The sequence below is a fragment of the Diceros bicornis genome, chromosome 2 (genome assembly GCF_020826845.1).
Source record: "Diceros bicornis minor isolate mBicDic1 chromosome 2, mDicBic1.mat.cur, whole genome shotgun sequence".
In the NCBI taxonomy this organism is placed as follows: domain Eukaryota; kingdom Metazoa; phylum Chordata; class Mammalia; order Perissodactyla; family Rhinocerotidae; genus Diceros; species Diceros bicornis.
The window spans coordinates 49,685,753-49,929,545 of record NC_080741.1 but is presented as its reverse complement, the minus strand read 5'-3'; the positions used below and the strand labels follow the sequence as shown (position 1 = coordinate 49,929,545).

Genomic DNA, 243,793 nt, shown 5'->3' with positions numbered 1-243,793 from the left:
CCTCTGTAATGAGATCATGTCTGGTTCTCTGCTGCCCTCCCTGTAGGACAGCTTCAAGGGGTGGGGGCTCCTGGGACAAGGCTGAGGAGACCGTGACCTTAGAAAAAGGTTCTGGGCCCCATGAGTCACAGCACTGTATCCCATGATAGGGGGAGAGGTCAGCGATAAAATGGGCTGTTCTATAGCTCCAGCCTTCTGGGCAATCAGAAACAGGCAGCATGGATGGTCCTCATTGCCCCCAGCTGTGGCCATACCAGAGCCCTCAGGCCCTGGAGGAGTGCAGGGGAGACAAGTTTAACAGAAGTGCCATCCCCATCTCTCCCCACTTAGCCTGTGGATTCCCAGGAGCAGCTAGGGGGCCAGGCATGTTGGAAAAGGCCCAGTGGCAGTAGTGAATATAGATGTACTTTCTGGGCTTCACAAAATTATCCAGGACTGGCAGAAAAATAAACAAGGGCCTGCTATTTTTTTTTTTTTTTTGTGAGGAGGATCAGCCCTGAGCTAACATCCAATGCCAATCCTCCTCTTTTTTGCTAAGGAAGATTGGCCCTGGGCTAACATCCGTGCCCATCTTCCTCTACTTTATGTGGGACACCGCCACAGCATGGCTTGACAAGCAGTGCATCGGTGTGCACCCGGGGTCTGAACCAGTGATCCCCGGGGCCCCGAAGTGGAGCACGCACACTTGATCACTGCACCGCCGGGCTGGCCCTAGTCTGCTCTTTTTGAGAGTGTCTCTCTGCCTTGGTGTCACCCTCCTATAATGAACAGATATGCATATATAAAGACTCACCTTCTCAGGATAGTGTCCCTGAACTGGAGGGCCAGTTGAGGGAGATGGGTGGGAAGTCAGGCAGCTGAAGGGCAGAGGAGTGGTGCAAGGACAGTTATGAAGGTGGAAGCTACAGGTGGACCATGAGGACAGTGAGGAAACGAGGGAGAGGCCCAGGGTAACCCCTGGGCGTGGTGGTGATGATGGGTGGAAGGGGGTCTTCAAGAAGAGTAGATTGAAGGAGGGGACTCTGGTGGGCCAGAAAGAGGATGTGTGGGTATGGGGACCTGGCCTGGAGAGGACAGGCTCACCAGTGGGGGAGTAGGCAGGAGGGGGTGGATTCCTGAGAGATGAGCTGTCACTGTGGGTGGTCCCACCTTCCATGTATGGATAGCCCCCCCAAAGGCACAGCTGGATGGCATCTGCCTGGGAATGGTTCAGGGCATGGAAGAGGATGTGGGACGCTGGGATGGACACGTATGCATAAGCATGACACAGATTCTCTCCTCCTGGCTTCCCCCTCCAAAGTGGGGGTGGTCATTACTTGGATGCAGCCCAGTCGTGCCTTGCTTTCCCTGGGATGAGCCCAGAGCCCCTCATTTGCTGGGGGCTGCTCTGCCCCTCAAGGGGATTGGGTGGAGCACAGGAGACCCAACAGACAGGGATGGCTGAATCACAGGAGTGGCCGGCGGGACTCATGGCCTGAGGGCTTGTCTGGGCACCCCCATAGGGTGTGGGGTGAGTCATCTCCAGCTGCAGCCTTCCCCACCCCCCACCATCCTGCTGCCTCTTTGGCCCCCAGGAACCTATCTGAATTCCAGCCTCCAGCAGTCACTTTACTAGTCACTCTGTGTTTGACCAAAAGCAGCCAAGACATCTGACTCTAGAAGGGTTTGGAGGGGGCTGCCTCAGCATCTGTCTGTAGAGAACCTTCTGGGGGATTCCTAGAAGCCACAGGAGGTGGGAGGCTTTACACTTAAGTGGAGTCAGATTATCTGTCCACGGGAGGGGTGGCGGGGGCGGCGACCTCTGGGACGGTGGGTGGGGGCGGGCCGCCTGAGTCCCCGCCCGCCGCTCCGCCCCCGGGATCAGGGACTTTTCTCTGCTGCGGCTGCGGGACTGCGGCGGCGGCTGGCGGCGGGAGCCGACGGACAGGCAGGCAAGATCGGGACTGCGGGTGGGGGAGCGCTGGGATCGGACCTGCTAAGGCCGCGGGGGCTGAGGGACAGAGGCGGATGTCCTGGCTAACCGTTTCCCCCACCCAGGATGAGGCTGCGGCTCCTGGTGGCCGCGCTCTACGCCGGGATCCTGACAGGGGTGCCCCGAGTACCAGCCCAGCAAAGGGAGAGAGGTGGGCACGGCAGGGAAGGAAGGACCCCGTCTAGGGCACTGCACCCTGTCACCCGCGGCTCCACCCGGCCTTCACCCTGGATCCCGCCCCCCACCACCCCACGCGCATTCCTCCTGACTCTCGCCCGATTCCCCAAACCCTCCGCTTTCCGCGCTGTCTCCCAAAACGCATCCTATCCTATTCGGACCCAAGTTCTGGCTCCCCAGATGAGCGCAGGGTCCCCTACCCTATGTCACTCCGCGCTGGCCTCCTCAGTCCCAGGTCCACACTCCCGGGGGCGACTCTTCCTCCCCACCAATCCTCCCGGGACGCGTCTGCTCCGGGGGCCACCGCGGCTCACTCTAGGGTTTTCAGGCCCAAGCTGGCTTGTGCCGGCTTGCAAAGCAGATGTGGCCTGCTCCCCTACTCCAGTCCCTAGTTCCAGGGAACCACAGTGCTGGGAGAGGGGTGGGTGGGCTCCAAAAAAAAAGGTCGTGATCACTCCTCCCACCCCAGTGACCTGCACGCGCCTTTACGCCGCTGACATCGTGTTTCTACTTGACGGCTCCTCCTCCATCGGCCGCAGCAACTTCCGAGAAGTGCGCGGTTTCCTTGAGGGGCTGGTGCTGCCCTTTTCTGGGGCAGCCAGTGCGCAGGGTGTGCGCTTTGCTGCTGTGCAGTACAGCGATGACCCACGGTGAGTGGTGGCCCCCAGAGCTGGGGACCCAGAGATCCCATCCCACCAGGACTCCTCCGCCACACAGGAGCAGAGAGCCCAAAAACCCCTAGGCTAGGCTTTAGGGAACCCAGAGATGCCCGCCCCCCACACCAGCCAGGACCTCCTCTGGAGACAGAAGCAGGGATCTCCTAGACAGGACAAGACAGGGGCTGTTTTTTCTGATCTGGAAATGGAGAGCCCAGGAGGGGGCCCAGGGGGCTCAGATGCCCTGTGCCTGCTTCACTCTCCATGTTCTAGCCTCCTGAGTCCTTCAGCCTCTCCATTCACCAGAGGGCCTCCTTGTCTGGCCAACATCCACCTCCCTACAACTGGGCCCTTCCTCCTACATTTTTTTTTTTTTGTGAGCAAAAGTGGCCCTGAGCTAACACCTGTTGCCAATCTTCCTCTTTTTTGCTTGAGGAAGAGTGGCCCTGAGCTAATATCTGTGCCAATCTTCCTCTATATTTTCTATATGGGTCACCACCATGGCATGGCTTGATGAATGGTGTAGGTTCCCGCCCAGGATCCAAACCTATGAACCCCGGGCCAGTGAAGCGGAGGGCACAAACTTAACCAGTACACCACCAGGCCGGCCCCCCTCCTACAATTTTTTAATTAACTAGATATCCAGACCCCCGAGGCTGGGAGCCCCAAGGGCTCCAGGCCTGCCCAGGCCCAGCCGCAGGCAGGACATAAAAGGGCACCTGAGGAGTTTAACCTGGGGGCTTCAGAGGTGGAGGGCAGAAATCATAGAACCAAGAGGACCCTCAGGGGGCCTGATACAACCCTCACCCCTGGAGCCTCTTGGAGGCCAGTGCCAGAAAAGGTCCTGGCGGCTAGCCTGTTGCCAATCCCCTTCCTCACAGGACAGAGTTTGGCCTGGATGCGCTTGGCTCAGGGGATGACGTGATCCATTCCATCCGTGAGCTCAGCTACAAGGGGGGCAACACGCGCACAGGGGCTGCAATTCTCCATGTGGCTGACCATGTCTTCCTGCCCCAGGTGGCCCGACCTGGTGTCCCCAAGGTGATCTTTCACCCTACCATACCTCCCAAAGTGAACCCAAGTGAAGTGTCTGAGGCAGCCCTGACTTGACCCCTGCGCCTGCCCCAGGTCTGCATCCTCATCACAGATGGGAAGTCCCAGGATCTGGTAGACACAGCTGCCCAGAGGCTGAAGGGGCAGGGAGTCAAGCTGTTTGCTGTGGGTGAGTACCGAGCTGGGGTGACACTTCAGCTGGGGCAGGGACCAGTCACAACGTGTGTTGGCAGCTGAGCCCTGATTGGGCATCACCTCAGGGATCAAGAATGCCGACCCCGAGGAGCTGAAGCGAGTGGCCTCACAGCCGACCAGCGATTTCTTCTTCTTCGTCAACGACTTCAGTATCTTGAGGACACTCCTGCCTCTCGTTTCCCGGAGAGTGTGCACGACTGCTGGTGGTGTGCCTGTGACTCTACCCCGTGAGTTCCTGCCCACACTGTATGCCCTGACCTGGACCTCTGACCCCGACCCCAACCTGGGAGTGCTGATTCTATCCCATGTGCTCCTGACACCAAGGTGGGGGTGCTGTCCTCTGAGCCTGCCCTGGAGGTGCTGAACCTATCCCATGTGTTCCTGACCCTTGACCCCAACACTGCCCCGTAAGTGCTGACCCCTGATCCTCCTGCCTGGTGGCCTGATTCTCCCCTTTCTCAGCTGATGACTTGACTTCTGGGCCACGAGACCTGGTGCTGTCTGAGCCAGGCAGTCAATCCTTGCGAGTACAGTGGACGGCAGCCAGTGGCCCTGTGACTGGCTACAAGGTCCAGTACACTCCTCTGACAGGGCTGGGACAGCCCCTGCCAAACGAGCGGCGGGAGGTAAGGATGTCAGGAGTGGTAGGTGGAGGGCTGGGGACTTGGCTGGGCAAAATGAAGTGACTTCTGACCCTGGGCAGGTGAGCGTCCCAGCTGGTGAAACCAGCATGCAGCTGCAGGGTCTCCGGCCACTGACTGAGTACCAAGTGACTGTGGTTGCCCTCTACGCCAACAGCATTGGGGAGGCCGTGAGCGGGACAGCTCGGACCAGTGAGCAGTTCTGCTAACCTCTGACCCACTCACCTAGCCACCCACCCAAATAACCCCTCCCCACTCCTGACTCCACTAATCCCTGGTGGGACCTTCCCCCAGCTGCCCTGGAGGGGCCGGAGCTGACCATCCAGAACACCACAGCCCACAGCCTTCTGGTGGCCTGGCGGAGTGTACCAGGTGCCACTGGTTACCGTGTGACATGGCGGGTCCTCAGTGGTGAGTAAGAGGTGTGGGCTGGCGGGGGGTGGTCCCTGCACCTCAGACAGGATTGTAGAGTCTGAGTCTGCAAGGCCCTCTGACCCCTCTGTGCCCCCTGTGTAGGTGGGGCCTCACAGCAGCAGGAGCTGGGCCCTGGGCAGGGGTCAGTGTTGCTGCGTGACCTGGAGCCTGGCACGGACTATGAGGTGACCGTGAGCACCTTGCTTGGCCGTAGTGTGGGGTCTGCCACCTCCCTGACTGCCCGAACTGGTGAGAAGCCTGGGGGCTTTTTCAAGCTGGGTGGGCAGGCAGGCAGGGCACAGAGGCCACTGACGTCCCATGTGCCCTGGGCAGACACTTCTGTTGAGCAGACCCTGCGCCCGGTCATCCTGGGCCCCACATCCATCCTCCTTTCCTGGAACTTGGTCCCTGAGGCCCGTGGCTACCGGCTGGAGTGGCGGCGTGAGACTGGTCAGTGCCGGGGGAATGGGTGAGCAGGCAGGGTCAGGGCTTGGCTTCAGCTGGCCTGACACTGTCATCTTGCAGGCTTGGAGGTGCCACAGAAGGTGGTGCTACCCCCTGATGTGACCCGCTACCAGTTGGATGGGCTGCAGCCCAGCACTGAGTATCGCCTCACGCTCCACACTCTGCTGGAGGGCCGCGAGGTGGCCACGCCTGCCACTGTGGTCCCCACTGGTGAGGGCTCTGTGGGCCTGGCCAAGTGAGAGGGGAAGGGACAGGGGCCCCAGGCTGCCTCTCATGCTATGCTCTCCAACAGGGCCAGAGCTGCCCGTGGGCCCTGTGACAGACCTACAGGCAACCCAGCTGCCTGGACAGCGGGTACGAGTGTCCTGGAGCCCAGTTCCCAGTGCCACTGAGTACCGCATCACTGTGCGCAGCACCCAGGGTGAGGTGGACACAGCCAGCACCCACACGCACACTAAAGTTCCAGCCGTCGGGGTCTGATTGCACCCTTATCCCATCTCCTTCCACTCTTGGGTCTCTACAGCCTCCTCCTTTCTCCTTGTTCATCCACCTCCAAAGATGACACTAAGCCCAGATCTGTCACAGGGCATCTGCCCCCTGCCCTGCCCCAGCCTGTCTCCTCACCTGGATCTCTCTCCACCCCCTGCCCCACACCTCTGTTCATGGCTTTCACTCTTATCCACAACCACAGGCTCAATGACCTGCCCTTCTATTACCCTAGCTGTAACCACTGTCCCTGCTGACCTCTCATCTGATGTCCCCATTCAATACTGGCCCCTGTCACCCCACATCACTGTCTATCAATGACATGTCAACTCACATCACTGTCTACTGACTTCTGTCATCCTACATCCCATGTCCCTGTCCACTGACCCCTATCATCCTGTGTCCCATTCATCACTGGCCTCTGTTATCCCATGTCACTTCCATCACTGACTCCTTTTTTCCCATATCCTCATCTCTCACCCTTTTCATCCCATGTCCCATTCCTCACTGACCATTTTCATCCTGTATCCCTGTCCGTCACTGACTGCCGTCATCCCACATCCCTGTCTCTCACTGACCCCTGCCCGCCTACCCTGCCTTTTCCCTTAGGGGTTGAGCGGACCCTGGTGCTTCCCGGGAGTCAGACAGCCTTCGACTTGGATGACATCCGGGCTGGGCTCAGCTACACTGTGCGGGTGTCTGCTCGAGTGGGTACCCGTGAGGGTAATGCCAGCGTTCTCACTGTCCACCGGGGTGAGCACTGCAGGAGGGTTCTGGGAGACAGCTGCCTGAATCACTCTGGTCCTGGTGTTGACCCCTGACCACTGTCTTTAACCCTCAGAGCCAGAAACCCCACTTGCCATCCCAGGGCTGCGGGTCGTGGCATCAGATGCAACGAGGGTGAGGGTGGCCTGGGGACCTGTTCCTGGAGCCAGTGGATTTCGGATTAGCTGGAGGGCAGACGATGGTCAGTGTGGGGTGTGTGGGAGGGTTGCTGAGGGGAACGATCAGGACTGGGGGACTAAGGGGGTAAGCAGGAGCCATGCCAACATTTCCCTCTGACCCTAGGTCCAGAGTCAAGCCAGACATTGCCCCCAGAATCTACTGCCACAGATATCATGGGGCTGCGGCCTGGAACCTCCTACCAGCTGGCTGTGTCAGCACTGCGAGGGAGAGAGGAGGGCCCCACTGTGGTCATCGTGGCTCGAACTGGTCAGGGCCTCACCCAGCCCCTTGGATCTCTGCCTCCAGAGCCCCTTCTGACCCCCATGCCTCCCACCCCAGGCCCTTGCTTCTCCCCAAAACTTCAGTCTCCCCCTTCAGATTCCCACTGCCTCCTCCCTCAGAGCCTCTGCTTCCCCCTTTAGTCTCCCTCTTAAGCCTCCGCCTTCTTCAGGTATCTATGCCTCTCTCCTAAGACCCCACTGTCTTTGCCCTTGGATTTCCACCACCTCATCTCTCAGACCCCTACTGCCTTTTCTCCTGGACCCGATTCTCCTCTTCAACTTACACTTTCTCCTTTGTCAGGCCCCCTCCCACTGCCTCCTAACACCTCTATCAGAACCCTACTGCCTTCTCTGTCAGACTATCTTGTCTCTCAGATTCCTGTCACCTGCCACCTCAGATTCCCACTTTCCCCTCTGTCAGAACCCCACTCCTTCCCCTATCTGACCTATTCACTACCTCCCCTATCAGATCTCTGCCTCCTGCTAGACTCCCATAGCTTTCCCCTATTAGATGGTCCGCCAATACCTCCCTCATCAGACTCTCCATTGCCTCTCCCCTCAGACACACTGGGCCCAGTGAGGACAGTCCATGTGACTCAGACCAGCAGCTCATCTGTCACCATCGCCTGGAACAGGGTTCCTGGTGCCACAGGATACAGGATCTCCTGGCACTCAGGCCACGGTGGGCACCAGTGGTTTTGGAAGGGACCAGAGGTTTTGGAGGGTCGTGGGGGGCAGGTGTGTGTGGAATGGAAGCTGGGAGTTTCTTAGGGGTTTAGGTGGGGCATCGGAGGGCAGAATGTGGCTAGTCTTGGAACTGCCTCCATCCTTGCTCTCAGGCCCAGAGAAATCCCAGTTGGTTTCTGGGGAGGCCACGGTGGCTCAGCTGGATGGGCTGGAGCCAGATACTGAGTACACAGTGCACGTGTTGCCCCATGTGGCTGGTGTGGATGGGACCCCTGCTTCTGTAGTTGTGAGGACTGGTGAGTAGACCCTGGCCAGCTGCCAACCACATCCCATTGGCTATCCCACCCTGCTCTGTATTCTTGACTGCTCCAGCTGCCCACTCCATCACTGCTCCATGACTCCTCTTCCCACACTGACCTACTCCACATTGACTAAGTGTCCACCCACAGTGACCCCCCTGGCTGCTCTACACTGCCCAATCCAAGGCACTGACCTCCTCCCTGTCAGGGGTTGCCTACACTGACCTGTCCACACTAACCTCACACTGACCCTCAGACCTCCCTCTATTGACCATGTCTGCACTGCCACCCTGTTCTCTGCCAGTCAGTCAGTGGCCCCAGACCCCTTACCCTGCCTCTGTCCCCAGACCCTGAGCCTGTGGGCAGTGTGTCGAAGCTGCAGATCCTCAATGCTTCCAGTGATGTTCTGCGGGTCACCTGGGTGGGGGTCACTGGAGCCACAGCCTACAGACTGGCCTGGGGCCGGAGCGAGGGTATGATTCCCTAACACCGACCTTGTCCTTCCTGGCTGGGATTGTCCCCTCTGGTTAGCCACCCCCACCCCTGACTATTGCCCTATGCTCGCCTGGCCAGGTGGCCCCACAAGACACCAGATGCTTCCAGGAAACACAGACTCCGCAGAAATACGTGGCCTCGAAGGGGGAGTCAGCTACTCCGTGCGCGTGACTGCACTTGTAGGGGACCGTGAGGGCGCACCTGTCTCCATTGTCGTCACCACGCGTAGGCGGAGCTTGGGCTGGGGCGAGCCTTGGATTGGTGGCCTGGATGGTGTAGGGGCGGGGTTTGTGCTCGGGATTGGAAAAGGGACCAGGGATTGGTAGTCAGCCTCTGGGATGGGGTATGAGGGGGTAGGAGGGATGAAGTCTGAGGTTGTCAGAGGGGCCGGTTGGGGGCGGGGCGTGTTCCAGCGTTGGTCTGGGATTGGCGCAGGGACCAGTAGGGGCGGAGCCTCCCTGATTCTTGCGCTTTCTCTCAAGCTCCGGAGGCTCCGCCAGCCCTGGAGACCCTTCGTGTAGTGCAGAGAGGGAAGCACTCGCTCAGCCTGCGCTGGCAGCCGGTGCCCGGAGCACAAGGCTTCCGTCTGCGTTGGCGAGCCGAGGGTGAGAAGTGCCCCTGGTAGGGACTTAGGGACCGGTGGGGGCGGGGCCGTGGGCGGGGTTGGTGAGGTGGGCGAGGTCAGTGAGAGTGGGCAGCGTCTGTCATTGGGGATCTTCAGGATCAGTGACCGTATGGGAGATCATCAATCGGGTCTGGTGAGTGAGATCAATGGGGGTCAGTCGGGCAGGGGCAGTAAAATGGGCAGAGTCAGTGAGAATGGGGAAGATCGATCAGGAGGGTGGAACCCAACACCAGGGTCAATCAGTGAGGCTGGTGGGGTCATCGTCAGTAAGGTACGTGGGGGTCAATAAGGTGGGTGGGTCCCTTAATGCTGGTCTGTAGCATCCTCCCCAGCCTCTGACCCTCACCCTCCCAGCTGTCCCAGGTGGCCAGGAACAGTCTCGGGTCCTGGGGCCCGAGCTCAGCAGCTACGAGCTGGACGGGCTGGAGCCGGCGACCCCGTACCGCATGTGGCTGAGCGTCTTGGGGCCGGCTGGAGAAGGGCCCCCCCTGGAAGTGACTGCATACACTGGTGTGCTCTTCCCCCCACTGATGACCCACCCTGATTTTCTGCATCCCATGACCCTGAGTGACTCCTCCTGTAGCTCCCCTACCACTCCTGACCTTGAGATGATCCCAACATGACCTCCCGTGACACTTTCTTCACTGAGATGAACCTGCCCCAGGATCTCCTTAGATGTCTCCCCTCTGAGTGCTCAGGGCACAGAGTCTGATCCCTGGTCTTTGATTCCTCCTTCAGAGTCACCTCGTGTCCCAAGCACTGAACTGCGTGTGGTGGCCACCTCAGTCGACTCAGTGACTCTGGCCTGGACCCCAGTGTCTGGGGTGTCCAGCTACATCCTATCCTGGCGGCCACTCAGAGGCCCTGGCCAAGGTGAAGGGGAGAGGAGGGTTGGGGTGGGCTGGCAGTTGGGGCTCCATGGAGGGCCTCTTGTTTAACTGAGTTCTGTCCTCTGCAGAAATGCTTGGGGCCTCACAGACACTTCCGGGGATCTCGAGCTCCCAGCAGGTGACAGGACTAGAGCCCGGCATCTCCTACATTTTCTCCCTGACACCTGTCCGGGAGGGTATACAGGGTCCTGAGGCTTCTATCACACAGAACCCAGGTATAGTGGGCACAGTGGGAGGGGCCTAAGGTAGCTAGGTAAGGTAGCTACCTAAGGTAGCTAGATGGGCTGACCGCTTTAGTAACCCAGCCCCCTTCCTGCAGTGTGTCCCCATGGCCTGATGGATGTGGTGTTCCTGCTGCATGCCACTCGGGACAATGCTCATCGTGCAGAGGCTGTGAAGCGAGCCCTGGAGCGTCTGGTGTTTGCGCTTGGGCCTCTTGGGCCACAGGCGGTCCAGGTTTGACCCCAGAGGCAGCCAGACCCCTACCTATCCCTGCCCTTCCCCACCCCAGGCTCCACACCAGCTACCATTTCCCTTCCCCACCATCCGTCTAGGCTTTCTTCCAGCCCTTCCCCAGACTCCAGATCGCCTCACCTGCTGGTTGGCTCCCTATTCTACCACTGACCTATTCTCCCTATTCACCGCTGACCCCCTGATAGTTCTGGTTAAGTCATACACCCCAGTCTCTATGTCAACCCCCAGGTTCTATGTCCCCCATCTCTGCTGTCATCCTTCTCAGGCTCTGTGTTCTCCCGACCCCAGGTTGGCCTCCTGTCCTACAGTCACCGGCCCTCCCCACTGTTCCCGCTGAACAGCTCCCATGACCCTGGCATCATCCTGCAGAAGATCCGCAACATCCCCTACATGGACCCGAGTGGGAACAACCTGGGTAGGGACTGCAGAGGACGTGGACTCTTGGGGCTGCCCCATTGGGAGCTCAGTGCCCCTGGATTCTGACATGTCCTTTCTCCCAGGGATAGCCGTGGTCACAGCTCACAGACACCTGATGGCACCAGATGCTCCCGGACGCCGCCAGCATGTGCCAGGGGTGATGGTTCTGCTAGCGGATGAGCCCTTGAGAGGTGACATCTTCAACCCTATCCGCGAGGCCCAGGCTGCTGGTGAGGAGCAGGGCTGGTAAGGATGGGGCCTGGGAATAGGGCTGGCCCCAGCAGGGTGTCATGCAGGCTGCTGGACTCCTCCTTAGGGCTCAAAGCGATGATGCTGGGCCTGGCGGGAGCCGACCCAGAGCAGCTGCGTCGCTTGGTGCCGGGCATGGACCCTGTCCAGACTTTCTTCGCCATGGATGATGGTCCAAGCTTGGACCGGGCAGTCAGTAGTCTAGCAACAGCCCTGTGTCAGACAGCTTTGGCCACGCAGGTTTGGAAGGGGCCTCTGGGGGGCTAGGTGGTGGAGAAGAGGGGAACTGAGGGCTCTTAGTGGAACTGCCTAGACTCAGGGAGACCCTGTGTCCACAGCCACAGCCAGAGCCTTGCTTGGTGCATTGTCCAAAGGTAAATGTCCAGGGTTAAGAGGGTGGGTGAGGGCCACCCCTGGAGCTAGCCACTCTGACCTTTGCCCAACATGTCTTTCCCCAGGGCCAGAAGGGGGAACCTGGAGAGATGGTGAGTGGCCCTGATGAGGGGTAGAGAATGGGTTGGGGGTCAGTGGGGCAGGGGGAGGTTGGCAGCACAGGGCTCACTGATCACCCTTCCTAGGGCCTGAAGGGACAAGCTGGGCCTCCCGGCCCCCCCGGCCTCCCGGTGAGTTCCTCCCCACACCTGTGCTCTGCGCCCTAACTAGCGTATAGCCTCCTCACCTGCTGTATCCTCTCAGGGCAGGATCGGTGTTCCTGGCCCCCAGGGGCTCCCTGGAAGTACCATTGCCAAGGGCGAGAGGGTGAGTGTGGAGACTACTGAGGTTCCCCTAAAACACTCCTCAATGTTTCCTCAAGGTTTTTAGAAGAGAGAAGGAAAAAGGGGAGTTAGAACCACAGGGTATTCCCAGAAGCCTAAGTGGACATTATAAACCACACCAGAGACTTTGGGGAAGGGTCTGAAGTAGAGGGGCCAGTGGGGTTTTGAGATCCCCCGGAGAGCCTGGGTGGAAGGTGTAAGTCCTAGAATCAGGGAAGGCCCTCCGCCTCATCACTGCCCTTGTGCCTGGGGTTAGGCTCCATTTGGCTTGAAGGGGCCACTTCTTTGCCCTACTGCTCCACCCACAACAGCCTGTGGGGTAAAGGAGTCCAGATGAAGACTAGTCTGGGCTCCTCCACAAACCAGGGGCACTGAGGGAGGGTCCCTTCCTGCCCTGACCTCTTTGCTTCCTTAGGGCTTTCCTGGGGCAGATGGGCCTCCAGGCAGCCCTGGCCGCCCTGGGACTCCTGGAACCCCTGGCCTAAAGGTGAGCAAGCCTTGCCCTTGCAGGTCATATGATGGGACACTTTGCTTGAGTGGTGGGGTGGTCTGACTAGTCTGACTCTGGCCTTCATTTACAGGGCTCCCCAGGGTTGCCTGGCCCTCGTGGAGAACCGGTAAGTTGTTCTCCCTTCTTTGCTTTCCCAGCGTCTTCCCAAAGTTCTTTCTGCAGGGTGAGGACCTGGGGTGGTGGGGCAGTGTTGGCCCATGGGGGCCCACCCTGCGATGCACCTGAGACCAAGCATCACCCTTTGCTATGTTTTGTCCTAGGGAGAACGAGGGCCTCGAGGCCCGAAGGGGGAGCCGGTAGGTGAAGGGGAGAGGGAGGGAGCCAGGATGTCCCAGGGACGAGCACGGTTGCCCCAGGCCAGACACCATACAGGGCTTAAGGCATGATAAGGACTAGCTGGGGCACCTCTAGGGGCTTCTCCCACCTCAAGGCTCCCATACCCTGAATCCCGCCCACTGCTCTCTGTCCCTGCAGGGAGAGCCTGGACCAGTCAGGGAAGGTGAGGGCCCAGGGCTTCCTGGGCAGAAAGGGGACCTTGGACCTCCGGTAAGTTCTAGGGTATGTGGGGGCAAGTGATGTGTGATGGGGGAACCAATGGGGTGGGGGGAGTAGGGGTCCATGGGGTTGTACTTTATACTTTGTCTCCTCCATTAGGGCCCCCCTGGATCTCGTGGCCCATTGGGGGACCCAGGACCCCGTGGTCCCCCAGGACTTCCTGGAACAGCAGTGAAGGTGACAGCATGACCATCATAAGGTCTCATCACCTCCGTGTGATCCAGTGACCTGGGGACCCCATTTGAACCCCTACAACCCCTATTGGTCGTTCTGAACCTGTGTGACCCTCTGACCCCCCCATGACTCCTCAGTTCCTCCATGACTTTTGTAATCCAATTTGATTCCGTGACCCTCATTCTTCCTGCTATCTTGGGGAGTGGAGGTGTGGTCCAGGGTCATGGGGTCATGTTCTGTCTTTTAGGGTGACAAAGGTGATCGTGGGGAACGGGTAAGTGAGGGGCAAGGTACACTGGGGGTGGCTTGGGGTCTGGATCCTGCTAGCCATCCCCTAACCTGCTATTCTTTCCCAGGGCCCCCCTGGACCAGGTGATGGTGCCACTGCTCCAGGGGAGCCTGGGCTGCCGGTGAGGGAGCCTTGAGGCTTTGCTGGGGACCCTGGGGACCATGCTCAGGAATGTGGCTGGAGGGGCTGAGGGCTCTACAGGGGCAGTGGGTACGTGCTGGGCCTCACAGTTTGGGGCTCACATTTTTTACTCACTTCCTCCTAGGGTCTTCCTGGAAGCCCTGGACCCCAAGGCCCAGTTGGCCCCTCTGGAGAGAAAGGAGAAAAGGTAGGAGACCTGACCTGTTGATGTCCTAGTTCTGGGGCAGAGGGCTCTGGGTGCTGGGGGGCAGGGCCTCCCCTGGGTCTTCCACACATCTGTTTCTCCTTCAGGGTGACTGTGAAGATGGAGCCCCAGGTCTCCCAGGACAACCTGGGACGCCCGGTGAGCGGGTGAGTGTGGGGGCCAGGGGTTCTGAGTGTGGTGGGCATAGCTCCAGCCCTGACCCTCAGCCATCAACCCTCTACTCCTTATACCCAAACCCAAATCTCTGAACCCCTTCCAGGGCCTACGGGGACCTCCTGGAAACGTTGGCCCCAAAGTAAGTGCCGTTTTGGGAGGGGTCGGGTATAAGGGGTGACACACTGGGACCCCTATAAGATTATGTGAGACGGGAAGATCAGGAGATCAGGGTTTCCTCCAGGTCAGAGGTTGTGGTTTCAGAGGTGGGAGGGTTGGAGTTTGAAACACCTTGTCTGGAGTTTGACAGTCAAGGCCCCTCTCCTATCTCTTTCCCCTCAGGGTGACCGAGGACTGACAGGGGCTGTGGGTGAGACTGGAAAGAAGGTAAGTGCAGCCTGGGGGGCTCTCAGGGCCTAGGAGGATCTGGGACCAGACTCAGCTCAGACCCATTCTGTTCCATCAGGGTGAACGTGGATCCCCTGGCCCAGTGGGACCCCAGGTGAGCCCACTGACCCCAATGCCAGTGCCAGCTGACCTGGGCTCTGTGCCCCCTCTTGGTTCTGACTTCTCGCCCTTGATCTCCGCTGCCCCTGCCCCTCCACCCCTCCTCACATGACTCCTGATCTCTGCTGATGCAGGCTCTAACCCTCAACCCCAAGGACCCACTTTTAGCTTTCTGACCCTGCTGAACCTTGACTTCCACTGACCTGGTTTCTATCCCCGAGTTTGACCTCTGCCGACCTAAATCCTGATCTTCTGTGACCCCTCTCTAGCCCCCACCCCAATCTCTAGCCCTTGTTTGCCATAATCCCCTGCCCCACCCACCTGGACCAGGATTTCTGTTCCTCTTCCCCAGGGGCTGCCCGGAGTTGCTGGACGTCCTGGAGCCGAGGGTCCTGAAGTGAGTCTGTGACTGTGCTGGCACCAGGAGGGAGCTTTCATGTGTTCCTCCCCATCCTGAGCTCACACTTTCTCCACATGCAGGGGCCACCAGGACCCACTGGCCGCCGAGGAGAGAAGGTGGGTCATGGGCTTGGGGCCAGTCCCCCCTGGTGCCAGGGATGCTGGCAGGTGGGACACTGGAACCTTGGGCTCCTATCCCTGTCCCTATCCTTTCTCCACAGGGGGAGCCTGGTCGTCCTGGGGACCCTGCAGGGGTGAGTAAAGGGAGGATGGGGCTCTGAGCACTGTGTGGCCCCTTGAGCAGTGACCCACCTGTAAACCCGTGTTCCAGGCTGTGACATCATACCCTTGGGACCCGGGGTAGGCTCAGAGTTCTGTGACTCTCCTTATGCGGTTAACGCACCTCCTGACTCCTGGCTGTGATCCTGTGACCCCATCACTACCATACAGGTCATGAGCTCTGCGTAACCTCTGCCCTGCTTCCAGCAGTGACCCTGTGACCTCTGGGCAGACTGAGCTCTGCGACTTCCAGTTCTATATAACCTCAACCCCAACCAAGGCTGTATGATCCCCAGGAAGGGCCAAACTGTGTCTGTCCTATTTGTTTTCAGGGACCTGCTGGTGCCGGACCCAAAGGAGAGAAGGTAAGTATATAAGTCCGGTGAGAGTGAAGGGAGGCTGTTACAGGGTTGAGGTCAAGGTCATAGGGCCTGCCTCTGGGCCTGCCTGGAGGCCCCTGGAAGTCATGAGGGTTGTGGCATGATTGCTGGGTGGTGGGGGTCATGGAGCCTGGGGCTGGCGCTAATGGTCTTTGTCACCTCCAGGGAGATGTGGGGCCCCCTGGGCCCAGAGGAGCCCCTGGAGTCAACGGGGAGCAGGTGAGTGAAGGGAAAGTGTTTAGGGGGTAGGGCAGGTGAAGGTCGTGCCCCTCTGACTTCTGATCCTTCCACTCCCAGGGCCTACCCGGTTTGGTTCTTCCTGGAGACCCTGGCCCTAAAGGAGACCCTGGACTCAGGGTAAATAAATGTGGGGATGGGGAGTGTGACAGAAGGGATGAGGTGGTGCCTGGGAGCCCCAACTAAGTCCTGTTCCCCCTCCCCATACCCTGCAGGGTCCCATTGGCCTCACCGGCAGAGCAGGATCCCCAGTGAGTACCTGTGACCTTGGGTAACATCAAGATTTCTAGGGTCACCTTCCCTCAAGGGCTAGCTGCTACGTGCAGCCTCACTCTTGCCTCCTCCACAGGGTGACTCAGGGGCTCCTGGAGAGAAGGGAGACCCTGGGCGGCCTGGGCCCCCAGGACCTGTCGGCCCCCGAGGACGAGACGTAAGAGGGCTGGATTCCAGGAGTCCCAGGGGAGAGGGGAGTAGGGTGTGGCCAGCCTCACTGGAGGTCTTGGGACCAGAGCTGACTCTCATGTCTCACAGGGTGAAGTTGGAGAGAAAGGTGATGAGGGCCCCCCGGTGAGACTCCTTTCCACTGTGGTCTCTGATCTTTTACCCTTGAACTATGATCCTGGTGGGCTGGGGGCTCCACCAGGTCATCCAGTCTATCCCCCTGCCTCCTGTCCAGTTGGTGCCCAGGCCCTTTTCAGCCCCCACTCCCTGAGTTAGTTTGAACCTAACTCACCTGCTCAACTTGGCTTTCTCTCCATCACCAGGGTGACCCAGGTTTGCCTGGAAAAGCTGGCGAGCGTGGCCTTCGGGTGAGGCTTGGCCGGGAGAAGTAGGGGGTGATGGGAAAACCTATAGGAGGTGGGCATGAAGGTGATAGGAGACTCTGAGGGGGAGAAAGGGTGACAGGAAGGCTGGAGGGAGGTGATGGGAGATCGTGCAGGGAGCCCTGTGGTGATGGGAAACTCTGGCTTGGTTTTCAGGGTGATGGGGAACCTGGGGCAGTATAGGGGATCACAGGGGAACCTGCAAAATCTCAGACCATCTGCTCTTCCCAGGGGGTACCTGGAGCTCGGGGGCCTGTGGGTGAGAAGGGAGACCAGGGAGATCCTGGAGAAGATGGACGAAATGTGAGTCCTAACCTATGACCCCTGACCCTTACCTCAACTTCAACCCCCAACAACCAATTCCCAACTCCTGATCCTGCTACCCCAACCCTGCAATGCCAAACCCTCACAATCCTCATTTCCTGTGACCCCTTCATCACAACCCTAAAGGCCACCAGAATTCCCAGGAGTCCTTAGGGTGCTTCCAAAGCTCCCTGAAACTTCTGCCTATCCTCAGTGACCCTGACCCTCTGACTTTCTGCAGGGAAGCCCTGGACCACCTGGACCCAAGGGTGACCGTGGGGAGCCAGTGAGTAGTGCTGGTGTTCTGGGCTCGGGAGGGATGGAGATTTACGGTGCTCGATCTGGTTGGCGCCCACCTAAGGGGCATGGAGGTCAAGGTGGGGAGCACTGATGGCCACCTCAGGCCTGACCTGCCTTCTAGGGGTTGGCATTGGGGTGCTGCAGGGAATCTGGGAGCAGAGTTGAACCTGGGGCAAACCTGAGCCATGCCCTGGGACCTCAGGTCTTCTGTTGACTATAATTATTTCCTTTCCCAGGGTCCCCCAGGACCCCCTGGACGGCCGGTAATGGTTGAGCTGGGTCTGGTCCCCTATCTTCTCCCTTATCTACCCCTGTTGGCTCTACACTGTGTCCCCTCATCCCTTCCACTGATTCCCACTTCCCCCACTGCCCCCTGATATCTTCACTGATCCTATAGCCCCCATTGGCCCCATCTCCCCTCACTAACTCCACTTCCCCTCATTGGATCATTCTTCTTACTGGTCATTCCCCCCAACAGGCAGACACAGGACTTGGAGCCAGAGAGAAGGTATCAGGGCCTGCGGGTAGAGTGAAGCTGTGAGCAGAGGAAGGCACCCCTGTGCCCCCAGGACAGGTTCTGCCTTGGGCATGCCTGTGGCCCCAGTGCTGTTCCCTCAACAAGCTTGTCTCTGCCACAGGGAGAGCCTGGGGACCGTGGGCAGGAGGGTCCTCGAGGACCCAAGGGTGACCCCGGCCCCCCTGGAGCCTCTGGGGAGAGGGTGAGTGTGGTTGGTCCCGTGGGGAGGTGTGGGCCTGGGAAAGCCTGCTCTGATTTCTTCCTCCTCCCCTCCTCAGGGCCTCGCTGGACTTCGGGGGCCCCCAGGCCCACAGGTGAGTGATGCACTTTGCCCCTTCAGTCAAATCTCATCTTGCCTTCACCTCTCACTGAGCTTGTTCCCTCCAGGGGGACCCAGGGGTCCGAGGCCCAGCAGGAGAAAAGGTGAGAGGGTACAGAGGTTTTTCGACTGTGAACCTGGGCTCTCAGATCCATCTCATCCTTTGAGGCCTCTTACCACTCTGTTTCCTCAGGGTGACCGGGGCCCCCCTGGTCTGGATGGCCGCAGTGGGCTAGATGGGAAACCAGGAGCTCCTGGCCCCCCTGGGCTGCAAGTGAGTCATGGTGGTCACTGCCTGGTCACGCCCCTTCCCTTGCCCCTTCACATGACCCCAGTCTCACCTGGGTCTTCTTGGTCTTGAGCTCTAGGGCCAGGTGGGTTATCTGTGTCTTCTGGAACCCTGCTGGGTGGGGGATGTTACTGCCTTGCAGGCCTTGGGTTCACGGGAACTAGTGGCCCTGTCAGCGGGCGGTGCCCCTGATCCATGACCACTGCGGACTCCCTGACTTTGAGTCTCTCCTCAGGGTGCTGCAGGCAAAGCTGGGGACCCAGGGAGAGACGTAAGTAAGGGGAGACGTTAGGGTGGAGGATGGCTCAGGGGTCCAGCGTAAACTGTAGGCAGCTCGTCATAGTCACAGCATCAATGGGAATAGAAGGAGTTGGCCCAGCCCTGTCCTTGGCAGGGGTCCCAGTCCTTGGCGGGCAGGTTTTAGTAGAGTCCTACTTTCTGGCCTTCTCTGCCTTGGGGGCCTTAATAGGTCCCCAAGTCCTGGGGGTTATTCCCTTGGGAGTTTCAGCAGGGGTCCTCCTAACCCATAGGGTCTCTGCCTCAGGGGATCTCAGTGGCACCTCCCAATTCTGGGGGTCTCTACACTGGAGGAGGATCTTAGTGGGGTCTTCCCAGTCCACAGATGTGTCCCAGGGGATATGTCAGTGGCCCTCTCAATCCTAGCAAAGACTTTTTCCAGGGGCTTCCGGGCCTCCGAGGAGAACAGGGCCCCCCTGGCCTCCCTGGCCCCCCTGGAGCACTGGTGAGTCTCGGCTTTCATGGTACTCTTTTGCCCTCTTACTGCCCTCACCCCAGCCCTGACTTCTGAGTGATGATCTATTCCCACAGGGAAAGCCAGGCGAGGATGGCAAGCCTGGCCTGAATGGGAAAAACGTGAGTGTCCAGGGCAGACACGGCAAACCACTGAGAAACACCGGCAAATGTCCACAGCCCAGATGTGCAGATACATATGGGGCACGCATGCAGACACATGCCAAGACGTGCCAACACCCATGGACCTAACCCAGACATGCAGATACATCCTGAAATACACGTCCACGTGCACCCACAGGCAGCCTCGCAGACACAGTGAGTTAGGTGGACATGCTGACTTGTGCCAGATGGGCCACCTGTTAAAATAACCCATAGCCACAGGCACAGATGAAGAGCCATGGACACAGATTGAGAGGTGCAGACACACTGGTGTGAAGCCACATTCAGGGACACTTGGAGACATGCTGACACACAAACACCTCCACCCAGCCTCAGATACATGCTAAGACATGGACCCAGGGCCACATGTGGATCTGTGTTGAGACCTGATGAGACGCACATCCAAGGCTCTGACCTGTGACACATGCTGGGACACACTGACACATGCATGTATATCCACAGTCACTCACATACATATGGCCACACATATTGAGATACACACAAGACTTACAGACAGATACGAAGATGCACAGACAGTTTTCAAGGCACCAGGGTCATGCAGACACGTCTGTCCTGTGTATACATGTATAAGCCCATGCCCACATGCAGACACAGGTCAAGATGTGCAGACAGACTGAGACACCTACCAAGTGTCACCTACCGGGACACACAGAGCCATGCACAAGTGCACATGCTAATACACACACACCCAGGACATGTGGACACTCACCAACCCAGAGATGCATTGATGTGGAGTTATATCTAGAAAGCCAGAGACAGGGGCCAGCCCCGTGGCTTAGCGGTTAAGTGCACGCGCTCCGCTGCTGGTGGCCCGGGTTCAGATCCCGGGCGCGCACTGATGTACTGCTTCTCTGGCCATGCTGAGGCCACGTCCCACATACAGCAACTAGAAGGATGTGCAGCTATGCCATACAACTATCTACTGGGGCTTTGGGGGAAAAATAAACAAACAAAATTATTTAAAAAAAAAAGAAAGCCAGAGACAGGAGGACATGTGCAGTCATGTGTGGAGGTGAGCAGACGCACGCAGGCACACCCTCAGACGTGCAACAGCTCACTCAGACAGTCACAGGCTACACTCCAGGACACACACAGGCTTGGAGCTACAGGCACATACGGTCAAGACAGTCTCTGAAGCCAGAAGCCAGTGAATGTCTGGGCTGATGTGAGTCCTCTGTCCGCAGGGAGAGCCTGGGGACCCTGGAGAAGACGGGAGGAAGGTAAAGCACCTCACTGGGAGTCTGCTCTAGCCTCAGATTGGGGCCATGTCTGAAGCACCCTTGTCTTCCTTAGGGAGAGAAGGGAGATTCAGGAGCCCCTGGGAGACAAGTGAGTGCTGGAGTCTTCTGCAACCTCTGACCTCTGACCCTGACCCTGTGATATATGGCTCTACTCCTTTCTGGAGTCTCAGGTTGAATCCTCCACAGGGTGACGATGGCCCCAAGGGTGAGCGTGGAGCTCCTGGTAGCCCTGGACTCCAGGGCCCCCCAGGCCTCCCAGGGCAGATTGGCCCTTCCAGCCAGGTGAGTGGCTAGCGTAGTTCTAGGACTTGGGAGCAACAGGGAACAGCAAAATGTTTGCACCGGACACCCTTCTGGGATGCTGTGATCCTATGTGACCCCTTTGTGTTCTGTCATATCTCAGGGTTTTCCAGGTGTTCCAGGAAGTGTGGGCCCCAAGGTGAGTGTGCATGTGTTGGGGAGGGGGTATGGTGAGGGGCTGGCCAGGGCTGGGGCATTTCCTCCACCTGATGGTTCTTTGTTCTCAGGGTGACCGTGGGGAGAGTGGACCCAAAGGGGAACAGGTGAGGCTCCCACCTTTTTCACATGCCCAAGTAGCCATAGTACCCACATATGCACACACACACCCCACAAACTGGGTCCAGCAGCTTTTCTCTTGGTGTCCCTAGGGCCTCCCCGGAGAGCGTGGCCTGAGAGGAGAACCTGGGAGTGTGGTGGTGAGTGAATCTTGGAGCCAGGTCCTTGACTTTTATTTGCCTGCCTTTAGGGGCCACCTCTCTATTCCCTTCCCCTTGCCGTGAGGCCCCACGGATTCTGGGCTTGGCCCCCTGCCTTATTGGGATTCCTGTAACCTACACTCAGTAATGTGGGCAATGGGGACATGCCAGGGAGGGGCTCCCAGTGGCTCAAGCTGCCTCAACCAAGGGCTAAAGAGTCCTCTGGGCATGAGGCCTGGGGAAGAGGGCATGGAGGCTGTTTCTGGGGGCAGTGTGGGGCAGAGGCAGGGCCTTCTCTCCTGGCAGCCCCTCACCCAGCTTGTATCCCCAGAATGTGGAGCGGTTGCTGGAAAATATTGGCATCAAGGTAGGTTGTTTGGGGGATGGGTGTGGGAGCTGGTGGAGGCCCCACGGCGCGAGTAGTGCCTGCAGGGCCGGGCTAGGGCATGGGTGGCTGCAGTAACGGGCCCTGTTCCTCTGACCCCTCACTCTCACTCAGACGTCTGCCCTGCGGGAGATTGTGGAGACCTGGGATGAGAGCTCCGGCAGCTTTCTGCCTGTACCTGAACGGCGTCGCGGCCCCAAGGGGGAGCCAGGCGAACGGGGACCCCCAGGCAAGGAGGTATGTTTTGGCTGCTCAGTCGGGGGTGCCCTGTGGAGGGTGTGGTTGTACAGCCAACAGCATTCACTCTTCTGCTCCTCCAGGGCCCTATCGGCTTTTCTGGAGACCGCGGGCCGAAGGGAGATCGTGGAGACCCCGGCCCTCAGGGGCCACCTGGCCTGGCCCTTGGAGAGAGGGGCCCCCCTGGACCTCCTGGTCTTGCCGGGGAGCCTGGAAAGCCTGGTATTCCTGGGCTCCCAGGCCCGGCTGGGAGTGTGGGGGAGGCAGGAAGGCCAGGAGAGAGGGTGAGCCTGGGGGCTGGCTGGGTGTGCCAGGGAAGTGGGGTCAGGAGGAGCTGGACTCCCCACCCTACTGTTTGCACTTCAGGGAGAACGGGGAGAGAAAGGAGAACGTGGAGAACAGGTGAGCTGGGATGGAGCTGCACAGGGCGGGCCTGCCTGGGGGCCCTGCTGGGGCAGCCACCCCATTTCCTTCTTTTCTGCAGGGCAGAGATGGCCCTCCTGGCTTCCCTGGACCCCCCGGCCCTCCTGGCCCCAAGGTGATCAGCCCAGCCCTGCCCTAGGCCTGTGACTGCTGTCACCAGGAGGCCACCATTAGCTTGAGCCCCAGAAACTCCATGTGGTGTCTCTGACCCTACAACCCTCTGGGACCCTGTGATCTGGATGACCCCTCCATGCCTCTGTGACAGACACATCTCTACCCTGTGACCTTGTGCTTGTAGGTGGCCGTGGATGAGACAGGTCCTGGACTGTTTGGAGAACAAGGACCCCCTGGACTCAAGGGAGCTAAGGTCAGTGTGTGGGATCAACCTGGGGGCTATCCCCTGCCATGGTACCAGGGCCTGGCTTGACATATTGTCCCCACAGGGGGAGCCAGGCAGTGACGGCGAACGAGGCCCCAAAGGAGACAGGGTGAGGCCTCCCACCCCACCAGGTTTCCCCTCCTCTATGGGAACATTCTGGGGGTAGTGTATATGTGGGCACATGGCAGTTACTGGGGGCTCAGGGCACCGCATTCCATTTGTAGGGTATGCCAGGCATCAAGGGAGACCAGGGAGAGCCTGGACAGAGGGGTCGTGATGGCAGCCCGGTGAGTCCTTGCCCCACGGGCCACATGTGTGCAAGCACATGGCCCTTACTTGTGTTGTCTGGACTGGAGTCTGTACTGCCTGGGACTGTCTGGGGGAAGCTGGGCTGGGGGAACAAGGACACTGTGGCCTTAACCTGGCTCTCTCCAGGGTCTACCAGGAGAGCGCGGTGTGGCTGGGCCTGAAGGGAAGCCGGTGAGTGGTGCCAGGAACAACCTGGCATGGGTTCTGAGGGACAGCTGCCCTCTGCTGTATGCTGGCTGCTGTATGCACATGTCACCAGTGACCAGTGACAGGCGAGTTGTGCCTGTGTGCCCAGGAGTGAGTGTAGAAACCCATGAGGGGCAGTCCATGGGTATGGGGTGATCTGTGCCTGTGGGGCTAGGGGTGCGGAAGTGGTTGCCTCAGGAAAAGGCCTCCAGAAGGCAGGAACAGGCCCAAGGGAGGCCCAGATTGAGGCTCAGCAGCCCCCTTCTCTATCTAGGGTCTGCAAGGTCTGAGGGGGGCCCCTGGCCCAGAGGTGAGTACCCAAGAATCCTCACCCCTCATACCCCTATCTGTGCCCGACCCCCAAAATGGGCAGTACTGCCCCAGTTTCCCTGGTGGGATGAGACTGGATCCTCCTCATCAGACTTTTTTCTCTCTCCTACAGGGTGGCCGTGGAGACCCTGGACCATCTGGTGCCCCGGTGAGTGATGGGCGGAGCACTACCTGGGGTGGGTAGAGCAAGCATCGCTCCCCACTGATGAGCCAAGCCTTGTTTGTGTTAATCCCTGAGCCCAGGTGGATAACTCTGACCCTTGTCCCCTGCCCTTGACACTTTTCTCTAGGGTCTCGCTGGCCCCGCGGGACCCCAGGGACCTTCTGGCCTGAAGGTGAGTATAGGCGTGTGCAGGTGTGTGGCTGGAAGGAGGAGGAGGCTCAGAGGAGCCTGTCTGCACCAGAAGAACATCTGCCAGCCTCCTGGGATGTCATTGCCCTGCAATGAGGCTGAGCACCAAGGTGCCCCGTCCATGTGGGCTCTGCTTGTGGACCAGGGCTGAGGAGCCTCTTGTCCAACTGTGGGGTCATGTGGTCTCTTGGTTTTTGGCAGGGGGAGCCTGGAGAGACAGGACCACCAGGAAGGGTGAGTGGCCCAGCTCATGGGGTAGAGTCACAGGGAGCTGGGTAGCGTTGGCACTGCCCTGAACTTCTTCTTCCCCAAGGGCCTGCCTGGACCTACTGGAGCTGTGGGACTTCCTGGCCCGCCTGGCCCTTCAGGCCTTGTGGTGAGTGACTTCCCTGTGGCCTCTGCAAGGACACCGTGTCCGTGCCTTCTGGGTCTCATGTTATCCCATGTCCCGGACCTTCACATCTGACTTGTCTCCCTCAGGGTCCTCAGGGGGCGCCAGGTTTGCCTGGACAAGTGGTGAGTCCTGGAGGTCAGGGCTGGGCTCCAGGGGTCAGGAGTCAGCGGGCAGGCCCCTGACTGAGCTCCTCCCTCTTAGGGGGAGACAGGGAAGCCGGGAGCCCCAGGTCGTGATGGTGCCAGTGGAAAAGATGGAGACAGAGGAGCCCCTGGTGTGCCGGTGTGTGTTTCGGGGGGAGCTTGCTGCAGGCCTGTGACGGGGCCCTGTGCCTAGTCATGTGCCAGGAGGATGAGGAGGGCTGGGCAGCAGGCGCAGCATGGTGGAGAAGCACTGAGTTCTTTATGCTGCTCTGCCACAGGGATCACCAGGTCTGCCTGGCCCTGTCGGACCTAAAGGAGAGCCTGGACCCATGGGGACGCCTGGACAGGTGATCTTTGACCCCACCCTCTGCACCAGCTCCTCTACCCGCCCCACCCCCCCAAGCCTAGTTGGCACTTCCCATCCAGGCCACAGGGTGGGGGTGGGCAGAAGGCAGGAGGCCAGGTAACTTACCAGGCATTCCCCACAGGCTGTGGTTGGGCCCCCTGGAGCAAAGGGAGAGAAGGTGAGTGTGTGGGAGGCCTGGGAGGAGGGGCTGAGTGGTGAGGGCCAAGGAATCCCACTGACCCCTCTCCCTTGTCAGGGAGCCCCTGGAGGCCTTGCTGGAGACCTGGTGGGAGAGCCGGTGAGTGTGGAACCTCCAACAACACAGTTCACCCACCCTCATCTCCCTCAGCTTCCATAATATGCCCCATTTGACCCCGGGCCTCAGGCCTCCCTCCTTGAGTCTCATCTGTCTGTGACTCCGATGCCTATGTTGTCTCTTGATGCCTGTCTCTACAGGGAGCCAAAGGTGACCGAGGACTGCCAGGGCCACGGGGCGAGAAGGTGAGATGGGCCTGGCCCCAGGGCCCGAGAGCTGGGCAGGGAGGGGTCAGGTTGGGTGGCCAGACGCCCTCACCACCCTTTCTGTGCAGGGTGAAGCTGGCCGTGCAGGGGAGCCTGGAGACCCTGGGGAAGATGTGAGTCTGGGGTCTGGGCCAGTCTGAGCCTGGGTCAGGAATGCAGTCACCGACATAAGGGACCATTCCTGGGCCTGTGCACATGTCTGAAGTCCTGACCTGAGTCTGGCCACATGTTCCAGCATTCAGGATCTTGCTCCCAGGAGCACACAGGGGTCATGCCTCCTGGTCTCCGCACTCCCAGGGCTCAGGGCCCCGTCTTTGCTTCTGTGTGCCTCTCCTAGGTCTTCTGCTCCTCACTGTGTCTGAGCACACACGTGTGCTCCTCTCTGATCTCCCAGGTCTCAGGACGCATTGGGGTTCTTGTGGGCCTCTCCTTCGTCATGTGTCTACGCTGCCCCTCTCCTCTGCCCCATCTACGCTCTGTGTATCAGAGTTTGTGTCTGTGGTCATGTCTAAGCTCCCTGAGATGGATGTGTCTAAGTTCCTGCTCCTGTCTGAGCTCCCATGGATCTGCCCTCACGTCTGCAATCCCATATATCTATGCTCACGTGTGAGCTCCATGTGTCTGTGGTCACACCTGAACCCCCCCATATCTGTGATCACATCTGAGCTTCCCTGTTGTACCCTCATGAGTCCATGGTCACCTCTGAGCTCCAGGAGCCAATCCTTGGTCACATCTGAGCTCCCCTGGGAATATTTTTGGGCAATGTCTCAGCTCTGGGTTCATGTTCCTACCCTCAAAGCTGTTTACTTTGATTTTTTAGGGTCAGAAAGGGGCTCCAGGACTCAAGGGTCACAAGGTATGTGTGCTCTAAAGTATCCCTGCTGAGGGTCACGGTCCTGAGACTCCTTGAGCCTGATCTGACCCCCCTTTCCCTTGAAGGGTGATCCAGGAGTCGGGGTCCAGGGCCCCCCTGGGCCAGTTGGTCCTCCTGGTCTGAAGGTAAGTCAATACCCCATCCCCAGTGGTGGGGGCAGCCAGCAGGGAGGCCCCTGGAGGTGGGGAGGGCATTCTGAGCCTAGTCCTGGGAAGGGGTCCTGCTGGGACCACTCCTCCCTTTGCTATCTCTGTTCCAGGGAGACTTGGGCCCCCCTGGACCCCTTGGTGCTCCTGGTGTTGTCGGGTTCCCTGGTCAGACAGGCCCTCGAGGAGAGATGGGTCAGCCAGGCCCTAGCGGAGAGCGGGTAAGGGTGCTGAGAGCAGCATGTGGGGACTTGGTGACTTCTGGACCTCTGAATCCAGTAGTGGGTGAGAAAGAGAAGGGGGCCCAGGCCCTATCTCGGGGGATCCCAGTCTTGGCGGGGCAGAGGGGGAGGAAGTTCCCAAGTCACCCTTTGCCTCTCTTGCCTTGTTTTTCTGGTAGGGTCTGGCAGGCCTCCCAGGGAGAGAGGGAGCGCCAGGTCCTTTGGGGCCACCTGGACCACCAGGGTCAGCGGTGAGTAGAAGTGCCCCAACATCCCCTGTATCTGATTCCTGTGTGTTGGAGTCTGTCCACATGAGGACTTATGCTGGGGACTATGTCACTTTGTGGCTGGGTATGTGTGTGCCCCTTTGAGGGGCATGGGACCCTCACCTCACTCTGCCCACAGGGAGCACCTGGGGCCTCTGGACTCAAAGGAGACAAGGTAGATGGGGCAATGCTGACGCCTTCTCCTGTACCCCATCACCCCCTCCAACCTCCACTGACCCCTGACCCCTGTTCAACCTCCACTGTCCCCTGTCACCCCCTTCAACCTCCACTGACCCCTGTCGCCCCCTCTACCTCCACTGACCTCTGTCCCCCACTGACTCCCCTCACTTATCCTTGGTGCCCTGTTGATCTCCAGGGAAACCCTGGAGTAGGGCTGCCTGGGGCCCGCGGCGAGCGTGGGGAGCCAGGCGTTCGGGTACGTATGTCCTGCTCTGTGGTCACGGCCTGTTGCAGGGAGCCACCTCAGGGCTCCCTTTATTGTGGTTATTGCCTCTAATTTCCAACTTAGAATCAATGAACTTAATGGCACCATCCAGGGTGAAGATGGCCGCCCTGGCGAGGAGGGACCCAGAGGACTCACGGTGGGTCCCCTTGTGGAAAGTGCCAGTGATGTGACTTCAGTCCCTTGCCTGTGCCCTCTGTGCCCTTGGGACACTCTCCACAGCTCTCTGGTTCTCCTTGTCTACTCTCTAGTCCTTTGTCTCCCCTATTCCCCTGGGCCCCCCTTGGTCCTCCCCTGCCCCTTGAGCTGTCTCTCTACTAGTCTCCCCAAATTTCCATACCTCACAGTCTTCTTCTCTCATACAGGGCCCTCCGGGCAGCCGGGGGGAGCGTGGGGAGAAGGTAAGGACATGGGGAAACGGCTTCTGGGGTAAGTGGGGGTGGGGATAGCTCTTGTAATTAGGACTTGGGACTCCTCCCTTTGGGTGAGACTCACACTGTTCCACCCAATAGGGTGATGCTGGGACCGCAGGACTAAAGGGTGACAAGGTGAGTGCGGGCATGGAGGAGGGCAGGACAGGGGACTAAGAGTGTTCCGACTCCTCTGACTGCCCCCTTGTCCACTCAGGGCGACTCAGCCATGGCTGTGGGGCCTCCGGGGCCACAGGGTGCCAAGGGGGACATGGTGAGTGGGTCTGGCCCATGTGCGGACTGGGTCTCCCTTGTGTGTGGGAGGGGCTCCTATGGGGGCTTGGCCAGGGGATCTGAGAGCTCAAACTCAGGGACTCTAGCCCCTGACCCTGACTTCTGACCCCTGACCCAGGGTGAACGAGGGCCTCGGGGCACAGATGGTGACAAAGGACCTCGGGGAGATATTGGGAACCCTGGAGAGAAGGTATGGGAGAGAGGGTGGGGTACTCTATATGGGTCGGGAGGGGGTGCTGCGGGCTGTGGGGTCTCTATGGAGGTTCTATGAGGGAAAGAGGGGGCCCCATGGGAGCTTGGGTGGTACCATGTAGGGTCAGCAAGGGGGTCCTGGGGCTGTGGGGGTTCCATGGCAGGTCTGTGAGGACAGGAAGGGAGGATGGGAGGGAGACTTTCTGGAGGTCAGAGGGGAAAGGGTTCTGTAGGCTGTAGCAACTCTATGGGGAGGCTGAGAGGATGGGGGCTCTACAGGGGGCTCAAAGGCCTCAATGTGAGGTCACAGGGGAGCTCTGTGGACTGTGGCTCTATGAGAGGCCCGCTGGGGACAGGAAGGGGGATCCTCGGGTGTTAGGGGTACTCCAGGTAGGTTTAGGGGCCCAATGGTTAGAGGGAGGGGCAGGAATCTGGGAGACCTGGGGTGAGAAACAAGCCACTCCATGGGCCACAGCCCCCAGCTCCACCTGCTATGGTGTGGGCTGGAAGGGATGGGGCTACTGGGGGTGGTGGTGGGGAGGGGCACTGGCAAGCTCTGCCCCTGTTGGTAGTTCCAGTCATACTCCAAGCCTCCAGCCTGGTCTGTTCCTGATTGTGTCCCTCTCTGGTCACTCCCACAGGGTGCCAAGGGAGAGCCTGGTGACAAGGGCTCAGCCGGGTTGCTGGGAGTGCGTGGACTCACGGGATCCAAGGCAAGCCCTGCCCCAGGCACAGACCCAGAGCCACACGTCACACACACCTGTCCCATGGGTGTCCTCTGAGCGTTGGGGAGTTTCCAACCTCCCTCACTGTTGGCCATGTGTGTGTTCACATGGGATCTGTGTGCAGCCTGGGCCCTGGCCACAGAGTCACCGAGTGGCCTCACGTGCAGCAGATAGGCCAGCATGGGGGACAGTCACATTGAGGGGCCTCCCTCCCCCATCTGTGTTTCCCACAGGGTGAGCCCGGTGCTGCAGGGATCCCTGGTGACCCGGTAAGATGCCCCTGCTCCCACAGGGCCCCCATCCCCATTTGGTGACCCTTGACATTATAGTGACCCAGTGCTTTCATAGTGTCCTCATGTTGCCCAGGGCCCCCTACCTTCACAGTAACCCCTATGATGGTTCCACCCACATGGTGACCCCCTGCCCATGGTGACTCTTGTCTCCTTGGAAAACCCTGACCTTCCAGTGACTCTGGCCTCCAATGGTGACTCTCACCTCCATGATGTTCCCAATCCGTTACATCCAGAGTGATTCCCTTTGATTGCTCACTGATCTCCCCTGACTTCATATTGACCCCTCTCCCCCCAGGGATCCCCAGGAAAGGATGGAGCCCCTGGTGTCCGAGGAGACAAAGGAGATGTTGGCTTCACGGGTCCCCGGGGCCTCAAGGTGGGAAGGGAACTGAGTATTTTTTCCTGGTCAGGAGGCCTGATGTTGGAGGGTGAGGTATCTGGGGTCAGATGTTGGGGTATCCAGGGTTGATGTGGGGTGTTGGTTGGAGGTTGGAAGGTCAGAGGTTAGAGTGTCTGAGGCCCGTTTGGAGAGTGGTTTCAGGATCAAGGGGTGATAGGGTGAGGTATCTGGAAGTCATTTTTCCATCTGCTTTTTTCCCTCAGGGAGAACGAGGGGTTAAGGGAGCCTGTGGCCTCGACGGAGAGAAGGGAGATAAGGTACAGAGGAGACAGGGGATGTGGGTGGCTGGGGGGACTGGGCCTAAGGCTGACTCCTCCACCTGATGCCTGCAGGGAGAAGCTGGTCCCCCTGGGCGCCCTGGGCTGGCAGGACACAAGGGAGATATGGTGAGTGTGGGGCACACCCAGAACGGGGAGAGGACGGGTGGGCCAGGGCCCAGCTCATGTCTTCTCTTCTCCAGGGAGAGCCAGGTGTGCCGGGCCTGTCGGGGGCCCCTGGAAAGGAGGGCCTGATTGGTCCCAAGGTATGGCGTCTCTCAACAGTGGACATTGGGGGGTCAGGATGGGATAGGGAAGGTCATGGTAGGGCCATGAGGGTTTTGCATCAGGGAAGGTTGTGGAAGGTTGGGACATTGGGGGGTGGAGTGGGGCTGGTCTTGAGATTTCAGGGTGGGTTGGGGTCATAGTGGGAATTTAGGATTAAGGGATGGGAGGTGGAGCAGAGGGGACATGTGCATCAGAGCTAAGGAGTTACGGTGGGTGGGGTCAGTGGGGGAGGTTGGAGTGTCATTGTAAGGGAAATGGGTGGAGTCAGAGCAAAGGATGTTACAGTGGGGTTGAGGTCATGGGGCTCATGGCAGATTGAGGGTCCCCAAGCTGGTAGGGTCACAAGTGCTCAGGTCACGGAAGGTTGTGGCCATTGGACCACGGCGCTCGTGGCGGGTGGGCTGAGGAAGGCCAGGGTAAAGGGTCTCTCATGCTTCTTTCTGTTCCCAGGGTGACCGAGGCTTTGATGGGCAACCAGGACCCAAGGGTGACCAGGGTGAGAAAGGGGAGCGGGTAAGTTGAGGCCAAGGTCATGGTGAACTGCGGGGATTGTGCTCTCTGGAAGTGCATCCATTTTGGGGGACTCTGATCATTGACTCTGATCTGTCTCTCCCCAGGGGCCCCCAGGAATTGGGGGCTTCCCAGGTCCCAGGGGCAATGACGGCTCTAGTGGTCCACCAGGGTCCCCTGGCAGTGTTGGTCCAAAAGGCCCTGAAGGACTTCAGGGCCAGAAGGTGAGGGACCCTGACTCTGACTCCTGACGCCTGAACCCCCCTGTCCCTTCTAATCTTATTGATCTCTGACCTTGCAACCCTTCCCCCAATATCCCTGCCACAACCTCTGAAACTATGATCCCCAACTTACCCTACTTCTGACCCCCACTGCCTCTGACCCTGCTCACTCAGTCCTTCTGTCTGACAGGGTGAGCGAGGTCCCCCTGGAGAGAGTGTGGTGGGTGCCCCTGGGGCCCCTGGGATCCCTGGAGAGAGAGGGGAGCAGGTAAGTGGGGATTCCTGGGCTTGGGGTCAGAGATTGGGGTGACCTCTGGTGTCCTTGAGATCAGAAATCATAGCCTGGTCCCATCCGTTGCACACAGGGGCGGCCAGGACCCACTGGCCCTCGTGGTGAGAAGGGAGAAGCCGCGCTGACAGTGAGTGTGGGCCTGGGTGGGCTGGGCCCTGCCTCCTGCACCCAACACCCAGACCCCCTGGGCCTTGGGCCCCTGACTCAATGCTCCCCCTCCATGATCCCTGCATCACGTGCCCTTTGTCCTTCCCGTGATCCATGGGCTCTTCATGATCCTTGTGGTCTTGTGCTCCCAGGAGGATGACATTCGGGCCTTTGTGCGTCAGGAGATGAGTCAGCATTGTGGTGAGTGGAGCCCAGCCCAGAGTCTCTTGGGTCCCATCCCCACTCCACCCCAGGACCCCTAGACAAGGGCAGGAAGGGTCCCCAGAACTTACGGGGGCAAGCAGTCAAGGAGATGGGTGGAGATGGATGGATACGCATGTGTTTCAGGACAGACAGGCTGACAGGACTTCCCCAAATGGAGACACATAGGCAAATGCAGATGGACATGTGTTCCTGGATGCCCAGTATGGCCATGTGTGGAAGGGGTGGAGGTGGGAGCAGAGCTGGTCCCTCTGGGCCTGATATGGGGTCGGGGGGCTCTGACGGCCCTGGAGGCATCAGAGAATGAGGCTTTCTCCTCCCATCTCTGTCTGTCTGCGACTGCTTCCACCCTGTCTCCATGCCTGCCTGCTTCTGACGGTCTCTGTCTCGCCCTCTCTCTCTTGCCCTTTGTTGACCTGTTCCCAACTTCTCTTTCATTCTTTGTCTGTTTCTCCTCTGCCTTTCTTCCTCTTTCTCTCTCCCTCTCTCTCTCTCTGCTTCCCACTGTCTCTCTCTTCCTTTCTCTCCTTCTGTCTTTCTCTCTGTCACTCTCTCCTGCTGTCCGTCTCTGTATATCTCTACCCCGGCTGTGTGTGTCTCTCCCCGTCTCTCTCCCTGCCTGTTTCCATCTTTGTCTCTTGCTTTCTCTGTCATTGTCTCTCTCCCTTCCTCTCTCTTCCCCTTCCAGCCTGCCAGGGCCAGTTTATTGCATCTGGATCACGTGAGTATTTTTCTGGTATTTTCCGCTCCTGGAACTTTCTTCACCCCAGGCCCTGCTCTGCCCATCACCTGGTCCTCTCAGCAGGGACTTTCCTGGGGTGGCTGCCATGATGACCCCAGGGCCCTGTGCCCCTGCTCCTTGCTCCAGGACCCCTCCCTAGTTATGCTGCAGACACCGCTGGCCCCCAGCTCCACCGCGTGCCTGTGCTTCGGGTCTCTCATGCAGAGGAGGAAGGTGAGGACAGCTGGACCCATGGGGCATGTGTGGGTAGAGCACAGACACATGCAGGGGTGCTCATGCATGCAGGGCATGTGCCACATGCACAGGGTCCACATGCAGGGCACATGCATGAACACTTTCATGCACACACATGGGAGACCAGTGCTGCTCGCCCCTCCCTGAGGGCCAGGGTTGAGCAGCACGAACCTTGCCCAGCACTGGCCCTGCTCACAGCACACCCCTTGTGTGTGCAGGCCGGGTGCCCCTCGAGGACGACGAGTATGAATACTCTGAGTATTCTGTGGAGGAATACCAGGCCCCTGAGGCTCCTTGGGATGGCGATGGTGAGAATGGGGGCTGGGCCCAGAGGGATTCTGGTAGGGGCAGGCAGAGCTGATCCCTGCTGACCTCTCACCGACCCCCAGCCTCTCTCTGACTCTTGCCACCCCTACTGACCTCCTGACCCCCACTGACCTCAGACTCAGACCCCTGCTTGCTTCCGCTGGACGAGGGCTCTTGTACTGCCTACACCCTGCGCTGGTACCATCGGGCTGTAGCAGACGGTACAGAGGCCTGTCACCCCTTTGTCTACGGTGGCTGTGGAGGGAATGCCAACCGTTTTGGGACCCGTGAGGCCTGTGAGCGCCGCTGCCAACCCTGAGTGATCCAGAGCCAGGGAACAGGTACGGGCCTATCCCCCACCCCAGTAGGGGCCTGGGCACTGAGCCTACCCAGACCAGGTCCCGGGTCAGGGTCCTGGGTCAGAAGGCCCCTCAGACTGGGGGACCTGGGACAGATGCCCAGACCAGACAACTGAATAGAGAAGCTGTGGAGTCCCAGTATGGTCCTCCTCCATGCTGCCTCCTTTAAAGACCTGAGTAAGGATCCCCTCTGAGGTGAGAGCCCCTGCTCCCCTTGTGCCCCTAGCTCCCTGCCCCGTTGACCCTTTGCCCAGTGCTTCTCAGTGGCCTACATGTTGGGTAAGGTCAGATGGCTGAAGACAGCTCCCAACCTGCCCTACCCAGGTGCTGTCCAGAGCTGAGGCCCAGATAATGAGCTGAAGTTCAGCATCCCCCAGAGGAGTTGGTGTATCAGCAGAACCCTGCTGTCCTCACCTTGGTGCTAGAGGCCTGTATGCATGTGAGCGTGCAGGAGCGTGTCCGTTATTTCAGTGACTTGGTCCCGTGGGCCCAGCCTTCCCCACTGTGAACAAACCCCCATTGTGGCTCCTGCCTCCCTGGCAGATGTCTCAATGTGGGGGTGGCTGTGGGCAGTGAGCAGATGTGACTGTGTCTGACCCGCCCCTTGACCCGAGCCTGTGATGACATGGTGCTGATTCTGGGGGGCATTAAAGCTGCTGTTTTAAAAGGCCCATGTTGTGACTGTTTGGGGAGACGGGGGTGTCAGGTTTTCTCTGGGAGCTCAGTACTATCCTACATGAGTACAGAGTGCCTCTGTCCAGCCCTGGTCACTGCCCTGTGACCTTCAGTCCCCAACTTGTCCCCAGAGAGGAGTAGATAGGGTAGGGGCTGAGGATGTGTCCTCACTGCCCCCTAGGACAGGATGAAGCATAGGTGAGGGGCTGCCTCATGCCAGGAGACATGCCCTGGCTCCCACCCCAGGGGGCTGAGGGAGATAAATGGGCCCTGAAGGGGGCAGAAGGTCAGACCACAGCACAGAACTGCCTGGCCCCAGCCCCGGGCAGCCACGGGAGCCCTGACTTACCCCAAAGGAAGCTGCTACTGGTAAGACTGGGGTTGGGCTGGGATGGGCAGGGCCTGGGGGTTGAGTAGATCCAAGTTTTGGGTTAGTGGATCCAAGTGGATCCAAGTCTGGACTTGAGGGAGCCCTGGGGTCTCTGGCTGCTTCTCTGCCTCAAGGACCCCCATTTCTGCCCTTCTTTGTCCTGGATCTGCTGCAAGCTCTCTTGCTCAGACCTCAGGCTCCCCTTTTGTTCCTCTGTGTTTCTCTGTCTCTTTGCATCCTTATTTCCATTATACTCTTTCGCTCTGGGGTGGTTTCTGTCTCTTTGTCTTACAGGCTCCCTCTGTTTGGCTCTGTCTCCATCTCATTCATCTCCATCTCTTTCTCCCTCTCCCTCTCCCCCTCCCTCCATTTCTCCTTCTCCTCCTCCTCTTTCCTCCTCCTCCTCCCTCCTCCTCCTCCCTCCTCCTCCTTCTTCCTCCTCCTCCTCCCTCCTCTTCCTTCCTCCTCCTCCTCCCTCCTCCTCCTCCTCCTTCTTCCTCCTCCTCCTTCCTCCACCTTCTCCTTCCTCCACCTCCTTCTTCCTCCCACTCCTCTTCCTCCTATTCTTTTTCCTCCTCCTCTTCCTCTTTCTTCTTCTCTCTCTCCATATATAAAGATATATCCATATCTAGATATATCTGTGGCTCTCTGTCTCTGGTTTCTTTGTCTCTTTGTCTATCTCTGTCCCTCTCATTCTCTTTCTCACTCTTTCTGTCTCTGACCCTTTCTCTGTCTGGCTCTGTCTTTTTTTATTTTTTGTTTTTATTTTTATTTATTTATAATTTTTTGTTTATTGCAGTAACATTTGTTTATAACATTGTATAAATTTCAGGTGTACATCATGTCTGGCTCTGTCTTGATTTTCTCTGTCTCACTCTGGTTCTCTTCTTGTCCCTTCTTCTCTGTCTGACTCTCTCTGTCCCTGGCCTGGCCTCTCTAATCTCTACCTCTCCGTCTCCTTCTCTGTCTCTCTGCTTACCCCATCTGTCTCTGTCCATGAGCCATAGCTGACCAGAGCCCCCACCCTGAGCCTGTTTTCCCCTCACAGCCTGACCACGCGATGACCAGGTGGGCTCTGATGGTGCTGAGAGTCCTGACACTGGGGAGAGCCCTGCTTGTCCCAGCGACCACTATCCTAGCCTTCCAGCTCATCCCTCAGAACTTTCCCCAGGCCACTCCCCGCCCTGTGGCCTTGGAGGGCCACTCAGCCAGCACCACAGGCTCCTCTGCTGCTTGGGGCCACCCCAGCCCTGGGCCCTGCCCTGGCTCACGCATAGCCCTCTCGCTGGATGTCCCCATTGGCCTCCTGCAGATCTTACTGGAGCAGGCCCAGGCCAGGGCTGCGAGGGAGTGGGCTGCCTCCAATGCTCGCATCCTGGCCCACATTGGCTGCCACTGAGCCTGAGGGAGGGGGTTACAATGATGGGGCCACCCTGGATGGGGAGACTTGGAGAGCAGCAGCAGAGCTGGAGGGTACTGCATCTGGGCACAGTGCATCTGGACATTGCCGTATGGGTCACTGGCATGTGGTGTCATATCACATCTGAGTGCCTCACAGAGTCACAGTGTTTTTGGACAGCCTGGACATTGCCATGTCAGGTTGCTGCCAAGTGAAGTCTTGCCACGCCTGGGAGCTCCACAGACTTACAGTATGTCTGGACAGCTTGGACACTACTGTGGAAGGTCACTACCTCGTGGAGTCTTGCCATGTCTGGGTGCCCCACAGTCACAGAGCCTCTGGACACCACCACATGTGGTCACTGTCATGCCACTTTCAGGAACCTCAACACAGGAGCCCATTTCTTCATCTGAAACCAGTCCACCTAAGACCAGACCTGCAGGTCTGCCCTGCCCCCACAGGTCACCACATAGGGAAGTGCTGGCTGAGGGTCACATGCATGTTTTGTGCTCCATGAGGCAGCACCCACCCCAGATGGATGAGGCCATCGGGGGCATCTCTAGGCACGGATGGCTGTACGGGGGAAGTCTGGCTGTGGCAGCCTTGCCTTGTGGGGAGGGGTGTGTGTGTGTGCATGTGTGACTGTGTCCCTCTGTATCTGACAGCTGTGAATGTGTGTGAGGGGCTGGGAGGAACAGGTGCTTGTCCTCCAAACCTGCTCAACACACAGCCAGGCACTGTCCTATCCACATCCCTGCACACCCAGCCTTGGCCCTCGGACACGTACGACTCAGGGGAGAGGGGGCTCAGGCTGCCGGGGCTTCGGCCCAACTCTGCCCCTCCTCACCAAATGGTGCTGAGCAAAGTTGCTCACATTTCCAAGCCTCGGTTTCCTCATCTGTAAAGCAGAGTGATGCCACCAAGATTCTTGTGAGCACTGAGTGACATGGTGTGCATGAAGGTTCTGGCATGCAGGAAGGGCTCAATAAATGTAGTGACTGGAGAATGGGATGGATGAGAATCGCACCCAGCAGTGACACACAAGAGCTGAGCCATAGCTGGCCATGCTGCCCCTCTGCCCGCTCCCCTCTCTCAATTTCACTGACCTGGTCCCTTGGTGTGGAAGGAGGAGGTTTTGCCTTATCTCACTCTCCCAACCCCATTGCTGGGCTGGAGATGGGACTGACCTTCTGGACAGCATGAACAGGCTTGCCTGCAGTTGGGGCAGGTACTCTGGGTAGTGTAGACAGCTCCAGCTGGAGAGGAGAGCAGACACCGGGCGCTATGGACAGCTCTGGCTGGAGAGGCAATACGGGCGCGAGGCTGGCTGCTGGTCTGGGGGCACTGACGTGGATCTCAGTTGTAAAGCAGCCCTGGGGGGCGGGCCCAGGGCGGGGCTGGAGAGGCGGGGCCCCAGGGCACGCCGCTGCTCTCTCCAGAGCCCGGAGGGCGGGGCTGCCAGACTCCAAGCTGCAGGAGGTGGTGGCCCAGGCCAGTTCATGGCAGGATGGACAGAGGCACGGAAGGAGGCAGCTCCCTCACGGACCCCGGGTCAGGGAGCAGCAGGCGGGGTAGGGACGGGGCGGCGTGGAGAGGGTGCGGGCATTGGGAAAAGACCCGGGTGCAGTGGCGGTGGTGCTGGAAGGGGTGCGAGGATGTTGGGGACCTCTCCAGGTATAGGGGTGCTCTGAGGGGGCATCAGTCTGTCAGTGGCATGGAGGAGGGGGAACACTGTTGCCTTGCGGGGGGTGGGGGGTGGGGCTGGGCCAAGGGGGAACTATAAATAGCTTCTTCCTCCAGCCCAGGGGGAGGGACAGCCAGCTGGAGCTGCCCGGGGCCCTCCTGCTCTGCCTTTTTCTGGCCTCCAGGGGGTCCCGTTTGTCCAGGTCCCCCCTCAGGGGTCACACCAGTTTGGTGTCCAGAGGCTCATTTGGGAAGTTTTTCATATGATGTGGCTTCAGCCCTTACACTAGCATTTCTAGGGCACCTACTGTGTGCCACGTGCCGCTCCTGGGCTGCACCTACTGTGTGCTGTCCTGGTCATGAACCTCTCTGAGCCCTTACTGTGTGCCCTGGCTGGTCTTGAGTCACTGTGAGCACCTACTGTGTGCACGTGGCAGGCTGGAATCAGCAAGCGCAGACCAGGGCTCACAGGCTGCTTGGTCACTTGGCTCCATACTGCTAAGTGGGAACCTCACACCCTCTGAGCTCTGGGCCCAGGGAGACACTGGGGATGATCCTTGGCTAGAAATAGCCAGAGGAAGCTGGAATCCTGGGAAATCCCCAAACCTCCCAGAGGCAGCAGAAGGGATAGGGGTGGGAATAAACGAGAAGGGAGGAAGCAGAGAGCTGCAGGCCCCACTGCAGCCTGCCTGTCTCTGCACGGGCCTGGATGTGGGCTTGTTAGTGTTGTGTGTACGTGTGGCTGTGTGCACATGCAGGCTTTCATGCATTGGCACGTGGGTCTGCGTGACATTCACTGAGATCCCTGGGCCTTTATGCTGCAAAGGGTGGCTTTGCAGATACAGAGATTGGGAAGAGTTTGAGCATTGAGAACTGAGGATTGAGGACTCTGGCCACTCCACAGCTTGTAGCTTGGAGGAGGTCCAGTGGTCAATGCAGAGGGCACCACGGGAGCCAACCAGGGCCAAGCCAGGCAGGTCCATGGTGGAAAGAGTCTAAGCAGGACACATCCACACATATCCCAGCTCACTTCCCACCCCTGGGCCAGGACAGTTGGCTCACGTCAGGATGGCCCTGAGGAGGGAAGAGCTATGAGGGCTGGTTATTCTATTGGGCATCTGCTGACGCTGAGGGAGCAGAAAGCCAGGAGAACATTTCAATGGAGGGAACAAGCCAGAGCGCAGATGTGGAGGGGGCAAGTGTGGTGATAGTGTAAGGTGTGGCAGGCGAGGTTCTGAAGGACTTGGAGTTGATCTGAGTCCATCCTGCACTGTGGGCTGGCCCTGACTCTGGGCCCTGATCCTCTTCCTCAGCTTCCTACTCTAGAATTGGGGCCATGGGAGGAGAGATGGGGAATATCCTCAAGCAGATGTAGACCCTGGCCTTGGGGAGGGGCCTCAGGCTTCTATTGCTGTTGACCTGTGGCCTCCCACTGGATATAGGGACTTGGGAGGGTGTATCTTGGTCAGCCCAGCGGCAGACTGTTTGGGGAAGAGTGGGAGGTGCAGAGCCACTGCTTTTCCTGGGAAGCCAGACTGTCTGAGTGTGGGGATGGCTTCTGAGAGATGGTCCTGGCTTCCTGCCCTGCCCTGGCTGTCCCCAACCCCCAGCCTTTGACTCACATCCCGGGAGGGCTGAGGAGGAGAATGGGCAGGCCTGAGGAGGGGCTGGGTATCTGTGGATATTAGAGGAGACAGCCTTTGCAATGAGTGCTGGGGGTTGGACAGGGTGGGTGTGTGGTGACAGGTCTCTGAGGCCAGAGTGGCCCCAGAATGGCCTTGGCAGCAGCTCAGAGGGCTGGCTGTGTCAGGAACAGAATGAGTGGCTTTGGAGAAGTAGGAAGCAGGCGGGTGGTCACAAGGGGCGTACTGCTCATCAGAAGCCGCCCACGGGTGTGCTCAGAGCTGCTAGGCGTGAGGTGGACACTGTAGGGGAAGGATGAAGCAGGAAGTGGTGGACTCTGTCTGGGGCAGGGCATTCCCCAGGGTAGGCAGTTAGAGCTGGTTTCAGGGAGGTCCAGGTGGGCTTCCAGCATGTGGACCTCCTGAACCTTCATTTCCTGGGAAGTGGGCAAGACATTTGTATCAGAGTCATCTTAAGTGTCCTTGCTGGGCTTTGAAGCGCTGAGTGGTGATATGGAGGACTAACCCAAGGCAGGGGGTGGCAGGGAGGTCGGAGGGAAGGAGCGCTGCACCTGCAGTGCACTGGATCGAGCCTAGTTCTCCATGCCCCTACCACTTGGCTGGGCACACACTGGGCTGAGAGAACTTGAGGATACAGTGACCCTGTAGGGAGTGTGGTGGAGGACATCGCTAGAGGGCAGTGTGACCCAGGTTGGAGCACTGTCAGTGGGGGCTCTGGGGCAGAAAGCGTACAAAGCTTGGAGAGACTGGGCTGAGGAGACTGAGAGAAGACATGACACGAGAGAATGTTCTAGGGGTTCCTGAACTTCTGGATATCTCCCTTGTCCCTTGCCTCCACTGCACTTTTAAAGACAGGAGGGAGATAAATAATATAATAAATGATAACACTAACGTCCTTCAGAATGGACTTAGACATTGACACATTTAATTTAATGAATACCAGAATCTTGTGAGATTGATGATTCATGCAATCCATTTTCCTGATGAAGAGACAGAGGCTCATTAAAAAAATATGTAAACTTATGATTTAAAATTTAGTTGGCAAAAATGAAATCCTGGAAGGACAAGTAAGATCCTGCCAGGGCTCAGTGAGTCCCCAGAGAGCTTGGTTACAAGGTCCTGCTCACGTGCTCCAGGTGGGCGGGGGTTTAGCCCAAGCTCCCCAGCAGCCAAGGCAGAGAGAGAAACACGATCAATTCTGAGATTGGCCTGTGTCCCTGTCTATGAGAAAGGAGCTTTTCCAGCTCCTTTCTGATTGAGCCGCCAGCTCCTGCGGGTCGGGAAGAGTCCCAGAGCTCGGAGCAGACAAGACGGTCGGAGCGCAAGGCCGGCAGTGCGCAGCTGAGTTGACAGCCCACGCAGCGGGCCAGTGATTAGTTACGCAGGGGCTGCCAGGCTGGTCCTGACCAACCAAGCCCTGTGGGTCACGCAGGCCCTGCCCCATTGCATGTAAACCCCTCCCTCCGGGGCGGGGGGGAGGGTTTCCCTGAGGTCACGTGTAGCAGGTAGCGGAACCTGCGGCGCCCTGGGGGCGAGGCCGTGGGTAAGGCCTACGCAAATCACGCAGTCCGGTTGGGTGTGCTGGGCTGGTGCATCTGGGGCGGGGCCTGCACCATCTAGGCCTTGAACACGTGGGGAGTTGGGCATGCGCGTCCGCGATCCTGGCAGGACGGGTGGGCCCGCTTGGTCCCAAACGGCTCGTAGGCGAGCTGGGCATGCGTGGTCGGAGGCCAGGCCCTCTTCAGTTGGGGTGGAGCCTACTTGTTCTGGGGCGGGGCCTGCAAGGAGTTGGACTTGCGTCATCGGGGTTTGCGGAGGGGCGGGCCCGAGGGGCGGGGCCGAGGGGCGGGCCCTCGAGTGGCCCGAGGTGGCTCGGCTGCCGGGTAGCAAGCGGCGCAGATCAACTCATCCCCGCCCTGGGATGGCGTCCCCACGGGAATTAACCCAGAACCCCCTGAAGAAGATCTGGATGCCGTACAGCAATGGGCGGCCCGCTCTGCACGCCTGCCCGCGCGGTGGTGAGGCGGGGTCGGTGGGGAACCGGGAGGGCGGTGCACCGGGATGAGTGGGTAGGGCGGCCTGGGCTGCGGTCTCGCTTGGAGAGGGGGCCGGGAACAGGTGAGGAACCGGGGACCTGTGAAGCTGCCGTGACTGGTGGGAGGGGAGCAGGAACAGGTGAGGGGCCAGGGACAGGTGTGGCCGAGCAGGGGGCGGGGACAGGTGTGTGGCGGCGTCTCGGCGGGGGCTAGGTCTGGCCTCCATCACCTCGGGGAGGGCTCCGGCCGCTTCGCACCCCACTCTGTCCCCATCCCCACAGGCCAGGGAAGGACTCGGAGCCTCGGTCCTGCCCTCTTTTGCTGGCCAGTGAGCGCGGGCCGGGGGCTCCGGCCTGGTCTGAGCTGTGTTGGCCCTGAGGGAATCGCTTGACTTTTCTGAGCCAAGAACTTTCAAAGGCCCAAGGGTGGGCTAGTCCTCCAGTACAAGAAAGGGCGCCCTTCGACCTTCATCACCCGCCTCTGGGCCTAAAACTGAGTTTTGGGAGGAATTACAGGGAAGTGCGGATGTGTTGAGGATAGAGACAGTGAGACCGCTGTGCCATATGGGCCTGTTTGTGTCCATGAGTGTGTAGGAATCCACGTGGGGTTGTGGGTGAATGGTAAAATTGGAGGGTGAAACATCTAGGAGACATGCTGAAATTCCTGGAATTGTTAAGGGGCTCACCTTTCCTGGGATCTGGGGTGTTTAATCCACTTCCTCACTTTCTACTTGCCTTAAATGAGTCTGCAACTTTTTTATCACCAAGAAAAGCAAAGATTTGTTTTAGGAGTAACTGAAACATTGTAGTGAATTTGCAAGTTGGCAAGGACTTCAGAGAACATCTAGTCCAACTCTTGGTACAGATATGGAAATGGAGATCAGGAGATTGTGTTATCTGCTAGGATCTCCCTGCACTCTTGACCGCTGCTTGAGTGTGATAAAGAGGAGAGAGTGCTGGGAGCTTGTCTTGCTTTGAGGCCTGCCTGGGGGCTTTGGCTTTGACCATGATGTGAATCCTGGGGGAGGGATGTGTGTAATTCTTACCACACTGTGGGTCCTGGTAGGGGGTGGCCATGGCTTTGACCAGATGTTCTGGTGGGTCATGGCTCTGACCACGATGTAGGTAGGTCCAGGTTGGGTGCCGGGGCTGTGATCATGCACTCAGCCCTGGGGCCATGGCTTTCCAGTCAATACTCCCAGTCCTGAGGAGCTATGGCCACGCCCCAGCCAGCCCTCCTTTCGGACTTTTCTGGAGGTGTGGAGGGCAAAGCCCCTTCCTCTTGTACTTTTAGCCAGTCTGTGTTAGAGCTGTGTTGTCCTAACTAGAGAGTGGCTGCTGTTGTTACATAAAGAAGGAGTGAGAATTTGGACTTTGGAGGCAGAAACACTCAAGCCGCATCCTTCGTGGCTCAGCTGTGTGACCTTGGGCAAGGAGCTGACCCTCTAGGCCTCTGGTCCCTCATCTGTGGGACGGAGACAGTCATCATCCCTGCTCCATGAAGCTGCTGTGAGCCTCTTAACGAGTAGGTGCTCCATAAGTAGTAGGTGCTCCATAAGTAGTAGCTGGTAATTTTGTAATTTCATCACCACTCTTTCTTTGCTTCTCCCTACCTCGAAGGCAGGCATTGAAGCATCAGCTCCGTGCCAACCCCCATTACAGGTGGAAAGGGAGCTGAGGCCCAATTGGGAGGGGACTTGCCCAGGTCTCACAGCCTCTGGGGCAGGGCCTGTGTTTCTCCAAGCTCCAAGTACGCTATTAAAATGTGTCTCTGACCTGAGCAGAGAGGGGCTCATGCCATTGCACTGTCTGTGGGTGTTACAGTGGCGGGACTGTGGGCTGGCCCAACACAGGAGGGCTTCCTGGAGGAGGAGATGGCATTGTGTGTGGGTTTGGACCCCAGGCTAGAGTCCCAGAGTTCACAGCAGGGAATGAGTAAGCAGTGAGTGGGTAGAACCTGCCTGTGCAGCACCTCCAGTTCCCAGAGCCTGCATTCGTGCAGCATTTTGCCCTCTGCACAGTGGGTTTATGACTAGGTTGGAGGACCACAAGGACAGGTGAGGGACCTGCGGGTGGGGAGTGGGTGGAAGTTGACTTGATCCCAGGGCTTTGTAGAAAAGAGGGTATGGCGCCCACGGCTGGTCTGTGCTGTGTGGTGGGTTGTCTCTGGGTCTAGTCCCCAGCTCTTCAGGGCACTAGAAGCTGGCTGGCTGAAGGATGTCCCTCCTCCACCCCCACTCTCCATCAGCAGTTCTTCCTCCTTTGGATAAAATTCAGAGCCACACAACAGCAGTTACCTTCCTCATCATTGACCCCTCAGCTCAGACCTGGAGGAGCTCTGGGGGCAGGTGCTGCAGGGGGTGAAGAAGCGATTCAGGGAGCATGGCAGAAAGGACAGTGTTTGTCTGATGGCTTTTCTTAGCCAAAATGTGGCAAGGTAAGGGTAAGGACACAACTGGTGTGTGCACAGGGTAGTAGGAGAGGTGATTTTCTGTCCCCTCTGAACAGAACAGTGATGCCAGGTTGCTTTATTTTCAACAGCTCTTGCTTCCTCAGCCTGGCCCAAGGAAGTGGGAGCAGCAGGTACAGTTCAGGAGTCAATTCTGGAACCCACTCCAGGGACTTGTGGCTGCCCCTGTGGTGTCACCACCGGAAAGTAGTCACTGTCTAGCACCAGGCTTGTCTCAGGCCTCTGGTTTCTGGGGTTCCTCTGGCCTTGAACACATTTACAGGAAAAGGAACTAGCAAGGGAAGCTGAGTCGACATGTCTTCAGGGTTCCTTCCGCACATGCCCAGTGTTCTGAACGGTGTGTTCTACTGTCCTGTTGTTCACTGTTGGGGGCCTTGAGGGCCCAGAGCTGCAGTTCTGGCTGCACGCCCAGCTCCCCTGGCCCACGCGCGCTCAGGCGCTGTGGTGTGTTCCCTCTGTGTGGGCCTCGGTTTGCAGTTTCTCCATTGCAGGGATTCGCCCAGTGTTTTGCTCTTGTATGCAGAGCTGTTATGAGTACGCTTGTACTTTGATTTTTCCTTTGAATCATTTCCTTGGCAGCTTATCTTGAGGAACAGAGGTGATACGCAATTGATTGCTCTCGTTTTGCGTCTATCCCTGATTTGCCGCCCTGCCTGCCTACCATGGCTGTGCGTGGGGCAGGGGGCAATGCTGTCACCAAACGCCACGGGAGGAGGGCTGGGCCATCTCTGGGAAGGTAGAAGATGTGAAGAGGGGCTGTGGAACCCCAATCCTGAGGTCGTGGACATGCCCGTCAGGGAGGGGTGGGAAGGGGTGGCCTCATCACAGGGAGCAGGGTGGGGTGCAGATGTTCCCCCATGGTTAGTAGCTGATGCACTGTGGTTGCTTGAGAGCCCTGGCCAGCCAGCCAGGAATTGTGCAAACAGCGCCGTCACTGGCCCTCAGGACACAGGGCCTTGCCAAACTTGTTTTCCTCTCACCTTAACCAATGCTGAGGTTTTTCTACAAGTTTCCTCCCTCTTGCTCACTGTCAGTTTGTATTCAATGGGGTCCCCTCCCTCCCTTCCCTGGGGCTCACAGTTTGGGTCACATTTGCCAAAGGCCATGCACAAGAGTAATGGAGCTCCCACTGGCAAGCAGAGCCCTTTACTTCTCTGCAGGGCCTGCCTGGGGACAGAAAGGGGCCTTCGCACCCCAAGTCCCAAGGGCAGTGGGTGCTGGGGTGCACCTGTGTCCTAAGTCAGGGTGCTGCCAGGGCGGGGCAGAGGGCACAGCTTCCTGGAAGTGCTCCAGCTTTTACATGGCGATAGTGCTAGACCTTCCTGAGGGATTATCATCCCATTTTTAGGTGAGGACACTGAGGCTCAGAGTTGCCAGTAAGTGTCAGAGTCAAGATAGGAACGCAGGCCTGTCTGGCTCCTGACCTCCAGGCTGGGCTGCCTCTGAGCCCTCTGTTCTCCAGCTCCAGTGAGGGGGACAACTTGAGGGGCAGGGACCAGTGGTCTGTCTAAGGAGGGCTACCAGGTGAAGGAAGGGCAGTGACAGGTCCCCTCATCTGTTCATCTGTCTGGCTGCTGTGATGGGGCTTCAGGGTGTTTTACCTGGCCCAGGTCCTGAGGATGATGAAAGGGAGGCTTCCTGAGGCTTCTGAGGTGAGACCACACTGAAAGCTGAGCTGGCAGTTCTGCTGCCTTGGTGTCTTTCCTAGGGGGCCAGGGACTGTGGGGCTGTGTCTAGACACTTTCCCTCTCAGAACCTCAACAACTTCTCTGGTTGGCACATGGGATGGAAATGGGTGGGCTATCAGAGGGACTGTCCTTGTGGGCATGGCCTGGGTCTCTGGTCTCAGCCCCTTGTGGCCCTCACCCTGGTGAGTTTCGAGATGCCTCTCTCCCCACTCCTGCGCATAATTTTTGAGCTCCAGCTCTGTGCCAGACCCCAAATGGCTCAGGGCTGCTTCTGCTCCAAGTCATCAGTTGGGAGGAGCAGACCCATTAGTGAGATGCCAGGGGTTGAGGGGGAGAGTGTACCAGGTGGGCGTGGAGGTGCCCTGGAGGAAGGAGGACTCATTAAAGAAGCATTTGAGTTGGGCTTCGTATGATGAGGAGGAATTGATCATGAGGAGGGTAAGCAGTGGGACCCTGCGTGATTATTGGGGTAGGGGTATGGATTCCTGGATGACAGGCAGGGCGTTGAATACCCCACTGGGTTTTGGCTCTGTCCGGCATGCCATGGGAACTCCCCAGCAGTGTTTAGCCAGGGCTGTGGCTGGTCCAGCTTTATATCTGGTGATGCACATCAGGATAAGGGCAGGCGAGATACCACAGTGTCTCTGAGAGCCCGGACAGGTCTGCGGGATGGAAGCATGCCAGCAGTGGCTTGAGACCAGCTTCTGGGGGCGCTCAGGGAGCTGTCTGATGCCATGAGGCTGGGAAGACACATCTGATGCCAGTCGTGTGCTCTGAGGCTGAGGTACCATGGGCAGAGAGGGAGAGACACAGTGGGAGTGGTGCCAGCCCTTGTCTGATGCTATGTTCCTTGCCTTTCAGTTTGCATGACCAAATGCCCGACGCTCATTGTCATGGTGGGCCTACCTGCCAGGGGCAAGACCTACATCTCTAAAAAGCTGACTCGCTACCTGAACTGGATTGGTGTGCCTACACGGGGTGAGACTTGGCCTCAGCTTTCCAAGGGGGCTTGGGGCTTTGTGGGGGAGGAGGAGGAAAAGAGAGAAGGCTGGACTGCGGCAGGGCCTGGAGGTGGGTCAAGGTCCGGAGTTGGGGAGGGTTGCAGTCGTGTGAAAGCTGAGCCTCTTCTTTCTCCCAGAATTCAACGTTGGCCAGTATCGCCGGGACATGGTCAAGACATACAAATCTTTTGAGTTTTTCCTTCCAGACAACGAAGAGGGCCTGAAAATCAGAAAGTGAGTGTGTATGTATATATGTGTTTGTGTTTCCAGAGAAGGCCCTAGAGCCCAGTTGCTAGTGATGCCTGAGCTGCTCCTGAGCCCTGGCCTTGCCCTGTGCCAATGGGCTGTGATAGGGCTGGTGACTTGATCTCTCAGGATGTGGTGGGGTTGGGGATGTGATGGGTTTGGGGACGAGGGGAGAGGGCGTGTGGCCTCTTGGTGGCTGGCCCTGTCCTGCCCTGGTATTAATGAGCCCTTGCTAACGGCATCCTGGGGGAGGGAAGGGTGGGGTTTCAGGGAGGTGGGGAGGAGGCTTAATCAGGGCAGTTAAGGGCCGGCTGCATAGAGGCCGTGCTCACTTACCCCAGGCCCTCCATGGGGATGGCCTCTGATAGGAAAGGGAGCCGAGTGGGTTCAGGGATACAGGCCTCAGGGATGGGGCAGAGTGGGAGTGGGACCACCTCCTGGCACCTTGTCACAAAGCCAGAAGGATCAGGCTGGAGTATTGAGATTAATTCAAATAGGGAAAGCCAGACTCAGATACTGGGGAGCTAGTCCAAGGTCACCCAGCTGGAACAGAGGACCTCGCCAAAGAAGTTGGGCGAGGCACGTGTGCCTCTCTGCAGGCACACCCTCTGCCTGTTCCTAGAAACTCTCCGTCCTGTATCCAAAGCCTGGGTCTGGCCACTGGGCCACAGGGCCATTTCCCATTAACCAGACCAAAAAGTCCCACAGATGATTGGCAAAATAGAATGATCAGACCTTTTAAAAATGGGAAACTGGGAAGAGAAGGCTACATTTCCCAGAGGCCCAGGTACTCACACATTGTTGAGGTCCCTTGAACTACGCAATGTTGAAGTGTGTCCGTCATACTGGGCACAGTGGAAGGTCTAGAAAAGGGTGTGCACAGTCATGTATGCACATGCAGGTCACTGTACACACACACCATCAGGCACATTCATACTTGTGCACACAGTCTCATACCACACATAAGCCCCATATACACATGTGGGCACATGCACGCACACCCCGCGTGTACACATGGGTTCATACACATACATACCCCATGTGCCCACAATCACACTATATGTGAGAGAGTGCACACATGTAGGCACCTGCACATAAAAATACTTGGACTTACTCGTGCACGTGCAGTCACTCACATTCACATCACACACAAGGGCGAGTACACACACACTTGAATACCTCATGTGCACATACACGGGCACACCTGTGCTTACCCTGTGTTCGCACATACACAAGCACACTCAAGCATGGTGTGGGGGGTCCCCAAGACCACCCCCAGGGTCAGTGATTTACAAGGATGATTCAGGACTCAGCATGTGGTTGTACTCCTGACTAAGATTTATTACAGCACAATGACACAAAGCAAAGTCAGCCAAGGGAGGAGGCACATGGAGAGAGGTCCAGAGGAGACCAGGAGCACACTTCAAGAGTCCTCTCCCCATGGAGTCACACAGGACGCACTTAATTCCTCCAGCATCGAATTGTGTTGTCTGCCAGGGAAGCTCATCAGAGACACAGTGCCCAGGGTTTTTACTGGGGGCTGGTTGCGTAGGCATCAAGCACGTACCAAAATTCTGGAATCCCAAAAGGAAAGCAGGTGTTGGTATAAACCATATTGTTTGTGTAAATTGTCTAGACACAGCGAGCTGCTCTTATTATTTAAGGAAAAATTCTTCTTAGCAGTGTAGGGAGCTGTTTACCATTCAAGTTCCTAGACCCCAGCCAAGGGCCAACCTTGGAAGCAGGCCTTTCAAAGGATAGTATTCTGAGGCTTGCTGTCTTAACTTTTTTCACACATACAGTCACGCACATGAAGGTGGGTGCACACACACATGCGTACCCCATATACACACAGACACTTGCCTATCTCATAGGCACATGTGCGGGCACATATACACCTGTGCTCACCCTATATGCACATGTGGGTATATTACACTCACGTGTGAGCACCCGCAATCACATAGCACATGGAGGCAGGTGTACACACATCATATGTATGCATGTGGGCATTCACACATGTGCTTGTCCTGTATGCACATGTTTGGACATACATATAAAAACCTATACTCATGCACATGGCTGCATGCATACCCATAGCCGATGTGCACACGTGTGTGTGCATTCTGTTGAAGGGGAGAAAGACTATCCTCTACTCACTCTCAGTCCTTTCTGGCTGGGCTACAAATTAAATTGACATGAGACTGAATAGCAGGAGAAAATCAGGCAAAGCTTTATAACATGTATACATGGGAGAGACCCACTGGGTAACTGAGTATCTCAACAAGATGGCGGAGGATCTCACCTTAAATACTACCTTCAGCTAAAGACAAAGGAGGATGTTAGGGGTGGGGCAAGTCAGCTATGAGAGATTACCAGCAAGCACAGTAAACAAGAGTATGCATATTTAAGTCCTCTCCTTCTGCACTGATAAGAGTTTCTAGAGATAAGGTCATCTCCCCTTCTTCCTGGTACAGAGAGGGAGATACATTTACAAATGGAGATTTCCCCTACAAATGTAAATGTATCTTACAAAGGGTAGCTTCTACTATTACTTGGAATGGGCTTAGCAAGGACCCTCCCAGTCTATCTATACTCAGAGTTAAATTCTTTTAGGCAGTTAGTGGGGAGGAGGGGTGGGTCATAGTTTCTTGCAGAGAAAATAATCAAGGTAAAGAGACATATTTTGAGATGGTCAATTCTGATCTCCCACACTGTCATATCTGTTCCTTTTCAGTTACATACCACACAAGAGGGCTTGGGGACACTGGAGTATTTTCTCTGGCACCAACCAATTCTCGAATTCTCTGACACCCACTGGTGTCCAAAAATTCAATTCAGTTCTGACACTATCTACCCAGAGTTAGTGTCAGTTCCCACAGGTTAAGGGCTCGGTCTCACAAGTCTGACCCCACTTCAGACACTAGTCATAAGTCCCTGGGGAGCCACCCTATACTTCTGACTGACCAGCTGTAAATTGGGGGTTCCCACAACCCCCTCCTCAGATTCAATAATTTGCTAGAATGGCTCACAGAGCTCAGGAACATACTTGAGTTATATTTACCGGTTTGTTATAAAGGATACAACTGAGGAACAGATGCACAGGAAAGGAAGGGGGCAGGTGTGGAGCTTCCATGCTCTCTCAGTGCGTGTCACCCTTCAGCTCCTTGATGTGTTCATCACCTGGAAACCGTCCGCTCTCATTGTTCAAGAGTTTATGGAGCTTGATTCAATCTCCAGTGGGCTGACCCCTTCCCAGAGGTTGGTGGGTGGGGCTGACAGTTTCAGCCTTGAATCACTTGGTCTTTCTGGTGACCAGGCCAGTCCTGAGGCTGTCTAGGGGACCCACCCTGAGACACTTCATTAGCAAGAACTCAGGTGTGATTGAAAGGGCTCCTTATGAATAACAAAATACACTCCTATCACTCAGGAAATTCCAAGGGTTTTATGGAGCTCTATGCCAGGAGCCCGGAGCATAGACCAATATATTTATTATACCACACATGCGCGTGCACGCGCATGCGTGCTCACACACCCACACACATACATACACAGCTGCGCTCACCCATGTACACTCACAGACTTGCACGTGCACGTGTGGGCACAGTGCGCTTGCACATACCACCCACACATGTGGATGCATGCACGTGTACACCCATTCACGCTCATACCCATACACACATTGGTTCCCAGGCTGTTCCCCCAGCATCTCCACTGGGGCCCTGAGGCCCCACCGCATAGGAGGACCTCAGTCAGCACAGTCCACAGAGATCTTAGCCCGGAACGGGCTCTAAATGCAGGTGGCAAGAATGGCCCTGCAATGCCGTTTCCTGGACTCTCAGAATTCAGGTTTTTGGCAGAAGAAAGCACTTTGAGGTTTTAGTCGAAAGACCCATGGGGGCACAGAAAGGTTACAAGGAGGTGTTGGAGCAGAGCTTCTTCCAGTGGCCAGGACTCAGCTCTGCCACCAATTTCCCTGGGCCCCCAGCCGGCTGCCTCCTGCTCTGGTCGGCTTCTGCCTGTGTACTTGGGCATGCTGGCCTGGCGACAGCCCCAACAGCACAGCCCTTTGATGCACTAGGGGTTTACACACAAAATCTGAAGATCAAACAAATGGAGGAGGTCTAATTTTACCTTACATCGAAATAATGAAGGTATTAGATAAAAGGTCAAAGTGATTTCTCTATCTCTGGGCCTTATAAAAGAACTGGATAAAAATAGAAAGATCTTTTATATGTCCCAATCCATTTTGCAGCAATAGACAAAAAGGCTGAGACGTCTGAAGACAGTGTAGCCAGTGGTCAGTCGTGGTGAGGGTTTCACCTTCCAGGGGGTCTGTGGGCATGGGTGCAGTGGGCGGAGACATACACCCTCCTCCAGAAGGGATGGTTGGGTGAGTTCTCTTTTCAGGAAAGAAAGTTGAACATTAGGCTTAATGTTGCCCTGGGGGCTGGCAACAGTATCTGTCCTCTCCCCACCGCCAGCCCCCGACACTCATACACAAGGAAATGTCTGGTTTTAAAAGTGCTTATTTTGGGGGCCAGCTTGGTCGCATAGTGGTTAAGGTCACGTGCTCTCCTTTGGCGGCCCAGGGTTTGCGGGTTCGGATCCCGCACGTGGACCAACGCACCCCTTATCAAGCCATGCTGTGGTGGCGTCCCATATAAAGTAGAGGAAGATGGGCACGGATGTTAGCTCAGGGCCAATCTTCCTCAGCAAAAAAAGGAGGATTGGCAACGGATGTTAGCTCAGGGCTAATTTTCCTCATACACACAGACAAAAAAAGTGCTTATTTTGATAATCAGGGAAAGTGCATGACAATTACAAGTCATGAATATGGCAAAATGGCACTTTGGATCCGTACACAATGAGATAAGAAGGGGAAGTACAGATAAGTGGTATTTATAAGAATAATCCAATGGTTAGGATTTCCACATAGCCTTCTACCTACAGGAGCAGAGTTCGCAAAACATTGAAAATTGTCCCAAGGAAAGAGAAGAGAAATCCTGAAAAGAGAGAAGAGACCCCAGGGCCGTCCCCTCTCCAGTCTGGGGTAGGCTGTGTCCCTGACCACAGCGCTCCTGCAGTCAGGGCCGGTGCTGGGCTGACCATGTGTTTCTCTCCTAAAGGCAGTGTGCCCTGGCAGCCCTCCGTGATGTCCAGCGGTTTCTTAGTGACGAAGGGGGACATGTGGCGGTGAGTGTGACACCCTGGTGACATCTGGGAGTGACACCTGGGAGCCCACACACATCTACTCCTTTCATCAAGCATCTAGAGAGGAAGCCAGGGTGTGTGTGACCCTGGATGCCCCTGGGGACAGCCCCTGGGAGGAAGAAGCCAGAGGCTGAATATGGGCCAGGGATTTCCCTCTTGGCTTGTGGTTGCATTTGACCCTGTAGGACTTCCCTCTGAATGCTCACATTCTTGGCCACCCCGCAAGTTAGAGGCATCATGTTACCTAAGTCTTTAGCAAAGGTGATTTTTCCTGGTGTAGGGAGAATCCTGCCCAGCATTTGGTGGCTGTTCCAGGAGCCAGTTGAATCCTGGGTAAGGGAATTCCACGTGTGCACTGGCCCCTGTAGTCAGATGAATGGATGAGACAGCAAAGTTGAGCAAGGGTGTCTGTGGGAAAGGGCCCTACCTCACCCTTATGCAGTCAAACATGGGAGCTGTTTTTCCTTCCTTTTTCCTCTTGGAGTCATGCCTGCTGGAGCTCTTCATCCTCCAGCTCCATCTGGCTCAGTTGCCCTCTAGGTCTGTGACTCAGTCGTCACCCTGGAAATTCCTGTCTCCTTCCTCCTGAGTTGAATGCCCTGCTCTTGGATCCCATGTCTTCTTTTTTCTTGGTTTACGGACTTGTTTTGTTGGAGCACATCCTCTAGTAGCTTCCTGAGAAAGGTGCTTGGGAAGTAAATTGTGTGAGACCTTGCATGTCTGGAAATGACTTTTTTTTATCCTCACATTTGATGGTTGGGTATAGAATTCTAGATGGAAAGTACTTTTTCCTTAGAATTTCCACCACGTTGCTCCATTATATTATGGCTTCTAGCGTGGCTGTGGAGAAATCTGAAGTCATTCCGATTTGCTGATCTTCCTAAAAGTTTCATTTCTTGGAGGGAGCCAGGGGCTTCTCATGCCCCTTCCTCTGGGGTCTTCAAGGTGCTGTGCTTTGTGGTAGGTCTTCTCTTCTCCACCATGCTGGGTCCTGGGAGGCCCTTCCCATCAAGAAACTCTTCTCCAGCAGGTCAGGGAAGTTGTCATATATTATTATTTTGATAAACCACCTCTGCCACTTTCTGACAATTGATTCTCCCACTCCACTCCCATTTTCTGAGCTTCTTTTTCTAGAATTCCTGGTGGCTGCATGCTTGTCTTGATCCCTAATTTTATCTTTTGTTTCCCCTTCTTTTCTTTTTTTTTTTGTTTTTAATTTTTATTTATTTTTTAATTTTTTTGGTGAGTGAGATTGGCCCTGAGCTAACATCTGTTGCCAATCTTCCTCTTTTTGCTGAGGAAGATTGGCTCTGAGCTAACATCTGTGCCCATCTTCCTCTATCTTTGTATGTGGGACACCACCACAGTATGGCTTAATGAGTGATGCATTGGTCCACACCTGGGATTCGAACCTGTGAACCCTGGGCTGCCAAAGCAGAACGCACGAACTTAATCACTATGCCACTGGGCCGGCCCCTCCCCTTGTTTTCTCTCTCTGTCTTTTTTGTCCTACTTTCAGGGGGACTTCCTCAACATTAGCTTACAAGTATTTGGTTGAATTTTTTAAAAATTTCTGTGATCACATTTTTAATTTCCAAGTTTTAAATTTCTTATTCTCTTGAGTGTTCAGTTTTTTAGAACTCTTCTTTCATAGTTACTATAGCATTTTGTATCTATCTTTAGATAATAATTGTAAGTGTTTTGACGTTTCCTTCTGTTCTGTGCCCTTTCTTCATTTTCTTGAAGTTCCTTTTCTTCTGTTTGATTTAGTCTCCATTTTCCATGTTAGAGGTTTTGCTGGGGCGTCTGGTAAGCCCTGGTTGAATGCCCTTTTTAAAAAGTGATGTTCTGAAAGCTGCATGGATGTGCTGATGAGTGGGCTGCACCTGCGGGTGCTCGGGCAGGCCCCAGGCACTTCATGAGGACCCCGGGTGGATCAGTACATGGCTGGATGAGGCGAGGGCAAGGGCCTGGCTCCCCCGCTCTTCGTTGCACCGCCAGCCTGTCCTCCCATTTCCTCTGCACTCTTGTCCCTTGTTTCAGAGATGCCTGAGCCCCGTTCCTGACTGTCCCGGTTCTGCACAAGTGGGTGTGCTCTGGTCAGTGAGGGTTTGTGTTTGGTTGTCTCCATTTCTCTGAGTCGCCATGTGTCTGTCTTACAAAATTTTGTTGACGTCTCCCATCTCCTCTCCTGTTCTCTTTATCCTTCTGTTCCCATTTTACTGGGATCTCCAGATAGAGTAGACATAAACGTGGGTTCAGTTCTCCAGGTTTAACGGGTTTCACTGAAAGTCCTGTTGGTTAACGATGAACTCAGTGCCTGCTGTGTGCAGAGCAGTGCTGAGTGCATTCCTCCTGCCAAGGGTTTGCTCCCCTGCCAGGAGCACAGGCACCCTCTCCTTCCAGCTACCTTCCAGTGTGCTCCCCGAGCAAGGGGAGGACCAGCCCAGCCCTTGCAGATCTGAAGGAGCTGGCCAGGTGGGTGGCCCGGGCAGCAGCTGCTGGTGAGAATCCAATCCCTGTACTGCAGCTGTCAGCTGGCCTCCTACTTCCTCCAGGGCCGGAGGCCAAGTTAACTCCAGTTTGGTCCTAGGTTTTTGACGCAACAAATACCACCCGAGAACGGAGAGCGACCATCTTTAATTTTGGAGAACAGAACGGCTACAAGGTGAGGCCTTGTTGGCTCACATCCTTGCTTGGCCTGTGGCACATTCAGACCCTCTGGGGCCCCTTTCGCAGCCTCCTGATGTGTGCAGGGCTTTGGGTGGGTGGGCTCCCTAGTGGATTTGTGATTAGAGGGGCTGCTCTTTTCTCTTTGCCTGAGATTTTCTTTACTGGGAGGTGGGGATCTTGATGGGAGAGTCCTGGATAGGGTGGCACCTGCTTTGGTTCCGTGTTCCTCGACCCTGCCCCAACACCAGAAGGGCCTCAGGGGCCTGGCTGCTCAGCATGGCCCTCAGTGGGGTAGGGAGGTCCGTGGAGCCAGGCCCAGAGCCCTAAATGTGTCTATGGTTCCTTCCCTCCTCCCGCCTGGTCCTTGCTGCAGACCTTTTTTGTTGAGTCCATATGTGTGGATCCTGAAGTCATAGCCGCCAACATTGTGGTGAGTGGTGCATCTGACCTGTGGAGGCAGTAATACAACTGAGGTGGCATGTGACAGTGAGGTCCCTCTCCAGGTTTGGGCTGGTGCCTAGGCCAGCCTTAATTTGGTCTTCTTGAACCTTGGGGGTTGGGAAGGCAATAGAACACTGGATCAGGGGAGCCTGGACCCCTGAGGAGCACTTGGGTGGAGGGCATTCATTCATTCATTCATTCATTCTCCTCCTCCTACCTTCCCTCTCCCTCCCCCTCCCCTTCACAATCACCTGGACAATGAAAGAGGAGCTTCAGGCCCCAGGGCAGGGTTGGGGGTGGGGTGGGGGGTGATATTTGCATTTTGAAAGAGGAGACCTGTTATCCCTGTCCCTGTCCCCTCCCTGTCCCATGTCATCTCCCCCCACCCCTGCCGTTTATCCAAGGAATGAATATCTGAGTTTGGGGAGATAGTTCAGGTGGGGAGGGCCTTCCAGGTCCCCTGCCCCTCGGGCCTCGCCTCCATCTGGGTTTGAGGAGATAGTTCAGGTGGGGAGGGCCTTCCAGGTCCCCTGCCCCTCGGGCCTCACCTCCCACTGTACTACAAAGGTGAAGGACTCTAATCTCAGGATGCTCGGTAGTACTCTCTTAGTGCTAGTGTGGGAACTTGGACCAGGGAGCCTCTAGACTCTTCCTTTTGGGACCAGCCCCCTGGGGTTGGCCTCCAGCCTCGCGCCCCCAGCCTTGGCCTGGTCTCCGGTCCAGCCTCCCCCCGCCCCTGCCCAGTATTCTCTTTGGTCTCCGGCCCTGTCTGGCCTCCAGCCCTGATGTGCCCTTGCTCTGTGCCTGGCTCTGGCAGCAAGTGAAACTGGGCAGCCCTGACTATGTCAACTGCGATAGTGATGAGGCCACAGAGGATTTCATGAGGCGCATTGAGTGCTATGAGAATTCATACGAGTCGCTGGACGAGGACTTGGACAGGTGAGCAAGGAGAGCACCGTGTCCTGCAGTTGTGATGGGTGGGTGGTGGATGCCCCATTCGGCTGCCTCCTTGTGGCTCCCCATGGTGGTGGCTGAGGGGCCACCCCAACAGGAGGAGATGATTTGACCTTTCTTGTTTTTTTCCTTTGGGCAGAACTTGTGGGCCGGAGGTAACTCACAGAACCCCTGTTGCCTTACTGGAGCTCTACGAGTCAGAATTTTCTATTCCATCGTAAAAGCAAGCCCAGTCTCCATGCAGAGAGTCTTCCCACCAGGCATTTGCAAATATGACATGCTCTTCTTTAAGTGCATAGTCTGTGTTTGGAGAAGGGGGAACGGGTACTCAGACCCTGCCTATGAATAGCTGGCAGTGGCTAGTGCGTGTGAGCTCCCCGTACCCCCCTCTGGAATGGAAGATCCAGTGGGAGTGTGTGTTGGGTGAGGAGGGGTCTTTAGGCCCATAAGGGCATTTAGCTGAGGCTCTTACAGCAGTGGTCAGCAGACTTTTTCTGTAAAGGGTCAGGTAGTAAATATTTTAGGCTTTGGGGGTGTGCATTCTTTGTAGCAACTACTTAACTCTGCCAGTGTAGTGCAAATGAAACATAGACAATATGTAAATAAATGGGCATGACTGTGTTCCAATAAATCTTTATTTACAGTGACAGACTGTGGGCTAAATTTGATTTGCTGGCCATAGTTTGCCAAATCCTGCCTTACAGCATAAGTGGGGGCAGTGGTTAAGTAAATAACAGTGTGACCCCTTGGTAAAGTATTACACAGTCATTATAAATCATACTGGAGAGACGTGGGAAAGTGTATGTTATGTAGCATTAAGTGAAAATGCTGGAATATAAACCTGTGCTTGGGTCATTATAATTACATGAGAACGTATAATGCGTACAAACAAGGAAAACAAGCGAGTGTTGGAGGGATGGTTTCTGGGGATGTTTACAGGACAGCCCCTGGACTGGCTGTAAATCTCAGCCAGAAGAGCCAGCCCAGGTGGTGGGAGCTAAGCTGTGCTTGCTGCCTGGGCCTCTCTGTGGTGTTCAGTGTTTCCTTTGGTTCCCCCAGCACAGCGTTCCTCCTCATGGTTCTGTGATGTGATGCAGTAGAGGGGCTTAATCTGGAGCAGCTCCTGTTGGATTTGTCAGTAAATGTTGCTCCTGTTTTTATTGGTGGTGTCAGTAGAACAACCTTAAACCTCAACTGAGGTCCCATGGTCCAGACAGTGAAAACTCAAATGAGAACATCCAGAGGGCTCCCGGGCTGAACCAGAGCAGGATACCTGAGAAACCCTGCCTTTTCCTCCTGCTTCCCACCCCCACCCCCACTAACGTAAACAGAAGTGTGTTCTCCAAGCTGCAACAGTGCACAGGTCCACAGTAGAAGTGGCTGCGCTGGGTTTATTGGCTGCTGCCACCAGCAGCATCCTCCTGTGCTTCTTGTCTCATCCACTTGCTGCCTAGTGTGGGGTGTGGCTGCTACTCGGATGACCTGGGCTGGGTTCTAGGGGGAGGCTCACTGGGAGAAGGAAAGGCCAGGCCCATGGATGGCTGACCAGGAAGAGTGGAGGGGAGGAGCGTTTGCCAGCTACTCCCAGGTCAATCTTGGAAAAAACTGTCTCTTGGTTCACCTTACAGACAGTGCGTTGAGAGCTCAGAGGTAGGCCAGATGGGGCCCCGGGGGACACACAGAGCAACAGTGTGGTATGACTGACCCCTCGCTTTGGGTGTCACCTCTTGGCAGCATGATGCGTGTTAAGCACCTCTCACAGGGTTCATCTGTATGTCACGCATGTTGTGTTGCTCCCACCTCACCCCCATCACTCGTACACCGGCTGACAGTCCTGTGTGTTGTGATGTCAAGCCTGGTGGTCAAAGATGTGAAGCTATGCAGCCCGTTCCTGTGGCTGGCATGATGTGCCCTCAAGGGCCCTTGTCACACTCATAGGCCTCTCTCTACCTTCTCTCTGGAAAGGGATCTGTCCTACATCAAGATCATGGACGTGGGGCAGAGCTACGTGGTGAACCGTGTGGCTGACCACATCCAGAGCCGCATCGTTTATTACCTCATGAACATTCATGTGACCCCCCGCTCCATCTACCTCTGCCGGCATGGGGAGAGCGAGCTCAACCTCAAGGGCCGGATCGGTGGGGACCCAGGCCTATCCCCCCGGGGCAGGGAGGTCAGTATGTGTGTGTGTAGCTGTGCATTGGTACCTCTGGGTGGCTGGGTGTGGGTATGTGGTATGTGTGCTGGGGCTGGGCTCCAGTTCTCATAACTACTGTGCAATCGAGGTGGATGACCTTCATTCAGTCTAGAATGTTCCCATCATGTAGGGAAGGTCACCAAGCACCAAGCATATGCCTGGATCTCTGGCTTCTCTGTGAGCTGTCGCCAGCTGAGCCCCTTTCCTTGGAGAAGCATGCCTCTCTGGGGGTGACCTGAGTCCCTATAGTGCAGTGGATGGCTGTGCCGCAGTGGGGAGGTCATACGGTCTAGGGTGCATGGTGGGGGTGGGGGGCGGTGGCAAGGGACCTAATGAGCCATGACTGGAACTTCACTCAGGGTCTGGGAAGGAGGCACAAGAACAGCACTGGTGGGTGTGGGTGTCACTGAGACATTAGTTGGGATTTTTTACCAAACCTTTGTTCTCTGCGGCTGAGTATGACCTCATGGACTCTGTGGCTGTGGGGTCCTTTGAGGGCAGCCCAGGACCTGTGGGTGTGAATTTGCTTGTGATGTGTTTCAGTTTGCCAAGAGTCTGGCCTGGTTCATCAGTGATCAGAACATCAAGGACCTGAAGGTCTGGACAAGCCAGATGAAGAGGACAATCCAGACGGCCGAGGCACTGGGTGTGCCTTACGAGCAGTGGAAGGTCCTCAACGAGATCGATGCGGTAATCACCATCTCTTCCCTCCCTGCTCAGGTCTCCTGGGCACAGCTGCGCTCAACCAGGGTGACAAGGTTGAGGGTCAGGAGAGCTTCTCCTTAACTTTTCTTCGTGTTTTGGGGTTTTGATCATCCCTCGCTCCCTTCCTTCCCTTCTTTTGCATTTAACTATTTAGACAAACCAGAGTTTATTTTGATGTTCTGACATCAGCCTTAAATCTGATCTTTCCCCAGTTAACTTATTTACCTGTAACTATCCATCTGTCCTTTTCCTGTTGATTTATTTTACCTACTTTTATATTAAGTTCTTACATAAGATTTATGTATCTGTTCATGCACCAGTATCCCCCTGTTTTTAATTATGGCAGTTTTTTACTATGTTTCTTGGCCATTTGGATGTCTTTTGTGAGGTCTTTTGCTCTTTTTTTTTATTTCCCCTATTGGATTGTCTGTCTTTTTCTTATTGATTTTAAGAGTTCTTCATGCATCCTGGATATGATGCCTACCTGGTAATTTTTGACTGAATCTGGACATTTTGTGTGAACAATTGTGGAGATAATTTGAGGTTCTGGTTAATGTTATCTTTCTCCAGAGGATTAACTTTTGCTTCTAGCAGGCAGGTGGAGCAGCTTACCTTAGTTTCATCAGGGATAGAGCTATTTCAAAGCTGCATTTTGATCCTTATGGCGGCTACTAAATTTATAGTTCCTTCTGCTTCTAGAGTATAGCTTTAAAAGGTTCTTATGGAAAACCTTGTGGGCCCCAAGATTCTATTTTTTGTCTCCTCAGCCTAAGATTGCTGACAGCTCTGCCAAGCTTCTGCCCACTCAGTCCCTACTTCCTACTTGGCTTCTCATCGTTTTCTTCCCCCCAGTTTTATTGAGATATGATTGACATGTAACTTTGTATCAGTTTTAGATGTGCAACATGAGGATTTGATATATGTGTATATTGTGAAATGGTCACCACAATAAGTTTAGTTAACATGCATCACCTCACAGAGTTACAAATTTTTTTTTTCTTGTGATGAGAACTTTTAAGATCATACTCTCAGCAACTTTCAAATATATGATACAGTGTTGATAACTTCAGTTAACAAGGTAATGCTGTACATTATGTCTCTAGAACTTATTTATCTTATAGCTAAAAGTTTGTGTCTTTGACCACCCTCACCCATTACCCCTGCCCCCTGGCTTCTTATCCTTTTAACTGCCACTTTCAAAGCAGCAAAACCTCAAAGGGAAAAATGATGCTATGTATCAGGTTCACCTCTTTGGGCTTCCTGTCACTCCAAGGTCTTGGCCCTTCAAGTCCTCTCTGCCTTGTAGCTCTATGATGATATCAAACAGATTTAAAATTTTTTTCTGTCTGATTTTTCTTTTTTTGTGTGTGAGGAAGATCAGCCCTGAGCTAATATCTGTGCTAATCCTCCTCTTTTTGCTGAGGAAGACTGGCTCTCAGCTACCATCTATTGCCAATCCTCCTCCTTTTTTTCCGCAAAGCCCCAGTAGATAGTTGTATGTCATAGTTGCGCATCCTTCTAGTTGCTGTATGTGGGACTCGGCCTCAGCATGGCTGGAGAAGCGATGCGTTTGTGCACGCCCGGGATCCGAACCTGGGCCGCCACTAGTGGAACGCGCACACTTAACCGCTAAGCCCCGAGGCCGGCCCTGTCTGACTTTTCTAATTGCTGTCACTGGAGGGTTGGTCTGAAACAAGCTAGTCCTCTGTAGCCTGAAGTGAAAGTTACTAATGAGATCAGATTTGAATCTTAGAAAGATCACCCCAACTGATGTAGAGAATGGTTTTGTTGCAATGAGGTGGGGAGGGGCTTGGGGGACCAATCTGGAGAAGAGAGACTAGTTAGAAGTGCCTGCAGTGGCCTGGTAAGGTGATGACATCTGTGACTTGGGTGGCAGCAGTGAGAGAGAGAGGAGTGGATGGATTTGAAGGATGTTTATTCCCTCATCACATATTTATGTGAGCATCCCCTGTGCTAGGAACTGGGCCAGGTGCTGGGGACCGAGATCCTGGCGAAGTGATAGAATCAGAGGATAACTGGCTGTGGGGGTAAAAAGGAGAGAATCATCCAGGATGACTCCAGGTTTCCAGCCACTGGGAAGGGTTCTGGGTCAAGGAAGGTGATGAGCTCATGTGAGGGCAAGAACTATGTCTACTTTGTTCACCACATGGTAGGTGCTCAATAAAGATGTACTGAATGAAAGGAGGAAGTTCATGGGAGATGTTCAAGAGCAGATACCCAGGAGGTACTCTGTCTCCGAGGAGAGGTGAGGGCTTGGGCATCCCTCCCACAGACGTGGTACTTGAGACTGTGGAATGGTTGAGATGGCTGAGGGAAGAGAAGTGGGACCAGGACAAAGCCCTGGGGAGCCCCAGCATTTAAGGGGCTATGGAGGAGGCTATGGATGGGTGTCCAATGAAGTGGAAGGGAAACAAGGCAGATGGGGGTCATGGAAGTCAAAGTAGAGAGAAGGAGGCTGTAGTCGGTGGGGTGAGATACTACAGGGAGGGGGAGTGAGACCAGGCTCCAAACTGATCATTAGGATGTAATAGCAAGATCAGTGGGGTTCTTGGCATGAGCCTGGTGGGGCTGGTGCCCAATGGGACTGGGTGGGGAAGTGAGTGGGAGGGATTATAACATTGTATTAGTTTTAGGTGTACAACATGATGATTTGATATATGTATATATTGTGAAATGATGACCACAATAAGTTTAGTTAATATCCATCACCTCACATAGTTGCAAATTTTGGAGGGTGCTCAGAGTTGAGGGAGACTAGGAAGGGTGAAAAGGAGAGAGTGAGCGTACAGGGAGTGAGAGTACAGGAGGCCCTGACAGGTGGCAGAGGCCCAGATTCCAGGGTATCAGGAGGGGAGAGGGGTGCAGGTGGCCACAGAGAATTATGTCTAGTATCTTTTTCTTCAGAACCTCATGGAGGTTTCACTTAAGAGTGAGAGGAAGGATTAGTTTCAAATAGGAGTTAGCCAGTGGGGAGAGTTAGCTGGTCTGGAGACCAGGAGTTTCTTAGGGTACTTTTGTCTGTGTCCTAGGGGTGGTCTGTCAGCTCCCAATGGATTGATGGGCAAACTGGATTTCCTTGTTTGGTTCTTAATTTAATGGGCTGATATTATAAAATGAGTTTGGATTTTCAGTCTCTTCTGAGCCTTTGGGATTCACTCTTCCTTCAGCAAAGCTCCCTGGCCTGGGGCTTTGTAGTCTTTGAGTTAATTCTTTGATGACAATTAAAATGTATTCTTTGGTCTGTTTTTTAAACATATTCTTGTGTTATCTTTTTTGTCCCCCGATATTTTACTGTGAAAAGTTTCAAAGGAACAGAGCATCAGTGATGTGTGAGACAATAGAAGGCAACCTAATGTATGTGTTATTGGAGTCCTAGAAAAAGATGGGTGGAGAAAACAAAAAAGAAATATTTGCAGAAATAATGGGTAAAAGTCAGAGAGTTGCTCAATTGCAAAGGGGAGAAGGCAACTTTTTGGATGATGGAAATATTTTATATCATGATTGTGGTGGTTATATAACTTTATACCTATGTGAAAACTCATTGAATTGTACTTAACATTGGTAAATTTTATTGTATGTAAATTTTACCTTCATAAAAGTTATAATTTCCTTCTCCCCCCAAAAACGTTTCAAACAGATAGCAGAGTTGAATGATTTTTATAGGAATACCTGTATGCCCACTATATTAACTTTCTATTGCTACATAACAAATTACCACAAACTTAGTGGTTTCAAACAACACACATTATTATCTCACAGCTTCTGTGGTTCCAGAGTCTGGCAAGGCTTGGCTGGGTTCTCTGCACATGGTCTTATCAGGCTACAGTCAAGATGTTGGCCGGGGCTTTGGTCTTATCTGAGGCTCAGGGTCATCCAAGCTCATGTGGTTGTTGGCAGAGTTCATCTCCTTATGGTTATAGGAGTGAGGTCCTGTTTTCTTCCTGTCAGCTCCTAGAGGCCACCCCCAATAACTTGTTCTGTGGCCCTCTCACAATATGGCAGCGTAATTCTTCAAAGCCAGCAAGGGAGAGTCTCTCTCTCTCTCTAGTCAGCCAAGACGGAGTCTTATCTAACATAACGTGGTCGTGGGATTGACATCCTGTCGCCTATGCAGAGTCTGTTGGTTGGTTAGAAGCCAGTCACTGATTCTGCCTGCCTCAAGGGGTGGGGGTTATATAAGAGCTTGACTCGGTGGGAGTCATCTTAGGGTGTGTCTGGCACCTCCACCCTCAAGATTCTACCATCAACCTTTTACTATACCTGCTTTATCACTTCCTATTCATCTCTCCATCTCTGAGTCGTCTTAATAGTTTATTTTATTCAAAATTTATTTGTTCATCAGAATGTTATTAGTACATATCAGTAGATTATGCTCATGTCATTATATGTCAGTATCAGTAGCTATTACCCTTTTTTCCATCCTTTGATTTTGTGGGTTTTTTCTTCTTTCTTAATTAGATTTATCAGAGATGGTCACTCATTGAATTTTTTCCAAAGAACTAGATCTCAGATTGTATCAATTCTATTGCTTTTCTGTTTTCTAATTCATTTATTTTTTTGCCTATGTTTATATTATTTCCTTTCCTTTGGTTTTTTTAACAGAGTTTTTGACTAGGGCATTTATAGTCATTATTTTTTCTTGAATAATGAAAGCATATAAAGCTATTTTTTGCTTAATTTTATTGAGTTGCAGTTAGAGAATGTAATTTCAGCCTTTTGGAATTTGTTGTGGCTTTCTTTATTGCCTAGAATGTGGTAAATTTTCATAAATATCTCACGGCCATTTGAAAGGAAGTTCTGTTGTCTGTTGGTTGGATACAATATCCAATATATGTTGGTCATCCAAGTATATGAAAGAATTATAGAGTTTTTGTGTATGTGTTTGTGATAATGAAGCATTCTAATTTTTAGAGTTTTGTATTGAAGTATTTCAGATGAAATAGAATCATGTCTGGCATTTTCTTCAAAGTAATCCAGTTGGTTGAGGAGAGAGAAATAGGTATAGGTTTAGTTGAAACAGGATTGGCTGTATGTTGTTAATATTCATGGCTAAGAGGTGGGTACATGTGTTCGTTATACTGTTGTCTCTACTTTTCTGTGTGGTTGAAAATTTCCACATTTCCGTATGGTTGAAATGTGTTTCTCATTAAATTCAACTTCTTTAATTATATCCTTCAAATTTTCTGTGTCCTTATATTTTTTGGTCTACTTGATCATCATAAGTCGATAATTGAATGTTAGATACACTCTATAATTATGATTTTGTTCATTTTTCTTGTATTTTTAACAATTTTACATTATTTTACTTTTTCTCATATATTTCAATGTTTTGTTATGAAGTAATTTAAATTTCATGACTTATGAATTTGTGGGACATAAAATGAAACAGATGGCTACTCCAATTAGGTTAATTGAATGAGTGTTTATAAAGGGACTATTTACAAAGATATGGGCAGGATATAGGGACACTACAAGGGGTATTGCTTTGTACTGACCTCATAGCAACGGGGACCATTACTTCTCTTGGGCAGAGGAGACAGGATGCAAGAACCTGGCGGCAGGGAGCCGTGAGGAAAGGGCAGCCTGATGGGATAGGGCCTTAGGTGAGGACCTAGACCACTGGAAGCAACTCCTTTAGGAGGGAGCCTGCGAGTAAACATCTCAACCTTGCTCTCTCGCCTCCCTGTGACCTCCTGCCAGGGTTCCTCATGGACTAGCCCAGTAAGAAATTAGTGGCCATGGGAGCCTTCTTGATGCAGTCCACAAGGGTCAGCCTCTTGGGGCAGAGAGCAGGTGGAGAAGCAGGAGAAGGATCTGGAAGGGCAAATGAGATGAACCAGCACAGCCCTCCTTTTGTTTCAGCCTTTAAAAGATGCTGTTCCGGGCCCACCCCTTGGCGCAGCGGTTAAGTGCACGCACTCCGCTGCTGGCGGGCCAGGTTCAGATCCCGGGCACGCACCGATGCACCACTTGTCAGGCCCTGCTGTGGCAGCATCCCATATAAAGTGGAGGAAGATGGGCACAGATGTTAGCCCAGGGCCAATCTTCCTCAGCAAAAAGAAGAGGATTGGCATGGACGTTAGCTCAGGGCTGATCTTCCTTACAAAAAAAATAATAAATAAAATAAAAGATCCTGTTCCGTTGTCTTCTGGGTTGCATTGTTTCTAACCAGCAGTTTGTTGTCATTCTCATCTTCCTTCTGTACATAATGTATCTTCTTTTTCTCTAACTGCCTTTTTTTTTTTTTAAGATTTTATTTATTTATTCCCCGCCCTCCCCCCCCCCAAAGCCCCACTAGATAGTTGTATGTCATAGCTGCACATCCTTCTAGTTGCTGTATGTGGGATGCGGCCTCAGCATGACCAGAGAAGCCGTGCGTCGGCGCGTGCCCGGGATCCGAACCCGGGCCGCCAGCAGCGGATCGTGCGCACTTAACCGCTAAGCCACAGGGCCGGCCCTCTCTAACTGCCTTTAATTTTTAATTCTCTCTTTATCACTGATTTTCAGCAATTTTTTTTTAATTTTTATTTATTTATTTATTTTTCCCTCAAAGCCTCAGTAGATAGTTGTATGTTGTAGTTGCACATCCTTCTAGTTGCTGTATGTGGGACATGGCCTCAGCATGACTGGAGAAGCAGTGCGTCGGTGCGCGCCCAGGGTGCGAACCCGGGCCACCAGCAGCGGAGCGTGCGCACTTAACCGCTAAGCCACGGGGCCGGCCCTCAGCAATTTGATTGTGATGTGCCTTAGTATGGTGTTGTTTTTTTTTTTTTTTTTTTTTTTGCGAGGAAGCTCAGCCCTGAGTTAACATCCATGCTAATCCTCCTCTTTTTTTTTTGCTGAGGAAGACTGGCTCTGAGCTAACATCTGTTGCCAATCCTCCTCCTTTTTCCCCCAAAGCCCCAGTAGATAGTTGTATGTCATAGTTGCACATCCTTCTAGTTGCTGTATGTGGGACGCGGCCTCAGCATGGCCGGACAAGCGGTGTGTCAGTGCGCGCCTGGGATCTGAACCCGGGCCGCCAGTAGCGGAGTGCACGCACTTAACTGCTAAGCTGCAGGGCCGGCCCGGTATGGTTTTTTAAATGTTTATGCTGCTTGGAGTTCCTTGAGATTATTTGATTTCTGGGTTTCTAAATATCAAATTTGAAGAAATGTTAAGCCATCATTTCTTCAATTATATTTTCTGCCACCCTCTCTCCTACCCTGGACTCTCCAACTACCTGTGTGGTAGACCTCTTGTAATATATATATAACCCTTGGGGTAATCCCACAGGTCACTGAGCTTCTGTTCATTGTTTCTCAGTCTTTGGTTCTTTCGGAGCTTTAGTTTGAAGAGTTACTCTTGCTGTGTCTTCAAGTTCACTTATCTTTACTTCTGTGTTTTTATTAAACCTTTTTAGTAAACTTTTCATTCCAGCTGTTATGTTTTTAAGCTCTAGGAGTTCAGTTTTGTTCTTTTTTTTGTGTCTTCCATTTTTTACCTCCCTATATTCTGCTCTGCATTCCAGGAAGTGCCTCTGGGCAGTAAACTGCTACAGTTGTGGCTCCTGTGTCCCTTCTCTCAAGGATCACAGTCCTGCTCTGCCTGTTGCTTATATTTTGTCCAGTTTTTTGAGTTGTTTATGTTGGGGCCAAAGCAAATCTGGTACTAGTTACTCCCTTATGGCTCGGTCTTCATTTTGGATGGTTCCTGTTTCAATATAAAACACCTTTTGTGTGGATTTATACTTTGACTAATTTGAATGTTACCATGTTACTTGCAGTTATAATATTACCAATATTACTTGCTTTTCTTTTTCCAATTTTTTTTGTGTGTGTATGAGGAAGATCAGCCCTGAGCTAACATCCGTTGCCAATCCTCTTCTTTTTGCTGAGGAAGATTGGCCCTGGGCTAACATCTGTGCCCATCTTCCTCTACTTTGTATGGGATGCCGCCACAGCATAGCTTGACAAGCAGCGTGTCAGTGCGCGCCTGGGATCTGAACCTTTGAACCCCAGGCCACCGCTGATGTGGAACGCGTGCACTTAACTGCTTGCGCCACTGGGCCGGCCCCCCAAATTTTTTTATTGTGGTAAAATACACATAACAAAATTTACTATCTTCACCACCATTTTTAAGTGCACAGTTCAGTGGTATTACATACATTGATAATATTGTGCAACCGTCACCACCATCCGTCTCCAGAACTCTTTTCATCTTGTAAAATGGAAACTCTATACCCATTAAACAGTAACTCTCCATTCTCTCCTCCCCCTAGCCGCCAGCAACCTCCATTCTACTTTCTGTTTCTCTGATTTTGACTACTCTGAGTACCTCGTTTATTTATTTATTTATTTTTATGAGGAAGATCAGCCCTGAGCTAACATCCATGCGAATCCTCCTCTTTTTGCTGAGGAAGACTGGCTCTGGGCTAACATCTGTGCCCATCTTCCTCCACTTTATATGGGACGCCGCCACAGCATGGCCTGACAGGTGGTGCGTTGGTGCATGCCCGGGATCTGAACCTGGGCCGCCAGCAGCGGAGTGCGCGCACTTAACCACTACGCCACAGGGCCGGCCCCTCTGAGTACCTCGTATAAGTAGAATCATATAGCATTTGTCTTTTCGTGACTGGCTTATTTTACTTAGCATAATGCCCTCAAGGTTCATCCATGTTGTAGCATATATCAGAATCACCTTCCTTTTTAAGGCTGAATAAGGTGCCATTGTCTGTGTATACCACATTTTGCTTATCCATTCATCTGTCAATGGACACTTAGTTTGCTTCTGTCTTTTGGCTCTTGTGAATAATGGTGCTATGAACGTGAGTATGCAAATATCTCTTTGAGACCCTGCTTTCACTACTGTTTGGTATATACCTAGACATGGAATTGCTGGATCATATGGTATTTCTATTTTAATTTTTTTGAGGAACTGCTGTAGTTCTATTTTCCACAGTGGCTATAGCACTATACATTCCTACCAACAGTGCATAAGAGTTTCGGTTTCTCTGCATCCACACCCACACTTGTTTTTTTTCTGTTTTTTTGAGAGTAGCCTTCCTAATGGGTATGAGGTGGTATCTCATTGTGGTTTTAACTTGCCCCTCCCTGCTTTTTGTCCATATGTTTTGGTTATATTTACTCCCTTTTATTTTTAACCTTTTTATGTCATTTTCTTTAGATGAAAGGAGCACCTCTTTGATTTATTTTTCAGCCTAGCCTGAGAGCTTTTTCATTCAGGGATCTAAACCCATTGACATTTATTATTATAATTGCTGTGTTTGATCTTGTTTTCTTTATCTTGTAGTTTTCTCTTTATTCCAACTTTTCTGTATAAATATCATCTTTTCGTATAAAAAAGATGTATAAATATCACCTTTGGAAGGCAGGCAATGTTTCTATTCCAGTAGTCATTACGTTGAAGCTTTTCAAAGACATTCTTCAGCAGGATGCACGTAAATAATTATCAAAGTTATTAACAGGAAAATAATTCTTGACTCTGTTGGGAAAGATGAGGGTGTGTTATTTCCATCTATTTCCTTTCTTTTTGGTTTTTTCATTAATGTAATTGGGCAGAGTTCAGCATCATGGTTTTATTTATTTATTTATTTATTATTATTATTTTTTAAAAGATTTTATTTATTTATTTATTTCCCCCCAAAGCCCCAGTAGATAGTTGTATGTCATAGCTGCACATCCTTCTAGTTGCTGTACGTGGGACATGGCCTCAGAGAAGGGGTGTGTCGGTGCGCACCTGGACCCGAACCCGGGCTGCCAGCAGTGGAGCGCGCGCACCCAACCGCTAAGCCACGGGGCCGGCCCTATGGTTTTATTTTTATCTGTTTTTCTCTCTTCTTCAGAATTGATGATCTCTTTCAAAAGAGTAAGCAGTTTTTGTAGCAGATTTTACAACTCACTTAACCATTTGTAGGCTTCCATCCGTTGTGGCTGGTGGGAGTTATGGGAGGTCTCCAGCCACTGGTTTCTTTCTCATGCAAACAGCAGCTCCCTGAGGCAGGTTAGGGGCTGGTGCCTGCCCTCCAGGCACGGGGATGTGGCTCTAGTGTTTGGTTTTGCGAGAAACCTTTGGCCACCCCAATTTTTTTCCTTTGTAGTTAATCTTATTATTTTCCTAGATGCTTGTGGATTCCCTTCTTTATCTTTCAAGTTTGGAGTCTATTGTGACATCTATGATCTATTAATCGTCTTTCCATGTTATCTTTGTTCTTTTCCTCTGTTCCTGTAAACATCCTTGGGCAATTTTATTTCAACATCCGGATCTTTTCTTAGTCTAATCCACAATTTACTGCCTTATTTTTCCTTTTTTTTTTTTTGTAAAAACAAACAAACAGCTTTATTGAGATATAAATCATATACCATACAGTTCCCCTAAGGCATGCAATGCAGTGGTTTTTAATGTATTCACAGGGTTGTGCAATCATCACCACAGTCAATTTTAGAACACTTCATTACTTAAAAAGCAACCCTGTACCCCTCGGCAATCGCTCCCCATTTCCTTCCAACCCCTCCCCCAGCCTTAGGCTACCACTAATCTATTTTATGTCTCTGTAGATTGTCCTATTTTGAACATTTTATATAAATGGAATTGTATGATATGTGGTCTTTTGTGAGTGGCTTTTTTCACTTAGTGTGTTTGTGTGTGTGTGTGTGTGTGAGGAGATCAGCCCTGTGCTAACATCTGCCAATACTCCTCTTTTTTTGCTGAGGAAGATTGGCCCTGGGCTAACATCTGTGCCCATCTTCCTCCACTTTATATGGGATGCCGCCACAACATGGCTTGCCAAGCAGTGCATGCGCGCCTGGGATCTGAACCGGCAAACCCCGGGCCGCCGCAGCGGAGCACGCACACTTAACCGCTTGCGCCACCGGGCTGGCCCCATCACTTAGTGTGTTTTCAAGGTTCATCTCTGTGGTAGCATGTATCAGTACTTCATTTCTTTATATTGCCAAGTAATATTCTGTTGTATAGATATACCACATATTATTTATGCATTCATCAGTTGATGGGCATTTGGGTAGTTTCCATTTTTTGGCTTTGGGAATAATGCTGCTGTGAACATTCACACGCAAGTTTTTGTGTGGACGTGTGTTTATTTCTCTGAGGTATATACCTAGGAGTGGAATTGCTAGGTCGTATGGACACTTTATGTTTAACCTTTTGAGGAACTGCCAGAGTGTTTTCCACAGTATATTCCAAAGTACATTCCCACCAGCAGTATATGAGAGTTCTGATTTCTCCACATCCTCGCTAACCACCTGTTGTGGTTGTATGTTATCTTTTTTTTTGCTGAGGAAGATTTGCCCTGTGCTAACATCTGTTGCCAATCTTCCCCCTTTTTTTTTTTTTTGTACGTGAGCTGCTGCCACAGCATGGCCACCGACAGACAAGTGGTGTAGGTCCACGCCCGGGAACCGAACCCGGGCCACTGAAGCAGAGTGCGCCGAACTTAACCACTAGGCCACCAGGGCTGGCCCTTATTATCTGTCTTTTTGATTATAACCACACAGCACTAGAACACAATTCAGCCTAGTTCTCTGCCATTTTATAGCAAAGATTGCCTTTTCTCTAGTGTCCAATAACATGCACTTCATTTCCTTCTGAGGCCTCACCAGAAGTACCTTTAATAATCATATTTCTAGCAACAGTCTGTTCACAATGATGTATGTGTTCTCTAAGATGATAGAAGCTCTCTCCACTGTGCTTCACTTCCTTCTGTGCCTTCCCCAGAATCACTTTTTTTTTTTTTTGTGAGGAAGATCAGCCCTGAGCTAACATCCATGCTAATCCTCCTCTTTTTGCTGAGGAAGACTGGCCCTGAGCTAACATCTATAGCCAATCCTCCTCCTTTTTTTTTTTTTTCTCCCCAAAGCCCCAGTAGATAGTTATATGTCATAGTTGCACATCCTTCTAGTTGCTGTATGTGGGACGCCGCCTCAGCATGGCTGGAGAAGTGGTGCATCGGTGTGCATCCGGGACCCGAACCTGGGCGGCCAGCAGCAGAGCGCGCGCACTTAACCGCTAAGCCACGGGGCCGGCCCCAGAATCACTTTTAATGCCCATATTTTACCAAGTTTCTGGTGATTACCAGCAGTCCTTGGCATTCCTTGGCATACAGCCGCATCATTCCAATCCCTGTCTCTGTCATCACGTGGCCTTCTTCCCTGTGTGTCTCTCTGTGTCTTCACACTGCCTTTATTTCCGTAAGCTTAGTATAATGTCCCTCTTTCATTCCTGATTTTAATAATTTGAGCTTTCTTTTTTCTAGTCAGTCTAGCAAAAGATTTGTGACTTCTGTTGATCTTTTCAAAGAACCAACTTTTGATTTTGTTGCTTTTCTCTATTTTTTTTTTCTATTTCATTAATTTCCACTCTAATCTTTAGTATTTCCTTACTTCTGCTTGCTTTGGGTTTAGTTTGCTCTTCTTTTTCTGGTATCTTAAGGTAGAAGATTAGATTATTGATTTGAGATCCTTTTTTTGTGTGTATATGAGGAGATCAGCCCTGTGCTAACATCTGCCAATCCTCCTCTTTTTTTTTTTTTTTTGCTGAGGAAGACTGGCCCTGGGCTAATATCCGTGCCCATCTTCCTCCCCTTTATATGGGACACCGCCACAGCATGGCTTGCCAAGCAGTGCGTCGGTGCACGCCCAGGATCCGAACTGGTGAACCCTGGGCTGCCACAGTGGAGCGTGCGCACTTAACCACTTGCGCCACCGGGCCAGCCCCTGAGATCTTCTTTTTTGATTTAAGCATTTACAGCTATAAATTTTCCTCTGTCTTTCCTTTTTAATAGACAACTTTGCCCCTAGGCTTTGTCTAGAAAAAAAACTTAGAACAAAGGCAGAGACCAGCAGCTGTTTATTAAGGGCACTTTATTGCTTCTTCCTCTCTCTGGGCATGTCCTGTCTGCTGGCTCTTGGCTTGAGCCTCGGAAGGACACCGGACAGTTCACACACTGGACAGTCAACACATCTTCCTAGGCTTCTTGGCAGGGGAGTGGGTTGGAGGGAGGTTGTCGCTTCTCACAGTGTTCTAAGGGAGTGGTCCATAATGCTGCTCATAATGTGGGCTCAGTCAGGGGTGGTCATGGCTAATGAAATGATGGCCCAATGTGCTCTGGGCCTCTTTGGGCCCTTACATGAAACTTAAGTGTTTTCAACCAGTATTCTCTCTCTACTGATTTGTTTTTTAAGTGGCATTTGTATAAGGTATTCTATGCTGTGTGTGTGTGTGTGTGTGTGTGTGTGTGTCCGTGTCCTGAATGACACAAGTGAAATCTTACTTTATAGCATGCTCAACAATCCATACTCAGAAGTACTATTTCCATAGCACAGAAAACAAAAGACATATTAGAAAAGACACATAGTTAACATTTCTGTGTTTATTTTTATGGCGTAAACTGGATGGATGTATGATGGATGGGTGGAAAAGACTGTTCTGATAGCTTTTTCCAAATGAGGGGCCACCCCCTGCTCAGTGTCCCCAGAGGGCCTGCTCTTCCGAAATGGGTTCTAAGCTCCAGGCTGGGAGGGCCTCCATGGGCCAGAAAATGCCCCATAAACCTGGTTCCCTCTGCCTGCACTCCCCCCAACACAGGGCTGATCCCCAGGCCTGGCCTGGGAGGTGTGATGACCGCAGTGTCTCCCTAGGGCGTCTGTGAGGAAATGACCTACGAGGAAATTCAGGATCATTATCCACTGGAGTTTGCCCTGCGGGACCAGGACAAGTACCGGTACCGGTACCCCAAGGGGGAGGTAGGTGGGCTTTGGGGGCTTGGTTCCAGCCATCTGCTGCCTGCCTGAGACGACCCCCTATGGCTGAGGACCTGTGGGGCTCTGCGGAGGCTGCGTGGGCAGCAGGAGGGCCTGGCTTCAGGGGTATACCAGCCTGGGTGTGTGTGATCTCCACCACTTTCTGGCCATGTGGCCCAGGCTGCAGTCTCCTCCTTGGGTGGTCAATGGACAGTGCTGCACAGGGCTCCTAACCCTGATTCCCGCTGGGTCCCCATAATTCCCCATCTTTGCTTTCCCGTTTCTTGGGATATCACAGGGTGATCCTGTCCTCCCTGTGGCTCCAGGCACCACCCCTAGCCCTGAATCCATACCTAGGCAGACTTTCCCCAGATGGGTCAGTGGCCACTGCAATCCACCTGCACTTGTCACCTTTCCTCAAACTGGCTCCTGCCTCTGCCTAGGCCCCAGGTCACAAACAAGGTCACCTTTAACTTGAGTATCTCCCACTTCCAGCAGGTGGCCTGGGGCAGTGGCCCAATTAAAATACCCCCACAGACACACAGGTGTGTACACACATACACGTGCGCACATAGAAGCCCCTGTCCAGATGCCAGGCTCGCAGCCTCCTGTCCTGTACTGTCCACAGGAAGAGTACAGCTCTGGGTAACGTTAATTACTCCCCACATCAAACTGTGAGGCAGAGTGCAGATTTAGAACCAACCCAGATAACAGTAAAAAGAAACAAAACAGTTGGCTGTGCAAACTTGAGAATACAGGGGGGAAAATTGGTAGGGAAATTATAGTTACCAAAAGAACCAATCAAGGATTTCCCTAGGACTACCAGGGGCCAGCACAAATCCACATTGGTTTTGCTCCCAATCAAAGCATGGGGCAAATTCACCTCTGACTGCTTGAGGCCTTTTTTTTTAGAAGGACCGCTCATTGTGTGCAAAGAGGGATGAAACCCCCCGGGGCTTGGTCTCCTGGTGAAAATCTCTAAACCTACCAGGTGGAGGGATTGGTCCAAGGGCCCCCACAGGCTACCTCAAGCTACCCAGTGGGGTACAGGGCAGGCAGACTGCAAGGATCGTTCCTGGGGACCTCAAGTATTTCTGACAGGTCACACTCCGGGAAGTTTTGGGGTCTTTCTGTGCACTCTGTCTGCTGTGGCCTGGAAAGGAGCAGTGTCTTTTCCACCAGTCATCAGTTACCAGCATGTGAATTCCAGCAGCTGAGGGTTCAGCGAAGGGCCCCCTGGGTGGGGAGGTGGCCCCTTGGGATGGCAGCCTGAGGCCCAGCCCTGCCCTCTCAGTCCTACCAGTGATCCCTTTCCCGGGCTACCAATCCCCACCCCCTCAGCTCCCTCTCAAGTGGACAGCTCACTGGCGCAGTCCTATAGTGGCAGGCCCCAGCACTGAGCTGCCCACCCCCAGGCCCTCAGGAGCCAGGCTGGAGGACACTTAGCCACAGCCTCACAGAGTGGTGCGGAGTTCCAGGAGTGAGAAGGTAGCCCACTACCCAGGATGTCTCCATCCCTGCCCCTGGAGCTGGGCCTGAGGGACCCTTCCTGCTTGCCCTTGCAGTCCTACGAGGACCTGGTCCAGCGACTCGAACCTGTCATCATGGAGCTGGAGAGGCAAGAGAATGTGCTGGTCATCTGCCATCAGGCTGTGATGCGCTGCCTTCTGGCCTACTTCCTTGACAAGGCAGCAGGTGTGGGCCCTAACCCCGGAGAGGTGGGGGTGTATGTGAGAGAGAGAAAGAGACTGTCACCTGGGCATCCCTGGTGTGCCAGCCCTCCCTATCTGTGTCCACAGAACAGCTGCCCTACCTCAAGTGTCCGCTGCACACGGTTCTGAAGCTGACCCCTGTGGCTTACGGTAAGGAAGCTTCCTATGCACTGACCTCGGCTGCCAGACTCTGGCCCTCTACAGGGTTCCATGACTTTCTGAAAACCCCTTCGAAATTCTATTAGAAGCTCACTCCTCCTCCCTCCACCCCACTGTCTTTTCCAATTTGCGTTTTAATTTTTTTGTTTTTATTTCTGTGGCCACAGGAAGCCTCCCCAGTGATCCTTCCTTAACCATCACCCACCCACACGAGGGCTTTTCTACTGGTTTTTCCAAAACCCCCACCCCCCCGGACCTGGAACTTAAAATATTCTGGGTGCAGGGTGGTTTGCATCCCACCTCTGACTTGGGCTATGCCAGGGCAGTCCTCAGACAGCTTCCTATGCTCTTGGGCTCGGCTTGGCCCCTTCAGCACAGGCTGCGGCACACCCAGGTGGTTGTGCTCTCGGGAGTGACTGTAAAGCTCGGTGGCAGCTGGTGTCATTCCAGTGTGTGCTTATCCCTCATCCCTGATTACACTGAGCACCTGGCACGATGTTGATTCGGCCGTGTGTGTGAGACAGGATTGAGTAGGAGTGCTCTTGGGCCCCTAAAAACTGAGCATTATGACCTCATGCTGAACCAGGCTTGTTGCTTCTCAGACCGCCCTCAGGTTGGCAGCTTGAGCCATCAGTGTGGCTCTGCCTGGGTGTCTGAGCTCCCCACTGAGGCTGCGCCAGGCAGTGGCACATAAGCACAGGCCTGACAAGGTGTGTCGTCCTTCCTTGTGGGGCCCCCAGAGCTGCCTCAGGTGGGAGGACTATGGTGAGGCTGAGGCGCCTGCTCTATCCCCCAAGCCCCACGCCTCCTCCTGCAGTAAGTTTCTACCCTCTGTGGCTCCAGCTGCCTTTCAGGAGGGAGAATGGATTGGCGTCTTCCCTTTGGCAGGTTGTAAAGTGGAGTCCATATTCCTGAACGTGGTGGCTGTGAACACGCACCGGGACAGGCCTCAGGTAGCGATGGGGTCACTGCTGGGGTGGTGGGCATGTTCCTGGGGGTGTCCAGACACAGCATCTTCCAGGGCCAGGCCCAGCTGGGGTGCTTGCCAGAGTGAGCTTGAGTTCTCTGCCTGGGCTGCTCTCCTGTCTGCAGGGTGAGCCCAGGACTCTGGGTGTGGCCTTGGGCTAGGTCTTCCCCAGGGCGCTGCTGGGGGTGGGGGTTTGGGGGGGTGGGGAAGTCCCTGGAGCTGGGCCACCAGGCTAGGAAGCAACTGAACCTGGGTGTGGCTAGCTCCCCAGCAGCCCCACCACAGAGGTCTGAGCCAAGGAGGGAGGTCCCAGGTGGGGAAGAGTCTGGAGGCCTACAAGGGGGCAGGAGGGGATTTGTCCATGCTCCACCTGCAGCCCCGGCCTCATGAGCACCCTTTTCAACTCCAGCACCTTTAAAAACTAAAACATTATGCTTTGTTGGGGAAGGGGCCATGCAGATGCCGAGGGAGTCTCTGGCCTGGGCAGAGGCCTTCCTGCAGAAGAGCAGTTTGCCACCCTATGTTCCCCCAATGTCTTGTTTAAGATAGAAGCTCCTCGAAGTGTTGCCCAGAACCATTTTCTATGCCCACATGGGGTCCTTCCACCACACTGATTACCTCTCCCACTGAGGCCAAGGGCAGGACTGCCCTTTCCGAACCCCATTCCCGGAGTCCCCTTGGCCTTGAGACCCACAGGCAGAGATGTGTGGGTGTGTCCTCCTATTTCCCAAGTCTGCTGCCTCTCACCAGCACCAGCCTCTTCCCCGTTTGCCCTGAGAGTCTGGTCCAGGCCCAGTCGGGCACCCACAGGTCACAGGGGAAGGCATGTCCTAACAGGCATCCTTTGTGCTGAGGAAAACTCAAATGGCATCGGGCCCCCAGCATTGACTGACCAGGTGGTGGTGAGAGAGACCCCTGGACACAGCAGGTGTTGGGGGCTGACCCCGACCCGGTCCACAGGGCAGGAGCTGGCATGGCCATGAGGTAGCGGCAGCCATCCTGTCTGCCTCTGGGTGGGTGCTTCTGAGACGCAAACTTCTGCTGACCACAGATTTGGGATGGTTCCCTTTCAGTGGGCAGGATCCCCAGGTCCTAGCTCATCCTTGGGGGCAGGCTGTGATGAGAAAGAGGGCACTCAGGAAGCCTGCCCGCATTGAGAATTGCACCTGCCCTTACAATCCCAGTGGCCGGTCCTATGAACCTGGGGCTGTGGCCATGGGGGTCATGTCTCCCTCCCTGCAGATCTGGGCATGTCATGTTGTGCAGGGCTGCAACCCAGGTCATTGGTGACCTGTTCCAGTGGGCCACCAGGATTTGGAGTCACATAGGACAGTCTTGTAGAGCTGAGGGAAGTCTCAGGCCCCCTGTTTCTTAAGCCTGAGATGCCCTGAGCTGAGCAGGCTGTGGGCGGAACTGGGCTCTGCAGCTTGGCAGGGGCCATCTGTAGCTCAGGGCGTCAGGAGGTCCAGGGGGCCAGGTGTTCCTCCACAGTTGACCTAGACCTGAGGCAGGAGGTGGGGACAGCTTCGTTCTGGGTAATGCCTGACCTGCCTGCCAGGAGCAAGGGGAACCGGAGGCATCCTCCAACCCCTGCCTTTGTTCTTGTGTTCATCCACCCACCGTATGTCGAGAGATTCTTGGCCACACTCTTAGGGAAGGTTGGGGTCTGGAGTCCTGCTACCAGGGCTCCTCTGGGTAAGAATGTGAGCCCAGACGGCCACAAGCGATGAGGAAAACACACAGCGAGTGTCAGTCTATTCTTGCCACAGGGTGAATGTTCTGTGTTTTTATTTTTGTGCAGAATGTAGACATCTCAAGGCCTCCGGAGGAAGCCCTTGTCACAGTCCCTGCTCACCAGTGACTGTGTCTCATCCACTGTGACCCCTGGGCAGGCATTGACCTCTGCAGATGAGGTCATTCCAGGCCTCCCGGTCTTTGTGACAGTCACGACGCAGGAATGCCCTCAAAGCCATGCATGGCTGGTGGTGCCCAGAACCCCCGCCCCAGCCCAGCTGCTTCCTTGTTGACAGTCAGAGACGGGGTTGTACGTGGTGCCTGGCCTGCTGCTAAAAATCCTTCGGCCAGGCTGCGTCTGCCCTGGGCTGGTGAGAGGTTTCCCAGCACCTGATCCCTCTGTTGCAGCTTTTAGGTGTTCTCTCTCACTGGTCGGGCTGGCTCTGTGAAGTGTTAAACCCTAAAATGTGAAATGGAAAGCACTTGCTGTGATGTTCCCACCATGGCCAACCTGCGGGGTGGACCCGGGGACCCCTGCAGGGGCTCTGCTCTCCTCTCTGTGGCCACTTCCTGAGCCAGAGGCAAGGTCTTCATGGGATCTTGAGCTGCTGCTGCCTCAGGGGAGAGGGAGGGCTCTTCCCATCCTGCCCTGCCAGGAACCGAAGGGCTTCCGCCAAGGCAGACACCTCCACTGGCCAGGCCCTTGTGTCCATGCTGCCTCATTTGAGGACGCTCATGAAAGCAGTGTGCTCACTTCAGCACGTTGTCATGTGCAGAAACATGTAGGGAGCGGAGCACTCGTGGTCACCTCTTCCCAATTGTGCATACACTGGAATACTTGGGGGAGCTGGGGGCCAAGGCTGGCCTTTCCCAACTGCTCTCATGGTGAAACCATGTAAAGACAGGGCGGTTGTGTGAGTTACCCTTCCCAGTACACACTCCCACATGTTTGAGAGAAGGGCTGCTGTCCCATCTTCCCCTCCCGGCCCTGCCCCCAGGCTGCCTCTCACCAGTTGCTGCCTGTGTCCACACAGGAGTGTACACTGGTGGCAGGGACATGCATTTGCTGTGAATGATTCAGAAGAGCTTGTTGTGGTCCTATAAAGCCTGTCCTGGCTTTTGTGACCTCCTCCTGTGGGGCTGAGCAGAGGAAAGGCCAGATCCCAGAGGCAGCCCCTGTCCAGGGGAGGATTTTCCCAGCCACCTCACAGCTTTTCTTTCACGTGCGTGGTAGCCTGGTGAAAACAACCTTGGGAAGGCTGCCATCTGTCACCCCCCTGAGTTCTTTTGGGCCCAGAGAGACAGACTGGGCAGTGAGTTCTGGTTCCATTTTATAGCTGAACAAACAGATTGGCCAGCAAGTTGGGCTGGGTGAGAAAGCATGTGAATTTGTAGTCAGATGCCCTGCTGTCCACAGGTGGTCTTTGGTGAAGCCAGGCCCCAGGATCCCAAGCCTGCTTTGTACCTAGAATCTTTCCTAGGCTGTGTCTAGCAGAGCAGCCACCTTTCCCAGCCCCCCAGGGCTTTGCAGCCTGCAGGTGCCACCTGCCCCTGAAGGAAGTCGTGTTCCTGGCCCAGCTGGTGTTCTCTCAGCTTCATGTGCTGCAGTACCTGTGGACAGACCTGGGTGGAGAGACGTCCAGGGCAGGGCTGGGGCAGGATTCTCCTTCTGGACTTGTCTCCCATCAGACCCTCAAGCCCCTTAGACCAAGGCCAGAGTACCATGCCACTGCCTTTGGGACATGGAGACTGCAGCCTTTGCTTCTGTGTCCCCCAGAGTTTTGGTGACTTTTGGTCACCTGGGCACACTCATTTGTTGGCCGTAGTGGGTCCCTTCAGTTAGTAGCATGTACATCTGGATGTCCCTACCTCTTCAGGACCTCTGGCCAGCTGAGGCAAGATCAGCAAGGCCTTTTCTCTCTGTGTCTGGAAGTCAGTCAGGAGCTGCTTGACCTGGATGTGTTACAACGACTGGGATAGGGCAGAGGGAAGTCTGGGGTCACAGCCTGGGCTGGGGCAGCCCCTCTCCCCACCTGCCCTGAGTGGTCCTTGCATGAGCTTCAACCCACGTGGTTGGCTGCCAGGTGTTAGCCGTGACGGTCGATGTGAGTGTTGCAGAGGTTCTGCCCTCCCTGGAATGGATGGTGTTGGAGCTCAGCCACACATCACACTGTGTCCAGCATTCTTTGCAATAAATCCTTTAAATAATAATAGTAATCTAAGGTTATATCTTGTGGCCAGCTCTGCATTTGTGAGGTGTTCTTTCCAGCTGGCGCTGCAGACCCCCATGTTGTGGTCTCTCCTAGGTCTGTGTTGGGATCCTTGGTCCAGCTCCCCCCCCCCCACCCGTCTCTGGAGAGGAAACTGTCTTGCCCTGGAGTGAGCCCTGGGCCTGGCACATATGGGCAGGGACAGGGCCCGAGTTTTCTCTGGGCCGACCTACGGTTCTGAGCCCTCACCCCTAACAAGAGGCAGATGTGTGGGGGTATCCAGGGTGGAACACCATTAAGGGGAGGATTCTGGGGTCCCTGGAAATGTGGGTCCCAAATATTGGCATCCCTGGGGAGGGGAACCAGGGACTGGGTGGAGGATGGAGGGGCTGCACGAGGCCGTGGGTAGGGGTGCGTTGGCTAGGTTTGTGGTGTTTTCTTTGTCACATACTTCTAGGGTGGGGAAGATGGTGAAAAGGGGCAGGGTTTTCCCTTTCCCATGCCTCAGAATTTCATTGGACTTTCTATGCCTCCTGCCCTCGGACTGGGCTGTTGGGAGGGCGAGTTGTAGGGGTGCTCCTCCATGGACACAGTGGGGCTGAGCGTGCTGGGTGCCCACCTTCACCTCTCCTAGTGTGTCAGGGCAGAGGGTGGCTGTGGCTGGGCAGCTTCTGGGTGGTTCGGGGTTATGAACAGCTATGGCTATGCCTTACCCAGCTGTGTCACGGTGGATGACAGAAACCCCTGGGCTTCATCCTGGGACTCAAAGGGATATCAACTATGTCTGTCTTCCTGGTGACTGAGGTTGGGTGAGTGAGTTCCCTGGGTGGACACCTGACCTCCTTGGAGGCTTCAGCACTTTTTGAAGAAGGCGTTGAAGATTTTTAGCAGCAAAGCAACAGCAGAAGGGATGAAATATAACTATCAGAATTTTTCTTCCGATCCAATGTTCTACCACAACCTAGAAATAGTGATTATATATTGTCATGTTGAAGAATTTTGTAGCATTTTGGGTTGCTAGGAAACAATGGCCATCAGGTAAGATCAGAGGACATTTGGATAGAATAAAATGTTGCAAAGATATAGGTTTCAGCAACATTTGAATTATAGTATAATAATTATATACCATATATTAATAAAATAAAGTATAATTATTACCTGCGAAGAAGAGTATTGCCATATTTGGTTTAGACCAATCATTATTCATTCCCTGGGGCTGGGCACATTGTTGTTTGAACAAAAGTATTTTATTGAAATTGAAAAATGGCTGGTGTCCGCCACACCCTGGTTAATGGTCACAGGTCTCTGGGAAGGGTTGTGAGGAAAGTGCCTGCATGAACCTGTGCGATTTTCACAGGGCCTCCTTAAAGAGCATCCACCCCACTTCCTCCAGGAGCCCCTGGGTTTGTAAACTGATCTGATCTGGAAAATTGGTAAGAAATCTCTCTGTTGCAGTCAGGTCTCTGTTGGGCAGACCTCCAGTTCTTTTGTTATACACGTCAAGTAGGACTCGACCTGCCCCCATCTTCGATTTTGGTCTTGGGGGCCTGGTGATCCTGCCAAAGATCCTTCCAGGTCTGACCATTCAGATTACCTATAAATCCTACTGCATGTCATGGTCTCCACATCTCTCCTCTGGCAGGTCAATGCTGCTGCTTAGCCCTTGTCGCCCAGGGTCCTGGTATCTACATTGAAATCAAGGAGCCATTTCAACTATAGTGGCTCCAGTCAGAATCCCTGACCCATGGAGAGCAGTGACTGTGGCACTTGTTATGGGGTGAATTGTGTTCCCCCCTGAAATTCACACATTGAAGACCTAACCCCCAGTACCTCATGATGTGACTTTATATGAAAATAGGGTCCTTGCAGATGTAATAAGTTAAGATGAGGTCATACTGGAGTATGGTGAGCCCCTAATCCAAAATTCCCTAGCACCTTCAGAGAGAGCCTGGACCTGGTGACACCTTGGTTTCAAGCTTCCAGCCTCCAGAACTGTGAGACAATAAATTTCTGTTGTTAAGCCACTCAGTGTGCGGTACTTGGTTACCGCAGCCCGAGCAAACTGAAACTTTTCAGAGATGCTCCCCTCGGTAATGGACTTCCAAAGGCCTTGGTGAAGGGAGTATCTTCTGGGTCCTCTGCAGGGACTCAGGGAAAGGTGAGTTGTCCGTGATAAATTCAGCCCAATATTTATTTGAATGAATGAGTGAATCTTCTGAGGCTTTGGAGTCTCCTCTATACCAGGGAGCTTTGGGCATCTCAATTGCATTTGGTGAGACTCAGCTTTCATTTCAGCCAACCAAATAGACATGGAGAACAACCCCAATAGCTTAAGGCAGTACCTCGAATCCAAAATTTCTGGCAAGTGCACCTGCATTGATAAATTCAGCCCAATATAAACTTATTTTCTAATCTCCTTGGTCCGGGACCTCAATCTTTTCCCACACATCTTCTCCATATTTTGGCCAACACAAATAACAAAGTCTTAACAATTCTTTTGCTATATAAGCCTTCCCTTCTGGATTTGACTTTAATAAGGTCTCCAGACATGCTGGAATCCACCTCTAGTCTAAGGCACTGGAGCTATTAAGGAATTGGGGAGAAGGGGTATCAGAAGAGTTGGCTCCCCTTGCAAAGTAACTCCCTCATGAGATCTCAGGGGAGAACACCTTGCTTCAGTGAGCAAGGGAGGTGCAGAAGGGCTGGGGTTGGTGATAATCTGATTCCTCTGAGTTTTTTCATATATCTTCATTCTGCTTAATTCATTAACAACACATTAAGTGCCTACCATGGGCTAAGCCATGGGGATACAGCATAAACATGACAGGCAAACTCCCTGCTGTCTCAGAGCTGACATTCTCATGGTGGGAGACACAGTAAAGAAATAAAAGATATTGGGCCTGCAACATCTCTCTGGCTACTGCTGAAACAAGAATAGACTCTAGGGCCTGGCCTGGTGGTGTAGTGGTTAAGTTCGCACACTCTGCTTCGGCAGCCCGGAGTTCCCGGGTTTGGATCCCGGGCATGGACCTGCACACTTATCAAGCCATGCTGTGGCAGTGTCCCACATACGAAATAGAGGAAGATATTAGTTGAGGGCCAATCTTCCTCAAGCAATTGGCAACAGATGTTAGCTCAGGGCCAATCTTCCTCAAAACAAGACAAAAAAAGAAATAAAGATGTAGTATATTAGAGGGTGCTGGGACAGAGGGGAGGGCCTCATTCAGAGGGTGACCAAAGGCCTAGATGAAGCCATGGAGCATTCCACAACCAGTGCAAGGCTCTGAGGGCAGGCTGTGCCCAGAGAGTTCCAGGAACGTAGAGGAGCCTGGGGTGGCTGCAGAAGAGGGAGTGAGGAGGAAGAAAAGGTCAGAGGTCATGGGGTGCAGATGATGTGGGGCCTTGGAAATGGGGGTCCCGTGAAGGGCTTTGAGCCGAGTGAGTTGATCTGATGAACATTTTTAAAGGATCCCTCTGGCTACTGCTGAATCAAGAATAGACTCTAGGGCTGGCCCCGTGGCTTAGCGGATAAGTGCGTGCGCTCTGCTACTGGCGGCCCAGGTTCGGATCCCGGGCGTGCACCGACGCACCGCTTGTCTGGCCATGCTGAGGCCGCGTCCCACATACAGCAACTAGAGGGATGTGCAGCTATGACATACAACTATCTACTGGGGCTTTGGGGGGAAAAAAAATGAGGAGGATTGGCAATAGATGTTAGCTCAGAGCCGGTCTTCCTCAGCAAAAAGAGGAGGATTACCATGGATGTTAGCTCAGGGCTGATCTTCCTCACACACACACACACACAAAAATGTTTGCCATGGACTGAATGTTGAATGTCCCAAATTCATATGTTGAAATCCTAACCCCCCACGGTGATGGTACTAGGAGGTGGGGCCTTTGGGAGGTGATTAGATGGAGAGGGTAGAGCCCTCCTGAATGGGATTGGTGCCTTCATAAAAGAGGCCTCAGAGAGCTCCCTTGCCCCTTCCTCCAAGTGAGAACACAGGGAAAAGATAGTCATCTCTGAACCAGGAATCAGACTCTCATCAGACAGAATCTGCTGGCACCTTGATCTTGGACTTCCCAGTCTGAACTGTGAGAAATAAACTGTGTTCATAAGCCACTGAGTCCATGATGTTTTGTTGCAGCAGCCTGAACGGACTAAGACAGCGCTCCACCTCCCTTTCTCTAGCTCTGCCGGACCCCTGTCCCACAGTGAGAGGCAGGGCCACTGTTAGCCACTGCCCCATCTCAGGGTGTTTTGTGAGAGCACATGCCCCTGGAGCAGAGAAGGATGAGCCAGCTTGGATGGGCCACGCTCCTCTGAGGCAGAAGGTGGCCTCGTGTGTGGGAGCTGCCAGTTCCAACCCTCAGACCAGGCTATCTGCCAGGCTTGCCCTGAGCCAGGGGTGAGCCTGCCTGGACCGGGGTGTTAGGATGACCACGGGGATAGAGGTGTCAACCCAGGGGGCAGGGTGATGGGGTGTCTTCAGCGCTGGGGTTCCCGGAAGACTCCTTACCTGGCTTCCAGAAGGAAACCGGAATTTGTTGGGTGCCTACTGTGTGCTGAGGTCTGCCCTGGGCACTGTCCCCGCGTCGCCTTACCTGGTCCTTAGTTAGGAGTGAGGATCCCACGGGCAAATGAGGAAGCTGAGGTGCGGGGAAAGGCTGTGTCGGCTTCCCGGCAGCACACAGTAGGCGCTGTGCTAGGATGCAGACTCCCGTGGAGAGCTCCTGGGGAGCGAGGGCTGGGCACTGGGGGGCGAGGGGCGGAAAGTATCCCGGGAACAGAAGGCAACTCCGGTGGTCGCCGGGCGCCCGCCCGCGTCCGGGAACCGGGTCGGAGTTTTCGCGCAGACACTGGACGTGGGCCTGGCCCGGAGGCTGGGAGGGGCGCCCGCTTCCCCTCTCTTGCCTCGCCTTCTTCCCCTCCTCTCCTTCCCGGGCGGGGTTCCGGGAACCGGCCGGGGCGGGGCGAGGAAGCGGGTGGCCGCCCGGGTCGCTGAGCGGTGTGGCTGCACCACGACCCTGGTGCATCTGTCCGTCTGTCCGTCCGTCCACCCGCCCAGCCATGGCTGCGCTGACCCCCGCGCCACGGATCCTGTTGCTGGTGCTGTTGCTGCTACCGCCGCCTCCGGGTGGTGAGCCTTTGGGGAGGGCGGGAGTTTGTTCCGGCCAGGGACGGGGGTCAGCCACGTCCGCGCCGTCTCTGGAACGTGCCCAGGCAGCGCCAGCCCCTCAGTGCCTCCCATCGACACCTAATAACCCCGAGGCATTCAGCGACCCCACGACTGACCTCTCCTCCACCCAGCACCCCTCTCTGTCTGAAATGACACTGCCCAGACCCCAGGCAGCTGCCACCATTGTTCTGCCCTGGAATGGTGGGGTGGGGGTCTGTCTTCTGATGGTCCAAGGGATTGGGTCCCCAGAGGCTGGGGTAGGATTCCCTGCTTAGCCTTAGCGGTGTGGGGGGCGGGGCGGGATGCTGGGAGGCCTGGCCCCTCCATCAGAGGCCTTCCCTCTCAGGCTCTGTTTACTGGCTGGGAGCCCCCATCGCTGCCTCCATGGCACTTGTGTTCCTGAAGAGGGCTGAGACTGCCTCCAGGGTTGGAGGAGACACAACTAACTGTGTGTGTTGATTGTAGACTGATGATTCACAGACCGGGGAGGCCAGGCTGGGTGCCTTTTAAGAGTGGGAATTAGAACAGACCCCACCCCCCAGCCATAGTTAGCTGAAGATCCCTCTAGGGTGGGTAGCTTCCAGGAGGGGAAGGGCTTTATTTCCTGGGGGCTGGGATGAATCTGGAGGACCTGGGGTGGGAAAGTGAGAAGGTGAAGCTCTGATCCCTGGTCCGGTGAGGTCTGGAGAGCCGTGTCCAGAGTGTCTGGGGGTCAGAAGAACTTTTGTGTCGTGGGCTCTTAGCCCAAACAGGGTCACCAGTGTGTCTTCAGCCCCAGCTTAGAAGCTCCGGCTGGACTGTGCCTGTAAAGGCTGTGAAGACCCTGCTGGAAGGGAGTCACTGAGCTACCCAGTAGCATGGGCCATGCTGACCATACGTGCTGTCAGGTGGACTGCTGGCTGGGCTGAACCTGTTAGTGGTCTGATTCTCTGCCCCACAGCTTTGCCCAGAGCAGGGTTCTACCTGGAGCTACCAAGAACAAAACACGCCCCCTAACCCCAACCCATTCCTAGTTATCTCTTCTCAAGGAGGTCACTCAGTACTTCTGTCTTTGGGCATAGCTCTGCTGATGGCCCCAGGGTACACGATATACTGACCAGGCTGGGTCTCCAGAGTCTGAGTGCTGTGCCGTGACTGTTTCCAGGTGGCATAGCCACACTTCAGGGTTTATTATCAGACCTATCCCCAGTCTACTGTAGTCATCTGGGCCTTGCTGGACTGGGTGTTCCATTTGGGGTCTGTCTAGGCAGAATCTAGGACTGTCCCCTCCTGCTGGTGGGCTCTAAATCTCTGCTAATGTAGCCTAAGGATGCATGGGAACATTTGGCTGTAGCATCTCCCTGGAAGTTTGCAAACCTTGTGGTCACCCAAAGCCCTTGGTCATTTTCCACACTTGTCAGCCAGGTTCCCTCAACATGACGTTGTATACTGAGGCTCTGTGCTTACCCCAGCCTGTGGGGGTGTCCTAAGATCCCAACTCTGTGGCTGAGAGCCTTGTGATGGGTCTGGGGCTTCAAATGGTGCCACTGCCGTGGAGCCCTGGCCCCTGAGGGCACTGACATTTCCTAGGCACCTGCTGCAGGCCCAGCCCAGGTCTAGCTAAGTGCTGCATGGACGCTTATGTGGTGGGTGTGACTGTGGCCGATGGTGAACTGGTCAGGAGACAGCCTGCCGTGAGGGTGTGGTCTGTGAGGGTCGGGACCCTGAAGTTGTGGGTTGTGGTGTCCAGCAGGAGCTGAGGCTGCTGTGGCTGAGTGGTGGAAGAGGGAATGAGGATTAAGAACTGGGCGGCCCAGGGCCTGGTCCTCGGCAGCTGGTTGGGGGTGTTACTGACCAGTTACTGCTGGACTTGGGCGGCTTCTGGAGGAGGGGGCCTGGAGTAAGGCCTTGAAGGAGGAGTAGATTTGAAGGTGGGGGATGGGAAACAGGCAAAAACATGGACAGAGTGTGGATAGGGCCAGAAAGTTGGGGTGACCTTCAAGGCTCTTTGCAGTCAGGACCCTGCTTTGTGGACTCCGGACTTGATCTTGAGGCAGTGGGAACCAAGGATGCTGTGGCCCGGTCAGACTCACATTTAGAAAGTTCGCTCTCGGCCTGGCCTGGTGGCGTAGTGGTTAAGTTCGTGCGCTCCGCTTCGGCAGCCTGCATTCACAGGTTCGCATCCCGGGCGCCGACCTACCCACCGCTTATCAAGCCATGCTGTGGCAAGTATCCTATATAAAGTAGAGGAAGACAGGCACAGCTGCTAGCCCAGGGCCAATCTTTCTTAGCAAAAAGAGGAGGATTGGCAACAGATGTTAGCTTAGGGCTAATCTTCCTCACCAAAAAAAAAAAGTTCGCTCTCCCATCAAGAGGCAAGCAGACTAGTGGGGAGAGAGGGAGCCCAGTTGGGTGCCTCTGCTGTGGCCCAGGGGAGAGGGCAAGGCTGGTTGGGCAATGGCCAAAGGTGGCCAATGACTAAGATGGCTCAGAGATGGTCCAGGATGCTTGTGCCTGCTGGTGGTGCTGGGGAAGGGGCTGTGTCGGCTGGCACATGGCTGAGACCTGGCCCTGTGGCCACAGGTAAACAAATGTTTCTCTGCTCCAGCCCATGGTGAGGTGTGTATGGCTTCCCGTGGACGCAACCTCTTCCCTGAAATCTGTCCTGATTTCTGCTGTGGCACCTGTTACTACCAGTATTGCTGCTCTGATGTGCTGAAGAAATTTGTGTGGAACGAGGAAAGGTGTGCTGTGCCTGAGGCCAGGTGCGTAAACCAGTAGTCACAGGGTAGGTGGCTGGAGCCTGCCCCCAGCGGGAGCATGCGTGGAAGGGAAGTAGCCCTGCTCTTCTGGCCTCTCAGCCCTCTCAAGATGGTGGCAGAGTGTTGGGCCAGGGGGGTTGGGGAGCCCCTGTTCTGGGCTGGACTCCCTAGACTCTGCTTAGTCACTTGCCCCTGTCTCCCACACTCTCGAGGGCTCCAGCTCACCCAGCCTTGGGCTGAGCAGGTTTCTCAGGGGTCAGTGGCCTCTGCTGGCCCTGTGGCTCAACCCTGGGTGTGTACTTGTACAACATGTCTTTAGGACGGGCACCTTGGTGTGAGTGTACCCCACAGGATGTGCATGTACTGGGGGGGAGGGGCGGATGTTGTATGTGATTTGTGCAGGTACCATCTTGTGGGCACTAAAGGGCACTGTGCATGGGTGTGCGTCCCACTGTGTGCCATGCCTGTGTCCTCTTTGCGTGGCCTATGGATTTACACCGCGTCTTGGGTTTAGACTGTTTCATGGGCTGGAACCAGAGTTCCAGGCCCCTGCATGTGTCTCCCTTTGCCACATTCTCTGTTTCTTTTGTTTTGGGCACAGGTATAGAGGGTTGAGATGTTCATCCTTCTCAGCTCATGGCAGGTGATCATCACTGGTCTGGGCAAGACCAGCCCCCCGACTCTCTCTCTTTTTTTTTTTTGGTGAGGAAGATCAGCCCTGAGCTAACATCCATGCTAATCCTCCTCTTTTTTTTTTTGCTGAGGAAGACTGGCTCTGAGCTAACATCTATTGCCAATCCTCCTCCTTTTTTTTCCCCAAAGCCCCAGTAGATAGTTGTATGTCATAGTTGCACATCCTTCTAGTTGCTGTATGTGGGATGCGGCCTCAGCATGGCCGGAGAAGCGGTGCTTTGCTGCGCACCCGGGATCCGAACCCGGGCTGCCAGTAGCGGAGCGCGCGCACTTAACCGCTAAGCCACGGGACCAGCACCCCCCCCCCACACTCTCTTATATATTTACTTTAATCTCTCATTCCATTCCCCTCTCACCCCATAGGCAACCAGTCTGCCGTATCCTTTTGATTGTTTGAGTTCTTGCAAAGTCTATGTTGTTTTGTGGGCACGGTGAACCCCCTTACTTTTTGCATTCAGTGCAGTGTTTGTAAGAACCATGCACATTGCTGTGTGTACATCTGGTCCATGCCCACCACTGATGTGTCATTCTCTGTGCTGTGAGTCCAAAACTTGCTATCGTAGATAGACTATGATACTACATCCACCTATACTTCCTCCTACCTCCTTTTACGGAGCCATGTGAGAATTTCTTGGAAGTGTACGTGGGAGTGAATTGCCAGGTGAGAGACATGCATGTAGTTACCGACTAAGGACTTTCAAACTGCTCTTGGGAAAGGCGACACCAGGCTGCATACCTGCCAGCCACACCTGAGGGTTCCTGATGGATCATATTCCATCCTTTTACTTTCATCCTTTTGATGTCCTTATATTTTACAGCTGTCTTTTTTTGTTTTTTAATCCATTCTGGTAATTTTTTTAAAAAACAGGAGCATTTATTCCATTAAAATTATTTTTTTTGTGAGGAAGGTCAGCCCTGAGCTGATTCCAATCCTCTTTTTTTTTTTTTTTTTGCTGAGGAAGACTGCCCTAGGCTAACATCCCTGCCCAACTTCTTCTACTTTATATGGGACACCACCACAGCATGGTCTGGCAAGTGGTGGGTTGGTGTGCGCCTGGGATCTGAACCTGCGAACACCCGGGCTGCTGAAGCGGAGTGTGCGCACTTAACCGCTGCGCCACCGGGCCGGCCCCCATTTAAATTTAATGTAATTGGTATTCTGGGATTGTATTTGCCATCTTATTTTGTACTTTTATTTATTGCTCCTATTCCGTATTTCTTTCTTTTTCACTTACTGTATTGTTTTGGTTTGTTTTTATTCCATTTTATTCTTCTACTGTTTACTTCTTCTTTTCCATTCTGTGTGCCTTTATTCATTTTTCTTGCCTCATTGCACTGGCTGGAACCTCTAGTACCTTGTTGAATTGAACTGGTGAGAGCAGACATCCCTGTCTTGTTCTCAATTTTAGGGAGAAAGCGTTTGCTATTAGGTATGATGTTAGCTGTAGCTTTTCATAGGTCCCTTTATCAGGTTGAGGAAGTTCCCTTCTATTCCTAGTTTGCTTGGAGTTTTAATCATGAAGGAATCTTGAATTTTGTCAGATATTTTTCCTGCATTTGTAGAGATGATCATATGATTTTTCTACTTTTATTCTGTTAATATGGTAAATTACATTGACCTTGTGTTTCAAGACTATTTTATCTGAGCAGAACTTAAGTTGATGGTTATTTTCTCTTAGCATACTGTCTTCTGGCTTTCATTATTTTGTTGAGACATCAGCCAGTTGTCCCTCATTTAAAAGATATCCTTTTTTCCCTCTGAAAACTTTTTAAGATTTTTTTCTTGTCTTTGGTAATCTTCAGTTACACTATGATGTATCTAGGTATGGATTTCTTTTTATTTATGCTGCTATGGATTTGTTGAACTTCTTAAATCTGTGGTTTAGTGGCTCTCATGTGTTCTAGAAAATTCTCTGCCATTACTTTTTTTTTTTTGAGGAAGATTGGCCCTGTGCTAACATCTGTTGCCAGTCTTCCTCTTTTTTCTTTTTTCTCCCCAAAGCCTCAGTACGTAGTTGTATATCATGGTTGTAGAGTTGTAGCTCTTCTATGTGGGATGCTGCCTCAGCATGGCTTGATGAGCGGTGAGTAGGTCTGCTCCCAGGATCTGAACCGGTGAACCCTGGGCTGCCAAAGCAGAACACATGGACTTAACCGCTGTGCCACTGGGCCAGCCTCTTGCTGTTACTTCTTTAAATATTGCCCTTCCTCCTTCTCCTTTCCTTCTGGAACTCTGATTAGACATATGCTACATCTTCTATTCCAGTGTCCATGTCTCCTAGTCTCTCTTCCATATTTTCATGTCTGTGCTGCATTCTGGATAATATCTTCTAACCTCTCAGTTTGCTCAATTCTTTCTTCAGCTGTGTCTAATCTGCTGTCAAACTCATCTATTGAGGTTTTTTTTTTTTTTGAGGAAGATTAGCCCTGAGCTAACATCTGTTGCCACTCCTCCTGTTTTTTTTGCTGAGGAAGATTGGCCCTGGTCTAACATCCGTGCTCATCTTCCTCTACTTTATATGGGACGCCGCCACAGCATGGCTTGATAAGCAGTACATACGTCCACGCCTGGGATCTGAACCTGTGAACCCTGGGCCACCGAAGCAGAGTGTGTGAACGTAACCACTATGCCACTGGCCTGGCCCCTTGAGGTTGTTTTTTGTAGTGTTATACTGTATTGTAAAATATAATTCACACACAGAAGACTGTGCAAAATAAATGTACAACTCAGTGATTTATCACAAAGCAAATATCTGCATAACCACCACATACGTCAAGACCTACAACTTACCAGCAACTCAGAAGCCCCTTTGAGCTGACTCTCAATCACTGCCTCTTCTCCCAGCCCACAAAGGTAACTATGATTCTAGCTTTTATATATCTTTGCTTTTCTTTAGAGTTGTAATACCCAAGTATGTATCCCTAAATTCTATAGTTTGGTTTTTTTTAGGGGGGGAGTAAATATACTTTCTTGAGTTGATATATATCAAACATATATAACAGTACACAGATCTTAAGTATACAGTTAAGTGCATTATTACAATGTAAACACATCCATGTAACCACCACCTAAGCAGGTCAAGATAGAACACCATAGCACCCCAGACGCCCCCTTATGTTCCTTTCCAATCAACATCCCCACTGTTATCCCCAAAGGTAACCATGAACCTGCTACACCTATTGTATATATTTACAGACACGCACATGAAATCGTACATATATTGCCTGTTGTTTTGTATCTGGTTTCTTTCTCTTAATGTGAGTTTTATCCATATTGTGTTGTTTGTTCATTTCCCTTGGTGTAAGGTATTAAGTTTTAAAACACATTTTATCCATTCTAATGTCAGTGGACATCTGGATTGTTTCCATTTTTTTGTCTATTACAAATAATGCTGCTGTGAGCATTCTTGTACCTATCTTTTCGTGCACATGTTTATGCATTTCTTTTAAGTGTATGTCTAGTAGCAGATGTAAGTAGAGATCAAATTTCATTTTTTAATATGGATATCCAATTGACCCAGCACCATTTATTGAGAAAAGTATCCTTTTTTCTATCACTCTGTGGTGCCAACTTTGTTATCAATTGAGTTTCCATATATGCGTGGTCATGTCTGTAGGCTCTCTATTACATTACATTGGCCTATTTGTCTATCTAAAGCTAAATAGACTGGGGCCAGCCCTGTGGCTTAGGAGTTAAGTGTGCGCACTCCGCTACTGGCGGCCCGGGTTCGGATCCCGGGCGTGCACCAACACACCGCTTCTCCGGCCATGCTGAGGCCGTGTCCCACATACAGCAACTAGAAGGCTGTGCAACTATGACATACAGCTATCTACTGGGGCTTTGGGGGAAAAAAGGAGGAGGATTGGCAATAGATGTTAGCTCAGGGCCGGTCCTCCTCAGCAAAAAGAGGAGGATTGGCGTGGATGTTAGCTCAGGGCTGATCTTCCTCAAAAAAAAAAAAATAAAGCTAAATAGACTAAAACATACTCGTAATTACTGTAGCTTTGTAATAAGGTTTGATATTCTTCTTCAATATTGTCTTAGTTATTTTTGGCCTTTTTTATTTCCATATAAATTTTAGAATCAGCTTGTCAATAAAACCTTAGATTGTATTGACTTTTATAGACTATTTTTGTAGAATTGACATTTTACTATATTGAGTTTTCCAATTCATCAACACAGCATATCTCCCTATGTATTTAGGTTTTCTTTCATTTGCTCTTTTTTTTTTCTTGGTGAGGAAGATTGGCCCTGAACTAACATCTGTTGCCAACCTTCCTCCTTTTTTTTTTTTGCTTGAGAAAGATTAGCCCTGAGCTAACATCTGTGCCAATCTTCTTCTGTTTCGTATGTGGCTCGCTGCCACAGCATGGCTGATGAGTGGTGTATGTCCATGCCCAGGATCTGAACCCGCGAACCCCAGGCTGCTGAAGCGGAGCATGCAAACTTCACCACTATGCCACCGGGCCAACCCTTTGATTTGCTCTTAATTATGTAAAAGGCTCATGTATCTTTCACTGAATTTTTCCTAGGTATTTTTTTGTGTGTGTGTGAGGAAGATCAGCTCTGAGATAACATCCATGCCAATCCTCTTGTTTTTGCTGAGGAAGACTGGCCCTGGGCTAACATCTGTGCCCATCTTCCTCCACTTTATATGGGATGCCGCCACAGCATGGCCTGACAAGCGGTGTGGCAGTGCGTGCCCGAGATCCGAACCCAGGCCGCCAGCAGTGGAGCGTGCACACTTAACCGCTATGCCATGAGGCTGGCCCTGGTATTTGATTTTTTTGACAGGACTGTGAGTAGTATAGTTTAAAATTTTCACTTTCTAGTTATTTATTGATTTAGAGAAATATTATTATTATTATTTTTTTTGTGAGGGAGATCAGCCCTGAGCTAACATCCATGCCAATTCTCCTCTTTCTTTGCTGAGGAAGACTGGCCCTGAGCTAACATCCGTGCCCATCTTCCTCCACTTGATGTGGGACACCGCCACAGCGTGACCTGACAAGCAGTGCGTCGGTGCGTGCCTGGGATCTGAACCCGGGCCACCAGCAATGGAGCGTGCGCACTTAACCGCTACGCCATGGGGCCGGCCCCAAGAGAAATATTATTAATTTTTATAAATTGACCTTGTATCCAGAGACCTTACTAAATTTACTTATTAGTTTGAGCGATTTTAATTGAAGCTTCTTTAGGATTTTCTACAAAAATAGTCATGTCATGTGCAAATAATGACAGTTTTATTTCTTCCATTCCACTTCTTATACTTTTTATTAATTTTTCTTGCTTTATTGCACTGGCTAGGATCTCTAGTACAATGTTGATTGAAAGTGGTGATAGACAGCATTCTTTTCTAGTTTCTGGTCTCGGAGGGATGGCTTTCATCATTCCACCATAATGTTGGCTGTAGTTTTTTTTTAGATACTCTTTATTAAATTAAGGAGGTGTCTGCTATTCTGGTAGTGATACTAAAACTCTTTTTTATAAATCTTTGATGCTTTTTAAAGGAACATATTTCTTCTGGGTAAATATCTGGAAGTGGAATTGCTGAGACATTGGGTGCATGTGTTCAGATTTGGCAGATACTTCCAAACATGGTTGCACCATTTATACTCCTACCAGCCACGTATGAGAGCTCCAGCTTATGCTACATCTTCTCCAAAACTTGATATTGTAAAGCTTTTTTTGTTTGTTTTTGTTTTTGGTTTTTTTTGGTGAGGAAGATTGGCATGAGCTAACATCTGTGCCCCTCTTCCTCTATTTTATATGTGGGACTCTGGTACAGCATGGCTTGATGTGTGGTGCATAGGTCTGCACCCAGGATTTGAACCTGCGAACCCTGAACCGCAGAAGCGGAGCCGTGAACTTAACCACTACGCCACCAGGCCGGCCCTGTAAATCTTTTTTTTTATTTGAGGTATAATTATGTACAGTAAAATGCACAGATCTTAATGTTTCAGTTTGAAACATATATACACACACACATATATATATAATATGTATAGTCATATATAACACTTCAGTCAAGATATAGATCATGAGGGAGCCGGCCTGATGGTGTAGTGGTTAAGTTTGCACACTCCACTTTGGCGGCCCGGGGTTCGCAGGTTCAGATTCTGAGTGTGGACTTAACACACCACTCATCAGGCCATGCTGTGGTGGCATCCCACATACAAAATAGAGGAAGATTGGCACAGGTGTTAGCTCAGCAACAATCTTCCTTAAGCAAAAAGAGGAAGATTGGCAATGGATGTTAGTTCAGGGCCGATCTTCATCACCAAAAAAAAAAAAAAAAGATATAGATCATTGCTATTTCCTAGAAAAATTTTTTTTTGTATTATTTTTTTGTGTGTGTGAGGAAGATTAGCCCTGAGCTAACATCTGTCGCCAATCCTCCTCTTTTTGCTGAGGAAGACTGGCCCTGGCCTAACATCCATGCCCATCTTCTTCCACTTTATATGGGATGCTGCCACAGCATGGCTTGACAACCAGCGCATTGGTGTGCACCCAGGATCTGAACCCCAGGCTGCCGCAGTGGAATACGTGCACTTAACTGCTGCACTACTGGACCTGCCCCCCTAGAAAATTTTAATTTAATTTAATTTAATTTTTTTTTAAAGATTTTATTTATTTATTTTTTTCGCTCCAAAGCCCCATTAGATAGTTGTCATAGCTGCACATCCTTCTAGTTGCTGTATGTGGGACGCGGCCTCAGCATGGCTGGAGAAGCAGTGCGTCAGTGTGCGCCTGGGATCCAAACCCGGGCTGCCAGCAGCAGAGCGCGCACGCTTAACCGCTAAGCCACGGGGCCGGCCCAGAAAATTTTAATTTTAGTAATTTTGGTGGCTGTTTTCTTTTAAGATTTCAGTCTTTTGAAATTTATTGAGATTCATTTTATGACCCAGCATATACTGTACTGTGGTGAATGTTTCACAGGTACTTGAAAAGAAGGTATATTCTGCAGTTGTTGCATGTAGTGTTTTATAAGTGTCGATTAGGTCAAGTTGGTTGATAATAGCGTTTTCATTGTTTCTATCCTTACTGGCTTTTGTCAGCTTGTTTTATCAATTACTGAGAGACTACAGATGTTTATTCTTCTTTTAGTTCTGTCAATATTTGCTTCATGAATTCTGATGCTTTGTTATCAGGTGCATACATATTTAGGATTGTTTTGACTTTCTGAGGAATTGCTCATTTTATCATATGTAATGTCCCTTTTTATCTCTTGTAATACTATTGTAAACCCCAAAGACAGTATTTTAATTGTTTTTGACAGCGAATATTTATTTACATTTATCCATATACTTATCTTCTCTGCTGCTGCTTATTGCTTTCTACGTCTTTAAGCTTCATCTGAGATCCTGTTCCTTCTACCTTTAATGCAGGTATGCTGGTGTCAAATTTTCTTGTTTTTTGTTTGTCTGGAAATGTCTTTATTTCATCTTCCTTCTTAAAGGATATTTTTCCTGGATGTAGATTTTTAGGTTGGCAGTTATAAACTTCTTTCAGCACTTTGAAGCTTTCATTTCCTTGTCTTCTGATATGTGTTGTTTCTGTTGAGAACTCAGCTGACAGTTTTATTATTGCTCTTTTGCAAGCAACATATCTTTTCCCTGGCTACTTTTAAGATTTTTCTTTTTGTATTTGGTTTTCAGCAGCTTTACTATAATGTGCCTCGGTGTGGTTTTCTTTGAATTTATGCTGTTGGGGTTCACAGTATTTCTTGAATCATCGGCTTCTTGTTTTTCATAAGTTTTGGAAAATTTGCAGCCATTATCCCTTTAAAGATTGCTTTTGCCCCATTTTCTCACTCCTTTCCTTTCAGGACTCTGATTACACCTATGTAAGACCTTTTGTAAACTGCATTCCGTATTTTACCTACTGTCTTCTTTATTTACATTTACCATCTTTTTGTGTCTCTGGGCTTCAGTCTACATATATTTGTTTGGACCCATCCTCCAGTTCATTAATTATATCTTTAGCTATGTCTAATAAATTATTAATTTGTTGTATTATTTTTTAGTTATAGAATTTTTATTTGTTTCTTCTTTTATATTTCAAGTTCTGCTGAATTGCTCAATCTTTTCTTTAATCTCCTTGAACAGTGTATGTTTTGTTATTTTAATATCAGTGTCTGATAACTTCAATATTTGAAGCCCCTGTGGATATATTTTTTTAACTTTGTGGGGAGTGTAAGAGATTGTTACACATGTACATGTGTTAAATGCAGGGGTGAGTTTAGGACTTCCCAGCTGCTGGGGCACTCCTCTGTTTTATCTTCCCTCCACTCACGGTTCCCACAGCTTACCAGGTCACCACAGCTTGCTAAATCGCAACAGAGTTTCTCCTTCCTGCCACCCTACAAATGCCCATAGGACAGGCTGCTTGGGGCTGGTGCCAGGCTTGCTTTGGTATCATTTCATACCCGTTGGAGAGTTTTTTTTTTGTTTAACTCCTTTGTGAATCTTCCCATCCTGGTAGAAATTAAATTCCTCAAAGAGAGGCACGGTTTCTTGGTTATTTTATATTTTACAACTCCCTACCCCATCACCCGAGTACAGAGAAGACCGCAAACCTGCTAAGCTGAAATGGAAGAAACGATCCTAACACAGTTGAAAGGCCTTGAGGCCATTCATGGTGGTGATAACTATATCCCAGGGCCCTGTGGGGAGCTGTAAGTTAACACAGTCTTGGCCTTCCAGGCTCATAATCCAACTGGACAAGCACAGACCCTAAACCAACCTAATACCAGCTGGCCAGAGCAGAATTTCCCCCAGTACCTTGCGGCCTTTGAGAAAAAGCAATTCTCAAGTATATTCGGGAAATGCCAAATTGAATAGAGTTCATTTAGATTCCTTTTCAACGGGAATTCTCAGAGCCATTAATTCACTACTGTGCAGTCTAAATCTCCAAGAGAGAGCTATGATAAACAGTATTCTCAAAGTTAGTTCACCATGGAACCCTTTCCAGAGCATTCTGTAGGACTGGTGTTCTTCAGAAGACACCTTGAGGGGCCGGCCCGGTGGCGCAAGCGGTTAAGTGCGCGTGCTCCGCTGTGGCAGCCCAGGGTTTGTGGGTTCGGATCCCGGGCGCGCACCGATGCACCGCTTGGCAAGCCATGCTGTGGCGGCGTCCCATATAAAGTAGAGGAAGATGGGCACGGATATTAGCCCAGGGCCAGTCTTCCTCAGCAAAAAAAGAGGAGGATTGGCAGATGTTAGCACAAGGCTGATCTCCTCACCAAAAAAAAAAAAAAAAAGAAGACACCTTGAGAAAAGCCCTTCTTGAGGCATAATCCAGAGAAATCTGTATTTGGAAGCCCCTGTGGATATTTCTATTGTTGATTGTTTCTGTTGTTTTCTATTCATGTTGTCTAGTGTCCTAGTGTTCTGGAAAATTTTTGATTGTGTGCCTAACATTGTATTTGCAAAAGTGATTGTGGAAATTTGGAGCTCAGGACTTCCTCCAGAGAGAATTTATGTTGCTTTTGCCAGGAACACGAGCACTCTAAGATCACCTTGCCTAGTTGCAGAGACTGAGATGATGAGAAGCTGAACTGTCCACTCAGTTTCTCCCTTCATCTTAGCGGGGAGCTTTTCAGGTCCCAGCCCAAATGAGTGGAGTCATCAGGGCCTCCCCAGCTGGTAGGCTCTGGATCTAATCTCTACCGCCTGAGGCTTTCAGAAGTTCAGCTCAGTGTCTCAGTTGCCCCCTGAAATTTCCTAATGCCCCAGGAGAAAAATGGCCCCAGATGCCAGGCTCAATTCCATGGATCTTTCTTCCCAGCCTCCCCACCACTGTATCCAGCTCGGTATTCTTCACTATATCAGTGCTTGCCAAAACCTGCATACTGATTTTAAAAAAAATATTTTCTCCTCAGCTTTACTGGTTGTCTTTCAAATTTGTTAGGGTGTAGTTGTTCCTAATGCTGTTAAATTTTATTTTGTGTTACATTTAATTTTGAAAATTTTCAATTAAGTACAAAAGTAGAGAGAATAATGTAGTAACCGTGTATATCTATCACCTGCTTCCATAGTTATCAACACTCTGACACTATTATTCTGTATTCCCCTCACCATTTTTTTTTCTGGATTACCTTAAAACAAATCCCAGGCATCATAAACATTTCTCCTTAAAAGTTAGTTTTTATCAGTACAAATGAGTCCTTTAAATATAACCACTATATCAATAACACATTTGGCACAGTTAACAGTAATTCATTAATAACTTTCAATACTTGTCTGTCTTCAGTTGCCTCCACTTGTTTCAAAAATGTCTTTTCATGGGTGGTTTTTTCAAATCATAATCCAAACAAGGTTATTATTTTTTAAATGTTTGTTGTACCTATAGTTATTTCCCCTTTCCTAGTCTGTATTTTTTCCTTTTTATATCTTTTCTCCTTTTCTGGCTTAGTCTTGCCAGAGTTCTACCAGTTTTGGTTTTGTTCCTCTTCTCTCTTATTTTCTGGGGCTGTTGTCTTTTATTTTTGCATTTACTTTTATTTTTTAATTTTTATTTATTTTGCCATTCATTTTATTTATTTTTGTTTTTGTTGCTGTTGAGGAAGATTAGCCCTGAGCTAACATCTGTGCCAATCTTCCTCTATTTTGTATGCGGGTCTCCATCACAGCATGGCTGATGAATGGTGTGGGTCCATGCCCAGGATCCGAACCCGTGAACCCAGGCCCCTGAAGCAGAGTGCTCCAAACTTACCCACTATGTCACGGGGCCAGCCCCAAGTATTTACTTTTATTAACTCTTTCCTTATTTTTTGGGTTTGCTCTATTTTTTCCATCTTCTTGAGTTCAATACCATCTCACTATTAAAGATGAGAAATTCTCCTCTATGAACTACATTAACTGTTTCATGAATTTTGACCTGTAGTATTTTCATTATCATTCAGTTTTACATATTTCTTTTTTTTTTTTGAGGAAGATTGGCCCAGCACTAACATCTGTTGCCAATCTTCCTCTTTTTTCTTTTTTCTCCCTAAAGCCCCATTACATAGTTGTGTATCATAGTTGTAGATTTGTAGGTCTTCTGTATGGGATGCCACCTCAGCATGGCTTGATGAGCGGTGAGTATGTCTGTGCCCAGGATCTGAACTGGTGAACCCTGGGCCGCTGAAGTGGAATGCACGAACTTAACTGCTACACCACCGGGTTGGCCCCTACATATTTCTTAATTTACTTTATGATTTCTTATTTAACCCATAGGTTTTTTTTTTATGCCTTGTTAATTAGTCTCCCAAGGTATGACTTTTTTTAGCATTTCTTTTCTTTTTTTTTTTTTAACTTTATGGCATTGTACTCTTCTGTTACTGATTTCTACCGTCATCCCATTGTGGTCAGAGAAGATAATTTGTATGGTAGCTATCTCTTCAAATCTATTGAGACTTGTTTTATGGCCTCACATGTGGTCTCTCCTGGAGAATGTCCTGTGTGCACTTGAAAAAATGTGTGGCATTATAGCCTGAGATCCTGGTGTGTGTGAAATCCGTCCTGAGGAGGCCATCAGGGCTACCTCTATGGCCCAGTACAGGGTTGGCTTTTGTGCATGTTCTGTGTGTACACTAAGGTAGTGTTTGTTCCTGGGGTGCTGGGTGGGGTTCAGGTGTGTTAATCCTGAGGTTTCTTCTTTGCAGTGGGCCTACCGACATGGAGCCACTGGAGCAGCTGGGCTCAGCGCTGAGGTTTCGCTCCAGCTTGGATGGAGATCCCATGTCAGGGTAAATAAAACCTGCAGGCTGGGTGCATCTTCCTGGCAGAGGTGACAAGAGGGCTCTGGTGGGCTAGGGCAAGGGCTGTGGGGACTGGGATGGCACAGCGTCATTGGAGTGGGACCCCAGGGAAGCTGTCACCATGTCTGACCACAAAGACCCTTGATCCTTGTGTTGGGAAAATGTGTGCTCATCATTGTGCTAGGGATAGGGGTGACTGTGGTTGGAGGTTGACATTTGAAAGGCCAAGAATGAGGATCCATATTGGCCTAGGTGATGGGGTAGGCACAGGTGACTGATGGGTGTAGGTGATGGGGAGGGAGTGACAGTGATGGGGGTGATGGTGGCAAAAGGCAATAGTGATGACGCAGTGGTGGCGGGAATGAGGTGATGGGGGCTACAGTGCTGAGTGTATAGTGATGGGGCAATGGTGATGGGGGCAGCGGTGGTGGGGATAGGATGATGGTAGATGGTGGCAGTAGTGCATGGTGATGGTAGAGAGGCTGATGGTAATGGGGTGACAGGCAGGAGTATGATGATAGGAAGTGATGGTGGTGATGGTGGTGGTAATAAGGGGTGACAGTGGCAGGGAGATGTGATAGGGATGCTGATGGTGGGTATATGGTGATGGGGTAATGGTGGCAATGGTGACAGTGATGGGGGCGATTGTGGTGCAGGGTGCATGTTGATGGGGTGATAATGGTGGGGCAAAGATGCTGGGACAACTGATGATACATGGTTCCCGTGTCAAGGTTTGTGGGTCGTGTTTACCGTGTCAGGGGCTTCCTTTCAGGGGGCCAAGGAACAGCCCAATCTCCCAAACTCCAGCTTCCTTGGCCAGGTTCCTGCCCTTTCTTGTGGCCACCGTTAACAGGCGTCATGGCAAACATTTCATGTGGATGGAATGGGCATACAGCCGCTCGTGTGTGTTTTCCTGGTGGAGTCTGTTCCATGTGCTGTCTGCCCCCTGCCCTGGTGGATCTAGAAGCCCATCTCAGGAGAAGTTCCACCCTGGCCTGGTTGCCCCTTTGGAGGATGAGACTTTGGGCTCCGGGCCTGCGTGGGGGGCCTGGGTTCTTGTCCTGCCCCATCCTGCCCAGGGTGGGTATGGGGCCTCACTGGCTGCAGTGGAATCAGAGCAGGGCTCCTGTTAGTGGGGGAGGGGAAGAAGTGCAGCCTGTGCCCCCTCCTCGGCACCTGGGGCTGGGCCTTCTCACTCTCTTCTGCTGGCTGAACTAGCCCCCTGGGTTGGTCTGAGACTGAGACCTTGAGTGCCCCTCCCTCCACGTCCAGGGAGCGCCCCTCCTTTGCTGAGGCCCAGAACTGTGGGCTTTCAGACAGCCCCACGGGAGGTTCCGACCTCCAGCCAGTGTGGGCCTGGAGGCAGCCCAGGAGTGGGCCTCATCCTGAGGGCAGTGGGCACCATGGAGGGTTCTGGGAAGTGTTGGGGTCTGGTGTTTTAGGAAGGAGACCACTCTGGTTGCTCCATGGAGGATGAAAAGAGTGGACTGGGAGGGTGTGGCAGACGGCCAGTGGGAGGCAGCCTTGGCTTCTTGGTCCCACGTATTGGAGGCCAGAGGGAGACGGGGCTTGATGGGGCAAGGTGAGGCTGGAGACTGGGCATTCAGCAACTGCCTACTAGGAAGGTGGCTGGAGTGGCAAAGGGTAGGTGGTACCCTGGTCTCTGCTCAGGTGACAGGGTCAGAGATCTAGCCCTGTGTGGGGATGCAGGATGAGGAGTGGTTTTGGGGTGAAGGGCTTGGATTTGGGTGGGATGAGTGTTTGAGGACCGAATCTGAGAGTCAGCAATGTTTGAGGAATGGCCACAGGAGGAGCTGAGAGGTTGGGTTCAGGGAGGTGGGAGGAGATAGGAAGGTGGCCTGGTCTGTATTGAGAAATGTGGGTTCCACACCATGGACGCCATGGCGCCCTTGGCAGGAGCCATTCAATTGAGTGGATAGAAGAGTGAGTTGGAAGTGTGTATGGGGAGGTGAGCGTAGACAGCCCCTTGGAGAGATTTGGCTATGAACAGATGAGGAGTAAGACGGGAGTTGGAGGAGAATCAGGGTGAAGAATGGCTCCTTTTGCACTGGTGGAGACTTGAGCTGGGAGTGGAGAATGGGGACAATGCAGAACAAGGTTCCCTGAGGGGCGTAGGAGGAGGAGTGGCTTCTCCGGGCTGTGGCTGCAAGGAGGTGGCTGGGGCCAGCTCAGGAGGGCCTCTCCCTCCCTGAGGGGTGCGCAGAGATCTAGGTCTGGTCAGCCTGACCACACGCCGTGGTGTGCACACCACTGCACAGCGTGGGCATGCTCTGCTGCCTCCCTGCTCCAGCTCCGCCCCTCCGCCTTCCACCCAGGCCATCTTGCTCACCCATTGGGAAGTACAGATGACTGGAGTTATGCTCCCCTCCCACTTGCCCCCCCACCATCTCATCTCTCCTCTACTTTCTGAGCAGAGCCCCAGCCTCTTGCATAGCACCTGCCTTATATAGGTTGAGGGCTTGAGAAGCAGGTGCTGGGAGCGTAGAGGGACAGGGTCACCAATGACACCTCTCCCTCAGGTGGGCGTGAATGCCCTCAGGTGAATGCTGCCTGTCCCCGCCCCAAGGAGAGGTCTCTGTGTGCTGCCACTGTTGTTGTTTGTCCACTGGAGTGTTGCCTTGGGGTCCAGCTCCTGCTGCCCAGGCTGGGGCTGGGAGCTCCGGGGAAACCCTGACAGGGGAAAGACCCCATGTGCCAGGGACCCGCACCAGCTCTGCCCCCAGCCCCCACCACTGACCTCCTGTTCCTCTTCATTCTTGGACCCTCGCCCTCAGCTCTCCCTCTGGGTAACTCTTTGGCTTCCCCAGGAACAAGGCACCGGGTCAGAGCACAGGGATCCAGATGAGTCCACATCTGCCTGGCACAACCTGGATGGGTGGTGTCCTCCTTCAATATGGGCACCATGTTCCCCATAGTGTGGCCATGTTACCTGTGGGCTCAGGATTGGTTCAGGTGTTCTGCACCCACCCCCTGCCCCCACCTGCACTTTGGCAGGTGAGTGCTGTACTGCCCTGTTGAACACTCTGTGGCTGTATCCATTCTTGGCTTGTTCTCTCCCCAGAGCTTCCTTGGTTCCCTGTCATGGTTCTTTTGGATCTTGATTTCATTGTCCCTTCCCAGCTCTTTGCCACTCACAGGATGGTTGGGCAGGGCTGGTGTTTTTTTTTTGGTGAGGAAGATTGGCCCTGAGCTAACATCTGTTGCCAGTCTTCCTCGTTTTGCTCAAGGAAGATTGTCCCTGAGCCAACATCTGTGGCAATCTTCCTCTATTTTGTATGTGGAACACTGCCACAGCATGGCTTGATGAGGGATGTGTAGGTCTGTGCCCGGGATCCGAACCCGTGAACCCCCGGCTGCCAAAGTGGAGCGCGCGAACTTAACTACTACGCCCCTGAGCTGGCCCCAGGGCTGGCGTGTTTTTAAGCACCTGAGTGGTAGAACTTCTGGCTATGGGGCCCAGGCAGGCCACTCCTAACCCTTTACCCCAGCTCTGCTGTGACAGTGCAGGGGAAAGGCAGGGAGGTCCATTAGGTGAGGTGTGGGCTCCAACCCTCACAGTGTCCTTTCTGCAGCTCTCACGCTCTGTCACAGCTGGTCTGCTGCCTTGTCAGCATCATGATGAGGGTGCTGGTATCCAGCAGACGGCTGTTTCACAGTCTGAACAGTGGGAGTCTTCGGCCTCCTGAGGGCCGCCCAATTTAGCCGCACCACGAGCTCCCTGCCTAGGCTCTTGCTCTCCTGGCCTTCTGTCTCCTCCTGTCTGGGTTGACTCCGCTTTCTGAACTTGGCCCTTGGACTCCTTGATCTGCAGGGTATCCCCAGCCTTGGGAAGCCACAGTTCTTTCTCTCAGAAGTGTCGTTCTGTTAGTATTGTGGCCTGTTGTGGTCACAGGCCTCTGCCACATTGTGCAACCACCTCTCAAATACTGCGCTTCCTCAGAGCATCATGCCTGGCTTTCCTACTAGGTGTTGCCCATGGAGTCCTTGAGTGAATTTATTCATTCGTCAGATACTTATTGAGCACCTACTGTATGCCAGGTGCTGGAGATACAGTGATGACCCAAAGCAGGTGCAGTCTGTGCCTCCATGAATCCACAGGCCGGAGGCAAGATGCACGTCAATCAAATGCTCACACAAAGGAGTGTGTGTTTATAAACTGAGGTAGAGGAACTTGATTATGTAAGCGCATTTGTCAAGGAGCCTGACCTCATCTGCATGGTCAGGGAAGTTTTCCCTGAGGAAGTGATATTTTGAGCAGAGGTCTGAAGGGTGAACAAGAATTAATTATTGGGGGGTGGAGGAAGAGAAGGGTGGATCAGGCAGGAGGAACTGCATGTGCAAAGGCCCTGAGGTAGGACAAAGCATGGTGCTTTCAAAAGCTGAAAGGAGGGTGATGTGGCTGGAGCACAGAGGAGGGAGGGTGGGAGTCCTAGACCACACAAGGACTTTTATTTTATTTAGACTTTTAAAGATTAAAATTTGCTTTATTACAATAAGTTTTACTATCTGGTGAGACAAATCCTAGATTTTTTTTCTTCTTTTATTGTCGACTATAATATATACACAGAAAAGTACAGATACAACACACATACACACGGAGTTTAGCAAGTAAATTATACAGCAAATTCCTGTGTGATCCCAGGAGCTGCAGGAGCCATAGTAGGCTTTTGAGCAGAGAGTGATTTTGAGCAGAGACGTGATTGGACCTGGCAGTGTGGCCAAGGGAACTTGAGGAGGCATCTGCATGTTCTTGGCGAGGCAGGTTAGTGGCTTGGAGCATGCGCTGGTGGGAGAAGAGGAGCTGAGGGGACGGGGTGGCAGGAGTTGTGTGTCATCCGGGGCCCCAGGGTCTGCTGGTGGGTCTAGATAGCTGAAGGTGCCCAGTGGGAGTGTGGTTTGGGCACACTGAGGCACATTGAGGCGGGGACATCTCTTAGACCCATGGTAGCACTGTCCTGGACAGTGGGGTTGACGGGTCACCATAAGAGGCCAGGCCTGGGCAGGCGAGGCTGGGGAGGCAGCTCTGGGAAGACGGCCTGAGCGCCTGGGCCCTCCCTGCTCCTGGCCCCTCTAGGATGCCAGCGCCTAGGCAGCTGGGGCCCTGGGCTGTGCTGTGTCTTTAAGAGGGCCTGTGTCTGTCCTTCCTTCCACTGACGTCAGGGATAGGGGAGGGCCGAGGAAATTTGCTTTCCTTTTCCTAGAAAGGGGAGGAGATTAAAACTGAGTGGCCCATGGTGGAAAGAGGGGAACTCCAGGGCTGCAAGAGGCCCCTGAGTGAAGGCGGAGGCTAACATGGGGTGAGCTTGGGCGCCATACTGTGTGCGCGTGCGTGTGTGTGTGTGTGTGTGTGTGTGTGTGTTTGTGTGTGTGTGTGTGAGACAGAGACAGACAGAGACAGACAGAATGAGAGTGAGAGAGAAAAAGAGTGATGATGATGGCTCTGCAGTCGCGTGTGACTGATTATGTATGACCGTCTGGGCTGTGAGGTGGAAGCCCCTCCACCCAGGGTGGGGCCTCCAGAGGCGGTGGATGCCCCACAGCTCACCAAGTTCCCTTCCTGTTTTAATGTGCTTGGTGCAGTTGCCAAGCATTTACCTTTTATTAAAAAAGAGCCTGGCCTCCGGGAAGGGGAGGCTAGCAAGGGGCTCTGTCTGCCCTTGAAAGCCAGTTTTGGTGAACTTCCCACCAGGGCTGCTTTCTCAAAGGGCAGGCCCTCCACTCTGTTGAGGTCCTTGCCGTGGGGCCTGCGTCAGGCAGGAAGGCCTCCTCTTCTAGAAGGCAGGGCCACCTCCAGCCCCTCCATATCATCCTTCTGGCTCTGTTCACCCACCTGCCCTGCTGGTCAGAGTGTGGAGCCCAGGGAGGTATGTGAACAGCTGGTGCAGGGCTTGGCACCCGCAGGCTCCCATCACTCCGAGGCCAGCAACCGTGCCCCGGGCTGTGAGCCGTCCAGCGCGGGGACTGTGTTCACCGCGTGCCTCTCCTCGCTGTTCTGGCCACACTGGCCTCCGCTCTCCTGGAACTTCTCCCCGTCTTTGTCACCTGTGCTTCCTGAATCATTTTACCTTCAAAATCTGCTTCCTACAATGGACTGTGGCTCCCAAAGGCCAGGAGTTGGTCTGTCATGCCCACTGCTGTTTTTGGCTCGAACTACACGGTGCCTGGCTTGTGGCGTGTGCTCAGTGACCATCTGCTGATCGGTTGGTGAGGTGGACAAGACATGTGTATGGGGGGAGGCATTTGAAGAACTTCCTCCCAGGCTCCTGAGGGTGGGGCAAGGGGGGCAGACCCTGGGTGCCGTGCTTTACGTAGACTCAGAAACAGCCCATTTTACTCTTGAGGAAACTGAGACTGAAACAGGTTCAAGCTACTCACCTTGAAGTTGCTCTGTTTGTGTTGACCAAAGTCTCCTCTGGGAAGAGGAGTGCCCTCTGGGAACGGGTGGGTGTGGACTGCTGGTCCTCGGTAGGGGCAGAGGCCCTGGGTCACGACTGGCTCTTTGGCAGGTTCGGGGCGACTGTAGCCGTTGGCCTGACCATCTTTGTGCTCTCTGTTGTCACCATCATCATCTGCTTCACCTGCTCCTGCTGCTGCTTGTACAAGATGTGCCGTCGACCACGTCGTAAGCATGCCCACCCCCACCCTACCCCACTCTGACTCCTGTGTGCAGGTACAGACCACAGGGTGGCAAAGGGAACTGACCAGGGCCCTGATTTGGCTGAGCTGGAGGGAGGGGTGACAAGCCTGAAGGTCCTGACTGGGATTCTCTTTGCAGCGGTCGTGACCACCACCACGGCCACCACTGTGGTGCACGCCCCTTACCCACAGCCCCCAAGTGTGCCGCCTAGCTACCCTGGACCAACCTACCAGGGCTACCACCCCATGCCCCCACAGCCAGGGATGCTGGCAGCACCCTACCCGACGCAGTACCCACCACCCTACCCAGCCCAGCCCATGGGCCCCCCGGCCTACCATGAGACATTGGCTGGTGAGTACCACTACCAACTCTGACCCCGCCTGACCCCCCGAAGCTCCGGCCTCTGCCCCCTCACACCGCAGCCCGCTGTGCCCACAGCCAACCAGTGTCCTCTTTCTTTTCAGGAGGTGCCGCCACACCCTACCCTGCCAGCCAGCCTCCTTACAACCCGGCCTACATGGACCCCCCGAAGGCAGCCCCCTGAGCACGCCCCTGCATCTCTGGTTGCCACTTGATATGTCGTGTGTGTGAATGGGTATGCAGGCACGGTCCTTCTCTCCCCGTGCGTAGTGTGTGTGTCCAGTTTGTACACAAGGAGTCTTTTGATGCTGATGAGGTGGGGAACAATCCTTGCCAGAATTGCTGGGACCATATTTTGTTCTCTTCCTCACTTGAAATTATGCTTCCTTGAAATCTCAAGCAAAATTAAAAAAATGGGTGAGAGTTCTTTTCCAGACCACCCCAGGGAGACCAGTTGTGGCTCATCACACTAGAATAGCACAGCTTTCTGTGGGCAAGCTGCAGACGTGTTCTTGGCAGAACGGTTAGCCATTGCTCGAGGCCATAGCTTGTCCCCAGGGTGTGCGGTACCCTTGGAAGAATCAGAGCCATGATGCAGGCAAGTGGGTGTGGCTTGACACCTGCTTACGTAGGGTTTCAATCCTTTTGGCAGATGTCGTATAGATCCTCGGAGCCTGTACCATGCCCAGTGGAGGGTGGGCAGCCTTCTGATAAAACAACTTGAGCAGAGCCACACCCACCCCTAATAATGTCTGCCTGGACTGCCCTGCATCCTCCCTGGGACCACCGGGAGGGCCACATCCACCCACAGTTCTGGCTTCCCTTGCTGGCCCTGGCCCCCACCACAGGTGGGCAGGGTGGTCTCTGTCTACCTACACACTCAGGTGTCCTCCCTGCAGTGTTTTTGTTTACTTTTAGCCAAATATTTTGCCTGTTTTCTGTTTCAAAATGTGTGTGATAGTTGCCGTGAGGCTGACACCCCTGGGTCCTGGAGGGAAACTGGGCCACAGAGGAGAGGCACCATCTGACCTCTGATAGTTCCTGCTTCCCCTGACACCAGCCTCACAGAATATCCAGCTCCTGTACACTAGTCGACACTTTGTCCTGGCAGCGGGGACACCTGGGCCAACAGGCCGTCTGGACCAAAGGTGGAGGGGGGCCCTGGGTGGCTGCTCTGGCCCAGACATGAATACCTCGGTGTTCCCTGTTCCTCTGTTAATGTCTCACCAGATCTGTCTTAGCCTTGTACTTGTTCACGTATTTTTGAGAGTCTAGGGTCTGCACCCTTGTTTATAATAAATGCAAACATTTGGAGCTGCTGCCCCCTTTCTTCAGAGCCTTGGCTGCTGGGATTCGGCATTAGGCTAGGTACCAACGCTTGGATTTCCATGTTTTCCCTACTTTTATTGGGCTCAGACATCTGACCATCCTGCTAGGGTGGGTGAGGGACAAAGACTGTGCCACTCTCTAGGCCCCCTCCCTAGGTCCCTGAATGTGGGCAGAGGTGCAGGAGGCTCTCAGGCTGCCAAGGAGGGTTAGAGGCGAGTGACCACTCAGTGCTGTGGGGGCTTTATTAGTCAGACTCTCCTTCTTGGCCTACTGCCCAGGTGTGGCCAGAGACAGCCCATACAGTGTGGCTACTGCCAAGGTCAGGAAGGCCAGCAGGCCCAGTGGGGCCAGCAGTCCCTCCCTGGGTGGGGCTCCAGGGCTCTGCATTGGAGGAAGGGCCTTGGGCCTCCTGCCCACCTCAAGGTTGGGACTGGTGTCCTTGGCTCTGGCCAGGGGTACAGTGGCTATGGCAGCAGATGGCCTTGGGTTGGCTCCAGTAGAGGCTGTGACCCCGTACATTGGCTTGACGGTGCTGAAGGGCCTGGCGTGAGCATCCACCCACTGCAGAAGGGCCCGCGGCCTCCACTGACAGATGCTGAGCAGAGCTAGGACGTCACCCTCGGCCGTGTGCGAGTCTGGGGGGGCCTGCCCATACAGGCGTGTGTAGATGCTGCCCAGGCTGTAGCTTTTCCTTGGGCCATGCTCCGAGGGGCTGCCAGCTCGCTCCAGGGCCTTCAGGGCAGCAATGCTATCCACACAGAAGGCGCCGTCCAGAGCACTGGCAAGGCCCAGCACAGCGAACTCTGCCTGGAGCAGGGGGAAGTCGTAGCGGTCACCGTTGTGTGCCACGAGGCACCAGGGCTGTGGCTGGCGCTGCAGGAAGGCTCGGAGCAGGTTGCCCAGGTTGGCATCGAAGCGTTGACGCCCATGCGCTGCCAGCATAGCTGTGCTCAGGCCTGTGATCTCGCTGGCTGCGGGGCTACAGGCCTTCCCTGGAGCCACGCACAGGGAGAGCTTGTCCACCACTCGGGGTGGTGGGGGAACTGTGGAAGGAGGCCCCTGAGGGGTGGGAGGGCTCTCCAGGGCACATCTGTGGATGGCCAGCAGGCACAGCTCCGTGACCTTGGGCTGGGAGAATGGCAGGCCAGTGGCTTCCAGGTCCAAGAAGATGAGGGTCTGCACAGGACCCGGGAGCAGGGCCTGCGAGCCCATGGTGGGTACCTGCCGCTGAGCCTGGGAAAGAGCATGGGGTGGGGAGTGGGCATGTGAGTGCCCCAGTGATAAAATCCAAGGCAGGTGGGGGTGGCGTGGGCCTCCCCTGCACAGGCAGGCACTGTTGGTGAACTCCAGGACCCATTTTCAGGACAGGAAGCCAGAGAGGGTGGTGGCTTCCTTAGTGGCATCAGCACACTCAGCTGTCTGTCTGGGAAGGTTTGGCTCCTCCCCTAATGCCCACTTAGTCTGGCGGGGTTCAGGGTGGGGATAAGGGAACCTACCCTATCCCCTTGGGGGTCCTCACTTACCGAGTAGCAGGCAGGCAGCAATGACTCGGGGCGCACACTTTCTGGCTGATTCTTGCTGCTGGCAGCAGTGGCGGGAAGTGAAACTCAGCCTGAGCCCGCCCACGGCCTGGCGTGAGCAAAGCCCGCCCTGCTGTCAGTCTGCCTGGTCTGCCCCTCTCTTGCCAACACCCCTCCTTCCCCAGCACCCCTCTGCTCACAGTGACTCCTCAAAGGCCTTCTCAGATCTATAGCTGTGTGCCTGCTGGCAGGCACAACGCACCAGAGCCCTCACGCCCTCACACCAGTGAGTGAGCCAGCTGGGAGGACAAGGGCAGTGGTGCCTAGGCTATTAGGGAAGGCTAGCTCCAGGATTCAAGGCTGCCAGGAGCCCCTGCCGTGGCCATTTTGCGCCCACCCCTTGGCCCCACTTTCCCAGGCCTCCCTGGTTTAGGCCTGGGCTGAGGGCTGCCTCCTTCCTTGTCACACAATGGTTTCTTCCCATGGCCTCAGCCCAAAGCGATGACTCAGGGCAATTCCACAGGGAGGGCAGGGCTTCTTCCTCAAAGCAGATTTGTTACCATGGGGACCGAATCTCAGCTCCAGCCAGGGACAGGAAGAAAGATCCCAGCCTTCCCTGGGTCCCGCTCCTGCTTCATCCCTCCCACTCAGTCAACACAGATCAGACTCAGGAAACAAGGCTGGCCTGTTCTCAAACAGCCGGTCACTGCTTTTAATCAGTTGACAAGGTGAGGAGAGTAGTGGTGCTGGTGCCACCATGTGGCTCGATGCTCACAGGCCTCAACCACAGTCCATCTCGGGATCATCCACATCGGGCTCAGCGGCACAGAGGTCATCCAGGGCGGCCTCTGAGCCAAAAAAGAAGAGCGTCCTCTGGTGAAGGCCTGAAGGTGCTGGGGACTGGGGGAGGTCCCACCTTTCCTCCCCCCACGCCCAGAGGAACTAACCAGTCCCTTCCACGCCCAGGCCTTGCTCCCTCAGCTACTGCAAGCAAAATGATACAAAGGCAATTCAGACAGGGATGTTTCTGGAAAAACCCTGGCTCTGCCAGGCCAGCTCAACAGATGTGAGCAAAAGGCAGCCTAATATGCACAGAGAAGAACCAGAGCAGGAAGATAAGAATGACCCCAGTGCTGGCCAAGGCTGTGGTGGATGGAGGACTGTGACGTAGGCCGGGAAGTCTGACTTGGCCACGAACTTGAGGGAAAACCCCACCTGGGGCTGAGGTAGGGAGGGGTCCTCCTGCCGGCTCACCTTCACAGTCTGTCACGTCAGGAAGCCCTCGAATCAGCGTGCTGACCCCTGGCATCACCTGGTCATACTGATGCAGGACCTCCACACAGTGCACACTAAAGAGCTTGTCCTTCTGGGACAGGCTGTGCAGCAGCAGCACCGTGTCCCGCAGACACCGCACTGTCCGCTTCTGCTGGTCAGTCCTTGGGGGCCCCCCTGCCCTCCGCACTGTCAGCCACTGTCTGTGCAGCATCACCGTGAGCGCTCTCACCACCTGGGGGAGGGCACAGACTGAGGTCAGGTCTCACAGTTCCTGCACCCTAACACCTTGCTCAGCTGGGCAGCATCTTTCCTAGCCACCCCAGGTGAGGAGGGTTCTGAGTGGTGGCACCAGGGTTAGAAGGAGCATGGGGTCCTTGCACAGGTCCTTGCACCTTACCCACCAAGAGAGCTGCCACGCTCTCGGCCCTGCCTGCCCCTGGGCACTTACCTCCACGTTGCACTGGCAGTTGGAGCCAGTGACCGGGGAGGAGGGGCTCTGCACACCAAGCTTAGCCAGGAGCCACACAGCCTAGAACAAGAACAGCCTCTGTTACATCCATGGCAGAATGAGACCCTGATCACAGCGAGGGCTGTTTCAGTCTTCTCCTACAAGAGCTCCAGGTGCCTTAGCAACTGCTTGTCTGCATAAATCGGGTCTTAGAGGTGGTGTTGTGGGGCCTTCCCAGGCTAGACTCAGGACCAACACGTGTGTCTCACCAATGACCCCACTGCCTCCAGGCCCACCTCCAGCCATCAGACCCCAAAGCCGGGTAAAATCAGTTATCAGGCTACTTTGCCAAGTCCCAGGGCACCCTGGGGTCCACCTGTATTGCATCTGTGTAGTGTGGAGCCCCCAAAATGAGTTTACCTTATTAACGGCTAACCTCTTGTTACGAAAATTAAATCTCCTTTTCTCCCCAGAGGAAGGAGTAAAAGTGGCTCTTAGGGTGGGATGGGGTGGTGAGCAGTCCACAGAAAGGGCTCTGGCATTTTTACCTCTTGTTCCAGTTGAAGCCACTGTGTCTCCGAAGCCACTTTGTCAGGCCTTGACGTGATGTACATGTATAGCAGCAGTAGGAGGCAGCCTTCTGTAAAGGATGCCCCACCTCTCACTCAGGGTCCCGCTTCACACCCAGTGCCTGGGGTACAAGCTGCAGAAGCCCTCAGGAGGCCTCTGACCTGTCCCTGCCACCACCCTTCCCTCCAACCTGCTGGAGCAGTCGAGACACCTGCGCCCTGCCCTGTTTACCTGAGTGGGAGCAGAGCTGAGGCACGAGCTTCTCATGGTCCACCAGGAGGGAAAGGAGCTCCACAGTCAGCAGCACACCAGGCAGGGGTGTCTCTGGGCTGAGGCACTGTGGCAGCACCCGGAACACACACTGGAATCTAAAACACAGGGGCCCCGAGAGACGTGACACTTCCAACCCAATCCCATAATGCACCCTCGTTTTTCACTAGATGTCACAGGAAATTCGAGCAAGCCAGTACAAAGAGACTTGGTTCAGCCCCGGGGTTCAAATGTTGGCCGACCACCACCTACTTGCTCATACTTGTTTCGTGTGAATAAGTAGGTACCACCCTTCACCACGGGACTGCTGTGACTTGGAGATGACGGGCCCTTACCTGGCAGAGCGCCACCTAGTAAACGGGGGATGCCTACTTGGACCTGGGGTGCCTGGCCTCCACACTGCTCCTGGGCTCTTTCCTGCCTCTGCTCCCAAATAGGGAGGCAGGTCTTTTTTTTTTTTTTTTTTTATCTTTTTGTTTTATTTATTTATATTTTTTTTTGCGAGGAAGATCAGCCCTGTGCTAACATTTGCCAATCCTCTTTTTTTGCTGAGGAAGACTGGCCCTGGGCTAACATCCGTGCCCATCTTCCTCTTTATATGGGACGCTGCCACAGCATGGCTTGCCAAGCGGTGCATCGGTGCAAGCCCAGGATCCGAACTGGCGAACCCCGGGCCGCCGCAGCGGAATGTGCACTTAACCGCTTGCGCCACCAGGCCGGCCCGGGAGGCAGGTCTTAACTTGGGTGTGAGAGAAATGTCCTGTGCCCACCACCAAAGGACTGGCCCGGCTCTAGAAGTGACAAACGAGGACTTGGCTATGGTTGAATCTTATGAGACCACTCACTGAGCAAGGAAGACCATTTTCTCCACTTGTCAGAAAACACCAGCTCCTCTGCCACCAAGTATAAGGTGCTCACTTGGCATAAGGGACTCTGGGCACACTCTCCCCTAAGTCTCGGGGGAAAAGGGACAGCTATTACCAAGGAACCAAGTCCCAAGACAACCACTGTTGTTTGCTCAACCCACACAGCCTTGTGGGTGGAGAGAGGGGCAATTCTGTGTGTGTCCCCCTTCGTGCATCTGCAGTGTTTTAGCACAAAGCATCAAAGGGTAAGAATATTCCTCAGTAGTTCGCCATTAGGAAGCAAGGTCTCACTATTGGGGGTGAATTCATTTTAGAGCAAATCCTGTACAGCAGACAAGAAGTTGAATGTTTTCAGTCTCCAGGGAGTGTGGAAGTTTGTGGGAAACTGGAATTTAACCTGGTTGTTACCCAGTTTCATTATTAGACTACAAGTGGCCCCTAACTCGTCCACTAAAGCCCCTGAAACTATCTGCAAGAAAAATCCATCTTTGTATACAACACAGTGGTTTCCAAATTACTTTTTGATAGCATCAGAGCCTTCTTTTTAAGTGAATTTTTTTTTTACAGAGCCCTCAAACACACAATCGATAACAGTCATGCTGCTCTGGTTGAAGTGAGACCTATTTGCTCAAAAGCCCCTGCCATCCCAGTACCTATGGAACAACGTTGGACCTATGGCTATAAAAGCAGCAGCAGGAAGACAAAGGTCTAAGGGGATGATTTGCCCTCAAGCCTGGGTATGCAGGGTGCCCTTCATAAGAGACTGCAGCCTGTGTGGCTACTTGTACTGCATCGCATATTGCTTTAGCGCCTTGGTGGCACCCGTCCCTAGCTTTTACTCCAAGGCGATCAGGAAGCTGTGTGGCAGTGGGGTTCAGCTTGCAAGCATGAAGGAATTCTGAAAAGAAGTACTGAGTGGGAGGTGGTGTCAGTGATCAAGGGCAATGGCTCAGGAGACTAACTGGCTTGAAACCCACCCAGCATGCTCCCTCTGGGAGTCCAGACAAGTTTCTCTACCTCAACACAGGATTTATTCACTCCACAAGTACTGAGTGCTTACGGTGAGCTAAGCTCTGCACTAGATGTGAGGATGCAGGGCTCTGAGGGTGTCACATGAGCTAGTGAATGGAAGGCACCCTGTGTCTGGCCTGTAGTAAGCACCCATTAAATGGCTATTTTTTGATGTCCTTGTGGACAAGCTCAATAGGAATGGAAGGATGGTGTCCCTACAAAGAGAACTGGTAAAAACATGCTTCCTGGAATTCATTCATGAAACAAATATGAAACAAGCAACCAGCCACTATGAGCTGGCCCCACCAGGCACCTGGGCCACGGTTCTGCGCCTACTGTGTTGCCCACCCTACACTGCAGTACTGTGTCCAGCTCTGAGCACCACCTTTAGATGGACCAGACCAGCCAGAACACATTCAGATGGAACCCAGGATCCAGAAGTGTTTTTACAAAACAGGTATGTTGAGCTCAGACTAAAAGACTTCAGATACATGCAGCCAGTGGAGTCTTTCCATCATAGGAATTGGCCTCTCGGTGGAGTGCTGAGGGGCAGATGGGATTACTGGACGAGGGGATGTGCTGGATGGTGTTTACGGTTCCTCCCAGTCTTGAGGCTCTGGAATCCCAAGTCAGGAATTTATGACAATAGTGTTCATGAGCTAGGTTCACTATACTACCACTTCCAACAAACCTGAAAGGAGCAAGTAACCTGTGGCTCATGCCAGAGCACAATGGTCACAATGATGGTGGGCAGATTCCAGCAAGGTCAGCCTGTGGGCTGCAGACCCTCCCCATACCCTCTGCTTCCTTAGGGAACGCCCCACCAAACTTAAATGTGGTTGTGATACATGGTCTTCACCTGATCTATGTCCCAGGTTCAAAGGCCTCTTGGTTCAGCCTTTGTCTATCCTGGGACACTCTTCAATAGTGGTTAACAGCCTTCTTGTTATCATATGTGTCTTTTGCTTACCTGCTGTATAGAGGCAGAATTAAGCCAAATAAACCACTTCCGTGGTTCTCCCAACACCTGGCCCCACTTCCCATCACTTCAGAACTCCCTGAACAAAGTCTTAGAACCGCAACCAAGGCTTAGAATTGAACAGTACAGATAAGTCAAGATGTGAGCAAAGTACAAGGGCCACAGGATAGACCTCAAGAGGTCAGGTAAGACCCACAAAGAATCATGACTTCCATGTTGCATTATACCTGGGTAAGAAATCAAAGGAAGCGTTTTCAGCTAATTTCACCAAAACCTTAAGGCACTGGTTGAGGACACTGGCTTGAAGGTGACCTGTTGCTGCAGAAGAGAAAGCCAACAGGTGAAGAAGCGTCTTCAACAGTGGATGCTGGCCTTGGTCATCGGCAAGCCCCCATGGGGCTGAGGTCACATCCCTATGACCACGTCTGTGAACCACGCTCTGGTTTCCTTCCCTAGTAGCAGAATCTGCCCCCTCTCCTGACAGTAACAGGCAGACGACTGCTCCGCTGTGGCATACCAGGTGCTGAAGAATGCTAAGTGAAGCCACAGAGAAGCTTTCCAGGTTGCAAACTGAGTCCTCGGGGCTGGCATCTACCACAGAGCTCACACAGGAGGAATGTGTTGGTGAGTCCCCAGGTGCTCCGCTTCTCTTGGTTGCTGCCAAATCCTGCAGAGCCTGGCAGTGTAAGCTGATAAAGAACTGTACCAGGGGGAGGAGATGCACAGCTCCAGGAAGCTGGCAGAGCGGGAAGGCCCTTCTGCCTCCCTCTGCTGGGTCTCTGTCACATGAGCCTTCATTCCTGGCAACCAGATTCAGTCCAGTAAGTGCCAGGTTCTGTGCTTCTCTCAGGGCCGACAGGGGAAATGACCCATCACGAGAACCTGTGGTCCTCAGGCTTGACATCCCAGTCAAGGTACTAGCAACAAACACAAAAGAAAACACACAAGGGTGAGACAGAGATAAGGTCAAGGGCCCCCAACAACCTACCTGCCAAATTTTCTAGTTTCCCTGCCCAGCACACAGACCTTCTAGGCTGGCCAGGACCAGAAAGGGACTTGCTGCCTGGAAACTCCTTCCTAAGCAAGCTCTTTAAGAGTCTTATGCTTACCTGCCAAACGCTGGTGGCTGCAACAGGGTGCTGGTAGGAGCCTCAGAAAAACTGCTCAGGAGGTGGCACAGACCCAGGGATGACCCTGGGACCAAAGGCTGCTTCAGGAGAAGGTTTATCAAAATGGAACCTGCAGAAGACAAGGTGACTCTAGAAGGTGCTGATGTGGGAGGCCTTTTCTATGGCCTCAGAAGGAAAAGGTTCCTTGGAAGCTGACTATCCTTTAAGCTGCCACTAAGCCCCACTGAGACGCCTGTGGGTGCTGAAGGTGCTCGGACATACCTGCTCTTGGGCCCGTAAACTTTACAGTCTTCTGCTTAAGTCACAGACTACTACTCCCCTGGACCCTCTAAAGGACTGTCTGGAATGCTGGTTCTCAGAGCCCCAGACAGTTCCCTGGGCAATTCTACTGCAGCATCAAGAGGACAACTAGAGCCATGCAGGCCTCCTGCAGCAAGAGCAGGGATTCTGGTACCTTGAGTGTTCAATGAATGCATACAGCTGTCAACAAGACTTTTCTGGGACTCTTCTTGCTTTATGGGGTCACTTCCCAGACTGTGGGTCTTATTCTCTGAAACCAGATAAAATGTAAATCAAAAATTGAGCACAAAAGCACAGGCATATCAGAAACTCTTAAATGTAATGAGTTTAAAACACAGATTGTTCTACTTCTTCAGCCTTATATCAAAACAAGAGTCAAAGTAACTCAAGAACACTTGCATCTTTTGCCTTCCTCAAGTAAACAGGAACTCACACAAAGAAAGGAAAGGAAAAGAAAATTAAGTTGTTTGCCTACTTCAAAATGAGGCAATAACATAAAAGCAGTAACCACTAATATTTATATAGTGCTTATTACGTGCCAGACACTGTTCTAGGAGCTTTACACATATTAGCTCATCCATTCCTCACAGCAACCCTATGAGGAGGTGTTACCATCAACTCTGTTTTACATATAGGAAAACTGAGGCACAGAGGTTAAGCCAGTGAGTAGTGTCACAGAGACTCACGGCCAGGCTGGTGGGCTAACTGCCTGCTTATAACCCCTCCCTATACCGCTCCTGTATCTCCTAGATGCCAAAAATGTGAGTGGCTGCGGTTGTCAGAGAGCTCACGGCAGGTAGAAGAGAGGCAACGTATCTGAATTACAAGATAAATTGGCATAGCACAGTCTCAGAGTGAAAAAGCACTAATGCTAGGTTGTCTATCTCTAGAAAGCAGTAGTGTTCCCTCAGTCTGGACTGAGCTGTACAATGTCAAGGCTGGGCTATGAAAGGAACACATGTCCCTGCACATTAGCTGTGTTTCTGGCATGTCAATGGATGCCGACTGTGGAGGTTTTAAAACATGCCTGCAAATTCTTTGACACACCTCCCGTCAAAAAGCGCAGCCTAGTTTCCTTCCCCTTGAATGTGGCCCAGCCTCAGTGACTGGCTTATGACAAACAGAATGTGGCAGAAGTGATGCTATGTGGCTTCTGAGGCTAGGCCATAAAAAGGACAGCTTCCACTCAGCTCTCTCTCTGGGTTTGTGAGCTCTAGAGGAAGCCATCCACCAGGTTATGAGGTCACTCAAGTAGCCCTGTGGAGAGGCCCACATTGGAGAGGAATTCCATTGCCAGTCATGTGAGTAAGCCACGTGAGTGAGGATCTATTGAAACAGATCCTCCAGCCCCAGACAAGCCTTCAGTGATTCCAGTCCCTGCAGAGGTAAAACATCCCCACTGTGCCCTGTCAGAATCGTTGACCCACAGAAACCAGGAGAAAATAAATACTCATTGTTGTTTTAAGCCACAAATTTGGGTAATCTGTTATATAGCAATAGATGATAGATAGACTGACTTACCCTCTCTGCCTACCAGGGACTTGTGTCCTGGCTCTGTCTGGCAGGGGTGGGGAAGGGACATGCTAGCACTAAAAGACTCCTTCGTAGGGAAAGATGGTTTTCCAAATTGTGGAGAACACGCTTCTGGCTTTATAACCACAGAAGGGCTTTTCCTAGGGCTGGAAAAAGTTAACTATGAAAGCAAAGTAATGATTCTGCTAAAATCACTTAAAATATCTGGTTATAACACTTGTAGCAAGCTTTAAAACTTTTTATGTCTAGGTGATTTGACCAAAGGTTTTATCTATTATATATTTGTCATTCTTTGTCAGGACAGCAGTACAAAATTCAAGGCATTTTGATCCAAATTTTTGAAATAATCTTTCATTTATTTCCGTCTTCTCCTAATCACCTAAAAATATTGGCCATAATTCCATTACTATTTCCAATTCCACCAAAACATCTTTTCAACGTGGAACAACCTCTTTTTTTAATAGTCAGGGACTGAAATCAAAGATTTTCAGTAGAAAAAAGGTCTATTAAGAGGTGTGTTGGGGGCTGGCCTGGTGGCGCAGCAGGTTAGTGCGTTCTGCTTTGGCAGCCTAGGGTTCGCCAGTTTGGATCCTGGGCGCGGACGTACTCACTGCTCATCAAGCCATGCTGAGGTGGTGTCCCACATACAAAGTAGAGGAGGACTGGCACAGATGTTAGCTCAGGGACAGTCTTCCTCAAGCAAAAAAGAGGAAGGAAGATTGGCAATGGATGTTAGCTCAGGGCTAATCTTCCTCATCCAAAAAAAAAAGCATGTTGTGTCTTGTCTTGCAATTGAAAACCAAGCCAGTTCCTCAGTACCAGGGTCTTTATGTTAGAGAAGCAGTCTTAAACCTGTGATTGGATCAGACGATGCCAAGGCCCTTCTGTTAGTGAGGTGTGAAGAGGTGAGGACGGACTCCCTCTGCTCTCCTCTCTTACCTGGACTATGCTAGGCAAGAAGAGTTCCATTTCACACCCTGCCCATTGTGAGCAAAGGCAGCAGAATGTTCAATACCAGAAAAAGATGCCCTGACCCACACTGTTCACATTTCAAGGCTGATATCAACAGTGTGCCAGACTTCTCCAGCAGGCAGGGGGCAGGACCCAGACCATTAACAAGCTGACCACACCTGCAGCGAAGGCGGGGACTGTGGGACAAAGGTCCCAGCGCAGCAAATGAGAAAAAAATCTTCCAAGTAGCTGGAACTGAAATACACTTATGCTTGGAGCAAAATCAGTTATTTGCAACAAATTATATAAAAATGAAGACTGGCCCACCCCAAAAGTTTGGAGATCATCTTTCCAGCCTTTTCTAGTCCCAAGGAGTTGTGTTTATAACGTCCTATACAGAGAAAGCACTTCTAGGATGTGGGGCCTTTACACTGTGATGCCTCAAAACATTCAAGCCTCATCCAAACCACCTTTGAGGCCTTCAGGAAAGAAGACCTATGCCCAAGTGGCAGAGTCTAATTGGCTTTCATGCAGGACTAGCCTGATATTATTTTTCAGACTTGTCACTAAACAATGCAAAACTGAACCCTCCCTCCAGCACCACCATTACCTGACATAGGAGATGGAGGAAGCAGCGAGTTTATTTGCTCGTTCACTGCTTTGAAGCTTTGTCCTTAATTCATTCATCTCGGCATCTTTAAACTGGAGTTCAGACTGCAATGATTGGAGCTGGAAAACAAAAGAAACATGCTTGTAGTGGCCCCACTATATATACAAAAATAGCTCTGGGCTTCAAAATCTCAAGTTAGTAAAGGAAAAACAAACAATGAGAAATAAGTATGGAAGTCTGCTGTGACATAAATGTCCTAAAATCTCAAGCTTTAGCCTTCTGCCTGAAAGACAGCATGGTATTCTAGGATGATATTTTGACCTGAACTATTGCGAGGTAGTTTGTGAGGGTTCACACACCATTTACTCAGCCTCTCTGAACTTGAGCTTATCTGTAACATAAATACCTGTCTTCTCATACGGGGGGATTAAAGAAGAATGATGAATGTAAAACGCCCAGCATAGAGCTTGGCAAGGTGCCATATCTCACCATAACGTGTTGACCTTTTAATGAATGTAGTGGTGCACAATTCTAGGTCTTCTTCAAAGTCTGGGCAGAGTATTTGGAATTACCAAAACCCTGTGCAGTGTGGGGAGACCTGCTGCTCTGGACTGCAGGGTCTATAGCTAGCAGTAACTGCTGTCATTCCCCCAGCACATTCTGTGCCAGGCACAGCACCAGATACAAGTGCAGGACCATCTAAGCCTCACAACAACCCTTCTGGTTATTTTCTGGAACAGATAAGGGAAATGAGTCATGGATCTTAAGTCATTACCCTGGGGTTACCACTTGCATGTGATAAAGCCTGGATTCAAACTCTGGATTTTGACTGCAAATCCCTTGCTCTTCATCATATATATGGAAAGGCAACTACTGCTGTTAGTGCTGGGAAAAGGTTAGTGTTTCTTTAAAGTTTGCTAAGTTTGCTGAATGAAGTAATGGCAGAGTAAAACTCCACATCCTTGAGATTGAAGCATTGGGAAGTGCTAAAGGAAAGTGATGGACACCCACTGTTTTTCTTCAGAACAGCATCTTCCTCTCCTAAGAAACATCATTTCCCTACCTCTGACTATGCGATTTGAATGGGAGATAGCATCTCTTTGGTTACAGTGACTGGTTCAGGGACAGGCACCTGACTGGGTTAGATAAAATAGAGCCTTCCCCAGAATTTTAAAGCTTGAGATGAGGGAGCCCAAGTTTTCAGTCTGCTCTGGAGCCATGAAATATGAGCCCAGGAGCTTCCGGAGAACACATCCTCTACCATAAGGATGGAGCCTGTTTTTAGCATAGAGAATAAAGATGAGTTCTGGCACAGCTTGAGTCATTGGAGGCCCCAGCACACCTGTTTTTCCCAGATTTAGTTATGGAAGCCAATTTATTTCCTTTTAGCCTAAGCTAGGGAATTGAGTTTCTGATCTTCCCAAAAGCCCTAATTTAAGTCTGTTTCTGGAAAGTCTAAGCTAGTGATTTATTCCTGCCAAGACCTGCAAAGCAGAGTTTCATCTAAGTCCTTTGCTAAAACACATGCAAAGCCTGGAAGAAAAGTATATGCAATTAGCTGATACCAGAAAGTCTTTAAGACAAACAACTGTTGAAAACCTCCTCGAAGATTTACAGGCAACTTTGGTCATTGCTTCTAAAGGAACTCAGTGAGCAGACAAAGCTGATAAGCTGATGTCAGTAAGAAGCAAAGCAAATGCTCTGGGTCACCTTTTTGGAGAATTCCTTTTCTTTGTCACTGAGTGCTTGAGTTTTTTCTTGCTCAAGAAGGAAATGGGATCTTCTCTGTTCCTCTAGAATGGATTCTGTCTGATGCAGTGAGTCCCGCAAAATTTTAATTTCTCCATTTTTAAGGAGGACTTCGTCTTCCATTGCCTTCATCTGTAAATCCCAAATCAATCTTGTGACAAATTTGTAAGGGAAAATTATATATGTACTTGTTTCAACATGTTGCTGGGGAGACGGAGAAAGCACACGTGAAACATGTCCTACAGACCAATGAGTGCTCAAAATATACCCCTACCAACCAGATGTCACCATGATCTGCCAGGCCCATTCATGAGACAGCTGATATTCAGCAACATAGCTTAAGGACACACTTGTCACTTATGCATGCAGATTCTGTAGGCTCCAGTAGGTATTAAAAAATCTGGGTCACACACCTCACAGAACTAAAATTCCACATTATGTTCTTGGTTTTCCTAGGGACCTATAGATGGTCATATGAAAGATGTCTGCTTTTTTTGCAAAACTGCTAATGAAAATAGCAACCATTATGATGTTGTGTTCCTTATATAAGGCATATACTATAAATTTATCTCCGTGCTAAAACAGAAAGTTTGTGTCTCTTTTTGGATCTGGTGTACAGTGTTTCCTTTCTTGCCTTGGCTGTTAGGAATCTCAGGATTTACTTTTCTTTTTTTTTTGGTGATGAAGATTAGCCCTGAGCTAACGTCTGTTGCCAATCCTCCTCTTTTTGGTGAGGAAGATTGGCCCTGAGCTAACATCTGTGCCCATCTTCCTCTACTTTATATGTGGGATGCCTGCCACAGCGTGGCTTGATGAGTGGTGCGTAGGTCTGCACCCGGGATCCGAACTCGCAAATCCCAGGCCACCCAAGCGGAGCGCGTGGACTTAACCACTACACCACTGGGCCAGCCCCTCTTTTATATATATATATATATATTTTTTTTTTTTATTGAGGTAACACTGGTTTATAACATTATATAAATTTCAGGTGTGCATCACTATATTTTGATTTCTGTTAGATTACATCATGTTCACCAAGGATTTAGTTTATTTCAGCCTAAATTTTCTGGCTTTCTTTCCCCAGCCTTCCTCCATTTCATGGAGATGAATCTGGGCTCTTGTTTTAAAACTTTTATATATTTTATTGTACAATGCTTTATAATACATGCATAAGTGAATGAAGTAACTACAAAACCACAAATTAAGTCACTTACCTTTTCTTTAAGTTCTTTGTATTGTGCCTGAAGTACCTCTAATTCAAAATTATCTTTAACTGGAACACTTGCTCTGTTTTTCCCTGCAGGATTTTTTGACATCCCATCTAATCTGGGGACCTTATGAACATCTGTAAAAAACAGTTCCCATATACTTTTCAGGACCCAATATTTTCCCACCTTTGCCAGACAATGCTGAAAAGAATCACTCTTGAAAGCAAATTAGAGAAAGATCTAGTAAGCAATATACATATCTCCAACCTAAGAACATGATTTAAACTCATAAATGATCTTTATGAAATAACAGATCCTGCTACCCTCACCCCATCCCCCACTCAATTTTAAGAGTCTAAAGGTTGAAAGGAGCTGTGGGGATCTCACTGGTTAGAACCCTGTGATCTGTTATTCAACAATATTTATTGAGTACCTATAATATGCCAGGCACAATTTAGTCTCTAAAGGTACAATAGCGAGCAAAATGGATATAGTCCTTACAATCATGGAATTTACAGGACATTCAAAAATAATCATACAAATAAATGTAAAATTACAACTGTGATAAAAGCTGCAGAGGAGAACAAATATAGGAAAGGCTATAATAGAGGGATCTGACCCAAGTGAATGATTGGCAAGCCTCCCTAAGGAAGTGATGACTGAGCTGATAGCTGAAGAACAAGCAGGAATTAACCAGATGAATGGGGATGGGGAATGGATGGAAAGCACACTCAATGTACAAGAAACAGCAACTTGCAAAGTTTCTGTCTTGTAAGGAAGCAGAGAGAATTCAAAGAATGAAGGAAAGTCAGTGTGGCTAGAATTCAGGGAGTGGGAAAGGGACAGACCATGCTAGGCCTCGCAGGCTATGTTAAAGATTTTGATCTTTATACTAGAAGCAGTGGGAAGTCATTAAAGGCTTTCAGTAGGGATGCTCGCGTGAATCTGTGAGACACAGACAAATTTGAGTTTTGAAAAGATCACTGTGGCTGTGGTGTGAAGTCCAACTTGCAGAGAGTCAAGACTGGAAACAGGGAGACAAGGAGTTGTCCAGACTGTTGTCCAGAGGAGGGGCAATGGTGACATAGATCAGAGATATGGTAGAGATGATGCAAAGAGGATGGATTCCAGAGAAGGAATAAGAAGGTAAAGTTACAGGATTTTGAAAGGAATTAGACGTATGGTCAAGGAAACGGAGCCATTGCCTTGTGCCACCTGATGGAGAGCGGGCTAGTCATTGTTGTGCAGAACATTTGGTCATTGATGAGTGTTTTCGGAATATCTGCTTTGCCAGGCAGTGTGCTGGACATGCTGGATTTCCAGGAAATGATTGTGTGGAATTTAAGATGCTTTTGAGACATCCAAGTAGAGATGCAAGGTGCTCTCAAAACCTTTCTCTTTCTGGGAGCCCCACAAGACTTCACTCATTCCCCAACTATCACGTAAGCTCCATGAAGGAAGGGCTTTATGTCTTTTATTCATTACTAAGTGTGCTGCAGTCCCTAAGGTCTAGTCACCTAGTACAATTTATTGGTTGTATAAAAGAATAAGACTCTTTCATCTCTTGCCTCTGCCAGGCCTCTCTTATGCTCATGCCGCCCAAGGGAGAGCGTGATCTTCATTAGATCTAGAGCCTCCCAAACCCGTCACGAGAATGGGTCCCCATGCACAGGCAGTGATGGTTCCGATGGCGGTGGTAGCCGTGTTTCAAGGATCTCGGCTTAGAACCAAGAACCTAGTGGCAAACTTTAGAAACTAAAGTAAAATGTTAACCTAGTTTTCTATATTTCAAATCAGCTGTTTGACATTCCTGATACATTTCTCCTCAAAATCAAAGGACCTTTTGGGACACAACCGCTGCTTAAATCAAGCTGTTCATATATTTTAAAAAGGTGAAGGGGCAGTGTGGGTGCAAGACACCGGGGGCGACGGTCGCCCTGGGGTTCCGAAGCCACAGCCATCAAGGGGGGTCTGGCGAGGTCTGCACCACCCTCTGGGGAAAAGGCCCCGAGATGCACTCACTGAACACGTTCCGAGCCGCGGCCGGGCATTGGCTCAGGGCCTGTGACGCGAGGGTGTCGAGCTCCTCGAGATCGTCGGCGGTGAAATCCCCGTGCGCGCCGAAAGGGTCTTCAGGGTCTGGGGCGGCGGCCGCGGGGAAGCCCCGGGCCCGCTTGCTCGGAGGGTGCCCGGTGCTGGGTGGCGGGCCAGGGCTAGGCGCCGGGGGCCCGCTCCGCCTCCTGCTACCCGGCGCGGAGGTTCCAGCCATGCCTGCCGCCAGCCACTGTTCGAAGGCACCGAGCCCGGCCTGGTCGCCGCGAGACGGAGGACCTGGACCAACCGCCCGCGCGCCGCAGCTCGCCTCAGCCGCTCGGGCCACGCCCCCGATCCTAAGGGCCAATCAGCTGCCAGCCGGCGGGCGCGGAGGAATGACATACATCCGAGCGCGCCGCCGTGCTCAGCTGAGTGCCTGTCCTCGGTGGCGCCCAGCCCTCTGGGCCCCGCCGTTCGGGTACCGGCGCCTGGAACTCAGAAGGTCGGTGGCGGGAGCTCTGGCGGCGCGAACTGAGATACCAGGACTGCGGGTTTGAGGCTCACCGACCCCACCGCGCAGGTGGCTCTGCGCTTCCTCCCTGGCATCCCGTGGGTACACAGCCACGCTGGAGGAGTTCGCCCTGACATTCACAAGTGCGCACGTGAACCCAGGCAGGCAGCACTTAGGGGTTTGGTCTCTGCGACCTCGCTCTCCTCCCACCGGACCTACCTCTCACATACCCCGAGGCTCTCTTGGAGAGAGTGGGGCTGGGCGAAGATTATGAATAGAGCTGTTGTGAGCACACGGATTTGAGAACAGTAAATGTTTTGAATGTGTACATTTGAGGTACGTCTGGGGAAGAAAGGTCTAAGGAGAAGGGGGTGGGGGGAATCCTGAAAAGGGCGTGCCTGTGTTGGAGGAGGGTGGGAACTAACTGCTTAGGCTGTTAACATTCATTCATTAATTTTTCTGAGAGTCCTTGAGTGTTTTTGTCCCAAGCGCTGGTCATACAGAAATGAGTAAGGCTCAGGAGGTCAAGAAGTCTCCCTGGAAGTGGCACCTGGGCTGTCCTGCAGGTTGGGTGGGAGTTATCAAGAGTTAGCAAGGAGGCTGGCCCACAAGACTACTCAGACAAGAATACAACACCGAAGTGGAGGCCACACAAATGCCAGATAGGAGTTATCTATGGCAAAGAGAGAAGGTAAAGCTTCACAGAGGAGCAAGAATTCAAGCTGAGCTTGAGCCCGACAGGATTTTATCCGGCAGCAGTGGTGTGCAGGACGGTTAGCAGGAGCAGGCTGTTGGAGAGTAACAGGAACAAGACTCTTTTCATCCTTGCATGTTCAGTGCCAAACTTAGCCTGTGAGTGTCCTATGAATGTTTGTGAAAGCAGTAGATGAAAGGGAGATGGTTGTCAGGACCTAGAGGGTCTTAAATACTTGAGTTTAGTTTTGAGGCATTTGGTAGGTTCCCTCAGATACCTGTCCAAATGTTGAATGCGTAAGTCTTAATTGCTGCAGGTCTCTGGTCCTATAAAGAGACAGGATTATACTTCATTTGTCAGGAGGGATTAGGTTCCACCAAATAAAAAAGTAGTAGCTTACTCTCAGGGGCAGTGTGCTGGCACTGCCTCTCAGAAAGGTTGTTCTCAGCAGCCTAGGGCTGGGTGCCAGCTTCAAGGCCTCACGGGGAACACCTAAAGTCCAAAGAAGGTGCTGCGGGCTGTGTAACTTTCTGAGAGAGGACCAAAGCGGGCTTTTTTTTTTTCTTCTCTGTGGATATCAGGTACATTAGAGTCATAAAACAGGCTTCAATCTATCAAAATCTTTTCCAGTTTTGACTCAGCAAAATCTCAGACTAGTTCTAGAGCCCCTTTGAAAACACATTCTCAGAGAAAGCTTAGCATTATTAGCATTATTCCTATAATTTTATCAAGGGTCTGGAGGGGAAATCCAAAGACTTGTGCCTCTGGATTAAGTGTTTCAATACATGTGCATTTGGCATACATTATGGATGATCTCGTTTTCCAGGAATTTACTCCTTCTGGAGTCAAGGGTGGTAGATAATCAACAAATGTCAGGAGAAAAAAATGAAACGGAGTAAGAAATATTGGGACTGCCACTTTATAGAGTGGTCGGAGAAAAGCTCACTACTGTGATGTTTCAGTTCTCTAAAGGGAGGGAATCTCCACTACCACAAGAGTGACAGGCAGAATGAAGAGTTGCTGCGAACACAGTGAAGCAGGAGCTTGCTTGGAACCTAGGCCACTGTGGCTTAAGATGGATCAGGGGGATGAAGATATCAGTGGGTAGAGAGTGGCATCCAGATCCCTTAGATCTGGTCCTTGTAGGGACGCTGGCTTGTGCTCTAAGAAGGCACTGAAGAATTCTGAGCCAAGGAGAGACAGAGTGACTTTATGGTTTAGCAAGATCACTCTGGGTCCTGAGTGAAGATTAGACTGTAGGGGGGCAAGGGTAGGGGCAGGAAAACAAGTATGGATGTGATTGCAATAATCCAGGTGAGGGATTTTAGGGTTAGAATGGGGAGGTGGTGGTGGTGGTACTGGAGGAAGAATAAAGGGGCCAGAGTTAATTTTGCTGATGGGTTGAATGGGGGGTATAAGACATGGGAACCTAGCAAGGACCTTTCTGAAGCCCTAGTGGAAATGCAGACCTGGGGGCTCTGGAGTAAGCTTGGTACTTAGAGACTTTCAGGAATCTTTCCCCAGTTTTCTTCCTTTCACAACGCATATCATATGTATTTGTCCTGCTCCCCTCCCACAATAGAGAAGTTCCTTGACAGCAGGAATTGTTCACTGGTACGTGCTCAGCCTGCACACAGGAGACTCGACTTACATGAACAGATGAACAATCCCATTAAAACAAATGGCAACATGGATGTTATGACAGAGAAAGATGGGTCTTCTGTTTTTTTTATAATTTTTTTTTTCCCCCAAAGCCCCAGTAGATAGTTGTATGTCATAGCTGCACATCCTTCTAGTTGCTGTATGTGGGACACAGTCTCAGCATGGCTGGAGAAGCAGTGCGTCGGTGCGTGCCTGGGATCCGAACCCGGGCCGCCAGCAGTGGAGCGCGCGCACTTAACCGCTAAGCCATGGGGCCGGCCGGAAAGATGAGTTTCTTTCCAAAGTACAAATTCTTCCACTAACCTCATGTAATGTATTCTGTTGAGTATACAACCAGACAGAAACAACAGCCATTTGAAATGAGCTGGTTTAACTCCAGGTGGTACAGAATTCGGGATAGAACAAAGACTGAAGAACACTGGCAGGATTCTGGGCTGGGTTTACTCTGACCTCACAGCTAAGGTAGAAATGGCTGAGTGAGAAGAACTAAATAAAGACGAGTCACTGTATGATTTTTTTTTTTTTACAAAATTTATTCTTAAATGTACAACAGGCTCCAAGACAACACTTCATTCTAATTATAGGTGGCAACAGATGTTATGGCAGGGAATCCAGATGTTTAAACAGGAATGGAATTAACAATCACCACTGCCTCAGGCACAAGGAACAGCTTACTTTTTCCCCGATTTCTTAATTCCACCTGTGGCTGAAAAAAAAAGGAAAAAGTCTCAGCTAGGGAAAAATACCGTTCTTATGGTAGACGCCCCAGGGGCTTGATATGAATCCCAGTAAGGCTCAGCTCTTGTACTGGGCATTCTTTGTGACACAAGCATGCACAGGGCTTTACCAATATTGTCTACTCTGGGCAAATGCAGAATGAGGATGAGGCAGAGGCACAAGTAATGGCTGTGCACTGGTCTGGATCTACACTGTGTTGTGTGTTTCACAGATTGGCTCATTTAATCCTCATCCCCTATCAACCCATTTTACAGATAACAAAGTCTTAGCATTAGGTGTTGTTCAAAGTTATAAACTGGTATGTGACAATGCCAGGATTCGAAGTCTGACTTTGAAGTCCATATTCTTAACCACCACATTACACTACACTACCTTCCATATTATAATCCTGGGGTCTGGTTTAGCCAATACTTTATTTTACCCAATTCACAAATGACTATATATTTTGCACACAGTAGATAATATAAGAAATAGTTGTAGAGTTAAGTATGCCTAATACAGGAATGAAGATCCTAAAGAGCTGTGACAAAATAAACCTTAAAAAATTAGATGATGCTCAATGAGAATCAAGTAGTGTAGGATTTCACTAAGGACTGACCTCCCTATACATAATCACAAATTAAGAGGAGGTACAAGATACCTTACATCATTCCCAAAAGGAATCTCAATTGCTAGAATCTCAGCGCTGTGTGGGTAAGCAATAATGAATCAAACCCACTGCGATAGAGGTCTTGGGAAGCCCTGGATGACACTCACACCATCCCAGCCTCCATTGTCCCCAGTGTGCCTCACAGTAATCCAATAAGGCATAGACAACTGTGGAGGAAATAATCACTAATTTGATGAATGTAAACAGGATTTAAGAAGCACAGAAAGTACTGGAACTGTTGGGACTGAAAAATCTTTTGATATGTAATCAATTCCTCTTACATAAAGAAAAACAAGAGGCAGAATGGTCAGGAATTAGATTAAAAAAGCATATAGTGCAATCACGCCAAGGTGCCTGGACCTTAACCTTTAGTCTAGGTGCATCCTGAAGCGCAGACTCAGGATGCAAAAGTATTTACTAGAGTTAACAGTACGACTAGTAAGTCAAGAAATATTATAAGCAATAAAGAAGCAGTGAAATACTAATTTGGGGCAAGAAATTGTGGAGGATATTTGGAAACTCAACTGTATGAATGTGCCTAAGATATATTAATTTTTATTTCCATTTCTGCCGCTTCCCTAAAGAAGGGAAGCCCAAACTCCCTGGGAGGCAGGAGACTTCCTTTCCCCTTTGCTCCCGCCGCTTCCTGTTGCTGTGAATCCAAGCCTGGCTAGGGCCGTCCGCCGCAGCGGACACGAGGAACCGAGACCTCGCAACTCACCAACAAGGCAGGAAACCGACCAGCCCGGGCCCGCGTCCAGACTGATGCTCGGAACGTTTGTCCAGCTTGAGCTCTACCCGGCCCTCACTCACCCAGGGGGCCCTTCCCCGCCGCCTTCGCTTTTAGCTCCTCGAGTTTCTTCTGCTCCTCCTTCTGTTTCTGCTTGAATGCCTTATCTTCCTACGGAGAGGCAGAGCGGGTTCACTCCAGGCGGGTTTCCCAGTCCCTCCGCGCCCGCCCACGCCTCGGCGCCCGCCCTCACCTCATCCATCTCCTTGGCCTGCTTCTTGGGCTGCTTCAGAGGCTTCTTCTTGCCACCTGTGGGCGACACGAGCACGCTCAGCCCGGCGCCCGCCGGCTCCCGCCCCTTTCTGCCCCACCACGTCGTCCTCGCACACTCACCTTCGCGGCCGGACATGGCGCCTGCCGCGCCTTCCCCAGACTCTGCCACCCGAAGCGGAGCTCCCTGTCCCACCCCCGCGCCTATACCTCCACGCGGGCCCGCTGATTGGCTCCCAGTCCGGAAGTTGCTCTCCCATTGCCGGAAGCGGCCCTCCGAAGGCGGGCCCTAGAGGGTCAGAGATCAACTGAGTGGCGGGTGCTCCGTAGGGTTGCGGCTTCAGCGCTAGGCGCGCCAGGTATGAGGGGGAGGGTCGTCCTGCCGGGGCTGCGGTGGGGGAGGAGGGGGTGGAAGCCAGGAGGGGTGCCAGGTCTGGGACCGTGCACGGGGAAAGCAGTGGGGCTAGAGGAAAGGGCAGGTGCAAAGGCCTTGAAGCTTGGCGTGTTCCTGGAACCGAGGAATGCACAGCGTGGCTGGAGCGAGATGCGAGGGAGGTGGCAGAAGTGGGAGGGGGCCAGATTACCTGGTCCTAGAGCTTTGGAGGCCACCGGAAGGAGTTGGGTTCTGTAATATAGTCCTGGTGCGACTTTGGCAAATTCTGTTTATTCATCCAATACATTTTTGTTGAGTATGTACTATGTGCATCTAGGCACTGAGGATGCAGCAGTGAACAAAACAGTGCCTGCCCTGGCAGAGTGGACGTTCTAGTGGGTGAGACAGACTATAAGCAAGTAAATAAGTGAAATACATATCGCAGGTCATGTGATATGTGCGGGGAGAAAAATAAAGCAGACAAAATGGGTAAGGAGTGATGGGGTGGATGACAATGACACTTGAGCAGGACTTGAAATCAAGGGGAGGGAGCAAACAGTACACAGATAGCCAACGGCTGGCATGAAGGCCCTGAGGTGAGAGAGACTAGTGTGTTCCAGCAATATCAAGAAGGTCCATGCATGGTAATTATGTGAGGAGAGGTGTTAGCTAACCTTATTGTGGTAAACGTTTTGCAATACATATGTCTATCAAATCATTCCATTGTACACCTTAAACTTATACAATGGTATATGTCAATTATATCTCAATAAAGCTGGGGAAAAAAAGGTCCACTTGACTGGAGCAGAGTGAGGAAACTGAGACTAGTGGGAGAAGAGGTCCGAGAAGAATGAGAGCCAGGAGATGGATGCCCTGTAGGCCGTGGAGAGGATTTTAGCTTTTCCCTTGAGAGAAATGGGGAACCATTGCAAGATTTGAGCAGACAGAGACATAGTCTGAATATGATCTGTGTTTTGAAAGGACCACTGATTGCTCTGTTGACAGACTGTAGGGGTTAGAATAGAAGCCGGGAGACCTGTTACGAGGCTTTTAGGATAATCCAGGCAAGAGACGTTGGTCATTGGGACCAAGTGGTAGCAGTGGCAGGGGTGAGAGGAAGAGAGATTCTGGATGTAGAAAGGAAGTGGCATTTGCTAATGGATTGAATGTGAGGAGGGAGAGAAAGCAAATAGTCAGGAATGATGTGAGATTTTTGGCCTGATTGGGACTTGTGGTTTTCATCAACCAAGATGGAGAAGGCTGTGGGAAAGGCAAGTTAGGGAAGGGAAGGGAAGATCTCCATTAATTTTAATTTTTATTTATTTATTTATTTATTTATTTATTTATTTATTTATTTTTTGTGAGGAAAATCAGCTCTGAGCTAACATCCATGCTAATCCTCTTTTTGCTGAGGAAGACTGGCTCTGAGCTAACATCTATTGCCAATCCTCCTCCTTTTGTTTTCCCCAAAGCCCCAGTAGATAGTTGTATGTCATAGTTGCACATCCTTCTAGTTGCTGTATGTGGGACGCGGCCGCAGCATGGCCGGAGAAGCGGTGCATCGGTGCGCGCCTGGGATCCGAACCCGGGCCGGCAGTAGCGGAGTGCGTGCACTTAACTGCTAAGCCACGGGGTCGGCCCGGGAAGATCTCCATTAGCCTTCCAAACAGAGATGTGTATTGGGCAGTTTGATAAATGAGCCTAGAATCCAGAGGAGAGGCCTGGGCTGGAGAAGTCAGAAGTATAGTTGGTTTTTTTTTTTTAAGTAACAGCTTTATTGAGATGTAATTTACATGCCATACAGTTCTCCTATTTAATGTGTACAATTCAGTGGTTTTAGTATGTTTACAGTGTTGTGCAACCATCACTACAATCAATTTTAGGACGTTTTTGTAGATGGTTTTTAAAGCCACTGGACTGGATGAGAGAGGAGTCTGAGGGTTGAGCCCTGGGGCACTGTGTGTGCAGAGGTTGGGGACTGGAAGCCAAGTATAGAAGGCATTTCAGGAGGAGAGGGCTATCACAAGGCACAGGCTGCTGACAGGGCAAGTGAGATGAGGACAGAACTGATCATTGGATTTAGCAATGTGGAGGTGACCTGGACAAGAGTAGTTCCAGTGACATGGTGGGAGTGAAGGCCAGATCAGAGAGGGTTTAAGAGAGAGCAGGAGTAGAGGGACTGGAGACAGCTAGTGCAGATGATCTGTCAAGGAATTTGGCTGTAAAGAGGAGCAGAGAAGTGGGGCAGTTGCTGGAGGGAATGCCAGACCAATTACTGAGCAGTGTCTGAGGAGGGGACATGGGACCCGGGGTACAGCTTGGTCTTCCCTAGAGCGTGAATTCTTCATCCTGAGGAACAAGAGAGAAGGTGGAAATGGGACAGATGCTGGTAGGTGGGAAGGTATGGTGGGAGTTTATGGAAGTTCTCTTTCAATTTTTAAATATTTTCTTGGTAATAAATGAAGCAAGTCATCAGCCATAAGTGAGGATGAGGTCCAGATGATGGAGGTTGGAGGAAAGAGGAGACAAATGGTAGAGGAAGGGGAGACAGTCATTTGGCTGGAGTGGGAGAATGGATTTGGAGGGGCAAGATTCTGAACTTGGCCCTGAAAGCCCTCCTTAATTTGGCCTCTGTCCATCTGTCCAGCCTCTCCTCCATCCACTCTCCTCTCCTGTGCTACTTTCCGGCTGCACTGGCCACCTTTCAGGTTTTAGACGACCTGTTGTCCAAAGCGTTTTCCACTTTTGTCCTCTGCCAGGAACATCTTCCCTTTGCTGGTTGAGGGGCCTGTGAGACATCTAAGTGGGGAGGAGCTGAGAGACGGCTGGGGTGGGAGGGTGGGAAGCTGAGAGGAGGGACTGGAGTGGAGGAACAACTTGGGAGTCATTGGCGCATTCCCTCCTGAAGCAAAGTCCCTGCTTATGTTCTGGTGACGGGCTACGCAACACATCGACAAGGCAATATGTGTCTGATGGAGAAAAATAAAGCAGGTGAGGTGGGAGTGGTCAGGGAAAGCCTTGCCAACCGGTGATATTTGAGCAAAGACGTAGAAGTCAGGGTGAGCCGCCTGGCCTTATGGAGGAAGAGTGGTCTAGGCGAAGGAAGTGGCAGGGCACAGACTGTGGCAGGGTTGTGCTTAGCATGTTAGGGTGGCTGGAGCAGAGTACAGGGACGGAGAGAAGGAAGGTGATAAGGGATGAAAGGACCAGGGCTTGTTGGCCACTAGCAGGACTGGTGTTCATGCCAGGTGAGATGGGAGCTGTTGGGGGGTTTTGAACTGAGGGATGTGATCTGACTTAGAGTTAACAGAGCCTCTGGTTGCCATGTGAAGAACAACTGTGAGGGGCAGAGGAGGAAGCCAACACTGCATAGAAGGCTGTCGCTGTCATCTCTGCTAGGGATGGGTGACTTTCCTGGGGTCCAAGAATGGGAAGCTGGTAGAGGAAGAGCCAGGAAAGAAGGTTGAGAAGAAAGGAAGGAAGGAAGCCTAGAGGGGACAGTGATGTCGAAAAGAGTGGGTGTTGAAAGCTGCAGAGATACTGGAGAAGAAATCTGAGAAGCACCTGCTGGATCTGGCCAGGTGGAAGTTTTGCAGGGCCTCCAGGAGAGCAACCTTGGTGGTGGAGTGGGGTCAAGAGAGAAGGGGGCTGAAGAAGTAGTGACAGCCAAGGTGGACATCTTTCTGCTGAACGTTGCTGAGGAGAGTGGGTGCTATGGTTGGCCGGGCTGTAGGGCTGCGTGCTTTGCTTTGATGAGGGCTACACCTGCAGGATTATTGTGAGGTCACAGCTTGTGTGCAATGGCTGCTGGCATTGAGCCCTAGGAGGCTTGCCCGACCACTGGGGCATGGATGGTGTGCGCTCCCTTGGGCCTTATGAATGGGGCCCACGGGTTCGGGTGTGCACCGGCTTGGAACCACTGTTACAGGGATGTCCCCCTCTGTGGCTGTCAGCTTCGGCCCACTTTGGCCAGGAGGCATTTCGCTACCCAGCCAACTTTGTTTTCAAGAGAGCTTGAGCTTCTCCAAGCATAGCACAATAGGGAGGAGGCTGGGATGCTCTGAGTGGATCTCTGTTCCACATCACCTTACATCAGGAAGCTCCTTTCTTTGTAACTAGAGCTCCTCCAATCTGTCTTCCTGTCCCCAGCTCCCTCTACTTTTCTCTCTGGCCTGGTCCTTTGATCACCAGGCGTCACTCTGACAGCCAGAGTCAGTGCTTGGGGCTTGGGGGCGAGGGTGGTTTGGCCAGAGAAGGGTGCTGCTGGCTCAGGTTTGCCTGGGAGCATGGGTTACCTGGCCCTCTCTTCGGTGTCCTCCGTGTCACTGCTGCTCTTGGGTTCAGGCAAGGCCGGACTGCATAATGGGAGACTCCTTGTGCTGTTCAGGTAAATGAGAAGTAGGTGTTGTTGGGGCCCACACATCAAAGCAAGATTGAAAAGGGAAAGATTAAAGAAACCTAACCTGTTGAGCAGTGACTAAGGTTGGAGAGGAGGAAGAAAGCTTACGGAAAGTGAGAGATGTGAGACTGGGAGTTGGTAGCTTGGAAAGTCTGGGCTTGGAGGGCAGAAGGAGAAGGGTTGGTATGAACCTAAGAAAAGTTGTCTTTTATGGAGAAATCTGAGTTTTTTTGTTTTGTTTTTTGAAGAAATCCAGGATTTTTTGTTTTGTTTTCTCCTGTGGAATTGTCTTCTCAGAGGAGAGCTGAGGAGGGAGTTTTCTGCCTGGGGGCATGAATGACCTGTGTTCTCAAACATAAATGAAACTCTGCTTCCCCAGTGCTGAGGCAGCCCTCAGGGAGTCTGGGAAGTTGGTTTTTTTTTTTCCTTTCTGTAAGGAAGGTCAGCCCCGAGCTAACATCCATGCCAATCCTCCTTTTTGCTGAGGAAGACTGGCCCTGGGCTAACATCCCTGCCCATCTTCCTCCACTTTATATGGGATGCTGCCACAGCATGGCCTGACAGGCGGTGCATCGGTGCGTGCCCGGGATCCGAACCCTGGGCCACCCCAGCAGAGCGCGCACTTAACCGCTAGGCCACCAGGCCGGCCCTGGGAAGTTGGTTTTGATGGTCTTTTACAGAAATCTTTCCCTGAAATCCCTTCAGTTCCACAGTTTCCCCAGGAGTCTTTATGAATCTTTGTGGGGCTTTGTCAGCATTGACACAACTCAGGTTTGAGAATTTTCTTTGACATCAGAACACGGCGCTCCAGGATTCTCATCCAAGTCAGAGATCTGGCGGTTGTGGGAAGGTGGGTGGAATGGGAGGGTCTGGTTCGTGTGGTGTTGTGGAGGGAGGCAGAAGGCATGATTTCCTACATAGGTTCTTCTCTACTGTGTTCTGTTGTCCGGGAGCACCCAGGGGGAAGCCTGACCGCTGGCTGCAGTCTCTGGGCCAGCACAGTAGCGCTCAGTTTGGACTTTTTAATGGAAATTAGTCAGTTCAGAACTGTCCCTAGGCCTTGAAACCTGACTTCTGCCCAGCCTTTCTCAGCTGTGAGCTGATCTGTCTGGCATCCCCCCACAGATCTCCTGATGACAGGGCATAGCCCTGTGTTTGCCATGCAGCACGTTGTGGGTGTGCCCCCCTTGTTGGTGCGGAGACGCCACCTTGGAACGGATCTCTTTATGACCAGGACTCTCTGCAGCCCAGGCCCCAGCCAGCCCAGAGAAAAAAGACCTGAGGCAGTGGCCCTTGGGCTGTACCACCGCCTCGCAGCGCTGGGAAGAGCCCTGGGGCATGGCATTCGGCAACGAGCATCCTCCACAGCCAAAACTTGGTGGGACAGATATGAAGAGTTTGTTGGACTCAATGAGGTTCGAGAGGCCCAGGGAAACGTGACTGAGGTGAGGAGGGGACCTGGGGTGGTTGACCCTGCCCTCTGACTCGGGAAATGAGGCCTGGACGCTCCCGCCAAACAAGTCACCAGCCACGTGGTGCTGGCAAGCCACATCCAGGTTTGCCTTTTCTTGAACCATACCACTAGTAGAGGGATTTGACTAGTTTCTCCCATGACAGCCTGGGTTTGATACTATTGGAGTGAAGCTCTCTGTGTAACTGTGCCCTCTCTCCCCCAAAAACAAGTTGCTGTGTACCAATGAGTCCCTGGCCATTAACGTCCATTCTATTCAGCCAGCAAACACTTCCTTCGTTGACTGTTTGAGAGTTGTTGGTGAGAGTTGCCTTGAGGGTTGCTGTGTTACAGTGTCCTCAAAGCCCCGGGTGTAATTGAAACATGCCTTGTGAAGGTAGAGGCACTGGCAAACAGCATCTTGTGAGGTGAAAAGAGCTGCCTGTGGTTGTCAAATTCATTGTGCCAGCGGAAGTGCATTATGCTGTCTTTGTTCCCTCTCCTGCCTAGGCACAGACCAGTGTAGCGAGGTGGGAAGAACCCGGGGTTTGGCTGGGGGTTTTAGGCACAGTGCTCTCTCTCCCCTTGCAGGTCATGACCTTAGCCGAGCCGAGGTTTCTGGGTCTGTAAAATGGAGGCTGTAGCAATGCCTCTCATGCGTTGTTTTGAGGCATAAATACGGTAATACACATGAAACAGCTTAAAAACCTAGCTTCCTTTCTGTGGTTTGTGTCAGACTAAAGTTGGCTGGGTTTGGTGAACACAGATTGTGTGCATTGTTAGCTATTTTCAAGTTTCTCAGGGGCGTGTTACTTCTACTTAAATGGATAAATCTGGTGTCTAATAAGCGTGGCCCGGGGCTGCACTTTAAGGACCACTGGGTGAGCCAGGATTATGTGTCTGAGGGATTCTTTTTCTGCCTTTGCAATGATACCCCACTGACCTCTTCTTAGCCACAGCCTTGTTGGGAATAGAGCTGAGCCTGTGTGGGTGTGGAGATGAGGGGCAGATAGCCTCTGTTGTTCTCTCTGCAGGCAGAGAAAGTGTTCATGGTGGCTCGAGGGCTTGTTCGAGAGGCTCGGGAAGACTTGGAAGTTCAGCAGGCCAAGCTGAAGGAGGTGAGGGACCGCTTGGACCGCATCTCCAGAGAGGATAACCAATACCTGGAACTGGCCACTCTGGAGCACAGGATGCTGCAGGTAGGCACCTCGGGAGGCAGCCCTTCCTCACCTGGAGGGGGGAACCTAGCCTGGCAGGTCATGGAGGGGGAAGATGGGAACTCTGACTGGTCTGGTGGTCAGAGACCTGGTGAGGAGGTAAACTAGAAGCTCCTGTGGAGGGACTGGGCCCCAGTCTTCCAGAGCCTATTCACCCACTTCCTCCTGGAGTACTGGAGTCAACAGTCCAGGCAGTATAATCTGGGCCCGAGATTGTTGAGGAAGGAGCAACATGGAGGGGGCTGGCCCAGAGAGTGCCAGACACTTCCGTTCTGATAGACAGATTCTGTAGACATTAGTGCATGTCTGGTCAAACCCAAGACTGCTCCAGTGGGAGGACAGGAGGACAGTGCAGCTCATCTTGACCATCCCCGATTCTTTTGCTCCCCTCACACAACCAGGCTTATGCTGCCTTCATTCATTCTGCGTGTTTATGGAGCATGTAATCTGTGCCAGGCACGAGGCTGAGCCCCAGGGACATGGTAGTGGGACGTCTGCGGGTGGCTACAGCTGCAGGGCCACACTGCTGCTGTATAACACAGCTTTGCTTATGCAGGAGGAGAAGAGGCTTCGCACGGCCTATCTGCGTGCCGAGGACTCTGAGCGAGAGAAGTTCTCCCTCTTCTCTGCAGCTGTGCGGGAAAGTCATGAGAAGGAGCGCACTCGGGCCGAGAGGACCAAGAACTGGTCCCTCATCGGGTCAGTCCTGGGGGCCCTGATTGGTGTGGCTGGCTCTACCTACGTGAACCGTGTGCGGCTACAGGAGCTGAAGGCCTTGCTCTTGGAGGCACAGAAGGGGCCTGTGAGCCTCCAGGAGGCCATCCGAGAACAGGCATCCAGCTACTCCCTCCAGCAGAGGGACCTCCATGACCTCATGGCAGACTTAAGGGGCCTGGTGCAAGCTGGGCCCGGGCAGAGCTCTGGGTCCCAGGCAGGTACTTCCCCCACCCGAGACAGAGACACAGATGTCCTTTCAGCTGCCTTGAAAGAGCAGCTCAGCCATTCGAGACAGGTCCATTCATGTCTAGAGGGTTTACGAGAGCAGCTTGATTCCTTGGAAAAGACTTTCAGCCAAACGGCTGAGGTAGTTCAGCTTGCAAAAGCTGCAGCACACCCAGGCCTGGTGGAGTCAGCAGACGGGCCTCTGCATGGCTCCTTGCTGGAGCAGGGGAGCATGATCTTGGTGTTGTCGGACATGGAGCAGAGGCTAGAAGCCCAGGTCAACAGGAACACCATCTACAGCACGCTGGTCACCTGCGTGACATTTGTGGCCACACTGCCTGTGCTCTACATGCTGTTCAGGGCCAGCTAGTCCCTGGACCCTCCTCCATAGAGTCTGAGGGGATAGGTGTGGATGTGGATTTAGTTAGAGAATCCCAGCAATGAAGTGAGCCTTTGTGGGGGCACACAACCTCAGCCTGAGTCTGAGTACCGTCTGTGTGGCTCACCAGCAGGCATACTTTGCTTTTTAGGCAACGCTCATTAACATTAATTATCAAACCTTTGTGCTAATGTCCAATTAAAATGTCGTTGAGTTTGTATTATTTAACGTGATTTATATCAGACTGAGTTTTGTCCATTGAAAATTGAGATCGGGGGGCTGGCCTGGTGGCGTAGTGGTTAAGTTTATACACCCTGCTTCGGTGGCCCGGGGTTCGCAGGTTCGAATCCCGGGCATGGACCTATGTAGCACTCATCAAACCATGCTGTGGTGGTGTCCCACATACAAAACAGAGGAAGATGGGTGCAGCTGTTAGCTCAGGGCCAATCTTCCTCACAAAAGAAAAAGAAAAAGAAAGAGAAAATTGAGATTGGGGACTTGAGGGTTGGGCCTGGAATTATGATCATCCCCCCTTTAGTTCCTCTCTCATCTCCTCTTGGTCTTGTTCTTAGTTCGGACCTGTTTTATATGCACTTACCCTCAAGGCCTGATTTTCATTTTGCATTTTCTGGCCTGCCTTCCAGTTGCCCGACCCTTCTGTGTCAGATGACCTGGGGGTTCCAGTGAGTGGAACCTAACCTGCTGCCCACACATTAGTGACCATGATTACTACCCCTCTTCTGGATCACTTTCTCTGTCATGGTGGGGAGAACCTCCTGGTTCTAATGCTGGAGGAATGATCAGAGGAGAGCAGGGAAGAAGGATTGGGGGAATGGCTGATAAATATTGCTAGGAACATAATTACAGGGATTGGTGGCCAATCTGGGTCCCTGGTGCAGAGAGTGCTTTGGGCAGCACTGGTGTGCCACTAGGGCCAGGTGTCCTCCCACACAGCCTGGGGATGGCCTCTACAGGCAGGGGCAGAGCTCAGCCCACCAGCAGTGTGATCCAAGAGGCAGTGATGGGGAGGGGCCTCCTAGAGGTGGGAGGTGCAGTGAGGGGGCATGGGGGTAACTGCCCTGAGAACCCGTGACCTCTCCCTTTTCAGAGGTGAACAGCAGCCTTTGACCTCCTGGGCTAAATGACCATGGGTGGTCTTGCGTGTCCTTGAGTAAACAGGAGCAGTGTGGAGGCACTCTGTACTCACATTAGAGTATTGGAGAACCCACCCTCCTTTCAGAGTACACCGAGGTTGTATGCAGGGTGTGTGGGTAGGGGCTTCTGTGGGCTGGGGCTTGCTTGCCTGTGCCTGTGCAAAGCCGACTCTCAGCAGAGTCCTGTGGAGCCAGAAGTCGTTTCCCGTGAGGTGCCCTCCCTTCTTGGAGCCCATACACAGGCCTGGGCAGTGAGCATGGCCCAAGTGGCCCCACGGGTGCTATGAACTCCTGAGTGCCTGGTCCCTTGGTCATTTGGTCGCTCCATCCTTGGCATTGTTTTCTTTGTGTAATGGTTCCTCTGGTTAGCATGGGATGAAATGACCTCTACACTTATCATGTTCCCCATCCCAATGGGGTAGGAGGTGCCATATCTATGTACAGATGAGGGGTGCTGTGCGGACCCCTCTGGGGTGAAGTAGGTCCTGAAGAGTGTGCACTTGAGTGAATTCGTTTGGGGAGGGGAGGATTCCAGACATGTGGAAGGGCCCTCTACAAGCTGCATAGGCAGGAAAGCCAAGGTGGGTGAGGGACTCCGGGGAGACTGACCTGGCTGAAGTGATGATGGGTGTGGGGGCGTGTGGAGCTTAAGGTTAGAGAATGAGGTGGAGGACCTGGAGTACCTGATTGGCAGGTACCTGCGGTCTCTGATGTTGGAGGCCAAGGGTGAGGGAACTGGGGAGAGGGTACATGCTGATGCAGGTGATGTGCTGAGTGCGTGGACCCAGGTGCTGGAAGAGGGGGTACAGGAAAGGGAGCTGGTGAGGGAGACTTTGGAAGGCAGAGTCCGGTAGATGATGGTAAAGGCAGACTCTTGATGGGGGCTGGCAGGTGGGAAGAGGGTGTCTGTGGTGGTTGCTCTTTGGACAGTGGCCAGTATGGATGACCTGAACCTTCTGGTTGAGGCTCCCACTAGGCTGTGGAGGCTCTGAGGGCTTCCAGGGTGATGTGTGTGTGGCAAATTTTGCCTCCCAGGAGGCTGTCCTAATGGCCTTGAGCCAGAGTCCTTGAAAAGTCCTAATAGGATGGGCCAGGTCCTGGCTCTTGAGTTGGCAGTCGGCAGGCCAGGGTGTGAAAGGCCCGGCAGAGGGCACAAATGGGCCTCAGGAGAGAACACTTCTGCCCAGTGGTTCCTCCCTCGGAAGGCCCAGGTATTTGCCAGTGAGGGAGTCCAGACTTGCCCAAGGTTTCTCAGCTTGGGGTGGGTCCAGGTACAGGCCTGGGAGGAAAGGAAGGAAATGTGCTCTTGCTTGTGCACTTCTGCAGCGGTGTGCCCTCCTTTAACAGCAGGACTAGGTGTGGTGTCACCCCCACTTGCCAGTGAGCAAATAGGCGTGTGTGTGTGTGTGAGTGAGTGTGTGTGTGTGTGTGTGTGTGTTTATGTGGTGGTGGGGGGGTCAGGTTACTTGGCTTAGTGATGGCGCAAACCCAGGCCCAACCCCGAAGCCTGCGCTCTTCCCGCACAGCCAGAGGTGGGGGCCGGAAGGAGAGGTTGGCTGTTTGGGAGTCCTGGAAGCAGGGGCGGTGGGCAGTACCGGTGCAGTGGGGAGAAATAAGGCGCCTAGGAGTTCAGGTAAAGAAAGTTGGAGGACGACCACAGGAGCCAGGTATTGGAGGGGAAAGAGGGAGCTCGGGGCGCTGCAGAGCGGGGGCGGTGGCTAGCGAACAGGCCGGGCAGGTGAGGGGCGTGGGTCCCACCCAGCGCTGGAGGGGTGGGAAGAGGCCCTGACGCTGTACCGCCACACCTGGGGGCGCGCAGCGCGACCCCCGCCCTGGCCCCTCCCAGCCCAGGAGGGCTCCCAATTCTGGTTCCAGCCCGGGCGCGCAGGTGAGGCCCGGAGGGGGCGGGGCGGGGTGGGGCCGCCCGCACTCGGGGCTCCGCTCCTCACCCTCCTCTGGCGGCGACCCGCGTTGCCATGGCTACCACCGCGGTGCAGCCTGCCCCCAACAAGGGAGGGGTCCGCCCTCGGCAAGTGCGGAGCCCGCCAGGCTGGAATGCGGGGTCCCGGGCGGCTCGGGGCCGCGCGCCCGGCTCTCCCGGCTGCTTCCGGCCTGGCCTGGGCGGCGGGTGGGGGGAGGGCGGCCCGGCGGGCGAGGAGGGAAGGAGCGGAGCCGGCCCGGCCGACGCGGCTTTGTCTCCTTTGTTCCCGGCGGTGGCAGCGCCGCGGCGGGAGGGGCGGGCAGCGGGCGCAGTTTTCCGCCCCTTGGTCTCCGGGTAACAGCTGCGGCTCCGCCAGACCCACCTCCGGGGGGCTGGCGGGGGGAGCGAGGCCGCCGCGCGCAGATCCCGAGCCCAGAGCGGCCGGCGCCCGCCTCGTTGCGCTCGTCCCGCGGGGCCCGGCCGGGTGGTGAGTGCGGGGTCCAGGGCCGGGCGGTGGGGACCGGGGAGAGGCGGCGCGCCCGCGGGGTGGAAGGGCCTGAGGCCACGACCCTGCCGGGCAGGGGAAGCCCGGGCGACTGGTGGGCAGCTTCGGTCCTGAGAGTTGGGACCACACTTCTACACGCGAAGGGAAACTCTGGCGGCTCCGCCTGTAACGCGATTGGGAGACAGAGGAGGTGGAGCTGCTCCTTCGCGCCCCCTCCTCGCCGCCGCTGCCTCAGCCGGGGACCGGCCGGCCCCTTGCCCGCCCTCCCAAGGCCACTGGTGGGGTCCTTGCCCAGCCGCCCGGGGAGGAGGGAGAGTTCAGGAAGAGCCGATGGGGAGGTCGAGGCTTCCCCTCTGTAGTAACAGCCCTTCCAGGCTGCGCTCGATGCGACTGACAAAGGCGGACTGTGAGCTTTCTGCCAGGCGCCCCTGTCCCTCCCCTCGGTACACAGACACAGACCGTGGGTGACTGATGAGCGCTCTTTGGGTCCTCGCGGGTGCCCTGTAAATGGTGGATCCCCCACCCAACCTCAACACACGGACAACAGGGCGAGCAGTGTGCACCACTGTACTGTCAATGAGTAACTCTTTTCCTGGGTGGACCTTGGGAGCCGAGCAAGAGGACGGAAAACAAAGGCCAGTGTGCCACTAATCCGGGTGACTCGGTAAATGAGGGCTGTGGTATGACCCCTCTCCAGGTGTGGAAGGGCAGAGTTTGTGAGGCCCTTTGGTTGGTGAGGACAGCCCCAGGAGGGCCTGGGAGGTGCTTGCCCTTTGCAGACGGAAGTTAGGCAGCCTTGGACCCTGCTGAAGAGGTCCAGAGAAAGATGGGCTCAGAACAGGCCTCGGTGCAGGCTTAGGTACAGGCAGAGTTAGGCTTTGGCTGTGAGCCTGGATGAGGCCTGAGATCTGGGGAGTGGGCAGGAGATCCTGGCTGTGCAAGTTGGGCACATGAGGCCAGCTCCAAATCAGCCTTTTCAGTCTGCTCTGGCCTGGTCATTAATAACAGTGGGGCTAACACCTTGCGTTTTGAGAGACCAAGTGGCTGGGAGAGGGGTGTGGGCCCCATATCTCCCCTACTGGCTGGATTTCCTTGGTTGTAAAATGGGGATTCTTTCAACATGCACTTGCCCTGTGCTAACATCTGTCCTACTTGCTGGGACTTCTGGATCAAAAGCCACACTCTCTGCCTTCAAGGAGCTTCAAGTCCAGAGTAGGAGGGTGGAACAGGGGGAAAAGTGGCCTTGGTTGGTGTTACTAATGCCAGGCACACAACATATCACGTTTAAAGGTCAGAGCAGGGCCGGCCCTGTGGCTTAGTGGTTAAGTGCCCGTGCTCCGCTACTGGCGGCCCGGGTTCAGATCCTGGGCGTGCACCGACGCACCGCTTCTCTGGCCATGCTGGGGCTGCGTCCCACATACAGCAACTAGAAGGATGTGCAACTATGACATACAACTATCTACTGGGGCTTTGGGGGAAAAAAGAAAAGGAGGAGGATTGGCAATAGATGTTAGCTCAGAGCCGGTCTTCCTCAGCAAAGAGGAGGATTAGCATGGATGTTAGCTCAGGTCTTAACATTTCTCACAAAAAATAAAAATAAATAAAAAATAAAGGTCAGAGCAGCCCTGCCTCCCATTCTACAAATGGGAACTCTGAGTCTCAGAGAGCCCAAGCAGAGCTGCAGTACACACCGGTGTGATGGCTGGGTATGTCTGTTCCATCCATCACATGGAGTAGGCTCCTCAGGAGCCTAGGGGGACACGGAAGTCTCCCCTAGAAGCTAGTGATTGGGATAGGGAGGGAGTGGGCATTCCAGACAGTGCGAACAGCCCGTGTGACGGCAGGGAGGTGTGTGGGACAGCCTGCTGTTCAGGCGGGCAGGAACGAAGAGCATGTGTGGGGGAGCACTGGCACAGATCACAAGGGAGAAGGCGTGGACCAGAGGGTTTGACCTTTGTCCTTCAGGCCCTGGGGTGCCCCAGAGACTCTGGGGGGAGGGATGTGCTCTGATTCTGCTTGAAGATCCTGTGAGGTGGGAGGGGGTAGATTGGAGGGGCTGGGGGCTGCTCTGTGGCCCATGGTAGAGGTTAAGGGAAATGTGTGGCCAAAAAGGACGAGAAAATGTCACTGCCCTTCTTTTCTTCCTCCTCCCCACCGTGGTATGTGGGGAAGGGCAGGGGTGCTAGGCCCTGCTTCAATGATTGAAGAAGCCTGATACTTTTCCAGGAGTGGGTTAGCCTCCAGCCTCCTATGTGGGCTGGCCAGGAGTTGTTCTGATCCCACCCATTCTCTTCTTGGGGGCCACTCAACCGGCTTGTGACTTTACATTTGGGGAGTGTCTTGGTTGCTGCCCCTTGAAGGCTAGAGAACTTTGGCACGAAGTAGGCTCTGAGCAAATGTTTGTAAGCAGATGAAGGAGCGAATGTTGGACTCTCTGCCCAAGGCGCATCCCTGGGCATGAGATGGCAGGAGGGAGAGAGCAGTAGCTGAGTTCAGGAACTCAGGCAGACCCTGTCTTCCCAGAGGAAGAAACTTTCTTCCCCCATCCTGCGGAAACAAGGTGGGGGGCTCCTGGGAAGCCTGGCTTTGCCACAGTCCTGGGCTTTGCGCCGGGTTCACGAATCTCCCTGCCGCCCCCTTCCCCCCGCCTCTGGTGGTAAACAGAGGCGGCCTTGTTCCCGCTCCCATAGAGCTGCCCTGTTCTCTGCACACTAAAAATGGAAACCCCCAAGCTATTTTGGGAGCAGCGCCCAGCCAGGCTGTGGCCACGGCTCCCCTGCTCCCACTGGGCTGCTAGACCCTCCTCCGAGCCTTGCGCCCAGCCTGGCTCCCTCTGGGGCAGCCTCGGGAGCATCCTGTTGGGGACTTGGCTGGGAGGACCTGACCTGGGCTCCAGGAAGCTCTCTGGATATTCTTCACAGGCAGACTGGCAGCTGGGTGGTGGGAGGGGCTGGGCAGTCTGGCCTGGGCTCAGGCAAGCAGAGGAAGTGTCTCCCAGCCAGGAAGGCATGGCCTGTCCCAGTACCTCACCAACCTTGGTGCTCCTGGCTGGTGACAATTGGGATCTGGAGAAGGTGGTGTTGCCATGGTTTCCTCGTCCCAACAGGCCTCAGCTGGGGCCTGCAAAGAGGAGTCTGTGGAGAGCAGGCACCTAAGGTCTGGGGAGGTCCTGGGGATGGGGGCCACAGCGGGGCATGGTGACTTCCTCTAGGACAACCCTCCTCCCACCCCAGGCCCTGGCTCTGCTCTGACCTGCAGGAGAGGAAATAGCAAGAGATGGCCTGGCTTCCACAGCCCACTAGGACTTACGTCTTAAACCAGGGAATTGTGCATGAGTCTGTATGTGCGGGTGTCTGAGTGTGGGTGGTGGTGTGTATGTCTTGGTGGTTGGGTGTGACATGTGCCTGTGTGGAGTGCGTGTTTGTGTGATGTGTGTGTTTCTGTGTGTAAAGAGGTTGTTTCTATGTGGATGTGTCTTTGTGCAGTGTCTAAGTGTGGGTAGTGTGTCTGTGTGGTGTGTCTGCCTGTATTTCTGTGTATGTATCTCTGTGCCATGTGTACAGATTGTATTTGCATGCATCTGTGTGTGCAAGCACCCACGTGTTTGTGTGTGTGTGTGTGCATGCAGGGTGGGTGGTATGTATGTTTTTTGGTGTGTGCAAGCATGTGTCTGCTTATGTGCTGGTGGCAGTTTGGGCTAGGATAGCCCCCGGCCTGTGTGGAGGGTGTGTATCTGGGTGCCTCGGTAGGGCGGAGGTTGAGAATGGGAGAGTGCCAAGAAGAAGGGAGAAGGGGCTGTAGAGGGACAAGGCCAAGCTGGGGGCCTGGCTGGGCCCTGCCAGCCATGAGGCTTCTTCCTGGCTGCCCTGTCCCAGGGCCCAAGGGTGCCTGGTTCTGCTGCCCTCTCCCTCCCTGTGTGGGCTCTGAGGAGGCGTCCCTTGTGGAATGTGTTTGGTGGCCGAGGGCCAGGCTGGGCCCAGCTCCACTGCCCAGCTAGGCAGCGGGAGGGGGTACCTTTGTGCTGCCTCCACGGTGGGGAGCCAGGGTTCGCACATGCCTACAGCCCAGCCCCCAGTTTCATGCTCTGCTCTCTCCCTGGCTAGGTGACTTCCACACAGGTCATGCTGTTGTCTCCTGATCCAGCCGGCCCTGCCAGGTGAGCCTGACCTCACCCCGAGGCATCTGGGAGCAATGTGACTCCCACCTCTGCTGAGGGCTCTCCAAGGTGGGGTCCAGCCTTTCAGGCCCTGTCCCTGGCAGCTGTAACCTCTTTCTTCTCTTTAGCCAATTGGTTCTGTGGTTATCACCTTTCTGGATTCCTGGTCTGAAAGGCCCTTCATCCAATTCTTGCCCTGCTCTAACGTGCGGGTGGCCCATGGGATCTTGCCCTCCTTGCTTTTGCCCAGGAAACTGACATCTGTGCAGAGGGGGCCTCTCCCTCCCCGAGGTTCGGGCCCCCTCCTTTCCATCACCTGCCCTCCTGCCCCTTCCAGGCCTTCCTCCCTGGGGATGGGATGTTTCTCACATCTCTGCCCTGCTAGCCCCTCACCCTCAGACCCTGTGGTGACACAAGGCAGTGCAGGGTGAGGGTAGGGTGGGGTGGGGTGCAGGTCTCCTGAGAGACTAGTGCTTGCAGAGAACTGGCAGTGTCGAAGTTTCCAGGAACGTGTGTGGTCCTGGGGTCGTCCTGGACCACAGTGCCCATCTAAGCCTGGTCCTCCTCTGCTCACCCCCTGGGTTAGGGGGGGCATCTTGGCAGTGTCACAGCCCTATCCCTCACTAGTGGCCCCCACAGTGCTCAGGTGGCCGCATGACCCCACTTGACCTCTCTCCCTGCCAGGTGACCATGCCTGCCCTCGGCCGAGCTCTTCTCCAGGCGCTCTGGGCTGGGTGGGTCCTCACCCTCCAGCCCCCTCCACCGGCTGCTTTCACTCCCAACGGCACGCACCTGCAGCACGTGGTGCGGGATCCCACCTCAGGCACCCTCTACCTAGGGGCTACCAACTTCCTGTTCCAGCTGAGTCCTGGGCTACAGCTGGAAGCCACTGTGTCCACTGGCCCTGTGCTAGATAGCAGGGACTGCCTGCCACCTGTGATGCCTGATGAGTGCCCCCAGGCCCAGCCTACTAATAACCTGAACCAGCTGCTCCTGGTGAGCCCAGGGGCACTGGTGGTGTGCGGGAGTGTGCACCAGGGGGTCTGTGAGCAGCGGCGCCTGGGGCATCTCGGGCAGCTGCTGCTGAGGCCAGAGCGGCCGGGGGACACCCAGTATGTGGCTGCCAATGACCCTGCAGTCAGCACGGTGGGACTGGTGGCTCAGGGCTTGGCTGGGGAGCCCCTCCTGTTTGTGGGGCGGGGATACACCAGCAGGGGTGTGGGTGGTGGCATCCCTCCCATCACGACCCGGGCTTTACGGCCGCTGGACCCCCAGGCTGCCTTCTCCTATGAGGAGACAGCCAAGCTGGCTGTGGGCCGCCTCTCCGAGTACAGCCACCACTTTGTGAGCGCTTTTGCGCACAGGGCCAGCGCCTACTTCCTGTTCCTGCGGCGGGACCTGCAGGCTCAGTCCAGAGCCTTTCGTGCCTATGTGTCCCGTGTGTGCCTCCGGGACCAGCACTACTACTCCTATGTGGAGTTGCCTCTGGCCTGCCAGGGGGGTCACTATGGGCTGATCCAGGCTGCGGCTGTGGCCACGTCGGGTGAGGTGGCCCAGAGGGAGGTGCTCTTTGCAGCCTTCTCCTCGGCTGCTCCCCCCACTGTGGGTCAGCCCCCGTCGGCAGCTGCTGGGGCATCTGGAGCCTCCGCCCTCTGTGCCTTCCCCCTGGACGAGGTGGACCGCCTTGCCAATCGCACACGCGATACCTGCTACACTCGGGAGGGCCGCGCTGAGGACGGGGCTGAGGTGGCCTATATCGAGTATGATGTCAATTCCAACTGTGCACAGCTGCCCGTGGTGAGTGCCGGCATCACCCCAGCCCTTCCCCATCTTTGAGGCCACTGGCCAGGTATTCACTGCTAAGCAGCTGCCCGGGGAGTCTGAAGGGAACCTAGCGGTGGTGTGGGGGCTGATCAGATCAATGGATGTTGAGTGCTTCCTTTCTGTCTGGGTGATGGAGGGGTACCTTACGGTAAGTGTGGATTCAGGGTGACAGAGAGCCATGAAGAGGTCTGCTTGGACTGGGTGCTGAATGTGTAGGTGGGCTGAGAGGGTGTTTGGGGTTCTAGGGTATGGGTCAAGGACCCAGAATGTAGGGAGAGGGGTGGGACCTATTGTTTTAGGTTCTTGAGTGAGAGAGGCAGGTGAGGTTGAGACTTGTTTGGCTCTGGCCTCAGGATGGATTAAAAAGGGAAGAAGCCGCACACAAGGGGACTGAGTCAGTGAGAGGTGGGAGGGGACTTGAGAAGTGGTCCAGGAGAAGGCTGAGCACATAAATTGAAGGAAGCAACTCCCAGACCAGGGATGGGAGAAGGCGGGGCCCCAGATAGGTGGGGATCAAAAGAGGGAGAAGGAGCAGCTGGAAACTGTCCAAGGCAGCCGGAAAGAAGCCACTGAGGCACTGGGTTAAGGATGGGGCGGTAGGAGATGCTGTCAGAGAGGGCCGGCAGAGAGACTGGGGATGGGGATGAGGTTGTCCCAGGAGGCTCCTAAAGAGAAAGTGAGGAGTGGGGGGAGGATAAGGTTGTCCCAGGAGGCCCAGCAGAGAAGATAGAACCATTCAGGGCATTGGCAGAGAGGCTAGGGGAGGGGATGGGCTTGTCCAGGGAGGGTGGGACAAGGGAGGTTATCCAGGGAGGGCCTCACTAGTGCTTCTTGCTGTCTGCAGGACACCCTGGATGCTTATCCCTGTGGCTCAGACCACACGCCCAGCCCCATGGCCAGTCGTGTCCCGCTGGAAGCCACGCCAGTTCTGGAGTGGCCAGGGGTTCAGCTAACAGCTGTGGCAGTCACCATGGAGGATGGACACACCATTGCTTTCCTGGGTGACAGTCAAGGGCGGCTGCACAGGGTGAGTCCACAGGAAGTACTGGGCCCTGCCTCAGGGTCTGGAGGCGACAGGCTGCTGGGGATCCAGCCTGGGTAGAGCTACCCTTGTTACCTCAGGCGCTGGGATGTGGGATCTGTGACATGCCCCCAGCCCCAGGCTGGGAGAGATGACCTGTGACCCCCTCCCCCAGGCTGGTTGGTGTGACCTGTATTGCCTAGGAAGAAATTCTACCTGTAAATTGCTGTACTGGGGAGAGAAGGGAGGGCCTTGGGCTTGTGGCTATGGACTTGGGTCCCAGACTGTGTGGTCTCTGATCTCAGGTCTACTTGGGCCCGGGGAGTGATGGCCACCCATACTCCACGCAGAGCATCCAGCAGGGGTCTGCAGTGAGCAGAGACCTCACCTTTGATGGGGACTTCGAGCACCTATATGTCATGACCCAGAGCACAGTGAGTGCCAGGCGTGAGCCAGGGCCTGGCTGCTGGGAGGGGTCTTGGGCGGGGCGAGGGACCCCTATGTGGGTGAGCCACTGGTGTTTGGATTTCCTGCCTCAAGTCCTCTTTGCTGTCACAGCTTCTCAAGGTTCCTGTGGCCTCTTGTGCTCAGCACCTGGATTGTGCATCTTGCCTTGCTCATAGGGACCCATACTGTGGGTGGTGTGTGCTCCTCGGCAGGTCAGTGCTCAACTGACGCCTGTCCTCTTCTCCAGCCCCACCCCCAGCCCCAGCCTCATGCCCTCAATGCTCCTGCATAATTGCCCTGTCCAGGATTTCTGGTCCTTCGCCCTTGACTCTGAACCCCTGACCCCTGGATGCCCCAATCCCCTACCCTACCCCTGTCCTCCACCCTGGGCATCAGTGCCTTGCCAAGTCACATTCAGCCTGGTGTCATGGCCCGCCTTGAGGATCCTGCCCAGGTCCCCAGGATTGTAGGTGTCCCTGACTTATGAACTCCTAGTGGCCCTGTGAGGGTGACAGGTGGACACTGGTCATTCTTGCCCAGGTGCAGTCGCCGTTCTGAGTGCTTGCGGGGCCAGGGCCCAGAGCGGTGGCTGTGGAGCTTCCAGCCTGAGCTGGGCTGTCTGCGAGTGGCAGCCATGAGTCCTGCCAACATCAGCCGAGAAGAGAGGAGGGAGGTGAATGACCAGAGAAGGCGGGGCCCTGGTGGGGAGGGCCCTGGTGGTGATGGGTTGACACCTTGGATTTTGATGTCAGATATACCAAATACCACATGGCCTTGCACAAGTCACTTCTCTTGGGGCCTTGCTTTCTCTGTCTGTTACTAACCCAGGCCAGAGGGTGTTTGTGCAGGCTCAGGGGCTGGTGGCCACTGGTGCCTGCCCACGTTGGGTGCCTTGTAAACATGAGCCCTGATCTGCTGCCCAGTGGCTCCAACAGTGTGTCCTGGCCTCTGTTGGCAGGTTTTCCTGTCGGTGCCTGATCTGCCACCCCTGTGGCCAGGGGAGTCATATTCCTGCCACTTTGGGGAACACCAGAGTCCAGCCTTGCTGACCAGTTCTGGTGTGATGTGCCCCTCCCCAGACCCTAGTGAGGCCCCAGCGCTGCCGAGAGGAGCCGGTGGGTGAGAGAAGGGGCCAGTCCCCGGGCCTCGGAGCCCCACTGTCCTCCCATCTTGCTCCAAGGGGTGTGGTCGGGGTGAGGTGTGAATCCAGGCCAAGAGCCCTGAAGCTATGCCTTTCTCTGAGTTCCCTACTAGTCCCCAATGCCCTAAAGTACCCATTTTGTTCCCCTGACCCTGGATGCCCCGCTTCCGCCAATTTGAGTGCTAATCCTCCTCCGTGTGGTCTTGGGATGTTGGCTTGGGGTCTAAGTGCCCCTCTCCACTCCTCAGCCTGGCCCTCTCTCACCCTTTGCAGACCACGTCTCTGTGAGTGTGGAGCTCAGGTTTGGTACCGTCGTGATTGCCAAAGCTTCCCTGTTCTTCTATGACTGTGTGGCAGTCACTGAGCTCCGCCCATCTGCACAGTGAGTTCCTCACTCTGACCCCCAGCCCCTGGGCTGCCCTGTGGTGACCCCTGTTCCATGGCTGTGCTCTGTGCAGGTGCCGGGCCTGTGTGAGCAGCCGCTGGGGGTGTAACTGGTGCGTCTGGCAGCACCTGTGCACGCACAAGGCCTCGTGTGATGCTGGACCGATGGTGGTTAGCCAACAGGTGAGCGTGACTTCTGGCTGGGCCACGTTGCGGGGTTTGGGGTCCCCATTATGAGGGTTTATCGGATGGCCTGGGGTCTGTGTGCCTGCCTGCCCACATGAGGCTCTATCCTGAGCTCCTGAGCTGCTGTGTGTGATGGACTCACTGGAGAACAGCTGCCCCGGGAGAGGACGTTTGTAGCTGAGAGGCAGGGGAGGTCTGGGCCTCGGGCCCACCGGAGCACAGACGCCCCTGGAGCCTGCCCTCCCCTCTCCTCCTTTGGAGAATTAATGAGCTGTTTTTGTTTCTCTTTTCCTTGGTCTCCTTTCCTCTTAACACGCCCTTTGCCTGCCTGCCGCCTGCTCCCACGCCTGCCTGCTGAGTGGCCCCTCCTGTCTTTCTCTGCCTCTCCCTTCAGAGCCCGCTTCTCTCCCCAGCCCCTCCTGCAGGAGATGCACCCACCCCTTTCCCATCTGCAGCTCCCAAGACCGCAGTCACCTCTGCTCCTGACACCCTTCCCATGGAGCGTGAGGCTCCCCCCACAGCCACAGGCTCAGACGTCCCACCTAGAGCCAGGCCTTCCCTGCTTAGCCCCTGGGAGCCGTGGGCAGGTCCTGGCCCCATACCTGCCTTGGCCTCCACAGGGTCACCTCTCCATGGGGAACCTCCCCCTCCAAGCCCCCACAACAGACCTGGAACCACTGTCCCAGCCCCCACTGACTTTGGACCCACGGCCACACCTGAGGACCTCTTGGCTTCTCATCCATTGCCCTCAGATGCAGCAGCACTGCCCCTTGCCCCTGCAGACCCTGGCCCTGAGGCCCTCCCCTCTGCGGTACCCCTGGACCAGCCCCCCGGCACTGCTCCCGCCACCACTTTCCCAGGGGCCCCTGGCTCCACGAAGCCCACTCTGGACTGGCTCATGAGAGAAGTCGGCGAGCTGCCCGAGGCGGACGAGTGGACGGGGGGTGACACGCCCGCCTTCTCCACTTCCACCCTCCTCTCAGGTGATGGAGACTCGGCTGAGCATGAGGGCCCTCCCGCCCCCCTCATCCTTCTGTCCAGCCTGGACTACCAGTACGACACCCCCGGGCTCTGGGAGCTGGTGAGGCCCAGCCCAGGAAGGAGGCCTCGGGGGAGGGGATGTGGGGCAAACCCATCCCCTTGCCTGCCTTGTGATTCTGCATTGGGAGGGACTGAGGTGGCGGGGTAGGCTCCATAGACTACCTTGCTCTTGATGCCTGCAGGAAGAGGTGACCTGGGGGGCAAGCTCCTGCCCTTGTGTGGAAAGCATTCAGGGCTCCATGCTGATGCCAGTCCACGTGGGGCGAGAAGTTCGGCTGCTGGGCAGGAACCTGCGCCTCTTCCAGGTGTGTCCTGCTTGCAGAAAGGGGATTAGAAAGAGGACATGGCTCCAGGTCTCAATCCCACCCTAGGGGCTGTGTTGGGGGCCTTGTGGGGCTCACTGGGCCTAGCTCCTGATGGTGCCCCAACAGCCGTGTCCTCTACCCCCAGGACAGCCCAGGAGACAATGAGTGTGTGATGGAGCTGGAGGGCCACGAGGTGGTGGTTGAGGCCTGGATTGAGTGTGAGCTGCCTCCAGATACCCAGTGCCATGTCACATGCCATCAACACCAGGTGCAGATCATGAGTGCCTGGGTGGGCAAGGGTGCACTGGCCTCAGGCTGGCTGCCAACCTCAGCTGGCTGCACCACACTCATCCCAGCCCAAGCTCTGACCCTGTGACCCCAAGGGAGTCTTGGTACCCCATCTCTGCCCTCTGACCCTGTGCCCTATGGGGTCCTTGCATCCCAGCTCTGACCTCTGACCATGTAGACCTATGGGGTCCCTACACTCCAGTCTGCCTCTGACCCTGTGTGCCCACAGTATCTTGGTGGCTCGAACCTCTGACCTTGTGGCCCCATGAGGTCCCTGCATCCTAACTGTGACCTCTGACCTTGTGCTCCCACAACTAGTCATTTTGGTCCTTTCTCTAACCACCCCTTCCCCAGGCCTGATGCCTCCCCCAACCCCAAGCTCTGACCCTGCTCCCATTTCTCCAGCTCAGCTATGAGGCTCTGCAGCCAGAGCTCCATGTGGGGCTGTTTCTGCGTCGGGCTGGCCATCTGCGTGTGGACAGTGCTGATGGGCTGCATGGTGAGCTCCCTGGGGCTGCTAGGGGCGCTGGGGCCACAGGGCTTCTCCAGGCCCGCCTCTCACATTCATCTCTGCCACCCCCAGTGGTATTGTATGACTGTTCTGTGGGACACGGGGACTGCAGCCGCTGCCAAACTGCCATGCCCCAGTATGGCTGTGTGTGGTGCGAGGGGGAGCGTCCACGTTGCGTGGCCCAGGAGGCCTGTGGTGAGGCTGAGGCTGTGGCCACCCAGTGCCCTGCACCCCTCATCCACTCGGTATGTTGAAACGCTGTTGTGTCCCCTCCTCACTGCTGCCCTTGGGGGGAGGGTGGGGGTGCTGTAGGTCCAGGGGCCCAAAGGTGGGAGGCTGGGGCTGTCTCTCCAGGCTGCTAAGGGTCTACTGGTGGGTGGAGGTGAGCACTCCTTGTCTTGGAACAGGTGGAACCACTGACTGGGCCTGTAGACGGAGGCACCCGTGTCACCATCAGGGGCTCCAACCTGGGCCAACATGTGCAGGACGTACAGGACACGGTCAGGGTGGCTGGAGTGCCCTGTGCTGTGGATGCTCAGGAGTATGAGGTCTCCAGTAGGTGAGCTGGCTGGACCAATGGGAGCAGGACACATCCCGTGGGCTCCATGGTTGGCTTTCCTGCTCAGGGCCGCCCGCCCACTACTTGTCTGCTCTCTCCTCTCCCCCTTTCTTTTGGTTCTGGTCACAATACTTTAGCGTTGAGGTTGCCGTTGAGGCCTTGGAGCACCCACCTCGGCTTTGTGCACAGGCCTGCGGGTTCCTGGCGTGGGCTGCTGGAGGATCATTCCTGGGTCTGGGACCCAGTCACTGCCCAGAGCCGACAGGTGGCTCTGCTTCTTAGCTCTGCTTAGGTGTTCTCACCTGGCTTTCTGAGTGACCATGGATGTAGTTGTGGTAGCAGGGTCCTCAGATCCCAGAGAGCTGTGCCCAGGGCCTGGCCTTCCCACCCACTGACCCTTCTTCCCCGAGCACTGCCCTCGGGAGGGTAGACTTGGGGCCCATCTGCTGAGTGCCAAGCTCCTCTGTCCCATCCCTGGGACCCCTGCGGCCTTCCCAGGGCTCGTGGCTTATGGAGGTTCTAGGTCATGGTAACCTGGCTGGCAGTTGCAGGGTCCCAAAAGTGCACACGTGAGACATTCCCGGGGGGATATCCACAAGCAGCAAGTCCCAAAGCTGGCTGAACATCAGGGTTCCCTGGAGAGCCTGTCCCAAACCACCACAGAGCAGATCCTGACAGCCCACCCTCAGATCTGGATTCTGTAGGCCTCTGTTGAGGCCCCATAATTTGCATTTTAAACAAGACTTTGCTAGAGCATGTAGTTTTCCCCCTAAAGGTGTTGTGACTGGGAACTTTAGGTGACTGTCTAGACTGTTAATGATTCTAGAACCATGTGACTAAAGTAATTTATGAAGTGATTTATAAAGTGATTAAAATGTATTCTGGCTCAAGTCTCTCCTGGGTAGCGCACACATCAGTTGTTCTGTTTTCTCAGAGTGTTTGCAGTGACAGTGTCACCGAGTTGAGCCACTGTAGGCTTCACATTCTGGAAATTAATTTGCCCCAAGCTCTTGTTTTCTGGCTAAGAACCAGCATTTTCTTAGATTGCTTACTTTCCTTTCATGGCTATCCCCAGACCTGACTAGCGGCTGTCAGGGACGTTTCTTTGTGAGGAAATCAAGTTTCCACCACGTTGCACGTGGTACTCTGCACGTGGTGACAGCGGCCAATTAGGCCCGCTCATTAGCCCAGCCACTCACCCGAGAGCCAGCCTTCCAGGGCTCCTTGTAAATTTCTGCCACATCTGAGAGAGAGAAATTCCTCTTTGTTAGGGGGCTCTAAGGTTGGACTTGAATGATTGAAACCATGAATATTAATTCTCAGATGCCAAAGCCTCCTGGTGTGCCATAAGGAATTCTCTCGTTGGATCTCTATTAATCTTGTGGGGAGTGGGGAGACCACCTGATTTAAGTGGGGCAGGGGGCGCAGCCGGGTCAGTTTGAGGGACGCTCAGTGTGGCCCGGCACCCCAGCTTGCCCTGTGCCCACAGCCTCGTGTGTATCACTGAGGCGAGTGGGAAGGAGGTGACAGGTGCTGTGACGGTGGAGGTGCCAGGAAGAGGACGTGGCGTCTCAGAGCATGACTTTGCCTACCAGGTGCCTGACTGCTGAGCCCCCCCAGCTGCTGCTGGGCCACTCCCTTTGGTGGCTCTTCCCAGCCCATCTGGTTTCACCTTTCTCTGGCTCCCCAGGGCTTTCTTGTCTGCCTTGGTCTCCCCCTGCCTCTCTGTTTCTGGGCTGAAATCTGTCTGTCTCTCCATATCCCCCTTCCCACAGGACCCAAAGGTGCATTCCATCTTCCCGGCCCGAGGCCCCAGAGCCGGGGGCACCTGCCTCACCCTGCATGGCTCCAAGTTCCTGACTGGGCGGCTGGAGGACATCCGAGTGGTAGTTGGAGACCAGCCTTGTCACCTGTGAGGGCCGCTTCCCCATTTTGCAAAAATCCATGTGTTCCAGGGAGAAGATGGAGGGGTGGGATGCTAGGGAGAGTGGAAAGGGAGAGAGGGCCAAGTCTGCTCCATCAGAGAGCGACCAGACCCTCCCGAAGCTGGGTCTGTCGTGGGAGTGCAGCCTCCAGGGTCACCCGTGGAGATTGCAGTCAGCCCTGAAGGAAAGTGAGCTGAGGCCTGAGTGGGTCCTGTGTCCTGGAATCATCTCTTTCCCCTTCTGGCCAGCCTGGCCTGCCTTCCACTCCTCCCTCCCTTCCCTAGGCTGCTGGAGCAGCAGGCAGGGCAGCTGCAGTGTGAGACCAGCCCACACCCCGCACCTGCCGTGCTCCCTGTGGCTGTGTGGTTTGGGACCACTGAGCGGAGGCTTCAACACCGCCAGTTTGAGTACACATCAGACCCCAACATTACCTCTGCTGGCCCCACCAAGAGCTTCCTCAGGTGCTGGGCCTAGGGCATGGCTGCATGGCATGTGGCAGGGAGGTCTTTGCAGCTCCAGTGTATGGGGGTTTGTAGGGCTTTATGGGGGGGACTGTGACTCCCGTGTTGCTCTGGGGAGAGGGGCCTTGTGGCTTTGGGCTGGGGCTGAGCTAACCTATCTGGGACTGGGCTGTGTTTTAAAGCCTGGTTCTCATAGCCATGAATGGCTCATGGGTTGTGTTTCAGTGGAGGACGTGAGATATGGGTCCGTGGCCAGAATTTGGATGTGGTACAGATGCCAAGAATCCGTGTGACTGTGGCCCTCAGAGCACTGCAGCCCAGCCAGGGGCTTGGGCGGAGGCGCCGTGTGATCCCAGAGACAGCATGCTCCCCCGGAGCCTCCTGTGGCAGTCATCACGTAGGACACCCGTGGGCATCCCCTGCCTGCCCTGGGCTAGCTGTCGCCCACCTCGCCCCACATCCCACCCTGTGGACAGCCGTGGGTGGCGGGTACCAAAGGAGGCTATCTTCTCGTCTTTGCTGGGCCCCCTTCCTGCACCGCCCCCCCTCAACTGACCTCCCCTGTCTTCTCTCCCTCCGCCTCAGTTTGAGGAGCCATGCCATGTGAACTCCCCCCAGCTGATCACGTGCCGCACGCCTGCCCTCCCAGGCCTGCCTGAGGACCCCTGGGTCCAGGTGGAGTTTATCCTTGACAACCTGGTCTTTGACTTTGCAACACTGAACCCCACACCCTTCTCCTATGAGGCTGACCCCACTCTGCAGCCCCTCAACCCTGAGGACCCCACCACACCGTTCCGGCACAAGCCCGGGAGTGTGCTCTCTGTGGAGGTACTGTTCCTACTCGGACGTGGTGGGGCCCCAAGACCCTTGTGTGTGGTGAAGGGGGCATGACAGCAGAGCAAGGGCCTGGCTCCTCACCCTTAATGTGGCAAGGGCTGAGGGGGCTGGTGGTTGGGTGCCTAGCCTGACATACGTGGCAGGGGCTTGACCACTCGGCCTGTGGCCTGGGTGCTGACACGCTCCGTGGCAGATGTCTGAATGACAATATGTAAATGGTCTGGCACACTCAGTAGCTGGGTGGCATGGGACACATGAGGCGCCTGGGCTGATGCCCACTTGGCAGCCTGACTCCCGCAGACGCACACTTGGCACATGTTGTAGGTTGGCACTCTGACAGGCCATAGGTAGACAACCCATCATCACCCACCTGGTAGGCCAGCCGACACAGTAAGGGCTCTGGCTTTCTTAGGTAACTGGGCAGGATTTGGGGGCAGCTTTATATTCTCCAGACTTTTAGCTCTGGAGAAGTTTAAGACAAGAGGAAGGATAGGGAAGGACAGAGAAGTGGGAGTGGGGCCAGCTCGGAAGATATCTATGGGACTGTCACCCCACATGCAAGGGAACAGGTGCTGAGGCACCATCAGCCCTGCTTCTGGGGGGTGGGTCTCAGGACCATCCTCCCCACATTTGGGGAGCTAGGATCTGAGTGACCACCAGCTCCTCCCCTTAGGGAAGAGTTCTGAGTGGTCGATCAGTGACCCTGTATTCCAGGGGGAGAATCTGGACCTTGCAATGTCCAAAGAGGAGGTGGTGGCCATGATAGGGGATGGCTCCTGCGTGGTGAAGACACTGACCCGGCACCACCTGTACTGTGAGCCCCCCGTGGAGCAGCCCCCGCCCCGGCACCACGCTCTCCGGGAGGCACCTGACACTTTGCCTGAGTTCACGGTCAGTGGGCAGGCCCTGGACTGGGCCGGGCATTGGGCATATGCTGAACCCTTGCTCACAGGTGGCTCCCCGTGCAGGTGCAGATGGGCAACCTGCGCTTCTCCCTGGGCCACGTGCAGTATGATGGCGAGAGCCCTGTGGCCTTTCCCATGGCAGCCCAGGTGGGCTTAGGGGTGGGCACCTCTCTTCTGGCTCTGGGTGTCATCATCATTGTCCTCATGTACAGGTGGGTGCAGCCAGATGTGGCTGGGTTGGGGCAGGAGGCAGGGTGTGGCTGGATTGGGCAGGGGCCCACTACACCAGGGGTCAGCAAACATTTCCTATAAAGGGCCAGAGAGTAACTATTTTAGGCTTTGTGGGCCAGGTGGTCTCAATTGCAGCAGCTCAACTCTGCCATTACAGTGCAAAAGCGGCCATAGGCAGTACGCAAACACATGAGCATGGCTGTATTCTAACAGGTCTTCATTCACGAAAACAGGTCACGGGCTGGATCTGACCTGGTGGTAGCTTGCTGATCCCTGGGCTCCCCTGTGCTAGACTAGACAGGACATGGGTGGTCAGTGGGACAGTGACTTGCCTGGGATGGGACAGACTAAAATATTCTGGACTAGGCCTCAGCTTGGCTGGGTGTGGCTGGGTTAGACTGTGCTGGCCTAGGCAGGCCTGGGCCAGGGGGGACCCAGCAAGGGCTCTGGCTTCCTCCGGTCCTCCCCCTCCCGACCTGGGTGCTGAGCAGGAGGAAGAGCAAGCAGGCCCTGAGGGACTATAAGAAGGTCCAGATCCAGCTGGAGAATCTGGAGAGCAGTGTGCGGGACCGCTGCAAGAAGGAATTCACAGGTGAGGCTGCCGAGAACAGGCCCCAGTCTCCAGAGCTCTGCCCAAGCCTGCTCCCATCACACGGGATCCACACCCAAACCTGGCCTCTTCTGTTCCACAGACCTTATGACGGAGATGACCGATCTCACCAGTGACCTTCTGGGCAGCGGCATCCCCTTCCTCGACTATAAGGTGTATGCCGAGAGGGTCTTCTTCCCTGGGCACCAGGAGTCGCCCTTGCACCGGGACCTGGGTGTGCCTGAGAGCAGGCGAGCTACTGTGGAACAAGGGCTGGGGCAGCTCTCCAACCTGCTCAACAGCAAGCTCTTCCTCACCAAGGTGCCAGCCCTGCTCCTGGCCCCACCCCACGTCAGGACCCTCCTGGCCTGCCTGCCTCAGCCCCGCCCCTTCTCTGTCCCTCTGTTTCTGAATTGGCCCCTCCCTCCCCACCCATCCCCTCTCTCTGGCCCCAGTTCATCCACACCCTGGAGAGCCAGCGCACCTTCTCAGCTCGGGACCGGGCCTACGTGGCATCTCTGCTCACCGTGGCGCTGCATGGGAAGCTTGAGTACTTCACTGACATCCTCCGCACCCTGCTCAGTGACCTGGTGGCCCAGTATGTGGCCAAGAACCCCAAGCTGATGCTGCGCAGGTCTGTGTGGCTGTCAGAAGCAATGGGGGCCTGCTGGCTGTGGACGGCTGGAGCCAGGAGCTGAGTCAGACCCTCTGGGGCCTAGGGGTCTGCAGAACAGAGAGCCCCACGGCCCCACCTGCTGACCCTGCCCCTCCCCTTTTCTGTCATCCCAGGACAGAGACCGTGGTGGAGAAGCTGCTCACCAACTGGATGTCCATCTGCCTCTACACCTTCGTGAGGGTGAGGGAGGCAGAGGTGGATGGGGCTCCCCTCTAGGGAGGGTCAGGACTTTCTAAACCACGCAGCCTCCGGCCCCCACGCAGCTTGTGCACTTCTGCACAGCGTGTCCTCAGTCAGCTTACGCCTTCTGCGGCCTGCATCCTGTCCCCTTCTTCAGCGTGGGTTATATCCCATACACCTCTGCCCCATGTCTGTCACCTGCCGCTGGGACCCTAACTGCCTGCCACTCCCCCAGGACTCAGTAGGGGAGCCTCTGTACATGCTCTTCCGTGGAATTAAGCATCAAGTGGACAAGGGGCCGGTGGACAGTGTGACTGGCAAAGCCAAATACACCCTGAATGACAACCGCCTGCTCAGAGAGGATGTGGAATACCGTCCCCTGGTAAGGGAGGGGGGAGAGAGAGAGAGAGAGAGAGCGAGCGAGAGAGGGAGGGAGGGAGGGAGAGAGTATGTGTGTGTGCCGGAATGTCTGTCTCTGTGAGAGTGAGGAGGGTGAGTGTGTGTGATTGTGTTTGGGTGTCTGTGTCTAGGGATAGAGCCAGCCTGACCTCTGGCTGGCTGTGGGACAGAGGCCTTTAGACTAGCTTAGCAAGACAGAAGCTTGAGGGCCAGACCTTGAGGATCAGGCCTCAGAGGGTCCCCAGGCTTGGGATGGGGTCAGGGTGGCCACAGCCAGGGTCTGGGGAGCAGCCAGCTCTGCCCGGGACCAGGCCAAGTCCTTGCTGTGCCAGGGCCTGAGTGTTTGCCTGACTGTGGTCTCAGTGTCCTGCCAGGGACGTGGTATGCCCACCAAGCTGGGAGCCACCCTGGCAGACCTGCCTGTTGCTTCCCTCTGAGTTTGCTTTCCCCTTAGTGACCCACACAATTCCTTCAGGAAAATCCCATTCAGGCTCTGCCAAACCTGCTCCTCTGTCAGGCTGGTGGGGACTCCTGGCTTCTTATGCAGTCTTCCCTCAGGTGCCTCAGCCTGGCTGCTGAGCCAGGAACCTGGGGACCCGAGTTAAGAGGGACTTGTGCTCACTCATTTTTTCTGCCATTCACGCCATACACATTTACTAGTGCCCTATGCCAGGTGCTGGGGTCACAGTGGAGGAAGCCACTGTCCCTGGGGAAGGCAGGCAGGTGAGGAGACAAGAATTAGGGACTCTTTGGTGCTTGCAGGTCAGAGGCAGTGGCTTCCTTATGGGTTGTCCTTGTCCTTGCGTCTTGGTCATCCCACATGTGGCATGAGCTCTGACTGCTCCCATGTGTCCTGCATAGACCTTGAATGCGCTGTTGGCTGTGGGTCCTGGGGCAGGAGAGGCCCAAGGTGTGCCTGTGAAGGTCCTGGACTGTGACACCATCTCCCAGGCCAAGGAGAAGATGCTGGACCAGCTTTATAAGGGAGTGCCTCTTGCCCAGCGGCCAGACCCCCGCACCCTGGATGTTGGTGAGGATGGAGGGGAAGGGTGGCCTGGGGACCTGAGCCAGAGTTGAGGCTGGGCTCGCCCTTGACCAGCCCCGCAGGGGCATTGCCCAGTGGGAGTGGGATGTTGGGAGTGAGGCCGAGGCAGGCTGTGGAACACCTCTACAGGGACGACCTCTCACATGGTGAGGGGCCCCTGCTTCTGCTCTTTGGAGAGGTTGGGTGAGGCTGCCCCCTGATGGAGAGGCCGGTGTCCCTGTGGAGGAGGAGACAGGCTCCACTGCAGGGATGGTGTCCGGGAAGCCCTGGGCCTAGTCCCACCTTGCCTTTGCAGAGTGGCGGTCTGGGGTGGCCGGGCATCTCATTCTTTCTGACGAGGATGTGACTTCTGAGGTTCAGGGTCTGTGGAGGCGCCTAAACACCCTGCAGCATTACAAGGTGGGAGGGGTGAGAGCTGGAGGAGGGGTGGGGTGGGGCTGGTGGAGGGGTCACCAGCTGTGGTCAGCAGGTCCCAGATGGAGCAACTGTGGCCCTGGTCCCCTGCCTTACCAAGCATGTTCTCCGGGAAAACCAGGATTATGTCCCTGGAGAGAGTGAGTACCCCCACCCCCACCCCCATCACGATCCTCTGTCCTTGCTTTGCCCAGTCCTCAGTAATGGGGGAAGGTCCCCTGGACCTCAGGGTGGGTTTGTGTCTACTTCCCTTCCACCCAGAGAAGCCCTCGACCAGTGCCCCCACTCCTGGGAGTTGGCAGTACCCTGGGGGTCCGGGGAAAGTGGCACCTGATGGTGGGTGACAAGCTGTGGGGTCTTGGCACAGGGACCCCAATGCTGGAGGATGTAGACGAGGGGGGCATCCGGCCCTGGCATCTGGTGAAGCCGAGTGAGGAGCCAGAGCCGCCCAGGCCTCGGAGGGGCAGCCTTCGGGGCGGGGAGCGGGAGCGAGCCAAGGCCATCCCTGAGATCTACCTGACCCGCCTGCTGTCCATGAAGGTGGGGCCAGGAGGACAAGATGGGGCTGGGGGCAAGGACAGGATAGGCAGTGGGGTCAGGGCTGCTGGGAGAAGAGCCACTCATGAGATTTGCAGGGTGGGGCTCACACAGGCGTGGTGCCACAAGGTGTCTGAGGCTGGGCTGGTGCCAAGGTGCCCTTGCCAACAGAACCTCTTGTGCTTCCTCTCCTCTGCAGGGCACCCTGCAGAAGTTTGTGGATGACCTGTTCCAGGTGATTCTCAGCACCAGCCACCCTGTGCCTCTTGCTGTTAAGTACTTCTTTGACCTGTTGGATGAGCAGGCCTTGCAGCACGGCATCTCCGACCAGGACACCGTCCATATCTGGAAGACCAACAGGTGGGGGCGGGGGTAGGGCCAGGCAGGCCAGGTGTGTGCGGGGTCTTCTCGCCTGCCTCCCAGCACACTCACTGGCCATGCCTGCCCCACCCGCAGCTTGCCGCTGAGGTTCTGGATCAATATAATCAAAAACCCGCAGTTTGTGTTTGACGTGCAGACCTCTGATAACATGGATGCCGTGCTCCTGGTCATTGCACAGACCTTCATGGATGCCTGTACCCTGGCCGACCACAAGCTGGGCCGAGTGAGCGGGTCTGGGTGGACACAGAGGGCATCGGTGGGATGGGGCAGTGTGGGCTGGAGGTGGACAGTGCTGAGCACGCGCATAAATTCCGGGCTTTCCCGTGCATGTCGAGGAGGAGGGCTAGGGGAGGCCTGTGACTCCAGGCCCCAGGCTAGGCTTTGTTACTGGAATCCCTTGCTCTCAGTCTTCAGGGATGAGCAAGCGCATGGGCTGGGAACGGGGGTGTGTGGTCAGACCTGAGAGTGAGGAGGAGTCTCCTGGCAGTTGTGCCGTGGATGGACTGGAGCCTGGAGTCCAGAGAGGAAGCTGTGCTGTCCTTGGGACAACAGTGGCCAGGTTCAAGCTGGAACAAGAGGATACAGGACAGACAGGAGCTGTGGGTTGGATGTGGGGGTTGAGGAAGAAGGAGGGGTCACTTTTGGTCCCTGGGCTCTGGCCGTGATGAGCTCAGACTTGGAGGAGGTGAGCCTGAGGCGGTGGTGGGGCCACCAGGTGGTTTCCAGGTGGAGACGTGGCTTCTACAGTCCCACAGCAGCTCCAGGCTGCCTGGTGGATTTGATTCCTGAGGGCAGTGGGGGTGTGCCTGCCAGTGCAGCGTGGAGAGGAGAGTCCAGGGGAGTGCCAGGCATGGAGGGAATGCTGACGAGGGGAGCTGGGAAGCAGAGAAGTGGTCAGGGCTGGCTGGTAGCACAGCAGAGGGTGGGGGAGTAGTCAGAGTCCAGAGAGTCCCATGACAGATATGGGGTCACTGCTGCGACTGCTCAGGCATCCAGTGGGCAGGGTACTTGTGGCTCAGCAGAATGGGGGCTCTGCTTAGCCCAGTCCCCTGGGCCACAGTTGGCCTGTGACCACTTGAGAGATATGCCCCTAGACCTCTGTGAAGAAACAAAATGGAAAGTTCCACTCTGTAATGCTGACTTTTGGAAGCCATTTTGGCTCTGCATGCTCTCATCACCCTGCCTATGATGAGCTGAGAACCACAGGGCCACGCTAGGACCCAGGGGCCACCTCCGGGGGTGGATGCTCTGTGGTGACTGGGTTTTTTGCTTGATCTTCACACTGCCTCTGCTTCCCAGCAAAACTGTGGATGCTTCCTGGGTAGCTCAGGAATAGTCCAAATCAGGAATGCCAAGGGGCCCCCGTGGAGAGTTGGTGAGAAGGCACGTATTCTGCCTCAGGCCCAGGGTTAACATCCCTGCTTACAGAGGGGGTGCAGTCTTGCCTCACCTTCCTAGCAGCTTAAGGATGAGGCAGCAGGTCCAGAGGATGGAATTGTGCTGCCCAGAGCCCACAGCCGCTGGGGCAGGGTTGGGATTGGAACCCAGTTAGGTGGTAGAGGATGTGTCTGGGTGTGTTAAAATTGTGGGCTCTGATCTGAGAGACCTGCCTCAGATCCCAGCTTGGCTATTCAGGAGTGAGGTGGTCTGGGACAACTTACTTCATTTTCTGAGTCCGTTTCCTGATTCTTAAAATGATTTCTTGGGGAATGAACAGCACGTGGAGAAGCAGCGTCAGGGCTCCACACGACACTGGGCCCTTCCGCTCTGCATGCCGGTTCCCTGCTGGATGCAGGGGGAGGCCTGTGGAGCTGAGAAATGACCTTGGAGTAATATGGGGAGAAGCTAGAGTGACAACACCAGAGACTGGCCATTGGTAGAGGGGAGGGAGCTGAGGGTGTCCTTGCAGAAGGACATGGGCTAGGGTGACCAACCATCCCAGTTTGCCTGGGACTGAGGGGGTTCCTGGGATTTGGGACTTTTGGGTTTAAAACCGAAACAGTGCTGGGAAGATTGGGACAGTTGGTCACCCTCCCAGGGGCTCTCATTCTTCTTTCCCTTTTCACTGCTTGCCTGCTGGCGCCCAGGACTCCCCCATCAACAAACTTCTGTATGCTCGGGATATTCCCCGTTACAAACGGATGGTGGAAAGGTACAAGGATGAGGACGAGGGAGTGGGTCTGGAGGGGACGGGTGGACAGTGTGGTGGGTGTTTACAGCTGAGGCCCTGGGGTGAGCCCTGGTGGGGTGAGGAGTGGGTTTGTTTCACCAGCGGTTGCCTTTCCCATGGTCTCTGGCAGGTATTATGCTGACATCAGACAGACCATCCCTGCCAGTGACCAAGAGATGAACTCCATTCTGGCTGAGCTCTCCCGGGTATGGCCCTCCCTCTGCTTCTTGGGCTGGGTACAGGCCTGCTGCCACGAGGGTCCTGCCTGCTTCATACTATTCCTTTGCAGGGAAGCCCTTGGTACCCCAGCAGAATGTTCCAGTGGCCACTGTAAAAGATCAGGGCTCCCAACATCTCATCACAGAGCAGCAGGGTCTTGTCCTGGCAGCTACCTCCTAACCTGACTCAGCCAGGTGCCGCCTAACTAGACTCCTTGGGGTCTGTGGACCATAGCTCCAAGGTGGCGAGGTGGCTGGGGTCAGCCACAGGACTGCCTGGCTCAGCCTGCCCTTGTCTTCCTGCTGCTCTGCTTTACGTGGTGGTGTGGACATGCCCCCACCTGCTCCTAAAACAGCCCCCAAATGTAAACTCCAGGGAACTAGAAACAGTGTTTCTGAGATGATGATGGTCACATCCACAATAATAATAGCAGCCATGATTTTGGGGTGTTGCTGTGTGTGGAGTGCTTTGATTATCTTCTCATTTGATCCCCAGAAGAGCTCCGTAAGTTAGATGACGTCAACTCCTCCATCCTGACAAGGCTCAGAGATGTCCCTGTGGAGGGCTCTGGGTGTAATTCAGGAAAGACTTGAGGGAGATCAGAGCAGAACTACACTGGGTCACAGCCTATGAGCAACATCTATCATGCTTGGCTCTTCAGTCACCTGGGATGACAAAGGGTCCCAGCTGGAGCCTCGACGGGGAGAGAGGCAGGGCCCCAGTGGAAGCCTCAGGCCCTACTGAAACTGCAGGAACCCCTGGTCTGCTTCCCACTGCTGGCCCATCCTTCTTCCACCTCCCAGGACCCATTCCCTGCCCCCCTTCCCTGGGGTCCTGGGCTGCCTCAGGTGGCTGACAGTACCCTTCATCTCTCCCCTCTCCTCTGTCCTCCTCCCTAGAACTACTCTGGAGACCTTGGGGCGCGAGTGGCCCTGCACGAACTCTACAAGTATATCAACAAATACTATGACCAGGTGGGCAGGACCCTAGGGTGGCCAAGGAGATGGATGTGAGGGTGTCTGGCTCTGTGGCTCGAGTGGGGTCTTTGGGTCTCCCCCAGGCACAGAGTAGGGGAGGGGCTGGGCCCTGGGCTCGGGCAGTGTTCTCCAGGCTTTCTTCCTGGTACTGGCTGTGCTCTTACCTATCCCCACGCTCCCTATCCCGGCTCCTCAGTGGGGCTCCCAGGCATGGTGGTGGGAGTGGCTGGGCATCTGCCTGGAGATGCGCGGGAAGTGCTGAGAGGGACACAGAGCTGCCATCTCTGCCCCGACCTTGCCCTGGCTCAGATCCCTACCCGAGTCCTTGGGTGGCAGCGTGCTGTGTATGGCTACCCCTGTGGGTGCTGGCCCAGAGGAGAGTCCAGGCACAGGGCCAGCGATGGCTGAGGGCACAATGGAGCTGGTGAGGGGGCTTTCTAGGGGATTCCTGGGCTGGGCCTCAAGATCAGAGCACCCACCAGTCAACATCCTGAATGCCTGCCAGAATCATCGGCTCGGACATTTGCATCCACCCATCACGTGGCTGCTGCTGTTCAAAGACGAGGTGCCTGCCTTGTGGCCCATGCCTGGAGTGAGGACAGTAATTTAACAAATGAGTGGTGCACAAGTGTGAGGGCCTTGCTGCGAGTGCTGTGGGCCCTGGCGGGGGTGTGTGCTGTGTCGTGTGCCCCATGGAGACATGGCAGGCAAGCCCCTCCTGATTCCCGACCATTCCCTCTGTGGCAGCCCCCGTTTGTGGTCATATAGTTGTTCATGTTTGGTCAGAATGTGTCCCCCTCCCAGTGAGCCCCATGAGGGCAGGGATCATTTCTGACCTGTCACTGTTGGGTTCTTGGTCCTCACCCAGCTCCTGGCATGTAGGAATTCAGGAATTGCCTGTTGCCTGTTGGGGGGTGCCAGGATGGCTGGAGCAGGGCTTCTAGGGGGTTCGTGGGGGAGAAGGCCAGCGTGGTGGGTGGGGCTGGCCTCTACTCAAAATGATCTTGCCAGGGGAGATGGATATTTGTTACCACGAGTGCTAGTACTGAGTAAACTACTTCATTCTCTCCATCACCAATCCATAAAACCTCGTAGCAGCTTTGCTATTTTCCCCTCCCCCCGGCAAGGCCCTGGGGTCACACAGGAAGTAAGCGAGGTGGTACCCCCAGTTGTGCTGCAGTAGCCAAGGAGGCCTGTTGAGTCTGCATAAAGGCAGATGTGTTGGCTGGCCCTCTCCCCCTGACGGTGTGGGTTCTGTGTTCCAGATCATCACTGCCCTGGAGGAGGATGGCACGGCCCAGAAGATGCAGCTGGGCTATCGGCTCCAGCAGATCGCAGCTGCCGTGGAAAACAAGGTCACAGATCTGTAGGGCCTCGGCGAGCCCTGGCCTGCTGTGGTCTCAGCCCCGCCTGGGCAGCCCTGGAACCGCAAGGGAGAGACCACCTTCTTAGATGCCTGTAGCGCCTGACAAGCAGAGTTAGTGGAAGGTGGCTCCCAGTCTCCTGGTGGCTCTGGCGTGGGCCCTGCCAGACCCACCTCGAGGGCCTGGGGCCTTGAGGCTGATGGGGTGGTGCCCAGCCCGCTCCCTGAGCCCAGTGACCTTGTGGGCTATTTTGTGTGTGACGTCAGTCTGCAGGGAGTCAAGGACCAGGGGCTTCCAGAGAGTGGCTGGAAGGGCCTCCAGCCCCTGGGGAGACTGTACGGTCCTGAACACTGGCCTTTATCCCACTGGGATTCAGAGAGGAAGGAGGAGAGCCCCCACTCCTGTCCTGTTCTCCTCCATCATCCCTGACCTCATTTTAGCTGCCTCTGGCCTTATTGCTGCTGCCATGTTCCTAGGTCTGAGAGATGACTGCCTTTCCCAGGCCACTGCAAACTGACCCCTCAGCAGGGCTGGCTGTCTCAGGACCACCGTGCCTCAGAGGCAGCCAGAGGTGAGGGGCATCTGCTGCAGGGGGGCCTTGGGGGCCCCACTGACCCAGCTCTTCATTAAAGGATAACACACCACGTGGCGTCTGATGTGTGGGCTCGGCCCAGCCCCTCCCTTAATGTGAGGGTGGCAGCTGTGCCTGGCAGGCACGACGGGGAGGTGCCTTCTGCACCCTGGGGAAGGTCTCATGGCCCCCATGTAATGCTCCAGACCTGGCTGGGGTCTCCTTGGCTCCTGGGCAGGGCTTGCTGGGGTCAGAGCTTTTGTGAAGGAAGTGAGAACGCCATCCAGGACAGGGCTGGGGAGACCTGCAACTGAGGTGGAGGAGTCTGCAGTCTCTTCAAGGGGACCTGCCTTATCTGCAACTTGAGGCTTCTAACTTCTCCATTCGTGTTCCATTTGTTTTGAAAGGAACTTCCAGGAAAGGATGGCATTATTGCCGTCAGCTCTAGGCAGAGTGGGTCTTGGGGCCTTTTTCCAAGGTTCTCTTTCTGGACTCCCCAGACCCCTCTGGCCTGGGATGATCTAAGGGGGCTCCTGGTTACTGAGTTGTCTTTTAAGTCAAGGCATCTTGGGTGGGGCTCTTAACCCAACTGTCTGCCCGTGTGAAGGCCACCTTATGTGGTTTTCCTGGTTTGTGGCTGGAGGTGAGATTCAAGACTGTCTTAGCTGGGTCTTCTGTTACTGGCTGGGTCTGTACGGCTAGGGGTTGACTGTACGGCCCCCTTGACTGAGACCACCCTTGGCCTTAGCAGGAGGCAAGCCTGCCAAACAGGTGAGCCCAGGGCCCTTCAGGGTCTTCACAAGGTTCACCCCCTTGGCTCTCTGCTTACTCCCCATGGCCCAGAGACCCCAGGCTCCCTTCCCCTCTGACACAGAGGCCCCACCCCCTACTCAGGGGTCTTTGTTGAGGGTTTGAAGAGACAGAGGCTGATATGATTCCAGGAGGAATGATTCCCCTTCTCTTCCTCTTACTGGCCCTAAATAAAGCCATCCCAAAGTCCTTGTCACTAAGACAGCGGGAGCCACGTTGGTCTGTCCATGCCTGCTGTAGTCACAGCTATTTCCTGCTCTAACGTCCCTCCCTCCCCATTTCTGCCTGGTGTCTGGACCACAGTCAGAGACAGGTCAGCAGTCAGGCACTGTCTTTTGGGAGCATGTGAGCTTTAGTGCTGCAAATGGGTGCTCCAGCCAGGTTTTTATAGTGGCTCCGAGTGGTTCAGACTCCCTCATTGGCTGCTCAGGCTAACCCATGGAGTTGATCCCCCATTGTGACAGTCTCAGGGAGCAGGGCCGATGGGGAACTCAGTCTGGGGTGGACTTCAAGCAGGCACAGAGAGGGAGGCAGACTTGGTCAACACCATAGGGGCCACAACAGGCCCGTGCCTCTGGTCCAGGCTCAAGCTGCTGCGGTTTCAAGGAGGCCTGTAACGGGGTAGGTGAGGGCTTCCAGGAGAGGGAAACGGTGTACCTGCACGTCTGGGAGGGGTGAGTGTTGAACGTGTTCTGAGTCATTCACTTTCACGTCTCGACCTCCCAGAACATTGTTCCAATAAAGGATATGGAGAGTGAAAACCTACCATGATGACTAGGAACTTCTAAGTCCTCAGACACCATGACTGAGGGTGGAGACCCGACACTGCCAGGCCTCTGGGGTTGCTCACGTGGGTCTTGGCCACAATTTCAGTGTAGGACACTGGTCATTCAGTTCCATCAATGTCTTCCTAATTTTTCTGCTCTATATTGCAAAAGTGTGCCCTCATTGCTATATTTCCCTCAAACATGTTAGCATGCAAAGGACCTTGTTTCTCGTTATCACGGGGTGCCTGAAGGGGTTTAAGGAGTGACTTGCTTTATTAAAAGAACTTTCACCGATTGAAATATTGGAGTAACTGTCCAGACAGAAGATCCGAGAGTTCTATATTTTTATTAATATTTTTGATATTTAAAGAATCGTGCTAATGAATTTAACAGCTGAATTTGTGCTGATAGATGTTGGGCTCATCTTGGAAGCCACTTGAAAGCCTTGGGAATGGGCAGAAGGACTCCATTCCCACTGGCCAGTGCTGACGGAAGGCTCTTGGCTGTGCTGGGGGTCGCCGGTGGGCCTGGCTGCCCCATGCTTCTCTGTTGGGCCCCCTGATGCTGACGCTTGTACCTCAGGTGCCTTTTCACCCCTCATCCCAGGCTCTCCTTCATATTCAAGAACAGATTCAGACCCAAACCATCTGCGTTAGCTTACTGGTGATGCTTCAAGGATCTCCCTTCAAAAGTGTCTTGTCCTAATTAAGGATGATAGATTTCTGATAGACATCTGGAATTGGATAAACTAAGACAAGGATATCATCATGGTGTTGAAAGGAATTTATTCCTTGATTGCAATTTTGGGGTTTTATTTATAAGTGTTTGGATTACCTGGCTGATATGTGCCCTTGAAACAGAATGACCTGTGGGCTGTCCAGAGCAGCCATAAAGAGGACCCCTGCTGCTCTAGGAGTGTGACGCTCACGCTGGCGACCTGGACCTCAGGTGAGGTGGTGAGTTGGGATGGTGGCGTACTGCCATCTTCTGGTCACAGTGTGGAATTTATCAGAAGCAGCTGTGGATGTTTCTATGTCTGGAGCTGTTTAGAAAATGAAAACAATGAGGAATGGTTCGCAATTCAGTGGTGCTGGGGCTTAGTGGGTAATCTTACCTTGTCTTAACTTGGATTCTGGTTTTAGATGTGAGATATGTCCAAGGAGCTAGCTGAGGTGGTATAACGGTGAGTGACTAGTTGAGGGGGCAGGTAGGGGGTGGAGGGGGTGTCAGTTCCTGAGTGCAGAGCAGGGTGGAAAGCAGGCAGGAGGGGCCTGGCGGGCAAACAACACACCCAGCAAGAGCACCTACTGCCCTGGGAGGCAGGTGGCAGGTGCTTTGTCATTCAAGGCTACAGGGTTACTGCCATAGCAGGACTTGGTTCCGGGCCTCCCAGCTTCCAGGGATTTTCCGCCACACCCTACACCCTGGTGCCCCTTGGGAGGTGCTGCAGTCTACCTGGTCCTCAGAAACCTCGACTTCTTAGGGCTGATTGGGCCTTCTGGCCTTTTCTCCAGGCTGGGTGGGATGCTGGGTGTGCAAATAGGGACCCAAGGAAGACACCAGCTGCAGGCTGCTGAAGACGTTCTGTGTCTACAGCTTCATCTCAGGCAGAAGGACTCAGTGGGGCGGGCACAGACCCTCTGCGGAGATGTGGGAGGCCGGCGCATCTGCATTCCTCACACCCCCAGAAGTGTGCACGGCACTGCCAACCACCCCGGCGGAGAGGGCCCCTCTCACCTGCTCTCAGCCCAGGTTGCTGATCTGGACTCCAGACAGCAGAGCTCACTGTATTTGTGTGTGTTTGCATTTGTGTGTGTGTGTGTATGTGTATGTTTGGTGTGTATGTGTAGGGGGCACTGGGGGCGGGCAGAAGCTCTGACCCTGAGGAAAGATGCCCTGGTGGAAAGCCCCACGGACTTGGAGCTCGAGTACTGGGCTGTGGTCTGGCCCTGGCACTGACCACTGTGGGACAGTCATCTCCTTTCCGAGGCTCGGATTCTTCTATAAGATGTGAGCCCCTAAGCACCTTCCCAGAGAGGGCAACCTGTGAAAACTGTCGTTGGAGAAGGCAGGTCCCTGCAGACCCTCAGGGCTACGAGAGCCTTCAGGGCAAGAGCTGGCCCTCCGTGCTCCGGGGGCCAGGCCGGGCCCCCATGGAGGGTGAGCTGGGTGGCGACTCAAGGCCTCGTTGGAGGAGGGTAGGAGGAGCACAGGGTGAACCGCAGCAGGGTGCACAGCTTGCCCTGACCTCTGCTGGGAAGAGGCAGTGCGAGCCCATGGAGGGGGCACAGACGGAGCCAGCAGTCCTGGGTCTCCCTGGCCTTGGCACCCCGCTGTGACAACACAGGGAGGCATTCCATCACAGGGGCTCCTTCACCCTGTCTCAACTTTGTGAATCCAACAGGACAGCAAGTCCCTGTCCTGCCGCCTGTGTGTCTCTGGGCAGCCCCAGCCTGAGAGGAGTTTCTCTCCTCCTCCCCTCATGCCCAGGGTCACTGCCTGGATTCTGCCTGCTGCAGAGCAAGATTCAGGCTCCAAGTGATGGGGGAAGGCCCTGCCTTTGCCCTCTGGCTTGCCAGCACCCCACCTCTACCCCAACAGTGAAAGGTGCCTCTCTGGCATTGTCCATTGGTAGTGGCTGGGCTGGGCTGGGGGAGGGCAGAGAGGGTGTCTTTTCCCTGGGGGAGGTTGAACCTCTCAATGCAAATAATCAATAACCAATCTATAGATAAGAAAGATAGAGAGTAATATTTATAGAGCCAATGCTGAGGACCAGCCCGGAAGTGCTGTCTCCACCAAGGAAGAAAGCACTCCGGAGAAGTGCTTACTGACATACAGTTTCAGAACAGAGAACATACATCAAGCATGACAGGAACACAGTTTTCTTTCCGAAGTCACAAGGAGATGTTTTGCTGCAGTTTAGCACATACACGGCAGATCAACTTGAGCTTGGTTCCCTTGGAAGAAAAGCTTATCTTCAAATAAGTACTGGTATTGACGTCAGAGAAAGGGAGACATTCACCCTATCTTTAAAGAGCACATTCTTTGCTTTGGGAAAATGTTTGAAGCGGATGTACCATGCATGTTTGGTGAGCCATAAGTCAGGCTGCTCGGGGAAAAACAAGTTTTAGGCCAAATCAGATTTAAACCAGAATGGCTTCCCCATATACCTCAATAAGTAAAAACTTCTTATTCTTATTATTTTCGTCAAACCCATCTGGAGGGAGTGACTTGCTCAAGATCACACAGCAAGTAGGACTAGAACCCAGGTCTCCAGACTCCCAGATGGAACCTTGGGCTCCTGCTGCTCCAGGCTGCCAGGTTCCACCTCCCACCCTGCCTCTTTCCTGGGGGGGGGCTGTGGGGGGGCGGTGGGGGGGTGGGGGGGCTGGGACTCAGGCTCCCAGCGCCATTACCTGGGCCCCTCTGTGTCCTCAGCTCCATTACTGGACTAGGTCCCTGGGTCCCTTGGGGGCCCAGCCATGCTCAGGCCCTTCTCTGCTTGTCGCTCCCTCCTGCCCCAGGCTCCTTGCACCTCATTCAGTCCTTTGGTTTCCCGCCTGCTCCCCTTCTCACAAAGCTTTCATTTCTCCTTTTAATTCTGTCAACTTTTGGTTCCTGTATTTGAAGTGAGTCATAAATATTTAGGATTTTTATATCTTTGTGTTTTGATCTTTTTATCTTTTTTTTTTTTAATTTTTTGTTTATTGCAGAAACATTGGTTTAGAACATTGTAAAAATTTCAGGTGTACATCATTGTACTTCTATTTCTGCCTGGACTACATCATGTTCACCACCAAAATACTAATTACAACCCATCACCACACACATGTGCCCAATTATTCCTTTCACCCTCCTCCCTCCCCCCTTCCCCTCTGGTAACCACCAATCCACTCTCTGTCCCTATGTGTTTGTTTATTGTTGTTATTATCTACTACTTAATGAAGGAAATCATACGGTATTTGACCTTCTCCCTCTGACTTATTTCACTTTGCATTATACCCTCAATGTCCATCCATGTTGTCACAAATGGCTGGATTTCATCGTTTCTTATGGCTGAGTAGTATTCCATTGTGTATATATACCACAGCTTCTTTATCCATTCGTCCCTTGATGGGCACTTAGGTTGCTTCCAAGTCTTGGCTATTGTGAATAACGCTGCAATGAACACCGGGGTGCATGTATGATCCTTTTATCTTTATGAAAATTTCCTTTTTATTTCTAGTAATACTTCCTGCCTTAAAGTCTGTTTGAATACTTTTCAATATCCATTGTGTAAATTCTCAAGTGATATTTTCCTTTAAGAAATTGTTGAACTGCAGCAAAAAGCTGGGCTTCTAATTGAGCGGGTGTGCGTCCTTCTCTCAGGGAGTGAAATGCTTTTTCCAGTTTCCTTTTGCCGTAGAAGTCATTGTAACCCAAGTAAACATATTAGTTTCCAAATTAACATTTTGCTACTTTTAAAATTATGATTTTAAATATTTCATATTATCCTCATTAGGTTTATGCCAATTAACCTGAGGAATCTCTAATCTTCCACATTAGAGATTTCCAACAACCACAAAGGAAAATATTAATTCTGAAAGCAGCATTCTGGTAAAAGTATTATATAACATAAATTTATTTAAATTAGTTTATTTAAATCCATTATTTCTTTTAATTAAAAATACACCATTAAAGAAAAATTTTAAGTGGACAAAATTATAGATTGCCTACAGAAATACAATTATCTTTTTTTACATTTTTCTCAGTGATTATCCACATACTTGAATATTCTCTTAAATAATTGTGAGAGAAATTTAAATGCCGTTTTAGAATCTACTTCATTTCATTTTGCTTTAAATAGTTCATATATTTTTATAATTTAGCTAATCATTCTTTAAAATTTTACATTGTGTTTCATCGAGTTGCCTTGCAACTTATTGCTTCAACAGAATAGAATTAAATCCTGAGTTTATGTCACAAAGTTTTCATTAACACAACATCCACGTCTAGAAAAGTTGGTGTCCCCAGGGTGTGATTTGCTTCTATGTGTAATTGTCACAATGCACTTTTTAGTAGGCTAATTCACAGTAGGCTAATTTAACACCACGTTAGAGACTCCACCCTGATCTGGTCAGATCCAGATTGGGTGACACGATAATCACATCCCACTGGTGGACGAGGTCACCCACCTGTGCCCTGTAACTCTGGAGCCTGCCATCACCCTCCACAGCCCGTCAGTCAGGTCTCATGGCAGCGGCACCAGCCAGGTGAGTCCGTCGCATCAGATCTGAGCCGAGAGCCACGGGGACACAATTCTGGGGAAGCCCCTTTTCTCATTTCTCTTCCAACACCTTTTGAAAAACGTCTCTCGTCATTTTTTTCTATTTGAGTATTCTCTCTCTGTCCTCTCCAAAAAAAAAAAAATTGCTTTGCCTTTCATCTTGGCTACAGTTGCCTCACTCCCTGTCTCTTTTCATCTCAACTCTGTAAAACTTGGTCCCTCTTGTATGCTCATTTTCACTCTCTCCACACACACGCCTGCCAGCTGCTCGTACTTAGCCCTCTCCGCTTGGCGCTCCCACCTCCACACGCCCCCCCTTCCTGAAGGTGCTTTTTCTCATGTTTGACTTTGTGCTCTCTCTCACTGTGACTCCTCTGATAACCGTTCCAGTCACGCCTCCACTGTTTCACTTACTTATTTAACAAGAATTTAGTGAGCATTTCCTGGAGACGGACACCCTTGCGGGCTCAGAAACAAAGCTCTGCTTCAAAGAGCTTCCATTTTAGTGGACAGAGCCGAAAAGTAAATAGCTAATTTCAACATGGTGTGGAAGATGCCAAGGTAGGCAAGGGCACAAGATGTTCAAGAAGATTACAAAAGGTTTACGTGGAACATCATCTGTGTCTTGTCTGTCTGCTTTCTCTACCCTCTTCATTTTTATACTTGGCTCTTCTCAAAGTTTTCTCTTTCCTCTTTTTCTTCGCTATTTTACTCTATTTAATATTTGTTTATCCTTAATAGAAATTGTTCAAAATGTATAAGAGAAAATTATAGTACTATAGAAATTTGTATTAATGAAGTTCTATATAAATAAAGAGATATGTACTCTGGAAAGATCATTTAATCTTACGTTGATTCATAAGTTTTATGAATTACACTTGTAATCACAAGTATTATATGTTGGTAGAAAGAAACTTATAAATGTTCTAAAATTCACATCATCTGAAATAATATTGTTATAAAGATATTGAAAATAAATAATAATTCTTCCAGATATTTAAGCATATCTTAAGACAATAATAATAAAGTTGTATGATATTGGCTCAGCGAGAGATTATTCAATGGCTGAGGACTGATAGCTCAAAAACAGACCAAATAATAACAATAATAGCAATTAATAGGTAATCAATATTGCACCGGTAACTGGTAAGGAAGGAAATGAGTGTCCTCTAAACAGTGACAGGACACATCACAAAACAGATTTGTCCTATCTTTTGTGGACAGTATTTACCGCCCCACCCCCACCCCCACCCCCACCCCCACCCCAGTGTTCTAGGAGGACGTATGAATACCTATTTACATGTCTGTGGGCCCCTGTGCCTCCCAGCCCTAATTCCTCTTGTAATGTGAAATATTTTACGCTGTAGTCTGACATTTTCACTTAGGGTTATGCTTTTGAGATCTATGTAATTAAGATACATAGCTGTATGATGTCCCTATTTTCCCCCACCCTTTCTGAGGTACACTTTTGCACGTCTCCCTGCTGCGCTGTGTGCGAGTTTCTCTGAGCACGTGACCAGGAGTGGGACTGGTGAGTCAGACGGCGTGTGCTTACTGCTAAATTTCACCCAAGACCTCTCAACTGCCCCCCAGAATCAGTGCATCACTTAAAGTCTTTCGGCAGAGTGTGGCTGTTCCCCACACCTCATCAGTCCTTGATTATAGCTGGCGCTATAATTTTTGCCAACATCATGTGTATATAGTAGTATCTCACTCTATTTTTTCATATATTTTCTCTGATTACTAATGAAGCTGTGCATTTCTTCATGGGCTTACCTAAAAAATGGGCATCCTTACACCAAGGAATCTCCTCATGTGAACAACCTACCCCAAATCAGTCTATCTCCCTCTCGGTTTCCTATGTATTGCCTGTAGACTTGCAGTAATTCCTTAAATACTCCAGATATCAATACATTCTCAGTTGTATACACTACAAATATTTTCCCCATTCTGGCCCCATCTGTCATTTTTATATGATGTAACTTAATTGATACAGGGGTGGGATAGATGTTTATTTCTGTAAACTGCTTATCTCACACAGGATTTCAAGGTACAGTCCAGAAATAATAAACAATGACCAGTTAAATAAACAATCAGCAGTTAGAGAATCTCTTTCTCATTTTGTATAATGAGAGAAGCTTTCTTATCTTAAAAGGAAAAAAATGCCAAAAGACAAAATAAATTGTCTACAGTAAATTAGAATTATCAGCAAATTACAAGATGAGTAACTCAAAAATGGCTAACAGATGGATATCGCTTCAAGTCTTTCTGCTTAGCTAAGGATTCCGTGGGGAGGAGACTCCTACTGCAAAGCAAGATCCTGCTCAAGGATATTTTAATGGACGAAGTCTCCCTCAATATCCTGACTCATTCAATTCCAACAGAGCTGTATTTTCTAAGACTGAGTGAAGACTGATTGAAGATCGTGCTTTTACTCATCAATAGAAGTGAAATTAAAATTTGAAGACACAACAAATATTATCTGATACAAATTCTTTGAAGAATAAGTTATCTAAATATGCTATCTTTTTTTGTAATTTAGTATAATATTAAATAGATTGATGATTAAATCTCAGTTTTATGGTGTTACATAAAGAACCAGGGGTCTCTTCTCTTCTCTTAATACCTGCAGCAGCATCAGAGCAGACATGAAAACCTTAACTCTTTCGTTAAACTAACATGACAGCTTAGCTGACGATTCAGATTAACTTTCACTTAGAGCAAATAAGTTGTAGCTGGGATTTCCCAATTTTTATATGTTCTCCATCATAAAAGAAATATATACAAATGACAAAGATCCCAATCTTAATAAAGAGTATGAAATGAGTTTATGACATAATTATTAAAAGTAAGAGAGATTTCTAATTCTTTACTTATTTAGGCATTCTCGTTACAGGCAAATATAACATGGGATGTTCTAGAATTTAAGACTTGATGATTAGTCAGAGAGTCTGATTTATTCCACTTTTTCTATAACTAACTGGACTTGGTAGCTTCAAACCATGAAGTGGGCAATAATTATTGTTTCCAGTCTAAAATAACACTGACTTCAGTTTAAATTTACTTAACTTTGGTTAAATAATTCATTCTATCTGAAGCTAAAATGGATCAGTAATTCATTGTATAAGTCCCTAAGTAACAATAAAAAAAAGTCTTGACCAAACCAAGCAATTCCACTCCTAGGCATGTAGCAACATTACATGATATCCAAAAGGTGAAACAACCCAAACGTCCAGCAATGGATGAAGGGATATACCCATACAATGGAATGTTATTCAGCCATAAACAGGAGTGAAGTGAGTCACATATTATATGATTTCATTTTTATGAAATATCCAGAATAGGTAAATCCATAAAGACAGAAAGAAGATCGGTGGTTGCCAGGGGCTGGGAGGAGGGGGAAATAGAGAGTAACTGCTTAATGGGTGTGGAGTTTTCCTTTGGGGAGATGAAAAAGTTTTGGAACTAGATAGATACGATGGTTGCACAACATTGTGAATGTACTAAACGCAACTGAACTGTACGCTTTAAAATGGCTAATTTTATGTTATGTGAATTTCACCTAAAAAAATCTTGACCTATGGTTAGCTCTCTGTTCACACCAGAGCCTCTGTTCAAAGTTAGGCTTTGCCTGGGGAGTGGTTAGATGGTGTTGGTAAAGAAAACAAATCGCGGCTGAACCCAGTTGCCCTTCACATACGGGTTCCTGAAGTCTGCGCACATGTAAGAAAACGAGCAAAAAGAAACCAGTCTCCACCCCACTGTGAGCCAGGCTGGTGCTCAGTACCTCTGTCCAGAGTTCTTTGCTCTGCCCCCACTTTGGGCATGTCTCCAGTAACCTTAAGGTGGTTAGAGCCCCATACTCAAGGACCCATGAGGAGTCTGTCATCCTAGAACAGAAATCTGGCTCCCACCACTACATGATCCTGATTGATGGGCTCCCCAGGCTCATGTGAAACAAATGAGAGGCGAGAAGAGCCAGCAAGGCTGCTTTCGGCCTGCCCCTTCCAGCTTCTCCTCTCCGGGATTGTCAGCAGGGCATCCACAAGGGGGCTGTTCTAGGTATCAGGTCACTGAGCAAATAATCACTACCCCTGTTAGCAAATGTGGCCAAGTCAGTGTCATAGAAGAGGACAAACATGTTAGAAGCTCTTTATATTTGTAGTGGGAAGAAGAACTGTGGAGTTGGGGAAAGTCGAGGGGCCAAGAGCTTCTGCTCTCTCCTATAGCATTTTATCTTATCTCATATATTTCAGTTTTCAAACAATTATTTATGTATGTATTTATTTATAATTGAGGTCACAATAGAAATATCAAAGAATTTAAAATGTCTACTGTCATGAAGAAGCTCCGAGGATATAGTGAGGCTTCTCCTATCTTGTGTCATTTTAAGCTTCCAAATTTATCCCTTACTTTTTCTCCCAAGTAGAAATTCTGATCTTAGGGCTGGCCCGGTGGCTTAGCGGTTAAGTGCGCGCACCCCGCTGCTTGCAGCCCGGGGTTCGGATCCCGGGCGCGCACCGACACACCGCTTCTTGGGCCATGCTGAGGCCGCATCCCACATACAGCAACTAGAAGGATGTGCAACTGTGACATACAACTATCTACTGGGGCTTTGGGGGGAGAAAAAGAGGAGGATTGGCAATAGATGTTAGCTCAGGGCCAGCCTTCCTCAGCAAAAAGAGGAGGATTGGCATGAATGTTAGCTCAGGGCTGATCTTCCTCGCAAAATAAATAAATTAAAAAAAAAAAAAGAAGACATTCTGATTTTGATACCCTGTGTAAAATCCCAAGCCTTGAAAGGGTGGAAATCACAGTAACTCCTCGTCTGCTTAACTTTCTCCCTCTCTCTTCACCATTATGTGCTCGTCTATTCCTCCAGCCCCATCCATAAACATGAGTTTGTTGATCCTCTTCTCCTTCTGCCCTAGGCTCCTTTTGCATTTGATCCTCTCTCTGGAGGCAATTCTACTTATTTCTGGTCATCCATCTCCACGTCTCTTCAAAGATCTTGTCTAGTCCCTCACTTTAATCAGTCACTTTAATCTGTATTTCAGTAAAATCTGGCCACTGCTTTAACTATTCTCCTGGATCTGCTTCTTTACTGTCACTCATGAGTACTGGTGATCTGGGAGGGTACACTTATTTTCCTTCCATGTGGGTGGAGCCCCGCTGTCTGCAGTTCTTCTGGACTCCCTCCAGCTCATCACCCATGGGAATATTGACATGTCTGTTTGGAAAGTCCAGAGGAAAAAAACAGAGCACACAGAGCCCACACCTTTCTCTTTTTCTTATGGGTCAGCCTGACACACAGAGCACCAATTTTCCAGCCCTCAAGGCTATAGGAACACCCCGACTGGAGGTGGTCTGCCCCTGCCCCCAGAATCTGCTGGACTGAGGGGTGAGCCTCTTGTTCTGGACTTGTATGTTAGGAAGGACCTGCCAATATAAGCTTTGTCTTCCAGCCTGGCTTTTTCTCTGTACTCACAGAGGTCTTTTCTCATCATACTTTGTATCTCTTATTTTATCAGGCAACACAAGCAGCACTGGACTCCCAATAACTCCCCATTTCCCAGATTTTAATCCACACTGGGTCCTGTTCATGTTTTCTTATCCCATCTTCCACCCTCCGCAACTCCTCAAACCCTTGTGTTGTGCCCTCTTGCACCATGGTCAGTCAGCAGCACAATCTCTGGGTTTCTACCTGACCTTGGAACTTTCTCTTTACACCTGGCTCCCCTGAGGTGGCCACTTTCCTTGTAACCTGCCCAGAGGTGCCTGTGTTCTATCTTACATCCCTGGAGGTGGGAATTTTCATCTGAGAGATGAAAACTAAAATAAAGAGTCAAATGGAAATGTTAGAAACAAAAATGGTGACAGAGACAAAGAATGCCTTTAACAGATTTATCAATGATAGACTTCTCGGGCCAGCCTCGTGGCTTAGTGGTTAAGTGCACGCGCTCTGCTACTGGCCGCCTGGGTTCGGATCCCGGGCGTGCTTCGACGCACCGCTTCTCCGGCCATGCTGAGGCCACGTCCGACATACAGCAACTAGAAGGATGTGCAGCTGTGACCTACAACTATCTACTGGGGCTTTGGGGAAAAAAGATAAATAAATAAAATTATAAAAAAAAAAAATAGACTTCTCACTGCTGAGGACAGAATCAATGAATTTGAAAATAGGTCTATTAGGTCAATAGAAATTACCCCAAGCTAAAACACAAAGAGAGAATAAAGCAGAACAGAGCATCAAAAACCTGTGGGACAGGGACCGGCCCGGTGGCGCATAGTGGTTACGTCCACGTGCTCCGCTTCGGTGGCCTGGGATTCGCAGATCCCAAGCACAGACCTATGCACTGCTTGTCAAGCCATGCTGTGGCAGCGTCCCATGTATAAGGTAAAGGAAGATGGTCACGGATGTTAGCCCAGGGCCAATCCTCCTCAGCAAAAAAAACCTGTGGGACAATGTCAAATAAGTATATGATTAGTATAGAGGTATAAAAGATGTCATGCAGAAGAACCAGATTTGCTAGAAAAATATTAAAAACTGCCTAAAGGATTAATCTCAGAAAGTACAGTCATGTGTCACTTAACAACGGGGATATGCTCTGAAAATGCGTCGTTAGGTGATTTCATCATTGTGTGAACATCACAGAGTGTACTTACACAAACCTAGATGGTGTAGCCTACACCATCTAGGCTATATGCTAGGCTATATGCTACTAATCTTACAGGACCCCTGTCGTAAATGCGGCCCATCGTTGACCGAAATGTCATCATGCAGTGCATGACTGTATAGATACTCAACAACAATGTAGTAATGTCTCTAGATTTTTATAGGAAAAGTATGTCTTGATAATCCCATATGCAGCTTAGTGGTCTTGTACGAGTATAGGTAATAAAAAGACCCTATGATATAGTATCCAAAAGCCAGAAAATATACCACCGTAGAAAACCTACCTGAAGATACAATATAGGTAAACAGCTGAACAGTCACATGAGAGTGTGACTCTGCCTGTGGTTTCATAGGACCTAATGGAAATACTTTCTTTTTTTTTTTTTAATTTTATTTATTTATTTTTTCCCCCAAAGCCCCAGTAGATAGTTGTATGTCATAGCTGCACGTCCTTCTAGTTGCTGTATGTGGGACGCGGCCTCAGCATGGCTGGAGAAGCAGTGAGTTGGTACGCACCCGGGATCCGAACCCGGGCCGCCAGCAGCGGAGCGCGCGCACTTAACCGCTAAGCCATGGGGCCGGCCCCTGGAAATACTTTCATTTCAACATAGATTAGGTCTAAATTTCTGTGGGCATTGTGGTTAAATCAATGACAAATATTATAATTCTTGAAAATCCATGTTTTTACTGCGCAGAGGACTGGTACTGACTCATAGCTACGTTTGAGAATCAGAGATGAAAGCATATTATTATATGACTCTAAAGTAGCTGGTGGCATTTTAAAACTTCTTATCCTTCAACAATAGCAGAAGCAATGAAAGGGAAAGAAAACACTAATCTTTAAGGAAAAAAAGCATGAAGGAATTATTAAAAAGTATCTAAAAAGGAAAAAATGGCAGAAATGAGATCAACTATATGTGTGATGACTACTAAAAGGATAAAAAAATTACTTACTAAGATAAGTCTCTTATGCAGCCGGCTCTGCTGGTCTAGTGGTTAAAGTTCGTCGCGCTCTGCTTTGGTGGCCCGGGTTCGGTTCCCAGGCGCGGAACCACACCACTTGTCAGTAGCCAGTCTGTCAGTAGCCACACTGTGGTGGCGGCTCACATAGAAAAACTAAAAGGACTTAGAGGACAACTCTAAGGACAACTAGAATATACAACCATGTACTGGGGCTTTGGGGAGGAAAAAAAAAAAAGAGGAAGATTGGCAACAGATGTCAGCTCAGGGCAAATCTTTCCCAGCAAAAAAAAAAAAAGATAAGTCTCTCAGGGGTTAGGAAACAAAACTAGTTGTGTGTTTTTATATATCAAAGACTACACTAGTAACAGAATAGCTCAAAGGGTACTCATAAAAGCAAAGCAGTTCCAACAAACAAACAAAAAGCAGAGGTAGCAATGCTTTTTTGGAATCAGACAAACCTGAATTTTCTAGCATAATGCTGGCTCCTTTACTGAACTTAGAGACAGGGTGCCCAGGGAGACGGGAGGATTACGGAGGGGAAGCTGGGATTTGGAGTGATTTTTACTCTCCTCTCTATACTTTCTACCTAAGCATGCATTTATCTTATAGGTAGAAAAAAAAGTCCATGCTCTGCCAGAGTGATCCCTGTACCCTGGCCTGGCTTTCCACCCACAGGAGGAATGACACTGAGCCCCATGAACATTGTAAGGGTCCACAGAGGCTGGAGGTGTCCTTGTCATCAAAAGAGGTCACGATGCTGTCCAAGGTGGTGCAGGTGTAAAAAGCAGATAAGGCAAATTAGGTAAAGGTCAATGCCAATCATAATTCTGGTATAGAAAAGATATGTGTATAATTATTTTGCAAAAATATATACTGTGCCATGAGATAAAAATTTAAAGATAAAATAAATCTCATACATGCAGCTAATATTTGGGTAAAAAAGAAAACTGTCTAAATGAAAAGAAATGAAAATATACATAGCAATTATCAGCTTTAGTACACATTATGATATATAATAGCTCTTGGAAACTTTACTCTGTGTAAAGCAACTTTTCCTGGGTTTAATTTTTATTGTGAAATATTAACACCACATGAGTAAAATGCCAGCACTTGGTAAGATATTGTTAGGAAAATAGGTAATAATATTGTTAGGAAAAAATTATCCAGTATTTGGAAATAAGGCAATAGGATGACAGTGTGTCATTTTGATGTCATAAAGAAGCATTGTCTCATAGGTCCATCCAAATATTATTTAATTAGTTATTTGACTTACTAGTTACTATCAGTTAGGGACAAGACTCTGTGAAGTTAAATGTTAACTTAGAGATTCCTGTCTAGTAGTGATGTAAGCAAATTCTGACCAGGTTATGGGTTCTGGTCATGGTTTCATTGCCTTCGAGGACATTCGTCAGTTTTGTTGCTAAGTTAGCAAACTTATTTCAGCATGCCTTTCAGGATAGACTATATAAACTTTTGTTTCTTGAATTCTTCTCTGAACCAGTTTATCATCTTGATAATTCCCTCAAAAATTATTAATATACATAATATAAAATATTATAATATAATATTATATCACATGTAATATAATATAAGTAAAAATATTTGACACAGCTTATTTTACATTTACACGAAAACCATGTTTTTAACTTGTTTTTAAATTGAGGTGAAATTTATGTAATGTAAAATTAACAATTTTAAAGTGTACAACTCAGTGGCATTTAGTACATTCACAATGTTGTGCAACCATCACCTCTACCTAGTTTCAAAATATTTTCATCTCTCCCAAAGGAGACAACACACCCATTAAGCAGTCATTCCCCATTCCTCCCTCCCTGCCAGCCTCTGGCAACCACTAATCTGCTTTCTGTCTCTATGGATTTACCTATTCTGGATATTTTATATAAATAAAATCATATAATATGTGACCTTTTGAGTATAGATTCTTTCACTTAGCATAATGTTTCTGAGGTTCATTCATTTTCAGTACTTCATTCAGTACTTCATTCCTTTTTATGGCTGAATAATATTCCATTGTATGGTTATACAACATTTTGTTTATCCATTCAGCATTGCTGGACATTTGGGTGGTTTCCACCTTTTGGCTATTGTGAATAACGCTGCTATGAACATTCACGTACAAGTATTTGCTTGAATATCTATTTTCAGTTCTTTTGGGTGTATACCTAGGATGGAATTGCTGGGTCATGTGGTAATTATATGTCTAACTTTTCAAGGAACCACTAAACAGTTTTCCACAGTGGCTGCACCATTTTACATTCCTACCAGCAATGTATGAGTGTTCCAGTTTCTCCACATCCTCTCCAACACTTGTTATTTTCTATTTTTTTATTATACTCATCCTAGTGGGTATGAAGTGGTATCTCATTGTAGTTTTGATTTGCATTTCCCTAATGACTGACAATGTTGAGCATCTCTTCATGTGCTTGTTGGCCATTTATATATTTTCCTTGGAGAAATCTCTATTCGAGTCCTTTGCCCATTTTTTAAAGCGTGTTTTTTTTTGTGGTAAAATATACGTAACATAAAATTTACCATCTTAACCATTTTTAAGTGTTCAGTTTAGTGGTATTAAATGCGTTCATAGTGTTGTGCAACCACCACCACCATCCATCTCCATAGCTCTTCTCATCTTGTAAAACTGAAACTCTGTACCCATTAAACAATAACCCCCATTACCGCCTCTCCCCAGCACCTGGAAACCCCCATTCTACTTTCTGTCTCTATGATTTTGACTACTCTAAGTACCTCACATAAGTGGATTCATGCAGTATTTGTCTTTTTGTGACTGCCTTTGCCCATTTTTAAATTGAGTTGTTTGTCTTTTTGTTTTTGAGTTGTAAGAATTCTTGTTATGTCCTGGATACTAGATGCTTATCAAATATATGATTTGCAAACTGTAAAGGAAAAACACACATTTTTCTTCCTATGTCCAGAAAAACCCAGTTCTTCCCTACTATGTCTTTCCTTCACATGTGCCTCCTTTACCTCCGCAAGGAACACTTCATTTATGGTCACCAAATGTTTGGAGGCTTTTCCCCACACAAGCAATTCTCTGTGACACCAGCTGGGTGTCCTATAATTTAATTTAATTCTGACACTGTCCACCTGGAGAGAGCATCAGATCCCACAGGTTAGGGGCTCAGTCCCACAAGACTGCCCCTCCTCAGTTCAGATGCCAGTTGCAAACCCGGGTTATCACCTGTGATTCTGACCAATAGGCTATAGATTGGAGGTTCCAACAACCCCCTCCTTTGGTTTGGTTAGAGTGGCTCACAGAACTCAGGGAAACACTTACTTATGTTTACTAGTTTATTAAAGGATATGATAAAGGATACAGATGAAGAGCCAGATGAAAAGATACATAGGGCAAGGTCTGGGAGGGTCCTGAGTGCAGGAGCTTCTGTCCCCATGGAGTTGGGGTATGTCATCTTCCGGTGTGGATGTGTTCACCAACCTGGAAGCTCTCCAAATCCTCTACTATTGGGATTTTATAGAGGTTTCCTCAGGTAGGCAGGATCAATTATTAATTCCAGCCCTTCTTCCTTCTCAAGGGGGTTGAAAATTCCGAACTTCTAATTATGGCTTTGTCTTTCTGGTGACTAGCTCCCATCCAGGAGGCATCCAGGAACCCACACAGAGTCACCTTATTAGAATGAAAGGCACTCCTAGCGCTCTTATCACTTAGGAATTTACAAGCGTTTTAGGAGCCTTGTGTCAGGGAGAGGGTCAAAGACAAATAGAACAATAGATGCTTCTAGTGTTCTTATCACTTAGGAAATTACAAGGGTTTAGGAGCTCTGTGCCAGGAACCAAGGCAGAGACCAATCTATATATTTTCTATGATCTCACACAAATATTTTCTCCCATTCTGTAGGTTGTCTTTGAACTTCCTTGATTGTGTCATTTCATGCACAAAAGTTTTCAATTTTGATGCAGTCTAATTCATCTTTTCTTTTCTTTTTTTTTTTTGTGAGGAAGATCAGCCCTGAGCTAACATCCATGCTAATCCTCCTCTTTTTGCTGAGGAAGACCGGCTCTGAGCTAACATCTATTGCCAATCCTCCTCCTTTTTTTTTCCCCAAAGCCCCAGTAGATAGTTGTATGTCATAGTTGCACATCCTTGTAGTTGCTGTATGTGGGACACGGCCTCAGCATGGCCGGAGAAGCAGTGCATCGATACGTGCCCGGAATCCAAACCTGGGCCGCCAGTAGCAGAGTGCACACACTTAATCGCTAGGCCGTGGGACCAGCCCATCATCGTTTTTTTTTTCATTTGCTGCTTGTGCTTTTGGTGTCATTTTTAAGAATCCATTGCCAAATTCAAGATTTACCTCTATGTTTTCTTCTAAGGTTTTTAACTTTCTGAGGAGTGTACTTTGATACTATTAAGATAATAACACATGAAATTAAAAAAACACTCAAAGAAAAATTATTTCAGGAATCTCAAATAATACTTTCTTTAAACCATATACCTCCTCATTCCATGGTCCAGTAAATAGGTCTGATCAAACCACAGCTAACAATTAATGCTACCACAGACCATGTATGTTCTTTATATGTATCCTCTTATTTCATTCTTGTAAAAACCCTTTATCTTTGATCCTATGGCTTGATATTGATTGACAGAAATGCATTAAAAAGCTCAAAGTTAGTATTTTGTGGTTGGTCCTCTTCTACTCCTCAAAGTAAATCCAGAACATTATGTTTCCCCCCTCTTGAGGAACCCCAACTCATTGAGGCTCATCTTACTATCTTACACTCATAAATGTTTATACCAACACACTCCTAAAACTCTGCTATGACTTCCTGACATTTAATACCTCACTCTCGCTCTTTACAAACTCATGGCTTGTCATCATCAGAGTGATTTGATGTCCTTAAACATAATCAATCCAGCAACAATTTCCTATGGCAAAGGGTTTCTTATCATCAGTGCCCTGTGACCCCATTTCTGTTCAACCATTATGACTAAGATACATATAATTGGAATCTAGAAGGAGGGGAGAGAAAGAATTGGATGGAAGCAATATTTAAGAGACAAAATCTGAGAATTAAAAAGAAAAATGATGGAAGGCACCAACTCACAGATTCAAGAAGCTCAGCTAACCCCAGTCAGGATGAAGAAAAAGCAAATCACACCTAGACAATCATATTCAAACTACTGCAAACCAAAGACCAGGAAATAAACTTGAAAACCACCAGAGAGAAAAAAGGAAGCAAAAAAAAAGGCACACAAGCTCCAAGTGGTAAATATAAGACCAACAGCTGTATTCTCAACAGAAATGATGGAAGTCAAAGGACAATGGAAGAAAAGCTTTAATGTGCTGAAAGATCAAAGATATTTTCAGATAAACAAAATCTGAGAGAAACAAAATCTGAGAGAATTCCTTACTAGCAAGAAATGCTAAAGGGAGTTTTTCAGGCTGAAAAAAATGATTCCAAAGAGGAATCAAAAAACTGCAGGAAAGAAAGAAGAGCAGCGGGAAGAATAAATATGTATATAAATATGAATTAATAATGACTATTTAAAACAACAGTGTCTTGGGTTTATGATACATATAGAAGTACAAAATATACAAACAGTAGCAAAAAGGGAAGAAGTTATAAATTGTTATAAAATTCTTAAGCCATACAAGTAGTAATTTAAGGTAGACTGAAATAAGAAAACGATTCATATTGAAATCTCTAGGATAACTACTAAAGTATTTCAAAATGTTTAACTAAAAAGCAATAGAAGGGAAAAGATGAAAAAATATAAAATAATTTAATTAATTAAAAAGATAGTAAGAAGTTCATGATGCTATGAAGGACTGAAACAGAACATTTAAACTTGGGTTAGAAGACACACCTCTGAAGAAGTGACACATGAGTTGGGGACTGAAGGAAAGGCTGGAACTACCTTGTGAAGAGGTGGGAAGTCTTCTGCATCTTGGCCTATGATTGATTGCTTTTGCTGAAAATCCAGATTGGTTCTACACCCAGGTGCTAGATGAAATCAACACACAGCTTTACTGATGCTGAGCCGAGGGGGAAGAAATCTCTCAGTCCATACGTGAGGAAGCTGAAAGTCCACTGGTACAACCTTGGAAGACCAGATGTTTGCCAATAGCAGCAACCAAAGCCTTGGGATTTCCTGGCACAGGTGGGAAGGAAGACAGGACTTATGTCAGTGCAAAAAGCAGAGTTGGAACTGAGCCATATGTTAACTCAAGACTCTTGAAGGGCTTTATGCAAGATGGGGAAAATGTCCTTGGTGTATGCAGAATTTCCATGGATTTTTCAAAGAGCTTGGATGAGTTATGTTATACTAAGATATTGTCCCTTCAAGTTTTAAAATTCATTTGAATAAAGGAGATCAGTTTTAAATTCTGCTCAATTTGTAGGATGAACCCTTATAATTTCCTAATATAAGAACACAAGTGATTTCTCTATTGTTTCTATAATCAGCCTGTCCCAAGATTGGGCTCTTCAGCAACTTTTTAAAATAAACTTGACTTATTATATCATTAATTTATATTCTTATCTGTGTTTTATACTTTCTGCTTTCTTTAGGATTGTTTTGCTCTTTTTTTCTAATCTCTTGACCAAAAAGCTTAGCTTGCTATTTTCCATCTTTTCTTTTTTCAAAATGCAATCATTTAAAACTACACATTTTCTCATACAAAGTATTAGCTATACTCAACAATTTTAAGGTCATATTTTCATTATTATTCAATTTTAAGTGTAATTCAAATGCCTTTATAATTTACCATTTGACTTATGTGTTATTGGGAAGTTTGGAATCTTAAACACATGCTTTTCTTCCCTTTTTGATTTCTAGCTTAATTATATTGTGGTTACAGAATATGCAATGTATGACTCTGAATTTTTGTGATTTGAATAGACCTACAGCTAGAATATTGTCAACATTTAGAAATATTCATTTGTACTTAAAATGTGTGTATTCTAACTTTGGGATTCAGTTTATCTCTCTATTATATCAAGCTTAGGAGTTGTACATATCTATTCTTCTATATCGGGAGTTGGAAAACTTTTCTGTAAAGGGCTAGATTTTAAATATTTTGGGCTTTACGGACCAAAAGTCAATTTCAAGAATGTTATGTAAGTACTTATATAACAAAAGAGAAAACAAAATTTTTACTGATGGAATTCAAAAATATGATAATTATTGAGTATAATTTTTTTGTAATGCAAGACTACTAGTGAGAAGAATGAAATTCTTTTTTGAGAAGGGAAATAACATTTCACTTATTTGGGGTTTAAATTTAGTGTCCACTATCATTGAAATTGATTACAAATGTCACCTGTTAATATTGATCTGTGGTAGATTTTACATATTTCATCTTTGAAAATGTCTTTTCACACAGATTACTACTACCAAATACTGATTTCGGTCCACAAGCATATGATTTTAATTTGGCATATTTATCACTTGGAAGGCATTTATATAATTCTATTTGATTCTCATATTTACCTTTTAGCACACCCTTACATGGCAAATTAATCACTTCCTACTGAAGGCTTCATGGAATCTCCTCAATTGCATAGTTAAATGTTCCTTTGCACTTGCACTGAGGTCCAAAAAATGCTGTTGGTACTATAGTTTGAACTCAGAAAATACATCTGCCACAAAATTATGTGGGAATGGGGATCTCACTTGTTTTGACTTTCGCCAGCATGGGAAGTGTTGTTTAAGGCTGCTTGACACTACTTGTGATTAAACAACGTTAATTGTCACAGAAATAACCTCATTGCAACGTAAGTTTTACCTATAAGCACTATTTTGTCTTTTAATTTTAAGTTGAATTCATTAAGAAACATTATCAAGACTGCAGCAAAAGCTAATTTCCAAGGCCATTCAGTATTCACTAATAGTGGTTGAGGGCAGTTCTCGTCATTCAGAGAAGTCTTGGCTCTCAGCTCAAAAAATTGCAATAAAACTTTCCTATTGCTAAGCCATCAAACTGATGTATGCTAGGGCAAGTCAGGATATTCATCTTTTATTTCCTTTTTTTGTGTGTGTGAGGGAGATCAGCCCTGAGCTAACATCCATGCTAATCCTCCTCTTTTTTTGCTGAGGAAGACCGGCTCTGAGTTAACATCTATTGCCAATCCTCCTCCTCCCCCCGCCCCCAAAGCCCCAGTAGATAGTTGTATGTCATAGTTGCACATCCTTCTATTTGCTGTATGTGGGACGCAGACTCAGCATGGCCGGGGAAGCGGTGCGTCGGTGCGCGCCCGGGATCTGAACCCGGGCTGCCAGTAGCGGAGAACGCACACTTAACCACTAAGCCATGGGGCCGGCCCCTCATCTTTTATTTCTGACAAAAATTTAGGGAGCTGACCATGGCTAAGTTCACGAGAGCAGACGAAGTTCACCATTGACACTACTAGTTCAATAATGGATGATAGATTTAAATATTTTCCTCAAAGTACCTGCTGATAAATAATACAGTGAATAACTGTAGGCTCTAAACACCCTACATTTCCACAAACTTTGTAAATTTGTCCAAGTAAGTCTTTTTCTTCTCCACATATATTTTTATCACCATCAGTTGTGACATATATTAGCAGGTTCCACTTCAGGCTGTGCTGAATTAGTGTTTTTTAAACCTGTTTCAAAATATTCTCACCTGTAGTTGTTCCATGCAGACTATTCATAGAGGCTAATTCTTCAGTCACTTCAAACTCAGCATTGCCTGCTTGAAGAAACAATAACTGAACAATGTTGGTAATATCTGTCACCTCTTCAAGCGCCCAGGAAAACCACTGGAAATCATTTGCCTTGTTTTTTAATTGACTATTGATGTCATTCTCAATGTGCCCAACTCTTTGAGCAACTGTTCTTTCCCAAGGCTAATCGTTTTAAACAAGTTGCATTTCTCTGGGCCCCTTATTTTGGTTGCTGCAATCAAGCATGGTTCAATTAATTTCCCATTGGTAAATGGCTTCCCTTGCTTGGCTACCAAATAAGCCACTGAAAAACTTACTTTGGTTGCATTCTCTTTCATTTTTAATGAAGAAATTCTCCTGTGATGAGATAGTTCATTTCAACTTTTTAATTTTTTCTGACTGTTGCTTTCCTCTGAGTTGGGAATGGTGTGGTGAATGATTCACCTGGTAATATTGACTATTGTATTCTTTTCACATAGCTATAATATCATCGCATAGTAAACACAATGCTTTGCCATCTGATTGGATAATAAAATAATCCACAGTCCACTGCTTTAAAAGGACAACATTCAGAGTCCATTTTTCTCTTCTTGTTTTGACTTGATGGCTATGCACTGGTAATTTTAAAAAATGTCAGGGCCAGCCTGTGGCCTAGTGGTTAAGTTCGGTGCATTCTGCTTTGGCGGCCTGGCAGGTTCCGAGTGCAGACCCACACCACCGTCCGCGGCAACCCACATACAAAAATAGAGGAAGATTGGCATGGATGTTAGCTCAGGGTGAATCTTCCTTAAGCAAAAAGAGAAAGATTGGCAACAGATGTTAGCTCGGGGTGAATCTTCCTCAGCGAAGAAAAAAAAGTCACAGTATGGTGATATGCTGTTGAGTTATCACTGCATTGCTGTGATTTGTAGTGGACTGAACAGCAGTGCAAAGCAATGAAGGCGCCGCGTTATGGTCTTGGTTACACCTACCCAACACGGCCAGTGTAGGCAAAAGCAGCATAGACAATATATAATGAATAGGCATAGTGGCGTTCCAATAAAGCTTTATTTATGGACACTTAAATTTGAATTTCATATAATTACCACGTGTCATGAAATATTCTTCTGATACCACCACCCCCAACTATTTAAAAATATAAACACAATTTTCCGTTTGCAGGATACACAAAAACAAGTGGTAGGCTGGGTCTGGCCCATGGGCCATAGTTTGCTGACTCCTGTTTTATAGCCTCACTAATTTTTGTTTGTTTCTGCTTTAACTGTTAATTACTGAGAGAAGTTTGTTAATTTCCCATATAATGATAGCTTTTTCTTCTTGTAAATATTTGAAGTGTTTGCTTTATATAATTTGTGGTAATTTGATAAGATGCGGGTATAGAATGTGTCTTTTTAGTGAACTCTATATGTAATAGCCCTCTATTTCTAACAAATTATTTTGCCTTAAAATCTAAATTGTCTGATATGAATAGATGAGTATAGATTTCCTTTGGGTAGTTTCTGCCCCATAAACTTTTCTCCATCCTTTTACTTCAACCTTTTCTCTGTACACGTTTTAGGTATGGGGCAGGGGCAGACCCTGCTGTTTGCCTCCTCTGAAGCCATTGTCACGTTATTTCGTACTTACTCCTGTTGGGACATGTTTTTTTTTTTTTCCTCCAGATACTGAGTATGCAGCAACGTGCTCATGGAAGCAGAATCCTTCTTGTCTCCTAAGCAACGAATCATGTTTTGTCTCACCCAATCCTGACAATTTCTTTTCATTTTGCCATTAACTCACTGCCTTAGGTTCTGGTGCATCTAAAGGAGTGGCCGTGGTACAGAATTCTGGCCCCAAATTCCAAAGCTCAGGAAGTCCCCTTGTAGACTTGTGGTGAGAATTTTATAGCCTAACAAAAGATGCAAATTTAGAACTTATTATTTTTCTTCTCCAAATGGAGTTTAATGAAAATTGAAGCTTGGGGCTGGGGCGTCAATTTCTTTTTTTTTTTTTTTTGGACGTCTTAAATAAGGCTAAAAAGGAAAAAAATAATGCTGAAATAAGCGGGACACAAATATAGAAGGAGGTGAGTCCTTGGTGGCATCATTGAACTCCTGTTCCACAACTTGAACTATCTTCAAACAAATTCCTGTTATGTGAAAATATTAAATGCTTTCATTGCTAGAGCCTCTGAAAGACAGAAGTTCTACTATCCGAAGCCAAACACGTTCTAACTGATACAAGGTTTCCTTACAAGAAACAGCACACAGATGATTTAAAAATCCAATTTATCTATCTTTTTCAAATGTATTTTAAAATTTACACACAGTAAAATTTATTCTATGGGTTTTTACAATTGCATACAGTTGTGTAACCATCACCATAATCAGAATATAGAACAATCCCATCACCCAAAACAGCCCATGATGCTGTCCCTTTGGTAGTCAAATCCTCCCCATACTCCTAATCCCTGGCCACCACTGTTCTCCATCCTTGCGGTTTTGCTTATCCCAGAATATCATATAAATGAAATCATCACGGTATGTACGCTTTTGACCATAGGTTCTTTCACATAACATAACGCACTTGAGATTAGGAGCCTGGGGCTTAAAACCATAAGGCTCTAGTTTATCAATGGGTAATAGCTGTCAGGTGAGGTTTCACTGGGGGTAGGAAAAGCAGGCAGTCTCTAAATGGCTAAAAATCTGCTCGTTTGGGCTATTTTAAAAATACTTGGGGTCCAGCCCCATGGCTGGCAGCTAAGTTCACATGTTCTGCTTTGGTGGCCCGGGGTTTGCCAGTTTGGATCCTGGACGCAGACATACCCACCGCTCACTCATCAAGCCATGCTGGGGCAGCATTCCACAAAGAAGAGCTACAATTCTACAACTATGATATACAACTATGTACTGGGGCTTGGGGAGAAAAAAGAAAAAAAAAAGAGAAAGATTGGCAACACATGTTAGCGCAGGGCCACTCTTCCTCAAAAACAAAATAATTGGATGTGTAAAAATTTGAATTAGGCACCAGTGGGCTTTTGAAGTAATGGGTCTCAGCCTGCATTGAAGAAATCAACAACCTAGAAGCCAATACACAGAGGCCATCTTTGGCTCGTCTGTCTAACAGTCCATCCCCCTGCTCTGGGCTGTCTTATAATCTACACTGTATGTTATTTTATAATGCCTGTGTGTTTGGAGCCAATGATAAAGCATCTTTAGGATTCAGAAGCCTATAAAGGCACACACTGGAATTTCAAACCCCCTTTTCAGCCAGTCTGCCCATTTAGTAGGGGAGAGCTAGGAGAACAGATCTGAAAAGGAGAAGATTCTGATTTGTTTTATCTGTTTAGTTAGCAGAGAGATATTATGGTGCCTTTGGTGTGTGTCCCTCACTCTCTGTAAAATTTGGTGAGTGTTCTTTACCCTCGGGCAGCAGAGTGTGTTAACGAGTGCATAGACCCCCTCCTTTAGTGGCCAATAAGTCATGTAGGGCTAGGGTGACACACCAGTGGATGTGTAGTTGCACTGGGGAGGGTAGGAACTTCTCAGGGAAGGAAGAGGCACAGCAACAGAGTAGGGGTTAAAGTTGGAGGTCATCTGCAGGGGATCTGTTTGTCTCCTGGGAATCATCCAAACGGTGCTGCCCGGTTCAGGGGCTATTCTATGTCCTGAGTGTCAGCAGCAGGTCCAGGTTTGTTCCGCAGTGCCTTTAGTGGAGCCAAGTACATGGGTGGTAGATGAAGATGCCTCTCTCTTCTGTGAAATTTTTTTTTTGTGAGGAAGATCAGCCCTGAGCTAACATCCGTGCCAATCCTCCTCTTTTTGCTGAGGAAGACTGGCCCTGGGCTAACATCTGTGCCCATCTTCCTCTACTTTATATGGGACGCCACCGCAGCACGGCCTGAGAAGCGGTGACTCGGTGCTCGCCTGGGATCCGAACCCGGGCCACCAGCAGCGGAGCGCGCACTTGACCACTACACCACGGGGCCGGCCCCTCTTCTGTGAAATTTTTACTAAATAGAAAGTGTTAGTCAAATCTATAACTTTATAATTTACTCACGTTATTTTCAATGTCATCCATTAAAGTGATGGTATCTGGTAAGGGTGCTCTAATAAAGAGAATAGCCTTGCTTAATTCTCTAAGGTCTGTCCATAGTTAGCCCCCACTCATTAGTAGTGGCTTGAAGCACATGCCATACCAGGCTGAGATGGTAGGAATGAGTAGCCCTTCTTTAACTAAGTCAGCTTGGATAGGCCATTATCTTTCAGTGTCTTACTAGTAGGTGAAAGTTAGCTAGTTCCCACTGGATGGTGCCCAATAGAGCTTCCTGTGACTGAGGCAGAAACAAAACCTGGATTGTGATGGCCTGGTTTAGCAACCACTTGTCAGAAGTGGGCTGCTATAGCCTTGTAGGGATGTCCGCAAAAACGAGGGGCTAAAATAACACTAGGTTTATAATTTTTGTGGTTTCTCTAATTCTTTTCATCCCACATCCAAATTACAGTAGTCTCTGTATTAAACCTTCCTCAAATTACCTTAATTTGTGTGCGACATTTGTATCCTTCTGGGACCTTGATTGACGTAAACTCCAACTCCAAGGAGAGTATTGTTATGTTTAGGAATTCTCTGGAGAGAATGGTTTCTCTGTTATTTCACCTATACCTGAGGCTCTGTATTTCACCCGTACCTGAGGCAGTTATCCCCAACATCTCCAATGGGTAGATTTTCCTTCAGTTTACCTACCAGGGCTATTACTGTTCTGAGGGTCCTGGATCTTGTAGATCTCTCTGACCTGACCTCCAATTTGGCAGAGGCTCTGTATTCCATCATATAGTCCCTTAAAATTCTATGAATAAGGCATAGAGCATTTTTTGACTTTCTGGATTTACATTTTTTTTCATTCCCCAACTTAGAAGCTTTCTTTTCTATTCCAACCACCCTAACCACGGATTTTAAAGTATTATCTTGCATTTACAATTCTGAACAATGTTTAGGTGCTGTGTGTAGAAAGTTTTCTTTGCACATCTTGACCACCTATTTCTGGAAAATGAAAGCCCAGCACCAATTCAACAATATCTCTCTTTAATGTAAGTTATTCAGAAATCACAGACCCTGTAGGAACCTATTTATTCCTATTTCCTTTGACAAATTATGTGCTTTGTGCTCATACACATATATTTCACATTTCTTCCTCTATCTCTTCTTCTACCTTGGTCTTCATTGCCACTGATTACCTTTATCTGTAGCAGAGATAATAGATTGTAATCAAGAAAGTGGTTTAACTGGCTCTCCTTAGTCACTATGGCTACTTTTATTTATTTATTTATTTTATGATTTTATTTATTTATTTTCCCCCCAAAACCCAAGTAGATAGTTGTACATCATAGCTGCACATCCTTCTAGTTGCTGTATGTGGGACACGGCCTCAGCATGGCTGGAGAAGCGGTGCGTCGGTGTGCGCCCAGGATCCGAACCCCGGCTGCCAGTGGTGGAGCGCGCTCACTTAACCGCTAAGCCACGGGGCTGGCCCCATATGGCTACTTTTAAATCAATTTTCTAAATGGCAATGAAAACGATCTCTTAAAAACATAGGTCTAGGGGCCGGCCTGGTGGCACAAGCGGTTAAGTGCACGCACTCCGCTGTGGAGGCCCCGGGTTCGCCGGTTCGGATCCCGGACGCGCACTGATGCACTGCTTGGCAAGCCATGCTTTGGCGGCATCCCATATAAAGTGGAGGAAGATGGGCATGGATGTTAGCCCAGGGCCAGTCTTCTTTGGCAAAAAAAAAGAGGAGGATTGGCAGATGTTATCACAGGGCTGATCTCCTCACAAAATAAAATAAAATAAAATAAAATAGAATAAAAACATAGGTCTAAAAAATATAGGTCTTTTTTTCTCCTTTGGTAAAAAACAAAACAAAACACAAAAACTAAAATAATCAATTTTATCATTGCACTTAATATGTATTAAATATTTGAGTTATATCTTCAAACGTCTGTGTCATTTGACACTTTCTGACTTTCCACCCTAGTTTTAGAAGATACTCCTCATCACTGACTTCAGCCACATAGACATCCTTTGATTCTGAACTAAAGCAAACACAGGACTGTCTCAGAGCTTTCCCAGGTGCTGTTTATAATGCACCTCATGTCATCTTCTCCACCCAACCTTGTCCTTCTCCATAGACTCTTCACTGGGCTTCCCTTCCTTTATCCTCCTGGTCACAGCTTCAAGTTTATTTCTACAGAGAGGAGATAGTGGGCACTTTAACAGCCTGGAAACCCACACTGCTCTTTGGAGAAATCTTGCATGGAGATTACATTCCCATTAGAGTGCTATCTACCCCCTCAGATCATCTTTCTTCCAATCCTGCCCTCCCCTTAAATCCAGGAGAGTAGATCCACACATCTTACGCTTGATTTATTAGTATTCTCTCCCAGAACTCTGAATCCTGAGCTAGTGATACAAGGATAGGGGGCTAGTTCTTAAGGGATTGTGGTGGTACGCAAGCCAAAATGTTCATGGGATTTAGCCTTTGATATATTTTCTATTTCCTAGTCCTCTTGAGCATTTTTTTATCCCTGTCTATATTCTGAATCTCTTCCAGCTACTTTTAGATATTAACCTCTATGTTTTTCTAATACATTCCTTTTCTGCTTAAATATTACAGAATTTAGTTTTGGTTCCTTAGTTTGGTTGCAAGAACACTGACTGATTGACATAGATGCCTTCACTTTTAAACCAGCCTCAATCTAAATTCACACTTTCCCCCGTAATATGCTCCCCTTGAATTGTTTGGAATTGTATGTTTGTGTGACCATTCGTATTTTACTACCTTAGTATTCTATACTTCCCTGATGGCAGACATGTTGCTCCACACTCTATGTGTATAGTGCCTGGTCTGTAGTATCTGTCACAGTGTCTGATTCACTATAGACAGTTAAATCATTGCTTCTTTCCTAATATCACTAAAATAATCATTCTGAGTTTGCAAGCAGAAGTCTCTTTACTACACTGAGGAATGTGATGCAAGGTTAATTCCATTAGTTTCCATATTACATATTCAAAGAATACATCACCGGAATGCTGGATTCACGAATTCTCGACACCACACATACTATGCTCGAATTATCACATATTGCTTTGGAGACAAAGCTGCCAACAGAAAAAACAAGATCATCAGTAGACAAAAGGGAAAGTAGTTATATCCATTGTTGATAATACTAAATTTGAACCTGACAAAGATATACGTATTCTTCCAAAATCAATTGGTCCTTTGATCACAGAAGTTACTCTTAGATTTGGTTTTGAATAATTGTGCAGATCTGGCAAAGTTATACTGATTTTCATTTGCAGAAGTAGCAATTCCAGCCTGCTCTGAGATATCACTGCCAGAATTATCAATATCTCTGATTTGCTAGATTATCTTATTTAATAATGATATGAGAGAAGATTTTAATTTTAAAATAGAATTCTGTTTCCTTTGACTATACCTACTCTACTCCAAGTGAATGCCATAAAAGAAGCCATGCCTTCCTCCCCACAGTGTGACATGGAGATGGTGGGACATGGCCCTGTCAAGCATTCTCATCCTGTAATAATGAGGTGGTACCCCTAACCTCTCTCCTCCAGAAGCCCAGAAATGGTGAGGGTAGAGTTCTGTTGACCACCTCTGCCTTACAGTAACCCAAGCAAATGTGCCACCTTTCCCCCTCCCCTGCAGAGACAGTGAGGTGGAGCCCTGTTGACCATTTCCTCCCCTGCACTAAGGTGAGTAAATGTGGTACTCCTTCCTCTTCCCTCTAAGCACTGCAGAGACAAGTAATAGCTGAAAACCTCAAATTTGGTAAACCTACAGATTCAAAAACATGATCAAACCCAAACAGGTTAAATTCAAAGAAATCTACATCACACCCATCAAATGTCTGAAAACTAAAGACTAAGAAAATAACTTGAAATCAGCCAGAGAAAAATGACACATTCTCTATAGAGGAATAATAATTTGAATGACAGTGGATTTCTCATTGGATACCATAGAAGCCAGAAGGAAGTGGCACAACGTCTTTCAAATGCTTGAAGAGGAAAAGTTAATATACCCACTAAAAGACAGATCTTGGCACAATGGATAAAAATCATGATCCAACTAGATGCTGGCTACAAGAAGCTCACTTTAATTATGATATAAGTAGATTGGAAGTAAAAGAATAGAAAATGAGGGCCGGCCCCATGGCTTAGTGGTTAAGTGCATGCACTTCGCTGCTGGCGGCCCGGGCTTGGATCCCGGGCGCGCACTGACGCACCACTTCTCCGGCCACGCTGAGGCCGCGTCCCACGTACAGCAACTAGAAGGATGTGCAAGTATGACGTACAACTATCTACTGGGGTTTTGGGGGGAAAAATAAATAAATAAATAAAATTATAAAAAAAAAAGAATAGAAAATGATGTAACATACAAACATTAATCAAAAGAAAGCAGGAGTGGCTAAATTAATAACAGGTAAAGTAGACTTCAGAGCAAAGAAAATTGCCAGGGACAAGTAGGGACATTACCCAAAAATAAAAGGGCCAGACATAGTAATACTAAATGTGTATGCACCAAATAACAGAGCTGCAAAATACATGAAGTGAAAACTGATAGAATTGAAAGGAAAAATAGACAAATCCACATTTATAGTCAGGAAATTCAATAATCTTCTCTGGTAATTGATAGAACCACTAGATCAAAAATCAGAAACGATACAGAGAAACTGAAGAAGATAATCAACTAAAGTGATCCAATTGCCGTTATAGAATATTCCACCCAACAAGAGCAGATTACATATTCTTTTCAAGCATACAGGGAACATTCACCAAGATAGACCATATTCTGGCTCATAAAACAAACTTTAACAAATGGAAAAGAATGGAGAACATATGGAGTATATGTTCCATAATTGATTTAAACTAGAAATAAATAAAAAGATAGCAAGACAATATCCAAATTAAACAATTAAAGACAAATTAAACACACTTTTAAATAATCCATGGGTCAAAGGGGAAAAGGTAAATTAAAAAATACATGGAACTGAATGAAAATGAAAATACAATCAATCAAAATCTGTGAGTTGCAGCTAAACAAGTGCTTAGTGGGGAATTTAGAGGACCAAATGCTTATATTTAAAAAGAAGAGAGGTCTCAAAGAAATAATCTAAGCTTCCACCACAAGAACTAGAAAAAGAACAAAATAAACCAAAGCAAGCAGAAGGAAAGAAATAAAAGATAAGAGCAAACATAAATGAAACTAAGAACAGCAAAATAGAGACAAAAAATCAAACCAAAAACCATTTCTTTGAAAAGATAATTAAAATCGATTAATCTCTATTAAGGTTGACAAAGAAAAAAAAGAGAAGACATAAATTATCAATATCAAGAAAGAAGGAGCTCATATCACCACAGATTCTGCAGACATTACAAGGACTGAAACAAACAAATCTACATACATAAATTTGACAAGTTAGATGAAATGACTAATTATTGGAAAACCACAAACTACCAAAACCACTCAGCATAAAAGAGAAAATTTGAATGGTGCTATAACTATTAAAGAATTTGTAGTTATAATCTTTCAAAAAATTAATCTCCAGGCCCAGATGGTTCCACTGGAGAATTCTATTAAACAATTAAATAAGAAATAACATGAATTTTACACAATCTTTTCCAGAAAATAGAAGCTGAAGAAATATTTCCCCCTTATTTTACAGGGCCAGCGTTATCCTAATACCAAACGGAGACAAAGATAGTACAAAAGACTGCAGATCAATATCCCTCATGAACACAGAAGCAAAAATCATTAACAAAATACTAACAAATTGAATTCAGAAATTTATAAAAATAAAAATACAACATGACCCAGTGGGGTTTATTCCAGGAATGCAGGACTGGTTCAACATTCAGAAATCGATCAATGTAATTTGCCTTACTAACAATCTAAAGAAGAAAAATCATATGCTCATATTAATTGTTGCAGGAAAAGCATTTGGCAAAATCAAACATCTATTCACGATAAAAACCCTCAGCAAACTAGGACTAGAAGGGAACTTCCTCAACCTAATAAAGGGCATCTACAAAAACACATGGTGAATATCATAATGGTGAAAGACTCAACACTTTCTGCTCTCCAGTATTGCTCTCCACTCCAGTGTTGTACTTAAGGTTATATCCAATACAATAAGGCAAGAACAAGGAGTAAAGGCATACAGACTGGAAATAAAGGAATAAAACTGTCTCCATTGACAGATGTCATGATTTTGTACCTAGAAAAATCACAAAATATCTACAAATCTATTAATAAGTTAGCTCAGCAAGGCTGCAGGATACAAGGCCAATGCACAAAAGTCATTCATATTTCTATATACTATTAATGAAAAATTAAATAAAACTTTACTGTCTATAATAGCACCAAAACCACTAAATACTTAGGTATAATCTTACAAAATATGTGCAAAATATGGATCCTAAAAACTACAAAAACATTTTTGAAAGAAATCAAAGAAGACCTAACTAAATTGAGAGACATATAAGTTTATGGATTGGAAGGCTATACAGAGCAAAGGTGTCAATTTCCCCCAAATTTGTCTACAGATCTAATAGAATTCCAGTATAAATCCCAGCAGAATTTTTGCAGAAATTTACAAGCTGATTCTAAAATTTAAGTGGGAAACAAGGGAACCAGAATAGCCAAAATAATTCTGCAAAAGAACAAATTGGAAGACTCACGTCATCTGATTTCAAAGTTTCTACAAAGTTACACCTTCAAGGTAGTGTGTTATTAGAGAAAGAACAGACATATAGATCATTGGAATAAAAGAGAAAGTCTTGAAATTAACCCATACATATATGGTCAATTTTTGACAAAGTTGTAAAGGCAATTCAGTGGAGAAAGAATAGTTTTTTTCAACAAATGATGCTGAATAATTGAATACTCATGTGCAAAAAAAGAAGAAATAAATCTTGATCTATAGCTTGCCCTATATAAAATTTAATTCAAAATGTATCATAGACCTAATGGTAAAACCTAAAACTATAAAATTTTTAGAGGAAAACATATGGGAAAAATCTTTGTGATCTTGCATTAGGCAAAGATTTCTTAGACAGAACATCCAGAGCTGAATCATTTTAGAAGAAAAATTTGACTTCATCAAAATTAAGAACACCTGCTCTTTGAAAGATACTGTTGAGAGAGCAGAAAGACAAACCACAAAGTAGGAGAAAATATTTGCAAATCTTTATCTGATAAGACTTACATTCAAATATGTAAAGAACTATCAAAAGTCAATATTAAAAAAATAAACAACCCAACTAAAAAATGGGCAAAAGGTTTGAACAAATGCTTCATCAAAGAAGATATCTGGATGGCAAATAAGCAAATGAAAAGTTGCTCAACATTGTTGGGGAAATACACAATAAAACTACAATGAGATATCACTACACACCTGTGAGAATGTAAAAAAAGACAACAAAACAAAAACCAAACAATACCAAGTGGCGTAATTGGAACTCTCATACATTGTTGATGGGAATGCAAAAAATGTATATCTCCCTAGGAAAGAGTTTTGCAGTTTCTTATAAAGTCAAACATACCATATGACCCAACAGTTCACTCTTAGGCAAATACACAAAAACCTGTTCACAAATGTTTATAGTTAATTATCCCAAACTAGAAAAAACATAAATATCCCTCAACTGGTGAAGTGATGAACTGTGGTACATCTATATAATGGGACACTAGTCAGCAATAAAAAGGAGTGAATTACTGATATACTCAACATGAGTGAATCTCAAGAACATTATGCTCATTGAAAGAAACCAGACACATAGGAATATATACTATATAATTCCATTTACATAAAGTTTTAGGAAATATAAACTAATTTATAGGGACAGAAAGCAGATCAGTGGTTGCCTGGAGCTGGGGATGGCAGGAGGGACAGACTGCAATGGAGCATGAGAAGACTTTGGGACTGATGGAAATAGTCTGTGGTTTGATTGTGCTTCTGATTACAGGACTTTATATTTCTGTCAAAACTCAAACTGTGTGTTGGACAACTGGATTCTATTCGGGAAAGACATACAATTTTCCTGCCTTGTAAAAAAAATTCAGATGGGTAAAAGACATAAAGCTATGCAGTATGGGACACCTGATACAAAGAGGAAGTATTTAAAATTATTGAAAGGAAGTATTTATGATTTATAGTAGGCTAAGACTTATTAGATATGATACAGGGAGCAAAGAATATGAAAGAAAATCTGGTAAGCATAATTGTATATTAATCATATTTATTTAATTAAAATATTTTTGCCTTAAAATCATTGGAAATAACTTCTTATATGAACATAGAGATTTCTCTCATTCTTTTTTTCTTTAAATTATAGTTGCATAATACTCCATTATGCGGATATACCATAGTAATTTAAACTATGTCTTATGTTTGGGCAGTTAGGTAGTTTCCAGCATTTGGCAATCACAACTAATGCTGCAATAAACAAACGATGCATTTTTAATCATTGCAAGTGTACCATCAGAGTAAATCCCTTTCAGTGGCATTTGCAGTTTGAAGGCTATATGTATATATATTTTGTTAGATATTGCCAAAAATAAACATTATAAGGACAAGTAACAATCTGGAAGAAAATATTTGCAAAGTATGTAAAAGATAAGACCACTATGTACAGGATTAATTTTTTTATGTAGAAATTTAAAATATTTAGGGAAAGTTTAAGTCACAAAGCAGGGTTTACCAGCTTGGTATCTGATCACTTCCTATGTGTGCCAGGTGACAGCAGCTCTTGAGGTATGGATAACGGCCTTCCTCTTCCCACATGTACCTGTAAAAGAGAGTCATCCATGGATGTGGTGAGGACATAGAGAGAATCCTTCAAAGGATACCCAGGGGTGAGTGGCTCAGAGTCAAAGTCAGAGCAATCAGCAGTGAGAGGAGAAGAGTCATACATACTACCCATAAGTTGCTGATGGTCCTCTGGTGGTCCTCAAATTGTTGCAGCAGGAGGCCACTGATAGTGAAAAGGAATAGGTATGGCCTACTCTCAAAGACAAACATATTTCCATCACTGACTCCCATGCAAATAGGACTCTCCATATCAACTGGCAACAGGAAACTTGTGATCTGATGGGCTGTTTTCATGCAAAACACATATGTACACATGTACAGGCAAACTTTGGATTATTTAGTCAGAACAATATCATTACACTGAATGAAAAAACGTACTCTCTACTTCCATGGGACTTCTGTCCAGTGAGGAAAATGAAGGGTAGGCCAGTGGCCTGACAAATGCATGTCATTGACCATGGTAATGGGTGCTATGACATAGTAACAGAGTACTGTGGGCAATAAATAATAGCTCAGACATTGAAGGAAGGGGCATTGGAATCCAGGACCTAAAGCATGATGGGAGTCTAAATATGTCTGCCCAAGAGAGCAGGGTGGAGTGTAGAGGTCAGAAGCGTGGGCATTAGAGTCAAACAGGCATGGGTTAGCCTCCAGCTAAAGAAATCCCCTGCCCTCTTTACACAGATAGACCTATTTACACATACTGATAGCTTAAAATGAATGCATGTGTGACAGGGAGGAGAGACAAGTGTTTCTAATGTGGCATAGCCTACCTTGGATGACTGTTCTCCCCTCAGTCCTCTCAGTTGCTAGATCATAGGTGGTAAATCCTGTCTCTTGGGAAGAGCCTCTTCGGAACATCAGTGTTATCCTGTTTATCCTCCTTGGGGCCCAGTAGGCTCTGCAGCACGATGACAATGGGAGGGAGACAGAGGGGTTTCGTCTTCTGACAGTCTCAGTAAGCAAGCTGTGAAAAATACCTATGAAGAGATCATCGCACATGTAGTCAGGTGGAGGGGGAAGTTATAGCATCTCAGTACAAAAGCAACTCCAGAAAAGCCTCCTTAAAAATCCTCATCTTGTGGTCAAAGCTTTATTCTGAATCTCAGGAAGTGTTGAGTAGTCACTGCTTGTCATTTGACACATCAGGAACTCACTGTCTTCCTATCCTGCCTGTCATGGTCACAAATAGAGCAGAGACCCTGAAGCTTCTCTTCTGGCATGCCATGGGGTTACCAAATCATCTGGCCACATTAGACCTCTGATCAAGTTGCAGTTGGCTGAACAGACTTTCCCTTCCTGGAGAACTAGTCTAGGGCTGATTTGCCTTTGCTGCCTTCTCTCTGGGCTCCTTGCTCTCTGGTCCTCTCTGGTCCTGGCTCTTGCTCACCAGTCCACAGGTGCTATGCTAAAACGGTCTGCTCAAAGGCCAAAGACTTTCTCAGAGGGACATTCAGAGCCTGATGCATTTTTATTTACTTCTCGACTTCTTTGTACTTTCCAGCCAAGGTAGATTCAAGGAAGGAAAGCAAAAGTGAACAAGGTTACCAAAGACCCTTATTTCTTGATATCTCTCTCACCCTCCTCTATCTCTTTGGCTGATTCAGGCTTCATGAGCAAATTTTTGTTAATAAACATTTATTTTTGTAACTGGATATCATTGCTTCAAAGAACTTTGTTTCTTGGCTGTAGGAATAGATTCCACGTGTGATATGGCCTTTGAGAGGAGGGAGCAGTGTATCTGGTCCTCACTGAGCTCTGCAGTTTCTCTAACACTTCCTACCTTCACCTTCCTAATGCTTGACCCTCTCTTCCCAATGTTGAAGCACACAGAGCAGCACCTACCTTTGGCAAGTGATGTTGATGTGTAGATGCAAAGATCCATTTTCTGTCAGGAGAGCAGTGTAGAAGATCAACATTATATTTGAATACATTAACTTTAGAAACATTCCTTAAGCCAGGGACTGTCAATGTGTAGATGTCACCTTCAGAATGCCAACCTGAAACCAAAGCATCACCACCGTGTCAACGGAAAGAGACATGAAATCCTAAAGCACACAAGAGACAGCACAGTCAACTGTAAGATATGCCACCATTTCTTCAATCACGTAATGGAGATTAAAACCTCTGACCAGCCTGCCTCACAAAGTTGTTGGGATGATCCCAGGAAATAAAACTTGGTAAGCCCCAAAGCACTCTTCTCAAGGATAGTTACTCATTAGCACATCAACACTATTCTTTTTTCTCAATGTCTCCCCAAACCCACATCTCTCCCTCCATAGTCCCTGTCCAAGTTTGTGTACTGTGCAATAATACACACTTGAAAGAAGAGACATAAATACGAAATAATTCAGGAAGTGTTTTTTTTTTTTTCTTTTTTTAGAAGAATGACTGGGGAAATGTACTTGAGGTAGATCAAATGTCAAGATGGTATGGAGGTTTTTATGGCCAACATTCACTGGTATATTGCGACTCTCAGGGTATGTGATAGGGATGACTCCAAGAAGATAGGTTGTGATGTGACAGTAATGGGGCCACAACACCTGCCAAACCAGCAGGCATTTTGTTTTGTGGTCCCCCTCCAGATGTAAGGCTCACTTACCATCAGGAATGGGCCATCCTTTGTGAGACAGGCTTCCAAGGAGAAACAGGCCCGAGGCGTGATGCGAGTAGCCAGAGCATCCTCATCCTGACAATTCCACACTTTGAGAGTTCTCTCCAAATCCACAATGAATGCAAGATGTGTATGAGGGAGGGTTGCCAGATGCATGATTCTAGACTGCTGGACTGGGCTTGACCAGATCATAGTGCCCTAGAGAACGAGAGTAACACTATATGTGTTCAAGGAACTCTTCATACCTACTGTGCTTTCATTCTGCCAGTGTTTATTTGGAAGCCTCCTCCAAATCAGATTCATTCCTTGCTTCTGGGAAAAGAATAAGAAAATTCTCCTAAACATCTCAATTAGAGGGGTAGTGAATGTGGAGAAAGACCTATATATTCAAAGGCAGGAGTTTACGACATGATGGGCATAAATAACGATCAGACTCCCTGGGCTCAAATCAGTTCTGTCTCTTAGTAATAGTGTGACATCTGGCAAGTTACTTACACCGTGGCTTTTTATGGGGCGGTTGTATTACATTTCACAATACATGAAACATACTTAGAATTCTGCCTAGTACATAGGAGGAGTCCAAAGGATACCAACTATCATGATAATTGTTATTCCATCAACCTTGCATATTGCAAACAAGATAGAATAAAGAAATAATTTCTCTTCTAGACTTTCCTTCAGCCTTTTTAAAATTGTGAAGTATAGTATAGTATAGTGAAGTATAGTATATTTCTCTATACATGGAGAAAAGAACACCAACATAAATGTAAAGTGTAATAAATTATTACAAAGTGATCAATATGACTACTTCTAAGCCCTCTCAAAGTCTTATACTTGCTCTATTCACTAACTCCTCCACCCTCCCCAAATGTAATCACTAATTTGATTCCTAACACTATAACAGGTTGCCTGTGTAGTGTTATCTATTGTTGCATAATAAATTATTCCAAAATTGGGTGGTTTAAAACAAGTTTTTGTTATCTCAGTTTCTGTTAGAAATTCAAGTGCAGCTTTGCTAGGTAGTTCTGTCTCAGCATCTTGTATGAGGTTGAAACCAAGTTCTTCTTTCAAGATGGCTCACTCATATGGCTGGGGAGTTGGTGCTGGCTACTCACAGGAGTCCTCAGTACTTCACCACACAGACCTCTCTGTAGGGCTTCTCATAACATTGTGGCTGGCTTTCTAAGAGCCAATGACTCAAGAGAGAGGAAATATCTTTTACGACATAGCTTCAGCCACACACAATCATTTCCAGAATATCCTACTGGTTATAAAGGTCAGCCCTGTTCAACGTGGGAGTGGACTATATAAGATCATGAATACTATGGGACAAGGAATACTGAGGGCCATCTTAGATGCTGGATGACACTGTCCACCCCATAGCCCCTAAGGATTCACCTCCCTTTCACATGCACAATATACTCACCATCTCCCAATGCCCCCAAATAGCTCATACCATTACAGTATCATCTCAAAATCTGGGATCTCATTGTTTAATGAGGTCTAAGTATAGATGAAGCTTTTTAGATCCAGTTCATCTTGATGTGAAAACCTTAAAACTAAATATACAAGTGGTCTGTCCCCCACATCCTCAAAATACAACGGTAGGGCAGGCATAGGATAACATTATAGACACTCTCATTCAAAAAAGGGGAAAATGGAAAAATGCAAGGGGAGGGGTGGGAAGCACCAAGGAATCACTGCTATACAGAAAATTTGAAATCCAATAGAGAACATGCTGGTAGTATGTTGATTAGGACTCAAGGCCTGGGAAAGATTCTTCATGACTCTCAGCTCCCCTCTCTAGGATTTGAGTTCTGTCTTCTGAGTCATCTTTCCCTTTCTATATATGGTGGCCCAATTTTGCAGCTGAGCAGTTTTTTCAGCCTGCTTCTTGTCTGTGAAAGTTTGGGATTCAAAGTCCTCTTTTTTTTTTTTTGTGATGTCTCAATCCCTTTAAATCCAAGCTGGAAGCATTTCTGCCAATATAATTCCCTTAAAAACTTTGTGGGTCTCCAAAGAAGCTTACTGGAGTTTATGTCATTAGACAAGAGCCACACCCACAAATCTTTGAGATAAATCTTTTGATACCTTGGGCTTCTGCTGGGGCTGCAGAGGACAATGCCTTAAACTTTTTAAAAGTCCTATTACTTGACTGAACAGTTCTCTGAGGCACCTCCTTAGATCTTTCCGTGGTCTAACAAAGAATTTTGCAGCCACCTCTTTGGCTTCAACTTTATAGTATGGTTTACTGACATTGCCTTGGATTGATCTTGCTTGGACTGCATTTCTTAAATTTTAGCACCATTAGCTAGCTAGAGAGGCTGGAAATTTTCAAAACCGGCAATCCTTGATTCTCATTTGTTTGACAGTCCTTACTTTATCCTCTCCTTCTTCTCTTTCATTTTATTATAAATAGCAAGAAGAAGTCAGCATTCAGCATTCTGCTTGGAAATCTCCTTAGCAAGATCACTCAATTTATTAGATTTATTTTCTAGTTTTCACATTACCATGGGTGACAGTGTTGCTAAACTGTCTGCAACTGCATAACAAGGATCTCCCTTCCTCCAGCATCCCATAACATTTTTCACATTTTCCTTTAAGTCTTCACTGGCAGCCTCATGGCAGGCCATTAGGTTTTTGCTAACAGTCTCTTCAAGGTCCAGCACTCTCCTCAGAGTCTTTCCAGCTTCTGCCCACTGCCTGCCTCCAAAGCTTCTCCTACATTTTAGGTTTCTGTTATGGCAGCACCCCACTTCCAGGTACTAAAAATTATACTTGTTATCTATGGTTGCATAACAAATTACATAGCAACTTAAAGCAATAAACGCTTATTTCACACAACCTCTGTTGGTCAAAAATTCAAGAGTAGCTTAACTGAGTGGCTCTGGTTTAGGGTCTTTCATTAGATTGCAGCAGGATGTTGGCTGGGAATGCAATAATCTGAAGTCTTGTCTGGGGTTGGAGGATCCACTTCCGAGATGGCTCACTCACATGACTGCAAGTTGGTGTTGGCTGTTGGCAGGAGGCCTGAGTTCTTTGCCATGTGGACCTGTCCATTGGGCTGCTTGAATGTCCTCAGGAACATGGTGACTGGTTTCCCCTAGAGCAAGTTATCCAAGAGAGTAGCTTCTCATTTCTTTTTTTCTCCCAGGTTGATTAAGATGTAATTGACAGGGCCGGCCCCGTGGCTTAGCGGTTAAGTGCGCGGGCTCCGCTACTGGCAGCCGGGGTTTGGATCCCGGGCGCGCACCGATGCACCACTTCTCCGGCCATGCTGAGGCCATGTCCCACATACACCAAGTAGAAAGATGTGCAACTATGACATACAACTATCTACTGGGGCTTTGGGGACAAAAAAAAAAGGAGGAGGATTGGCAATAGATGTTAGCTCAGAGCCGGTCTTCCTCAGCAAAATGAGGAGGATTAGCATGGATGTTAGCTCAGGGCTGATCTTCCTCACACACACACGAAATAAATAAATAAATAAAAAGATGTAATTGACATATAACATTGCATAAGTTTAAGAGCACCCTTCTAGACTTTTATCTCATCATTTCCCTGCCACCTCATATATTCATAAAGGGGTATTTATCATACTTCAGAAGACCCTGTGTTAGAAAGAGTCATTATCTAATTTTTATGGGGAGGAGAGAGAAATCCAAACAGGGAAAGCCAAGAAAATATAATAATTTGGGACCCACTTTGGGATCTTCCAACTCTCTGTCCAGTGCTTCTTGAACTACATTTGCTGGTCCTGATATATAAGATCTTTGTGCCCCTTGGAAGTGATCTGAGTTAGAAACCACTTTCTGAAAAAATCAATATAATGAATGCCAATAGTTGACAGAGAGGCAGCAGAATAGGTAATGAAGATGCACAATGCCAAAAGATTGCTTATTTTGCAAAATAACTCCACATTACCAATAGAAAATAAGTCCTTGCATAAGTTTATATAGAGAAACATATATTAAAAACTGAATTCTTGGGGCCGGCCCAGTGGCGCAAGAGGTTAAGTGCACGTGCTCCGCTGCAGCGGCCCACGGTGCGCCGGTTTGGATCCCGGGTGCACACAGACGCACCGCTTGTTAAGCCATGCTGTGGCGGCATCCCATATAAAGTAGAGGAAGATGGGCACGGATGTTAGCCCAGGGCCAGTCTTCCTCAGCAAAGAAAGAGGAGGATTGGCACCGGGTTAGCTCAGGGCTGATCTTCCTCACCAAAAAAAAGAGAAAAGAAATAAATAAATAAAGTGAATTCTCTGTGTGACTGTAGTCTAAATGAAAAAGGTCACAGATTACCAATTAGAAGACCTGATTTGAAATTTTGTTCCCAATTCCCAGTATCATTTTCCTGCCTCCCAGCACTTGTTTCATATGTGTAACAGGATGCACACGAGTATGCATTACTTGTGCTCCACATTAGCCAGACTAGGTGATGCAACAAGTCATGGAGATCAGGAACTTAGCAGGAGGCATGGGTCAGCGGGGTGGGTAGGAGGACACTGATTTTGCGTGTATTGAGTTTAGAAGCTGCACAGAGGGCTGTGAAAATGGAAAATTTTTATATTCATTAAACAATCACATGTTTGGTGTCTTTGGGTAGGCTCAGGAGAAGGTGTGTGGCCCATAGACCTTGAAGGTCCTCACATGTCAGAGCCACTGTCTTGGGTGAGGTGATGGACCCATGAAAGAAGGTGGCTCATGTGGTATCTGCCATGAACACTTGGGCACCCAGTGTAGACCCAGGCAGTGAGGGAGACAACTGGGGCAGAGCCGTGGTGGTCTAAGAGGAAAACCGTGGGCCCCATGGTGGGGCTGGGACTTCCCTGATTGGTTGAGCCTGGAACTGCTCAAAGAAAGTGCCCCTATAGTTCATGGTTTGTAGAGATGTAACATTTTATGGACACTCCCCACCTGTCTGCCATTGTTCTAGGCATTAAATCTTCATAGTGACCAGTGAAGACATTTCTAGTCTATTTCCTTCCTAGAAGAAGGAAACACTGAGGCTCAGAGAGCTGAGGCATGTTGAATATTCAACCTCCTGATCCTGATGGTACAAGTTGACCAGGCTCTGTGGCCTCTTTGGGGTATAATTCCTTTCCTCCCTTAGCATAGCCAACATGTCTCTGCCCAAGAAATATTGTGATGTAACCTAGTTAATTAACCCCACAGTTGTGTAACCACCACCATAATCAAGATACAGAACAGTCCCATTACTCCCTCCCCCCAAAATTCCCCCACGCTGCTTGGTGCTGACTTTCAATAAATAGAAGTTCTTACCTTAATGAAGTCCAACTCATCAATTTTTTCTTTAATGGACTGTACTTTTCCTTTTTCCGGTACATTTGCCTACCACAAAGTCACGATTTGCTTGAGTGTTTTTTGTTTTGACCTTTCATATTTAAATCTGTAATTCATTGTGAATTTTTCTGTATGGATTTCCAAGACAGCACCACATTTTGAAAAGGTCATTCTTTTTCTATTACATTTGACTGAAACCTTTGTCAAAAATCAGGTCATTGTAATATATGTTGGTCTGTTTCTGGTTAGACTATTATGTTCCATTGATCTATTTAAGGAATAAATGTATTCACTTCTTCATGGAGTCGGGGAAAGATTATCTTAATCAGATAAAGGGACATCTCTGAGATGACAGGAGGCAGATTTGCAGTATTGTAAGGTTCCATTTACTTCTGGATCACCCAGATGTGACTTCTGGCGTGCACCTTGAGACGTCTCAACCAAAAGTGTAGTGTGTTTACTAAGCGTCCTCTACTTTGTTGGGTCTTGAAATTTGATGTTTTCCTCTTTAGCCCTGAGAGACTATGGGATATTTTAGAGGCTTTCTGCCCAACTTCTTATTCCCTGACTCAATGCAGTCCAAAAATTTGTCAAATACCTCAAGGAGAAGGAGAAACCAAATCATATGTTGGGGTCTCGTCCTTCTGCCTCCATTCCCTGGAATATTGGCCACCCAATCCTGTCTTCCTTGCCATCCACAAAGTTCAGTTTTGCCACTACATTTTGCTCACTTCTCTGTCTCTTAGCAGCAACTCTGCCCAGACCTCCTCGTGCCTGGGTTTTCAGGCTCCCTCATGCTGTTAACCCAATGCCAATAGGCAAAAACCAGATAAAGAATTTTGGCTCCCCATTCATTCAGGTTCTCTCCCTTTTGGCATCCGCCCACTCAAATCCTAGTTGCCTAGGCAGCTCTCTGATGATGTCATATAGATTTTTTTTTTAAATCTTATTTCCCTCTTAATCTGTTTTTCGTGGAAGCGTGAGTCTTCCACAAACCACTCTGTTGTAACCAGAACAGGAAGTCTGGGTTCCTGGTTTACATGATGTCTATATACTGATGACTCCCATATTTATATATCCTTCTCTGACATTTAATGTGAGTTTAAAACTACGTAACTTGTTGTCTTCTTAACATCTGTACTTTGATATATAAAAGGCATCTCAGACTTCACACGTTTAAGACAGAATTATTTCTGATCTCACAAATGTACATTTTTCCTGTGTTCTCATGCATAATAAACGTCACTTATGTTCATTCTCTTGCTCAGACCAAAAATCTCAAAGTTTTTCTAGATTTCTCTTTGCTTGTGACTCTCATCTTCTCTTGTAGTCCCCCATCACTTCCTTCATATCTCAGCTCAAATACTATCTCCACATGAAGTTTTTCCTAAAATAATACTTCCCATCAAGCTTGGCCCTTTATGCCATTTTATTTGTCTTCATTACCCTTAACAGCATCTGTGATTAAATTATAAATAAATTATTAAGTAGATTTATTTATTTGTCTGCTTATTGTCTGTCTCCCTCTATGGAATGTAATTTCTTTGATGAAAGGAATCTGTCTCTCTGACTCACTTCTGAATCAACATAGTCCAGGCTTGTTTCTGGAAACATAAGATTTAATTATAATCTGATAAATGAAGGAATGGATGAATACATTCTAAGCTGATGAGAATTACAAGTACTTTGAGCGTCGTGGTTACTAACAACCATGGCTAACACAGAAGAGCCGCTGCTTGATGTAAGGGCAGATACAAATGAAAATGAAGCTTAATTTTCCCTGTTGAAAATAAGGAAGAGATTTCCTTCCCTTCCCTTTTCTTAGAACATTTTACTTTAGAAACTTTGTAATTGTAAGTTCTTTCTCTGTCTCTTTGAAACGTATATAAATCTTTTTAGAAGCTAAATAAGCCTCTTGCCAGCTTTATGACCCAGGAATGCCTTTCTCAAGGACCTGGGAGCCATCTCTTTGAAATGTTAACATCAAAGGAGATAGCGCCCCTGTCTCCCAGTTTCTGTGGGAGAGTAGGAGCCTAACTTTGGTAGGTACCCTGCTCCCAGTCGAAAACTATCTCCTGTCATAAAGACAGAACTTTATTTTTCCTTTGTATAAAACCAATGAACTGGGGCCAGCCTCATGGTGTAGTGGTTGAGTTCGGTGGGTTCCTCTTGGGTGGCACAGATTCAGAGGTTCAGATCCTGGGCACGTATGTACCTATATCACTCATCAGCCATGCTGGGGCAGTGACCCACATACAAAATAGAGGAAGATTGGCACAGATATTAGTTCAGGGCTAATCTTCCTCAAGCAAACAAAAAAAAAAAAGCCAAAATAAACACATGTGCGCACACACACAAAACCTATGAACTAACACAGATGGTCACCTCAATTACCAGGAGAATTTAGGATGGACTAAGTGTAATAAATGTGCTGTCAAGTCCTCTTGCTTGAGGACTAGTTATTGTTTATCTGGAGAACATGTATGTACATAAGGGGTTGTATCTGCTTGGCCATATAAAAGGGTGAGATTTCTTTCTGTCTTTGCAATCTCTTGGTGGGTTGCCTGTGATACACATCACGTTCCGGCTTATTGCTTATTCAATAAAGAAATTTTCTTTTTCTTCTACCTTTGTGGAGAGGTTTTCTGGGTTGGGAGATTTTGTTTTAAATTGTATGTTCCTGACACTGACAAAGGTAGGAAAAAATGACTTCTCTTGAGGGTGCATGAATCTTAGATGTATTCTAAACACACTCATTTGTCCCAGAAGCAATATGCCAATGGGCAAGATAAACATGAGTCACACCCGTGACTCACACAAACACACACACGTAAATGAAGAATGAAGTAACAATCAGAGATCCAGATACATGAGCTGGAAGAGGTTTAGTTGTGTTTTATATTTTCCAATCCTTTCATGAGGAAAAATGTAGTAGAATTAGATATTTTTGCTCAATAGAATATGATAAAATATCCAAAAATATGTAATATGTATTGCGGCACAATCTCAACCTACTTCCTGCCTTTTTCTGAACAGATCTACATTTTTCAGAAAAATATTTGATGAGCCCATGGAGTTAAAGATCCCTCCATGGAGCTTTCTCAAGTGACTATTGACAGTTACTGAACAGCTTTATAAAGAAAATAGACTTGCTGCACTGGGGGAAGATATGCAGATTAGGATAGTGCTTACTTATAGACAATTGATAAAAATTTGAATGTTCATGGGTAGTTGTTTCAGGGGAGAGAAAGAGAAAAATCTAGACTTGGAGCAGATTGCCAAAATGTGTACAATTATCTATGCCTCCTTGCCAGTGCGCTCCTTTACAATGAGACTTTGTAGCTCCTCCCATCAAGATGAGGCCTATTTCTCTAGGCTTTGTGACTTTCTTTGGCCACAGTCACACACAGGACTTGGTGTGTGTGGCAGCTCATGGGTATACATATAACTCCATCTAGATGCAAAGGAAATCGATACCCTTGTAATATGCAAAGTGAAGATGATTTTGCCACATTCCTCTATATAGCATCTACTCAGCTGTTGAAATTCAATTTCACTGTTTTTCTGGTGGAAAATTCTGCCCATCCATAGCAAATTGGTATTTAAATTGTCTTTTGGAACGACCTATGCTTTTCCAAGGTCTTTTTCCTTAATATCAGCCTTTTAAAAACTATAATTCTACTTTATGACCGATATACTTTCTCTCATAAAGAAAAATAATTTAGGAAAATCCATAATTTGCTCCATAATTAGAGTTGCAGTCTATCTCAATTTGGTTGGCTTCATCCTCCCAGTGAAAGTAAATCAGCAACTCTTACACCATGTGAATGTGGATGCCCATGGCGAACATATACCATCTCAGAATCTTAAAGAACCCTGTTAAACACCTTCCAATGAGAAATATCTTTTCCTGAAATTAATAAGGATTTGGAGAAAGTATGATTCTCTAAACTTGCTCTGTGCTTTGAACAAATTTATCAGCAATATGACAAGTTTCTCAGATCCCCAGTTAAGAGGAATAGAGTCGTTCCATTGATTGTCCTTTTGGAGATGGAATCTCTGATTTATTCACTAGATTGCATCAAGATGTGTATCACACACTGTCAATGCCCCCCCTACATCCCCTTGGCCCACTCAAGTTCACTTGCAGCTGTAAAGCAAGAAGGCTTCCCAGTGTGCTGTCATCTCTACACATCCCAGGTATGGGCGTCTCTTCTCTGCCTGAGGCTTTCTTGGTTTCACATGAACTTGCTTGACTGCACACAGACAGGTACTAGGGTTATGGAAACGAAAGTTTCTGAGAGTACCCCTAAAACAATGGGGCATGGGAGTTGGTGTATAAATGTTGCAGCCTCACATACTCAACTGGGATGATTCTGAGTGTTCCACACAGCTTCTCAGAGACTCCCCCAGGAAGAGTGAGCATAAACCTGCTCATTAATGCCACTGTGGGTGGCTTTCCTACCTTTCTTGTCCCATTTCCCCACTTTCTCATTTTTGTTTCTTGGAACCATCTTCCAAATAAAGTGTGTCATTTAAGTCCTTGTCTCAGGATCTTCTTTGGGGCCACCAAATCTAAGACCATTGGTATAGTAAGTGGTTAACTGTCAGTCAGAAGACAACAAGGACTGTTTTGCTGGTGTTAAGCTCCATGCTGGTAACACTGGAAAGACATGTGATGAAATGGGATGAGGTACAGATGGAAAGAGAAGCACTAATTTATACAACAGTTCTAGAATTTGTACTGTATGGGGGAAAGACTGATTGGAACGATTCTAGCGCTGGATGTTGGGCCAACCATAACCTAAGGACATGCTGTGAAAGCCAGAGTTCCGCCATGGCAGCATTTAAACAGACTCTCATTTCCCGTAGCAAGAAGGCAAACTGTGTTAACATTGAGGCCAGGAGTTAATCATAAGGGCAGTGGAGTTAAAATGATGTCAAATGCACAGACCTTGCAGGTCTTCTCTGCTAAATTAGGACCCTAAAGCAGAAGCAGTAAGACCCTGATACCAAGGATAGGAACGTATATTTGGATCTTCCTGAGACCCTTGAACCCCTAGATTCCCCTAAATTTTTCTCCAGGTCTATAGAATTAGTTCTCTTACCTTTGCTAGAGGAAAAGAGGCTCCCATTATCTTGTGGCCATACACAGGTCTCCTGAAGTGGCTGCCTCATATATGATGTCTGCCCACTTCAAATTCCACTTGTGCCCCTCTTCATGGCCTCTAGACCAGTAACTGGCTTCAGGTCTCATCAGAATCTTGGTGAGGAAGTAGCTGATTTACCAAATGAGCTGCACGACGTGTCTAATTTGTATTGACAGGCATTGGGGGAACAGGTGCAAAAGTGGATTGTGAGAGTTTTCACCTGCTGTGGAACATAAGGCTGGGCACGGAAGGGTTTATGGATATGAGGGCACTCACAATGACTCAGGATTTGACATCTTGTGAAGACACACGACATTGGCCCTTGCCTTTGCTGGGAGGGCCCTTGGAAGATTTGACACGATGATGCCACGGTAAATGATATGGAGATGCTGGAACCGCCTTGGCAAATACTGAGGGTTAGAATATCAGCAAAGGGGCATGTGAAAATTAAATTATTATGTGATTCCAGAGAACTCACTGGAATGGGTCTGGAGCTGATTATGATTACCATAACCCAGCTGATCATTGTCCTCGAGAGGGCCTAGAGGACACTCCTCTCATAAAAGCAATGCAGAATGCACTAGTAAGGCAGGCACCAGCATCACTGAGAAGGTCAGCAGTGAGCTTCTGTCCTCTGAAGCTCCCAGTGAGGGTAGGCGAATGACCAAGAAAGTGGACTCCCTAGTGCCGGGGGGTAGAGAGTGATAGAATTCCATATAACAGGAGCCAGATGGTAACATTTCACTGTCAGAAGCAAGACAGTGTAATTGCTGTAAGGGGAAACAATCTGGCTTTGCAATCTGGGAACCCTGTTCCATAAGGATTTGTGTCAGTGGCAAATAGGCCTTGTTTCTAGGTATGAGATTAGATGGGCAGCCAGTGATGGCACTGCTTATCTACAAATGAAATGATGAAGAGCAGGACTGCAGAATTCTCAAGTCAGTGACCAAGCAGAAAATCATGAGCCCTCACGCAATTTTGATATCTGAACCAGTTCACAGAGCCCATTGTTTGAATGGGGCCCTGGGTGTCCTTGAGAATGGAACCAATAGAGCTTCTACAAGTATAGAAAACATATATTCACCTAGTCCTTGCCCGATGGGACCTATGGCCATGGACTCAAGTAATTATACACTGGGGAAAGGGGTATATCCAGAGCTATTGAGGGCTGTTGGATATAGATAATGAGCTCCCGCTAACAGCAGGGTGACATAAAATTCAATCACAGCCCTCATGTTAAGCTGGGGCATGTGAAGACAAGAAGATACATGGCTCAAGTCCATCTTATATTGGATCCAATGGTTCTATGAATCAGTCTATGTCTATAAAGTTATGATGGCCATACTTAGCAGCTGGCAGAGCACGCATACAGGTTGTATAGCCTGTAAAGCAAAATTCATTATGTTAAGAAGGGCCAAGTGAATGTTCCTGAAACTGCCTCGACTGATCAAAATATTATAAAGCAGAGTCATATTGCATCCAGGTAGAATTGCAGCCTCAAAGATAAAGGGAATGTAGCCCCCATCACAGCCCAAGTATGGCTATTGCAAAAACAAGATGCGTCATGGCAGACGAGAGTCAACTACCATAAACCTAACCATGTGGTTGTCCCGTGTGCAGCTGCTATGCAGATGTGTTAACCTTACGGGAACAGATTAACACAGACTGGCGAGTGGTATGTGGTTATTTATCTGAAGAACGTGTTGTTTTAAATTTCTATCACGAAAGAGGATCTAAAGCAATTTTCAATTACCTGGATAAGAAAGGAGTTCACGTTCACTCTCTTTCCACAGGGCTATGACAAGTTTCCTATTCTATGTCACAAGATAATCTGAAGGGATTTGATCATTTTGACATTCCACTATACTAATGACATCATACTAATTGGATCTCATGAATAAAATATAGAAAGTTCTCTGGATGATCTGGTAAGACAAATGTGTACCAGAGGGTAAGATAAACACTAAAACCCTCCCTCTTTTCACTTCTAAAATATTTAATAGGGTTACCTACACAGTAGTGTTTGCCTCCATTCCTAGATTCTTCAAAACCACAATTCCGCTGAGGCTGCCGTAGGCATCAATCTCCCCAAAAGTTTCCTCATGCTTAATTCAGGAGCTACTCCTAGGTAGTTATATTAATCTTGCTCTCAACAGTTTTGGACATAATCAAACATCACCTCCCTGGTAAAATGACCTTAGTGAAAAAAGAAATGGTTCTTATTTACTTCTATCTCGTTGGCAGCCCCACTACACACTATTTTTTGTGTGTTTCTATTTCACAGTTTATATCATAAATGCCCAGGCATCTAAGATTTGTGAGGAAGTATACAGAATTACATATTCAGGGAAATTTATCCCTCAAAGGAACCATAATTCTATCTGGAAAGTGGAATTAGATTCTCTACATTCGTTTATTGTGTCTGAGGATATCTGCTTCCCATCACTCTGGAAATTACTGGAAAGTTTCTCTTCTAGTTAATTTTGACAGTCTCTTTGGGCATTTTCATTAACCACTAATAACTGTACAATAATTAATACCTTGGACAAATCTTTTTCAGAGAATTAGCATGATGTCCCCTTGCAGCCACTGTCATTCCTGCTGCAGATGACATGATAATCACAGCTCTGTAAGGAGATGAGGTCAGAGATTCCCGAAGTTATAACCCAGAGTTTAGCTGCTCTTCACCACACACACAGAGACTATCATCCCTGAGCCACTGTCCTAGTGGCAGAGGTCCATTAGGTGAGTGTTCATATATTTTAGGCAACGGGAAATGTTGGAAAAGAGATGCTGACTGGGCTCTCCAACGGGGGGAAAGAGCTGTTTGCTGGTAATTGCAAAGATTCAGGCCCTTCTCGATCAGCCTTAGATACCACTTAGTTAGTCTTCCAGCAAAAGCCCTGTCTGAATTTATCTACCTCTTCTTTTTGATAAAAGTATTTACTCTTATAATTTCCATTTGCAAAATAAAGATTATAACATACACACATCTCAAGATATTTAAATAGTTCAGATGAGATCATCAAAGTGATAATCACATGGCTATATTTAATGTATGTTAGTATACCTACCTTCTCTCTGGGCTCGGGCTGGATGAGCCTGGATGTATTTTTTTTTAATGAGAACAGGATTCTCTTCGGTGCCTGCGAATAGGTTTACAACATTATTTGTGTTCTCTTCAGTTAAGTATTTGTGGGCCTGAGGAAGGATCAGTCACTGCTAAGCATGAGCATGTTGAACACCACGAAATCCCTGGCTAGGAAATACTGAAAGAAGAAAGCAAACTGAACACTTGCTAATGATATCAGAACTATTGTATTGTTTTCACATAGCATATAAAGCTGAGAATTTTCCCCCTCGTATTTGGCCTTTTATGATCATCTTTATGCCATCACGCACCCAAAATGTAACCTTGTCATCTTCTCTAAGCTCTAAGGGAAGCTAAGATATTGTAACATAAAAGTGCCATGTCAGAGTCATGCCAATCAAAGTGGCCAGCGCTGCACAGCTTTGCAAAAGAAATTTTCAAGTTTTGGAGAATGACGATGTATATAGATTTTAGGGAGAATGTCTCCTCAGTTTTTAATGAGGTCCAGAGGCCATGTGGACAATAATAAATTCATCCAGGCCTCATCTGGACTTTTGCATTTATACTGTATTGTGCTTTCTCTCTTACACAATCTACCATCACTTCAGCTCTCAACATCTGTATTCAATGACTTACTGTTTTAGTCAAATATACATTTTATATAACAGATACACACACACACTCACACACACACAACACACATCTTTTTCCCTGGAGCACCTTTTACCAAACCAGTGCCTTTGGAAATTAAGCTTATACGGTGAGTTATTATTTTTCATTTAATGATTACTCTCAATTTTGTGAGTCTTCAATTTTTCTGTTTCAGATTCCTGTCTACACTTTTATTGCTTGCTTATTTTTCTTCAACTCCTTTTCTCTTGTTCAAGTGCTGCTACCCTGGTTTCTCTAATATAGATCTTTCTATAGATTTCTCTTATACTTTTCAGATATTATTATTTTTGTCATTATTCATTATCTAGTCTTTCATCTAGTGTTAGTCGAGTATTGATTCGCTGGAAAAAAATTCTTCAATAGAAACATATAATCAAATACCTGTCTTATTTATAGATAACCAAGACTTCTCAATATTCTGATTCCCTGGTATTAGTAATCTGTGTGACTCTGACTTGAAATCCATTTGCTCACTACCTCTCTCTCCTCCCCAAACCCTCTCTTCTACTTGTTTTCAAATATCTTAAAATATACTATCTTTCTATCGTGGCAAAAATCTAGGCTTCTTAACTCCATGCTTCTGTGTTCTACATCCCAAACTTAAAGGATTTTCTAATTCAGAATCTCTCATCATATTAAATATTCCATTAAATGTGCGCTTTGGGACTGAGATAATTTTCTTTCAATAAGCGCACACATTTGGGCATTCTGTGTCTTATCACTTTCTGAGAACCTAGAGAGAATGGAATATTGTAGATATTCTGAATATTCTGCAGGATGGGTTAGATTTCGGAAGAGGTTCAGATATTCTGAACCCTTCTGTTCCTAACTACTTAGATTTCATTAGGGTAATCTTCTAAGGATACCTGTTTGCTGTTTAACACTGACACTAATTAAAGCTGATTTAAAAAGTATTTTAGAATTCTAAATTTTCTTGTGCCGTCGTCTTTAAAAATATTACTTTTTACACACAAATTTAGGAATAACGTTACAATTTTTCTGTTTATATTGAAAGGAACAAAATCTTTGAGCTCCCGTATTCCAATGACATTTGCTGGGAGATTTTTGTTTGTTTCTCTGTGTCTCAGAACCTGATATAATTAAGGAGACAGTAAGTGTGTCTCTTATCCAAAGTGCTTGTGATCAGTGACAAACTGCCCATTTTCTTTTCTTCAGTATATAATTGAACATGTAATGATGTAAGCTTGGAGGATTCAGAGATTCATATAATGCCTTTTGATAGGTTTTTATTATTTCTGCCCCTACACACATTTTTCTTCCCTGCTAGTTTTTTTTTTCCTCACACTTCTGTTTCCTCATCAGTTCCTTCAGGGTATACATGGTTTTAATGAGTTGACTGTTGAATGGAAGTGAATAGCCAATGGGGTAGCAGGGTGATTCTGGGAAGTACTTAAAGGTGACAATTACTTATTGTGGAAGGAAGCTTTAAAGGAGAGGCTATTTTGTGACTGTGCTGAGAACTGATCTCTTTCTAATGCTCGGTTTACTGAAATAACCCATATTAGTTGCTTAAGTGTTTTTATATTTCTGGATATGTAAAGCGTGCTTTCTGTGCTTTGCTTGGGCATTACCCTTGTTCCCCTACCTCGCGGAACTGCTTCAAGTCTGCTGTGATTCAGCTTTTCCGTCCTCTTGGTTTTGGTGCAGCACTGCCTCATCCTCTGTCTGGCCTAGTCACACAGCCTCCTGTGTGCATCTCCCTACGGCTGACTTATGTCTGACACACCGTCCCCCGAGGGGGACTCGACAAGTCGGCTCCTGCCTAAAGCGATCTGCTTGCTTTCTTTTCTTAGAAGATAAACTCCCATTACTGGACTCTCATCTTTGTTTTATTGACGTGTTTTCTTATTACTGCAACAACAGCACACTGCCCTAATTGCTAGAAACTTATAATTCATTTTCAAAACTGTTAAAGCTATTTTTTGATTTATAAAGATCTATTCTTTATATTTATTTGGTATTCATGCTCTTGTTGGACTCTATTAATTCTAAGCATTTTCATTTAATTTTGTTTTAAAAGACAAATAATATCACTTGTAAGTGTTTTATTTGGTTTCTTTTATTGTTCGATCCTCTCTTTTTTCTCTCCTCACATTGGCTAGAACAGAAAAATAGTAGGAAAAATTAAGGTGATAATTGTCATTCAGATTTGTTTCTGCCTAAAAGGTAAATTACTCCATTCTTTATTGCCCTAGTACCACAAAACTTCCATAGTTTGGGAATAACCAAAGTTTAGTTCTGGGTTATTATACTTTTAATATGCAATTAAATATAATTTCTTAACATCAGTTTTAATTGGTCATGATTATTCAATAGTGAAATGTGTTTATATTGTAAATCTTGACTACACAAGATAAATGAAAAACGAAAAAAATCAACAGTATTAGAAGAAATAGAACAGTTAACAAAAGAATTAAGCAGTATTTCCCTATAGTGTCTATAAGAAACTGACATAAAAAATAGGATATTTAGTTTATAGTAAAAGATGGTTAATTTGATAGCTTCATCATAACTCAGTGTATATGTAAAATATTATAAAACAGCCCTATCTTACACCGTATTTAAAATTAAGTTTAAATATTTAAATTAGAAATGTTCTAGACATTTCTCCAAAGAAGATATACAGATGGCCAACAGACACATGAAAAGATGTTCAAAATCATTAACTATCAGGGAAATGCAAATCAAAACTACAATGAGATATCACCTGACGCCCGTCAGAATGGCTATAATTAACAAGACAGGAAACAACATGTGTTGGAGAGGATGTGGAGAGAAGGGAACTCTCATACACTGCTGGTGGGAGTGCAAACTGGTGCAGCCACTATGGAAAACAGTATGGAGATTCCTCAAAAAATCAAGGATAGAACTACCATATGATCCAGCTATCCCACTGCTGGGTATTTATCCAAAGAACTTGAAAACACCAATTTGTAAAGGTACATGCACCCATGTGTTCATTGCAGCGTTATTCACAATAGCCAAGACTTGGAAGCAACCTAAGTGCCCATCAAGGGACGAATGGATAAAGAAGCTGTGGTATATATACACAATGGAATACTACTCAGCCATAAGAAATGATGAAATCCAGCCATTTGTGACATCATGGATGGACATTGAGGGTATAATGCAAAGTGAAATAAGTCAGAGGGAGAAGGTCAAATACTGCATGATTTCCTTCATTAAGTAGTAGATAATAACAACAATAAACAAACACATAGGGACAGAGAGTGGATTGGTGGTTACCAGAGGGGAAGGGGGGAGGGAGGAGGGTGAAAGGGATAATTCGGTACATGTGTGTGGTGATGGGTTGTAATTAGTATTTTGGTGGTGAACATGATGTAATTTATGCAGAAATAGAAGTACAATGATGTACACCTGAAATTTTTACAATGTTATAAACCAATGTTACTGCAATAAACAAAAAATTAAAAAAATAAAAAAATAAAAAAATAAAAGAGGAACTATACAATATTTTAACTATATTAATATTAAAGCCACTCATATAAAGCATTAGCCACAATGTACCCACTTACAACGAGTAAAGAAAATGGAAGTAATTACCTAAATATTGCAGACGCATTATTTGATTTATAAATGCATGTGTGTATGAGATTCTTAATCTTTTACTGTTAACTTGAATTCAGAAATAAAAAATATCAAAAGAAAAAAAAAAGAAATGTTCTGGGCCGGCCCCATGGCTTAGCGGTTAAGTGCGCGCACTCCGCCGCTGGCTGACCTGGTTAGGGATCCCTGCGAGCACCGACACACCGCTTCTCCGGCCATGCTGAGGCCGCGTCCCACATACAGCAACTAGAAGGATGTGCAACTACGACATACAACTATCTACTGGGGCTTTGGGGGGGAAAATAAATAAATAAAATTATAAGAGTTGTTTAAAAAAAGAAAAAGAAATGTTCTGATAGCTTAAATATTTTAATTAAAAATAAAAAACAATAAAATTTTACAAATAAGTCTTTGTGACTATATTTAAAATTTAGGGGCAGGGGGGCTGGCCCCATGGTGTAGTGGTTAAGTGCACGCGCTCTGCTGCTGGCAGCCCGGGTTTGGATCCTGGGTGCACATCGAGGCACCCCTTGTCAAGCCATGCTGTGGCGGCGTCCCATATAAAGTGGAGGAAGATGGGCACAGATGTTAGCCCAGGGCCAGTCTTCCTCAGCAAAAAGAGGAGGATTGGCATGGATGTTAGCTCAGGGCTGATCTTCCTCACAAAAAATAAATAAATAAATAAAATAAAATAAAATTTAGGAGCAGGGATAATCATACCAAATACAATGAGAAAGCAGAAACTATGTAATAATAAACAGAATTATTTGATTAAATACAAAGTAAAAAGATATTTGTACAATAACATATGCCATAAACACAATTAATACACACAACTAATACATAAATAGTCAATTTAGTAAGAATGTACTTTACAGATTATAAAATTTGATAGGTACACAGTATAATAGCTTACAAATTTTTGAGGAAAGACTAGAACATGTGGGTATTAAATAGCGTATTATTCTTAAAGCTTCTAGAATTGGGATAAGCATTAGATTTCATATGCAATGTAACTAACTTCAATCTTTTATTTTCTCTAAAGATAACTCTGAATATGAATAAAATTGCCATTCCCAGCCACTGACAGAATGGATTCTGGTCATTTGATATTGAGGATTTTCTACTTGTCCCAGACTGGTGTTGGAATCCTGGGAAATTTCTCCCTCTTTTTTCTTTGTACCTTCATTTTCTGCACAGGATACAGGTTGAGACCCTCAGTCTGCATACTCAAACACGTATACTTAGCTAACTCTTTAGTCCTTCTCTCTAGGGGCATCCCTCAGACAATGGTGTCTTTTGGGTGGAACAACTTCCTGGAGGATTAGGGCTGTAAATTTTTGTTTTATATTCACAGAGTGGCCCAGGAAGTCTGTCTCTCTTCCACTTGTCTCCTGAGTGTCTTCCAGGGCATCACAATCATCCCCAGTAAATCTAGGTGGGCTGAGTTCAAAGTCAGGGCCCCAAAGTATATGGAGTATTCCTGTTTCCTTTTCTGGGTGGTGCATCTTCTGGGAAACATACTGGTTCCTCTGAAAGTGACTGGTCCAAGGACGATAAGAAACATCACTCTGAACTATTTTGGATACTGTTCTGGTTCTGTTCTTAATCCTATCAACTCCTCACTCTATGCCTTCATGCATGCTTCTGCTGATGTGATGTGCTTGGGGCTTTTGGTCTGGACCAGTAGTTCCATGGTGCTTTTTCTCTACAGGCACAAACAGCAAGTCAAATACACTCACAGCTCTAGACACATCTCCAGCATCTCTCCAGAGACAAAGGCTACCCAGAATATTTTGATTCTTGTGTGTATTTTTGTCTTCCTTTTCACACTTTCTTCTATCTCCTCTGTCTGTATGTCTGTGTTTAACATTCCAAGTAGGTGGCTGGTGAATGCAAATGTATTTCTGGATGCGTGTTTCCGAACTTTCAGCCCTTTTGTGCTCATTGGCAGTCATATCCATATTTCCAAGCTTTGCTTTGTCTTCTGTGAGAGAAATGAAGTATTCCATAAATTTCACATAATAATATGAATCTCTTGACTTTTGTACAATATTAATTAGTTCTTTTTCTTTAAGGAATGATTGGAGGCTACCATAGATCATTCATTCATTATTTATTTAATTATTTATTTTGAGGAAGATTGGTCCTAAGCTAACATCTGTTGCCAATCTTCCTCTTTTTCTTTTTCTCCCCAAAGCCCCAGTACGTAGCTGTATATCCTAGCTGTAGGTCCTTCTAGTTCTTCTATGTGGGATGCCACCTCAGCATGGCTTGATGAGTGGTGAGTAGATCCACGCCCAGGATCTGAACCAGCGAACCCCGGGCCGCAGAAGCGGAATGTGAGAACTTAACCGCTATGCCACTGGGCCGGCCCTGACTTCTTCATATATATTTTTTCAACCAGTGTTATATGTAAATACTCATGCTCCGAGCAGTAGTGTACAAATAAGAAGCACTCACCATTACAGAACTTGAGGTTTGGAGGGGGTTCTGGAGGCAGAGAGAGAAGGATGTGTTTTGGAAGCAGGAGGAATGGGAGTCACCTGTTACTTGCATAGTTTACCTGCTCTGACAGGTACCAGCTGGGTTTAGGCAATTGCAACAACACTAACAACCTACTTGACCTAATTGATACTTATAAAATACTCCACCCAACAAGAGCAGAATACACAATTTTTTCAAAGGCACATGAAACATTTACCAATATGGGCCATATTCTAGTGTATAAAACAATTCTCAATAAACTTAAAAGTATTCAAGTCATACAAAGCATATTTTCTGACCACACTGGATTTACACTAGAAATAAATAAGGGGAATATAGCTTCCAAGTGCCCGAATATTTGGAAAGCAAAATAACATGGCATAAAGAAGAACTAAAAAACTAGTGGGTTGAAGACGAAATAAACAAGGAAATTAGAAAATAAACTGAATGAAAATGAAAACAACTGTGGTGGGCTGAAAAATGTTCCCTTCTAAAAGATATCCATGTCCTAATCCTGGGAACCTCTAAATGTTACCTTATTTGGAAAAAAGGATCTTTGTAGATGTGATTAATTAAGGATCTTGAGACAAAAATGTTATTCTGGATTATCCAGATGAGCCCTTGTATTAGTTTCCTAGGACTGCTGTAACATGTTACCACAAGCTGTATGCTTAAACAACAGACATTTGACTCACAGTTCTAGAGGCTAGAAGTCTGAAATCAAGGTGTTGGGTACAAGATCAATAAACAAAAATCAGTTGTGTCTCTTTACACTAATAATAAACAATCTGAAAAGGAAATTAGGAAAACAATTCAATTTACTAAAGGCCTATTTACAGCAGTTCTTTTTACCCAGTGCATCATGTCCAGCTATGAAGAAAAAATTGTAAGACATACTAAAAGGGCAAAAAGCACAGGTTAAAGGACAGAGCAAGCATCAGAAACAAAGTCAGATATGGCAGGGATGTTGGAGGTGTCAGACGGGGAATTTAAAACAACTATGATTAATATGCCAATGGCACTAATGGACAAAATAGACAGCATACAAGAACACATAGGCAATGTAAGCAAAGAGATGGAAGTTATAAGAAAGAACAAAATAGAAATGCTAGAGATCAAAAACGCTATAACAGAAATGAAGAATGCCTTAGTAGACTGAACATGGTTGAGGAAAGAATCTCTGAACTTGAGGATATGTCAATAGAAACCTCAAAAACTGAGAAGCAAACAGAAAATAAACCAAAAAACCACAACAGCATATCCAAAACTGTGGTACAACTAGAAAAGGTGTATTATATGTGTAATTGGAATACCAGAAGGAGAAGAAAGAGAGAAAGGAACAGAAGAAATATTTTAAGAAATAATGACTCAGAATTTCTCCCAGGTTAATGTTAGACATTGAACCAGAGATTCAGGAATCTCAGAGAACACTGAGCAGAATAAACGACAAGAAAACTACACACAGGCATATCATTTCAAGCTACAGAAAATAAAAGATAAAGAAAATATCCTCAAAGAAGCCAGAGAAAAAAACAGCTTACCTAGAGAGAAGCAAAGATAAGAATTACACCCGACTTCTCCTCAGAAACCACATAAGCAAGAAGAGAGTGGAATGAAAAAACCACTAACCTAGAATTCTGTATCCTGCAAAAATATCCTTCAAAAGTGAAGAATATATAATGACTTTCTTAGACAGACAACAACTGAGGGAATTTGTTGCTAGTATACCTGCCTTGCAAGAAATGTTAAAAGAACTTCTTCAGAGAGAAGGAAAATGATATAGGTCAGAAACTTGGGTCTACATAAAGAGAGGAAGAGATCAGAGAAGGAATAAGTAAAGGTAAAACAAAAACCTTTATTTTTCTTATTGTTAATTGATCTAACAGATAATGGCTTATTCAAAATAATAATAGCTACAGTGTATTTGATGATTATAGCCTATGTATAAGTGAAATGAATGATGGCAATGGTACAAGGAATGGGAGGGGAGAATTAGGAATACTTGGTTATTACAGGTACTTGCAGTACCAGTGAAGCAGTATACTCTTACTTGAAAATAGACTTAGATTAGTTGTAAAAGTATATTGCAAACTCTAGGGTAAACAGTAAAAAAACAAAAAACAAACAAACAAAAAACAAAAAAAGAAAGAAAGAAGTATAATTGATATGCTAAGAAAGGAAAGAAAACAGAATCATACAAAATGCTCAATATGAAAACCATGAAAAGCAGAAAAATAGTGGAAGACAAAAATGGGAACAAAGAATAAGGGCAAAAAATAGAAAACAGTCTCAGATATGGGAGATATTAATCTAACTATATCAATAATCTGTTTAAACACCAATGATCTAAATGCACCAATTAAAAGATAGAGATCATCAGAGTGGACCAAAAAACAAGACCCAACTATATGTTGTCTATAAGTAACCAACTTTAAATATAAAGACACATATAGATTAAAATTAAATGGATGGAGAAAGATATACTATACTAACAGTAATCAAAAGAAAGCAAGAGTAGCTATATTAATTTCAGACAGAGCAGACTTCAGAGCAAGTAAAGTTATCAGGCATAAAGAGGAGCATTACATACTGATAAAGGGGTCAATTCACCAAGAAGACATAACAATCCTTAACATGTTTGCACCTAACAACAGAGCATCAAAATACATGAGACAAAAACTGATAGAACTGCAAGAAGTTGATGAACCCACCTTTATGGTTGGGGATGTCAATACTCCTCTATCATAAATGGACAGATCCAGCAGGCAGAAAACCAGTAAGGATGCAGTTGAACTCAACAACACCATCAACAGCTGAATATTATACATAATATATAGACTACTTAATCCAACAACAGTAGAATACACATTCTTCTCAAGCTCACATGGAACATTCACCAAGACAGACTACATTCTGGGCCATAAAATACATCTTAACAAATTTAAAAGAATAGAAATCACGCAGTGTCTGCTTTCAGACCACAATGGAATTAAACTAGAAATCAATACCAAAAGATAGCTGGAAAATCCACAAATACATGTTGTTTTTAAACAGCACATTTCTAAATAACTCATTGGTCAAAGAAAAAATCTCAAGAAAAATTTTAAAATATTTTGAACTAAATGAAAACAAAAATACAATATCGAAATTTGTGGGATGCAGTGAAAGCAGTGCTTAGAGGGAAATCTAAAGCATTGAATGCATATATTAGAAAAGAAGAAAGATCTAAAATTAATCATCTAAGCTTCCACCTTAGGAAACTGGAAAAAGAAGAGCAAATTAAATCCAAAGTAAACAGAAGAAAAGAAATAAAAGAGGGGACATCACTACAGATCCCATGGACATTAAAAGGATAATATAGGAATATCATGAACAACTCTATGCCCACAAATTTTATAACTTAAATGAAATGGACCAATTCCTTGAAAGACACAATTTGCCAAAACTCACACAAGGAGAAATAGACAATCTGAATAGGCCTATAACTATTAAAGAAATTGAATCAATAATTAATAATCTTCCAAAACAGAAAGCACCAGGTCCAGAGGGGTTCATTGGTGAATTCTACAAAAGATTTGAGGAAGAAATTAAACAAATTCTCTATAATCTCTTCCAGAAGACAAAAGCACAGGGAACACTTCCTAACTCATTTTATGAAGCCATCATTACCCTAATACCAAAACCAGACAAAGACAATATAAGAAAAGAAAACTACAGAGCAATACCTCTTGTGCACATAGATGCAAAAATCCTCAAAAAAATATTGGCAAATGGAATCCAACAATGTGTAAAAAGAATTATACACCATAATCAAGTGGGATTTATCCCTGGTATGCAAGGATGGTTCAACATTTGAAAATCAATTAAGGTAATCCATCATATCAACAGGCTAAAGAAGAAAAATCACATGATCATATCAAAGATGCAGAAAAAGCATTTGACAAAATCCAATACACATTTATGATAAAAACTCTCAGTAAACTAAGAACAGAGGGGAACTTCCTCAACTTGATAAAGAATATATACAAAAATTCTATAGCTAACATCATACTTAATGGTGAGAAATTCAAAGCTTTCCTGCTAAGAACAGGAAGAAGGCAAGAATGTACCCTCTCACCACTCCTTTTCAGCATTGTACTGTTAAGTCTCAGCTAATGGAATGAGGCTAGAAAAGGGATAAAATGTGTACAGATCAGGAAGGAAGAAATAAAACTGTCATTGTTCACAGATGATTTGTTCGTCTTTGTAGGAAAACCGAAAGAATCAACCAAAAAATTCTTGGAACTAATATGGATTGTAACAAGGTTGCAGGATACCAAGTTAATGCACAAAAGTCAATCACCTTCCTATATATCAGCAATGAAAAAGTGGAATTTGAAATTAAAACACAATACCATTTACATTAGCATTAAAAAACGAAATATTTAGGTATAAATCTAACACAATATGTATAGGATCTATATGAGGGGGGTCGGCCCAGTGGCACAAGTGGTTAAGTGCACGTGCTCCATTGCAGCGGCCTGGGGTTCGCCGTTTTGGATCCCGGGCGCACACCGACGCACTGCTTGGCAAGCCATGCTGTGGCGGCATCCCGTATAAAGTGGAGGAAGATGGGCACGGATGTTAGCCCAAGGCCAGTCTTCCTCAGCAAAAAAAGAAGAGGATGGGCAGACGTGAGCACAGGGCTGATCTCTTCACAAAAAAAAAAAAAAAAAGATCTATATGAGGAAAAATACAAAACTCTGATGAAAAAATCAAAGAACTAAATAAATGGAGAGATAGTCAATGTTCACAGGTGGGAAAACTCAATATTGTCAAGATGTTGGTTCTTCCCTACTTGATCTGTAGATTCAATGCAATCCCAATCAAAATCCCAGCAAGTTATTTTGTGGATACTGACAAACTGTTTCTAAAATTTTGTGGAGAGGTAGAAGACCCAGAATTGCCAACACACTACTGAAAGAGAAGAACAAAGTTGGAGGATTGACACTACCTGACTTCAAGTCTTGCTATGAAGCTACAGTAATCAAGGCAGTGTGGTACTGGCAAAAGTATAGACAAATAGATCAATGGAACAGAGACAGAGGCCAGAAATAAACCCACATTAAATACAGTCAACTGATCTTTGACAAAGGAGCAAAAGCAATACAAAGGAGAAAAGATAGTCTTTTCAACAAATGGTGTTGGAACAGCTGGACATCTACTTACAAAATAATGAAGCTAGACACAGATCTTACACCCTCTACAAAAATTAACTCAAATTGGATCAGAGACCTTAATGTAAATGCAAAACTGTAAAACTCCTAGAAGGTAACAGGATAAAATCTAGATGAACTTGAGTTTGACAATGACTTTTTAGATACAACTTCAAAGGCATGATCCATGAAAGAAAGAAATGATAATTTGGACTTCATCAAAATTCAAAACTTCCACTCTGTGAAAGACTCTGTCAAGAGAATGAGAAGACAAGCCACAGACTGGGAGAAAATATTTGCAAAAGACATATTTGATAAAGGACTGTTATCCAAAATATGCAAAGAACTCTTAAAATTCAACAATAAGAAAATGAACAACTCAATTAAAAACGGCAACAGATCTGAACAGAACCTCTCTGAAGAAGATATACAGATGGCAAGTAAGCAAATGAAAATATACTCAACAACATATGTCATTGGAGAATTGCAAATTAAAACAACAATGAGATACCACTACACACTTATTAGAATGGTCAAAATTCCAAACCATGACATCAAATGCTGGTGAGGATGTAGAGCAACAGGAACTCATTCGTTGCTGGTGGGAATGCCAAATGGTACAGCCACTTTGGAAGATAGTTTTACAGTTTCTTACAAAGCTAAACATACTATTACCATACTATCCAGTGGTATTTACCCAAATGAGCTGAAAACTTACATCCACACAAAAACCTGCACACAGATGTTTATAGAAGCTTTATTCACAATTGCCAAAACTTGGAAGCAACCAAATGTTCTTCAGTAGGTGAATGGGTAAACAAACTGTGGTACATCCAGATAATGGAATATTATTCAGTGCTAAAAATAAATGAGCTATCAGCCATGAAAAGACATTGAGGCAACTTAAAGAAAACTTAAATTCCTTAAGTGAAGGAAGCCAACCTGAAAAGGCTACATACCGTATGATTCCAACTATATGACATTCTGGAAAAGGCAAAACTATGGAGACAGTAAAAAGATTGGTGGTTGCTGGACGTTAGATGAGAGAGAGGAATGAATAGGCAGTGCACAGAGGATTTTTAGGGGCAGCAAAACTACTCTGCATGATTCTATAAGTGTGGATGCCTGTCATTACACATTTGTAGAATCCATAAACTGTACAACACCGAGAGTGAACCTTAATGTAAACCACGGACTTTGGGTGATAATGATGTGTCAATGTGGGTTCATCAACTGTAACAAATGTACCACTTTAGCGGGGGATACTGAAAATTGGGGGGGGGGGCTATGCATGTGTGGGGGCAGGGAGTATATGGGAAATCTCTGTACTTTCCATTCAATTTTGCTGTGCACCTCAAACTGCTCTAAAATACAAAGTTTTTAAAAAATGAAAACCATGATGAGATACCTCTACACAGCTACTAAAATGGCTGAAATTAATACAACTGAGAACATAAATATTGAGGAGCAGTTTGTGAAGATCTAGCTACATAGTCCTCTACCAATGTCGTGTTTTCAAGAGATCAATGTTGAGTTTTTCCCGTGGATTCTAAGTATTAGCACATGAAAGCTTAGCCATTCTTCTGATTCTTAACTGTGTCCGTGTATGTGAGACTCTGAAGTAATATGGCTAGCATGATTCTAAGTCCTAACCTGGAGAACTTACCACATCAAATGAAAACAAGTAAATAAGAATATTTACTATGGGTCATTGAAATCTGGCCATCTGCAAGGGGAAATGAGTCTTAATATCTTATTTCCAGTGCCTCTCTCATTTGAGTCTCATTTTCCTCATTTTGTCAAATGATTGGTTTGGATTAGGTAAAATTTCAGCAATCTTAAAGGTCTGACATTCTTGATCTCAGTGATCAGTATTTGGGGAATTTAATGTGACTGTTTAATTAAAACATTAAATTTTGGTAATAATTTCATGTGTCACATGAAATTTTATTTAAAACAATATTTTGAATATATATGATGCATACGAGCATTTATGATACCCCGCCTATTCCAGAGTAAGCATCCAATAAATAAAAGTTTTCTTCAGCTCTCTTTACTCTGCCTTTGCCATGTTTTTGCAATTTAATAAGCTAAGTAAGTTTTGACTCTATCACTCATGTGAAAAACCAGTGAGGCAGCGCTGACTAAATTGTCTGAAAACTAAGCCCCAGGCAAGCGCTGTCCTTCCTTCTTGGCTTCTACCTACTTGCCTGTTTAATTGGATAGACAAATAAAAGGGAAACTGTGATGAGAACTTATCATAAAAAGGTCTTACTTGGTTTTGAGAAACACACAAATATTCAACCTAACATGAGTAATATATGTGGGGATTTGGGTAAGGATGCAGGAAAATTTGAACATGTTTCAGAAGGGTAAGATTTAGGACACGTCTCCTCCACGATTATCACGTTCACCTATGGGTCACCAAACATTTGGTGTCCCAATTTCAAACCTCAAGAGAAGACGCCTAGAACAGTAGTAACAAGACAGCGTCTACTCCTTTACAGAGCTTACCATCTCATCTAGTGGAGGAAATAAACACTAAACAAGTAAATAAATGCATTCTGAATCAAATTTTCAGTGGAGGTCACTGAAGTAGAGATACATAAAACAAGATAAGGGATTAGAAGAATGGAAGAAATCAAGTATTGAGTCAGCGAGAGTCACACTGAAGAGGTTATCTCAGCAGAGAAGACTTCTTACTTCCTAATGTGACAGTCCTAGATATAGGGAAAGAGCTATTGTGAGGACCCTTCTGACTGACAAGGCTTATTGCCCCCCTGCACACCTCATAGACTCGAAGAAGCAACTACTGAATGATCTCAGAAACACCCTGAGTCTACTGGGAGGTAGACTCAGATGAGAATTAGACTTATCACCGACCAGATCACGGTGCCATTATGGGGCCCTCGACTCGTGTTAAAACAGAGCCAATATCTTCAAGTTGAGTAGTCTCTTCTCTTGTATACTGTTATCTAGAAAATTACCATTTATATCCTAGACAGGATTCATTTGCTTTCAAGGAACAAAAAATTACTTAAGCTTCCACAATGAAAAATTGGATTTATTGCAGTGTGACAGTTCTCAAGGAATTCAAAATATATTTGAAATGACAGGCCAGAGGAAAGAGGAGTGGAGAGGAAAGTTCCAGAGACCTTGGGAATGGGGTTTGTGAGCCTTCACTACTTACATAACTTGGGTCCACATACGGGCTATCCTGTTCCTCTAGCAGTTGACTTGGGCCTTGTTAGCCAAATTTCAAGCGGGATCTGACTGCCATCCTTCATCCACTTATCTTAGACTTGGAGGGTATAAAAATCACAAGGTAAAAATATGGTCATCTAAGCTCTCTCCACTACATAGTTTACTAATAGAGGCTGATTACAAGCCACTATAGGCATAGATGTATCAGAAATGCCTTAAATAAGAAATAGAAATTTGACTCATAACTGAGAAAATTATGCAGGACTCTCATGAGTCCCAGCCTCAAACAGCCTTGCTGATTTAATTCACACCATCATCAGACCACCATGTGGCTCTAGACTCAGCATCTAACACCCGCATGACTGGAAATGTACTATTTGCTCTCTGAGCCTCAGTTTACCACTCTTAAAACTAGAGTATTGTATCAGATCAGTTCCAAGGTGACCTCCTGAAATGGTCTATTATTTCTTTCCAATATATCAATAAAGACTATTCCTTTTTAGGAGACAGTATATCAAAATCTAATGTTTTTGCAAATCTTTTTTCCACTATATTCTCACTAGCAATAGGTAAAGGCTTAACAGCTAGTGTCTCAGCAATAGGGTAAAGACACAAAGGGAAGTGGGAAAGGAGATGCCAAGCACAGTATGGGAGATATATCAGCTCATCTTGTACTCATATATATATTTTTAAATGTAGGCAGACTGTACATGCATTAATACTCATGGAGCTGAATACTTAAGATTTTTGCATTTTACTGTGTAAATTATACCTCGACTTAAAGATACACATGGAGAATGTCAGAGTGATGAGTCAAGTGTGCATAATTAATGTAAAAGCTAGAGAAACAAGGAGGGCATGTCCAATGGGGAGGGAGAACTCAAAACGGTGAGAAAACAAAGCACAACAGACAGGCAAAAACACAGAAAAGTCTTGGAACCAGGCAGGGTGGCTTTGCAGCAGGACTTGCACTCAGTCTGCCCTCACTCGGGGTACAAAAAGTCCTTCCGTGGGGCACATAGGCATAGTTAGTTTTAAGAGAAAAAATTTTCATCTCCCTGACCTCCATATTTACTCTTTCTCCCTGAGAAAACGTCTGCTCAGTCGGCTGTTCACTCTTCCCACCACCACTCTCCTTGTTTAGGAAAAAAAGAAAGATACCTCTCACTCATCTCAAAGCTTACTCTATACCTTACTCCGGGAAGAAAAGTTCAAGGCTGACAAAGGGACAATTGGGGAATGCAATCCTCTAAGGATTAATGCCATGAGAGTAACACAGAGAGCATCAATAAGAAACGCTGAAGGGCGAAGTACCTCAGTCCATCTTCATTCAGGCATAATCTCACGGTTAGGCTCCGCAACTTAGCCATATCTTACCGACGATATATGAGACGGCTGCTATGGGGACATGCATTAACATTTTAATTTTAATTTTAAAATGAAATCAGACTTTTTCCTAAAAGAAAGTAAGATTAATTTGGCTGACTAATTTGATAATGAGAACTGGTTTTGCCAATTAAACTATGTACTAGATCTGTCCCATAAATTGAATAAGCTGAACCTGCAGCTTTAAGGTTCTGATAAAAACATATAATCTTGTGATGTAAAACACATTATTAAATTATGTGGGCAAAGGAATATAAAAAATAACGTTTTTATTTTCTCAACTGTTTCTGTTTATATCAGGTTGGACAAGTCGTATCTTGGTGAAAAATTCACAGATATTACTAATAGTTACTTGGTGGATCAGGACAGAGCATTTTTAAAAAGCTGAGTATAGAGATGGCTCTGTGACTAAATCATAATTCTCTTTGAAGTTAGGTGGTTTCCAATTTTCTTATTTCATCAAAATTTAAGGAAAATATAATCAAGATTATAGCTTATAAATCATTAAAATTGTTTTTGATATCACGATGTGATTTTTGATATATAATTTGGAAGGACTTCCAAGACCTAAGTGACACTGCTAAAATAAAACTCTTTCAATTCCCATCTACTTATTTAAGGTGAACATGATTTTTCAGTGTGTATATCTGTGAGAATGAAGAATAAAAATAGAACTGACGCTGAATCCTGAGTAATTCTGGCAACAAGTAATATTCAAGGGAACATACATGAACTAATTGAAAAATATTAGCACCATCCATCACATTAAGAGATATGTATCTAATAAACCTTACTTCTATGTTAAATAACTATCAAAATTTGTAATGTTTGTGTTGTTTTGATCAATGTGTACTACTAATAATTGTGAGGACAACTCAATCCAAGAGAAACATTAATATGTTATAGCCTATGGTCACAGGAAATTTTAAAAACCAATTCATTTGCTTATTTCTGTTGAAGAAAAGTGTAAAAGCGTGATTAGTAAAGGACTGTCAAGCATAACATTGAAATCAAGTTGTGTGGAAAGTAGAATGAAAATACTCACTCAAGAAGAAAAAGAAATGACGTGAAATTTCAAACTGTGCATTCATTCACATGTTTTTCAAATATATGATGGTGACATCAAATCACCATAGAATGTAGATTCTATTTGGTACATCTTAAAGAATGATTTTCATTTTAAACATTTTTATTTTAAAACATTAAAATAAGCCAGTAATTTAATCACTTGTAACTGTTTAAACTTATGATGAAAAATTTTAGGTGTCACTTAAAAAATATATAAGTGGGCACCAAATTTAGAGGGATTGATAGCAAAAATTTTGAAGACTATCATGGTAGACACTGTGGTCGATCAGAGCAGTGCTGAGAAAGTACACTTGACTTCCCAGAGCTATGCACATATCCCCAGTTAAGGCCATTCATTCAGTACGGAGACATAAGCAATTTATGCCACCCAATAACCTCCAAACTTTCCCTTTAAAAGAAGGGACTTTGAGGACTTTTGCTCCAAGTGGTAGAAAAAGCTACCATTTAAGGGAATGAGCATTCCATCCCAATATTTCTCAATGCCACTAAATGATAACGCTGAACTTGGCAGATTCCATATAAGGTAACTTTCTACTTTAAGATTCTATGAGTCAATATAGAAACATTCTAAATTAAATGTTTCAATAAAGTGAATACATAGTTTTGACTACTGATAAAATAATTAACTGCATATGCAGATATGGCAATTTATAGTACTGCGTAAATATCTGAAGCTGTCCTGGATATACTAATTGCAATATAGATAAAAATGTATGAATTCAAAAACCGGGTATGACATATCTCTAAAATGGTAGTTTCAGGTTTGGCAAGAACAGCTAGATTTTAGAATGGTAGTGGACAGTAAACACCACCCTCAGAAAGCTGAAATAGGAACTCATGAGATTTAGGCATTGCAGAATTTGGAGCTGGAAGAAATAGGTTTGAGTTGTGTCTGAACTTCCTAACGTCAAAGTTCACTCTCTTCCACTGCCAAGTATTGTCACCTTGAAAAGACACTTACTCTCCTCCCACACACACACATTGTTATTTCATTATCAACAAACTAGAAATAAAAAAGTACCTTGTCCAGCCAGTTTCTTGGAACAACTATAGGAGTCACACCAGGTAAAGTGGACTTATTAATTTGCAAACTTTTAAGTAGGAAAAAGGTTATATTATTTATTATTTGTTTTTGCTGAGGGACGGTCTTGGGCAGAAATTACCTAGACATATAATTTGCCCGGTAAATTTCGAAACCTGCAGATATATAATGTCAATCCGCTTGTACTATAATATTTATAAAAGAGCAAGTAAGCTGTTGGTAAATACTCTATGGCTTTCATTTCAATAATGTTATTGGTTACTAAATATTAACACAAAAGTAAAAATATTATGGAAGATTAAGAATATGGGAGTGAGAGTTCAGTGTTTTGTCTCTTCCTGTTTGTTACTGTCTGTTGACTTACATGTGTCACCGAACTTTCTAGTTACTGCCCTTCTTACCTCTGAGATAAATATCAACTTTTAAATATATCATTGAAAAAAAAATTTTTTTTTGTGAGGAAGATCAGCCCTGAGCTAACATCCATGCCAATCCTCCTCTTTTTTCTTTCTTTCTTTCTTTCTTTATTTTTGCTGAGGAAGACTAGCCCTGAGCTAACATCGTGCCCATCTTCCGCCACTTTATGTGGGACGCCGCCACAGCATGGCCTGACAAGTGGTGCATGGGTGCATACCTGGGATCCGAACCCCCATCACCAGCAGCAGAGCACCCATACTTAACCGCTAAGCCACGGGGCTGGCCCCCTGAAAGATTCTTAATGCTTATTTTTTACCAAAGGATCCCTTGCAGATATTCTTTACTAGCTCTTCTTCTGGCATCTTCTAAAATTCTATTTTTTGAGATCATTTTTTCTAACGTCCAATTATCGTAGGGAAATGAGTTAAGCAATTTAATTGCATCTGACACAATTCATTCCAAATGACCTGAGGAAAAAACAAACTTAAATAGTATTTAGACTCCATTTCCTGGTCAGTGAAGGATCTCTGTGAGAATTTGTACTTCCCGTGGAATTTTTTCTGTCCTACTACCAAAAGCTGCCTATTTCCACAGCTTTTCTACCACCATGAAGGGGGCCTTCTCAAATGCCGTCCTTGTTTTGGCCATCTCTGCGTGGGCTGCCTTTGCAGTTGGTGAGTTGCATGTCTTTATTCTGCCCACATTTTCTGCAGTTTATCTAGGATCATGGAGAAATTAGAGGTAGAAGCAACAGTGCCATTCAGTTTTATTTAATCCTAATTCCTCGTGTTACAGATGAAGAAACCAAAACCCAGAGAAAGAAAGAATTCATACAATGTTGTTGGTATCAAAGCTGGGAGTCAAATCCAAACCTTCTAAACCTAGGACGATTGAACTTTTCATTACGTGGTTACCACCCAGGCCTTTCAAACCTTAGAAACATTCATTTCCAGAGTCTGTATATTTATATTTCTCAAACCCAAAAAGAACTTCATTAGGATCTGTGGAAGTAGACTCAGAGATTATTCTGGTCAGTGGCTGGTTTTAGGGTAAATAGTGCTCATGGTTAACTGTAGGGAATCTCTGAGGGCCTCGACACATTCTTTTTCCACTTAGGCTCTGAAACTCTTCCTCATTTACTTCAATCTCTTATTTTCCTCACTTAAAACATTTTTTTCAAGCCTCTCACATCTTAAGAGGTTCTGTAACAAATTGAAAACTATTCTTCATGCCTCTCATATTTTATGGGGGGGGGGACCCTTCCCTCTCCTACTAAAGGAAAAACTGTTTCCTTCTACTCATAACACTTCTGACACCAAATGTATGGGTTTTCCACACAAAGCAGTTCTCCAAATCTCTGTGGACACCAACTGGGTGTTCTACAATTTAATTCAATTATGACACTAACAATCTGGCATTAGCACAGACCCTACAGGTTAAGGACTCAGTCCCACAAGACTGCCCCCTACTTCAGACACCAGTTACAAGTCTGGGCCTCCAGTACTTCTGACTGACAGGCTATAAATCAGGGGTTCCCATGACTCCCTCCTCAGGGTTGATAATTTGCTAGAATGGCTCACAGAACTCAGGAAAATGCTTTACTTACTGTTACCAGTTTATTATAAAGGACACAAGTCGGGAACAGCCAAATAGAAGAGATGCCTAGGCCAAATATGTGGGAAGGGGCACAGAGCTTCCATGCCCTCTCCAGGTGTGCCACCCTCCCACACCTCAATGTGTTCACCAGTCTGGAAGCTCTCCAAACCCTTTCACTTAGGGTTTTTATGAAAGTTCCATTATGAAGGCATGATTGATTAAATCATTGGCCATCCGTGAGTAATTCAATCTCCAGCCCCTCTCCCCTCCTAGAGGTTTGGGGAGAGGCTGAAAGTTCCAACCCTCTAATGACATGGTTGGTTTCTCTGGCAACCAGCTGCTATCCTCCAAGAGTCACCTCATTAACATAAACTCAGGTGTATGGTTGAAAGAGGCTTATTAGCAATAACAAAAGACACTGCTCTCACTCTTATCACTCAGGAAATTACAAAGGTCTTAGGAGCTCTGTGCCAAGAACTGGGGACAGAGACCAAATATATATTTCTTATTATATCACACCTCCCCTTCCCTATCAAATTAATTCCTCTCTGAAGAAATCTAGATAAACGTCTACATTTCTTCATCTTTCACTCAGTCTTCATCCCACTGCTACTGAGAACACTGCCCATTGGCATCAGCCTCCCTGCAAGCCCACTATGTGCCCTTCTGGCTGAGTCCTTGTGGGACTAACCCTTTGTGGGAAGCACACCATTACTCAACTAAAGTAGACCACTCCATCTTTCTTGAAAATCACTCTGTCTTTGTCCTCATAGTTTTATGGCCTTGTTACCACACGAAGGGCATGATCTGCTCACTGCAAGACAAAAACCAATCGTCAAGAGGCGAGATGGTGGAAAAGAAAGGGTAGTTTATTACAGCTTTCTAGCAAGGGGGAAGATGGCTGACTAATGTCTCAAAGAACCATCTTACAAAACAAAGACTACAGGCCAGTTGTATAGCAGGCTGGTCTCCGAGTGGGGGAGGCATCTGGTCCCAGGGTGGGGGCATCCATCTGATTACCGGGTGGAGGCATCTAGTCTCAGGGTGGGGGCATCCATCTGGTCTTAGTTCCTGGCAGTCTTTTGTCTTACTTGATATGCATCAGAGACTGGAGCAACGTCCTATACCCTGATCTTTCAGTTGTCATTGATGATGGCTATCAGCATAGACTCTCTGCCCAGGGGTCATCACATTCCTAAGGAACTCAAAAGAACAAAGTTATCAACTTACAGCAGCTGGGAGGGGCCATAAAGTCCAGAGTTAGTCAGAGGTCATTCCAAGTCACAATATGGTTTCCCCTCTACAATATGGCTTCTCTTATGTCAACCCTGTATTGAGCTTGTATCAGCCTTATATTTTCCCTATCTCTCCTGTGTGCCCATATCCAGTGACCATGTTCAGTTGTGTAGGGGAGGAAGAAAATTACTCTATCCACTCTAGGTCCTTCTGGCTGGTCTATGAATAATATTGACATGAGACAGAACAACAGGAGAAAATCAAACAAAGCTTTATAACATGTATACATGGGAGAAAGTCAGGAAAACTGAGCAACTTGCCAAAATGGGGAAGGCTGTTACTTTAAATACTATCTTTAGCTAAAGACAAAGGAGGATGTTGGGGGTGGGGGGAGTCAGTTATAGGAGATTACCAGAAAAGGACAGTAAATAAGATTAAGGTTATTATGCAGATTTAAGTCCTTGCTTTCTGCACAGATAAGAGTTTCTAGAAATAAGGTCATCCCCCCTTCTTCTTGGTACAGAGAGGGAGACACCTTTACAAATGGAGATTTCCCTTACAAATGTAAATGTCTCTTACAAAGGGTAACTTCTACTTTTCAGAGCTTCTCCCCTGTCTGCAGTTTCTTAAAAGTAACCAGCCCAAAATAATCTTCATGCCAAAGAGACACATTTTGGGGTGGCCAATTCTGATCCCCCACAGTTGATAAAACACTTCATATATCACATAAATTCCTGCCCTGCTTACAACAATGACAATTCCTCAATGAAGGTTCTCATCATTGTTCCCTGAAAAAATTTTATATATTCTTCTTTACTATTCCCTTTGCCTCCAGCTTGACTCTCTCTAACCCATCATCCATACTGCTGTAACAGTTGTCTTTTTTAGTGCAAATCTTATCTTAGCTCTGCTGTACTAAACACAGAAGACTTTGTGATAATTTCCTTACTACCATGCAGGGTTTCCCAGTAGTCACTTATTTACATGTCCAATAAATACATACCTTGTGCTAACCTTGTGTTGGAAACCGGGTTAGACATTGGTTATGTGGCAGGAATGGCCTTTGGCCTCACAATGTGACAGACCAGTAATTGGAGAGGCAGACATCATGGTCCACATCAAGTGCTAACATGCATTTTGCTAAGTGTTTTGAAAGGTAAGAACAGCAAGAGTCTGTGGAACTTAAGCCATGTCCTGCCTCTTCCCTCCCTTGCCTAGCTCAGCATGATGGAAGCTCCATTCTGGGCAAGCCTGGCCAAGAAGATGGGGCTCTCTCTCTCTCTAGCTCACAGTCAAGGGCAATGGTATCTCTTTGGGAGCTGTAGGTCATCAACGTTTCTCATTCCCCTCCCCCAGCTCTGTGTTGCTGAGGTTAAACTCCAGGAGAGTGAGGCCAAGAGGTAGGGGGCTCCTTTTCTACCCAGCTCCGACTTGTGGGGCAGAAGCTCTACCTCAGGGGAGACAGGCTGAGAATAGTGGGGCCCCAATTGCCCTCACCCCAGGTTGCTTGTAGATTGGAGGTTCTATGCTGGGAGAAACCAGCTGAGAAGATCAGAGTCTACCATCCCTTCTCAGTGCTCTGCTTATAAAGCAAGATGTCACTTTGAGAGAAGCAGGCCATTGTCTAGAGCAGTGGCATAGATATTTTGTCAACGAAGAGAGGCAGGCCATAAGAAAGGAGAGCTCCAGGGGCCGGCCCAGTGGCATAGTGGTTAAGTTCACGTGCTCTGCTCCAGCAGTCCAGGGTTCACAGGTTCCGATCCTGGGTGTGGACCTACACACCACTTACCAAGCCATGCTATGGCAGGTGTCCCAGGTATAAAATGGAGGAAGATGGGCACGGATGTTAGCTCAGGGTCAATCTTCCTCAGCAAAAAGAGGAAGACTGGCAGCAGA

At 49.4% G+C, this 243,793-nt stretch overlaps 11 protein-coding genes and 1 long non-coding RNA gene across 27 annotated transcripts in view; 7 read left to right on the top strand and 5 right to left on the bottom strand.

The window, feature by feature from the left end:
• Positions 1–1,977: 1,977 nt before the first annotated feature.
• On the top strand, positions 1,978–34,006 carry COL7A1 (collagen type VII alpha 1 chain). Of its 3 annotated transcripts, XM_058557700.1 has the most exons (118): positions 1,979–2,123; positions 2,619–2,799; positions 3,687–3,846; positions 3,934–4,027; positions 4,119–4,280; positions 4,516–4,679; positions 4,757–4,886; positions 4,989–5,105; positions 5,211–5,357; positions 5,442–5,558; positions 5,634–5,783; positions 5,866–5,994; positions 6,669–6,812; positions 6,901–7,026; positions 7,128–7,271; positions 7,848–7,967; positions 8,125–8,268; positions 8,619–8,744; positions 8,845–8,991; positions 9,249–9,371; positions 9,746–9,901; positions 10,130–10,264; positions 10,350–10,496; positions 10,601–10,737; positions 11,044–11,170; positions 11,256–11,402; positions 11,489–11,661; positions 11,760–11,795; positions 11,880–11,906; positions 12,000–12,044; positions 12,118–12,180; positions 12,613–12,684; positions 12,779–12,814; positions 12,969–13,004; positions 13,183–13,254; positions 13,363–13,440; positions 13,685–13,711; positions 13,794–13,847; positions 13,992–14,054; positions 14,159–14,218; positions 14,332–14,367; positions 14,568–14,612; positions 14,692–14,727; positions 15,085–15,129; positions 15,213–15,248; positions 15,353–15,385; positions 15,743–15,775; positions 15,956–16,009; positions 16,088–16,147; positions 16,243–16,278; positions 16,377–16,457; positions 16,559–16,594; positions 16,792–16,836; positions 17,083–17,154; positions 17,396–17,440; positions 17,691–17,717; positions 17,933–17,962; positions 18,093–18,173; positions 18,250–18,285; positions 18,359–18,394; positions 18,484–18,564; positions 18,815–18,850; positions 19,259–19,321; positions 19,408–19,452; positions 20,697–20,732; positions 20,806–20,841; positions 20,940–21,035; positions 21,157–21,192; positions 21,281–21,316; positions 21,422–21,469; positions 21,801–21,836; positions 21,969–22,091; positions 22,175–22,375; positions 22,458–22,493; positions 22,576–22,629; positions 22,813–22,881; positions 22,958–23,002; positions 23,118–23,180; positions 23,329–23,373; positions 23,663–23,698; positions 23,831–23,866; positions 24,009–24,053; positions 24,272–24,304; positions 24,384–24,446; positions 24,551–24,586; positions 24,666–24,746; positions 24,886–24,954; positions 25,096–25,131; positions 25,210–25,251; positions 25,410–25,454; positions 25,544–25,588; positions 26,296–26,331; positions 26,415–26,474; positions 26,609–26,716; positions 26,896–26,967; positions 27,122–27,157; positions 27,359–27,418; positions 27,540–27,584; positions 27,811–27,846; positions 27,958–27,993; positions 28,073–28,129; positions 28,268–28,339; positions 28,983–29,054; positions 29,300–29,335; positions 29,655–29,735; positions 29,963–30,016; positions 30,092–30,145; positions 30,220–30,282; positions 30,755–30,817; positions 30,922–31,038; positions 31,226–31,303; positions 31,401–31,454; positions 31,627–31,675; positions 32,385–32,417; positions 32,565–32,651; positions 32,891–32,980; positions 33,116–33,319; positions 33,662–34,006. In XM_058557700.1, the coding sequence occupies exons 1-117, from the start codon at positions 2,039–2,041 to the stop codon at positions 33,295–33,297; spliced, it is 8,787 nt and encodes a 2,928-aa protein (XP_058413683.1). In that variant the 5' UTR covers positions 1,979–2,038; the 3' UTR covers positions 33,298–33,319; positions 33,662–34,006. The 3 variants fall into 3 exon arrangements, with proteins under 3 accessions (XP_058413665.1, XP_058413674.1, XP_058413683.1); XM_058557682.1 differs by having other exon boundaries at positions 1,978–2,123; positions 5,211–5,558; XM_058557691.1 differs by lacking the exon at positions 25,096–25,131 and having other exon boundaries at positions 1,978–2,123; positions 5,211–5,558.
• A 51-nt stretch (positions 34,007–34,057) lies between these two features.
• On the top strand, positions 34,058–35,890 carry UCN2 (urocortin 2). Its single transcript, XM_058557711.1, has 2 exons — positions 34,058–34,381; positions 35,431–35,890. The coding sequence occupies exons 1-2, from the start codon at positions 34,226–34,228 to the stop codon at positions 35,779–35,781; spliced, it is 507 nt and encodes a 168-aa protein (XP_058413694.1). The 5' UTR covers positions 34,058–34,225; the 3' UTR covers positions 35,782–35,890.
• Positions 35,891–37,272: 1,382 nt separating this feature from the next.
• On the top strand, positions 37,273–83,079 carry PFKFB4 (6-phosphofructo-2-kinase/fructose-2,6-biphosphatase 4). Of its 2 annotated transcripts, none has more exons than XM_058557669.1 (14): positions 37,273–37,352; positions 46,162–46,278; positions 46,439–46,535; positions 51,674–51,740; positions 54,352–54,426; positions 54,805–54,861; positions 55,690–55,811; positions 57,792–57,999; positions 58,567–58,713; positions 72,405–72,509; positions 74,072–74,201; positions 74,306–74,368; positions 75,266–75,330; positions 77,146–83,079. In XM_058557669.1, the coding sequence occupies exons 1-14, from the start codon at positions 37,289–37,291 to the stop codon at positions 77,203–77,205; spliced, it is 1,377 nt and encodes a 458-aa protein (XP_058413652.1). In that variant the 5' UTR covers positions 37,273–37,288; the 3' UTR covers positions 77,206–83,079. The 2 variants fall into 2 exon arrangements, with proteins under 2 accessions (XP_058413652.1, XP_058413644.1); XM_058557661.1 differs by lacking the exon at positions 37,273–37,352 and adding an exon at positions 40,984–41,125.
• Positions 83,080–84,345: 1,266 nt separating this feature from the next.
• Positions 84,346–107,978, top strand: SHISA5 (shisa family member 5). Of its 3 annotated transcripts, XM_058557620.1 has the most exons (6): positions 84,346–84,429; positions 87,056–87,212; positions 99,551–99,634; positions 106,174–106,289; positions 106,443–106,655; positions 106,769–107,978. In XM_058557620.1, the coding sequence occupies exons 1-6, from the start codon at positions 84,360–84,362 to the stop codon at positions 106,846–106,848; spliced, it is 720 nt and encodes a 239-aa protein (XP_058413603.1). In that variant the 5' UTR covers positions 84,346–84,359; the 3' UTR covers positions 106,849–107,978. The 3 variants fall into 3 exon arrangements, with proteins under 3 accessions (XP_058413603.1, XP_058413612.1, XP_058413621.1); XM_058557629.1 differs by lacking the exon at positions 99,551–99,634; XM_058557638.1 differs by lacking the exons at positions 84,346–84,429; positions 87,056–87,212; positions 99,551–99,634 and adding an exon at positions 104,380–104,964.
• On the bottom strand, positions 106,987–110,131 carry TREX1 (three prime repair exonuclease 1). Its single transcript, XM_058557608.1, has 2 exons — positions 109,517–110,131; positions 106,987–109,226 (listed from the first exon to the last, which is right to left on the bottom strand). Exon 2 carries the CDS (start codon positions 109,203–109,205, stop codon positions 108,261–108,263), a length of 945 nt encoding a protein of 314 aa, XP_058413591.1. The 5' UTR covers positions 109,206–109,226; positions 109,517–110,131; the 3' UTR covers positions 106,987–108,260.
• A 63-nt stretch (positions 110,132–110,194) lies between these two features.
• Positions 110,195–124,761, bottom strand: ATRIP (ATR interacting protein). Of its 5 annotated transcripts, none has more exons than XM_058557568.1 (14): positions 124,436–124,758; positions 122,420–122,550; positions 121,167–121,337; positions 119,457–119,575; positions 117,884–118,041; positions 116,517–116,612; positions 116,042–116,171; positions 115,160–115,849; positions 112,038–112,174; positions 111,785–111,876; positions 111,237–111,317; positions 110,768–111,020; positions 110,461–110,497; positions 110,195–110,361 (listed from the first exon to the last, which is right to left on the bottom strand). In XM_058557568.1, coding segments are annotated over exons 1-14 (2,343 nt in total). In that variant the 5' UTR covers positions 124,683–124,758; the 3' UTR covers positions 110,195–110,360. The 5 variants fall into 5 exon arrangements, with proteins under 5 accessions (XP_058413551.1, XP_058413556.1, XP_058413545.1 ...); XM_058557573.1 differs by having other exon boundaries at positions 110,461–110,494; XM_058557562.1 differs by lacking the exon at positions 110,461–110,497 and having other exon boundaries at positions 111,785–111,873; positions 124,436–124,759.
• A 459-nt stretch (positions 124,762–125,220) lies between these two features.
• Positions 125,221–138,694, top strand: CCDC51 (coiled-coil domain containing 51). 3 transcript variants are annotated; one of them, XM_058557588.1, is made up of 4 exons: positions 125,221–125,294; positions 135,599–135,918; positions 136,958–137,122; positions 137,697–138,694. In XM_058557588.1, the coding sequence occupies exons 2-4, from the start codon at positions 135,607–135,609 to the stop codon at positions 138,450–138,452; spliced, it is 1,233 nt and encodes a 410-aa protein (XP_058413571.1). In that variant the 5' UTR covers positions 125,221–125,294; positions 135,599–135,606; the 3' UTR covers positions 138,453–138,694. The 3 variants fall into 3 exon arrangements, with proteins under 3 accessions (XP_058413571.1, XP_058413582.1, XP_058413577.1); XM_058557594.1 differs by lacking the exon at positions 125,221–125,294 and adding an exon at positions 129,953–130,060; XM_058557599.1 differs by lacking the exon at positions 135,599–135,918 and having other exon boundaries at positions 125,236–125,294.
• PLXNB1 (plexin B1) lies at positions 125,253–168,795 on the top strand. Of its 5 annotated transcripts, none has more exons than XM_058557536.1 (38): positions 125,253–125,294; positions 146,145–146,197; positions 146,882–147,994; positions 148,866–149,048; positions 149,348–149,476; positions 149,601–149,701; positions 150,030–150,162; positions 150,448–150,604; positions 150,904–151,012; positions 151,089–151,197; positions 151,595–152,281; positions 152,424–152,546; positions 152,692–152,814; positions 153,240–153,333; positions 153,418–153,590; positions 153,753–153,904; positions 155,394–155,499; positions 155,680–155,816; positions 156,114–156,290; positions 156,516–156,687; positions 156,876–157,118; positions 157,842–158,018; positions 158,096–158,244; positions 158,755–158,855; positions 158,956–159,173; positions 159,308–159,486; positions 159,642–159,708; positions 159,944–160,090; positions 160,969–161,137; positions 161,448–161,551; positions 161,622–161,706; positions 161,934–162,106; positions 162,303–162,463; positions 162,560–162,707; positions 164,572–164,636; positions 164,785–164,860; positions 165,773–165,847; positions 167,116–168,795. In XM_058557536.1, the coding sequence occupies exons 3-38, from the start codon at positions 146,888–146,890 to the stop codon at positions 167,218–167,220; spliced, it is 6,414 nt and encodes a 2,137-aa protein (XP_058413519.1). In that variant the 5' UTR covers positions 125,253–125,294; positions 146,145–146,197; positions 146,882–146,887; the 3' UTR covers positions 167,221–168,795. The 5 variants fall into 5 exon arrangements, with proteins under 5 accessions (XP_058413519.1, XP_058413504.1, XP_058413497.1 ...); XM_058557521.1 differs by lacking the exon at positions 125,253–125,294 and adding an exon at positions 141,446–141,503; XM_058557514.1 differs by lacking the exon at positions 125,253–125,294 and adding an exon at positions 141,785–142,023.
• Positions 127,827–129,842, bottom strand: LOC131415813 (uncharacterized). Its single transcript, XR_009222511.1, has 4 exons — positions 129,825–129,842; positions 129,685–129,740; positions 129,515–129,602; positions 127,827–128,020 (listed from the first exon to the last, which is right to left on the bottom strand). It is a non-coding gene; the product is annotated as an uncharacterized LOC131415813 (long non-coding RNA).
• On the bottom strand, positions 141,596–146,746 carry LOC131421078 (basic proline-rich protein-like). The gene is made up of 2 exons (XM_058567652.1): positions 146,591–146,746; positions 141,596–142,204 (listed from the first exon to the last, which is right to left on the bottom strand). The coding sequence occupies exons 1-2, from the start codon at positions 146,744–146,746 to the stop codon at positions 141,596–141,598; spliced, it is 765 nt and encodes a 254-aa protein (XP_058423635.1).
• Positions 168,796–197,995: 29,200 nt separating the features above from the next.
• Positions 197,996–209,529, bottom strand: FBXW12 (F-box and WD repeat domain containing 12). The gene is given in 9 exon segments (XM_058567639.1): positions 197,996–198,095; positions 203,718–203,815; positions 203,817–203,852; positions 203,933–204,111; positions 204,601–204,728; positions 204,779–204,807; positions 205,673–205,827; positions 206,426–206,639; positions 209,494–209,529. Coding segments are annotated over 9 exon segments (975 nt in total).
• Positions 209,530–239,672: 30,143 nt separating this feature from the next.
• The window catches only part of SPINK8 (serine peptidase inhibitor Kazal type 8 (putative)), an 11,352-nt gene continuing 7,231 nt past the window's right edge, over positions 239,673–243,793 (top strand). The window contains exon 1 of the mRNA XM_058567626.1: positions 239,673–239,739. Within this exon, the coding sequence (XP_058423609.1) occupies positions 239,673–239,739 (67 nt within the window). The remainder of the gene's footprint in view (positions 239,740–243,793) is intronic.

Bases quoted from the DNA above. Each gene is read 5' to 3' on its own strand.
- CCDC51 (XM_058557588.1), top strand. From the start codon at position 135,607: ATGACAGGGCATAGCCCTGTGTTTGCCATGCAGCACGTTGTGGGTGTG. The intron at 135,919-136,957 runs GTGAGGAGGGGA...TTCTCTCTGCAG, and splicing joins CCCAGGGAAACGTGACTGAG to GCAGAGAAAGTGTTCATGGT. The intron at 137,123-137,696 runs GTAGGCACCTCG...TTGCTTATGCAG, and splicing joins TGGAGCACAGGATGCTGCAG to GAGGAGAAGAGGCTTCGCAC.
- PFKFB4 (XM_058557661.1), top strand. From the start codon at position 41,029: ATGGCGTCCCCACGGGAATTAACCCAGAACCCCCTGAAGAAGATCTGG. The intron at 51,741-54,351 runs GTGAGTGTGACA...GTTTGGTCCTAG, and splicing joins ACGAAGGGGGACATGTGGCG to GTTTTTGACGCAACAAATAC. The intron at 72,510-74,071 runs GTAGGTGGGCTT...TTGCCCTTGCAG, and splicing joins ACCGGTACCCCAAGGGGGAG to TCCTACGAGGACCTGGTCCA.
- PLXNB1 (XM_058557536.1), top strand. From the start codon at position 146,888: ATGCCTGCCCTCGGCCGAGCTCTTCTCCAGGCGCTCTGGGCTGGGTGG. The intron at 152,815-153,239 runs GTGCAGATCATG...CCATTTCTCCAG, and splicing joins TCACATGCCATCAACACCAG to CTCAGCTATGAGGCTCTGCA. The intron at 156,291-156,515 runs GTGCTGGGCCTA...GTTGTGTTTCAG, and splicing joins CCCACCAAGAGCTTCCTCAG to TGGAGGACGTGAGATATGGG.
- LOC131421078 (XM_058567652.1), bottom strand. From the start codon at position 146,746: ATGGGCACTGTGGTCCAGGACGACCCCAGGACCACACACGTTCCTGGA. The intron at 142,205-146,590 runs GTGAGGGGCTAG...ATCGCGTTACAG, and splicing joins TGTCACCACAGGGTCTGAGG to GCGGAGCCGCCAGAGTTTCC.
- COL7A1 (XM_058557682.1), top strand. From the start codon at position 2,039: ATGAGGCTGCGGCTCCTGGTGGCCGCGCTCTACGCCGGGATCCTGACA. The intron at 13,441-13,684 runs GTGACAGCATGA...TCTGTCTTTTAG, and splicing joins TTCCTGGAACAGCAGTGAAG to GGTGACAAAGGTGATCGTGG. The intron at 15,130-15,212 runs GTGAGTCTGTGA...CTCCACATGCAG, and splicing joins CTGGAGCCGAGGGTCCTGAA to GGGCCACCAGGACCCACTGG.
- TREX1 (XM_058557608.1), bottom strand. From the start codon at position 109,205: ATGGGCTCGCAGGCCCTGCTCCCGGGTCCTGTGCAGACCCTCATCTTC.
- ATRIP (XM_058557555.1), bottom strand. From the start codon at position 124,682: ATGGCTGGAACCTCCGCGCCGGGTAGCAGGAGGCGGAGCGGGCCCCCG. The intron at 119,576-121,166 runs GTGACCCAGAGC...TTTGTTTTCCAG, and splicing joins AAAAGGAATTCTCCAAAAAG to CTCCAATCATTGCAGTCTGA. The intron at 115,850-116,041 runs GTAAGCATAAGA...GTTTGTTGCTAG, and splicing joins CAGCCACCAGCGTTTGGCAG to TACCTTGACTGGGATGTCAA.
- SHISA5 (XM_058557620.1), top strand. From the start codon at position 84,360: ATGGCTGCGCTGACCCCCGCGCCACGGATCCTGTTGCTGGTGCTGTTG. The intron at 84,430-87,055 runs GTGAGCCTTTGG...TCTCTGCTCCAG, and splicing joins GCTACCGCCGCCTCCGGGTG to CCCATGGTGAGGTGTGTATG. The intron at 106,290-106,442 runs GTAAGCATGCCC...TTCTCTTTGCAG, and splicing joins GATGTGCCGTCGACCACGTC to CGGTCGTGACCACCACCACG.
- UCN2 (XM_058557711.1), top strand. From the start codon at position 34,226: ATGCCAGGAGACATGCCCTGGCTCCCACCCCAGGGGGCTGAGGGAGAT. The intron at 34,382-35,430 runs GTAAGACTGGGG...TTCCCCTCACAG, and splicing joins CCCAAAGGAAGCTGCTACTG to CCTGACCACGCGATGACCAG.